Genomic DNA, 280926 nt, shown 5'->3' with positions numbered 1-280926 from the left:
GCTCACCTTCTGGAAGGTCTGATACACCACCACCAGGATCATGGACCGGGATAATGAATTACAGAGATTTCTCACATAGAGATGTGGGAGGGGAAACCGTAAGGCAGGTACAAGTAAATGGAAAGAGGTTCCATTTGAGCTAGAAAAAAGTTAGAGCAAAGGCTTTTCCTTGACCTAAAGCAATGCGCAGAGAGGCTGCTTTTATTCAGTTTTGGTAACTGGTCTGCTTTACTTTTACAGTGGTTGGTAAATACTCGGGGGTCACTTAAATATATTTGGTAAATCTTCCATTTCATGCACTAGTTTTAAAATGTAATATGCAAAAACCTCTCTTGGTGCAGAGGATCCACCTTACCACGTGGTTTCCTAACGTGTCATACGGTCAAATCAAGTGATTGCCACGTGCTGAACTCTTTCTACTGCATCTGTCTCCCTGATGATGAGAGGTGCCGGGATTTAAGTGAAGAGTGAGGCTGGTCCATAAGAACCTAAAGCAGCAATGTGTGGAGCACAGGTGGTCGTCCTTGGCTGTGACAAAAGGTGGAATTAAAATAGACCTTTTCTGGATCACCAAGGATTATGCTCATAGACAGCACTGATGGGCACTTAAAATGAGCCATTAATGCTCATGTCAGTTTACATCTTGCTTACTGCAGGGTTTATTTATTTTTTCATTAAGAAATGCAGCAAGGTGTGCTGTATACCGGCGCCATACAAAAGGCAGGAACACTAAGTTTGTGTGCACGACCATACTGTAAATTGGTATTACCCCCACGGGGATGGCAGGCTTTTGCTCTTCGTGCCCTGTTTGCATTTCCAGAGAACTCGCTCCTTATAAGTAGTTCTTGAAAACTGCAGTAGTCTGACTCCATGTAATTTTTTTCTGAATCTTGGTTAAGTACTTCAAGGGAATGTGTACTGCGTCACCCTCATAGAATTTGCATGTACAGCTGTTCATTTGCTACTCTATGCTGTATCTGCCATACAACTAATTTTAAAATAGCCCATGCTTCCCTCTTAACGGTATTTTCAGAGATTTTAGGTAATTCCTCTAAGTGTACTGCATAAGCAGCACATAAAACTGAAGTAGGGAAGCAAAAAGATCTAGAGAGCATAAACTTGACCTAACGCCAGCAGCAGAGCCTGTGTCTTAAAGGTTTCACCCATTGCTGAATCTCCTGGGGAACGCTGGCTCCCAGCCTGGAGAAGGCGAATGGAAGACTCTCCCTTCTTGTCTCCGTGTCTTCAACCCTCCTGTATAAATGCAAAGAATGGTGGTTTTGAGTGGTTTGGCTATGTTCAAATGTTCGTCGAAGAAAAACTGATGCTGATCCTATAAACAGAAGACAAGTTGGGCAGCATGTTGACAGGGAAGCCAGTGAATTTTACGGCGCAAAGGTGCGACTCTCTGCAGGATGAGCTAGCTATTTAAGGATGACATTCATCTCTTTCCATTTAAGCTATTTTAAAATAAGCTAAGATAGTTGTCTAGGCTCTATCTTCAGTAAATGGAAAAGATTATTATCTTGAGAGGGTGATCCACCCTCCCTGTTGTAGAGCGTGACAAATTGCCTGTTCGAACTGCCTGTTCCTTTCCATTGACTGTGGAGGTACCTTTGACCAACTGAACTTCAATATGATTTCTAATAACGAGACTTAGAAACTCGTTTCGTATTGACTGGCTCTGCTAAAAGTATCACCAAAGTAGTCTAATTTAGGGATGACATAACCATAGGTAAATGGGAAAATCCTCTCTTCTCCAAAAAAAAGGGTTTTTTCTCAGTTGTTTTCAGAGCATACCCAGAAATGAACTATAGATGGGGAAAAAAAGTCTGTTTGTTTGCAGACAGCATCATGCTCCTGACAGCCAGGGACTTTAGAGGGCAAAAGCTACAGGAAGAGAATCAGATGCTGCTGTCTCTGGAGTGGTGGTTTTGATTCACCGTTGGTGGCGTAGTTGTAGCGGTCAGGGCTGCGCTGATGCCATACGAAAAAGAAAACCCCAAAATACCACGTTTGCACCCGATGTGACCATAGCATCACATTCAAACAACAGATTTTACAATGCAATGGAGGCTGGGATCTTAATTTTCATCACCTGTGGACACCTTGCATCACTAAGATGGCCGATTTTCGTAACAGACTGAAAATACTAATCAGGAAAGTTTTCTGATGGAGCTTAGAACCTTCTTTCCCCACTCTCTAACCCTCCCTCCTTCCCTCGTCTAGGAAAAAGGTTAAAGACAACTAAAACCCCCATAACCTCTCCCTAACGATGGTATGATATAGCCAAAGATGCTATATTAGCTCCGTTGCAGCATTGTGATGCTTTTGCTCCCTGCGATTTTCATGGCTGCCATGAACTTGTCCAGGTAGCCGTTTAGGACCTCCTGGGTTTAGACCTGCTTCACGAATAGTGACGTTCCGACCCTTGTCGCTGTATGACTTTAGGCAAGGCGTTTCCCCTCCTCACTGTACCTCTCTTCCTCCCACACGCTGTCTGATGTCTTTTTAGAACATATGGGGGTTTTTGGAGCTGGAATCATTGCTGTTTATGTCTTTGTATGAGAAACAGTTGTAGTGCCAGAGAATACAAATAGTAGCAACACGCATTAAAATCAGCTCTGTGGAGGCCTATGAAGCAGGGAGTAAGACAGTAAGTCTCTGTATCAGCACTGAAGGAGTGAAAATGCTTTAGAACTTCCCTTGGCGTTCAGAAAAATGCAAGCTCCTTCTCCAGAGCTACTGGATGTTGTGTGGCAGGTTCAGGGTGGTCCTCCCGTCTCAAGCATCACTTAGATGTGTCCTTCTGGAGTGCTGCAGGTTGCCTTGATTTCTTAGAGGACCCGCTGGCCATGTTTGGGTCAGCGAGACTCTCTTGAAAGAAATGTCCCCAAAGAGTAAGGTTTGTCACTTGAGTTGCTTTTCTTGATTTTTTTTTTTCCCTCTTAATTTGCTGAATGTACTCAGGTGTGCCAGTATTGATTCAAGGAAAGCAAATGGGTCTATGAACACTGAGGCTTATGAAGCTTTCCTATCAATTTGTGGTCTTCTTGCTGAAGTCTGGTGGCTGGTCATCTGTGAGAGCCAACAGAAGCTTGTCCTGCAAATGACTGCCAGGAAAGGACAGGCAGTGAGCTCAAAGACAATTTATTTTTGTTATTATTTTTAGGGAATCTGCACAAGAGTGATACAACCTATATTGCATCATATCACGTTAAGAAAGTGAAAGTCTGAATTGAGACGGTTCTCGTACTTTAAGCTTTTCTCGTTTTTAAGTATTGAAAAGCTCAGGATTGATTAGGAACGGCGTTTTGATAAGGCTGACTGCTTAAAAAAGCAGCTTCTCGAACTTTTGCAAGTAGCTGATTTTTTTAACCTTTTAGAATAGAATCATGAAGGTTGGAAAAGACCTCTAAGATCATCGAGTCCAGCCGTCAACCCAACACACCATGCCCACTACACCATGTCCCTAAGCGCCTCATCTACACGTCTTTTAAATACCCCCAGGGATGGTGACTCCACCACTTCCCTGGGCAGCCTGTTCCAAGGCCTGACCACTCTTTCAGTACAGAAATTTCTCCTAATGTCCAATCTAAACCTCCCTTGGTGCAACTTGAGGCCATTTCCTCTCGTCCTATCGCTGGTTACTTGGGAGAAGAGACCAACACCCACCTCGCTACAACCTCCCTTCAGGTAGTTGTAGAGCGATGAGGTCTCCCCTCAGCCTCCTCTTCTCCAGACTGAACACCCCCAGTTCCCTCAGCCGCTCCCCATCAGACTTGTGCTCCAAAACCTAATGATCTGCTTCTGGGTTCCAGAGCAAAAATAATAGTACTTGAGGAGGTGCAGTGACAGTGCCACAGAAGGAACAGTTTCAAATACAGGGGAGCGTGAGTTAGTTTTGTGGTATTTATAAGCTAGGGGGACTGTCTTAAGGCGGGTGTTTTGATTTGTTGAGTGTTTTTCTTTAATCTGGTTTCAGGCTGCTCCTTCCATCTTCAGTCCTTCAGAATCGGGTTATTACCAGTCTTACAGAGTTTTGCTATCTATATTTATTCGTGCCCACGGCAAGCCAGGTGTCTCACAGAAGAGTCTCTGCTCTGAGGGGTGCACAGCCCCAGACATCGGCCCACGGGAGGCTTTCAGTGGTTGCAGACTTTGTGGAGCTCATTCCGTGATCAGCTGTCGGGCGGCTGTCCAGCCGAACCTGCCGGCTGCCGTCCTTCCACGGTAACACCACTGCTGGTTTCAAAGTCCGAGCGATCCACGTCTCTCTGAGGAGAAGACAGTGCTCTGCCAAATCAAGCGGTCATCGTTCTAGTACAATTTAATGGGAAACTTTCAACCTGAATTTTTGGCTGTTCTGCTTTTTGATCCAAATCCAATCTTGTCTCCTCTCCACAATTATCTAATTCTACTGTTGTTTTTTAAAAAAAGAAATTATTTCCCAGAGCTGCAGGTGTTACAGATTACAGTATGACAGCATGAGTTACCAGTATGCCTTATGATTGTCTTGTGATCCATGTGCTGAGGAGCAAAGAAGTAATATTTAAAAGTCATTAAGAGACACTAACTTGTGGGCAGATGCAATCCAAACAAAATAAATGGATGGAGGAAGCCAGGTTTATCCAACTGCTGTGCTAGGAAGTAAGGTAGGAAACCATCTCCTCCGGGAACAGGGAGAAGAAACCAGGCTTTAGTGGTGAGGCTCTCGGAGGAGGGACTCTACGCTCCAGGTAAGAGCGAGGAAGCCGAGGTCCTGCTTTTCTAGCATGAGAGACTGTTTCTGGCTGCAGGACTGGACAAGGTAGCAAGGACAAAGAGGTGGCCTGAGTGGGTGGTTTCTTCTGGTCACCTGGAGAAGTCAGAGAAGAAGGAGGAGAACATCTGAGAAGCCGTGAGTCAGTGCTGCAAAACCGCTGCAGAACGGCGGGTCCCCTGCCGTTGGCACGTAGCCCTCTGCATGTCCAGATGTGCCAACTGGCCTCGGAGTCTTTGGAGGACGAGAGCTGCTCAGCCTCCCCAGCCAGGGATGCTGGGGATGAGCATAAGCACAGAAAGATGGCCTGGACGATGGGACGAAGCTCCCCCAGCACCCTCCCAGCTCCCAGCGCGGAGGGGTCCCGGAGCCTGGGGCAGTGGCCTGAGAGCGCGCTGCTCGGCCCCACCGCACCAACGCCTCGGCGCGCTGCCCTCCCTCCTTTGAACGCGGTCTCCCATGACCTGTCAGTCCGTTTTCTAAACTGAAGACGTTTTTGCGTCCATAGTCACCTGTGGCTGGGAGTTCCAGAGTTCTGTTTAGTTTACGGTGAAGAAGTATCTGTTTGTTTTGAACCTGCTGGTTTCCTGTGATGCTTCCTATTCTTGGATTAGAAGAGACCGTGAACAGTTGTTGTCCCTCACCTTTTCCGTTACATGCTTAGATCTAAGACGTGCCTCTTTGACTAAACTGAGGCCTGACTAGACTTGGTTTGGTTTTTACCCTACCGACTTCTTTAGGAAGGTAGAACACTTGCTCAAAAGCCATTTTTTTTTCATAAGGAGGCATCTGCAATCTGCTTTTTTCCCAACTTCTCCACCTGGATTGCAAATACTGCTGGAAAAGAAAGGTCAGGGCACGATTCAGGTAACAGAGGTGTTAACACCGGGGTGGCCAACCTACAGCCCACACACCAGGTACATCTTCTGGCCCGCTCGCTCCTTCTCGGGGGCCTGTGGGTGCGGTGAGGTCTCGTCGCGTGGCACAGGGACGTGCTGCCTGCCGGCTCATCTGAGGAGGGGTTTTCTACGCAAGCGGATGGCACGATGGCACGCGTGTCTGTCCCTAGGCATGGATGGATGCACACATTCGCCTAACAAAAAGTAAATAACACGTGCCCTAGCTTCTCAGGTTACAGAAATAGGACACCTCTTTGCTGATCTTTTGACGATCGCGCATCTGGCCATACAAGCTCAGCGGGGGGACAACAAATGCTTTTTGGAAGACTTTGTACTGGATGGCATTGTCTGCTCTACCACACCAATGTCTTTGCATACCAGCATACGAATGCACGGGTGAACCGCTATGAGAAACAACCCTGTGGTTAATTGTGACCGTGGGGTATAAAACAAATCACCGATTCATTTGCTGAGCCGGTTCTATTAACTATTAGACTGCCATAACAAAAATTGAGACTAAAACCTCTGTAATCTGCGTTATCTGTTGATTTCGGTAGTGCCTTTTGGTCTTTTTCAGTGAACTGAGAGACTTGAATTGAATGATCTTCCAAACCCTAATTACTTCCTGACTGTCATCACAGGGCAATTTTAATTATTTGGAGCAGCTTGGTCAGCACATCAGGTGGCAAGAGCTCTGCAAGGGTTCTTATCCTCGTCACTGCAGGTTTACATGGGCCTTCCTTTAAATTTCTATAGCAACACCCCCCTTGCACCCGTCTACAACAGCCGTCCTTAGCAGGAGCATCACTAAAAGCTCTTAAACAGTCGGGTGGCTACAACCTGACTGAAGGCCTCTCCAGCTTCTCCAGCTGAGCAGGAAGGATAGCAAGTCCTCAGGAGCAGATCAGATCCGTGCAGCACTGATGCTGGTATCCTGACAAGGAGCCCGGCGTCCCCTTTCATAACCAGGGTATTTTGTACTTCTAGAAACCCAGAGTGTTTCTTATGAACCACTTTCCCCTAAAATCTTTCAGAGACATTTTGACCAGAGGAACAAACAACTGGGCGTATTTTAGTGTAGGCAAGGCTTTTTTTCTTCAACTGGAGGACCTGCAAGAGGAAAAAAAAAAGGGAAAAAAAAAATACTGGGTGGGAGTTTCCTTAGAAACTCTTCGGAAGAGAAACCAAGACAAACCCCTTCTGTGCTGACTGTCGTTTCAGCCTTCCTCAGTGCTAGACGGAGAGGTAGAGCCTGCCCATTAGCTACGTGAACCCAGGGACAGGGCTTTTATTTTCTTTCCATCTTTTTATTTATTGGCTTAGCCCTGGGTTTTATTTTTTGCCTTTATTTTCTTTTTGTTTTTGAGTGACTGAGTGGCAGTTGTAGTTCTGCCAGTCTGGATAGCACGTCCTAGCATACCAGGTTACTGTGATTTGTCTGTTCAACACACAACCCTTCAAGTTAGCGAAAAAGAATAACGAGACTTTCTAATATTGTCGGCGTGGCACTAGGAAGTTTGAGAGGGGAATGAGAAGTGTGGATGAATTCACGGTATCCGTTAAAAACTTGGTATTTAGTAGAACGAACAACAAGGGCACAGCGGGTAGGATGGAAATGAATTCATCTCTGTGACTCTCACTTCGAAGTGCCACCAGCAACCCTTGATTACCATCTCGTACCCTTGCTCCCACACTACTCCCGAGGTCTCTAGCAAAATGGATCCTGGCTGGCACGGCTTGGTTTGGGGGGACTACCAGTGAGTTTTACTCTTTTTTTTTTATTATTTTTTTAATCATCCTAGGATCCTTCCTTACTCGCAGCAAAGTGGCTTCTTCCTAGGGCTGTGGTGACAGGCTTTAGCTCCCCGGCACCCCCACTTCGTCCACGTCGCGCAGCTCGGCCACCTCTGCGAGCACTGCTGCCAGCTCTGAGCAAATGGAGGAGACAGTGAAGGTCGAAGGAAGATGAGGCTCTGGAAAGAAACCAGGCAGTGGCAGCTGTCAGCCTCCTAGTGCTTCCCCTCTTCCTTACCGTCTCCTCCAGCCTCTTAGAGCTGCTGTGTGGGAGGAAAGAGCAGCACCAGCAGCTGGAGGAAGGTGGGAGGAGTGGGAGGAAGAAGAGGGAAGAGCACCTGGGGGCTGAGAGCCAGCCTCGCTGTCTGCTCCCTCCCGCAGCCCCCTCCAGCCAGGCTCTTGTCACCCACCTAGGTGAACCCCCTCACCGCAGGGGCTGAGGAGCAGGCAGTGGTGTGAGCAGCGGCTGGTGGGGCAATGCCCCCCACCTCCCTCGCCCTTACTGTCTTTCTGCCTTCCTCCATGCCAGGGAAAGAGCCGTTACTGATCCTGAACCACTCCGGCACTGTCGTTGCCTTATTCCCTCTACCTCTAAGTTAACGCAGAAGCGCCCCAGGACAAAATTATTATTGCCTCTTCTCTGGACATATTTGGACTTGGATTGATGGTCCCTCCTACTAGGAGCAGGTAAGAATCGTCCCATCCCCGTACACCCATCCTATCCCACCGGCTGTCCCAGTATCTTCCCTGGGGAATGCGTGTGACGCGAGGGCCTCGCAGCTCTGTGCCGTCTGGGAGCACCAGGTTTCCCGAGCTGCCTTTCCAACCGGCAGCCTTGCCACCTCTCCCTCTCCTCCGCCACCACAGACTTGGTCTCCACCGACTTCTGTTTCCCAGCTCCCCGTTTTCGCACCGCCTGGCTTTGGCCCCGTGACCCCTGGTAGTGCAGCTCTGTGCCCCGCACCTGCAGCGCTGGAGCTCCCAGATACCCCCGCCACCCCCTCCCTGCCCAGCCCGGGGGTCCCCGGCTTGAGCCCCTCACTGCTGACTCATGGCAGCTGCCTGACTTTCCCCCGTCTTTCTTTCCTGGCTGGGCTTTGCCAGTTGGACGTTGGCCACTGGGCCAACTGGTGACGGTCACGATGACTCCCCAGTACCCCCAGTTTCGGGATAAACTGGCGCCCCGGGCAGGAGCCTTTCATGCTGGGGAGGGGTGCGGGGGGTGTCATGTCGCAGATGCCCGGGTCTGTGCCCCGTTCGGGGCGGGGGGGGAGTAACTGGCACCCCCCCCCCCGGCAGGCAAAACCTGCTCCTGCCGCAGCTCGGCGGCCCCGGCGGCGGGGGGAGCCCGGGGCAGGGACGGGGGCGGCGGGAAGGCGCCTTGCCCCCGCGCGGCCTGCAGGTGGCAGCCGGAGCCCAGCTTGGCGGCGGCGGCGGCGGGGAAGCCGGGCCGGGCGGGGCAGCGCCTCGCAGCCGGGCACGGCATGGCCCGGCCCGGCCCGGCATGGCCTGGCCCGGCCGCCCCGTCGCGCCCCCCCGCCCCGGTGCTAGGCCCGGCCGCGTCCTGCGCCCCCCGGACGGCGGGACCCCCGTCCCCGCGGGCTGCCCGGGAGGGGGTCCCCGCCTCCGCGCCGCCGCCGGCCCCCGGCCCCCGTCGGTTCGCCCCTCTGCCGTGCTCAGCCCCCCCCGCGATCTGCCTCGTGGGTCCGTACAGGGTCCGACATCTCAGCAGCCCCCGCGGCCGGGTCACCACAGCTGCCATCCGCGCCACGCGTGGGGCACGGAGGTACGGGCCCCGCCGTCCCCTCGCCCCACCGGCCCGGTGCTGCGGCCGGCCGGCTGCCCCCTCGGCCCGAAGTGGAGCCGAGCGAGGGCTGCCCTCGGGGAGCGGCAGGGCAGCCCTCCGTGGGCCGAGGTGCGGCCGCCCGTGGGGTGCCCACTTCGGCCCGGGTTGGCCCCCTTTGCATTTCGGGGTCGGGGGTCTGGTGCAACAGAAGACCCCGTGGCACCGGCTTTGCCCCGGTGTTTCTGAGACCCGCCCCGCGTGGGGCTGCAGGCCGCCTTCGCCTCGCCCCCCCAGCAGCCTTAGAGCCGGGGGTCCCCCGTGAGCCACTCGGGGTGCAACACCCGGGGTGCCGGCAGCGCAGCGGGGCCGCCGGGCGCTCCCCGCCGCCGGGACGGGGCGGACGAGGACCGCGGGGCGGGAGGGGCGGCAGCCAGGCTGGAAACCCCGGCCCCGGTGCCGGCTGCGGCTGCGGGGAAACCTCCTGCCTCGCCCCGGGGGGCTGAGGGGGGCCTCCCCCCCCCGCCCACACCGTCTGAAAACCGGGGCTTTTTAAGGCAGGGGATGCGGGGCCCGAGGTACCGGGGGTGCGGTGTTCCCGGCGATCCCCCCCCGGGCAGGTGGTGTCCGGGTGTATTTCTGCGGGGCTTACCCACCTCAGCTCTAGATTCCGCCAGGGCAAGGTCTGCCCATCAGGAGCCCGCCGAAATGCTCCTTCGTGCGGTCTCACGCCGACCCGCCCTTCGGGCTGCCTCGTGCAATTCCCTCGCCTTTCACCGTGGGTTGTTATTTTGGCCCAAACCTTAGTCACAGCTGGGCTAATCTCTATCTATTTCATGAATTTCACGATCTTTTCTTTCAAGTTGACCCTCCTCAGCTCCTTTACCATCAGTCCCTCACCTCTGCGTGCCCTCCAGCTCCTCACACCAGCCTCCCTCCCCAGCGCCCGGGGGACAGCCCATTGCAGGGAGTTCCCTGCTCACCCCCCCTGCCTCTGGAGGAGGCAGAGGCATTATCCAGCACTGCGTCTGTCCTAAAATGTCTGTAATTCAGACCAGAAGCCACCTCAGGCTCTGTCAGCTTCAAACCTTTCGGGCTGGATTCGTACTCAAAGAACAATGACACCGCTTTCTTCCAAACGGATTTAAATTCAGTCAAAAACCAAACAGAAGAGTCACACTCAGGGCTGGGCTCAGGACCTGGAAGTGAAGCATCGGGGCTTCTCATCTGTTGGTCACCAGTCCCACTGAGACAGGTAACAGCCGCCTGTTTGGAGACCTGGAGGGGCAGAGATGGAGAGGTGGTGCAAGCATCCCCACCTCAAGTCCCACCGCCATTTATTAGTCCCTGCTCAGCCCCCTGGGAGGTGATGGGAGATGAACTGGGATTTTGCCCCTGCAGGGTGTGGCACGGGCACTAAAAGCTGAAGTACACCAGCCATGGCCATGGTGGGGACTTGTCCTGCCCGTGTCTATGATGTTCTTTAATATCTTAGGATACGTAGGGGACTGCAGTCTACAGCGTTCTCAGTCTGCCCCCCATTTGCCAGCTTGAAATGCTTTTAAAATGTATTTTTAAAAAAATCCGAACACTATTAAATGCAAAGAAATTATGAAAAACAACAAGGAACAAAAGCTCTCAATCCTAGCTGAGCACTGCACAGACAGGAACCTGCTCTGACGTACATGAGCACCCCATAGGGATTAACTCTCTCCTGCCCAACAAAGCCAGCCTTCTAGTTTCTACTTTGCAGCACATTTTGTGTGCTATAAATGTTTTTAATCTAGCCAGATAGGGAGATTAAAAGGTACAGGCTTAGTATATATCTGCAGTTGCCTCCACCCAAAAAAAAACCCTACAACCCTGGTCCAGGATTTTTCTGCCTATATGACAGAGCCAAAGAAATTTCCCGTGTGAAGCAGACACAAGAAACAGGCAGCAGAAGTCTAAAGCAAAACGAAAAGGAGAAGCTCTTAGAGTCATTTTCCCCTTTGCTTTCCTCTAGTAAATATGCAGAAGGGAGGCTATTGCATGTCTACTACCAATCAGTTAATATTTTGCTACCCTCACACCTTAAGTGAGGTTCCTAAAGCCCTTTGCAGCCACTGCTCCACTCAGTCTCAGGTACCCCCATCTAGGAGAGAGCTGGTGTTATTAACCCCCCTCATACACAGAGGGGCAGTGAGCCACGGGGGGGACTTGTGTAAAGCCACCTTACAGGCAGTACCTGGAACAGAAATTAGGAGGTGGGATTCTCAGGTTTGCCTTAACCTTCAAGTCAGGTTTCCTCCTTTTCCCAAACCTGCAGTGCCAGACCACTGCAGTATCAAACGTGCAACGGCATCCTCCATCTTCTTGCCATCTTTGGTACCACGTCGGGCTGGAGGGACGTGTAGCCTGCAAGCCTCCAGACCCTCGCTTGCCTTTCTGGGAGACTGCCGTTTACAAAGCTGGACTAGGAGATTCACGCTTTTGGCTACCTGCATTATCCTTTGTTTCTGTAATGGAGCATCATCGCTGAGGAGGGAATTACACAGAAATTACTTGCTTCGGGTACTGTGTCACTGCATCTGTCCCGTGTTTAAGCACAGTGAGAAGGACTGATGTTTTTCCCGACGTACCACATACTCCTATTCCCCTTTTTTCCCCCTGCATCTGTGGGCAATTCAAAGTCTCACCACGGGACCACTTGCGCAGGGATACAGCCCATAGCAGGTCTCAACTGTGGCTGCAGCAAGAAAAATTGGGAACAGTGTAGAAGAATTTTTCCATTGCCGTGACAATTAAGGCATAGCATTGCCTAAATGAGCTTGTCCTTCTCACCATAATCAGCAAATTATGAGTTCTCTTTTTTTTGACTTTCAAGGTCTGACTGGACACGACTAGCATCTCGGGGTGCCTGACTGGTAGCTGCATGGGAGATGTGTAGACATGGCCTCCCTCGTTCCCTGATAACCAGTTACCGTGGTACAGCACAGGACCTGAGCGAGAGGCTCCATAGCATCTGAGATGGCAGTGAAACTCCCGTGACAGAGGGTAGATCCTTGGCGGCAGGTAGGTCCTAACAGGTATGACGTTTTCCTTGAGAAAGCCAACTGTAAAATATTTACTGGTTTTCACTCTACTGCACTTAAAGAACATTACAAAAAAGAAATTTAAACTTCTCCCTCAAAAGAAAGGGGGAAAATGGCTTCTTGGGGAGGAGGCATTTATGGTAGGGAATTCCTCATGCCTGCACATCTGTTCTAGAAACGAAGAATGTTCACGAGCTGTACCCAATCACTTAATTGAAATCCTTTCCCAAAACACTACCTCTACTTTTCTTAATTCTGGGATGGTACCATTCTGAATCCATACTTTGAGTTCATCCTAAAATAAGATAGGTTGAAGATGCCTACTTAGCATTGCAGGAATGTGGTATGAGACATCCAGGTGTTACATGGTACAAAAAGTATGGTGGACCGGTATTGAACTCAAAATCATGCCAGCAAGTTTCTGGCTGATCTTGCTAATCAGTTTGCCCTGTGTTTAATGCCTTTGTGCTCTCCATACATCAGTATAGCGTAGAAGTGTTGGGGGAAGAGCCAAAGGTGGCATCCTGCACTTTTCTGAGCCTCTTGTCTTCCTCTTGACTGTGCCTAAGGCCCTCGTCCTCCACGAGGGTCTGTCTAGGAGCAAGTGCAAAGTTTGAGAGAGAAGTCTCTGAGGGTACTGTGGCATGAGATGGGGGAGAAAAGAGGGAGAGAGCAGCAGCTGACAATCAGAATGTGAGAAAACCACTAATTTTAGGATTGCGTTGCTCAAAAGCCACTGTTCAGTGGCATTTGACCAGAAATGAGAACTGAGATCAGGCAGACATCATAGTGGTTCAATGTTTCTTGAACACTACAGAGGAAGGCTTAAAATCCCTTTAGTGCTCCTAATTGCTCAACATTTAGCTAGCTCTAGGAATTCCAACAAAGACTGGTTTTCATGTTGGTTTAAGTGACTCGAAACTTGTGCTTGAAGCCTAAAACCTTCCTCATCTATGGCCCTTCTGTTAGTGATGAGACCAGAGCATCACAGATCCTCTTAAGGATCTTAAGTTAAAAGCCCTTTCTTCCAGTGCTGCTCTTCTTGTTGTCTCCATTTGCTAATTGTGAACATGGAAACTCGATAGCCAGAGACCTCATGGTAGAGCCTTACAGATCTCCAGATTACACAGCCATAATTAAATTGAGGACAGCGGAGGGAAAGGAATTAATATTAAAAAAAATAAAAAAAAAAAAAAGAAAACAATGACAACCTAACCCCCAGAAATCAAATCCATGACAATGAGTTTAAATGTATGGTGTGTGGCCAGTGACATATGAGTCACTTGAGCCTATCTTTGTAAGAGTAGCAAAGTATGAATAAAACACCCAGCTGGCATGGTGCCACTGTCCCTGTAGATATATCAGAGCATAACAGCAGCCTGCGTTGTCAGCTAGAGGCTTATTGTCATCAAGGCCAACAGAAGTCTTAGTCCTGGTGCTCAAGTAGGAGTCATCCTGCACCCCAGCCTCCTATCGCAAGTCTTCCTCGGAGCCCTCTTCCATAGCTGTATTTCTCTTCATTGCCTTTACACCCCCATTTGATTTTCATGATCCAAAGAGAGTTTTCAAAAGAAGTCATAGTAGGTAACTGGGTCTCTTCCTCTCATAGTTATATTGGCCACAACTCTAACAGTTCTGCAGTGCGGCTCCAAACCTACACTTGCCACCGTGTTTCTGGGCTAGTGGGGAAGCTGGTTGCTGCCCACCAGGATTAACAATCCAATGCAAGTCCCTTTAACGTGGGATGACCACAGACCTTGGCCAGGCCCATGGTTCTCCATCTGGGGACATGAGTGTGGCCAGTGCTGAACCATTGCGCTTGCTCCTTGCAGTGCGGAGAGGTCCTCTGTGAAATGGAGATCGTGGCGTAACGGATATTGGTGAAGCCTTTAAAAAGGTTGGACTGACAGCTGTCAGGAAGGACGTTGGTTACGGTTGGCTCTGCTCCGGCTAGCGGGATGGATTAGCTAAGCAATACAGGTGCCCTCCAGCTCTGCTGCTCTGTGTCAACCCCCTTAGAGCTGTTTCCACCCCCATTAGCTTGATGAGCCATCACAACCAAAACGTAAAAGGAGGCAAGAGCCTTTTTCAGTTTGGGAAGAGAGCTCGCAGTAAATTAGCGTACTTCCAAACCTCTGATCAGGTAGATACAGATATATCACAAATGCAGAAGTTGGTACCCTGACATAATTGAGACCAGGGTCTGTCTCATCCCACCTTCTGTTGCCAAGGAGCAGGCTAGAGGGAGGTTGTGAGGGCAAGATTAGTTTTCCAGAAATAGCTGGCCTTCTCCGGTACGCCGTTCTTTACCAGCGCGCTGCCATCGCAGCCGCCTTGTGCTAGAAGGTCAAATCCATTCAGTTCCCGTGCTGTGGCTCCAGTCCCCGGGGGGCTTGCACAGCGCACGTCCTAGCTCACCCCCACCTCCAGCCCCAGGTGAAGCAGCCAGATCCCATGGGGAGGAAAGCCCGGAAGAGTTTGTGCGAGGTGCCGGATGGACGGTGGGAGCACAAGCCCATCGCTCGAGCCGCACTCCTCAGCCCCTAATCCCCCGAAGATGGGGGCTCTTCTTAGTGGCTCTAAATGGGAGTAACGCATGAATTCCCAAATGAGTGAGGGAATTATGCAACCGTGAGGCAACTGATCTCTTCGTAGCGCTGGGGAGGAGAGGAGCCCTCCCCCGCGTCTTACCCGAGCAGACAGTGAGTGGGGTTTCCTTAATGGGAATCCCTCCGCTGCTTCTCCCCCAAAATCCCTCGCTCGTGCGGGTGGGGTCTGCCGCCTGTGCATCAGACGGGCGGAATGAGGCTGTCGACTTATTTTTTGTTCAAAGGTTTAGCCGAAGATAGATTTGAACTCCACGCGTATATTTAAAGGGAAGTTTTTTCAGCAAGTGTAGCAGGCTTAGCCTGAAATGCCCAGCTCTATCCACCCCTCTCCCTCCGGGGAAAGGAGGCCGCTCGGTTCTGTTGTCTCTCACTGTATCTGTTTGTAAGAAAGTTGTGAGGGAAAAGCTTAAATATGTGGGCTGAGCCCTCCAAGATAAAAAAATAACAAAACCAAAAAACCGCCAAGATCCTCACAAGTGAACTGACTCGAGGTTCACCCCAGGGTTGGTGAAGGCCAGCTGAGGAAGAGGAAGGGCTTTGTCCTTTCCCGGCGTGGCGCGTGCGTGGTGCAGGGCAGGTTAAGAAAGCCTCTAGCTGGCAGCTCCCCCACGTTCCCAAACTCTTGAGTGCCCTCCACCACCTAACTTGCGTTTACCCAGAGTTCGGAAGCATTTACAAGACAATAGTTAATCTCATCGCATGGCTTCCCCAGCTACTCCTGCTCTATCCTGGGTAAGGTAGCACAACTCACCCCGCTCAGACGGTGGCAGAAGCAAGAGAAAAGCAAGAGAAGCAAGAGAAAGCCTGAGGAGCACCTGCTCCCAGCATTTTCCTACCTGTCAGGCCATGTCTGTTCTCTGTGCACGCAAGCGTGAGGAAAACTTGGTGCCCGAATGGGTTTTGCCGGGCGGTAGGGGTGTATTTGCATGTGGAGATCTGGTCGTTGAGCGACTGCCGTGGCTGGTGAAGGCTGGCTCCCTCCCGGGAGGCCACAGAGGAAGATGGCCATCCCCGCCTGGCGAGCGGGGCTGAGCCCTGGCCGGGAGGCGGGGACGGGGGACAGGTCACGGCCCCTCGCGAGCGGATCTTCCCAATGTCACCGGGACACTCCTCTGGGGGAAGAGCTAAAGCCCCCGCACCAGGTCTCTGAGCAGCGAGGCTGGACCCTCCTCTGCCTTCGCCTCCCCAGGGGCGAGAGGCCTTTGGGCTAGGGCAGCGCGGCAGGGGCCGGGAGGGGGGACACCCACCGGGCAGCCCCGCCAGCACCAGGACCCGGCGGCACCCACCTGACCGCAGGCATCTGCCGCCCTGAGCCTGGGAGCCACTGTAACCTGGAGGGGGCCCTGAAACCCGCTGGGGGTGCCCCCCCGCGCCGTGCTGGGCCTCGGCTGGGGAGGGCGGCTCCGACTGGTACGTGTCCCTCCACGAGAGAGTAATAGGAAAACTACTGGAATTTCTGCTTCTGGAAACCAGTCTGCCCGTGAAAGAGCTGAGCAGAAACATCTAGGAGAAAAAAAGTTGAAGTACCGTCTTGACCACGCGAAGGGTGTTGTGATAAGATGGAAAAGCTGGCTTTGCAATGCCCCCGGCTCCCTCTGTAGCCTTGGGTGAGTCGCCCAACTTTCATTTACCCAGCTATAAAGGAAGCGTAAAGGTTTGGGGTTTTTTTCTTTTGTCTTTATTCTTTTCTTGTTCTTCTCTTTCTCCTCTTTGCACATAATAAGCTTCTTGGGCAGTCTCTTAATACCAGGCATGTATAGCTACTAGCGCGTTATGGTGCTTATTTGGTTGTTTACCTCCTCCCATAATACAAATGAAAATTCACTATTAAAAATCCCTGTAGGAATACTGATATTGGGAGAGGTTATTTTGGGAAGGACAGGATGGAGGGGAAAAAAAAAAAAGGATTTTCTTAAAATGCAGACACTGCCCTTCCTAAGCCAGGCTGAGTTAGCATCCCAGAATTGGGTAATAAATGCTACTTTTCTGTGTGTCCATTCCTGCTTTCAGCCACTCTGAGCTGAACCTTTCTGCTGCAGAATATATTCTGTCCTCAATTAAAAAAAGGAAAAACACAAAATAAAATAAACCCCTGGTAATATAATTTTTCTCCCACCGCCTGAGTCTCTGCACCAGGGAACTGTGAATAATCTCCCAGTGCAAACAGCCCCCTGTGTAAAAATAGCAACACAACTGCAAACTTCAGGGTAATCACTGCTTGATTTCAAAATATTTGTTCTGCTCCTGCCCTGTCCTTTATCTCTCAGGCCTCTATATGTCACTAAAGCAACATTCGACAGCTCCTCGCCAGGTCTGCCTCCTCCAATGTGCTCCACCATTATTAATGGAAACAATCTCCATCTCGGAGTATTTAAAAATATACCCTTTTCTAAATATAGGCAATCTGCGTGAGCTTAACTACTACAGGGCAGAATGAGTGGGACCAAAATATTGACATGCACTGGGTGTGTATAATTTGTTTTGATTCCTGCTCTCTCTCTCCCCCCCCCCATGCCAATCTGTATATTACCCGCACACCTTGGTGGAAAATCTGTTATTATTTAGCATGAGGAATGTGGCTGCCGCTTGGAGCCCGGCTCCAGCGGAGTTTCCTTTGTTTATTTTTCCATCCTCTGTCCAAACGGTGTCAATGAGAGCGGAGCTTACGGAGCTATTTATAGCCTCTCGCCACACTAGGCTGCACCTTGCCAGCAGCAGCAGCGGCAGCGGCAGCAGCCCCCGGGGGGGACGGGACGGGGCAGGCCACGGGGCAGGGCGCAGGGCCCCCGGGGAAGGAAAGGAGGGCAAGGGGAAGTCTGGAAGGCAAGGAGGGGCAGGGAGCGGAGCAGAGGAAGCGGGGGGCATGGCGTGCGAGGCGGAGAGGAGCAGAGGGCAGGCGGAGAAGGGGAGCCGCCTCAGGCGCTTGGCAGGGGATGGAAGCTGGAAGCATCAAAAATTGGTTTGGGAGAGATTCGAGGAGGGAGACAGCTATTCCCAGGTTAGGAAGGGGGCTTTGGATGACAGTGTCTTGGGGCAACCCTTGCTGGGATCTGGGAGTGCTTGGGAGCTGGTCGGAGTGAGACCTGCCTCTTGGGAAGTGGATTTGGGGGATGCAGAAACATCCCAGCTCACCCAGCACAGAGGGAGAGTTTAAAAAAGAGCAGTACTGGAGTTTGTCCCATGGGGAGGGGGCGACTGGTCCAGTGAGAGTCATAACTGGGACTGGGGGACTCTGGGCTTGTGTGGCCAATTGTCACAGGGAACTGGGTGCAGGGTGTGCTCCCCATCCCTTCCCCAGCATCGTCCCTGTTTTGGGGTGCCAGGTTCTGACCTTGGCTGGGGAAACTGCACAGCGAGGGGCAGAGCCGCAGCGCGTGCGGTGAAACCACCCGAGAGGGTCTCGGCGCCTCCTCCCCAGCCCCCTCAGCTCTCGCTGAGCTCAGCCTTTGCTCCCCCCGCCGTGCCTGGCCCCTCTCCCCGGGGGTCCTGCCTGCTTCCTGCGCCCCACCGGGGACATTTCCCTTCCCTGCCCGTGGGTGGGTTTGATTCGTGCCTGCCTTTATGTGCGGACGTGGGCTAGTGGCAGTTCCCTAAGAGGGGGTGAGGGCGACCTGCCCGATAACAGAGGCAGGTTCTGGGGCTCGGCTGGCGGCTGAGTGCGTTGCTGTTAGCGTTAATAAGCTTGCCCTTGGTGCAGTCTGCAGGGCTCGAGGTGCTGACTAAGGAGCAAAATCCGGGTAAGGGGGGGAGCGGGAAAGAGAGCCCGCGTTTGGGAGTGCGTGTGCCTGCTCTCCCCTGAGTACGTGTCCGGAGTCTAGGGCCACCCTGTTTTCCTAACGGGGTGTAGGGAAAAAGCTGCAGTTTCTGCTTGAGGTATTGCTTAAGCTGGCAGGGAGAGCTGGGCTGGCCAGATGGAGGGATGAGAGGGAGGCAGGGAGAGAGAGGCAGGCAGGGAGGGGAGGGGGGAGAAGGGAGCTAGACACCTACGCAAACACAGAGTGAGAGGAGATCCTTGGATGCAAACACAGACACAGGCGTCCTCCTCCTCCTCACATGCCCCTGATTCATTTCCACATGCCATACACGTGACATGCTAATTCAGGGCTACTACAGAACTCCAGGGCGAGAGAGGAACAGGAGAGAGAAATAAAACCCAGTAAGGCACCAAACTGCAGATTTTTAAAGGGGATTCAGCACAGCTTAGCCATTCCCCCACTCCATGCTCCCTCCGGCTGGCCAGAGCCCGGGTGGCCGGGGGGAGGCCTCGCCGGCAGCCCCCCTGCCTCCTGACGCCCCCACACACCCCCACACCACCACCTCGCGGGGGCGATTCCACGTGACCCCCGCACACAAACCCAGCGCGGTGCCAGCACACATCCCACCCTTCCCCGGGACGCGGGGATGCCTCAGCGGCAGGGTCCCCTCCGCGCCCCTGCGGCACCACCCCAGCCTCTGCCCTCCGCCCTCGAACGGGGGACTTGGCGAGCTTGAGTCCGTGTTTAAGCACAGACACATCAGCCCTTCGTGCTGGGGGGCGAATAAGCTCCGAACAACCGCGTTCCAAACGCCAAGGTAAATGTTATCCGGCAGCAGGGTGGGAAATGCTCCCCGCCGCAGCCCCAGCTCGCTGCAGCCCACCTCCCCACCGCCGGCCCCGGCGCTTGGTGCCCCTGCCTCCATCCCCAAGCCACGCAGGCCGCCTGCCCTGCCTGACTCTGACAGTCACAGCCCCACCGTCACCAGGAGCTGAAAAGGAGGGGAGGAAAAATCCGAAATACGGCTGTCGGCGGGCGCCTAACTGCGGCAATATGACTGCTCTGACCCCAGGGGGTTTACACCAGGGTAACAGACAGCACAGTTTTATCCTCCGTACTTGTACCTTTGCCCAGTTTACGTGGCGCTTTCTTACCATCCACTCTTCTAACGCTGGGTCCAAAATGCATGAACCACCTGGATTCATCATTTCTATCAGGCAGAAGTAATGTCACTACAAAGAGCTCTGCAGCCCGTCGCCAGCCGGCTTCCTCCCACCCCCTCTTTAAGGCTGCATCGATGCAAAGACCTGGAGAGCGTCACCCCGTGGGTGCTACCAGGTGTGCCAGGGACACGGGGAGGGGAGAGCAAATTTCTTCTTGAAGAGCACCTTTGCCCCAGCATGGGCAGGCAAGGACCCTTCTCTCGGCCACCCCGATGAACGGCCCAAAGCGGGGACCAGGTCCTGCTGCTCGACGTCCCCACCAGAGCGGAGGTGGTCAGCAGGAGCGAGCGACCCTTCGAACTGCGCTTGGCAGTGGCGGTGGCCAGTGGCGGCAGGGCTAGAACCTCTCCCCAGCGAACAACCAGTGCTGAGAGGGGCTTCCAGCGCCCTTCGGGGTTAGCCTTGAGCCCCCCCAGCTCCCCTTGCAGCAGGTCAGTCTGATGGGGGCTCAGGCCGGGACAGGAGGAAATCCAGGTGAAAAATACTCTTTCCTTCAAAGGGGCAGGTTATTGCACTCCGGGCAACAGAGGGGAAAATCCCTCAACCTCTCTCCTACATCCCCACTTCTGTTGGAAAATGAGGCAGGGAGAGGTACCAGCAACATCAGGGAAGAATTGTGTCTCAGCAGAAGCATCGTTGTATTAATTTCCTCATTAATTTAGTGGGCATGTGACTTAACGGAGTTGATCTCTCTGTAGCGTGGAGCACGAAAGATACTTTGGGCTATACTGGATCCTTAGGAAGCTTTTGTTAACTGGAGTAACCCTCCAGATGTCCCTACGAGGAGCTCCAAATCAGCAGGGCAAAAGCATCTTTGTCTTCTCCTGGGTAGCATCTTGTGTGTTGTACCTTTGGAAAGCATCAAGGAGGAATTTGGGTTGCAGTCCTGGTAATCTTCTCCTGTGAACGGGTGGCGGTTACAATTTTTTCTCCAAGTGCTGACTCCCCTTCTCTTTTTGGGAGCCAGGGGAGCTGGCCCCGGTCCCAAGAAAGACATCTTAGCAAGCTGCTTTCTTCTGCATTCCCGAGGAGGAAGGAGAGATGATCTAGTTTACTGGCTGCTCTAGATCTCCCTGTGTGTGAAGGGGCTTTCTCTGCAAGACCAAATTTTTTGAACCAAGACCTGTGAAGGAGAATACACAGCAATCACAGGTTTAGCTGCCATCGTTTTTATTAGAGCCACCCTGCTCACTTAGGAGAAGAAACCTGTGCCGGTTCATGCAAAGTGCGAGAGGAGAAGGTGGAAAGCATTCAAGTTAAATATTCCGCCCAAGTATTTTAAACTGACAGCCACGTGAAGTAAAAAAATCCCACAAGCTATACAGGACTGTGTAAGGCTTACTGAAAAACAAGGCTTTCTCTCTAAGGCAGAAGAAACAAAGGTCACTCATAACAACCACTACCGTATGTATTTTTAAACTCTTATTATGTCCGTTCTCAGAGGCCCTAATCATGATCGAGGTCCTTCTGTGTACAGAGATAAAGGTAAGGTGCCCACCCCAAAACGCCTTTAATGACGCACACAGATAGTTATGCAGGAAGGGGTCGCGAATATACACATGCACAAGTGTGTGTGTGCGTGTGTATTTTACGTCTAGCATCCTATCTCTTCATAATATTGCCCGTGGGCCCCACAGTGCAAGACGCTTCCCCAAAAGGAACGAGGAAATCCCTGACCAAAAAACGTGCAACCGCAAGTAAAGACCAAACCGATCGGACCGTTCAGTCCAAGCCTAACAAGCTGCACGCGCACCGCGGCGTTGCAGCCCGGAGTCCTGCCTCTCCCTCCCTCCGGTAGCCAGGAGACTGCACTCCTTCCCGCATTTGCAGGAACAAAGATTTTATTTTTTGTAATTATATTAATACCTGTTCTTCCCTCATGCTAGCAATTTGGCTGATTTCTTGTTTATTGCTTTTCACCTTCTACCATCAATAATTCAGCCACATAGCCCCCAGGAGGTGGAGAACTAACTACTCATTTTACAGAGACTTGCCTAGGAAGGGAGCGATGTGATAGCTGGGATTGGAGCCCCGGCATTCCCGGGTCTTATCCCCAGCCACAATCCCGGAGACAGCAATCCCATAACCTCTGACGCCAGAGCTCTCACTGGCTTCGGGAGGTTTGTTCTGGCTTCAGTCTCCTTGGGTTTTGCCGTGAATAATGGCCACAGGATGTGACCCTAATTGTAAATGAGGTCCATGGGTGGGCTCTGCGGTGACGGCCTTGCCTCTTCTCCCCTGGAGGGTGGGCTTTGGTCTCGTGTTCCCCAAACCAAAGCATTGCACCCAGGTCCTCTCAGGGGTCCCTCTGTGCATTAGGTCATGGGGCTCATTTCGGTTCTCAGTAAAAACGGGTTCTCGTAATTAAACTGCTACTGTAGCCGACCCCAGAAAATCCCGTGTTAGGGACCGGAAGGGGTGAGGAGAGAAAAGGCTGTGAAGAATCAGCTCCACTTGTGCTCTCTAGCGAGTGTCTGAGCCATATAGGTCAGGCAGAAGCCATTTGCTGTGCTGTACCTGCTCCATGGCTGAACAGGGGACTGCGTTCTGCATACGTGTCAGCCGCCTTGCTGTTCGGTTCGACTCAATTAGCTACACCCCCCTTAAGACCCTGTGGAAATCTGCATCCCTTTACTCCTCAAGCAACTGCTTTTTTTTTTTTTTCTTGCATGCTGTCCTTTCAGCTTCATCATTCAAATACTCCGGGCATCTCTTCGGGTGCCGTGGGCTATTTTTAACCCATGGGCAGGTTTTGGGGAAGCATCTCCTTGCCGGGGTACCCCCGCCGGGGTGGGGAGGGGGCTGGCGGTGCGGAGCAGGGAGGGAAGGGAAGCCACAAGGGGGCATGTGCTCTTCTAATTCACAAAATGTGCCTTCATTGACAAAAAATGCTGAACAATTGGTGAATGGTGTGTGCATAAGTTAATGCTGCTGGAGAACACACGGGTAGTGACGGGGGAGCGCGGCCGTGGGGCTCGTCTATAGGGAAACGGAGAGCCGAGGAGGAGCGGTGGGGGCCTAAAATGCATTGCGGCCTCTCTGCGGCTCCCCCCTTGCTGAAACGGGGAGCTGTGGTGGGGGGAGAGTCAGAGAGCCTGATTCTGCTCCCTGACTCCGCCGAAAGTAATGACAGCAGTAACGCCAAAGCCGGGAGGATGTTAGTGATAGCCACAGGCTCCAGCCTCAGCTGGCTCTGGGGATGCTTTTTGGGGTTTTTTTTAAGGTTTTGTAGCAAATATGCTCAGCTGCCAAACGTTTTTAATTCCTCCGCCAGGCAAGACGGGAGAGGAGGCTAATGGCTAAGAAGAATACTGACACAGAGAATATTTATTTCTAAGGAACTCGACGTCCACCTCCATCTCCTAGCCTGGTGTGACTGAACCCATCCTCACCGCGGTAAGTTCCCCAGCTTCTGCAGCCTCCTCCTGCCCTACAGCGCTGGGTCGGGGTTTGGGGGGTTGCGCCAAAGGGCAACCAGAGTAGAGGGAAGAGGGGGGGCTGAGCACTGGACAGGGAGCCTGGACCCCTGGGGATGCTTTAGCCCAGCTCTGCTACGGTCTCATCATACGGGTGCCTGCGAGTGCTCTGATGAATTAAAGGACTAGGAACTGCTAATGACCACTGCAAAATCTTGCGTTCAAACAGATTTCCCAATGCAATGGATAAAAGAAAATACGAGATGAGCAGAAGCTTTTCTGGCTGGGCATCTCACAGTAAATAGTTGTTTTACTGGCTTTTGAGAGTCCTATCTTCTCGATCCAAAATGGAGCCAGATGTGCTGGGAGTCAGTTTATAACTTCACAGGATATGAGTCAAAATGTGCAGCTCACCGCCTGTAACCCCAGTGACCGCAGCGGAGTTCAACCAAGGATGGATTCGGCAAAGAGGAGGGGTCAGGATGGTCCTAAGCGCTATCAGGTCCAGGTAAGCCACCCTCGCTTCTGCCTGCCCTGCGAGCCCGTGCCCGTCTGCTGCAGCCCTTCCCCTCCAAGTGTCGGGGCAACGCCATAAGACCCTCACCCACCGCAGGCTGGGACCAGCCGGCGTACGCAGTCGAGGGCTTTTCCACCAGTCCTTACAGACCGGGCTGCAATAAGGGGCGAGTCTGACCCCGCTCTCTGAATTATTTCCTGCCTCCCTTTCCTCTCTTTGATGGGGAGGGGGGAGGGAAAAAAGCAGGCAGAAGGAAAAAGTACCAGTGCTGTCCCCACAGCGCACGGAGGGGAGATACCGAGTTGCTCCATAGTGACAAGCCGGAGCACCTCCTCCAGGAACCACGCAGGGGAGGACCAGGCCCACGGCCACCGTTATTCAGTTCAACGATTCAGCCTTCAAGCCCCTTCATCTCACTTATAAAAGGCAGAAAGCCCCTGCCACGCGGGTCAGAAGGTAGCCTTGCCCTCTGTCTCCGTCTCCCCCCCTGCACAGGTACGAGCAGGACGTAGGTGCTGCAAGGTTTTATACAAAAAGGAAGAGGGGAAGCAGGCTGGGTTTACCTGTGGTATGAAACAGATTTAGCTCTTGAATGAATTTGCCCAAAATGGCCTCTCTGAGGCTTCGAGCTACAATGCAGTGGAGGTAGAAATAAACCTGCAAAGGGTTTTCTACCCCAAACGATGCTCTGACGCAAGAGTGATGTGCGTGTATGACAAAATTGGGGAGATCAGGAGAAACAAAGCCAGCCTGAAGTATGCTAAAGCCTGGGAGATCATATCCTGCTGCATAGGAGTCTCCTGTCAGAAACTGCGTGACTATTTCATGATGCTGACAGCACCACCATGCCATTCAACATTTTATGTGTGGCATGGGCAAAGCTTCGGGGAGTCCCATTCACCCTTGGGGCATGTTTGGTTAGGTGGGATGCAGGACGGACACTTTTCACTGTGTTATCAGTTTGCCAGGACTTTGGTAGTGCCGTAGCTGATCATGATTTTGCTTTTGTTAAATTCTAGATAAATCCCCCATCCCTCAGACTCCTTGCACTCGGTGCAGACCAGAAATGTCCCTTTGGACTTCAAGTTGCGGGGGTAGCTCTCCCTCGCATGGGAAAAAAGGCATCTTCCTTTGACCTGGGGCTAGCCACAGCCGCTTGCTCGCCAGCTCTGACGCCTGTGTAGCCTGCGGCCTCTAACACCCCTTGCCCCATGTGCCACGCAGCCTACCCAGACTGGAAATCTCCTGGTTCTTCTTCCAGGACCGAACCTTCTGCAGTAGTTCCTAGTAGTCTTTAAACACAGGATGCCAATTTGATTAAAAAGCTGAAAATAGCAAGATGTGTCTGTCTCACCTACAGTTAAATTTGGTAACTTACCTTGTCCACCCTCCCTCCCCTTTTCTAATTGTTCTTCTTTGTATGGTTCCTCATTTAGACTGTAATCTCCTTCTGTACAGAATGCTCTCCTATACTTGACCGCAGAGCACTGTGTGCACTGAACTGCCTTCTTTCACCATTATTTAGTGCTCGGAACATTTGTTGCTGCACAGTTAGTGTGGTGTCTCCCTGCTCTTCTAGAAAACTCCGATATTCACAGGACTGCAATGTCTGAGAAGTCAGCAGGGAAACGCTAAAAGAAATATCCCTCCCCAACACAATCTTAACCGTGTTCTGCTGTCATTAGCTCCTGGGAATGGCAAGGCAAAAAGTGAGGAGCCTAATAAATAGACCTGAGACACTCTCTTTGGGTATGCTATTATCAGAATCACAGACAATTGGAAACCCAGCATTTACCTGCATCTATTCTGAGGGTATTAACTGTGTTGACTGTAGCTGTATTGATTATCCATTGGAGCAGCTTGGAAAAGCTGATATCATGATACAGGGCAAGGTCTATGTTGAGAGGTGGAGTGTAGGTCATTTGGTTTGCCGACGGAGGGTGGCCGACGTGCCCATCGTAACCTCTTGCTGCAGGAATCGTCCACAGCCTGGTGGTGTTCATCGGCGTGATCTCCCGGTTGTTGGGAGAGGCGAGCAGGGCCATCTCGCAGAAGGAATCTGTATAGAAAGGGAAAAGTCAGGATAACTTTTAGTGTGATGTGCGTGGGCTCAGCGCTTGAACGTAGGCCAAGCCTAGCTTGCGCCTGTCTGCTGTGCGTGACCTTCCTCTCCGTTTTGCCGCAGCAAGGGAGACGTTAGGCTTTGTCCAGGAGTCCTCCGTGCCCGTTTCCAGTGCGCCTGCAGTGGCGGGTGAGGGAGGGTGCTGGTGTGCGGGCGAGGGCCCTGCCGTGGCACAGCGCCCAGAGGGCAGGGTTGAAGCTGCATTGCAAACAGCGTGTGCAACACAATTCTGTATCTCCGGGGTTTCCATGCTTGCTTTCAGCCACCCTCTGCTTCTCTACTTCCTGAAAGGAAATTAAGGAAATTTAATTCCCTGTAAGCAAAGTTTGGAACATTCAATCTTCTTCAGTCGTCGTGTCCCCTCCCCCAAAAAAGCAACTTTTTCCATGTCCAGACCCCAGCTCCCCACACTGCATTTGGTTCACTGCGTTGCTTCCCTCTCCTTTATCCTCTTGTGTTCGCAGGTACCAGCCCCGGAGAGGAGCTGGGGAAGGGCTGGGGAGTAGCCTGGAGCCACTGAGCACGCTGCGAAAGATGGAGAGGACAAACCTGAAGGGAGCGTGTACGAGTAGGAGACCTGAAAGAAAGCACTCCAAAGCCCCGTGAGGTATGGATGTGAAGTTTGGGAAGCCCAGCTGCCCAGCTTCTCCCATTCCTCCTCACTGCTTACATCCACTGTATTCCTTCTGGCTCTTTTTACTCTCCTACGGTGCTCCAGCTCCTCTGAAATCCCCTCCATTACACCCATACTTTGTACCTCCGTACACCCTCCTCTTCCTCTCCATGTGTGCCCTGTTTGCCGCTCTCCTCCCTCTTTTCCTCCCACGTGTCCATCTCAGCTTTACCCTTCTCCTTCCCACCCCACGCTCGGAGGTAATTTGAGAGACCCGTGGGCGAAGCGGGAGCATGGCAGCGCTGCGAGGCGCGGGTGGGCCAGCTGCAGGGCGGCAGGACGGGGAACGAGAGCCAGGGTCCAGCCCCAGGCTGCTCCTGGTGCGTTGGGAAGGGCTTGACAGCCCTGGAAACTCAGAGGTTCGTTCTTGGTCGAACAAAAAATGCCGCATGAAGGAAAACACTGTCTGCACAGCTCCGAGTGGCGCCGGCCGGAGACGGGCTCGGTGCCCAGCAGAAGGGCAGCAAGATGGATGCAGATTCCCCCCCGACTAAGATATTCCGCTTACCCAGCGGGAAGGGAAAGAGTTTCTAACTCGCTCTTCGCTGCCTGCCTGGCCTTCATTCTCCACCACGCCTCTGGGCCAGGGCCCCTGGCTCTACTCCCTTGCTGTGTTTCTTGCCGCCTTTTAAACCCCCCCCCCCGCATCCCTTTCGCCTCTCTGGAGCTGTGGCCTCTCCTTCTCTTTGCATCCAACCACCCCACCCCGCCCCTGTTCAGGCAGCGCACGTGCCCCAAATCCTTCCCTCTGTTCACCACACTCCCCCAAAATGTAAAAAATTTAGCAACTCCGGAACAGTTTGTGCTAAAGGGATGTTGTATCAGTGACTTACCGGGGCAGATGACCAAGTTGCTTGTTTTTCTTTGACTGCGTTCACTTTCTGCGCTCCAGGTAACTTAATCCTGTTTTTTTAACTGTCGTCTATCTTCCCTCAGTTAGTCATTACTGATTTTTCCTGACTACTTATGTTTCTAAAACAACATTGGACTGTTTATTTTAGAGAACTCGCAAATGTTGTGTTTAAACCAGAGATAGCGGGGTTTGGACAAAAGGCACCCTTGTAAAATGCAAGAAGCGTGTACATCGCTCGGTTCCCGAAAGCTGTCAAGAGAAGTCACCTGCACAGCGCACGGGTGCAGCCCAGGTTCAGCCAACACCCGGTGTCACCTGGAATCACCCAGTTATTTTACCAGCGAGCTGCCTGGAAACCTTCCTGCCTCAGCACATGTCTTACTGCCCATGTGCGCTTCCCTTTCCTTGACTCGAGAGGTGGCCACAGGCTGATGCGGGGACTCGAGCTCAAAGGTCAGTCATTTTTGCGGCAGGGTGTCATCGCTGGGTGCTGAGCACCAGCAGGAACGGATACCAAAGAACGGACCAGTCTGAACAGGACCAAACCAGCTTTTGTAAAATAATAATAATATCGACAGTAATACAAAGATGAATGAATGCATGAATGAATGATTCATATAACGGCCTTGCTTTCACTCTTCCCCCTGATTTTCCCCTCAGAACTAAGGGTGGAGCCTCTGCGCACACCGAGGCTGAACTTGGAGTAATCAGTCTGCAGATACAGTTGCAGCCACAGTACGCGTGTGGCCGTTACATGAAAAAAAGCGGGACACGTGAGATGCCTATCCGAGGCAGGCTGCGCATCCAGAGCTTCTCGCCCAGATGACTCCAAATTCCCCCCAAGTGGTATTAGCCAGGGCCTCCGGGAGGCTCATCAGCATCGCAAAAATCAGATCGAGCATACGACTATCGAGGTGTGTTGCATACTTCCTCATTAAGCAGAATATGACGCTCATTCTTCTCTACAGCAGAGCAACGCACGCTCTCCGGGATGGATCTGAGCGTATAGCGTGCTGAAGTATTGTAGGTAATAAATGGTGCGCCCAATAGTGCCTAGCTGCAGTGGTGATTAATCATTTAGGCCCTGATCCTGCAAACATGCATGAGTTTAATGTTACTACTATGAGTAATCCCCTTGATTTCAAATTAGATTAGTCACAGTCTTAACACTTGGCACGTGAATAAATGTTTGCAGGGTGAGAGCCCTATTTATGGCCTGATCTTGCAAATTATTACTGTCTAGCACAGTGCCTCCGTTCTTGAATAGTTCCACCGATGCAAAAAAAAAAAAAAAAAGAAAAAGCCTCAAACACTCCCCTGAATTGTGAACGTTGCAGGATTAGATCTGCTGTTCGGTACGTACGCACGGCTCTGCATAGCGTAGGTCATGGATAGATACAGCTGTATCTTGCCATGGGTGTGTGCCTGCTTAAGGCTCTGATGCAAAGCACTCGGAAGCCGATCGCCGTCGATGTTTTTCACTGTCCTTTACCACTGGTTCTAAGATTTAGGTCTTCCATCTACAGTGTAAATGGAATTTTTCTCCTATTTCTTTCTAGAGAAAGAAAGAGAGATTAAATCAGTTTTGCTAAGTTAGGGTGAAGACAAGAAGGAACCCAATAAGCAGCTTGCAAATTTAAATCACCAGTCTAATCAAATTCCTCTGGGCTGCGGTGTCCTTTCTGTGAAATCAACCTGCATTAAAGGGACTGGGCTGCTGTTTGTGAATGTACCATCTCTGCAAATTACCGCTGCTCCGTTGCATTGTGTTTGTATGAATGGGGGTGACATGTGCTTGCCCACAGGTCCACGTGAGAGAGGTGGGGTGAGGAAGGAAGGATATTTTTAAAATGAATCTAGAGGGAGAAAGTGGAAGCTGCGGCTTCACAGAATGTGAATGGTATCCTAAAATAACCCCTGTCATCTGCCCACCCACCCTCTGCCAAAATCAAGGTGCAGCTCTTTCATTTAAAATTAATTCTTGGCCCCGGAGGGTATCGATAGATCAATATCTTGTGCTTCTGATCTCTTGCGGGCCACCCTTCAATGGCTCATGCAAAGGCTAAAAACAGAAAGATGCAACACAAAAGATACCGCAGTCAGCTCAAGCAGGGGGGATATTTTTAGATCAGAAAAGGGAAAGGAGGGGAGAGAGAGAGAGAGAGGGAAGAGAGGGAGAGAGGCTGGTCTAGGGTTTGCAATCTAATTTGGTCTCTCTCTTCCCCCCCCTTTCTTTCTTTCTCTCTTTTTTTTTTATTCCATCAGTGGTATTTTCCATACAGATTTCTGCCCGCTTGGCCGGGGGGGGCCGGGGGGGCCGGCACAGCAAAGCCGGGCTGAAGATTCTGGAGTTTTATGGCTCATTCCAGCTAGTGGCTTCTCTCTGCCAGTTGAATTAATTTGATACTATTTTTGAAAGTCAGTGTTTCTAAGGGAGACCTAATGACGCAATGACGTCAATGCAGGTCAATAGCACACACTGGAGGAACTGACTGTGCTACCGGGAGCCAAGGGCTGGGAGCCCGCTCCAACACCCCGGCTCCCGCACACGCACCCCCGCCGCACCCCCCCACCCCCGCCCCGCACCCCGTGGGCTGTTTGCAAGCACCCCCCCCCCAAAAAAAAAAAAAAAAAACTAAAAAAATATGTGATGAGACGCAGTGCAGTGGAGAAAAAAAAAACCACCACCCTCGCTACCTGTCAAAGGCAGCGTTATTGTGGCGGTGCACGCACACGGAGGCAGGCAGGGACACGCGTGTGCCCGCCCGGCCGGGAGCCGCTGGGCTATAAATAGCGGCGGGGGCGCGGGGCCGGCGCGGGGGCCGAGCGATGCCGCCCCGCGCAGTCACTCAGGAGGTGCCGGGCTCGGCGGTGCGGGGGTGGTGCGTGGGCGGCGGGGCGAGGGGGGGCGAGGGAGGGAGGGAGGGAGGGAGGGAGAGAGGGGGAGGGAGGGGGCTGCTTCTCCCTGTCTCCAAGTCAGGCTCTGAACACGAACTGGCTTTTTTTTTTTTTTTGCCTCTTTTTTTTTTTTTTTGCCTTTTTTTTTTGCCTCTTTTTTTTTTTTTTGCCTTTTTTTTTTTTTTTGCCTTTCTCCTGGAAGAGTGCAGGCACACATTACGCGAAACCCACAGCCTTTCGCGATACACAGCTCGAAACGCTCTAGTTTATTTATATAGCCCCTCCACCCTCGGCTCTTCCCACCCGTCCCCAAATTCCCTAGAAATCCAGCTAAGGCGTGGGGAAGAGGGGAAAGCGGTTTTGGAGGGGAGGGAATTATTTATTTTTGTTTTGTTTGGGGATTGTTTTGGTTTGGGGTTTTTTTTGTTGGGTTTTTTTTTTTCTTTGCATACAAAAATAAGTGAAGAAGATTTTGCAAGGTAGGTTTCTCTGTGTGTGCGTGCGTGCGTGCGTGTGTGTGTGTGCAGGTGTTTTGCTTTTGCTTTTTGCAAAGTTTTCTGATTTCAGTTGTTAGATGCTTTTACAAGTAGACTTTTCTGATTTGCTCTGCTGCCTGCCTTTGAAAAGACTGGACAACATTGCATTCCCCCTCCTTGCAAAGAGTTCTCTAGGCTGTCGTGTCGTGTGTCCTGTGTATTTGATGTTCCTGCAGGAAAGCATGCTAGTTTGCGAGCTCAAACTGCAGCCAGGGAGCTATGTATTTAAGACCCCCCCACACTTTTTGCAGAGGTTGCAACTTTCACTTTGTCACATTTTGGGGTGGGGGGAGTAGGAAGGCACCGACTCACTCCGGTAACGAGCTTGCAAATTCAATTTTAATTGCAAAAAGAGTCAAAGTCAGCAGCGTTAAAGCTTAAGGAGGATGGAAGGGAGTTGACATTTCTTGCATAGAGAATTTGCTACCACTGGGAATAGACTGAAAGCCCGTAGTGGCGGGGGGAATAGGCAAAATAATAAGAAAGTAAATGATGAGACAAAATACTAATTAAAGTGATGCAGGAAAGTGAGAAGCTGTTACAAGCTCTAACCACCTGTAGAGGGAAATCTTTATACATAGTAATTTCTGATAGCTGATCTATAGAGAAACTGAAGAGAATTACATGTTCCAAACTTTGCTGCTCTGCAATGTGCAAGCCGAGATGCCAAGCTGCTCGGTTAATTCTTGGGGCTTGCAAACTGCAGAGCCTGTTAGCTCGGGAGAATCTAGGGTTTAGCAGCTACTGAGTCTTAGTCTCCACCTCGGCTGCAGCCATCTGTGGTGCATGTCCTGGTTTTCTTTAATGCCGCTGCACTCGACGTGGTTATCAACAGATGTCTTGCCTGAGAAGAGTGGGTTTGATTTATTGCTAATTTCAAGCGGGTTTCTTAATCGGGAAAAGTTGGATGGTCTTCACTGTCTGAGGGGAAGGTTTCCAAGGTAGCTGTGAGGACCGACCGCTCTAACCATGGAAAGCCTTTTCCCCTCAGAGAACCCCGTTCAACTTCTGTGTAACCAAGAGAGTAATAACTAACACCGTGTGATAACGGACACAGGGCACGGTGTGAGTAATGTGCCACACCTCGTGCAGTGCCCTTTCTTCTGAGGAACCTCAGGGCACTCAGTGGAGCGATGAAGCAGCCTGACCTCAGAGGGGACCCGACGGGCAACTGCAGGGTGATGGCCAAATGCCTCAGAAGTGTGAGGTGGCACTGGAAGTCAAAGCCATGGCAGGTGGCAGGTGGTGCAGAAAGTCTAAAGTGAAGTGGTTTGGAGGCAGCATTTTCCCTTCTCGCTTGCTCAGGCACTATTTTCACCTATTGTCATGAAGTGCAGATCTGTAAGGAATGGGCCAGGGGTTACAGAGCCCTCATCTCTTGATTCTCCTGCCTGTTGCACCATCGGTCCACCTCCCCTGCAGAAATATGGAGATCTTAAGTTAGCTCGGCCCTGAATCACCTCTGCTGCCATCTGTTCACCCCTCATCTGTCATTTGCCTATCCAGCTGAGAAAAGGTGGAAATCCTGTGGTTTATTGCTGTGAATCTTGATGCGTACGTCATCGGGGTCATCTGATTACTGAGAACCGCAGGAGGTGAAACACCATGAGGCGGTGCCACTCTTCTTTCCTCTGCATAGCATTACAACAGCTGGAGTCCATCACCTCGGGGTGCTGGTTTAGGTCCAACCTGTGCCCTCATAATATGCATTAGTGCCGCTGATTTCTGGTTCAATGACCTGTATCATCTCCTGCCAAAAAAGCAAGTTGTTCCCAACCCTCATTTTCTGAGGTTTGGGCTTCATCTGTTTTCTTTTCCCTGCTCCTCGCCCCCACCCCAAAACCTTTGACTGATCGGGATATCTGCGTGTTTTGAAATGCCACCAGGTTTAAACAGCTTCAGGAGCTCCTCGCTTGCTGCTTCAAGGAAACAGCCTGTGACAGGATGACTCTTTGTGATGAGTTTTCATTAACTCCTTTCACTTCCCCTTCTGTGGGAACTTCTGAGGTCCTACACATGGTCTTCTCAGTACAAACTCCTTTTAACCCAGATATTCTCACATCCACTTCACCTATGAGTCACTGCACTTTCTAGCCTACAATTGCATTTGCATAGTTTGTGCAATAGAGGGAATTCTCCAGCTTGCACACAGCTCATCTACCTTCCCACAGCATTCCAGATGCTGTGTCTTTTCATGTCAGGTTTAGAAGGATCCTCTGTGTTGAAAGAGCTAACCACTACCTCTTTTTCTGCCCTGTCCTTTCTCTCTGTTTCCATCTCCTCCTAGTCCAACAATGAACAGGACTGCATCAGCTCAGGATCTTACCTGAAGGAGCTTACCTAGGTTTCGATGCTTGTGCTGCAGGATATTCCTTATCAAGGGTCCTCCTGCTTTGTATGTTCTTCTGCTACTCTTGATATTCTCATGTCAAACCACGTCCTGTGATGCCACTTATCCCAAGGAGGCTGCATAAGCTTATTCTAAAATGAAGTTTTTATTCAAGAAGGTGGTAGCATATGCCAATATATTAAGAGTGTCAGGTGGACAACCATGTAGATGAAAATCCTGCATTTCTTCTCACAGTACCACTCTGGATTGTCTTAACAATAATTGCATAGTATTACTAGAGATCTAGATACAATCTTCTTCGTAGTAAACGGGCAGCTAAACTAGCACTTTCTTACAGAAAAACCTTCAGAGAGGCAACCCCATGCTACCTTACATACTCTAGGAATAAGAAGCAAAACTCTCTCTTCTACTCAACTATGTATGTAGTAGAAGGACTGGACAAAAAGTCAGTGCTGGTGAGGTAGAACTATATTTTGTTCTTATATCAGACATCTAATGCTATTTTATGACCATTGATTAATCAGGCTTCAATTGTGCTAAATATGGTACTTCATGAGTGGATAAATGGAAGAACAAAACAGTTTATTGCTTGGACTCCCTTTAGTTTATGGAAAAATGAAGAAGAGGGCACAAGTCCACAAACTATCTGGCAGAAGTATTGCCCTCTCACAATTTCATTGCAGACCTCTCCGAAAGATACTCCAAACTTCATTGACACCCACGTGCAATCTCACTGCCAGGTTAGTTCTCCTCTGCTTTCTCATTTGAAAAACTAGTATCAAGCCAAGATGAGGGGCTCCACTCATCCACATACTCCATGGAGTATTTTTGATTCTCCATGACGTTTTTCCCCTTGAAACACCAGGATCGCAAATAAGATTGTAAGATTGTCGCACCCCTGATATTTGCCTTACTGCAATGCATTCTTGGAAATTCTTGGTGTATAGAAGCTTCAGTTTCTTCCACATTTCAAGTTTAGTCACCAGCTTCTTGTTGACTCCCACAGTGAGATCAACCGCGAGGCCGTGCGTCTTGCTCTTGCCACTTGTGACTTTCCACTCCTCTTCCTTCTACCCAAGATCTCCTTCTTATCAACTTGTGTCTGTCTTTTACTGTGATCTTACCAAAATGACCTGCACAGCTGGAATACCTTTCTGCAAATACCCCATTTAATTTATCCACATCTCTTCCGAAGTACAAAACCATGCCGGGACACAAAGTCATTTTCCTCTGCTCTCCATGGGACTCTGTCTTTGGATTGTAACCTCGTGGGGCAGGTACTGTGTCTTGTTCATTCTTTTGGACAGTACCCGCCACACCGTGAGTGGTTAGGTAACAATGACATCATCTGTCATTCTTTTTCTTTCCTTCCCACCTGAATAAGGATCCGCTTTATTTTAATGCCCCAACCTCTGTTTTCAGGTGTTGGCTCCCAGAATGTCCCACATGGTTACATTTTGATCTGTGTTTGCACAGCATCCAACAGAATGGGAGCTTAATCTGTGATTGCCAGTATATAGTAATAAGGCTCGTGTTTGAAAGTTTAACTTGCGACATGTGTTGCTAATGTAAGGAGCAATCAACTGATACAATATTAAAGTAAAAAAAAATTAACACGTTTCTAAATTTAGCCAAGTACTCATTGTCGTCTTGAACAACAACTCAGGATAGCTTTTATATGCAAACCTTGAACTACTCAGAAGATCATTACATGGAATGTAATGCAGACTTTGTATCTCTGTTCCTGTAGTCCTACAATAATTGCAATGACTGCAAAAGCAGCACCAAAATGATGATCTGTGAGGGATTTGCAGAAGTGTATGTGTTTCATCAGCTGGCTCTGCAGCAGGCATTTATAGCAATATGATAATAGCCTGCACTTCTCTGTTGCTCATCCATGGATCTCCAAATATTCTGCTAATACTCAGTAAGTTATGTATGATACTCACTTCCCCATCCAGTTCACATGATGAGCTGGGTAAGTATTAATACACATCTTCTGACGTTAAGAGAATGTAAATGTGGCCGCAGCAAGGAACAGAGAGAGACACAGCTGCTACCCATCCTTTGCTTCGGTGGGCCCACTGAGGAGGGGACAGAATGGAGAAAACCACTGTGGTTCCACTACGGGCATTTGGCCATCCGTTGGCTGATGGAGGTGGCCTGATCCGGTGTATGCCATGCAGTGGTGTTTCGGAAGACTCTCTTCAGACTCTCTTCCGAGTATTGAAGCGTGTCCTTCTTCCCGTTAATGGCACGGCACGTCCTGTCTTCTCAGGGATAGCTGTTAGTCCAGTAGCGGTCCCAGTTTTCCCTAGGGAAACCGAAGCATGTAACAGTAAAAACATGTCGATGTTTCCACTCCCATGCCGTCACATGAATTACCTCCTTCCGATTCATGATCAAATAACCCCGTGTGCCAATAACCATAGTCATTTCTTTGGCAAAGTAAAAGGACGTGAAGTATTGTGAGTTTCTAGAGAGAAGATTCAGCAGCTGGGAAAAGAAAAACCATTGCTGCTGGGCCAGCTGGTCCTCCTGGGACTTTCACAAGTTCTGTACTCGCTGAGGGTTTGCCAGTCACAGTCAGGGAACCAGTGGCTTAATTTGTAAACTGTGCATAGCGAAGACAGCTTGGATCCAAGCAGAAACAGCTTGGATCTTGGTGCCATTTATAGGGTTGAACTTGCTATTAGCACGCAGTGCATAAATGTGAACTGGTGATAAAAATAGATGTTCAGACAAAAAGTCATATGTGATCGAGATCTTGTGCTCCATTCATGTTTTAATTTTCCCTGATGTTATTGGAAACCGCTTTGCCAGATGTTTCTGCCCTACTGAATGTGGATTTCTGGAAGTTTGGGCTCTAGATAGATAGGAATGCCAGAGCCACTGAATGGTGTGAATTTGAGATTTTCTTAGCCCAAAAGGTAAGTAGAGAAGTGACTGGTAAAATTGCCATCCTGTCCTGGTTTGAATATCCATTGGATTTTCTGGCTGAGTAGCAATTTTGTGTTGTAATTTTTAATAGCTAGATTGAACTCCATCGTGGGGAAGAACAAATCAGAGGCAACAAACTAGGAAAGAACAGTGTTACAGGAGCATCGTAGGTCGGGATAAGAGCTCACAAGGCCGTGTCTTCATAACCCTAGGCATCTCACCTTGTCTTTCACCTCACCATCTATGAAATGCAGCTAAATGAATGTATTTTCTTTTTCCACCCCACTGTCTTCTTCCTTGAGAGAACTTGATTTTTTTTCTTTGATTGGATCCTTTGGCTTCATGTTCTGTTATCTCAGTAAATAAATTCTTCCTAAATTACTCTAATATCACCCCACTCCATATCCCATTCTCTCCCACGGGCTATGATACTGGCTAGCTTGAGGTAAAGACTGGCACAGATTTTTGGCATTTCTTCATCACTGCCCTCTCTTTTTGTCTACCAGTACAAGATCCTGTATAATGCACCTCAAAGTGTTGTCTTATCCTTTTGTTCTTGTTTATAACTCTTTCTTTAAGGTGGTTGCCAGATATGTGTGCACATTATGTTAAAGGTCATGGGTCTTATTCGTGAAAAGTTCCATTTTAAAGGCTAATGAAAATCAAATCTTAGTGTAAAGGCTCATCAGATTCGTAGCAGGATTCCTCAAAGGTTATGCTCCGTGTATCTGAAGTGTGATGCCTGTTCACTGTATTTCTTCCATAGGTTCAACTTTTATTAAAAAGTGGTATTATTTTCTTTTGATGTCATCCTCAATATTGAGACCTTAGCACTCTTTTCCACCAGCTTCATGATGCTAATGGTTTTCTTCTTTTCATCCCTGTTACACAGAAGTATGTCTCTAGGGTCTGATTTTGCAGCCAATGGAGGAAGATCCAGTTTCTATCCTTTTACATGTTATAGCCATGATATATCTCTATAATGTAAACAGAAAAGCTAAAGATAACAAAGCGACCCAGGTATACTGGCATTTCAACCCAAAATTGTTCAAAGTGTTAACGCAATCTGTGTGAGATGACATTAGCACGTGAGTTGTCTATTTTGTTGGTTTCCTGGTCTATGCATCCAGATTCTCCAAAAATTCCATAAATTGAAGTCTTAATAAGTCCTTGATCTTCTGACACAGGTGAGATTTTCTTTACTAACATACTGCACAGCCAAGATTCTGATGTTGGAGGAAAAGCACTCTTTTCCTCCTTGTGCTTCCTTGTATGCTCTGATTTCTCTGATTATTTATAATATTGCTGTCTTCTTACTGATGACTTTTATTGATTATCTCAATGCTATAGATATCTTCAAGAACATCCTGGTTAGGTAAGTAGGTATCATCTTATCTTCATTTCATGGGTGGATAAACCAAGCATAGAGCAATGGGTACTTCACCTGAAATTCGAGGAGAACCTCAAAAATATTCAAGAAAAAAGCCTTTCCATGAGAAATTTCAGAGCAACACTTGTGGCAGCAAATTTGTGATTAGAAGAGGAATATCTAGGTCCTAATCCCCTGCTTTAACTAGCAATTACTCTTCTTCAGGACGTTTCACTAGCTTATACTTTGCCACCTCTAATAGCCAGTAGATTGTTGAATAGATGTTGCTCTAATTTATTTCCATTTCAATGTGATTGCTCTTTCCTCTGGGTGCTATATTTTCCTGTTACAAGAGTTAACTAGCATAAGTTATTGATTGCCCTGATAGAAGGTGAATTATAGTCAAAAAGCTGAGGGGTTTTTTGTGAGCTCCTGGTATACCTTGGTGGCACTTCATTCTGTTTCTGGTCGTCTTCTGCTCTCCTTATGTTTGGAACAAACCACGTGTCATTCAGCTGCCCAGGTAAACTCGCCCAGGCCAAGAGCAGACTCTAACTGTTTGTGGGAGTAAGACTGGGTTAGGAGAGTATGTTATAGCCGTTACATTAATGAATCAATCCCTGGCTCACAGGTCAGGTTAGAACTCCAAGGCTCTGAGGAGGTAACTCTCGAACTACAGCAAAACATTGTTAGGCTGTTTTCCCCTCGTTTTGCGGTGCTCCCTCTGGCTGATCCTTGTCTTGAAGAGGGAAGGTGAAAACCATCTTCCAGGCCAAAAGGAGGAAGAGGCGGAGCCTTAAACTTGCTGGATCGAAAACCCAAACAAGTCATGAATACCACTAAAATAGCTTTTACTTGCAAACCACACTACCTCGTAAGTGGCAGATCATAGTTGTTTTGAGCAGCAATTTTGTGCAGGCTAATATTTTACTACTACTATTACTACTACTACTGGTATCCCGACGTGTGCCATTGTCCGTTAGGGCAGAGTTTGGAAGGGAAATTTCCAAGGATGAGGACAGTCCGATATGCAGATTGTATGTGTTGGAGACTGGGCTGCCCCTTTGGCATCTCCAGGACCTCCGAGGCAAAGGCTGCGTACCCGCAGCGGACGGGCACTCCGCTGCTTCGGCCAGTATCTGCGGTATTACTTTTCAGTGGAGGAAAAAAGACAGGAGCCATTGCTTTCATTAAGACTTCATTGGTAGGGAGGCATAATTGTTTGGAAACAAGGAGATTGCTGATAACTAAAATATCAAGATAGAAGATAAATCTTCCTTTTAGTGCTTCTAATGATCAGGAGAAGTGGGAACTGCTCTTTGGTACACGATCGCCTGCCAAACATTCTTTCCAGTTTGGATGGTTTCCATTTCTTTTTTTTTAAGGCAGAGATTCCCTGGGCACTGGACTTTGCTTCCACCAAGCCTTTAGCAGCAGACAGGCGAGACGGGAGATGGTTCTGCTGAGATGGAGATGACACATTTGGGTGGAGAAGCAGAGGAGAGCAAAGGAGGAGGCAGGCAGCTTTTGTGAAATTGAGGCTGAAAGATGGTACTACAGCTTCCAGAAGAACATGTCAAACCCTCCGGTAGAAAGATTTAGTTCTGTCACTAAGATTGGAGAGTTTAGAAAAAAAACCCATGCATGGGACTGCAAGGAGCAGCTCAGGACGGGAAGCAGGGAGGGAATTCCGGGTATCTGCCTGGCTAGGGAAGGCCTGAGGTCCAGGAGCCGCAGGGCTTGCCAGAGTGCCCGCTCCTGACCTGCCACCGAGAACATCCTTTGTACATGACCGTGTTGATACCTTGTCTTTGCAACAGAGAAAAGCTAAAGCTAAAGGGCTTTCCTCTGTTCACATGCACAGAGGTGAACACTGCAGAGAAATGCAAAGCGCTTAGGGTATGTGCGGGAGGGAAGAGAGAAGACCTTCCCCTCCCTCCGCAGCAGGCCGTGGGTTGTCTGAACACTCTTGGGTCTGAGTGGCAGAAGATAGTTTAGGTGTGCACATCCGCATCTTTAAACTCCTGTGTGGCCTAACGTTTTTGTTCGTCCAGGATGAGCTTCGCTGCAGCTCCTCGGAGAAGGTATGTTTCGTGGCTGGCTCTTTGGCTGGGGTCTTGAGGTGACAAGATCTGTCCTTGGTATCAGGTCTTTCCCTACTGTGGTATTTCTTCGTGTCCTTCTGGCTTCTGGGCTGCTACTGCTGTAACGGCTGTCTTTCCAGGTGTATATGGTGAAAACACGGTTTAAGCTGGGTTTTTCTTCCAGATCGGAAGCGCAACATCTCTCCCAGTCCTGGGAAGATGGGTTCGTGGCTGGCGTGTGCCGAGATGTGTGAATGACAATGCGTCTGCTCGCTTCTACCAGAGAGTGCCTGTAGTCATTTGAAATGCCTAATCTGTCTCCCCGAACCTGGCAGTGCCCACGGTGTGATCTCATATAGGTGTGCGATGCCCCTCTCCCCGGGCGCTGCTGTGTCGGTAGCAGTAGTTGGCAATGGGATTGTCTGGATAAGAGAGAGGGGGAGAAACAGCCTTACCTCATTGATTGCAGTTTATTGACATTAGGAAATTCATTGTCTGCGAAAGAAGTTGGTAATAATTAAGTGAGTTAATAAATAAGGAATGTGTGTGTACAGATGAGACAGTAAATAACTTACGGGCTTCTTGATTGCCCCGGCATTCTGCTTCTCTCTTCATACAAGGTGTGAAGTGGGCTGATGGTGGGTAGAGGGTAGCAGGGGACTCTCGATAGTCACCTGGGGAAGAGACGGTCCCCACGAACCTTGGCGTTCCCTCGGGGACTGGCGTGTGTGTCTGAGCCTGGCCCCGGGGGCGGGGAGGTTGTTTAATGCTTTTAGTGCCATTTTCCAACAAATGAGAGATGTGGTTAAAAATAGCAACAGCCCTTTGCGCGTGCCTTTTTTTTTTTAGGCATTTTAAGAAAGAGCTGCGTCCCTTTGTCTGGGAGATGGGGAAGACGACCTGCTCTTCAAGGTCCTCATTAGCTCCTCCGGGACCGTGGAAGGGCTCCTGGTGGCCCCCCTCCCCTCCCCGGCTGCATGTGTTAATTGTCCCCTCTTCACACACTTAGTGGCAAGCGAGGTCGTTTCAGAGATGTGTTTTGCTTAATGGGAGCTGGGAAAGGTGTGGTGCATAAAGGAAATAGCTCTCTTGGCCAGATAAACCCCGCATTTGTCAGCAAGACAATCCTCTTTTGTCTGGTTGCTATTGATGCCTGGGTTTGGGGCAGGGGGCTCGGGGGTGCGAGTGCGTGTCTGTGTGTGCCACTGGGCAAGCTCAGGTTTAGCCATTTGCGTACAGACTATAGCAGCATTCTAATTTTTAATTGCAATTTCATTTGTTATTCTCTCCCTTTCCCCCACCCCTCTCTCTGTATAATCTGGATCATTGCTCTCTGTAGCTGATTCCGTGGGAGACCAAGCAGAGTGCGTGGGTGCAGAATATAGAAAACCAGAGCCATAGAATCTGTTATTTGCGTCATTCTAGGAGACGGGGCTGTTTGCCTGACAAATATACAGAATTAATCCTGGTTTTATCAATATCTGTCTTTTGCTACAGTAGCCAAATACAAGTGTAAAGTGGTAGGGGGACTAGCTGCTGCTCTTGTTGGTCGGATGGGGGGGGGGGGCAGGGGGTGAGGGGGGAGAGAGAAAGGATGCTAAAATACATTCAGCTACCCCCATGCTGTTTGCCTTAAAAATATTAAAAAACCTGAGATTTTTATCCAAACTGCTTTTTGTTAAAATTGCTAACCACGAGAGGGGATGGGGGGGCAGGGGGGGGAGATGTTCTTGCAAGGTCTGGCTATGCAGATTGCTCTCCCTGCCTGTGCTTCTGCATGGGATATATGTGTGTTTTTTAAGAAATATCTCCCTATCCCCAGAGCATATTCTCCCCCCCCGCCCCTTACAAACACACATATGCACACCCCTCAGGATTTTTGTGCAACTGTACAGAGAGCTGCACAACACAAAATATGGGGCTTGCTAATTAACTCTTTTCCTCGAATTGAAGTGCCTTACTGCAAGCACAAAGCTCCAAGCACAGACATCTTTTATGATGAACTAGAGCCTCTGAAGAGGAGAATCTGAACGTGACGTCAATAGCTGATAACTGACGCAGCCTTGCAAAGGAGTCTCAGGCTGGCTCCTTGCAGCCTGCAAGCCCTAATGATTCTATTTTTTCCCCAGTCCCCCCTCGTAGTGAATTACTAGAACGCAAACACACACACACCCTTTTTTTTTTCATATATATATTTATAGATCCTTTATTCTCCAAACAAAGGATTTTTTTAAGGGGGGAAAGGCACTGGGCGGGGAGGAGAGAATTTTTTTTTTAAAAAAAAACAACTCTTCTTTGTGCTGGGTGCAATTCACTATATGAAACCATCTCTGTCTCTCGGCAAAGCAAGCATCCCTGCCTGAAATCCACATTTGTGCATGATGGCAAACTGGTGCATGGTGGTTGTTGTGTTTTTTCCAAAGCCCACTTTATAAAGACACTGCAAGAAGACAGATACAATAATGCTTGCGAGGCAACAGGCAGAGAGGCACAGACTCAATGTAACTGTGGATTAGGGGTTTGTGCAATAGGACAGCATGGAAGGCGATCAGTTTGGGTTGTTTGGTGTGCTTGTTTTTTTTTTTTTTTTTTTTTTTAATTCTCTGCAATGATGCACCTAAAGCAACTGTGGATGGTGGTGCAGAAAGAAGCTGGGGTAGGGGGGTGCGTGGTTGGGGGTGGTTGTGTTGTAGGGGGGCAGACTTAATGCACATTTAATGTTTTGGACGTAGCGTTCCAGCGAAATGCCTTTGTATGTGGATTTTTTTCCCCAGTACCTGCTAAAAATAGCATCAGGGTTTTGATCGCGTTCCAGAAATAGACAGAGGGTTGCACTTGTATAAAAAGCGAGCGCGGGTGGAAGAAAACCTGGACATCACCGCAGTATTTTTTTCCAACTCCTGTCTGGAAATTAATTGTTGGATTCCCCCCCCACCCCTCTTTCCTCGCCCCCCCTCCCCCCTCCCTCCCCTAGCCGAGGAGTTCCCGTTTGGGTAAGTAGTGATCTTTCCTGTGCATGGTGCAGAGGGTGGCTGTGAGTCTTGTCTTTATTTTATGCATGCCTGGATTAATTTTTTCCCCTTCCTTTCCACTTTTCCTCTAAAGCGAGAGGGGTATACTCGTCTGCATAATGCATTTGGTGCATGCACGGAGCCCGGAGAGAGGGAATTCTTGCAGGAAGGGGAATCACCCTGTCGGTAAATCTCTGAATCGATAGCGAGCTGCAACACTCTCTCCCTCTCTGTCGGCGCTATTGAGCCCCTCTCCCCCCCCTCTATTTTCGCCTGTGCCGGGGGGGCGAGGCAGGGCCGGCGGCGGCGGGGCGGCGGGGCGCGGGCCGGGCGCTCCCCGGGGCGGCCGCCGGGAGCTGTCCGCGCCCCGGTGCTGAACCCGCCGCCGCCGCGGGCGGGGGTCGGCCCCGGCCCCGCCGCCGGCCGGGAGCGCCTCTCCCGCGGAGGCTTCCCCGGCGCCCGCCCTTCCCGCCCGCGCGTTTGAAAGAGCCCGTACCTGATGATGGTGCTCCGCAAAATAGGAGGCTATAGGTTGCTTTATTTGGACTCACCCCTTCTCCTCCCACCTCATTTCCCCCCTCGAAGTGCTCACACCTTCCGCGGATCGCGTCTGGTTTTACTCTTGCCCGTCCTTCGCGTCCTGAGTCACATCTCGCCAGATGAGTTGGTGGAATGACTGAATTAGAGGCGAAGTAGCGGGGGATTGTTGTGGTGTGCAGGGAGGAGAGGCGGAGGGTCACCTCGGTGCTGCGAGCGCCCGTCACCCCCTCACCGCTTCGGGGAGCCGGGGAAGTTCTGGCTAGGCTACGAGCATGCAGGTTCCGAGGCATTCCGGCTAGCAAAGACATGTCATCAGATTGCATTAAGAGAGACGCGGAAGGACCGGCCGGCGCCCACACGCACCACCCCGTTATCCCGCACAATGGTATCCCTCCGGAGCTGCCGCGGAGGGGGGCTTAGCCGCAGACTCAGACCTGCAAGGGGTGGAAAATGCACAAGGCAGACAATAGGCAAGGGAGCAGCTTTCCCCCAAGCACGTTTAGCCACAGCCTCACGGTAAAAGCAAGCTTAGAAAATGGTGCACCTACCACACAAAGCCCAGCAACAATTGCGGATCCTGCAGACAATGGCATGATGCAGCCATGAACACCAGGATAGCACAGCACATTGGGGTGGGGGGTGAGAGCACCTCCTGGCCAAGACCGCATGCAATGGCTCTAATCTAGGCGTACAAAAGACATCATTTCTTGCAATTAATCAAACACCAGCGCTTGAATTCACAGCACGGCACTCCACCCACGGCTGCCCTTAATGTCTAAACCGTCCCTTCCCCGAGCTTGCGTGGTCGTATTTACAAGCGGACCCGGTATCTAGTTTGTTTGTTTGCTTTTTTTTTTTTCCAAGGAAAAAAAAAATCCCCTTACAACACGTGTAGCCAATCATTGCAACTCTTAATATATCTCTATAAAACAGTCATTAGAAACAAGAAATGCCCTCCTTCCTCGCCCCCTCCCTCGCCTTCCCAGCCCTCCCCTCCTAGATCGTTGCCTCTCTTGGCACAATGCATAAGATTACCCTTAACTGGATCCTATTAAATAATTCAATGGTGGCGGTGTAATTTTGGTTGGAAACTGCACGGATTTCCAAGTCGTGACTGTAAAAGTGAGTAATGTGCTCTGGCTGCGTCATGGCTCCAGTCACAGATGGTTCCAAACTGAGGAGAAATCGTGACTTCGACTTGAGACGTCCCCTCTCCATGAAAAGACCATCCAATCACAACGGCGTCGGGGGGCAGCCGGACTCCGCGGAGCTCGCGTTCTCCTTGCTCTCCCGTCCGTGTGTGTGTGTGTGCGCGCGTGTGCGTGTGCGCCCGTGTGTGTGTGTGTGTGTGTGTGCGCGCGTGTGCGTGTGCCTGCGCGCGTGTGTGTATAAAATCCTCAACAAGTTGCAGAAGGGGAAGGGAGAGGAGGGGTTAATCCTGGGGAATCTTCTGCACCTAGTGAGATCGTGACCCTCCCACACAGTACAGTAACTTATATACATACCTGGAGGAAGGGACGCTTTGCTTTTGGGCTTTCTTTAAAAAAAAAAAAAAAAAAAAAACCAAACCAAAAAGCCAAAACCAAAACCCAAACCAAAACACTGTTGGTGATGGTTGCACCCCGCGCGGGACTCCCCGGAGCGGCCAGGGACGCGCCCCGCCAGGTAAGTGCTGGGGGTTTTCAAACTTCTGCTGCCCGCGCTGCCCCGGCCGCCCTGCCCGCCCTGCCCGCGCCCCGCTCCGCTCCGCCGCGCCGCCGCCGCCGGGCTCGCCGGGGGCCGGGGAGGCGCGGGGCGTCGTGCCGCCCGGCGGGCAGGAGCGTCGGTGCGAGCGAGGGGAGGGAGCCGCGGCGGTGCGGGCTGGGACTGGCGCGGAGGCGTCTCGCGTGGGTTTTCCCCGCGCCGCTGGCGCGGGACCCTTTGCCGCCGCGGGGGCAGCGGGTGGACTTGCAAGTTCTGGAGTTTGGGCCGAGGTGCGAGTCCCCTCCGGTCCCCCGCGGGTCTCTACCCCAACTCGTGCGGGAGCCCGGCGGGCGGGCAGGACGCGGCGTGGACGTGGAGGTGTGTTTGCCTTGCTCCTGCTGCCGCCGGGCACTGGCGGGGCCGCTGGCTCCCCGCAGGCTTTCCGTGGAAGACCTCTGGAGTTCAGTGACATGTCCTGGAAACTTTTACTAAAGCGGGTGTCCCCGCCGCCGGCGGTGGCCGGGTGGCTCAGCGTCCGGGACGGTGTTACGGGGCTGAGGAGCGGAGGGGAGGGGGCGTCCCGTCGCCCCGGGAGGGTCCCGTCGCCCCTCGGGGCTGGCCGGTTCCCCGCGCTGCGGGGGCGGGGAAGGCAGCGGCGGGTCCCCCATGTCCCCGGCTGCCCGCCGGGAGGTGGCGGGCGGCGCGGGGCGCCCCCGCCAGGGGGGAGCAGCGGCTCCGCGCCCGGGGCCCCCCGACGGCGGGGCTGGTCCTTAGCTTAACGGTGCCCCTTTGGCAGCGGCTTCCCGGAGAGGGGCTTGGGGGGGGCGGCAGGGGCGAGGGGGAGTCTGGGCTGGTCCGGTCGCGCTCTCGGACGTGCTCTTGTCGCGGATTTGGTGACTAATTAGACAGGGAGAGGGCTTTTTTTTTTCTTTTTTTTTTTCTTTTTTTTTTTCTTTTTTTTCTTTTTTTTTTTTTCCTTCCCCCCTTCCTTCCTTCCTTCCCTCCCGCTTATCCTCTCCTCTCCTCTCCTCTGCTCTCCTCTCCGCTCCGCTCCTCTCCTCTCCGCTCCTCTCCGCTCCTCTCCCCCTTTCGGGAAAAAAAAAAAAAAAAAAAAAAGAAAAAAAAAACCCGAACTAGGCAATGTGAGGCGCCGCCTGATTGGTGGGTGACGATTTTAGCCCGCACCAATGAGCTGCCCGCCTGCTCTCTATTTATTTAGCGCTCAGGGGGGAGAGTTTTCTCTTTACGCAGCGCCCGTGCCCAGCGCCGGAGCCTCCGCGCGGAGCGGGGCCGCGGACACGCCGCGCTCCGCCACGCTCCCGCGGCCCCGCGCCGCCGGCCCCGGCCCCGCGGGGGGGGGGGGGGGGGGTGCGGGGGTGCGGCGGGGACCCCCCCCCCCTCCCCCGCCGCCGCCTCGCCCTGCCGGGGTCCCGGGTTTTTCGGAGCGGGACTTGGAGGGGATGGGGGGTGGGGACCCGGCGTGGCGGGGGATGGCGGAGCCGATCGCCCGTGGGTCCTGTGGATGTTGTGGTGGCAGCCGGATGGATGGATGTAGGAAGCCGCGGGAGACTTTGTCCTTCGCGAATCTTTTTGCGGTCTGGGCTTGCTGTACATAACTACCTACCCGGGAAGCCCTTACCCCAAAAAGCATTCGCGGAGGGCGCATTCGCCGAAGGAGCAGCAGCTGCGATCGCCGAGCCTTGGACTTATCTAGACTCTGTGGGCTTCTATTATTAATTCCTGGCACCTTTCCCTTTCCCCCGTCCAGCCCCCCCCCCCCCCCCCCCCCCCCCCCCCGCTGTGAGTGTATATATGTGTCTCTCTAGATATATATGTAGTGAGAGAAATAAACACCCTTTTCCCCCTTCCTACTCCGCTTGGTCCCCCAGACGTTCAAATATTCACCGTCGCCTACTAGCCTAACTTTTTAATCGACTTTTGCCTAACGGAGCAGATCACACGTTTATTCGGATAACTGTATGGTGGTTTTTATTTCATTAATGGAAAAATAAAAATAGAATAAAACTTCCTAAAAGTTCTCCGCCCCTCACCTTTCTCCCCCTCCCCTCCTTCCAGGGCATAGCTGTGTTCAAAAAAATATGGGTGTCCTAGTTGATCGAGATTAATTCATAAAAAAAAAAATCTTTGGAGCGATTCATTAAATGCTCTGTAACCGGGAGCCTCGGCTTATTTCGAGGTGGGGAGGGTGGGATTTACTGGGATCACCCCATAAATAATAGGGAGGGAGGAGGAGGGGGAGGCGCACGGATCCGCCGCGGTTTGGGGGAGACCCCAGTTAGCAGGAGATGCACCATGGAAGCGCTTGCCAAAGGCGCCTCCCTCCCCCCTGCCCACTTCCAACCTCATTTTAAGCAACTTGCAGTCCGGCGATCTCTCCGATCACTCTTTCCCCAAAAGCTAGTGCCCCCAAAAAGGGTAAAAAAGGCAGAATCCGGGGGAAAACCCAGCCGAGGCGATGCTTTTGGACGAGGTGATTGCAAGCGAGCAAAGCAGCATCAGCACCAGCTCTCTGGTTCTGAAACTGCCTTGTGCATGCACACAGCACTGAGAGCATCTCAGGCAGGAGTTGGGGAAGCTGCATTTTCCCTCTCTTTGCAGTAATTACCAGCCCGGATTCCGTGGGCAAGAAATAAATAGCAAAGAGAAATCCTCCCTGCTTGCCACCCCCCAAAAGAAGGAGCGATTAAGAGCAGATCTGTCCGTGCAGATCAGCCTCGTGAAAGAGACAAGATCTCAGCAGCAAGTTGGTAGCAGAGTGGCCGCTTGATGCAACACAGGGGCCTATGGTTCGCCCGGCTGTAAAATAAAAAGGAGGGGGGGGCGCGATCTAATGTCTCGACTGTTAGAAACTAGAAGGGTTCTCCCCTCTGCTCCCCCGACAGCGGCACGGAGGGAGATCCGGCTGAGAAAGGGCTGATCTTGCATTTCAGGGAAGCCTGCATTGGAGAGATCGGGCGAGGACCACAGTCGAGGCTAAGAGTTAATATTTCTCAAGAGATAAAAGAGATTTTGAAGACCTGCCTGCACTTTAGAAAAGAGTAAAAGGCCGGCTAAGGGATAAGCGAGAAAAGAAGGCGAAGGAAAAGCACCTCGTTGCTCCCCTCCCTCCTTTCCTTCTTGCTCAGGACACGTAGCTTGAGCACTAGCTGGCTTGATGAAAACAAAGGTGGAAGGGTCACAGTATCTTTCAAGTAGACTCGCATTTTCATAATTATTTATCCTCTCCTATTTAGAGAAAAAAAAGTGTTTGTCCTTTCCGGTCGCCAGCAAACCTCTTTACGGGGGTTTTATTCATGTGAGCATATTTTAAAGGGAGAGACAAGGTACTCGAGGGAACTTGGAAAAAAAGAAAAAGAGAAGTGATAAGAGGGATCAGCCAAGCTAAGGCTAAAAAAGCATCCTCTCTCTTCCCTGCCTACCGTCGTCCCTCAAGGGGATTGAAACCAGGAGTGATTTGGGGGGAGGGGGGGGGCAGCTCAGGCGCGAGTGGAAATCCGAGCCACGGTGGTGCAGCTCCACGTCTCTTTACCTTGCCAGCCAACTGTTGCTGCCATGCGAAGGGCTGCTGCTGCTGCTGCTGCGGGCGGGAGCGGGAACCGCTCCCCTCTGCCCGGGGGGGCACCCCCAGCCGGGCTCCGCAGCCGCTGCGGCCCCCCGGGGCACCCCCCGCCCTGCCCCACTCCGCCCTTCCCCTCTCCCTTCCCTCGCTCCTCGAAGGTTTCTATCCGCAGCGGGGAAGTTAGACACGTCGGGCCGCCCGGGCCGCTGCCGCGCCTGCCCCTGCCGACCGGGCACCCACCCCCCGGGGCAGGCCCCGGCCCCCTCCTCCTCCCGCCGGGTCCCCGCCCGGCCCTGCCGGGGCGCGCCCCGGGCTGGCCTCGCTCCCCCGAGGCGCTGGGCCGGGGCCGGGCCGCCCGTCCCTCTGCGGCGGGCCTGGGGGGTCCTCCATGCTGGGGCTGCGTGTGTGAGTCCCCACGGGTGAAAGGGACCCCCGGGTGGGGCCGTGGGCAGGTGTCCGCGCCCCTCTAGGCGTCAGGGCAAGGCGCGGCCAGGTGAGTCGGGGAGGAACGGAGGCCCCGGCCCGGTTAACCCTCCTCTCCCTCTGCCTTTCCCCTCAGGTGCGGCCGCGCCGTCGAGGCCGGAGGCGCCGCGGGAGGAGCGAGGGCCGCAGGCAGGTGAGAGCAGCGACGCCACCGGCTTCCCCCACACCCCCGGGGCTCCCTCGGGCTGAGGCGGGGGGCTCGGGGCCCTCACCGGGCCGGGGGCTGCGGCCCGGCCCCCCGGCTGCCGCCCTCCCCTTTGACCCCGGCGGTGGTTACAGCCAGGCCCGGCCTAACGCAGCGCTAGGCCGCGGCCGCCCCGGGGCCCCCAGCCCAGGCAGGGCCCAGGGCAGCAGCTGGTGGAGGCAGCCACCCCTCGTCCAGACAGCGGAAAGCCCGGGTTGTCAGAGGGGAGGTGAGGGGAGGCGGAAAAATCCACTTAAAGTTTATATAAATTTAGCTATAAAAAGGCTGTCGCATTGATTTCGAGTGAAACCTGTCGTCGTAAGAAGGTGGGGAAGGAAAAAAGTTAGTGGGCTTTGCCTAAAATCTCCTTCTTTACCTCGTCTTTCCTTCTTTATTCACCGGTTAACGCTCTCTTCCACTTCATAGTTAAATGCATTGTCCGACATTTGCAGTTCTCGTAGTTTTTGTCTCGTAGTTTTTTTTCTTTTTCTTTTTTTTTTTTTAATGCACGATTCTGGAGACAGACAGTACAATTTTCTGCCTACCACTGTAATCGTGAGGTAGAAAACTAGGAGGCAAATTAATTAATAGCACGTGTTTTAAAAGCAAAAGGACCCCCTCCCAGTAAAACAACAAAACATATCGTTGCTTTCAGTCGTGTTTAGTGATCGTCCCCTGCTCTGTTTCCAGACCTGGCAATTTTGGAGAAAGAGCAAATACATTCCAGTCACAAAATTAAAAGTTTATAGATGAGTAACTACAGCAAAGTCTCTTTACGTTTACTGTATTTTGAATTTTAAATTCAATTTATGAGTAAATAAAATGCATAGGAAGGCTTTTTGCAAGAAGTCCATTTTTGTCCTTTCATTTTGGCATCTAATTTCTCGACGGCCATTATCTGCTGACAAATTGCTGCGTACGATTTGCTGTAAACCAACAAAAATGTCTTCCTGCAGAAAGCTGCCATTATGGGCAGATGTCTTCAGAGGTTAGGGGCTCTGTTGCCACCTGACTTAGGTCAAACACTTCGTTAGGACCCATAAAGCTTAGCAGCGCTTTACTGGTATCAGCTAGTTTACCACCAAAATAGACAAACTCTGCTTATTTAAAGGTAGGAAAGAAAAGCAGCTCCTCATAGCCAAAGATGGAAAAGGCCTGTTAGAGCCTCAAGTACATACGCCTCCTAGACCAGCATTTAATCTCCCCCAAAAGAGGACGTATCAAATATTAAACTAGTACTACTCTTGAGGTTTTTTAAAAGGTCAAGGCATACATTGCTAGGAGCATGGGGTCAGTGCATGTTAATTTACGTGTGTTACTGCACTTAATACAATTATATAAAGGCTAAGGGCCTATGAATAGAATTGCTGCTTAAGGCCTCTGAGCCTCCTGTATTCCTGTCAGTTAAGGGCTGAGAAATACCTCCAACCATCTGTAAAAAATTGCTTTGTGAATACGGGCCTCATGAAATAATGATTAACACTCTTACCCTCCCTTCTACCCTCCCTCCCCCCAATTTTTATTAGTATTCGAATCTTTTACAGATCATCTGCACATCAGTCCTCATTCTTTCTCTTTTAAATCTGTTACCACAAATACATTTGCCTATAATATTTGCATTAGCTGTGATATGCTGCCATCTCATTTCTGGCTATAGAGATCACTCTAATAAAGGACACACGTAAATTAACTTTTATTTTTATTATTACATTTTCAGGCAAGTTTTGTGGTGGTGGTTGTTTGTGTAGCTTTCAATAAGTATCAACTCTTGCTGAAATGCTAGTAGTTTTTAAATATACTTTTGGAGAGGCTTTTTCTAGAAATTAAAATAAATACCTTTTGGCTTTTATACTACTAGGTACACCCCAGGTTCAGCAGGAGCAGGTTAATTTGGTTGGTGTCATGTCGCGCCTCCCCCCCCCCAAAAAAAAAAAAAGGACAAAAAGTTATTATTTCTCTTTCTTTCTCTGAAATATGTTATGGGGACTACTTAGGGAATGATAAGTAGGGTTTGTTGACTCACTGGCAGCGTCCACACAAGTCTGTTTTGCCAAACTATTCCCATTGTTATTGTCACCCGTTTAGCATGAGCACTGGAACTGCTCTGATAACCAGTAGTGCAGTTAGCAGCTCTTACAGCATGCTTAGCTGCCACTGCATTTATCTAATGTAGGGAAGGTAAGAGCGAAAACCCTGATGAAGCCTAATTAGCAGTAGAAGCGGTAGGAAAGGTTAGCAGATTTATGGTACTGCAGACGTGCTAAGCAGTCTGGGGGAAAATATAGGGTGTAAACTTACCAAACTTCAGAGAGGAGCAGTACAGCAGCCAGACTTAGTCTGAAATGAGACTATGCTGTTTCACTTTAATTTCTGTTTGTAAATATAATCCATTTCCATTTGTGAATATAACCAGGAAAGGGATGCATTTGGACCTGCAGCAGTGTCCATGGACGTGTCTGGAGCAGGGAGAAGTTGTTGCACCTTACTTAAACACAGGCAGTTTTCCGTATAAGTGACCCAGTATTGTTCAGAACAATACACAGAGGCACAGGGTTGGCTGCACACGTGCGTGCACACATGCACGCAAAATACATATGTATGTGAACATAAAATGGAATTTTTTTCTAGAATTTTGTTTTAATTGTGGATAGTCAAGCTTCCTAATTTGTAGAAGAGAGTTACAAAACTTGTCCCTGTGAAACTCAAAGTTTCCACTTAAAAATAAGAAGTGACACCTGTGTTCTGTAGCATATTTGATGCTGTTGTTCGGATGGGTTTGGAAGGACAATAGAAGATGCTTTATTAATTATTATATTTGCACATAGAGAAATGCCTCACGGTAGCAGCGTGATACGAGTCTCATTTCTACTACAGCTTTACTCTCTGTAGAACCTCCCCGGGGTTGGTACACACCGTCCGCTCTGCACGGCCTCAGTACGGCCTCCAGCACAGCTCAGTGCTTGCTGTGACGGGCGTTCCTGTCCCGGTGCAGGTAGGCACGGGCTGAGCTGTGAGCGTGGTGACGAGGGCATGCGTTCCCATACTGGTGGTACCCGTGCTGGTCACCAGGATGCAGCATTAACCTCCTCAGGAGAAAAGGGACGATTCCCTCGAGTCCAGCCAGAGGCGAGCGTGACACCTCTGTTTGTGTAATGTTGCTGAGTTGTGGCGTTGTTAGTCCTAACGTCTAGGCACCACGTTGTTCTCTCCCAAGCAGGCGTAGGTGGGAGGAAAAGGGAGTTGAATTTAGTTTTCCGTTTATTTTATTAGAGGATTCCCCCATCCCCAAAGCTCGTTCTCTGAATTTGGCAAATCCCTGTTTTCCTCCCGTTCTCCTTGCTCTCCCATTGCAGCAGCTCTGTCTCCCGGGGGGTGGCCAAGCTGTCTTCCGAAGCCAGCGGAGGTACTGAAAGGGTTATTGTCAACTTCTCCCCACAGCTGAAAGTGGCTGCTCCAGTTGGGCATGTTTTTTAAAAAGGGCTCGGAGTAACGTGAGTTTCTAGGCCGAGAATAATAGTAACAATTTACTAAGAATAAAGTCAGGGTGTGCCCAGGAAAATGTGTTCCATCATCCCTTATTTTCAGCGAGCTGTAAGTAAACAGTATGGGATAATGCCATGCTAAATAACGTAAGCTACCACGGGCTTCTGCCCGAGCGGACAAGGTTCAACTGCCTGGGAAACCTGAACATTTTCAGTTTGCGTGTAAACCTTTCTGAAAAAGGGAATTGCAAAAAAAATTTCTTCTGAGAATTTGATTGTTTTAAATGATGCATTTTCAAAACGAGTGCATGGTTGAAGGAAAAAAGTGGAAAGCAGCGGGAAACTGCCATGGAGAAATTGCGTCTAGTTTTTAAAGGACGTGATTCTTCCATTTTTCCTCCTTGAGTTATCGGCCCTCACGTGAACATTTCTACCAGATCAGTGTGGGAGGCAGAAAGCACTGCCGAATCAGGGCCCACCGCGCTCTTGAGCTTATAGCTTTACTGAAGCAAATAAGGTTATTTTCCAACAGAGGAATCGGGACAAGCACTGAAAAAACGCGTGCTGTTGTGCAGCTCGTCGCGTCACAGTCCCAGCTGTTCGGGTGTAAGTCAGTGCCCACGCTGGTGTCCAGCCTCCGTGCAAGCACAAGGAGGGAAAGGAGGAAGCGGCCTAGGAGAGAGCGCGTTTGATCTTGCGCTGAGTGAGTGGCACGTGGTGTCCACTCCGGGGAAAAATGTCAGCATTTCCCAGGAGCGGAGTAAAGACGAAAAAGGCCAGTTAATTAGGAGAAGGGTTGGGGAGAAGTGGCCAGCAGCCATGACACTACCAGTTATTTAACCTCAATATACAGCATATATAGTCAGCAGTATTAATTTAATATAAGTACCGTGAGCTGCGAGGATCCAAAGAAGGACACAAAAGCCAACACAGAAACGTCTCAATGCCCTTGCCTTTCTCTGTCTGGAAAGCCTGGCTGGGTGACTTGCTAAAATTCTGCATGTCTGGCGTAGCTGCCCGTGTCCTTAGTGGCAAGCCGATGCCAGGCCTCTATCACTTTCTGGTTTCCTTTCTAAATCTCTTTAATTATGTTGTTATATTTTAGTTAATTTTCAGCATGTGTTCCTATGCTCTGTTTTGTCACGTTAGAAGTGGCCGGTGATTTAAGTGAAGAGAAAACCAGTAGGGGTAGTGGGCGGGGGAGAGGGGAAATGTACATGAGCTACTTATTTGCTACGAGAATGTGAAAAATCGTGATGTACCTGTTAGAAGTTCCTGGCTGTGCCGATACATTTGCCAATTTTGGTGCCAACAGGTACCCATTGTTGATTTGCAGTTTGTTGGTACATCTCCAGTGCAGGGATGGTGCAGTGAGGGGTTCCCTGCCCCGGCACAGTTCTCAGCCCTTGCTGTAGATCTGCTCCTGTGGCCTCTTGCTCCTCAGAGGGGCTCCAGCCCATGCGTCCCATATGTAGAGCCAGGCAGAATTCCTGGTTGGAAGAGGAATTGAATTTCCTCTGAAGGAGGTAGGAAGAGAGGGACATCCTAAAGTACGGGCAGAGATGGCGTGACTTTGGAGAGTGTCGGGTTTTGGCAATATATTTGGTAACTTTCTTTTCCTTCCAAATCAGGACGTAAGAAGCCAAAAAAAGAAATGAATTAGCAGAGTGACACGTAGGCTTTTAAAAAAAATCTGTCCACTGTTGGTTCCCAGACTCACCCTCATCAAAGCAACGCTTTTCAGTCACCCTCCTTACCCTCACGGGAGCATCTGCTGGGGAAGTATGATACGGCACAGGTAGAGAAATGACTGAACGCAACTCACGACATGAACGTGGCAAGACAGTTCCTATTTCTCCTCTTTCAAGCCCCCCTCCTTTTTTTTTTTTTTTTTAAATTTCCTGTTTTCCCCTTTGTTCTGTTTCATTGTTCCTCCTTCTCCTTTGTCCCGACTCAGACACACGCGCACTGTCTCTCTGTTTTCCTTCCATTGTGTCTCCCAGATTTTCACCCACCTCTGTGGACACCCGTCTCTGGAAAGGGCCCTCAGCTGATTCCCCTGCTACGCTGCTCCTCCCGCCTTGTCTCCTACCACGCACAAGACGAGCATCTGCTCCTGGTGAACACAGGAGTAGAAAACTGGGCGGCAGGGCAGAAGGCGGAGGAGTGAGCCTGAGTCTGAGCAGCCAGTTCAGCAGACGTGATCACTAGTGGGTTGGCCACTGTCTTCTGGCACTTGGAGGATCACAAAGTTCATCACGGAGCAGAGGAAGCAGATGTCAGGGCCTGTCAATGTAAGTGAGAAATCTCCCCCTCGGCTGCTGAGTTTGGTGTTAAGGTTCCTTGCCTGAATTGCTTCCTAGGTCAATTAGAGCGGTGTGTGCTGCTGTGCCTGTTGCACAGGGCTGGCGTGGACTTTGCAGGCAGTGTGGCTAGACTGGAGATGGATTACCCGTCCGCAGTACGTTGCAGATGACGATGGAAATTGCAAGGCGTAGAGGGGAGCATGTGCTCCCTCTTTTACGATAAGTTGAGGCAAGCAAGGGTGGAAGGAGGAATCTACTACACAAAAGTAGGATTTGTTAACATGTATTCCACATTTTTATATACAGTTTTGTAAAGAATTGTGTGTATGTGTTTCTATCACGCAATTGTAGCAAAAGGCCAACCTAACTGAACCAATTTAAGAAAAACAGGAGCAAGAAAAAAATCTCAACTTTACCTTACTGATTTGTATGCTGAACTGTTCTAGTCCATATACTGGCAGGTCACCCACACCTTTGTCTCTAGGCTTTATTAAGAGGGTGAAGTACTTGGGTATAGTGTACTATACTATATTGGGTATAGTGACATAAAAGAACAGGGTGCCAAGTCACTAAGCTGAAACATTTGGGAGCTCTGCTCAGCAGGCTCGCAGTATAAGGGATGTTACATTGAAGTGTGACCCTAAAAGTCGTCTTGAAGGACCTATGGCAATGACTTCTTAAAGCCCCATGTTTTTCTTTAAAAAAAAAAAATTTTGAAAAAGTATGTTTGTGAGAAGGAACAGAAAAAACAATTATCTTTTGTTTTTAAATTAAATTAAAAGACTTCATTTTATATTTAATGTCAAAAAGCCAAATGCAACTGATTTCTGTTAGTACATGACAGCAAGGAGGTAAAATGGCTAGGACAGGAAGATAAACAATTGATTTTTTAGTATTTTTTTTTTACTGGCCAAACTGAATGAAATACAACAATAAAGAGCCTATAAAATGGGAAATCAGCATTGCCCCCTTTTTTTTTTTTTAGTTTCTCAAAGTGCTTTCTAGTTTTGCTCTTTAAAATAAAATTAGTATCAGAAAGCATGACATTTTTTACATAATAATTTTAAATTTACACAATAATTTTAACTTACTGTAACAATTATACAAGGTGCATTTTTTAGTTCTTCTTTAGTTTTTCTTACCCCGTATTTGTGAATATACAAGTCTTTGTATATGCGTGCAGACTATTTTATGGGTGCATGGACGGATGTGTATGTGCACATGTGAATATATCCACAAATACATGTGCATGCAAATCCAAGTAGAAATAATAAAGGCAAAATGTGATCCTTTTCTTGATATGTATAAGTTTTAAAAAAATTTAAAGATGGTTTACTGATTCACAGGTTTTACTCTACACTAAGAAAATTACGGTTCATTTGATAAATATTTACTAACTTTTAAAAGTCCTATTCAGTATTAATTATGCTGAAGTACAGGGCAAACTATTTTATTATATCACAGTTTATGCAGTCAAGGACATTTAAAAAAAAAAAGTTTATCGACCTGTGATTGCTTGCATTTCTGCAACTTCCATTCAGTTTTTTAACCCCTATTTTAACCATATAGTCAGGAAAATATTTTATGGCTGTCTGTCTTCACCAGCAGTCTGTTGTAATACAAAGCTTTGTACGTTATTTGCAAACCCAGCAGCTATTTCTTGAGTAAAGTACCTACATCCTGATCCAGCAAGGGCTTTCCTCTTCCAAGCAGTCTTCTACAGGGCTTTCCTCTTCCAAGCAGTCTTCTACAGGACTTAGCCTGACCACAATAGGGCTCCTCATAGCAGTGAGCGCTGCTCAGAGAAGCAGATGCTTGCAGGGAAAGGCCTTTTGTCTTGCACTACTGCATCTGAGATTTTTTTCCCTTCCTTTTCACAATGGGTAAAAATACCTTGATTGTGTTGAAAATCAAGCTCTTGCTGAATTTTGCTTTACTTTTAATTGGCCAGACGCAGAAGTGGGATAAAGACCTTACAGCCCTCCCTGAAGGATCCTGGTTTCTGTGAATTTCTACTTGTTGTTATTTTGAACAGTTTCCATAGGATGTAGTTCTGGCACTGTGTGACTGGTTCTCTGTTCACATGCTTTGTAAATCCATGAGCAATAGATACTCTGGCTTTATTAATTCACTGCCCCATGCTACATCTACTCCAGAGCAGATGGACTATTCAAAGCCTGAGAGGAATATTTGGTTTTCCAGGTCCTCTCTGCTCAGGTTGTCAAAAGATGAGAGTGAGGGTATTTTTTAATTTTTTTTTTATTTTTAAACACTAACACTTATTGCTTGGCAACTGAGCAGAGACCTTCCAAACTTATATCACACAAACCATTGGTACCTTGTTTATTAGCTTGCTTGCTTCTTTCCTTCTCTGTTTATTCATAGTAAAACTAGGCCTTTCTCAATGTAATGGGTTTTAAAAATATATATATAATGCAGCTGCCAAACTGAGAATGGAGATCCTGCAGTTTAGCACTCAGTAAACAAAATGTGACCAAGTACTGCCATGCCAGTAGGTTTAAGATTCCCAAATGAACATGAGTGCTGAAACCCTTGTAACCTGCTATACTATATCTTTTTGCATAAGACCTTCATTTACTCTTCTATATGATTCATGAGATTATGGAGTCAGTTCTGTTCCTACAGTGAGGCCATTAGCAGAACTCCTTTAGACTTGTATACAAAAAGTACTGGTTCAAGAGTGATAATTTTTTATTCTGAAGTTGTTATTTGACCTCTTCTTTTGAGGCATATTCATCCCTTTCATTTATTTTGTGCAGTTGATATATATTTATATACAGTAGAAACATCACGATTTAGCTATTTTATTTGCTGCCCAAATTTAAGCAGATATTGCATGCAAGAAAAGCAATCTTAGAAAAAAATCAGGAAAATCTGATGAGATTGAAATGGAAGAAAACATTGTTCTGCATAAAATAACATTTATTGCATTTCATCTTTATTTTTTCTTTTCACATTAATTTGGGTGTTCTGATCTACAAAAGACCACAGTCCGTCCGTGTGTCGTCCCCCCCCAATCATGTAACACCCATTAAACACTACTGAACTCACTGGTACCACATAAGCATGCCCCCCTCCTATTCCCCGCACTTCATACGTGAAATTTTAGCTAACACTGTCCCAATTAAATAATGGTCATTGCTTTTCACTCTTATTAAACTAAACCAGTCTCTTGATTCATTCCTGTTACAGGAATTTCTTGTATAAATTTAAACTAGTATAGTAGGGCTCTATATGTGGGGGAGTGGGTATATGTGCATATATGTAGGCATATGTGCATTAAAAACCAGGAAAAGTATAGTAACTGAAAATAGTAAATAGAATAAAATGAATGTTTTCTCAGTTCATTTGTTTATAAGGCATTTGGGTAGGTTAACAGAATTTTAAGTTGTTCATGAAACTGTGGTATAGTTCTACATAGTGAAACAGTTATGCTGGAGAGGGATTTCACAAATTTATTGCTGTTCCAATAGTTGCTTTGAAAATGTGTTTGAACATACATGTCTATAAGGTACACGCTGCTCACCTAGTTTAACCGAATCTGATCCAAACCCCACTGAAATTAAGGGCCATTTTTCCACTGAATAGGAATTGTATCAGTCCCTTCAGTAGCCTTCTTTATTTGAGGGAAATAGCTTGTCATGATTTCTCTGTGTGTGTATGTGTGCACGTGTAGTCGTGTATATTTTATCCATCTATCTGTCCATGTACAAAACCCGCATGTTTTGTGTAGTTCTTACTGTGGCTTTGTGCATGCAGTCGGTAGACACATGTGCATGAGGCTGTACATGAGAAGAATTGTGTAACAGTGGTCTCCTCTTTATGCACAAGTATGTCTTTTTTTTATAGCTAGGGGAATAGGCATCATCTAGGCTTCAGTGGGAAAACCAGCACATTAATTTTTGCTGCTTTTTTCAATTTGTCCTTGAAGGTCAAAATTATTTTGGTGATCGCTTCATGTCACGATTTTTATTTGGAAACAGACTGTAATGTCTCTGGCACAGGGACTGAGAAGTCATGAACACGTATCTGAAGTGTCTAACACACCAAAGGAGATTTTTTTTTTTTCTTCTTCCTCCACAGTGATAAAGCAGCTGTGGGCCAAATCCTGCTTACTTTATTATCCAAATTTTCTTAACAAAGTCCACTTACTTAATTACAGAGCTAAAAATACCAGTTGCTTTCATAGGTGGACTTTTGCATCTGTACGTATCATAGACATTACATCAAATAGTTTCTCCTTGTTTTAAAATGCTTTTATTTATTGGCTTGCCTTTCCTTACCGCCTAATTTAGGAACCTAAACTCAGACAAGCAAGTTTGAAATTTTAGGCTGTTGTTTTTTAACCTTATGGATAGTCCCCAAACTATACAGCACTTTTTTCTGCATCAGCTTTAAGAATAAATGTATATAGAATCTAACAATTATGAGATACTACTTTCTTTATCCAAAAGATATAACCATAGTTAGGTCTAATGGAGTTTTGGGAAAAAATGTCAAGAAGGAGACGGTCAACTTGCTCTCTGTCATTTCTAGCAGCCCTGAACAGTATGGAATTGGAATAACAGAATTTCAGCGGAGCGAATAGAAGATCTTGGATCTAAGGGAATTCCGAAAGGCGCAAATGGCGCTAAGAGAGCAGGATGAAACGTGCCCATTTGGCCATCTAGGCATCAGCCTCGGGTGGAAGCGATCCGTGCAGTCAGCCCCACACCTCTCGGGCCAGCAGAGGCGTAAGGCTGTGGCAGCGTGTCCGACCGGGTGGGTTGGCAGGAGAGGGGACCCGCGCCGTCACGCCGAGGCCACCTGCTCGGCGCTTGAGCCCTGCTGTGGCTGTGGCACCAGGTCACGCTCTGCTGGTCTACCCGCCGCCCTGCCGTAACGCTGGCTCAGCCTCTCGGAACATCTGGGTCAAAATATACGTGGAATATAATTGGTCCTGACCTTTAGTCCCAAATAGTTTTTAACTTCCGTGGGCTTTAGTCTTGTAACGTGTGCGAAGTCCCTTGGAGTTGCGGTGGCCGATACCAGTCAGCCGAGCCAGCAGCCTGCCTCAGTGCCTGCAGTGTCAAGGCTCCAGCTAATCTGTCTGTTGAGGAGGAGCAAAAATGAAGCAAACTGAATGCTAAAAATGTAAGAAGGAAACTTAAACATCAAAAAGATACCAAAAATACTTGGGGGCTCTTTTTGACATTAGACATTCTGGATGCATGGTGAATGCAGGCTTGGCTTCTTATTTGAAGGAATATTTGTAATAGCTTTGTTTTATTTATTCTAAAGTTAGGCAGCGTTGTAATGGAGACCTTGAGGATGTTTTGAAATAGTTGCTTAAGAAGCACATTTGCCTAGTAAAAGTAAGCCTTAATGAAAGTTTTAGTTTGTATATGTTTATTCAAGGGTCCGGTATGTGAGTAAGAGAATGTTGGGGGGGGGGGCAGGGGGGGAAGGTAAGTGTGTCTGTTAGGCATGATACAGATTCCAAGCCCGTGTGTGTAAAGGCCAAATGCAGCTCACTTTCCGTACATTTTTTACCATAGTCTTGTTTCCAGTAAATGAAAATATTTATCTGAGTGGCCAGAGCAGAAACTGGCATTAAAAATTAGCCATGAGTATTATTCCTTTGCATCCTTTGGAAAAAAAAAATGATCCAAATTTATAATGAAGCAGAGAACAAACCAAAAATTAAAACTTCACTCTGTCGTTCTTGCTATAGCTAGTCAGGGGGTTATTGATACAAAAGTGCATAATGACTGCTACAGCTAATAAAACAAAAACTAATTGCATGTTTAGATAACAGTCAAATCCATATTGCTCTGTCCCATGAATCTGGTCCTATTACACGTAAGCAGGATCTAGTCCATTGGCTTCATAAGGGCAATTCAGATGCATAAAGAAAGCATGTTTTGGCTCAGTCATATGCAAACAAAAGTCTCCTGCGCATTTACAACCAACAAAGCAGGTTTAGGATGAATTTTTTATATGAATGTAACCCAAAGTAGGAAGGAAAAATAATTCCATTGAGGTAGTAGTGGAAGCTAAATGTTAAACAAGCTTGGATCAGAAAAAAAAAATTGTCAGAGCAGCATACTGCCATTTTATCACTCTGTCATCTGTTAATATAAATGTTATTAAATAAGTATGAATATTAAAAATAAATGTTAATCCCCTTTTCATATTTACTCCATAGTAACAGTCATATTTTCCTTCCTTTTTTTAATTTTGACATTAAAAATACAAAGAAAATTTGCTGTTGAGAACAAAGGCTGGAGATTTTTTTTTCTCCATTTAAACTACTGATTAACAATTTATTTACTTGTCACTTATTGTTGACCATCCCAGTCATTGCTTTTTATTTGATATTTTACTTGATGTTTCTTTCTGGGCGGTATATGAAGCAGGTTTTAATTTCTGTATGATTCTAATCCTCTATTCTACGTATATTACTATTATTTTCCTTAGAAATAGCTTGTCTTTCAAATGAGAATTTCCCCTCTGTAATTTCACATTTATGTTTCAAAACACTAAATACTCTATACCGAAGTTTTCTTATTTTGAGCCATCACTGTTTGGGATAGTCTTCCTTGCAACTCGGGGATTCAGGTTTGAGGCTATAAACACTTCTGTACGTATGAGTAAGTCTAATTTTGTGAGTAGTCTAAGCCAGCAGGGCTCCTCAAACAAGTACGTGTTTGCAGGCTTGGGACCTGCAGATATTTGGATGGAGGAGAAGACAGGGAAGGGCTACAGGTACTAAGTTTTATTTTTAATTACATATGCCTGCCAGGATCATCAAGAAATATGACAGTATATTTCACGAAATTGGCTGGATTGTTTGGGACACGTAACACATAAATGAAACTGTTTGCTCAATTTGGTACCGTAAGATAAAGTTAACTCAAATACCTGATATCTTAGTCAAATCTAATCATTATGACTGTTGAAACCTTTGGTCCTGAATTAGTTAAATTTATAGGTAACATTCTAACATCTAGAAATCTTCCCATCCGATGATACCTGGTTGAAAAATTTGCAAAACCAGGAATCAGTCTCTAAGATTTGTGGGGGGTCAAGAGGCTTATTAAAGATGCTATCAGATTAACAGCTTTTTATTTTATATATATAAGTTGTTATAGTTGCTGTGTTTTTTCACTAAGAATTTTGTTTGTGTTAGGTAGGCTTTTTTTCCCCCTTCACCCCATCCCTTCCAAACTGCAGCCACAAATTTAAAACCAGCTAAGAAAAAGCTACATGCCTAGTTCTTGATACTGCTCCAACTGAATTTAATGGGATCAGTATCAGTTTTAGAGACGAGGGGTATGGTGTAAAAGCAGAAGGACAGAGGTGCATGAAAAGAGTATTTCACAACTCGGAGAATGTTTGTAACGTAGTCAGAAGCTTGTGCAATGAGATAAAAAGGATCTGAGGACATAGTCAATGGTAAATAAGGAGGCCAGAAAAATTTTTAGAAGCCATGTTTGCAAGTGTGACAAATATTATCTACCTGGGAAATGGCAATTAAGTTTTTAAACCATACGGTTTTTACAGTAGTGAAAATCAAGGAAAAGTAGGAGGGTCAAATTCTGCCCTTAGATATACTCGTATATTGCTTGTTGACATTGAGAGGGAAGATTTTAACATTTCACATCTGACTTGGAACCGAAACAAAAAGCCTATTTTCATATGACTCTGGAGTGACTTCCAGATCAGAGGATCCCAAATTGATCTGCCAATGTATAGAAATATGATTTCATCAGGCAGTGAGAGCAGTCTCTTTGGAGTCAAACGTGATAGCTATTTAACTGTACATAGCAATGACAAATGGCAATTTTGGCTTTTACAGGAAAGAGGGAATTTGCTCATACGTAGAACTTCACGCTACAGACGACTGTCTCTGCTAAAAGGAGTGACCGCAATACTGGCCGTCGTTCCCTCTTCAAACTATTCCGTAATGGCTTTGCTCCTCCGTCCTGTAAATATGACTAGCCCAAATGAATTGCTAGGTTCTGTGATTAAAATAGACCATTAATAAGCAGGACTTCCACGTCCTCCTCCAGACTCCACCAGCTTTTCAGTATAACCCCGGACAGGCATCCGTTTTTCAAATGGTATGTGATATTCACGTTTCAGCAAAAGGGAGGCTTCAACAAGCAGATGCAGTTTTGGGTGGATTGATCCTAGGCAGCTGGCTACTGAACTGCGGAGATGGGCGTACGCTCTACTTCTTCTACTTTGTTCACTTCTCTTGTGAGTGTAGCTTGGTGACCCCATCTGAATGGCCTGGTTGCTGATAGTTTTTGAAGGTTCTTGTCTGGAATAGTCATTTGCTCCCTCTCCGTTGTTAAAAATGACTCAGAAGAAGAAAGAAGGCAGCCTGCTGTGTCAGAAGGCTATGTACAAAGATAGGTTTTGGTGGGTCTTCCCAAACCACACCGACCAGAAATTAACTGTCCTTTTTATCTGGCAGACCTCATCAATGTCAATACTTAGCTTTTCTCAGCTGTCTGTAGAGGACCCAGCTAAGCTGCCTATGATGTTTCTTGGCCCTTTGTTGAAGAAGGCAGTCATCAAATCCTTAATTCTCATTTGTCTTGCAAAACATTTTATTTATGTGGCTATTAACATATACAACAGTCTTAAAAGAAATTCTGAATTAAAAGTCCTTGTCTCCTTGCTGTCAGTCAGGATCAGCTTCCTGAAGACGAGCAATGGGGATGTCCCTGTTAACTCTCACCAGGAAAAAGAGGGAAAAGGAATGTCGCCTGAATGTCTCACATACCGTAGCACCAGAACTGACAAAGCTGATTTCCTAGGGTTGTTTCATGCTTTGCTGCAAGTTCTGGTGGATGCTTCTCCTGCGGTTGGGACATTCGTGACTGCCCTCTCCCGTGGGGATTCTCCGGTGCCTAATGAGGCACACACTCACAGTGCAGCCTGTCCCCCCAGCCTCGCAAACTGACAGGTCTCTGTAGTCTTGGTGGCCAAGTGCTTCCACAAAACTTGTAGGAACTTAATTATCATTGAGACCCGTATCCGAGCGCCAGGTCTGACTACAAACTTGTAATTCAACATTCAACAGTTATTGAACACCCTGATGGTCACTTTCTGTCTTTTACACACACATGTACGCACACGTACACGTGCACACACAGAGCATGATCACAAGCCTTGTTGCCATAGGAAACCAAGCTAAAACAAGCAAGGTCAGAAGGCATGAGCTCATTGTTTTTCCTTTGCAGCTCCTTTTTAAAACTGCTAGCACAGGCTTTTTTTATTCATTAGATCAGATGTGGTTTTGGATGCTAGGTAATGGAAAGCGTACTTGCTGCGTGCTAAGCTCTGTTCTGCATGGCACTGTGGTGCCCACCGTGAGGTTGGTCTGGTTGCCATCTTTGTCAGGCCTTAGCTCATTCCCTAGTCATTCTCTACTTCATCCGGTAGTCGTACTTGGTGCTTTGGCTTGCAGGTTTCCTTCCCGGCCCCCTGTTTATTGTTGAGAATATCTCCCATAATCACTTTGATCTCACTGCAGAGTCTTGCCCACCTTGAAAAAAGAAGCAGCATCACTGGAACAAGGGATATGCTCAGCTGGATTTCAGTGGGCTGCACTGTTTGCATAAAAGCCCGAAGCGGGGTCATCAGTGGTTAAATATTAAGGAAATTTCTAGTCTGGTTAGGACTAACTCAACCGCTATCATCTTTGCTTTAGCATAAATATGTATAGTGCATTATGGCTAAATCTTTATAATAGAGAGGTGCTTACGCTGCCTAGCGTTTGTCGATGTGAGCCACATCCATCCTGTGACCAAGGTGATGGCCAGCCACCCCTCCAAACTGATGTGTTGGTGACAGATGGAGAAGCAGTCTCTGCCGTCGGTTTGAGCAGGTGCTGTAGGTGCCACCAGCTGGCAAACCCTCCCTTTCCTCACCGCAGACCACGTTCTCTACCCTTGAGGGTATTGTAGGCGGCAGAACTAACCCTGGGCAGGAGATCAGGTGGATACCAGAGGCCCCTTATCTGCAGACAGTGATTACCTTTCTGGTCTTTTATATACATGTGGGTACTTTTAACTTCTTGCAAGGGCGGGGTGACTGTGACCAGGGCAACGTGAGGTTAGTGAAAACAGAGGCACGGAGCTGCAAAATTTGAAGAATTTCTCTCCATCAGGGACATGAAAGCCACACTTTTGGTAACTTTTCATGTATAACCCTTCTTTCTTTGGCCCCCCTAGTACAGCAGCACAAATGTCTGCTCTTTTGACCAACATGGTTACTTGCGGAGACTTACTTGCCTTTTCAGCATGAATTGTTGCATTCTCTACCACCTTCTAGCAAATACAATTACAAAGTACAAACCATAAGGAGCAGGAATTCATCTGGGTATGAAAGTGTAAAACAGCTTAATTAGTGATAAAGCGTAGTACATACCCCTCTATCTATCTCACGTAAACATTAAATTAAGGTGCCTGCAAATGGGCACAGTTATTTGGACATATATTTATCATGTAAGAATAAATCCAACTTCTTGTTTTCCTTATAACTGTTTTAGAAATTCAGAAACTGTAGACCTACTTGGTTATGACTGCTTGTCCCCGTGACCAGGGTAGGCTTCTTCCTTGCTTGTGATTTTCCACACTTTCACCCCTACTTGCTCTTACAGAAGTTCTGTTCTTGAGTAAAACCAGAGAAATTTCAGCCTTGGAAAATATTTCCTCTTGTTTTGTCTGGATAGTCTTTCACTTTCGTGGATTGAAATTGTATCTTAACTGTACGTATTGTTTATAGTGATTCCTTTGGCTTCCAATTCCCTACTTGGACTGGCTGGCCTTTTGACCCGGTGATGATTAGTAAATCTCAGTGGCACTTGGTCACCCAGATCCTACCTGCATTTCTACACCTTCTGTCTCTGGGTTTGTCAGTGCTGCACAGACAGAGGAGGTGAAGTCACTCAGCAGCGGCTTCTAACCGCCTCAGTTTTGTTTGGCCTCCAGGGACGAAAGCTCTTCACAGCAGCAGGGGGTTATTGGGGAGTGGGAAGCCTGCTAGAGTAATGGTGGGGAACGGTAAACCTTGGAGAACTTCTGGCCACCAACAAGGGTATGAAAAACCTGTTTTCTGAAGCTCTCTTTCAACACCCTGTCCCCAACTTCCCTAGAACCGTATCCCTGTCTACTGGTCATGTGCGTGCAGTTTGGGCTGTTCCTGGTGCCGAGCCATGAAACGTTTGTGGTCTGGGAGCTGTGCTGATGTTCTGGTTGATGTTATCGTATCAGCAGAGAAAGGAACTACTAGAATGCAGTTATTTTCAAGAGCCATCTAGGAGATTAAAGTTGCCACAGAGTGTGCGCCTATCTCCCTGCACGTCTCTCAAATCCTGGGCACATAGCTTTAAAATCCTTAAAGAAAAGGGATCTGGCAGCTCACTGAGAGAGATATCAGAGCTGGCACCATGTATCTTGAAGGCTCACATCACTGGCTGTGTCCATGCTAGTAAATTAAACGCATCCTGGACCATTCTCTGGCATTGAGGTCAACTGGCACAAAATAGCCAGCGTCCATACTATTAAGCTGTCTTGAGCTCCAAGACAGGACAGCCATATGCAAAACGCCTATTGAGAACAGCCTCTGGCTCGGGGTAACTCCCAGCCCACACCAGGAGCCGCTCGGGAGAGCGCTGTTCGGCCCCGGCCTCGGCCATGCCAGGGATCTTCTAGAAACTGGAGAAGAGGTGCCAGCGGCAGTGTCCTGGCACCACTTGATCTTTCAGAGGAGAGGTAGCCAGCAGTCGTGCAGGTGACGGAGCCTTTGCCGCAGCAATAAGATGGAAGGGTTGACCCTTTTCACAAGGGCTGTGATTCCCTCTTTGTCAATCCCTTTGTCTTCTCTCTCAAACCTGAGATTTTATTCTGATTAATGCTGGAATGGCTTACTATTTTCAGCTGTTTAATAGTTTGCTGTTGTGATTGTATTTGATTGTGTTTGAATTTCTATCTCCCCAAGGATAGAAAAGGGATTCTGTAAATATTATTTGATTTAATTAATAAATGTCAGCTTCTTTTGTAACGTAGTAGGGGAGTGAGGATGTGCACTGGGAGAATGACCGGTAAGGCAGAAAGACATGTCTGGTTTTATTCCTGTGCCCCTTCACCATAGTCCCTCTGCCACTGTTGCCAGAAACTCCAATGCCACCGCAAAGGCATTATCTATTATGAAAACCTTGTTAATGTCCCAAGGTATCGAAGGTAGGTAATAAATCACTTAATACCTGCTCAGGTATTGTTTTGTAATTCATAGTTTGCTACCACGATCCATAGAAACCCCATAGTACAGATCCTGCTGAAAGGATGCACTTGGTCAACGTGTTTTTCTTAATTTGGGCATTCAGATTCTTTTGATCCCTTGTAGGCTCTTCAGCAGAAGATGATCACGATTATTTTGTGTCAGTGTAATCTTCCAAGGCACATCTTGTTTCCGAAATGTCCTCTGTAGCCTGATGTAAGCCCTGGTTGAATTTGGCCAGGCGTGTTGATAGGGCTTCTGCGCACTGAGTCAGACCGTTTGTCGGCAGTGGTCTAGGCGGCATCCTGTTAGCCGGGGAGAAGTGATTTCCTTTTGCTGATTCTTTGGTTAACTGAGAAGACTTTAAATTTCTTGTTAATAATACTTTACAAATCTACAGGTAAAAATATAAATGAAAAGAAAAAATGTTAATCAAATGCTGATATGTCTTGGGGCAAATTAGTGATGATGCAGTGCCATGTAGATTCATGGCAGTCTATTCAGGTTGTGCTTACATTCTCAAACTGGTGTATCTATTCCTAGAGCTATGTTGGATAAGTAAATAAAATGTCTTTGGTATTTTTTGCCGTTCTGGGGCATTCTGTTAGACTGGTAGTTGGGTGAAATATTCTGTGGGCCAAAAGCTGTTTGATTAACTCGTGGGAGCTAGTCTGCTTATTTCAAAGCAAAGAGTTAGCAAAGCAAACGGGCTTCTGTTGTTCAGAAACCATTCAGAAAGCTGCACTGTATTTTTACTGAGGCTCCTCCACTAATGTGGATGCCACTATATGCTTAAATCAATGGGAAACCTGTGGCAAAGTCAGAAGGTTTGCACTGAGTTTGCAATGTTTTAGGATTTACAAACAAATCCTTGGAGGGAAGGCGTGCACGGGGCGGATGGAACCAGTCTAATACGCTCCAAATGGCATTAAGTAGTATCCTTGGCTATTTCTTACACCGTGATGTATATATGGGGCTTCTGTGGATAGGAGGAGTCACGCATACACAGCGCTGGAATTACTATGTTCTAAACTAAGAATTTTAGAGTAGTTTTAACAAATGTTCTATTCATCTGTGAAATCTGGAAATGTATTCTGTCAATGGAGGTTAGTACATAAAGACTGATGACTGTTGAAAAAAAATTGTGAACTTTTGTTTGAATATAACTATTTGTTTTGATGGTAATTGAGGCAATTCCTTCACTTTCCACAAACATTCATTAGAGTGATATTCTGTAGAAAAACTGTCACATGCAATGATGCATTTCTGTATCCATATGAATGCCTGAACTGGAAGTCTGCGTGCAGCTCTTAGAGAAGCCTTTGATGGGTTGTAAATTTACCAACCAAGGGTAAAAAAATGATGTCAGGTGATTTGGGTGACCAACAACCCCTTATAAATACTAATCTATGAGTGGTGAATTCCTAAAATACACAAAGCAGTCATTTTAGTGAATAGCTTCTGAGCAATCTCATGGGCAGAAATATGTTGGCAATTACTCATTCAATAATTTGTGAAAAATATGTCTGCTCATTGACATTTTGGAAAAAAAAAAAGATAAATCTCATAAATGCATTGCGGGAAATATCTTGCCAGCTAACAACGCAAAACACATGACGCCACTTACAGATATTGAACCTTCTGAACTTCTGATGTTGCTTATCGGAAGAAGTCTGTCTAGATGTACAGACCCCACCAGTTCCCTGAACAGCAGAAATGTAACCCCAGAGTTGCGACACGATTTGAAAAAAAACCCAAACCTGTATGGGTGGCTTGGTCCCAATCTGAAATTTGCAGCTGGCTGGTTTTCTTAAACAAAATTTCAAATTCTTACACTTGGATATATTAAAAAAATGGATTGCGATTTGAGCTTTGAAACAAAAATCACTCCTAAAGGCTGTTATGCATGTGCATTAGGGATCCTCGTATGTATTTGAAAAAGCAGGTATTGGCAGGCATTAGTTCAAACACCTCTGCTGACCACATAAGGCATGGAGGTAGATTCAGAACAGGTGATAGCTCATGATCTGTGATCTGCTGCAGCTATAACATGCATGAAGGCCCATTCCTGCACCATTCCCTTCTCATGGGCCAGCAGGAATATCAGTTCTCCCACGCCGCTCCTCTGTGCCGTGCTTTAGAGGTTCAAAGGAGGTTGGTTTTCTGTGGCTCCTCCTTCCTTTTAGCTCTTTGCTGAAACGCCCAACAAGGAGGGTCATTATTACGGGTGTATTTTTGTGACGTGAACATGGGACGTGAATTGAGACTGACAGATGCATTTCTTGAAGGATACGTGAATAGTGCTAGCAGCTTGTGGTCCGTATGCGCCTGCACTGATTTCAGATTGGTAGCTTAGCTGGCATAGCTACTTCCAATTTATTTTTTTCAAGGTTATTTGTGCCATTTCAGCCTCAGCTCGGTAGTGACTAGACAACAGATCCCATCATGTATAGACATGGAGCCCTTCATATATTCCTTTTCTTTTTTTTTAAATATAATTTGCTGACACAGTTGTTTGTTTTTTACAATTTTCTAATTAAAATCCAGTTCCTGAAGCACTCATATTATTAAAATCATTTAATACTTTACTAAAATTTCTTCTGGTTTTCCAGTATGCAATGACTACCCTAGCATAGTCAAACCAATATCCTTCCGTTATAATTTGATGGTACATCAGCATTAAAATGACTTTGTGTTGTCTGCCCATCTATCAAAATATTCCAAAAGCAATTTATGATGTTAACAAATTTTGGTTTTATATTTTATACAGTTAAAAAGTGTGGAGAAATTTGAAACCCTTCACATTCAAGGCCAGTTGAATGAAAATACAGCAAAAAACACATTCTGCAATAGGTACCTCACAAATACTTTGTCTGTCTGTCAGTTGCATCTGTCTGGCCATGGAAATAATAGTTAAAAGGGGCAAATGAGTGAAGTTGTTTCCGGTTTTAAATTTTGTTTAGAAATAAAACAACTGAAGGTGGGTAGAGGTATTTCATTGAGCTTTTTCCTGAAATATACAATGCTTTTGTTTATTTTTTTAGATTTCACCTTTCTCTGAATGATTTGCTATCCAGAACCAAAACAGGGCTTTTCTAGTACACACTAATTAAAAAATAAAAACTCACAAGTACTAGAAAATGAATCTTGTTCGTGGTAGATTGGTGACCCGTACTGCAATGCAGAAAGCAGATGATGACCCAAAAGTCAGAGAGACTGAAAAGAGTGACAAAATGTATTGCAAAATGATTAGCGAAATTGCTAAGGAATCTGTGTTTTGAGGCAGCCATGTGCCTTTAAGCCTGTCACGATTCGATTCAACTTTTTTTTTTTTTTTTTTTTTAAGCGTTCAGTGATGAGACTGAATTAGGCATTCCCAGCAACTTTGGAAACGTTGATGTTGCTGGCCTGAAATGCCCAACCTTTCGTCGCAACCCTTCTCCCCGCACGGCATGCATTGGTACACCTAGCCCTGTTATCAAGTGTCCCTCTCGTCCTGGCCCCATTCTTCTTTCAGTCAAAGGGAATTACAGTATGGGGTTTTGTGAGAACAGGGGCTGGCCCTCTTTCTCAGGATTTCTTTCCTCAGCAGAACAATAACTTTGCACAATGCCTGATTGGTTTGGGGGGGTTGTTTATGGTAACTACTTGAGTTCAACGGTGTTTTTGTATTTTCTTTTATTGTTGCTAATTTGAATTTATTTTAAAAAGGGGAATTAAATTACCCAGACAGGAAGATGTTGATGCAAATTTCCTAACTGCTAAGATAATAAGATTGAAATTAGGAGCCTGTACATATCTTCAAGAAGCATCAAAAATACATAACTACAATTTAGGGACCTTAGAAAGATTTCGGTTTTAACAGAAATGTGATTCCTTGACTTGCTTAGTTCAAGTCTGTTTTTTAAATGCCGTGACCAAGACTGAAAAGCTCTTTGCTTCCTCAGTGATTCAGCAGGATTGTGTTGAACCCTTCCCAAGAACAACATCCTGCAACAGACTTCTCCCCATTTTCTCCAGATGATCTCAAAGACTCCCCACTGTGAGAATTACGCTTTACAGTCCATTCCACCGTATATCTTCTTTATAATTTTACCTGGAAATTTTGTGGGGGAGTTCAAACAGCAAAACTTATGCTATGGAAGAGTTGTAGCATGTACTACCACACAGGTACATGTGTGCAATTATTTTACGGCTCAAGAAGCCTAAAGTCCATCTTCGAGACTAGCACTTTTTAACTAATTGAATGCTACAAAAATACAGCACATCTATTATTTATTTCTCCTTTTGTGTACAGCTAACAGTGCATGTTCAACCCAAAGGATCTCGCAGTGCTTTACAAATGACATACGTACAGGAATTCCTTCCACACTGAAATGCCCAGGCTTAGAGGGTGGGCTGCAGCCAAGAAAATAATCAGCTTATAGCACACTGCATAATGTGTGTGAACTGCACAACGTGTGTAAGGATAATTCTGGCCAAGGGCATATCAGACAGTGCATCTCACCGGTGCATCCTACTGGAAAAGACTAATATTTAAAAGCTGCATTAAAAATAAAAAACCACCAACAACATTGTTCATTGACAGTCAATAGGATCCATTAAGTTTTTCATTTACATATGTATATGTATTTTTTATATACATACATACAATTAAAGTGTTGATTTATCATCGGCATCCCTAAAACTTCTCTGTTTTCACAACTAATTTCCTTTAAGCACCAGGTTTTAATAACTGATGATAAAGGGAACTAGAAGAAACTTGACTTACACATCTGAGAGGACAGTATACATCTATATTGACTAATGATACTGACTTACAGCTGAAAGTATCAGCCCATACACAGACTGTCTAGTATAAACTGTGAGCTAGAGAGTGAAATGTGTGTGTGCATTTATTTTTTAAATACTATAGCACCTACTGCCTGGTTCTTGTTATTTATATACTGCTGCCAGCTTGGAGATCCCCAAACATTTTACCAAGATTAATTAAGGAATAATCCTATTTAAATGAAAAAAAAAGAAGGAACAAAAACCTAAAGCTTTTTTCTCCACTTAACAAATGAGTAGCCATCAAACAGTTATGTGATACGGCTTTACCAATAATGCATGGTGAGCCATGAGTTAGTGCTGAGTGCCACAACTGAGTGCCACAGCTACACCTGCCAAGCTCTTTCTCTGGCCGGGCTTATTGTTCAGATTGCTTTTGGGGTAGAGGTAGCCAGTTGTTGTGGGACTGTACAACCCTGCCACAGTGGGACTAAATGTGGTTGTCCCATAGCACCCAGGGCAGTTTTAGCGTTGGCTCGTAATTGTAAGTAGGACAGCAACACTCATAACCACTCCAGTGGTACCAGAGTCTTCTATTACAGAAGTCTTTTCATAGGAGACCTTCAATAAATGCTCCCGTGTCTCGGGGAGAAAAATATGTTGACTACTACCTTGACCCTCCTACCAGCGTGAGGAGAAGGGGCATTGTTAACCTTCGTCTTCACTATAATTCTTGCTTTCTAGATAATTTAACTTAGCTTCTCTAAGGTGTTTCCCTTGCTATCTCTTCTCCTTTCATTCTCCCCATCTCCACACTGACTCCGAGGATGCCTCTATTCTCAAAATGATTACACCAGCTCTCAGTTAATTTTGCTATTCAGGTACTGTCTTTTTCTGCAGATTCCTCAGGACAGATTTCTTCTGCAAGTCCTTTCAGAGGAGATCTACCAGTCAAATGTCAATGATAACAGGTTGAAAAGGATGATAAAATAAAATTGCAAGGAATATGTGGAACCAAACAGCAACCACTGGCTGTCTTCTGCAGAAAAACCCTTGCACTGCCCCAGCATCCCCACTCTATTTCTCCCTTTTCCTCATGCCCCCTAAGGTATGTTTTGGATTAGTCTAATTTAGAACATCAGTTTCTCAGCAACAGATTTTTTTGTATTTTTGCCTCTACTGGGATACATGTATGTATGGCACTGCATCAGTAACAAGAGGAGAGGCATCAGCACAGTTAGTCTTTAGCTCAAATTTGTGTGTACTAACCAAGGGATTCATTATTTCTGCTCCTCCATGCTTTGATTTTCAAGTCAGATCATTCATGACAAGGCTGCAGGTGGAAAGCCATACTTTGGAACAAAACTTGAAGAAGTGGGGGAAGAAGATCTTTATAAATGTAGTCCAAGCAGTTATTATTTAATAGCTGATATTTTTGCTTCTCTCATCCCACTTACTGCTGAAGAATCATAAAGAGAAAGAGGCATACCTGATGGGGAAAAATAGCTGATTTTTTTTCTGAAAAATAGGGACTTCTCTCTAGAATGTATGTAAGTGGTGGTATGTACACATTAAAGTGTGCCTGCATTTATTGTAATTGGTGTCTTTGAAACATTATGTGTGCACAGTCTGCCTATGCAAGAAACAAAAAAAAAGGGAAAAAAAGATGGTTCAAGCTCAAATAAAATTCCAGACTGATTTGGGCAGCCAGTAATATGAGAATGGGAACACAGGATGCAAATGCCTACATAATGTGTATGCTGTCTGAGCGTAACCGTGCACGTGTTCTCTCCGTGCGTGACTGCGCGTGTGCGCTTAGCTTTTTTAATATTTGTATGTGCTTACGTCAAATAGTTGATTACATATTTTTGTACTTCTTCTTATGTGTGTCTGTCTGGACATACATACAATCCATTTTAAAGGTTCTTCCAAGTCGGTATAAGGCATAAGTATATCCATTTAGCTGTGTCTGTCACTGCCGTAATGAAAGGATGCACATACTTGAGTTCATACTACATATACTAGTCAGGACCTGTGCTGATCCATAATATATGTGCGCATCCACTCATGTAGATATGGTTAACCTGGTTTTGCCTGATCTGGAGAGCTAGTATATCCCTGTGCAGTAGTGTGTGTGCAAGGGAAGTGCGGTTGTGCTAGTTTGCAGACATTTAACATATTCTCAGTGTATAGAATGCTGAACCGTGAGTGCTTATGACAACATCGGGATCAGTAATAATTGCTAATTTAAAAGATATTTTAATTTATCAAGTCAATAATGTCCATATTCTTGCACAAAACTGACTCTACTTTCTTTCATCCACCAAAAAAAAATCAGAATTACAACACTGTTAGAGGTGACCTTTGTTTTTTAAGGGAACGCAGAATGTGGCCAAGGCTGGTTTTGATAGGTTTTTTGAATTTGTGCCTCATGCTTAGAAATACAAATCTTCACATTTCTGATCCCAGGTTTGGAAATTGCACCCCTAGTAAATGTTTTGCAGGCTCTTTGTAGCTGTCTGGTGAGCCAAAGCGAAGGACTGTATCCATCAGTTGTTCTGTCTAGTTAATTTGTTAAGTGAAGCAACCTTCCTGAAGATCTCCTTGGGACAGTTTCGTACAGTTTGCTAAAGAACCAGGAATTATTTTTTTACGGTAGCAGAAAAAAAGTACTTCAGTCTCCAGCACCTTGAATGAAAATAAGGACTTAATTTTTCACTACTTCATCTAATAATTCAGGCCCATGCAAAGTGAGTGCAAAACCTGTGTAGACGCTCTGTTTTGCACTTACTTTTCTTACCTGAGTCTTGAAACGTGATTCCCGAATATGACACAGAGTACCAGTGTGGCGAAACAGGTCCACTTTGCTTATGCAGAACTGAGTATACAAGGGGCAAGACAGCAGAAAATGAGGGCATAGGGGCCTATCCCAATTCCCCTGAAGCAAATGGGAGCTGGATTAAGCCTACATCTCTAATTACGTAGGGGTAATAGTCTATCAGAACTCCCACTGAAGCAAAAGGGAGTTGGATCAAGCCCAAGACTCTAATTGCATTTTTCCTTGCCATTTTTGTTCATATATTTTGTTTACTCTGGCTCATCATTACATTATTTTGTAATTATTATGATGGGATTAGTGGCCATTAAATATCTGATTTCTGAACGGTATGACTTGTTCTTAGTCACTGATGTCATTGATGTATGTCAGAAGGCTTTGTATATTCTAGTGGATATGGCAAGAGATAGATGAATTTATCTAACGATTGAAATGGATTGAGGCTTATACATTTCCTACCAGCACTTCAAAGAGCCGTACTACTTTTCCGGGTGCAGAAAACAATATAGAGCGAGGCCACACCAGGATTTTTTTTCTCCCCTTTTTTCATCCTGGTGTTCATACCAATACCTTTGAATTTCCACTGTGAGGACTGGATTTATCTAAGGAACTTGATAAGAACAGAGCATTACTGACCATCTGATAGCTAGCTATTATTTGGAGAAAGTTTCTATGATACCTGTCAGCTTGGAGCACCCCAGTTTGTTCAATACCAGATTTCTTCCTGCTCTTCTGAGAATAACTCTGCAACGGTATCAACACGTCATCTACATTATAGATGTTTGGGGGTTTTTTCCCGTCTTGAATCCCATTCCCAAACATCACATTCTAGAGTAAGAAGAGAGTTACGACACATACCAGGCAAGGAGGAGCGTACTCATCCTTCCAGCGGTATACTGCTCTACTGGCAGTATTAAAACTAAAGGACTGTATAGAGGCCCTGGTACACGATGGGAATTCTCACTGACGACAGTAGAAACTGCATGCGTCGATCTAGGCAGGACTCCAGGTAGATGACGTCAATGTGGCTTGGAAAACATCAAAGTAGGAAATATATGCTGGAGCAAGGGGCCTTTCTGCAGTCATTCTTCACGACACAATTCTACTTAGTTGCCCATTAATAATGTCCTGAGACAGATGGGCACTGCTTTATTTTGGAGATTTTATTGATTTGTCCTAATTTGTACTTCTAATTTGTGACCCTAAAATATAAGCTCAAAATTAGGGAAGGGCTTTACCCAACACCGGTGTAGAGTTCTGGAACAGCTTTCTTACAGAAGCAGTGGAAACAGGCAAGCAAATCAGCTATGGATTTTGATTAATTAATGAAAGGGATTATATAACAAGGTTGTCCGCAATAGGAGGGCTTTACTCATCAACATAGGAGATCCCATCCACTGTAAGTTCCACTGCATCTATCTGGGGAGCTGTGAAGGAGATAATTATCAATACACTGTGGTAGGACATGGTGAATCATTGACACATCTATTCGTTGCTTTCTGGGACAGAAGGACTTTGACCAGTTTAGAGGTGTTTTGTTCCCAATTAATATATTTTTGGCTACAGCAGAGGTACAAAAACTTTGAACCAAATAGTAGAAGACATGTCTGTCAATTAAACTATCCAGGAGATGTATTGGTAAGCGACCTTCAGTTACAGAGATATAAAGTCTAAGTAACCTCAGTCACTTCACTGGAGTCATTCAAGACTTAAACTGACAGAAAAGAGGAAGGAATGTCTTCCTCGTTGCATCCCTTTAATCCCACTTAGAATAACACAGCCTCAACTTTATCTCCTATCTGCAGTAGGAAATACGGTTTTCTTTCAAACTGAACAGTATTTGGTGTTGAGCTCACTTGACATAGTCTCTGTCAAAGAAGAAGATTTTTTCTTTTTGAACTTACAAGCCTGGTTTGCAGTGTTTCCAATATGCGTATTAAAATCCATAGGGCCACATCACATTGTAGTCCTAGCGTGCCGCTGTTAATATCGAGAGGGACATTTGCTTAAGAACAAACACGGTGAAATAGTTCATGATAAACAACAACAAAATGTTTAAAAATAGATCTGGCTATCTAGCTTAAAACTGATACTTGTTTCTTACATTCGTAATGAAGATTAGTTAGAAATGTTTACATGATTTTTAAAAAACAGTATCTCAAGGCCATTTTGGCCCCTCGGTCTTGCTGCCCTGGGCTGCGTACAGCCTGGGAAGTCGAGGAGGCGGAGGAGTAAGCTGGCCAGTCCAGCTGCAACGTCCAACGTGACCAAAGCGCGCTGACAAACAGATGCTACAAGCTGTGAAATGTAAGTGAACTTGTAAAAAGGGCTCTCTTTAGCAGTTCACTGTGCTATTGGTAACAAAGGTAAGGAAGCTATTTAAAACACATACCTTAACTAAAACATTTCCCTTAACGTTGCTTTTGAAAAAAGCAATATAAAAATACCTGTCAAATCCATTTTAAAAGATAGGTTTTGTTTTGCCATGGGAGAGGAAACCAGGTACTGGATGGGGAGACAGTTTCATCAGTGGGGACTGACATGAAGGTAAGCAGGTCTTCTTGTATAACTTCAGTGAGAAGGGCAATACACCTCCGACCAGTGAAGTTAGTGGAGTTTTGGGTGGGTTCAGAGGGGCTGGCTCTGGCTGAATTCTGCTAGAAAAGGGAAAAGCGCAGATTCTGTGACACAGCTTTTGCAAATAAATACCTAAATTATGTGTAATTCGGCAGCTAAGCATTTCCTTAAACACTAACATCAAGATACAGGCTAAACAGGAAACAATATGAAAAAATTGTGTTAGTAAAAAACTTCTCTTTCCTAATTAAAAAAAAATGGAGAAAATATATTGTAACACACATGCAAAATGTTTTTTGCTCTTTTGAAGGAAGGAGTGTGTATGAAGAAAGGTATTTGAGCTAAGTTTAAGAAAAAGATTACTGAATGTAGCGATGGTCAAAAAAATGACTGTACAAAATTTTGCTTACATCTCTAGTTCATTCTAAGCAGGGGAAAAACCGATTCTTCTGCAGGGTGCAGACAGACAGACGGCACTTCGCGGGTTTGGGCTGGGGCTCTGCGTAGGTGAGATGTTGGCCCTCAGCACAGAGAGTGATTTCACAGTTAGGTGGTAACTTTTTAAACAGGTTATTACCCACATTTCAGCCCCCAAGATCTGAAAATCCAGGTACATTTTACTGCCTTTCATAATGTTTATTGCAGATCTCTGTGCTCCAGTCGTAAGAGGTCATGATGCGGACTGAAGTCCTGCTCTCTGTATCTCTCTGTATCTCATACAGGCAGTTTGGCAGCGTTAGAGTAATAAAAGTACATGCAGAGGACCTGAATCCTTACTGGCGTACATGAGAGAAACCACTAAAATGACTGCAGCTGCAGATGTTCACATCAGTAACTTTGGCTTTAGTTTGTCAGTAAAATGTGGAGATCTTTGCTCTTAAAATCTCTGGAAGCTTTCCGCCACGGGTCAGTACCGAGTACCATGTAACTCTAGTTTAACAGATTGCGTTTATATGTAGGGAACTGAATGCATGGGCTAGGAATGGGTAGTTTGTTGCAGTCGCTTTTCTGGAAGACACGTGCCGTAAACCTGCAGCAAAGAGTTAAGAGTACTGGGGGCTAGTCGCAGAGCGGTTGCTGACCTCAGTGGATTGCAGCAGATCAGACCCCAAGAGGCTTTTGTGAGCAGACCCCAAGAGGACGGTGCAGCCGTCATGCATTGGGGTTTCAGTTGTGTTTTTTTAAAAACTAGTTGGCGGCTGTTGACTTCAGTAGAAAAAGTGTAATAAAAAGGATATTTGCCGCTTAATGCTGAATGTTTCAACTTTTCAGAAGGTAGTTTTTACTCCTCTCTTACCCATCTGGTCCTCTGGACTGGCCACTTGCGTGATAGGCTTTTTTGCAGCTGAGGACGCAAGAGCACAGCAAAGACGACGTACCTGAGACTGTGCGGTCAGGGGGAGAGCTACGCAGAGGAGCCCTGCCACTGGCAGCAGACCAAACGGTGACCGTTAGATTCCAGTTAAGTTATAGACCTTTTGAAAAATAAAATCTGGGATTGAGGTGTTTGGTTAACCCTTTGGAAGTGAGGACTTTTAAAAGGGAGGGTGTTTGTCTAGGGAAGCACTACTATATCGTGATCTACTGTGAAAGGGCTAATAAAGGGTAAAATCAGCAACTCCATGGGTCATAATACCTGTGGAGCAGGTACTCTTTTAAAGCAGACTGAGTCTTTTCATACTGTGGAATAGTTACCTTCCATGTGTAAAAGCACCTTTTCTAGTTTAAGTAATTGTCTTTATTAATGATTAATGGGCTCAGAACTTGAACTTGTTTTGTTTGCAATTACAGAAATATTCAAAATCACCTGAAGAGCACTAATTTCTTTATTAGTAATGCTTTTTTTTAATTTTTAGAAGTTAAAAATAGGACAACTTACTAATTACATTTTAAGTAAGTTTCACATCTCGTTTAAATAAAAGTTTGTTACACATCTAGACTGAAATTTTAGATGCCCTGTTTTAATTTAGTGAGACAGTTTTTGGCTCAAAGAAGGGTAATTCTGAACAAAAATGTTATCAAGGCTTTATTTTTAGCAGCAGCTTTACAAAACGACACAAGGTGTAGTTTCAAGCTCTTGCTCTGCTGAAAGTGCTCCCGATTTCCTTGGATCAGGCCCATAACTATCTTTGTCACCTCAAATGGAGCCATCAGTGTCTCTCCCTAACAAAAGCCTTGTTAACCCTTCCCTGCCCAGCACCTTCTCAGAGGCTTGCTTCGATTCCAGCAAGTGGAAGAACCAGCAGAGGAAAGCTTTGCAGCTTGGTTTGGTTAGTCTTTACTGGACCATCCTGGTTTAACTCCTTTTTTTGGAGAAAGTAAAGGAGTTTTCACTAATTCTACCTCTGCCCTCCCAGTTCAACGCTTCCTCTGTCTGCTGGGAAAATATCTTGCCAGTTGGATTCTTTTTTTGGGGGGAGAGGGGAAGCCTACGGCTTAACAGCGTATAGCCCAGAGTCATCGAGATCACAGGTAAAATAGATGGAACTACTAATTTTTCACAACGATATACTGGCAAGAGCGTGCACCACGAAGGCCTGATCCTGACTCACCTTCCGTGCCTTTCCGTTGCCCTCTCTATTTGACACCTGCAGGTTTGTGGATTGGAAGCCGACCTTCAGCCCTGCGGTGGCTAGTGCCCCGGGTCCTGAGCCCGCCGGGGGCTGGTGTGCGGGGGGCTCGGCGGCGTCCCGCTCTGTCTGCACCAGCCTCTCCTTCTTGGGCTCAGAGTCATTTTCACATGAGGCTAAACTGCACTGCTTACTGACGGAGTTTAGCAGTCCTGGGGGCTAAATCTAAAACGATGATTTCCAAAAGTGTTTTGTCCTGTTCAAATAGCTTCTGTAAACATCAGAACTAAAGATGCTTGCTGCTCTTTACTGAAAAAGTAAGGAATCTCTGCTGGCTATTTGGAGGCTAAATCCTGCAACCTCTAGTGAATATTCATGCACATTCATGAAAGTAACCTCAAGGAACTCGATAGGAACATTTCTGTGGATCAGGATTATTCCGAGGAGTGCGGGTTAGCATCATACGGCCCTGGTAGAACCTCCCGTTGATAATGCTGCAGTGCTTCCTCTCATAGTACCTGGCTTTTAGAGCTAAGTTTTGAAAGCAGTAAATCAAAACTAAAAGTTAAAACTCGTAACTGCGTGTTTCCAAATGCAGTATACATCAAACACCATTAAGTATTTGAAATGAATTAAAAACCAAGTAATCAAAAAAGGCCTTTAGCTGTAGTTTTGTTTGGGTTCCCTTTCTTGGACATTTGGGATGTGCTATAATCAGTTCTACAAAAATTAAAATCTCTAGGACAAGCAGCTTGAATCTTTAACTAAATAAACAAAATGTTGCAAACTACTAGAGTTTTTCAAAGAAAGAAGAAATTGGTGATTGGATTTGTAACACTAATTTGCAAATTTAACTTGGAAACCAGCTTTTTCTTCCGGATGAGGGAGAACCAGAAGTAGCCAGAACATTCAGAAAAGGTAACTATATAAGCTTTCAAAGCTGCCTTGATAACATACTGTCTACCACAAACATTATTTTCACATAATCATAAAAAACATATTTTCGATGTTAAGGGAAATTTCATGCAGGTCTTTTGACCTCCATAGTTAACTTAGGCAAAATACCCACTGCCTTTAAATGTACTGCCTGAAATTACTTTTGTCTGGCAAAAAAAAAAGGGGGGTTGAGCTTTATATAGCCTTTGTTTGTATATATTACCTATTGTGAAAGATTGACATACAGAGACAGGGTCTCTCAATTATCTAGAATTCAGACTTGAAGGAAATTAAAAATTAGAATAGATTAAAATTCAGGGAAAACACTATAGGACTATAGCCATCAGCCAGATAATTTCACTGGGCAGCTTTTTTTTTAAGTGAATATTTATACTAAATGGCATCCAGTTGAAAAATCATTTTCAGGGAAGATATTTTCTTATATTATATTCTGGGAAGTTAGACTCATAATAGCCAAAGTACTACGCAGTATGCAGCTAAATATAAAACAAAGTAAGCTCAGTTATCTAATATAGATATAAATACAAGTATTTGTGAAATCTATTTAGAGCAAGGGTGGGGTGTTTTGTACCTTAATATACAGAGAAAAAAGCTGAAGTGGGAATATTGTATACTTTATCCAAAATACCAGCTAAATATTTTTTCCTTTTGCTGGATTTATTTCCTAACAGTAATAAAAAAAGATTTAAATTATCAAATACATCCAAAGAGTAAGCATACCTAATTGTTATCAAATTCATATGGCAAAAGTTAGGAGACAATTGGATTTTAAATTCCTATGGACTGATCCTGCTCTCCTGAAATCAGTGGTAAAATTCCCTTTGGCTTCAAAGGGAGCTGAATTTCATGTCAGCTTTTTAAATATGATTTATTAACTCTTCAGTATTTTGCTGAAGAATAAAACTTCACTGTTTCTTTAAAATCAAACTAACAAAATTTTTAGATTAAAATCTAAGCAAACAGTAGCAAATACTGTAAAAAAAGCTTTTAGGTGGTTGCTATTACTAGCCTATCAGCTGATAATTTGATAAAAAGAATTCAGTTTTATTTATCTATTGTTTTTCAGTGGTTTGTAGGACTTAGATGTTTTACATTCTCCATTTAACATATATAGGATCCGAAACAAATAAAGCCCTGCCCTTGCAGAATAAAGGCAGAAATATGTTTTGGCAATTAGAACAATTAGATCTAGTTGCTGAATCTAAAACTTAGTTACTTAAGTATTGACATTTTAGTATTAGCAGTAGAAAATAAAGCAGAGAGATCTTTGCATCAAGAAAGAACTTCTTTTAATAAAATATAGAAATTTGGTCTTTCAGACATTAAAAAAAAATTTTATTTCTATTTGTGAGTTTAAATTTATAGTTTAGTAAATACATTGTTTAAATAGCAGGTAGAGACAACCTTCAAAGAGGGGTAATTGGTAGTATTAAAACTTACAATTTGTACCAAGAGAAAATACTTTGATAAGGGCAAACAATAAACAGAAGTCATTTTGGGGTTCATTACTATCCTATGGATTCCTGTAGTTCATACTAATTCATATGACTTAAAGACTAAAATATTAGAACCATTACGCATCCTTACTGAATATATTTCTATTTAAAAGTTATATTTTTTCCTCTTTTGCAAAAATTGCTATTGACTTTGCTACAGAAAAGCAAAAAAAAAAATCAGTAAATTCGATCATAATTCACAAATGCTCCTTCTCTTGAAGCAGATTTTTTTACTTTGAAATTACTAACAGGAAATTATTTGAACAGTTTTTTAAAGTTAATTTATGTAAGAAGCTTTTTGAAAGTTATAATATTATCTTACTTATAACTGACTGCAGCTGGAATACAGCCCTTTTTCAAATTGAATACTGTACATAATAATTAACAAAACATGTGGATGTAGATACAGTTACAATTATTAGGAACATTAATTTGCATTGTTGAATCTTAGTGGGGGGTTTGTTCTTTCTTAAGGCTTTTAAGCAGTTAGCAATGAAAAGAAATTGAGATTAAAAAAATCTGTTTCAAATCTTCCTTAAAAACTTTAAAAATGTTTCTAAACCTTTAAATGTGGTTTGATATATTTTTGCCTGTTATGTATAGGTTATTTATAAATCTTCTTACGATAAAAGATTTCTATTTATAGATAGTTCATATCTCATTAAACCGACTGAGCAGACAGGGTTACATCATACTTGTTTGTAAGTTTAACTGAGACTTATTTAATAGAACAATGAGCTATATAAATATTCTACATGAAGTTTTATCCAAATAAAAGCATTTGTAATAATTAATATATGTCAGGAGTCCCATATTGATCATCTGTCTGGAAACTGTCTTTTCAGTTTCTACTCAATATTCTTGGAGTTTTTTCCTTTTATGGCTTCCAGAATAATAAACACGATATGCCTGTTGTTTTTGAAATTTATAATAAAGAACAAATACTGATTTTGTTTTGACATCGAAAGAAATTACTGACAGAAGGAAATATACAGCAATTTTGCAGGAGTAACTTTATGCAATTGAAGTTTTAAAGTCCTTGAAGTAAGGGAAGGAGTTTAAAAGAATAAAAGCAAACAAAACCCCTCCCCATATTTGAATAAAAATGTTTTTAAATGTCTGCTGCAATTTTTTTAAGAGAGGAAAACAGCTTTCTCGGTTTGGTAATGTATTCAAATTCAAAGAATGCCATTAAAACTCATGATGAGAGTTCTACCACAGAACTTAGCTTTTCAAAAGACTGGTCAGCTCTTTAAACCTAATTGAAACTACATTAAAAAAATGATGTTTTCACATATTAAGTGAACCTAAATGTTTACCTTGGAAAAGAATAACTGCATAGATCTGATCAATGGAGACATGACCACCACAAAAGTAGTTTTTTCAAGGAAAAGAATTCTTTCCCTATAACTTTTAAATCAGGGGGCATCTGTTTATGGCCGTGTTAGTGCTATAACCAGTACAATAAACTAGACTTCGTGAACTATGTGGAAGGTAGGTGCAGTATGGTCTGAAGTGGGGGCGAGCTCAGGGTCAGCTCAGTGGAGTGGCAGCACATAAATATACATGTCAGGAACAAAGTCCAACTTCTTGGACTACCGTTTCCACTGAAATACTACCTTAAATTTGAGTTTGGTAATTTTATGTGCTTCAGTGAAATCATGTGCTTTTAAAAGATGTATTAATAAGCTTAAGTATGATTATGTTATTAAATATTTCATTAATTAGAAAGTGAGCTCTGTAAGCCATTAGCTTAAGCCCAATATGGAAAACAGAATTGATTTATTAGTAATATGTTTCATTCTTTATTTATTAATGAACAGTTTTAGAGGTGAATAGTAAATTCTCCAGAATAAATTCACAAATGCATACCTCTGTTACTTTTTTAAAAAATGTTTTGTTCTCCTGTCGCACAAATTAGGAATTCTTTTTGCTCTCTAGAAATAATGCCAAAGTTGCTGAAAGGGTCAAACATATTACCAGTTTGTTTAAAGTCCCCAAAAAAGTTTTTCAATATTTTTGTATTTCATATTAAAATAATGCAGATGTGGAAGGTGATTCAATGTAATCCATTAATTTAAAAATTCCCAATCATGAAGATTCAGCCATAAATTATTATTACAATAAAGCATTATTATGTGATTTGATATTAATTTCTTCTGTAGGACACCATAAATACAAGACAAAGTCCTGCAGTGAAAACCCCTACTGATGATAGTATGAGATTAGGCAAGGCAGGTACTGCAGGATTCGGAATGCAGTATCCTCATTAGTGGCTGTAATCTTATAATCAGAGGAATATCTATATTAGAGGTTCAAATGTTAATACTTTTTTCTACTACAGCTATCTCGATTTCTATTCTGTTTACTAATACTAGTACTTTTGTCAAGTAATGACATTGTTAATGGATTTCAAACAAGAAGACCCAATTGCTTGGTCTCTGGTCTCTAAAAATCCATCCTGTCAGGATGAGAATTAATTAATATAGCTTTAATTAATTTCAAGTTTTCCCTTTCCCTTTTTCTCCCTGGTTAATTCGGGATAGGGGAAAATAGGACTCAGATTAGTATAATTTCCCAACTCACATCAAATCCTGTGTTTCTATAAGACAAATTCATGGGGTAATAATGACATGCTGCTATTAGTATGCATTTTTTAACCTAAAAGATGCCATTATTTAAATTTATTTCACTGAAAAAAAAATCCATTTAATTGGCCTCAGTGTTTATCAGAGGTTGCAAATTGTGGTTTTAGTTATTAACTCTTAGTTTTAATGGTCATTGTACTTAAGGTATAGAATGCTATTTAAACAACCAGGCCTCATGCTTTTGAGATTTAAAGCAACCATTCAAATAATCTTCACCGCTGTTCTGTTAGAATAATGCAGCAAATCTGTATTTCATGACATAGGGACATAAGATGAGATGGCACTGTGTGCACAAGGGCATCTAACGGGAACCAAGAGGAAAGCAGTCAGAATACAAGGAGATCTGGATTTAGTGGGTTAACACCAAACTTTGTAAATTGCTGAACCGAAGACATAAAATTTCCGTTCATATAAAATCACAGGTATGAAGATGTGAAATGATATAGACTGTCTGATCTATATAAATCCAGGCAAAAGCTTGTGGGTGATCGCTGGGCTCGTGTGATGGCAGTGACTAGTTGTACTGCAGTCTGGCTCCGCGTTGAAGCGGAGCTCGGGGGAGAGACGTGGATGAGCTGGAGGTACGGGCTAAGCGTCGTAGCTGGGAGACGGGCTGCCCGCCTCTGGGAGGGGACCATTCCAAGTCTGTGGTACCCCAGTGCATCTGCTCAGTCCTCCAGAAATTTTGGGTCAGGCCTGCTTTTGTAAAAATTGTTTGGTTACATTCTAGGGCACGGGCCGGTTGGTTTTAATCAGGTTGTATTTATCAGAACATTTCCGTGTATGGTATTCTATATTTATGGGTTGGACTTTGTGATTATTCTATCTGCTTGTTTATATGGAACTGAAGCTTTAGGAATAGAGAGCTACTATTTTTTTTCCCGAAGAAAAAATATTGTTATGTAGAACAGACTCCATATAAAATAGATGATATGTCACCTAGCTGCTGGTGCCTTTATTCCTTACCCATATGAGATGGAAAGTATCATGAAGCTAGACGGTATGAATGGCTGTCTTAAACTAAAACTGGTAAGAAGCGAGTGGGTGCTGGTAGATTCACTTGCCATCCGTGGGGGCTCCACATGTGCCTCATTTTCCGAATTTAATTAAAATTAAGAATTTTTCTCATATATGAAGGTCATGCTCTGGAATTTCAGAGTTCATTAGTTGCACACAGATGTGCAACAGTAGTGTAGTATGGGTCATATTCTTCAACTGCATGGTATGTAAGTGATACATAAGCTCTGAAGGTTCAAAAGGGAAAAAAACCTCTTAGCTAGGTTGTGTCAATTAGGAGTGTTCTCCCCGTGTTTGGTTTATTCGAGAAGAGTAACAGCGAAGTTTGAATTAATCTGCTTGAACCTTCTCTTTTGTTTGACTTCACACTCTGGCAGCTGGCTGGGTGCCTTTACAAAGCACGGAAAGACCAGCTTCAGCACCATCCTGTGAGAGACACCCAACCTGGGCAGAAGCATCTTACCTTAACCTGTACGAAGTGCCACTTCGCACTGCTTTGGTCAGGAGCAGGTCCTTGGGCCCACAACCGCTGTTTGCAGAGAGGTCTGTAATTAATTGACGATGTGTGGATAAATACCAGGCCCGAATTTTCTTCTTCTGTGCCCTTGCCTGATTCCTGGTTATTTTAACTGTGTTTGGGCAGTTGGAGAAGACTAGGTTGCTATTAGCCGTGACTGAAAGTCCTACAGTATTTAGACAAATAATGTAAACCTTTCTATGAAATGTTCAACCATTAATATTGAGGGGCTGCAAAATCGTATGGGACAGTAAGAAATGTCCGTGGGAAAGACTGACAGGGCCTCACTTTTCATAAAAATCTGTAGGATCATTGGTGTAATTTTTATAAAGCACTTAATTTTTTTTTTTTTTTTTTGGTGGGAAAAGATCAAAGTCACACCCAGAATATTTCTGAAGCCAGAGCGCTGAATTTTCTTCTTACGGAAGTCTGTTGGATTTTGTTTCATTCCATTTAAATTGTTATGTCGCGCTCAGCACTGCACTACTGGAAAGCCCCTCGCTCGTCCAGTGCTCACAAATGTGCTTTCCTCTTTGGGAATGGGGAGGCTTGGTGTCCGGGAAAGGGATGGCTGTACCGTATGTCCCAGTTTAGTTGGACGCAGCTTGCTTTGCAACCCATGCATATGCATTCCTGAGGACTAGATATGGCATGGTTTTGGATGGTCCTCCTGAGGATAAAAATGGATGTTCTGGTCATCCTCTGTTAGTAGATGGTTTCTGACCTTCATTATGATACAAGCCAAAAATTTCTAGCCAACCTTTTTTGACCAGAGGGTGTTATTTATTATGCTAGCTTGTTAAGAGAGCAGGAGAAATAAGGGGTATTTTATCTTTTGCAAGCAGTTTAATTTAATATGGTGAGTTGAATGTATGCCATTTGCCTAGGTGCCCTGGAATGTCAAATAAAATGTAGAAATAAGTAAAATATATTATTGTCAGATTTGCTGTAGGAGAAATGGCGTACCATCTTTCCCAAGCCACAGTTGGGGAAGGACCAAAAGTACAAAACTGGTCTAAGCACAAGAAAATAGAAGGGCTGTTTGGCAATAAGTTGTTTTCATAGCTGAAGCCCTTCAAAAAGGCAGAGGGAAATAGAGGAAGCTCATCAGCTGTCTCCTTACAAGCCAAAATAAATGACAGGTACCAAGGTCATGATACGTTTTGAGACAATCGGAGTCCGCAGGATTTTTAGACATGCTGAGCACTTCTTCCAACTGAGACAAGTGGCGCGTAGTTCCTTCCCATTCTTCCACTAATAACTCATTCAGAAGGCACTAATGCTTTTGGACTATGAGGATCATGCCCTGCTTTTTAATTGTAGAAGGGTACTGAATATATGGCAGAAAGGTAGTCACGAAATGAAGCGCTGTTAATTGATCAAGTCTGATAAATCTTCTATCAGTCAGCCCATCACTAGGAAAAGTTTTGTGTTTCTTTTTTTCAGTCTCATAGGGAACGAGTGCTCAGTACCCGTGGTGCGGTTCCTTCTCCCATTAGCAGGCAGCGTATGTACTTCCTTTTTTGCGATCTACTGTATGCAATGTCGTTATGTCCATTAGTGCAGTATTTATCAAACTTTCTGAATCTGTGACCTCCTGTTGATTCACCTCCCTCCCTGCTATTGTCTTGGATTCTTCCCTTTTTCGACGATAGAGACTAAGGCTGTAATAGCTGCCTGAAAACTCACCTTTCCCGGGGGGCTGGACTTGCTGCCAGCAAGCCAAGGTAGTTAGCAGCCCAGTGGCTGCCCCGGGTACTTGCAGGAACTTCTCAGTCCTCTGCTGTCAAAAACTGAGCTACTGCTGACAAACTTTGTTTTTTCTAACACTGTGAATATCGTTATGTCCTTTTGCAACCCATAGTTTGAGAAACGCTTCTTTAGCAGAGGTGAAGTTCCCGTCTAGAGATGAATTCCCGAGCAGCACAGTTTTAGAAAGCGACAGAAGCCAAGTTTGTTGAACCTGGGTGCAGCGAAGGTCTGTTGATAGTGGCAGAGGACCTACATAATTCCGTGTCGGTGCAGAGTCCATGTGCTCATCGGAGTTACATCTTTCTCTCATGTTCCTCTTCGAACAAAATTGTCCTTGGTAAGGGATATGGGCTATAGAAAGAGGTTTTGATGTTGGTATATTTGCTTTAAATTTAAGGAAAAAATGGAAGTATTTTTCCCTATGTTGTGTGTATATTTTTTTAGGTCTCTTGATCAGCTGGTCTTTGGTTAGGAGTTGGAAAAGATTGTACTGGAAATCTATGGGATTGCGCGACATTGGTTGTTTAAAGTAGGGCCAGATGACATTTATAATACCTGTGTTGTAGCACTCACTGTATCTCTGTCACCCCCCTGGTGCAAACAGTAAGATGCTGTTGGCTCGCAGGCACAAGTCGGGGTCCTCAATGCGATCGGGATGCGCTCCACGGATCCCCTCCCCAGCAGCTAGCCTGGCTATTGCCGTGCTCCTGCGTGAACGCCCCATCGAGCTGGGATCAGGGCACTGCTTAAGAGCTCAGGAAAATGTAAAGACGGGCTAAAGTCCGGTGTGTTTGAGACTGAACTAGAGTGAGAAAGAGGTGAAGAGTCAGCGATCCTAGGCTGCCCTCCCTACACCTGCCACAGACGCTGTTTGACCCGTTCACGTCTCTCTGTCTCAGTTTAACCGACCTGTCATGACAGTTACTCTCCGCTACAATTATTATTAATAATGTGACGATTACATAGCACCAGGGGTTATGGCTGATGCCTTCCAAAACAAATACATTAATGAGTATTTGTTAATAATTGCTCCGCTCCTTGTTTCCAGATGGGAAAAGGAGAGGGGAGCCGGCCGCCCCTGATAACCGCCTGCGCTGCAGCAGGACCTGCGGGAGAGGGCTGCAGACCATCGGGAACCCCAAGGAGAGGCTGCAGAGCCCTTCAAGACTGCTGGCGTGGCTAGGCAAGGCACCTCGTGGGCAGTTCCCGTCCTTGCACTGCAGCAGTTAGTACAACATTAAGTAAGAACACCAACCCTCTTTCCATCGTCTTTCCCCTGTAAGTGTCTTCTGCCCCCCTGCCACACTCATATTGTTTTGAAGGGTTCGTTGATAATACTTGCTGTGAGCCCTTAATATCCTTAATATCAGAGGATAAAAGATAAATAGCGATCGCACAGCTAAAATTACCTGGTTAGTTTAAGTAACACAAAAAGGTATAGTAAATATTTATATAAAAGCCAGGTAAAATACAGGGCAGGATGCTCCATAAGGAAATAATTTCTACGAGTGCACCAAGAGCAGCATTTAAGAGCAAGGCTAAGTTATGAAACACGTCCTTTAAAGGAACCATTGTGAAATAGGCCCTTGTATTTCCCTGTAATTATTTCTCTCATTGGTAATGACCTATCAATATTAATTGATGGATATTTACTGATTTCACGAGTGTCCGCTCAAGTTAAGCTTCATCGTATCTTAAAGAAATGGATACGATTCAGGGTCTTTGCCCTAAAAGCTAGCGGCAGCAAAGCCTTTCTCCCGGGACACTTTGTCACGGGGGAGATGCAGCCCTGGGTGAAGGCTGGTGCAAAATCTGTGTGATAGCTGACCCCCACCAAAACCCTGCATCGACAGCGCCGCTGCAAGTTGGGACGTTGGGGACAAACAAGTCTTGGACATTGCAGTTAGGGAAGAGTGAATTTCGGCACTTATGAGGAACGCGGCTGTGCTGGGACGTGGAGGTGGCGTGTTGCGAGTCTGTGAAAGTCACTGTTGTGATCCTGCTTTCCGGTAAACGGAGTTTTCTGTGACCCGGGTGATTATAGTGGTCGGCCTGTGTATGGCACCGAAGCACTTCGAGGTGCGGTTGACCTGGGGGGGTGAATAACCCCACTGAACGCAGGGGTCTGTCCGTGTGCTCGAAATGAGGTGTGCGTGTAAGTCTCGTGTGGAATTGGCCTTGGAAACACAAAAGATGTCTTCTGGGGAAAGGAGAGGAGAGGTGGAGGTAGGGAAGGAGGGCAGAGAGAAATTCTTTGAGAGCGCGGTTACTCCTCTTCTGTGTCGTGGCATCCAGAAAAAGAGAAAATGGGAACATGTGCTACATGATGCTGTGGAAGCTGCTCGTCTCCAGATGCGTGACGTGATAATATAAGTCAAATACGTAGTACCACAGTCTACTGGGATAGAAAAGTGTGCGTCCCTGAAGCAGAGGGGTAAATGATCGCAATGCAATTCTCCATTTTTATTCGTTTCATACGGTGAAATAAAACAGTAGGGTAAATAAAACTGAGATACAAGTATTCTCACAGGAGTTGCATACGTAAGCTTTTAAGATTTAACTTTTGGCATGTAAACAGGACAATAATTTCTGTAAGCAGCTAGTGACAGTTTCTGTGTGTGCTTGTGGGACACAGAATTTCTAGGAAAGAAGTTGAAAAAGTGAATGTTGCGGGGCTCCTGTAAACCCTTAAGTCTTTCCATTAAGTCTCAATGTCTCAGAAGCCCTTACGTCTATGAAGACAGAAACTGCAGTGCTTTGGTAGCTAGAGGAAGATTTCGTTGTATGTATATGTGCCTGCCTATGCGTACATGTGAGTGCACAGCTGCGTCTTGGGGTCTGCGCCATAGGGAGGGGAAGGTAATACAGAAGGGAAGATACAGGTTTTGGAAATATAAATGGAAGCCATTTTTTTTTCTGCTGTGGATAGTTCTGGTTTCTGAAAGCATTGTGGCTTATCCTGAAAAAAATGAGGGTTACAGAAGCATGTGCTTGGGGGACTTTGATTAACCAAGGTGCCGGTGCCAGACCGTAAGGGCTCTGTGTGGGCTGGGGTGTTCCGTGTAGCTTGCGCTCGGCGCAAGGAGGAGAAATCGTTATTGGCAGTTGGTAGCAGGGAGGTACAGTGGTTCCCTCCCCATGCAAACCAGAGTGGATAGATGCCCTCTGATTTCCTAGGCCGACGTCAGGAAGGGTATTTATCGCTGATTTACAAGCATACAGGAAGGTAAATGCAGGGGCTGGTTTTTTCCCTTGAGTTTGCATAGGAAAATAATGGAAGGCAAACATTGTCTGTTATAAGGAATATATTGGTCTGCATATGGCATTCTTTTGTGGCAGATTACAGACCCAGAGGCCTGATCCTGCTGTCAGTGAAGTTAATGGCACATTTCCTATTGATTTCAGGGAAAGAAGGAGCAGATCACAACCTAACATGAGACAGGTGAAAGCTGCTCCTTTAGAAGGATGCTGCCCATTACATTTAGGCCCCCAAATTATTTTTTCTTAGTGTCCTGGGAAAGAGATGGACATGAATTGTTCGTATTATCAGTGTAATGAGGATTGCTTAAAAATGTAAATGTCTTCTTTAACACTGCTGAACCGAAAATAGAAAAGATTCTGCCAGTGCATGAAAGTGAAACTGGCTGAGAACAAAAGTGAAACCAACAGGTGACTTTCACTCCCCAGGCTGAGGGAAATGCAGAAAAGTAAATCCTAAACAGGTGATGCTGAACAGTAAATTTGAATTTTAAAATTTTCGTTACTTTTATTAGTGTAGAAAAGTGTTGCTAGTGATCTAGATAAAGATTTCCCCCAAGAAAGGTGTTTTCTCTTGATGGTATCTCTTTAAAAAGTCAGAATCAGTTAAAAATGTCTATTTTTTTCTTTACGATGTTAAGGGGCATCTCTGCATGTTACCCCCTTTTCCTCTTTCATGCTTTGCATCACAGGCTTGCGAGTCATTCACACTTAGTATGCCGACAGGAGCAGGTACTAGAGCAGGACAGGGCTCACCTTGCTTTGCAAAAGTATGGGTGACTGTAATCAGCAAGTTCCTAGAGAAGGGAAAAAAAAACCCATCTTGAAAAATATATGAAAATGACGGTAGAATGTGTTTAATCTGTTAAACACTAAAAAATGAGAGACGGCGTAGCAAATGGGAGAGAGAGACGTTCAGTTCTTCCTGCCCGGTCTAATAGGATCAGCAGGAGACAAATGTACAGAAAAGTGGGCAAAGACCAAACAAAGCAATAGCAGAGGGTAAAAAAAAGCATAGGGTGCCATGGAGAAAAAGAGGGACTGGAGGAAAGAAATGGTTTAGATAAGTTAACATTGTGCAAAATGCTTCCTTGGTTCACATTTGTCAATGTCTAGGAAATTGGGTGGAAAAATACATGTGCGGCAACAGTCCGCTAGGATCTAAGCAGTATGAGGAGGGTAAAATATGTGGAAGGAGAAGGGTAAAAGATGGAAGAAAAGATTTCAACACAGGCATATCTTTTTTTTTTTCTTAAAAAAAAAAAAAAAGCAGTTTAGTCATAAATACTACACCCTACAGTGCTGAGGCTTTCTGACCATGACTTACATTGATAATGCTTATTAAATGACAAACTGAAACAAGGTTTTTTTTGGAAATGTAGTACGCCGTGAATTTGTACTCATTATCTTAACTTTGTTTCCCTCTCACGTTTGTTTGAAAAAGTTTAGAGGGAAAAAGGGCATAAAAATGGTGTATAGACAGTGATTTTAGCTGGTATCTTCCTCGCAGGTGAAGGGAGGAGATGGAAGTCTCAAAACTACAGGCCTGTGTAAATTCTGCAGCATCACAAATACGTACACAATAACAGAAATCACAGAAAAACGGGTAAAGCAAACACCATATTTATCTGAGAAGTTATTCAGCTTTTAAAACAGGGGAGGGAAAAGTTGCCATGGGAAGGAACAACTCAGGACTCTGTCCCTCATATAAATGGCTTTAAAAAAAAAATTAGAGTTCGATATATGTAAAATAAATTCTTTTTTTCTTTTTTAATATAAGGTCATGTCATTTGCAGATTAAATGTTGCTAATGAGATGGAGCATGCAGCAGTATACAGGCCTCTGAGAACTGAAAACCAGGTCTGGGGAATCTGGTGCTTCGACTGGCCACGTATGGAGCTGATTTTTGACACGTGTACCTGACTTATCAAAAACAATTTTGAGGGCTTTAATTAGAATGTAGTAGGAGTTTTTAAAATGCTTTTCGGACCAGGAGATACAAAGCCTTGGGAGGGCCAGCTAATTTGAATGTGCAGAAATGGGTCTAAGCATATAATAATTTAAATCTCTTTTTTCTTAGGTTATAGGGAGCGCGGCCCAGCCCCTGCTCTGGACAGAAGGACGGCCGTCCCGGGGAAGCGAGCATCACTTCCCAGGTAACGTGCTGTTACTGACGGCTTTCGACCGCGAGAGCAAATGACTTTTCTGTTCGGATTAAATAATACCTGACCTTTTGGCCTTTTCGGTTTTGGAGTTTATTGACATTTCAGACAAACCCAAATATTTTTGTTTTCTTTTGAGAGAGGTGAGGAGGCAAAGTGTTGTGAGGGAGGGAAGTTAATGCCAAGTCCCTCTCAAGTCCGGTCGGTTGCAGGAGAACAGCAGTGCTGACGGTGTTGTACTGGATTTTCCTATTAAAAGATGCAAATGATAGGATGTTTTAGAAGGAGAGATGTATTTGTGAGCTGTGGTGTGTGTTGCAGTTCCCCTCATATTAGAATAGCAAATAAATTGGAAGTGGATGCTGTAATTTATGGTTGGTCAAAGACAGGGCTAAAAAAATTAGTTCTTTCTGATTGTACGTGGCTTTATTGTATTGACAAATATATTTGATGTGGTAGCAATTAAAAAGAGTCTGTTTTGATTAAGTTGAAGGAACGATACTTGTCTTTAAAGCATGCTGGTTAATTAAGCAAGAGTCAGTGAATGGCATAAAGCTATAGGTAGGATGCTTTTTGAGAAACTGCAATTCCTTCAGGTCAAATTAGTCAATAAGTAAAATTTTCTGATCAGGAAAGAGGCTGTATTTCTGAGATGTTGTATGCTTTGTGTAAGCTTATTATACACCAATAGAGAGAGGAGCTGTGTTAGAGTGTTGGACTTGCTGTTGTATTACGGTACATCACTTGTTCTTTCTGTTTTGAATTGTTGATTCAACTCTGATAATTTAGACAAGAGAGAAATGTAAATCCCATTTACCAAATGGGGTGTTTGTAGCATTTAAAAAAGAGAGAGATTAAAAATGGTTAGAAGTCTCTAAAATCTATAATGTTGTTCTTTAGCCTTTTAAAAGGCAAAAATACAAATACTAATATTTCCACTGGCAAAATAATATACAATATCTAAAAAACGTATAAACTGCTGTTAGAAGAGCTTTGAAATAAAAAATACGTGAAGATAGGGAGCTAGGATTTTGCAGTATTTTCCTTCCCCTAGTCTCCCTCCTTTTTTTGGCAAGGAAAATGGAAAGATTTCTTTTAAATATAAAAGGAATAAACAAATAAAATTGGAATGAAACATTATGCTTGATATTTGGTGAAATTTGTTTTCTTAGAAGCATTTTGGTTTTTAAATGTAAGTGCTGTGAAATAGTTCAGATCTCAAAGTTTGTGGGGAGAAAATGTTTCAGCATCTTTGTTCATACCTGAGGAATCCATTTTAAAAGTCCATTTTCCCTGTTTGCAAAATACATTTTTATTAGATCTATGTATTTGGGTTAAGACTTACTTAAAATTACTTAATTAGGTTATACTGAAATTCTAAGTGATTTAAAAAGGAGGATTATGGTAATATGACAAAACATAACACTATTTTCATTGAAATCCTTAAATAAAGCCCTTTTAACATGCCAATTTTAAAAATCTATAAATTTGGGGTGTTAAAATAGTACAAGATACAAAAAGGCCGAACTCATTACGGAATGTATAATCCTGTACCAGTGAGCAGGGATTTTGTAGGTACGTCTGGCACATGGGAGGTGGTCATTTACACCTTCAGTTTGGTTTTGAGCATTTCTCTTGTGGTATTGTCCTTTTTAAGACTTTATTATATATATGTAAAATACTTCTAAAATGTTTGTGGTTGATTTGTAAAGACAAAATGTAGAGAAAGAGGTAACAGCGTAGGTGCGCTAAGCTAGATGGCAGTTGATTGTGTTTTACCAGGAAATTTTGAAAAATATACCAAAGTAAAAATTGCCACAGTAAGGAATAAATTCTAAATAATTGTATTTGTGCTGTTTGGAATAGCATGGCTGTGAATTGTCTTTAAAAACCTCCTGTAAGTGTCTGAAAAACAGTCCAACATAAAAAGGCTTTCCAATTGTGTTTTCTCGAGATAAAACTATTGGCTTGTACGCTGATTTAAGGGACAAGGTATTAAAAAATAAACTTAAAAAAAAGAGCTGTATATGTGCTTTTCTTATCGATGTTTTTTTTTTTAAAAAGGACCACGTATATGTGTTTCTTTCCTCTGTGTTGTTTATGGTATGAAATAAATAATAGATTTGTAGTGATTTATTTTTTAAAAAGAAGTATTTGCATGAAAAATCTGGCAGTAGGTTTGTTTTACTTAGTATTTTAATTTTGGAGAAATGGCAGAATGTTTCTGGATATTTGCATTTGTCTCAGAGGTTGGAGCACAAGCCAGATTTCTGTGTAGTCTGTCAGGCAGTTACACGTCTGAGCATGTTACAGTTTGTAGCACTACAAATTAGAGCCATTTGACTTGTATTTGCTGCACGAGGCTTTCGTAAAAAAATATGGCAAATAAAATAGATGTATAGGGGATGAGCTCTGCCTGCGCGCGGGGCGCGTCGTGGATGCCGAGCTGCGGAGGGGGGTCGGGGGAGACCCAGTGGGTTTGACTGAGGTGCTGCTTCTGCATGAACTTGTGCTATCTGCCCCCGTCCCTCTCTGACTTTAAAAATGGATTCTGACTCTCTGGGCTATTTTTTAGTTCGCAGTGGGTTAGTGGTACGCACATCATTTGCTACGTATTTTAAGAGAGGCGCTGAAAAAGTGCTGTTTGTGTTAGTCATACGTATACCGAGCACCTATATGAAGAGCATATGGGAAGGAGGACAGAACATGATAGCGTGACCGAGTTTCCACATTACTTTCACTGCAGGATAACCCAGCATTTCCTGGTAACTTCGTCCCAAAGTTTTCTGGGGGTTGTAAGGCTATTTTTGAGTTAATTTACTTTCTACAATTTGTCTTTTGAAACAAAAATTTAAAAACCCCAAACAGTTGGACGAAGATATTTCACCTGCTTTTTATCCACTGGCAGGGAGCGGGCAGTTAGTAGCACCGCCAGTAAGAACCAGCACTAGTTGGGACCAGAAACCAGACTGCAGGAGTACAGAGACCTGCCACAGCATCAGCGGGCCGGGGCTGGGCCGGGCCGCTCGGAGCAGGCACCGCCGCCGGGCCGGGCCGGGCCGGGCCGGGCCGGCTCTCCCTCCCCGGGCCGCGGAGGAGCCGGGCCGGGGCCCCGGGCGGCCTGGCGGCGGAGGGCCCGCCGCGCGGAAGCGGCGGGGGGGGCCGGGCGGGCGGCGAGGGGCCGCGGCTGCGGAGGCGCCTCGGCGCCGCAGAGGGTTAACGGCGGCGGGGCCGGGCAGGCTGGGACTTGTAGGCGCCGCGGCATGCCGGGAGCTGTCGTAAACGCCGCCGCGACGCCCGCCCGCCATGGCGGGCCGCCTCTGTCCCGCCAAGCGGGAGCGCGGGCGGGCCGGGCGCCCCGGGCCTGCCTGCCCTCAGCCGCCGCGCTGGGGCGGCCCGGGCCCGGCCGGCGCCGCTCAAGGAGCGCTGGCTTTATCCCCCGCTCCGTGAGGGCCGGCGCGGCCCGGCCGGGGGCCCGCCTCAGGCGCCGGCAGGTCAGTGGCGGGTTTGGCCCGTTCCCCCGGAGCCGGCCGGGCCGGCTGGTGCCCTGGGGCCGGCGGAGGCGCTGGCCCGCCGTGCCCGCCGGGGAGCGGGGCGGCCGCGGCCTGCCTCCGTCCCTTTCTGCCCGCGGCTGAGCTCCCGCGGCGGTGCCGGCCGTGCGCTGCGGAGCGCCCCGGGGCGCAGGCACCGGCCGGGCGGGGGCCGTCGGGTCAGGCCGGAAGCCGCCGCGGGGCCCTGGGCCTGGCCCGGCCTGGCGGGCAGCCGCGCTCCGGCGGGGCAGCGGCGCGGCCCGGCCCGCCTGCGGGCTCGCCCAGAGCCCCTGCCCCCCGGGCGGGAGCCGCTGTTTTTAAAGACGACGTGCGGCTCGCCTGCGCGGCTCCCGCTCGGGGCTCGGCGTCCCCTCTGCTCCGGTGGCTGCGCGGGGCCGAGGCGCTGCCTCACGGGCTGACGGCGTGTGCCGAGTTCTGCTTCCACTTTCTGGCCAGCTCTGCACACATGGAAGAGCCATGCCCGCCTGCGGCCTCCGCTTGCTCGGATACCAACGCTTGCACGTGGCAGGAGGGGGTCTCAGTTTTTATCTACAAGCTTGTTTGTTTGGGCTTTGCTTTTGTTTTTTTTTTTTTTTTAATATGAAAGGGAAGAATTAAGCTGCGTGAAGGTGCTGAAGTGTGTTGAAGTTGTGGAGGGACAGACCCGTGAAGCAAACAGGACTTGGTAGTCTACCTGGTAGCAAGGGATTTTCTCCGCGGACAAAGCGGGGAGGGAAGAAAAAGGAGAAAAAAATATTACATGCGAATTTAACTTATGCTAATAGTGGGCCCAAAGTGCAAAATCAGCTTCGTGTTAAACATTCTGATGTTTCAAAGGAATTTGTTCATTAGCTGGAGGTACCTCATTTTATGTATGAAATGAACGACAAATAATAGTACGTGAAATAAATCAGTCTGAAGTGAATTTGGTAAATTTTGTTTGGGTTTTTTTTCCCTCCTTACTTTTTGAAGGCAAATCTTGAAAGATGGTGGTGCCGTGCATCAGCAGTTAGCTGAACCGGGGGCTGAGCGCGCTTAAACTTCTCATGGGAATGGAACGGGAGAGATTCTTGTTAGGTAGTTTCTTTTTCTTGGTAATAGTCATCCTCTTGAAATGCAGAAGAAAACAATTTATTTGTTAACTAATAAATGAAGGTGTGCAAAGAAAATAACACTGCTGACGTCAAACAAAAACGGGAAAGACGCTGTAATCGGTTTGTTTTCTATTGCACATGTTACAGTTCAGTTCTGAGGAGGTATGTGCGGAGCGCTACAAACCTGTTTGTATTTGTGTCCGAAAGCACATCAGATTTTGCCAGTGATCATCAGCTGAAATACAGTCCTTAAAGTACACCAGATGCGTGTAATTCTCGGAAGAAAGATAGCAAAGAAATGATTTTTTGGGGGGGGAGGTATTGTTCTGGTGGAGGAAAAATGTTGTTTTGCTTATAAAAGAAATTGTTGGGTAGACACAAAAAAGGGGTAAGTGTCTGAGTGCGTGTTTTGTAACCCCTGGTGGTTTGGGCTTGCAGAGTTAAGCTGTTGAAGGTGACTTGAGATACAAAATCAGCAAGTCCAGAACAAAATAAAAGTTCAAGACAAGGAAAATGTGAATAATGTATTGTAAGGTGTTTTAAACTTCCTAGCATGTGGCCCACTATTCCCATCTGAAAAGAACCATTGCTTTTCCAGTTCTTCAATAGGAAATTAATTTTACTGGATTCTGTTTTCTTATTTCAGTGGCAATGGAAGTGCATTAGCACAATAAATACAATATACCCCCTTTCCAAAAATGTACAATCTAACTTTAAATACTATCTAAGCAGTGGAAGCTACATGTAAAGGGGGGCAAGTAGTTGAGGGTACCCAATGGAAAGACAAGATGTGTAATACAGATGATCTGATCTGGTAGCCATAGCACACTCAGCTGTAGAACAGTTTTTGAAGGGCAAAATAAGAGACACGGAGAAAAATCAAAGGTGGGATGAAATGCAACATAGCTTTAGCAACGAGAGACTGTGCCAGACTAACTTGTCACCTTATGCTAGGATTTTCTAGAGAGAGGAAATACGCCAGATTGAATATGTTTCATTGTCAGGAGAGTGTTTGATATTGTACCATGTGAGGAAGTTACGTAAAGTGGAGAAAATTTGGATTAATTACATTGTAAGGTGACTTGGGAATGCACTGACAGATAATAGGTGGAAGGGGAATGTACTGATGGAAAGGAGGCTGTGAACTGGATTTTTTAAAGACTGTATTGGAAATTATTTAAGTTTTTCCTTAGTGACACTAGTGAGAAAGTAGAACTGCAGTGATAAAATCTTACGACACAAAACCGGTGGACTGTATCGATAGAGAGAAGGATTGGAATATCCATGTATCAACAAGATGAATCAAAACTGAGATTAATAGAATTAGATGAGATTTAGTGGTGCAAATAGAAGCTAATCACAACTTATTCCTAGAAGAGCTCATCACTTCAGTGGAGAATTGGTAGTCGGCGTAGCAGTCAGCAGCGGAATGACAGCGTGCTGCTACGTGGTGTGGCTGAGAAAATAAAAAAAGAGATGGTGTCCTAGAAAGTATTGGGGGAGGGTTTTCCTGTACATGTAGAAAATGTTAATGTCAAAGTGTATGGCATTAGTGAGACCTTATCTGGAGCCCAGCGATCGCCCACATTCAGATAAATGCTTTCCGGCAGATGGACGGAACAGATGCAGAAAAGGACCACGTGGATGTTAAGAGGAATGGAGAGGCTGTTAACGGAAAGACACGAAAGTGACAATTACACAGTTTTTATACAGGGGAGGAAAATAATTATGTGAGCTCAAGATTAGAGTAAAGAAGCAAAACAAATGCGTATAACGGGGATAATGAGCACAGTTTGCTGGAAATTACAGGAAGAGTTCTAACTATCAGACCACCGATACCCTGGAGCGGTTTCAAATGAGAAGTTTAAATTTCTTTTAAAATGAAGTTTGATAAATCCAGAAATGAACATCAATGTTTGGTTCTGTGTCGTAGTGGGGAATTTGACTCGGGAGTCCTGGGTATCCTCTCCCTTAATTCTGCATTCTTCCGTATCAGTAAAATGGATTCGGAGATGACTGTGTACATCTACAGTGGGCCCATTTTGAAAGTGCCGCTGGTTTTTGTCATCTTAATTTCCGTTTCCATTAATCAAGTTCTTTTCTTCGGTCCCCTTACTAGAAGCAGAGTAGTTTGGTTATATTTGCTATCAGCTGCTTATCACCTGCACACTCTGAGTGGTGCTGGCAGGAGAGAAGCGATGTTCTTTACCTCGCTGACTTTAAACGTCGGGAGTAGACAAACTGTACGGTTGGGACACCACGGTTGAAGGTGCACTCACACGGTGCTGCCTGGCTTCTTGTCCCTGCTATTTGTAGAAGTCTTCGTGGAACAATTTTTAGGAAAGTATTTAAATGAAAAACTTAAAGTCATCTAGGGCAAGACAATACTGCATTCTGCAATGTATGTATAATCAGCTCCCTTGGGATGTTAACTGAGACCTTGTATCTTCTTTTCTGCCTTTCAGACTGTATAGTTTTTACATACACTTAGTGCAGCACTGAAGAATTAACAGAAGAACCTTAAAATTAAAGAACATTGCTTTTCAGCAAGGCTGCTATACTCTAGGCAGACATTTTAGGTTTTTACTTGACATTTTTGCTATTTGGGAATCTCCACAAAGCAGGGAGTTAAGCAATTATTGCTCAGCCATCCATTTTAATTTTATTTTTCAGTCCACAACTGTCGCAGGTTATTCAAAGAGAAAGCATTTGTTTTAAGGAGGTAACTTCCCATTCAGCGGTCAATAGAAAATGAAGTGATGGAATCAGTCTCATCACCAATGTATGCATTAAATGCTGCCAGTGGCACTTTCCCTAGTTGCGGAAGCAGAGGAGTGAATGGATTATAAGGATTAAACTTCCTTCATCCCCTTAGAGGTGAACAAGTCATGTGAAAATGGAAGGCACATTTGGTAGGAGACAGTATGAAAGACCTGGAAGACAAAAAAAGAAATATATATTATCTCTAAATGGTTTCTAGCACATTTTTTCTATAATAGGTGGCAGGATGTGAGCTACAGACAGAAACTCGAAGCTTACAGGGCAGAAATGTGACCGTGAAGTGATTCTATGAGTATGGAATGAAACGCTTGGTTGTTATTTAACCTGGATTCGTGAAAAATAACTTTTCTTTCCCATCATGAGTCTGATTTTTTTAAAGAAAATTATTCCTATTCATAGCGGATGCTTTCCTCTGTTCTTTCCTTGACCTTTTTGAACTGGAAGGAAGTCATGGGCTTTCCCCTGAAATGGTGGGAACGCAGTGTTAGGACTACAGCAAAGGAAAATTTTGGGACCTGATTTGCCCGTGTCATCCTGCCAGGCTTTTTGCCGCAAGAAGAGGCACTTCCTCTGGTGTCCCCAGTTTTTCGTCCTCTTGTGCGGTATGACACCTCTTGAAATACTGCTGATGGGAGGAGCAAAATTATGGAAGTGAGAAGCATTCATGTGATAATTACATTCACGTGATTCAATAACAAAAGCAAAACAGCTAATATTTTAATATTAAACAAAAATAAGGTGTTAGTGCTGTTACTAGGGAGTAGGACAAATCCGTTCTTTTGCTGGTTTTATATGAACAAGTCTGGGAGGAATGCGTACACGTATATACTCACACACACACGTATGTGTACGTACACATACACCTGCTTTGCTGCACGTGCTGGCTGATGAGTGAAAACAGCAGAGGATCAATCTATAAAATTACTGGGAACCTACACACGGAACAAAATCTACGTATGCCAGAGCTTGGTTTGGTAGCAGCAGACTGGGAAAGGGATGGTTCACTGTAGCCTGCAGCAGCATTTTGGGGTTGGTTTTTTTAATTGTTGTTGTTGTTCATTTGTTTTTAATGATTATTTGTAGGAATGCTTTACGTTGCTGTAAATCTTCACATTTTCATTGACGTCTCCAGAGGAAGTGATTTACACTCGCTGAATAGACGGCCTTCGGGGGGGGGCATTATTATCATGTCTTTAGTCTTACATCATTTGCTTCCTCTTACTCCCAGAAATTAAAAATAGTCAAAGGAGAGGTAACAATAAGCTCCTCCCATAGGGAAACAAAAAGCTCTGTACCTCTGAAATGGTTGTACGGTTGGTACAAAAGCTGTTGGATGTTGTTATAGCAGCATCTATAGGAGTAGAAATAGCAAGAGGAGAAATAGGAATTTTGGCATTCCCCTGGTCTCTCTCCAACTTGTGAAAATTCTGGAAGGAAATGCCGTCTTTTGGAGCTACTTATTTTGTTTTCTGCAGTGCCTTCATGTACAGAAACTTCTCTCAAAATCTAATCAAGGCAGAATAGCCAATACGTAAGTAGGATAAAACTATTGTTTGTGCTTGTTTCGGAGCGGCGGTGGTCACTTCTGTCTCAAGTGTTTCTGTGGAAAGAGAGTCCAAATGATTGCTACTATTTTTATTGCGGTATTCGGGTAGATGACAGCTTGGTTTAAATTACTAAGGCGAAAGGAGTTTTGCTCTCCCACCGTCAAGCAGAAAGAAGCGTCGAGTTAGAGAAGCCAGACCTCACCTGTCTGAGCGAGGCAATGTTCTACTACCATAAATTCCCCAACATAATATCGACCTTTAACCCTTCTTTTCCTGCTACCATCCAGAACGTCCGGTTGCCCTCTCGGCATCTAAAGAGAAAGCTTAGCCCCCCACATCGCCTGCCGAGGTGCCATCGAGCTGCGAGAGGACCTCGGCCCCTGCCCCTGCATGGCTCTGCCTGCCGAGGTCCCGGTGGCCGTGGCGCTGGCGAGCGGCGCGTTCGCGCTGGGCTGTACCGGCACGGCGCTCCCCCACCGGTGTTAGTGGGGTCCTGCCGGGTCTCCCAAAGCAGGTGGGCTGCGGCGGGGCCTCGCGAGGTGGGACGCGCCCCGCGTCGGCTGTCTGCCGGTTCGGGGGTGCGAGACGCGGGAAGCTGAAGCTCAAATCCCACGCGCGCCTCGGCAGAGGCGTCTCCTGCGAGCTCGTGCTTCGTTCCCCCCGGGACCTGCGAGGTGTTTGGGGAAGACGGGTGTGGGGGGAGTGTGCGTGGCGGAAGAACTGCTGCTGCTTGGGCAGGAGAGAGCGCTGAAGCCGATGGTTAGGGCAGCCATCGGCAACGATGGGTACTTGGGGTCCAGATCCTTCTGGCGGGGAGCAATGAACAGTCCTGGGGATGACTGAATCTCTCGGGGTGTTTTTAAAATGCCAGCTTTAATGGTTAAATCTTTAATGGTAGAACTCTTTAGGAAGTCTGGAAGCTCGACATTTTAAAGAATTACGGAGAATTTGAGGAAGAAAATACAGAAGCACAACTGGGTGTTAAAGATAGGAAACTGAGATTTTTTTGCTCTCAGCTTCTGTCCCTGGTGAGGTCCTCGCTGAACTCTCTGCCCTCGCATTTCCTCACGCGCAAACTCGGCTTGATACACCGCACTTAACGGGCGTTCTTCAAAGCGTAATTCATGTTCGTGAAATACTGGGAGCGGCCAGGACCAAGTCTTCTAGAAGTACCAGGCTGTCTGGCAAGTGGATCTTTAAGGAGACACTCGAGGAGGGGGGATTTTTTTAAAAGGATATGATGGCAAAGCTAGTCCACTGGGATACGGAAGAGGTGAAGTAGTGATGTGGAAGAGAGGAAATGTCGCATGATTCCTGTCCCATGGATATGAACCAGCTCGTGCTAGGCAGAATCTCGGGGGGACAATAGCTGCATTGGAGGCGGGTGAGGGAGGGCTTATAGACACAGTCTTGCATTCAATATACTCCACAAAAGGACGCCGTGAAGGAGGGGTGAGTGTATATAACACAGTGCCGAGGAGGGACAATAGGTTATAGATGAGGAGACAAAGGTTTGCTATCATAGTCCATCATCTGGGTCTGAAAGTGAATGCAGGGTGACACCGGGTGTCGGCAGCGGCCTGAGGGACACGTATCCTGAACTTTGTTCATTTTATGTGGACAAGTATCTGTATCGCTTATCTACAGTTACGAAACTAGGTAGCGGTGACATCGAGGATTAAACAACGAGAACACAGTATTTCGTTTCTACAGATGATATTTTCGGCTCAAAATCAATACATTTCAGTGGGCTGTAGGATTGGAGACGGTAAATCTTCTGTTGCCTCGGCCCGTATTATGTCTCTCCACTAAACACATGCTGCACTTGGATTTGCAGCATGCGCAACTATTAGAATTTTTTTGGAAAAGTACTTGATTTCCAGTGTAGCTGGTAATTAAAAAAACCCCAAACTTTATATGCACGTCCTACTCGAGCCTTTCCTTGGTTTGCATGATGAGATGATCTGGATCTCCTCATTGTCATCGCTTCTGAGAACTCTAAACGGGGAATGGTAGCAAAAAGAGGAATTTTGAGATTTTACAAGAGACTCACCTGTTAATCCATAGTAGGTAAAAGTGCAAAATCTCTGTATGAAGTCCTAGAGGTTTGTAGTGCCATTTGCATTGTTTCCTGTTCTTCGTAAGGGGAACTGAACGGACCTTCTCATAAAGAGCAGTGTGCGTCTGCGTGGCATGTTAAATTTACAGTCTGTAGACTCAACTCGTTAATATGCCAACTGCTGTCTTGCTTTAGGTTCTATTTAGCTTCTATTGCTACGTTTGCCTGGAGCGATTTGTTGTTGAGAAATTTGGGACTTTAATCCTCGGAGCAGAAGGACAGGTTGCTGAGGCCCAAGGTTTGTTTCAGAAACCAGGAGTGTGTAGCTGCACACAGTGTGCTAACCTGGAATGCCTGGATGACTCCGTTTCAAAGCTAAGACTTGTGTTCCGGAGCTGCCTTGCCTTTGCAGGTTCCTGCCCTTCTCACAGGAACCATAGTCAGAAGTGTGCAATTGCAGGGTGAGACGTGCGCAAATCAAGATTTGTGCTTGCTCGCTTATTTATTCCGGCACTTGGTGGGACCAGTTCCATCCCTTTCTCAACCTGCTGCTGGCTGGCTCGCTTGCACCTGCGAGCTCTGCAGAGCGGGGACGATGGGCTCCTCGGTGGCGACCAGTGCCGGGGTGAGTCGGGCGCCCCTTCTTCAGGAGCGCTGAGGCGCCCGGTGTTCGGGGGTGCTGGAGGGGCTGCGGGCGAGGGCCAGCGGGCTGCTGCTGTCCAGGCCCGAGCCCCTGCTTCCTGGGGAGCGCGCCAGGAGTGAGGAGGGTGACACAGATACCTGCTTCCAGAGTTGCCCAAATACACTGCTTCCACACGTGCTTAAGACCCAGGGACGGCACGGGGCTGAGAATGTCTGCCCCAGCCCCCCCAGTCCCGCCGCCTTTCCCCCCCGTCACTGCGGCCGGTGGAGAGCCGCTTATTCTGTGTGATAAAACCAGTTTCGCTGTGTAGTGGCTTCCGCCGCGAGCACCTCGCCCAGCCCGCGCCTCTGCCGGGCTGAGAAGACGCTGGTGCAAGCCCTTTCAGGCCGGGGGGGAGAACTTGGGTTCCTGGGCGAGTGCTAAACAGCGCGTGGGCTCGGGGGGGTACCGTGGCCCCTGCGAGGGGAGGGAGTAGGTGCCTGAGAAAAGGCTCGGGACTGGGAATTCCGCACAAGGTGTCTTGCCTCACCCCAGCGGTAGGGTCCGCTGCTGGTCGAGGTGTCTTGAGAGACTGACGGGCATGCCCGACGGGTTCCTGCAGAGTTCGTAGCAGTGTAGATCCCATTCTTAGCTATTCTGCTTCTCGCCTTGGGGGTGGACCGAGGCAGGGTGTCTTAATTTGGGGCTGTGGGTCTAGGCAAAGACGCACTGCAGTGCTCAGCACCGCAGCAGCCGGGCCCTTCGTTGCATCTGGCCTCACCGCGATAAGTGTGAGTAACGGTAAGAGAGGCACGAGAGCAGAATGACTGTACGGGAGGGGGAGCTGCACTTGACTTGCTAGGATGAAAAACACATTTGTAAAGGGATAAAATTAGCGCTGGGTACAAGAATGCCATTTAGTGAAACGAATGACTACACCTCTTCTCAGTGGCAGGAAAAAAGTGACACATCACAGACAAGCAGCCGTCCCCCGTCCTACTCGCGGGGTTGCTGCAGCGGGGACGGCACCGCCGGCTGGGCTGGCCGGGCTGGGCTGGGGCGCGGATCCCAGCGCTGAGGCCCCCGAGCGCTGGGACCCCCCGGCCTCGCGGCACGTGCAGGGGTGACTGGCTTTGGTTCTCACCTGCGGGCTTGTGGCAAGAGGGGTCTTCCTCAGGTACTGGGAGAGCCGGGCAGGAGGGAGGATGTAGGTGTGAGACACGGGAACGTGGTCTCGCGGAGAGGTGTGATCGCTCCTGAGGTACTTGTGGCAGCGAAGTCACAGAAAAACTTAATAATAAAAATGGAATGTCTCTTCTTACTGGATGCTCTTTTATCCCCTATTCCTTGTATTTTATTTCTCCTCTCTGCTATATTTTTGCTTTCTTTACGTCTCCTTTTGATGCCTTCCTGTCTGTAATTCTGCATCCTTATTTTTTCATTTTTATTTACTGTTGCTTTTTTATTCATGCATGTCTCTACTCCTTTAGCTTTCCTAAATACTTTCTCTTTTGTCTCTCTTGTGATCTGCCGTACAGTTTGGCCACCTTGCATGCGGTGGAGCTGAGTTGTGGGTTGACTTAGGCTTGCATCACCACCCCGAACCGGATTGCATCTGCAGGCACCTGGAGCTGACGACATGCCTGAACTGATAAAAGCTGCTGTGGAAACGTGGATCTCTGGGGCCTTGGCAAGGTATCCCCGTATACGCGTGTCTGCACGTTGGTGTGTGAGTACCTGTCTGTTCCCCCAGCTCAGCTGACTTTGGGCTTTGCAACAGCTTATGGGAAATGGGAACAGGCCTGCAAAGCTCGTGGGAAGACCGGGATCAGCCCTGAGAAGCAGGATACGCCTGTTGCCCAGGAATGCGTGATGAGCGTCAGCAAGAGATCCAAAACCCCTCACGTGACCTTTGCATAATTCTTTCCCTTCCAGTGAGTCCCTTTCCCTGCCTGTGGCTCATCTTCTCCTAAAAGGAGACTGCAGGCCTCTCGGAGGACTGCCTTTCTCTCCGAACAGAGTAGCATAAAAAATAGCAACGCTGTTGAATAACCAGTATTATTTTTTAACACAAAAAACGTGAGGACTGCCTTGCTGTATCTGTGCTTCTCTGTCAGCGGAGCAGGTTCTGTCCTGACCCACCACAAGAAGGTTGTGCAGGCACGAGGTCTCAGGAGCAGCACAACTGCCGTGCGGTGGGCAGGAGACGTTATAATAAAAGCCAGGTGGGGTCTGACAAAGGCCAGCGGACCTCCCATAGCACCCACGTACGTCCTTCCCTCTTTCTGACCCGTTCGTAGTTGGCACCATCCCCTGGTACTGCAGCCTGGCTTTCAGGGACGCGCAGTGGCAAGCTGCCTGCTCCCTTCAGCAGGCTGCCCAAGGTTGTCTCCTTTCCTCCAGCCGCTGTTCTCGACGCTTGGTGACCCTGGTGATGGTACTGTTACCCCTCACTTAGCTCTCGTTTTGTCTTTGACTTGTAGCAGATCTCTTACTAGAGCCAAACCGGTTGCTTTTCTCTTTTCAGATGCTTTTGCCGAATCCTGTCGCTTTATTGCCTGGTCCTCTGGAAGACAAAAGAGTGAGAATCAGCGGTGTGTCGTTATCCTGCAAACAGTTTGAGAACTGCTTTGGCAGCCAATGGAAGAAAATAGCGTGATGTGGCCACAGCAAGCGCGTGCTCTTTCTAACAATTTACCGTTGCTCCATGACCCCAACGAGGAGCGACGTCCGAACCTCCCGCTGATTACCTGTGTTCTTTTCTCTTACGGCAATAACGCTGTTTCTTTCCAACACACAAGTGTGCATGCAAAAATGCCAAGATTCTCCATGCAGATTAAAGTAGGTTTACAAATTAAGGGAAGACTGGCATGGAACAATAGGAAAATTAAATTATCCCAGCAATTTTGCACTTCCTTGTGATCAAAGTCCCGTCTTTGGCGGGTGTTACGCAGGATACAGGCTCGTGAGGCCTATGAGAATTTTCCTTGTGTAAAGACTGCAGGAGTTAGCAAATCAGACTATTCTGAAAATGGTGACCAGTAAGCGATAGGTGGGCTCTCCTGGGGAAAAAACAGGGAGAAAACTCGGTGAGAGCTTGATCCTCTGCGGTGTCACCTTCCGCAATCGAGTGACTGACAAACCAAAGGAGAAAAAGGTGAGCTAAATCACTGTGAGGAGGGATGCCTCCTGTTGTGGAAGAGAACGAAATCCAGTGACGTGCTCCTTCCCATTAGGTCTGATACAGCTGCTGTATGGTAAAGTTTAATTTCTAAAAATCAACCGTAAACCTATAGGTCAGCCAATAAGACAGTGACTTGACAAATTTTTCATTGCAAGTGTATGGTAGTTTCATGCCTTTGACCTGCATCCCTGCAGACTGTATTGTTGAATCCAATGAAGTTTGAATCCCACTATGAATTTAATTGGTTTCCACAAGTAGTGTATGAACAGAAACCTTTAATTTCTATTAATTATGTATCTTTGAGTGAAAAGCTATTGCGTGTGTATATATTTAATAACAGGAAATGTAACAAACATTTATTTTTATTAAACTAATAAACCAGATAAACCTATCAAAGCACGTTTTCATTTAATTTCTTTGGTCTCGTTTCCCTTAGTACAAATGCAAGGTCATTAAGTGCGATCTCATGTATCTCAGGACACGCAGTTCATTGCATCAGGTAGATGATGTCATACCAAAGTGTCTTGTTTCTACCTAAGAGCTTTGAGGTTGCAGTAGTTTTTGTAACTGCATCCGCATGGCACCACGGATCTGATCGGGACCTCGCGGTGCAACGCTCGGGGTACTACTCACCTGTTGCATTTAGGGTAGCACCTAACAGAAGATCTTTCCAACCTCTGAAAAACGTAATCCCTGCACCGAGGAGCTCATGCCCTGTGAACAAGAAGCAGGCAAAGGTTGGGGAACATGGAATGGGACAAGGAGAGAGAAATTGTAGGTAGCTGGTAAATCCATTCGGTTTACAGTTAGCAGTCCGCGGGAGTGGGGTCTGTAAAAGGAAGCTGGATCCGAAGGGTGCCAGGCTTGGCAGGTGACCTCCCGGGGGCTGCGTCCCGCGTCAGCGTGGCACGTGGAAAGTAACGCAGCGGAGTGGGTGAGGGGAGCTGGCGAACGGCCGCAGCCTGGCAGCAGCGCTTCAGCAGAGGCAAGGGGAGCGCGGAAAGCCGGAGGTTCCTGCAAACCGGCTGGTGGCAAAGCTGCCTGTAGAGACCCGCGGACGTGGGTGCCGCCAGGCTGAGCGGCTGTGGGAGCAGCTGGGGAGCCAGCGAGCGCGCGAGGGAGAGAGCGACGTAACAGAATGGGTGACGGGGAGGATCGACTCCGGGACTGTTTTGGGTTCAGCTGGGATGGTTGGTGGGTGTCTGGGAAGGCCGACGCAGGCTCTCCCAGGTATCGGAGCAGCACGGGAAGAGGATGAAGTCTGAAGCAGGGTGGTGCTTTAGTAGAGCTTGGAGATCTTAGCAGTAGCGGCTGGATTTGGGTACGACCTGTTTTCCAAGGCAGGGGAGAAAGGAAAGGCAACATATAAAACTACCCGCTATGCTACCTGTCGTTAACAACTCATGTGGATGTGGATCTCCGAAAAACCTCATCTGGAGAAGGTTTCTTACTGCTTGTAATGAGGTCATTGTCAAATAAATCGTATAAAAGGCTTGCTTTCTAGAAAAAGATTTTGACACCAAGAGTTGCAAAAGTCCACCTTGAAAAACAGCAGTCCCCCCCACCTCCACTGCTGCTGGACTCTTTGGGCGTTTTGGTCGACCCACACATTGCACCAAGTTGCCCTTGATTTTCTGTCTCCCCCAGCCACTCCCGTCCGTTCAGCCCGTTCAGGCAGGACACCTCAACCGTGAGCTCTTTCAGGGCTTCAGCCTCCCGCAGCCCCCCGTGTCCCAGGCCGGTGTCCGGGGGAAGGAAGGAGAACCCCCAGGCCTGGGGTACAGGTGGCACGGCCCTAGCAGAGGTGGGGCAGAAGGCGCCCATTAAGGTTGGAAAAGACCTCTAAGATCATCGAGTCCAACCGTCAACCCAACACCACCATGCCCACTACACCATGTCCCTAAGGGCCTCATCTACACGTCTTTTAAATACTTCCAGGGATGGGGACTCCACCACTTCCCTGGGCAGCCTGTTCCAAGGCCTGACCACTCTTTCAGTACAGAAATTTCTCCTCATGTCCAATCTAAACCTCCCCTGGCGCAACCTGAGGCCATTTCCTCTCGTCCTATTGCTGTTACTTGGGAGAAGAGACCAACCCCCACCTCGCTACAACCTCCCTTCACGTAGTTGTAGAGCGCGATGAGGTCTCCCCTCAGCCTCCTCTTCTCCAGACTGAACACCCCCAGGTCCCTCAGCCGCTCCCCATCAGACTTGTGCTCCAGGCCCTTCACCAGCTTCGTTGCCCTCCTCTGGACACGCTCCAGCACCTCCATGTCCTTCTTGTCGTGAGGGGCCCAGAACTGAACACAGGATTCGAGGTGCGGCCTCACCAGTGCCGAGTACAGGGGCACGATCACCTCCCTGCTCCTGCTGGCCACACCAGTTCTGATACAGGCCAGGATGCCGTTGGCCTTCTGGGCCACCTGGGCACACTGCCGGCTCACGCCAGCTTTGTGCTCTTCTCTGCCACCGTGGGAAGAGGCACCGAGGGGGTGATTCCGGGGGTGTCTCCTACACGTCCCGCGAGTCCCGGGGTTCGCCCGTGGGGCTGTGGGAGCGGGTGGTGTCCAACGGGCCGGGGAAGGGAGAGCCAGCCCGGGCCTTGCCGGGGGAGGCAGAGCAGGGCCGGTGGGACAGGAAGGCGCTGCCAGCCGGCCAGCCCCGCTTCCCCGGGGTGGGCTCTCCCCGGTGCCGGGCTCCCTGCGCTGGGGGCACACGCCTCTGCCCGCGGGGCCGCTGCTCCTGCGGCCCCCCCGCCCCGGCCCCGGCGATCGCAGCGCGGGGGCGCCCCGTGGGGGAGCGCGGGGATGGGGGCGGGGGGGGGGGGCAGAGCCGAGGGACGTATTCGGGTGCGAGGCGGAGCCTGAGCATTTTATGAATGGGCTCATATGACGTCAGTGGGGGCGGGAAGAGAGGACCCGTCTTCCACCAATCCTGCGAGGCTCCTGGGCGGCAGGGCCAATCGGAGCGCGGCCGCCGGTTGACGGCCATCTTCGCTGGCCAATTGCGCTGAGAGAGCGGTGCCGACCACGTGGGCCGCAGGCCGCAAGTAGTACGGGGGCGTGCGGCCGCTCGCTCCCTCCCCCCTCCTTCCCGGCGCGGCAGGAGCGTGGCGGGGCCGCGCGGCCCGAGGGCGGGCGGGGCCGGCCGCGTTGCCGGGTTACCCGGTGGCTGAGCGGCCCCTCAGCCAATCGCGGCCGAGCGGGGGCGGGCGCCGTGACGGCTGCGGGTCGGCGGTGGCCGGGAGGGCTCAGTCCGGCCGCGGCCGCCTCCGCAGCATGGTGGCTCCCGCCGCGCTGCCGGCCGCCGGCCTCCTCTACTGGGTGGGCGCGCTGGGCGCCCTCTACGCGGCGGCGCTGGCCTCCTACCGCCTGCTGGCCGGCCTCCGCCTCTGGGTGCTGGGCAGCGGCGCCGCCGCCGTGGGGCCGGCGCTGGGCGCCTGGGCAGGTGAGTGCGCGTCCCGGCCGGCCGCGGCGGCTCTTCCCGCCCGGGGCGGGGGCCGGGCCCCGCGGGGGAGCGCGGCGGCGGCCGGGGCCCGGCGGGGAGGGGGGCGCGGTGCGCCCCTCGTGGGGGGAGCGGGCGGCGGGCGGGCCCTCGGGGGCACTCGGCTGGCGGCAGGCAGGTCCCCGGGCGGGCCGGGCTGGGGCGGCGGCTGAGGGGCCGGCAGGTGCTGCCGCTCCCCGCGGAAGTTGCGAGGCCGGAGGGCGCCGGGGGGGGGGGGGGGGGGGAAGCGCTGTTCGTCGGGGCCCGGGCGCGGCTCGCTCGAACTTCGGCGGGGGCCGCCCGGGCCCGGCCCGGGGCCCGCGCTGCGCGGCGCGGAGCCCGCCCGCGGGGAGCCGTGCCGGTGCCGGCAGGGCGGGTCGGTCCGCGCCCGCCCCCTCCGGGCTCGGCGCTGGCGGCTGGCTCCGCGCGCGCCGGCCTCGCACCTCATCGCTGACGTCACGCCAGCCCCGTCCCCGCCGCCCCCGGAGGAGCGGGCCGGGCCGGGCCGGGGGGAGGAGCGGCGCTGTCCTGGCGCCCCCAGCGCCGGTGCGCGGCCGACGGGCGCCCGCTGCCAGCCGCTGCGGAGCGCCGGGGCCGGAGGGCGCGGGGACGGAGGCGCCGGGAGCGGCTGGCGGACCGGCAGAGCGGCTGCGTGGAAGTTGCGCCAGGCCGGCCTTTCTCCTGCGGGCCGTCCCCTCTGCGGTCCCGGGACGGGGTCGCCGCAGCTCGGGGCCCTTCAGAAAAGGGCGAGTGGCCGTCCCCGGTGAAAGGGGTGGCAGCAGCCGTGTCCGGGAGGGAGCGGCTGCAGCATTTCACTGGCGTCCCAGGAAGAGCGGAGCACTGTGGAGGTGTAGCAGAGGACATTGCCGGGGGGCTGTCGGTGCTACGTTGTGCTGACTGTTCTCGGTTGTCCCATTCCTAGTCACAGGAACCCTGCCGGGGAAAGAGCATTTCTTCCTCTTAGTCTGACAGTGCTACAGCGGCCCTCAAGTAACGATGAGGAATTAAAAGGGCTTCTCTGCCAGTATAACAGCTCAGGCCAAGAGAATTTTCAAATCCATTCCCGCCAAAGGCGGTGGGAAGGGAAAGTCCTGTGCCTGGCTGGGAATTGATAAGGTGGGCCGTAAAAATAATTGCAAACTGTAAGAGCTGTGAGTTTGAGATGAGATGATGCTTTAAAAGGCTGCAAAAGGTACTTCCTTCCCTGAAGGGGAGTAGAAGGGCATCGGGTGCTTAGACTCTGCAGCTGCTTCCAGATGGCAGACCTGTAGGTACAGCAGCCCCACAGCAAGCTGGTGGGTTGCAGGGCTAATGAATGTGGTTCCCCATAACCTCTGCACGAGCCAGCACAGAACTCATGTGAAGACATGGTCGGGTAATTGAACGTCTGCTTGTGTGAGGCACCAGTAAACCAGCAGTGCTACTGGCAGCACACATAATCCCAGAGTGTGTCACGGGTCCTGCATGCACAGGCTTGAAATACAGCAGCAGTGCTTTGGGCAAGTTATAGCATTACGTACAAACGATTAAGGCCCATGTCGTCCTTCCAGCTAGAGAAATTGTATGCCTGTTAAGGAGACGGTTGGCACGGGAGACCCAAAGCCTCTTTGACTTTCGAAGGTTGGTTTTGAATATATTACTACATTATCAGTTGCCTGCTGACCTGTGGTGCATCACAGAAGTCTTGGTGGTTACTCTAGCTTGTTCTGCCTTGTTTCAAACATGGAAGTTTGCAGTGCTTGAGCCAAACGCCAGCTTATCAGCTGGAACCACAAACTGTAGACAACAGATCTTTCCTCAGTCACATCTTCGAGCATCCCGTGAACAGAGAACTGCGATGCGAATGTCCTCTGTCACTGTTCCGTACAAGTGCAGGCAGCAGCAGGCCATTGTATGTGGCGAACGGCTGCTCGCAAAAATTATTCTTTCTCTGTGCCGTGATCATGATCTTCAAGGCACGGAGGAAGAGGAGCAGTACTGTCAGCACAGTCCCTGTGTTTTACTCCTGCTCTGAAGTGGGAGCACCACTACAATGTCAAGGAGGATGGAGAAATAGGATGATGGTGCCTGCTAACTTGGACGTGAGCTGTTCCTATAGAAAGACACGTGGCCATCATCAGCTAGAGGTTGTACGTCCTCTGCATGCTGCTGATGGCGGCGAGATGCTGCTGTACCGGGGCAGCTGCTGTAGTCCCCAGCTGAAATGCAGAGAGGTTTTCTCAGACTGAATAAGCACTGGGGTGGTTTGCCCTGAAGTGCATCGTGGCACCAGCAGTAGGCTGGGGAGGCTCTCTGTTTTCTCTCCTCCTGGAAAGGAGGATGAAGGCACAGCTGCAGATATATTGGGTCACCTTGAGAATTAGCAAATTACTAAGTCATACTGTGGGAAGAAGTGCATTTCCTCCTCTCCTGGTCTTTTAAAAAACAATGGGTTTGATGCTAATTAGCTGCTGTGATTACTGTGACAATGCATTCTTTCTACTGCACAACTAGAAAGCAACTTTACAAAAATTAGAAAGCCCTTGCAAGCCCTTTTGTAAGGGCTCCTTACTGCCCTTTAACTCTTCTGCACGTCTGACATTGAGTTGCAGATTCTTTCCTTGTTTTCTTAGTGGGTTTTTGGTTGCATGTATGCAATTGCTTCTGTCTATGCTCTGTCTAATTTGCTGGTATTTAGAAGGAGCGGATGTGAGGAGGAGGAACTACGTGAACCGGTAATGTACTCTGAGACAATTAGGTTTGTACTACTTTAAATAGCAGCTGTTTTGACAAAAAGTTCATTTTTCTACAGTCACGCTTATGTGTGAAGGTCTGTGTGCAGCTTTTCTGGTTTCCTCTCCCCATAACTCCCATCTGGCTTGGTTTTGGCTACTGTGCAGTGATGGAGGTTGGGTGGATATTGTCTCGATGTGGGATCTCGATGTGGGTGCATCTTGAGAGAGAATACGGTGAAAATTCCTGGGTCAGCTGGTCTGTACCTTTAGTGTGCCTCATAAATTGGTAACAGAAGATAAAAGTAACAGCTCCCTTGCTTGGAAAATAGTTTAGCTAAATAAACCACAGACTCGACAGGAGCAGAGTGCCAAGGAGTCATTCCAAAATCACCAAGAATACAGCAAAGATGTGGCTATTTCCCTGCCTTCCTCGAGACAGGCAGATCTGTTGGCAGGACAGGTGGTTGTGATCCATAATGGTATTTCCTTAGGTTGGATGAGAGTGTCCTTGTGGTGGTGGTGGCAGGCAGCCACCTCGCTTCTCTGCCATTGACAGTTGGGTGTATTCTGGAGTGCAGAGTGTCTGGAGCAGGGAACCGCCTGCTGCTGTCATAGCTCCTGCTTGGATTGTTGCCGTATCTCCTATTTTAGGAAGCCGCCTCTTTTTCTGGAAAAGATGAAATCGTTTTTATGCCCCTTCCCTTCAGTAACTTGGTGAAATGAAGTCAAAATCGAGACTGGGAGGGACCTCAGGAGAACTCTAGTCCAACCTCCTGCTCAGAGCAGGGTCAGCTGTGCGATCAGACCGGTTCGGTATATAGATTCATAGAATAGCATCATAGAATCGTTTAGGTTGGAAAAGACCTTTAAGATCATTGAATCCAACTATTAACCTAATACTGCCAAGTCCACTGCTATTCCATGTCCCCAAGCGCCTCATCTACACGTCTTTTAAATACCTCCAGGGATGGGGACTCCACCACTTCCCTGGGCAGCCTGTTCCAAGGCCTGACCACTCTTTCAGTAAAGAAATTTCTCCTAATGTCCAATCTAAACCTCCCCTGGCGCAACTTGAGGCCATTTCCTCTCGTCCTATCGCTTGTTACTTGGGAGAAGAGACCAACCCCCACCTCACTACAACCTCCTTCCAGGTAGGTGTAGAGCGTGATGAGGTCTCCCCTCAGCCTTCTCTTCTCCAGACTAAAGAGTCCCAGTTCCCTCAGCCGCTCCCCATCAGACTTGTGCTCCAGGCCCTTCACCAGCTTCGTTGCTAATCAACTTTGCATATTCAGGATACGCTGGCACTACAAATTGGAGTGATCTGATGCTTTAAAACTTCTAACATCTTGGTCATGTTGGATAGTTAAACTTTTCTTTCTTTTTTCCTGGCTCAAAATTGCAAATATTTTAATGAGAAAAAGTTTTTTTCCAGTTTGCTGTAATTAAAGTGATGTGTTAACAGGAAACAAAGTTTATTTTGACTGTGTAATTGGCCATATGACACTCAAAGAAAAGTCCTGTTTTCTTTCAGCCCTCACAGTGGCTTAGAAAAGGGTCCACTTCTTCCCCCAGTGCCTTTGATACAAGCATGGTTGAATAATTGCACATTTAGTGATTACAAAATGTCTGATAGTGATGATGCTTTCTCATGTGGTGAATACAGCTGTACAGTTGTATTGGGGCCAACAAATGTTTGTGAAGATGAGCTTGCCTTAATTAAGCTTCTTGGAGTTTATTCACTAACATGCAAAAATAACTAAATGTGGGCAATTTGCTCTAGATTTCTTAAAAAAGAATCTGTAAGAGGTCATTAATCAGGATGGTGCTCTCAGCTGCCTCTAACTTTCTGTAATTGGTTTTAGACAACCCCCCCTTATTCAGTCTTAAACTGTTCTTTTCCTGTGTAAACGTCTAACAGTAAGTTCTTTCAGCAGCAGCAAAGCTGGGTGAAGCTCTCTGCCTGTTCATGTTGACTTCTTTTACTTAACATGAGCTACATTTGACTATGCGTAGTCCAGCATCTAAAAATAGCGATTTGTATACCAGGGCCACTAAGGGAGGCATGAAAAATATATGTAACTGGGTACGCGAGCAGTGGAGTAGATATTTATTTGTGTCTTTACAGTCAGGTCTTTTAAAAACTAGGAGTGTGCGGAGTGATTCCCAAACTCTTACTGACTAGGAAGTTGGGGTAATAATAAGCTCTAAATCAGACCTTAGCAATAATCTTATTAGATTAATAAGGTGTGATGCTTATACAAAGACAAAGAAGTGACAAGCTGGATTTTATGCTTGTAAATGGTTTGAGCTAGAGTCCACCTGTAAGATTATGCTTCCTGTTTAATGACAATTTAAGAATTCCATACAAAGGACATTCGCTTTAGTGCTGACCAGGTGGTAACTTGTTGATAACTTTGAGCAGCTTTCACAAGGAACCTCATTTTTCAAGCTCCTTAGCATCAAGTGAAATGGTTGTTACCTGAAGGCTGTTTTGTTTTCTGCAAATAAGTTTCAATCCCTGTTGCACTAATGAGTGCAATCTTGCTTTGCAGGTGTTTGGCAATGTGCAATGGTAGTTGACAGACCACGTCACAAATCACTGTTGCAGATTAAAACAGCCAACCTAGTGCAATGCGTGGTGAGGGTATAGTTAGTGGGGAAACGAAGAGAGTTTCAACCTCTTAGCACTGCTGTCTCTGCAGGATGTGAGAGGAGAGGCTCTGTGCAACTCCCTGTTTTCCCTGCACCTGAGTGCTTGGCTGGTGTGTGCGGAGCTTTGGGGAGGGCTTTTGGTTATCTTTCATTCTTCAGCAGAATCGCTTATTCAGGGATTTATCTTCAGCACTTCGGATCCGTGGCGAGGGTTTTCTGGTCTTGGTCTCAATGCTGGGCGCTACACACTCTTCTACCCTTGCATGAAGTAAAGCATGGCACTCGTCAACCCAAAAAGTGATGTTAAGAACATGTGAAAATATGCCAGCTTGCTTATAACTCTTGATCATGACAGCTCAAGTCAAACTTGCAGCCTGAACTTGGAGCATGTATCATTTTCTTGTATATGGCTATTTGCAAAGTGCTTCTGAAGGGTTACTGCACTGAAATGTGGCTCTGGGAACGATCGGGTCCTAATCCTGTCTGAACTTCCCAGAAATGCCGTACTCCAGTGTGTATGGCTCTTTCTTTTCCCTTTCTTTACCATGTAACATTTCCCAGTACCCATCCTAAATTTTCTCTGGTAAAAAAAAAAAAAATTAGCTGTCTTCCTTTAGTCATCAATCCTACTCATAGCTTTAGAGCTATGTAATGTAGAGCTCATAGTAATTTAGAAGACTTCTGTCAGCATCTCCCTCCAGCCTGCTCTTTGCTAGACTAAGCAAGCGCTGCTCTTCCAGAGCAACCCAGGAGAGGTGGGATCTCTGGCCCTGTTGCTCTAGGCTCAGCAGCTCACACTGCGTGGTACTTCAGTGGGCTGCAACTCCTTTTGAGACCTTGCAGCTCTTAGTGAGTTAGGGAGGTTCTCTGGTATTTTTTACGGAGGCTACTAATATATCCTAAAATCAGTTTTGCTTCCTGGACAATATAAAAGAATGAACCATACTCTACTGTTTTCTACACTTTTGCTGTCTTCTTCTTGATTGCTTCTTTTAGGTGTTTTCCTTTGCACATGATGTTACCAACGGTTTAAAATGTCTGCTTAGTAGGATTGCTCAACACTTGTTGCATTAAGTGCTCCTTCTTGCACTCTGTGGTCAGAAGAGGAGGGGGAGAGCAAATGCTTAGAGCCCAGAAGTCCAGAGTCCCATCTCTGGTTCTGCTGCGTCCCTGCTGATGGGCTTCAGCACTTCACTTCTGGCTTGTATCAGCACCTGTTGAGGCTAGATGTGTATGTGAGGCACCACCAACCTCAGCATCCACCAGGCTCTTAATCTCCAGCTCTAGAGTTTGATTCGGTGTGAACGCTTCCATTCTCCTATTTTTTTGAGAGATGCTTTTCATTTTTCAAGTGAAATTCTGGATGGAAGTGTCAGTAACGCAGAGCAAATGTCACTGGGGAACTCGAATCAGAATACGAACAGGCTTTGCTGTGTTTAACTGCAGGAACAGAGATGCATGCGAAGAAGAGTTAAATGCTGTAGTATGGTATCTCCACCTCCAAAAAAAAAAGCTAATGGTGAGTGGAGGACAGATGCTGTTTGCATTAAGGTGAAAAGAATACCCATCTCTGATAAACAGCCTGAGAGGGAAATGCTTGAAAACTTATTAGCCTGGAGGATGAATAGCTGTGTTATTTTAAGCTAGCTCGTTCTCTCAACCACCTGTGTATTTTAAAGTAGGAATACTTGTAATGGAAACCGGTTACTTAAAACTAGGGAATTTATGCAAGGATGTAATCTAGAGTAGTGTCTTGTTCCAGTTTCTTTATATTGCTTTTTTGGCCAGTGTACATCCCTCCCCTTTGGGAAGGTTACCTGTGAAGCGCCCCGGTGAAAGCAAGGAAAGGCCATGTGTAGGAGTGAGGAGCACAGAAGTGTCTCCAGCAAAGAAGTCCAAGTTGTTAGAGCCAGTTGGGTAAATGCACTCCTGTGTAAGGAACAAGTGAGGTCCTGAGGGTGTGAGGGCAGAGCTGGGAGTGGGGTTTGGGGAAAACTGCAGTAGTTTACCACCTGGGAATTGTTTTTTGGTAAGTGGGTGAAACACGTTGTTGTTCTTGGTCTTATGAATATTTTCATTCCTAATCTGTAGGGTTGGGATGACCATCTCTGCTGCAGAAGGGATGATAGTAAGGAAATATCTTTCCTAATTATTCTGGCAGAAGTGCCAACTGTGATTCTTTAGGCTTGTGTATCAACACAAATGTGGGATAAACAGCGTAGCTAGTGAGTAAAGCATCTCGTGTTGGGCTTGCATGGTTTAGTCACTTGCCTAATAATTAGATTTAGGGTTGCTGCTTGTAACTTCAGATGACTTCTGTTGCTCACTTATTGATAGGCTATAGGAAACCTAGGTTCCTAGATTAAAGCAAAACACTTTTCAGATTGAGTACATTAATACCTGAAAATGCTAGAATTAGGGCTATTTGACTTCTTTCCCCTGTAGTACATTTAATTGCACAAAAGGATTCTACCTTAAATCTGCAGTTTTTTGACTCCTGATTATTTAACTTCAATGTAGTATTTTTTTTTCCAAATCTGTGCAACTTCCCAGATTCCTGGAGTTGAAGTCTAAAGCAGTACACCATCACCCACTGGGTGAGTCATTAGCAGGGCTGAAATCCTGATCCACAATATAAGCTCCTCCAGCTAACGCTGGAAAAGAGCTATATGCAAAATTTCCTACTGAGCTTTTAATTTACCTCCCTGCCCTCAGCAACAGATGGTGACACCTAAAATCCTGGGGTTTGGTTGTAGGTTTTGAAAGAAACCTCTTGTGTAGCAGTTCTTAAAACTGGAGATGAGATGTCCAGAAGCAGAGCCTCAGGGAAAATGGTGCCTGTCCCTTTGTTTCTTGTACTTCTTTTTCCATTTTTAAGTCACCCTCCTGCTTCTTTCACTCCTGAGGGTTCTCTTGTGTTTGTCTCATGACTCAGTTGCTTGTCCCAAAAAGTGTGGGAGACAGCTGTGTGGCTTAGGTTGAGGCATGGTCTGTGTATGCGCCGTATTTACTGTCTAGTTGACTGTACAGGATTTGGTTTTGGTTGCTTGGGGTTTTTTTCTTCTGTGGTTTTTTTTTCTACCTCCTTCCTATTTTCTCTAAAGTAATCCTGAGCCACGGTGTCCTAGGAGGGTATATTCCATCCGTCATGCCAGTACCCGCAGGACAGCTGCACTTCCACTTCTTGAGGAGCTCTATACTTACTGGTCAAGGAAGAGCAGGGGTGAGAGCTCAACTCTAGGGATGTTAATCACAAAGATTTTCCAGAGGATTTTCATGTATGTTAGAAGACTACCATTGAAGCAGAAAGGGAGAAAAGCTGTAATGAGAGAAGGAGAATGGGAGGTGTGGGATAAGCTCAATGGGGCAAAGGTGGTTGTTGAGGGGAAGAAACTGTTGTGCAGAGACTAAAGAGTCTGGTCGTCTTACCAAAGTCTCTAGTCCCTACTTTTAGATGCAGAGGTTTGTGCAGGTGTGCAAGGGTGTGCGTAGGTGTGGAAAGCAGAAGGCAGAGAACTATCTGCAGTGTGACTGCTGCTACCCAACCAACACTTGCTTATTCTTGCATGTTGCTCTTCCCCATATTCTATTTCACCACTGGATCCTTGTTCCAGCAAGTCCCAGTTTCATGTTCCTTGTCTTTGTCCAGCCAATCTGTTCCTCCAAAACTCTTCCCTTGTATCTCTCCTGAAGCCTCTGGCTGACCTGTTTCCCATGGGCTTCGGTCCCTCTGCTTCCTTCCCCAGGATTTTTATCCTGCCAGCAAAGGCATTTGATCTATAAACTTGTTATTCACTGTAGTTTTCACAAATATTTTTTTCTTGAAGAAGTGTATATGCCCGGTATTCTTGGTGTCTGAGTCCCATCTGCCGCAGGAGCTTTCCATCTCCAGAGTGTGACTGGGTAAAGGTGATTCAGCACAGCTCACGAGTCAGATCTCTTAACAGGAGGGAGAAGAAGCAACGAACCAGGAGAAGGATAGGGCAGTAAAGGATCACTGCACTGCTGGAAGAAGCTGCTACCCTGTCAGTAGTTGAACAAGGGATTAGAGCTAAGGTTTCTTGGTGTTTGTTCCTGCCCTCAGATGTCCTGCATGTCCAACCCAGTGTTTGTTTGGCATGGCAGAAAGGGCTGTGTGTCTGATCAACTTACAGTTGTGCTTAGAGGCAAGTTACCTGTCCTAACACAAACCCTTTACCTCAGCCTCCTTGTCCCGGTAGTCCCAATTCTGTCTTCAGATCTGTGTCAAAACTTTCGGTGCTCTGCATCTTTGAGTTGGTTCCTAGATTCTGATCTGAGATTCTCCATTTGCTGGACTGGTTCTTCACCTTTGCTATTTTTTGCCAATTCTAGTCGTGGTCTGGGTGTTCACTCCAACCTCCAGGGCCTCGTTCATGTTCCTTCGCACTGGAATCAGTTTACTGCCTCTCTCAAGTGATGTCAGTTTATAAATGAGATATCGTCAGTCACAAGAAGACCGAGTGCGTGGTTTTTTATGAATGAGATATCGTCAGTCACAAGAAGACCGAGTGCGTGGTTTTGCATCATGGCTTTCTGATCTAATTGTTTGGTGTGGGGAGAGAAGAAGGTAGATGGAGAGCTCTTCTGCTTTTCTCCTCCTTGTGCTGGCACTGGTGTTCTGCGGTGATCTGGTTAAGGAGTCTGGCCTGCAGAAGATTAATCACTTTTGGCTATTTATGCTCCTTAGACTGCTTTGCTGTGGGTCAGATGAGTTCCAGTGCCAGTGCAACAGAAGGGAAGCTCGGCAGTATCATGAAACTGTATGTTGAGGGTACAGTTAAGCCCAGTGGTAAGCTTGAGTTGCTCCAAGACCAGACTGCTGCCAAAAGAATTGCTTCTGCTCTAGTCGCTGGCTGTGAGCTCTCACCGCTTCCCTTATGTTGCCTCTAGTCGATGCGTGGTGGTGGTGTGAGTGAGGTCTGCTCGCTAGCATGGCTGACAACTAACTCTGCAAGAAAGACCAGCTGCGGGGTTAGCTGGATCAGCTTGCTGGTTTGCCTGAAAAGCAATTGGTGAACAGATGCTGGGGAAGCAGGTGAGAGGGTGGGTGACATCCTGCAGCCATGCTGGCTTAAACTGAGCCTAAAACTGCAGGAGGAGCCTGTTGTCACTTCTGTTGCTTGACCCCATCTTGACAGGCTATTCCAGCGTCTTGTTTTGCTCGGTTCCGTGTGGGTCAAGGTGGGTGGCATGTACGCAGTCCTCTTGTGGGTATGTTGAGAGGCTTGTTTGTGAGTTGCAGAGTACCGTTTTGGAGAGCCTTGCTAATAAGTTCTAACAAGCTCCTTTCCTTTTCACAGACTAGGATAACAGTCTTGTATTGATTTGCTAGTTACGGAATTAATTTTAAGAAAACTAAGCCACTCCTTACACAGTAGTTTTAGTACTCTGTTCTTTCTGTGGGGACTTATCCTTAGGGACAGACCAGTTGTATTTGGCTATGTTTGAAACTCTAATTCTGGGAACTGAGATTTTTTTTTTACAGTGTTTTTTTTACAGTGTTTGAAAATGTGAGGGGGGTGGGAAGTCTGTTCATCCGGAAGTCATTTTGACTAAACTTTCTTGGCTTACAAAGAAAGAGGTGGATTTTCAAGCTGCCAGCTATGCAGAATTGTGGTAGGATCTCATCCCAGCTGGATTCCTCACTTCTACACTGTCGCTGGTTGTGGTTAAAATCAAAGTGTAAAAGTTCTGATATGAAACATTGCCTTGCCAACATATGAAAATAATGCATTTGTTGAGAGAAATGTTAGTGTGATGTACCAGTATAGACTAGCTTGTTTCAGTCACTGTTAGTAAGCTTTGGATTGAAACCATGTCTCTTATAAAGTAACCTATAATTTGTCTCCTTGCAGCCTTGATTTTTTTTTTGCCTCTCAAACTTACTTTCAGCACAAATTCTGTACAAATAGAGGAAGTAGATCTGAGTAAGCATATATCTTATAAGTGCATATTGTTTTAAAACAGTCTTTTCTGTAGAAGTTGATTTATAGTTTCATTTTTAAAGGCTTAATTTTGGGGGAATTAGTAGTATGGCATGCGTGTAAGCGAGTGATGCTGAGCATAACTTTTAATGCTCAGTCCTGTCCTGCATATAGTCTTACTAGCGGTGGATTTTCTGCAGTCTCAAGTTTTGCCTTTATTCCGAAATTTTGGAGCAGTAATGTGGGTGGGTTTTGGTTTAGGTTTTTTGGTATTTTTTTTTTTCCTTAAGATGTCTTGGTAACTTTGATGCAAGCTACTTCCACAATGGCCATTTTTAGTTTGATGATGTTCCTAAATTCAACACTGCATTAGTTTGCAGGTGGGTGGGCTGCTCTGCCTCTAACAGTGATCTGACCAGGCTGTGCTGTGCCCCAGTTGGCCCGTATTCAGAGTGCTGATGTCCATATCCACGTCCTGTTGCTTTTGGGACAGCAGTATTTTGGTGAGGTGGCACTGGCTGTCTGACCATGCTGTAGGAAAGGTTTGTGGGTCCTGAAGGAGAGCAGCAGGAAGCAGAATTGCTGGAACAGTTCCCGCTGGCAGTGGGGGAGCTCTGTGCTGTTTTGAGAGTGTCTCTTGAGAAAGAGGCTAGCAGGGCCTGGGGATAATAAAGCTGTTTTGGCAGGCTGGTCTGGCCAGTGGACTAAAGGTACCGAGACCAGTCTATGCTGAGGTGGTAAGGGCGACCTCCTTTGCTCTTCCTAGTGTCTGAGTTCTAAAGGAGGGTTTTCTCTTGGACCAGCAAGAGAAGTCCAATAGCAGGCCCCCAGTCCCACTTGGAGAGGAGTTCGGGGAGCACTACTGGAAACCTTTTCTGTTGTTTGTTCCTCAAATGGAAGCTGTAAACCTTTCTAAATCAAAAAGTCCTTGAGAAGTTGGAACAGGAGAGCTGGAAGGATGGACTGTCAAAAAGGAAGGAAAGCGGCAAATAGAAAAAGAGGGATGGGGCAGGAGGTTTATAAAGTCAAACAGGCAGCCAGAGAAGTGCAACCTATTGTGGGTGCTGCTTTCCAGAGCATCCAGGCAATTGGTGGATGCTGTTCTCCCTTTATGGCATTACATCTCTGGACAAGGGTGTTGCTGGAAATTCCTCTGAGCTTCCTTTTTTCTGAGCCATGGCTGGCCGACTTGCTTGGGATGAGCGGAAGAGTCCTGTCACCACTTACTTGAGTGGAGGACTCTCTAAATGAAAAGGGCATTGGGGAGAGTGCAATGAAGACCTTGGAAGGAGGTTGTGGTGGAGCTTGATGCGGCAGGTGCTGCATTCTTGGTGTAAGTATCCACAGAAGTCTCCACCTTGCCAGGAACAGGGTACATCTTGAGGACATGGTGAACAGTGCTGTGTCTGTGCCTGTGCTCCCTGACAGAGCCAGGGCTCAGCCGGACTGAAATTCATGTGGAGTGAGGGTTGGCCTGGGGGTCCTCGCCTCTGCCGGGGCTGTGCGCCCTGCTGCCTTGTGTACGGGGCGGGGAGCACGGAGGGCATCGAGTCCAGGGTGAACGCTCGGCTGGATACTCTGTGAAAGCCAACTGGGGAGACTCGTGGGGCAGGGCGGCGAGGTGCAGGAAACGCTCTCAGTTGTGTCGCTTTTTCTGTCCGCTCCTGCAGCGGGGCATGGTGCGGGCTGGGCCGTGAGGGACGTGCTGGTAGCCCCGAGCTGGGCCTGCTGGAAGCCAGGCTCTCTGGAAGTGCCAGCTGCTGGCCTGGAGTGGGGCTCCAGCGCCTCGATAATGCGCATTTTTAGTGTCAGAGCAACGATCGCACTGTGTGCCGTGACATGGACATAGGGGGATGAACGCGTAAGGATAAAGGGTGCCCCTCGCACCTGTGGGACCCCGGGCCTCATGCGAGGCTTCCGTGCTGCACTGCTGCTTCCCTGTGGCCGCCTCTGCCCTCTTCCTCGCGGAGCCGCACCGCCGGGCACGCCTGCTTCCCAGCTGCCGCCGCCGTGGGACAGCGCAGTGCCCCACGGGCTGGGGCAGAGGCATCCCGCGTGGGCGCGGGGAAATGGCCGCACAGCGCCGGCCGCGAACCGCCGGCGGCCGCGGGCTGCGCCCCTGTCCCCTTCCCGCCCTTTCCGCCGCGGCGCCGCAGCGCCCCCTGCCGGCCCCTCCCGGGGCCGCGGCGGGCAGGGGAGGGTGGGGGTGCTGGGCCGCCGTCCGTCGGAGCCGGGGCCGCCGCCTCGCCTCGGGAGCCGGCCTGGCTCCCCGCCGGCTCCGGTGGGCGGCGGGGGAAGCCCGCCCCGCTCCCGGGGGATCCGCTCCCCGCGGGTGAAGGCCGCGAAGGGTTAACGCCGCCTCACCTCATCCGCCCCGGGAGGGGGGGGAGGAGGAGTGCCGTCACTGCGGCGGCTCCCGCGCCCGTTACCTAACCGGTGACATAACGCGCTCCCTGCGCGCCGCTTACGAAACGCCCGGGGCCAGCGCTGGGGCGGGCTCGCAGACCCTGCAGGGAGGCGGCGGGGCCCCTCTGAGCCCGGCCGGGGCGCGACCGGCTTCTCCTCCCGGGCTGCCGTTATTCCCGGGGTGCGGGACGCCCCCGCTCGCGGCCCGGCCGCCCCGCGGGCAAGCCGGGCGGCGGGGCCGTTCTCCTCCCCGAGTTTCATCAGCAGTTGTTATGAGCGGGAAGGGGCGGCATGGGTCCCTGCAGGCTGGGGCTCCTCAGCCCCAGCCGGGACGTGACTGAGCCGGGGGGGGTCCACAGCCCTGTCGTGCGACGGGGACACTGGCTGGCCCACGGGGGCCACCCAGCGCAGCCTGCGCCGGCCCATGCGGTGCCCGCAGGCGCTTCCTCCCCGCTCTGCCGGGGAGAAGAAAGTGCATCGAATCAATGGCAGCTGGATTTAAGGAGGCTTGATGGAAGTCTCGTTTCCATAGGAAAATCTGGGGAGTTTTCCACCGGGGAAAATACTGCAAGTTTTCAAGGGCTCGGAGTGAAATATAGAAGGCATCAGCGGCTGTTTCTTTATTTAGAAATGGGAAGAGAAAGGCAGTGTTGCCTGAGCTTTTTCTTCAATCTTTAACGCAAACACCTATTGCAAAACAGTGCCGATACAAATAAAACGGTCAAAGATTTCTAAATCACTTTAACATAAGAGTCTCCCTAGCGCTTGATGGTAATTTATCCAGGGCATTTCTCATGAGACAACTGTAACCTTCCAAATTGATTAACTTGGGCGTGTTAACATCATTCATCATCATCCCCCCCCCCCCCGATGGATAGAAATACTCAATTAAAGCAAATGTAATTAAGAGCGTGGGATGGAAGGGACCTCTGTGGAACAATAATTACTGAATATTCTCATTTTAGCTAAAACAATATATATATATTTTAGGGCCAAAAAACACAGAATAGTCTTCAGATCAGTTTCTAGCACTGCATCGTTGTCTTTCAGCTCTGTGACCCCCTTTTTATGAATGGTAGGTTTTGCTCAATTGAAGAGACTAGTCTGTTCTCTGTTCCTTCTTAAAGTCAGTGGGCTAGAGGGTGCTGCTGAGCACTTGAGTAATCTTCCTGACGATGCGGAGAAGAAAGACTTTTTCGAAAGGTGTGGTTTGAGCTTGTTTAAGCTTCTGTTCGGGAGCTGCAGTGCACAAAAGCAAGATAATCGGATGACTTCCAATTTAAACAAAATTGCGCTTGTGCCTCGGTTTCTAGTGCATAGGCTGGAATGTAAAATGCGGACTTTAAACAAAATATTGCAGAGTACCCCACACTTGTTGTAGGCAGGGTATCTTTTGAAGATAAGTTTAATGGCTTTTCAGCAACTTTAGACTTTGTCTTTTTTGTATGAACCATCTATTTGAATAGATTGCTCCTCATCATAATTAGGTAACTTCCAAGGACTCTAGAAATTTAAATTCTTCTTCTGCTGCTTCTCTCCGTTTTAAAGAGTTGCCTTTATAACATCTCCGCAGCTGAATAAAGACTTGCCAGCTACATCAGCTTTTATCTGTGCTTGTCTTTGCATCTTTTTAACAGCACATTATCTACTAAATATACTCCTAAAGCCATCTTTGTCTCTGACAACGCACAAGAAGCTATTTCCAGTACGACTGAGAGGGCTCCGCTTTTAACAGAAATAACGGTCTTATTTAGAGTGAGAGGTTATAAAAGGTTTAGAGCCATTCCTAGCATAGCATAAACATGCTCACCAGCTTCTCGTGGATCTCGGAGTGCACGCAGTCGTGCTTGAATCTGCAAGAGGGGACACCCTGAGGGGTGTTTTCTTCTCTCCCCAGAAGTGCTACTTTAGCAGTTGGTTCGAGCAAGGTTGCACAGATACTTCATTTCAAACTAGCGAGGGGGAAGGGCGGAAGAGTCATATTTGATGTTGTTTTGTGTCTTGGGTAGTAACAGGCGGCTTAAACGGTCTAGTCCACCTTTTTTTGTACTTGGGAACTGTCAGGTTCGGTTTCGGCTGGGATAGAGTTAATTTTCTTCCTAGTAGCTGCTATAGTGCTGTGTTTTGGATTTACTATGAGAACGTTGATAACACACTGATGTTTTAGTTGTTGCTAAGTAGTGCTTATACTGGTCAAGGACTTTCCAGCTTCCCATGCTCTGCCAGGTGCACAAGAAGCTGGGAGGGGGCACAGCCAGGACAGCTGACCCAAACTGGCCAAAGGGACATTCCATACCATATGACGTCATGCTCGGTACATAAGCTGAGGGGAGTTGGCTGGGGGGCAGCGATCGCTGCTTGGGGACTGGCTGGGCATCAGTCAGTGGGTGGTGAGCAATTGCATCGTGCATCGCTTGCTTTGCATATTCTATTATTATTATTGCTACTATTTTACTTTCTTTTATTTCAATTATTAAACTGTCTTTATCTCAACCCACGAGTTTTCTCAGTTTTACTCTCCTGATTCTCTCCCCCATCCCAGCAGAGCGGAGGGAGTGAGCGAGTGGCTGTGTGTTGTTTAGTGGCTGGCTGGGACTGGATTTGGGAACTGAAGATTTGGGTGACCTGAAATGTTGGATCTTTCCGTTCGATGGGAATAGAAGCATAACGCTTTACTAGAAGATACAATAATATCTCTAAACAAGAAGGTATCGCTTCTCACTTAATGTATACTACTTCAGGAAGCCATCTAGGCTAATTAGTAGTCTAAACCTTTCAATTTTATTACCAAATTTAAGTGCTGGAGACTTTCACTGGTAGCGGTCGCATTAGTTTCAGTCCACATTTATCCCAGACAAGCTGCACACAGATGTAATGAGATTGACCCGCTCACCTAAAGTTGTGAACGTCCTGCAGTCCCGTAGTTCTGCAGCCTCACGTGAGGAGCGGTGGGCTGGGTGAATGCGAGCAGGTCTTTCAGGCTCTCGTGACACCGGTGGATGTTTCTCACCTCTGTCTAGCACGACACATCTTAACGTTGCTGCTGTGCTCTTCCTTCATCTCAGTAAAACCACCAGGAACTGGCAATGGGAACTGGCCGGGTCTCCTGGCTTGTCATCGCTCCTGTGGCACAGGAGTGAAGCAGACTTGTGCTTGTACTCTTGCTTCCTCCTGTATATACGTTAAAGGGCCCGAGCTTGCTTTCCGCAGTTGTCATCCTCCTGCCGCCTTCACAAGGCCCTGTAAAATTCCCCGAGTGACGCTCCCCATACTGCTGTTCTGGGGCTTCAGGTAGGGAAGTGTCTGTGCTTCAACTTCCCGACTCTTGAGCAGGTTACACAGTTTGGGCGTGAGTCTTGTTGCCACTTCAGCTGTTCTGCGGAATCCTTATTTTTATACCTCCGTGTCCCTAGAGCAAGTGCTAACTTCTCAGTGTACAGCTTGTTTTAATGTTGCTTCTAGCCAAAATGAATAAAATATCACTGGGTGTCTTCCTGCCTCAATTTCTATTCTACTTCTGAGCAGTCAGGATGTCTAAGAGAGTTTAATTCTCTGTTCTGTATATAGCTGCTGAGTGAAACCTCTCCAAGTCTCACTGCTTTGCAGTCGGATTCCTTTTTCCCCAGATAGCCTGCGGATGTTACAAATTCTGCCTACATCAGCTTCCCTGTGCTTGTGTTGGAGGGGGGGGGGAAGTAAATACATTGTGTGGGTGGTGGGGAGGCAGAACTCCACTGCTCCAAACAAGTAGTAAAGAGTTGTCAAGCTTTTCTACTTCTGTTTTCCTTGCATGGTACGTGAGATGATGAGAACTCATCAAGAGGGGAAGATCTTGGAAATACCCTAAAACAAAGCAAATGCTTTTGCTGTGCTCAGATCCCCCTTCACACCTGCTCTCTCCTGATCTGTTACTCACCCTAGGAGCCGAGGTGTAAAACTTGAAACAAATGTTAATGCTACTGATGCTAACTGCAGGCTGGGCAAACTGGCCTGTGAGGTAAGGTGCAAATTGACTCGTGCTCAAGTTGGTTTTTTGTTTTATGGCTGCTTAAAAAAAAAAAAATCTAAGCCTGGGACATAATCAGGATGTTAATGTAGAGTTTAAATAGATGATGAGAACAAAGGTTTGGAAATACAAACCCAACAAAACCCAAGCCAAATGTGAGTTGTTATACATACATGATACACGCAGGGGAATTCCTCCTGGGCCCTAAATGCTGGCTGTGACTGATAAATGCATGGTCTGAAATAGTAGGTAAGAGCTGCTATATATACCCTGCATGTGTTAAGCAAAGGAATCGAGCTCTGCACGGCAGCAGATTGGGCTCATGGATTTATTAATAAATTGTGTCCATGACCACATATTCAAAACGTAAGTGTATTTTTCTTTATGGCCCTTGCACATCTTCCTCCCCCATAGGCTTCCGGAGATCAGAAGTCAAACAAAAGTAGTTTCTTGGGTAGTTCTGACTTCAGGAATACCTCTGTTATTTTTGGGGAGGGGGTAGGTGGAATTTGAATTTATAAGGGGTCAGTGGAAAACTTAACAGTAAGCTTTAATCTGTTACATGGAGGCATGGCTATTGTAAAACCTAAAGTGTCCACAGGTCCAAAGGGCTGAAAAATCCCTATTCTATTTTAAAAATAATTGAGAAAAGCCCTAGCATCTCTGGAACTCTTCTCGTTTTTGGAATTTTTAGCTGTTGAAACAATCACATAGCAGAAATGTGTCTTACCAGTTGTCAGTTATACACCAGAACTTTTTAAAAGATCTCCGAGAATGGAAATGGCTTTGGGAGGGATTAGGTGTTGTATTAGCTTTGTGGGCTTTTCAAAGCCTTCACAGAAATTCAGCAAGGAAACCAAGCTGCTTCATATTCCAATAGAAAATCAAGAGGTCAGAAAATCCCTATACAGTGTTGTGTAACTTTCTTGTCATATACAGTGCAGGGCAGGTGTCTTTGCTGATGGATGTCTTGTGTAAAATCTGACTCTTTCTTGGAAGATACAGCTTTAAAAAGAGTGACTTCTGTGGGTGATGTGCTGGTGCAGAGAATGGGAAGGTGACAGTGCAGGGTTGTTGGGTATCTTACAGCACGTTTTAATATGGCTTGGGCTCTTAAATGAAAGGTTCTGGGAGAGCCCTTGCAGCTATTGCATCACTTGCCAAAAATAGCATCTTTACTGCATAAGGCAGCCTGTCTGCAGTGTGGATAGGCTTGAGAAATTAGTGCTTCTTGTGAATGATGTTCAGTCATTTTTGCTTCGCAGTTGGGCAGGTTTTCAGCCTAAATTTTGAGGCAGAATGAAGTAAAAGATTTTATTTTCTGTCTCTGGGGGTGGGGTGAGTTTAAAAATAGCAGTGTCCACAGTTCTGTCTGCAGTATGATTCTAAAAATAGATTTTTAAGCTTACTGAAATTACAGTTTGAAGACACTGATAAATATGTTCTTATATTGTAATTGCCTTGGGAAGGGAAGAAAAAATTTGGCTTTGTGCAGCATAAGGTAGTCTGCTATTCTCATCAATTACTTAAAATTTAGGATTGGTTTTTTTTTAAATTGCAATTATACAATGCAAGCAAAGTATAATGCTAATCTAAATTCATATTGAAAAAACCCACAAAACCCAAATCCTTTCCCTTGAAAATAGAAGATATGTTCTACAGTGTTTTTTTTTTCCCCTTCTCTTATTCTGAAATCTTAGTCAAGATGTACCAGCAAGGGAGTGTGTTTGTATTCCAGTGGTGTTGCTGAACCAGACAGGTCTGCAGCACAGCATTTTATTTTTAGACTCTAGGTTGCCATTTTTATCCCGTAAAAAATATTCATCAGTGTCTGGGTGACAGGCCATCAGTTTTTATAAATGTGTCAGACCACGTTTTTTCCACCTCTCTCTCTCTCCTTCTCCTTTTATGTCCTGCTCTATACATTTCTTTTTGGGGGGAAAGGGAGAGGGGGAACAAGGATGCGGATTTTAATTCGTGCATTAGATTTTTTTTCAGTTCACAGATCTTTAGCGTCACACGGTTCATTCATCTTCTGTACTCGGCTGCTTACGCAGCTTTGCTTATTGTCTGCAACGGGTGAACTGATCTGGTGCATAGAGCTGAAGGCACGGGAAGGGGCCAAACGGGTTTGCTGCTGGGCTGATTGCCTCAGCTGCCCTCTGCTCGCCCCCAGAATACCCTGATTCGGCAGGGCTCTTGAGAAACAGTTTCATGTGAGGTTTCGGGGTACTTGTCAGGTATAAAATTACTTCCTGGAGAAGTTATTGAAGGTCTCTCTGCCATAAACAGATATAGGTCTGCTGACTTCTGAAAACAGAAGTGGGGAGATCTCTTCTGGTCTGGGATATTGAGGAGTGGCTGGTGCGTGGCAGCAGGGGCTCCGAGCAGAGCGGTTTTAGGACGGCGAGGCAGAAACGCTCACCAAGCGTGAGTCTATAGCACAAACTTCTCCTCGTGGTGGGAGTGCCACGTCTTACGGTCGCTTTCTAGGGTGACGGACTTCTGAACCTCCGTGGTGCAGCTGCCCTGTATATGCGTGGAAAGCCTGAGGCTTTCATAAAGAGCTGCTCCTTGAGTCCTTGAAGAGCCGCCTAGGTTGGCAGGGAACTCGTTCTGTCCGCGCTAATTGGTACTGCTCTGGCCCCTTCCTTGTTCCCCTGAACCCAAACACGGGGATCTGGCTGTGGCGGTGATAGGAGCTTGCTTTTGAGTGACTCTTCGCTGCTTTTGCTGGCGTTGGGGAAGAGCTGTTGCTTGTGAGAGGTGCAACCAGGAGCAGCTTGCTGCTGGAGCTGAGTTACCTCGCGGCCCGAGGGGGACCTGCCTGGGGCGGTGGGTCTGGCTGCGTACTTGGGTTTGACCCGAATGATGGGAGATGTAACATCTCAAATGCTAAAAGAGGACGGAGAGGAACAAGTGAAAATGGTGCAAATACTCTTGAGTAGTTGAAGTCTGAGTCAACTCTGTCCTGATTAGTTTTGATTTATTTATAATTTTAGAAACTTTTACGTCTTAGGAGCGCTAGTGCCCAAGATGGCTCGTTGGGGCAGGACCAAACTTAAGTGTTATGATAAGTAACGATAGGTATTCACAAATGTAAGAGCAATAAAATGATTAAGGATGGTTGGTTACTGATACTTTTTGGATTAGAAGTGAAGATTCGGTATGCTTAGACTGTATATACATGTGTTAAGCCTTTTTTAAGGGGGAAAAATGGATTGGGTTTTGATGTTACTTGGAGAGGCACTGTAGATTGAGACCTTCCTGAGGAGGATTCTCGGGTACAATCGTGCACCTTTTGTGTGTGGGAATATAATATACTGAGTCCGTGGTGTGACTTAACTAGTAACCTCCCTAAGCGTGTATAATTAAAAAGTAGCTTGTCAAGGATACGCTTTATCAGTCGTATTTCTGCTGCACCAGATAATGTAAAACTGTGCCTTTCTCTGGGTTAAAACTTGTTTTTCCTTCTACACAGGTAGGTAGCTGTCCTGATTTATAAGATTCCTTCCTAAAAATGGAACTTTTTCATTTTTGCCTATTTGGGTTTTTAAACCCTAGGAAAGTGGAAAAAACTACAGCGGTAGGTGGTATTCCAGAAAAAATTAAGTAACCCATGTATTTCTTTTTTTTGATCTGTCTTGTCTGCGATGGGTTTGAAACCATGTTGTAAATAAGAGGTTAAGGATTGGAGGCTGGACCTAGAATGGTTTACTGTCCTGAAGGGTAATGATACCTAGGGTGGGTAAATGTTACAGGAGAAAGCAGGTAAGGCAGAAACCTGCTAGTGGCCGCATGAAGTGAGCACAGGCCTGGCGTGGGGGGCTGCGCCTGGCGTGGGGGGCTGCGCCTGGCGTGGACCTTCAGCAGGAAGGTGCAACAGTGGCCAAGCTCATCCGTGCAGACCTAGGTCAGCTAGTAAGCCCTGTTCTGTCCAAAAAAAAATGCCGAGGAGCGCCGGTACGTGGTTCCAACACAGCCAGCCTGCGCCTCGCTGGGGCGTTGGCACCAATTTGGCAGCAGGTGGGGTGAACCCAGCCGGCTCCCAGCTGGGACTGTGCTGGCTCTCCGCGTTCCTTCCAGGGGCTGTGCTGCGAGGAGGTTTGTGCTCGGGTGCAGTGCTGGGTGAATGCGTGAGTCCGAGGCGTTCCTCGGCTCTCCGGGAGGCTGAACGGCACCCGGTGATTCTGTGGCAGATGACTTGGGTCTGGATGGGCTCGTGAGCCGAAAGCTGGCAGGCTGCCTTATGTGAGAATGTACCCGTGGGAGTATCTGTAGGCCTCTGTCTTCTCAGAGACCATCTTACCTGTCTTTCCCAGGGAGTGTTTTACCTTGGGCACAGTGATCCTTGTTGCAGACTTAGATGCTGCAGGTGTTTACTATCTGTGGCGCAAGGCAGGCTGCTGCTGAGGGTGGTGATGAAATGTCCGAGCGGTTCTGCGGCTTGGGGTTCTTTGGGAGCTGGAAGTTAAGAAGAAAAATCAGTTTCTAAGTGTCAGTTTTCTTAGTCTTTCTGTGCTTCCCAGTTTCCCTATTTTTGGTGTACTGTTGATGCACTGAAATGCTACTCTGTAACTTGCATTCAGAGTGAAGGTTTTAATTCTGGAGATAGGGAAGGAGCATGGTTTTTCTAATAGATGGAATATCCTTAGATCATTTTGGTATTTTAAATGTGCTCAATTTTTTAATTCATTTGCTATCTGCAAACCTGTAGTCGAAAGAGATTCTGATAGAAGGGTTGCCTGAATGTCTAATCTTATAAATTTTGTTATATTTGTTAGATTTACCTGTTTAATAAACATATAAAATAACTTGAAAAGCCACAACTTCAATTTAAAGGACAGAGAGAAAGTTAAGCAAAGTGATCGGTGTCGTTGCTTACCATGATCAGGAGATGTGGAGAAAGCACCAAACCCCAAACTAGATCAGTTTCTAAAAGAACAGGAGGAGATGATGCTGTCCCACGCAGGGTGTAGTTCAGCTGTGTAGCTTCCTGTTACAGTCTGTGTTAGATGCTAAAGGTTTACAGGGATTAAAAAAAATTACTGTAAAAGATCTTGACAGCTTTTTCTCCTGTGAATTTGTCCAACATCACCAGCTGTAGTCCACCAAATGGTGGAGCTGCAAGCTGGAGACAGGAAGAGATGCTGGAGAGGTGTCACGATGTACCTGGCTGCGTCTTAAATTCTCCCCTCAGTACTGACCACTGCCAGAGGCGAAGTTTTGGGTTAGCTGGATCTCTGTTCTGAGCCGGAAGGTCTATTCTGGTGATGAAACTGTTACACTATGTTTTTTCCCTCACTTCCGATATAGATAGTTGGATATGTGCAAATGGAGGGAACAGGTGAATGATGACAGGATGTTTTTATTGAGTTACATGGGTCTTTTTTCTAATGACCTGATGCGCCGCGATGTGCTATGCCCATTCTGAATGAAGCATTATGCTTGAAATGTACCCAAACCTTCATGTAAAGGTTTCTTCAAGGCTTTGTTTTGTGTAATTCTAAATAGTTCAGGTCCTAGTCGTGAAGCTGTGAAAGGTCAACCAATGTTTCAAAGGTGTAGAGAAAAGGTGGTATTTAGCACGGCATTCCGGGGTCTCTTGACACGTACAGCAAAAATTTACACAATTTCATGCCCACAGTCTGATCTTAAAAAGTTGTTACAAGGTACTGTTGCATCTTTTCATGCCCCAAATGTTTTTGGAGGCTGGTGTCCTCACTTTGAATATGGAGGTGCTTGAGTAAGATTATTTGAGTTCTTGCCAGCACAATAGGGGGTTCCAGAAGGAACCCCTTCCCGGTTCAGATCCTCTTCATGAAACCAGAGTCTCTCTTCTCTTAGGATCACTGTGCATTTGTGTCTCGTATCATTTGTCTCTCGTATCTCTAGCTGCAACGAGCCTCTCCTTCATGAAGTGATGAGCAGAAACACTCTGGCAGTCAAACTGTGTGTTGAGACGGGGAGGGGGAAAAAGGAGAATTTCTCTGATGCCCTCTGACAACCCGAGGAAGCCTAGAAGCATGCGATTAATAGAATGTATGAAAAACAATCAACAAATTAGTCAGGCTTATTTTGTTTCTCATTTTTCTTCTGATCCATTAAATGGATAGTAATGAACAGATTCTTGTTGCAAGTTTGTAGTTCTGTTTCCAGAGTTATGTCTGTCTTGTCCTGCACTTCTGTCTTGCATCTCAGAGCTCCTCCAGCAGGTCAGGTTCCTTACCCTTACCACGCTCTTCAGAGTCAGAAACAAGGTTGGTTTTTTTTTTCCTCCCTTGATATATCCTAATTTCCAGTCTTAATTGTGACCAGCTTATATTTTCTTCCCAATGCTAACCTGAGCTTTTCCTTTTCTGGTGGTTACGCTACATGAGCTTATGAAGAGCAAACAAAACCCTTTTAAACTCATCTCCCCAAACAGGTAACTCTTAATCATCTTAGCAGCCCCTTTTTTTTTGCAGGTGTTCCCATTTAAATGACTTAATGTATTATTGCTTTCTTTTACTGTGGGAAGCACCTCAGTACCTGCAATCAGGTTATATAAGTTGTCTTTATAGCTACATCAAAATGGCGGTTTATAATCCATTTTATATTCAGCCACTGCACCCCAGGTACCTTTCTTCCATTGCTTACAATGGTCACCTCAACTCTAAGCAAAGTTAGTCTCAAGTGCACGTCTTGACATCTGGTACTGCCGTGTCACCACGTAATATCTGGCAATATTAAGTTTTTATTACTCTGGTCTATAAAACCGTCTAATTCTTTGCGGTGTGACGCTGTGACCATTTTCAGTAGCTAGGTTGTCTGTGAAGTTCATAAAGCATTCCCTTCTTTGTGCGGTGGTCAGGATGAACGGGATGCTGAACAGGATTTGTGTTGAGATCAGTCCCTGAGGAGCATAACTAGTAATTTGTTTTTATCCTGATAAAGCTCCTTTTTTTTTTGGTCTGAACCGTTGTAGACGCCTCCCCAGGTAGCTCCTGATGATATTCTAAGATTCTTATGTTCAGTCCCAGTCACCTTCACAGTCATAGTTTCTTATGGTCATCATATAAAATGATTTTGTTTTGCCTTGTAGGTCGGGAGCATTATTCTTGTCTAAACTGATCATACTTTTTAGAAGTTTGGCACAGTTTGTCTTTTTTGATTAAAAATGGATCTAGCGCTGCTTTTTATCCCAGTCTCCACTTTTTTTCCTATGCTTGTGATTATTCTGACACCTTGCATAGCTTTGGCTTCAAATGAATATGCCCATAGCTTGCCAAGATCACTTGTTATCTTCTTCTATTCGCAGGTGTTGGTTTTTTGTTGCCATGTCACTGACTTGAATTTATTTTTCTGGCTGTTACAAATATATAGTGAAAGAGAAAAAACTCAAATTTCTTCTAGTGACTTCTCATGTAGAGCCTTCTTTCAGCTTTGCAGGCTCCAAACACAGAGGCTTTTCTGCTGGCTGCTTCGTTCCTTCTCAGAAAAGCAACTTATCTGTGCATGTTCCTGGTGGCAAACACACTAAAAGCCTTCAGACGCTGGCAGTCCCGAGCTATCTGATCTTCAGAGTTTTCCTGGTGCACCCAGCCTCTCCTGGAGGCAGGAGGAACCAGAAACGGTGATTTGAACGACCTCCGTGCACGTGCTTTCTTGGCCTGGCCGTGCTTGCGGTGACAGTCAGCATCTGTCACGTCTTTCACAATGACGAACGAACGAGAGCTTGTTTTTGCCGAGCATTAATACCGTGCAGGGACTCTTATGGCAGTGTCTTAAGAGCACGAGGCAGCGATAGCTTGTGCGTACGCTTAAGTCAAACAGACCTGAGCAGATGATCTGAACAACCTCTCACTATCGCAGAAGTGAAATGCAGGGCACTCTTGGCTTCGTGTGACGTTTTCTGGATCAAAAGCCTTGAGAGCAGCAAAGTTCTTAAATTTGTAAAGGATGGGGTGGGGGCTTCTGAACGACCAAGTTCCCCCTCTCCTCCCGGACTCCGTAACACAGCAGCCCCTAACGAACAGGAGAAAAAGACCTCATGGCAAAGGTTTGAGCGTGAGCGGGTAAGAGAAGGCCACCCTGGAACTGGGAGAGCTCACATAGAAGCAGTTGGAACTGATGTTGCATAAGCGTTGCCCGTGACTTTCGTGAACTCCTCCATATGGTTTTCTTGTTGGGATTTCTAGATTGCTTCCAGCTCTCGAGTCTAAAGAAATCTTGAGAGTGCACTGCCCAAAACCCTTTCTTGCTGTAGTTCTGGATGGAATGGGAACTTGTCAGTGCAGCGATATTTATAGAATATTTTTCTACCCACAATCCTAGCTCCTAGACACAAGCTGTTACCAAGTAAGTGTTTGGTTCTGGGAATTGAACCTTTTTCTGTAGCCTGTCTTTTCAAAGCCTGACCATTAGGTGTTAGCTTCTTTGTGCAGAAAAAACCCTTTGTATGGAAAAAAAAAAAAAACCACCCAGAATTTCTAGGATTTCAGCTCGGGTACAGATGATCTTTCTGATGAGGCTTCCTATTTCAGCAAGTTAAATTGAGAATAGAAGTGAAGTTTGTCTTATTTTTGCACTGAGTTTTCTGTTTTTATTTAATAAAAATGCAGGGAGTTACTGCTGTCTTATTAACTTGCAGCCGGCATGCTTATCTTCTTTGTTCTTTGTTAAATATGAGCTGGCATGTGTTAGACTGCGTTAGCGTTCACTCTTTGGGACTTCAGTGGTTTCTAAATTTGGCATTGCTAAGCTGGTGCCCTGTTTGCTTGAATCAATTGGGGCTGCTATTTTTAGCAACAAAAGGGAATTGAAATAGCAATTTTCTTTCCATGTAATAGATCCCCAAGAGGAATACTGATGCAAGCTCTCTGTCATCCCATATTCTCCCCCTCCCCAAAAGCACTCAGACGAAAGGCAGCTGTCACGGTTTGCGGCTGTATTAATCTTTAATCAATCGAGTGTTTTCTGCATTCAGGTGTTCAGGGAAAAAAAAGGGTCACGACGAGGATCTGCCTAGAATAACTAAGCACTCGTGCATGGTCTGTGCAGTCAGAATTTGTGGGTAACGGCAGGGATAGACAGAGCAGCTAAAAATAGTATTTGCTTCCAGTGTTTCTCCAGTCTATTTTTGATGCTCGATTTTGATAAGGTTGATTGGGCTCTTACTAAAAATAGCCGTTCCTAGCAAGCTGAGGACAAAAAGTAGAATATTTTTAACTAGCACAGACTGAAGTACTTTTGTTGGCTGGAGATAATCTAGAAGCTTGGTATTGGTCAAATGCCAGTGATTTATATAAATCTGTAATAAATGAAGCACTGCTTGATGCCAAGCAGGGATAGTCTTTTCTCCCCTTGCCAGCTTTTGTTTTCCCCAGGAGCTGTCATATTCTTAATATAGCCTCCGTGTTTCGTAGCAGAAGAATCTCGAGTCTTCAGTTATTTATGTGTTGTACTTTAAACCTATGCTAAGGTTAGCTGTGCTGTGAAGTTTCTCTCAACTGTATTGCTTTAACGAGACACGCTGGGTTCCTAGTTTGTTCTGTCTGTTGATGTCTGCTGCAGCTGAGCGCCGTGTCGTGACAGACCCTCACTCGGTTCAGTCTTGCAGGACAGGGGTGGCTCTTCTGTGTGAACGGAGGATTTGGCTGAGAGACTAGCTCTGCAGTGGCCATTTTGACAACAAATTTGAATACCTCTCAGGGGATCAGAAATGTAGCTGCCCTCCCTGAGATCTGTTTGTTAGCTTAATTTTTTGGCAGGAAGAGTATACGTATTCCCAAATTGCCGGACCCACGTCTTTCTAGGGGGAATAACAGTGTTAGTGGCTTGAGTTCTCCTTCCTAGGTAATGTCATGCATGAGTGCACCTGCAGTACTTTGAAAGATTGCCTAAAAACTCACGCTTTTCTTAATGGAAACAGGAAAATGGCTGAACTGAAATGAATTTGTAGTTTGAAGAGGCTAGTGGAGAACATGCATAATAGTTGTTAGCTTCATTGTGCAGGTAGTCAAAGCAGTGCAAGGAGTATGCCTGGTGCTGTTCGCTAGCAGCAACATGGATAAAAGTATGCCATGCTTTATCTCCATTAGGCATCTCAAAAGCTTATTTTGCTGTGAAAAACGTGTGTTTATATCTGAAGGCAGGCTTGATCTCTTTAAGCTTTGTCTTCACTGTAGTCTAACCTTGAATTGGGGAGTCACGAATCTATAATCTTGTTTCAGCGTGATCGCTCTGCAGAACTGCCGTAGAATTTTCTATGCTTGCTGTCGCTCCCTCTCCCTGTGTCAACGCTGGTTCTTGCTCCCGCCGTGAGACGAGATGATTTCTACATGCATGCCTCATGCTTTACTGCACCATTCTTTGCTTTGGTTTTAAGATATCCTGACTGCATAAAAAGCAGATAAAAATGTTCTTTCTGGGCCTTGAATATTCACTTCATTCACAAAACAGACTGCCTTGGTCTGCTGGGTGCTGCTTTTGCCTGGCTGCAGAATGGTAGTCCCCTTTTTAACAGCAGGTAATGTTTACCCACTATACCTCTTAGGATGTGGTGGATGTTTTCTAGGTGACCTCTTATTTGGGAAGGCAGTGGCTGTTACTTATAAGCAAAAGAAGACGTGAGCTCCCTGCGCCGTTGGTGGTACCTTATCCCGTGCGTGTTTAGCCATGGACTGTGGGATTTCTGAAGGGTGCGGGTGCTATTGGAAGCATTTGTGTACTCACCCCTCTGTAAGCCTTCTGGAGAAGAGTCTACATTTTTAGCCCCTCAAGTCATGTACCATATTAATCTTCTAGACTAAAGTCACTGGCTGGTTACACAACGTGTTTCATAGGCTTGGCCTATGGCTTTTTTAATAACAGGAAAGCTGTTCGCTTTTAGTGCAAGCCCACGCATTTCCCTGACTGCTGAGTTCATTTAACTTTGCCCTGTGTTTGTCAAGGGTTGCCTTGAGTTTGGTACTGGACAGGAGATGATGCCAATGCTTATGAACTGCCTCATATCTGTTGTATATGTGACAAAAGCTGTGAAACACACCGTGTGAACCATTAGGAGGTGAAGTGGCCAGGTGGTATTAAGGTTTAGAGAATTAGTGAGTTGCACCTATTGGTAACTAGTCCAGTAGTAGAGGCTATGGTGGGTTCCTGCGTGCCTCCTGTGGTGGATTCCTATGTAGCTGTATCTTAAATTGAAGAGATCATCGTAAGAGGTCAAAGATGTGTAAGTAAACTCAAAGCAGGAGTTGAAAAGGGTTTTTTTTCTTTCTTTTTTTTTTTTCTTCTCTCCCCCCACCATGTAGGAAGGAAAATTCTGGCACAGTCTTTAGGGCAAAGACGCTATACTGTCCTAAGCTGGAGATTTTGGTGATTTATGGAAATGATTGCATGATGTGTTAAGGATAATACTGTAATTAAAAAATTAACTGCTGATCCGAGTTCTTGTGCAGATGACTTGTATATATGCAATGGCAGTTGAAAGATCTGCAGCTTACGTATGGCATAACCTCCTCCAGTGGTGTGAGCAGATGATGCCCCATACTGCTTTCTTTGTTCAGAGACCTTGATACTACATTGGAAGTTTCTCTTTGCACACTTACGCTTTAGTAAGGCTGTATCCAAAGCATTGGGTGGGTGGGTGCAAAGTCACTTATACTTACGTAGTGTACACTAGTGGCTAGCATGAATGCTGATTTTAAGTGTTTTTCCAGCTTTCCCACTCCTTGTCTACCATTTTGAACAGTATAGGGTCAGCAGGAATATAAGACTATTCATACACAGCTGAAATGAAAGCTGGGACTAGAGGATAAAACCCATGCATACATCTGTAACCCGTTATAACGATGATTATGCCAGTCTTACCCAGTCAAGAAAGTGTCATTACGTAGAAGAGCAAGAGATGTTCCTTTCGGTGTGCTGGTCTCGCTAGGGCCAGGCTGTGTGGAGGCTGTGACTTGGAACTGGAGTCTTTGGGCAGGTTTTTCAGAACTGAGAAAAGACGTTGTAGTCTTGTACATGTCAGCTCTGTACTTATCGTAGGCTAGTTTCAAAAAAGCTTGTCTTGAGATGAGAATCTGTTCTGGATGCAGTCTAATCATTTTGTGAAATACCTTGTGCCCAGAGCTGCTGAACTCTGGCCAGTGGTAACTTTCTGGGGTAGAACATCTCCAGCCCAATGCGCGTGCGTATATTGACTTTATTAAGAGTGAGCTGTTTTCAGAGTATGTCATGTTACTGGATACCTTTCCTTATTTTTCTTCCCCTTTTCCTCTACAGCCCCAAAAGTCAGGGGAAGGTGGATGTTGACTTTTTTACCTAAAATCAGCTAGTGCTTCAATACCAGCTTCCATTCAGGCAAACTTTTATTCGGTGGGCTCACACGCGAGCTGCCTGGGCACTCTTCTCGCTTCTCTTCTGGAGACGGCAGATGGCTGAAGTGGGAAGCTACTACAGTTAGTCTGACTACTGGGTAAATGTGTATCATCACACTTAGGAGCTGGTGCAGCTTTCTTGTACAGACAATAACTTATTCCTACCCTACTTGCTTTGCCTTCTTTAAGCTCTGCCAACTGCAGTCAGTTTGTAACTTCAGTTGCAAGGCAGTCTGTGGAAGAAAAAACGAATTTAAAAGCTTAATCCACACTTGGAGTTAAACTAGCTTTGGCACATCAAGGTGATAGTAAAAATTTAGATAAACTGGCACAGCTTTGGAGTGGTTAAAACTGCAACTCTTGGCTCCGGAGTGGAAACTAGAGCTAAACGTGATCAATATGAAAACCATAAGTGCCTTGCTAATGCACAAGTCTTACTAACGCCTCTTTTTTATCGCTCTCCCCTTCCCCATAGCATATACACTTTAGGTAATCCAAAATCCAATCCTGAATCTTGACTTCTGTGACGTTGGTCCAATCAATTGCCTCTACCCCACCTCTTTTCCTTGCTTTTCCAGCGTAGGGTCTAAGTATTGCTCTCTGTTCTGCAGGTATCTGTCTGGGCAGCCTTTCTAACCCACCAAACTGCTCACTAGGATCCCATAAATGGGCAGTACCCGCAGCTCCCTGGCTGAACTGGGGGCTACTGGTCAGCAGCAGGGCAGGTCTGCATTAGAGCATGTTTCCCATCGCAGTCTTCCAGTGCCAACCTCGACGGCCACTGCACCAGTGCAGCCGTTGATGGGAAATCCATTTGCTTAGGATGGGTGCGAGCTGAGCCAGGCGGCTTCCCTTGAAGGGCCTTAGGAAGAGAAGTGCGGCCTGAAAAAAGGTGGTTTTTAGGTTATACATTGGAAAACAGTCCTTGTACCATGTTTGTTCTTCAAGATGGTGTGGGAGCAGGGAGCAGGAGACAAAGTTATGCTTCTCAAAGTGGAGCCACTAATAAAATGATTAGTGCCTTCTTGTGAGAAGAGGATTTCCCTTACTGCTAAGAAAAACTACCTGCGTACTTTATTCTGATGCTTATGCCTTTACCTGCAGCAGAAGCAAAACAATAATGTGTATCAGCTAGGTGCCTGTTTATGTAGGTGATGGCTCAAGCACTTTTTTTTCCCTGGTGGGATTTTGTAATGTTTTTCATCAGTTATATCAGATTTGTTTAAATTTCCCAAGTTCTGTTCTGGAGGGTACTTCAACCTCTGGACTACAGGTTATTTTAATTTGAAGTAGGGCCTAAAAAGGGAGGAACTATTCTGTTACTTGTACTTCTGTTAGAAATCCCTGATCTTCAGCTTCTCAAGTCTCATGCTCCAGCCAATTCTATTACAATTTACCTAAGCAATGGATTCAATAAATGAGGTAAATATCCTTGACTGAAATTGTACTTGCACTTTCCTAAGCCTTTAAAGTGCTACAGATGCTTTTTGGAGTCCCTGCCTTACAGAGCATGCACTCTCAGCTGTAGTTGCTAGAAGCTGAACAACTTGCAGTGTCAGAAAACAGTATTTTAAAATGCTCAGCTTGTTGTCTGGGAGTAAAACCATTAAGTCCATGAATTTTGAGCTGGAAGGAGGAGAAACTGTCTATAGGCGTTACAGGGAATGGCTGTTCTTTAGGTACCTCACTAACTATAATGAAGGAAACGACTCCTTCCACCGAGTCACTGGAGTTGAATGTTTTCCAGATTGGGTCATACAGCAGCAGTTGGACATGGTCTAAGCCTAACGAGGAGTGGTACTGCTACAGGTTTTCACGGTGCTCTTACTTGTTTCATTGTTTTGCTGAAGCAATAATGAGTTGTGTGATAATGCATAATGAGAAACCCAAGATCAACAAGGCTGAAACTGGAGCTTGTTAGTCCTTGAACTAAAGGGATGGTGCCATCCCGCAGGACTGTAATGCTGTCTGGCCAAATGGGTAACAATACTGGGACAAGTTTGATTGCAGGCAAGTGGACTCCTGGGAATGTATTCTTGATTTCTTCCTCAGGGTCTGCTTTTTTTGTCGTTTGGACCCTCGCTCGACCTTTCTATATGTGGATTTATTTCTGTAACAAAACTGTTACTCACATTTCGTGGCTGGATAGGAAGTGGCAAAACGGTGTGACACAGACACTTGGCTTTCTCAGTAAAATTCGCTGGGGCTAACAGTGCAGGAGCCAGAACTCCATTTACTAGCCGGAGCATGCAGTGTGTGCAGTATGTGTTAGTATGCTAAGGGCACGGTCCTGCATAGCCTTACCACACTGGAGCTATGGCATCTTGCAAATAAACCTTGAAACCAGGGAAGGCGTAAATGTGTGTGTACGTACCTTCATCTGTGGTCATCTGTAAATCGAGCTCGAGCCAGGGGCATGACTGGAGCTTTCATTCTTAGCCTCTTATTGCACTGTTGGCTGGCCATTTAAGCTCAGATAGGACCTTTGCTGGCGGCTTCATCACTTGTTATTGCGTCCACTTATTTATAGCTAGCAGGCACAGAAACGGTTACAGCATTTCTAGCTGTTATTACCCAAACAGAAATATTCTGGCTGCTGTTTGCATGCCAACTGTTATGGGTGATCTGCAAGCAGTGACTAATCAAATCGTAGAATCATAGAATGGTTTGGGTTGGAAGGGACCTTAAAGATCATCTCGTTCCAACCCCCCTGCCATGGGCAGGGACACCTTCCACTAGAGCAGGTTGCTCAAAGCCTCATCCAACCTGGCCTTGAACACTTCCAGGGATGGGGCATCCACAGCTTCTCTGGGCAACCTGTTTCAGTGCCTCACCACCCTCATAGTGAAGAATTTCTTCCTTATATCTAATATAAATCTACCCTCTTTCAGTTTAAAGCCATTATTCCTTGTCCTATCGCAACAGGCCCTTGTAAAAAGTCCCTCTCCAGCTTTCTTGTAGGCCCCCTTCAGGTACTGGAAGGCTGCTATAAGGTCTCCCCGAACCCTTCTCTTCTCCAGGCTGAACAACCTCAACTCTCTCAGCCTTTCCTCATAAGAGAGGTGCTCCAGCCCTCTGATCGTCTTTGTGGCCCTCTTCTGGACCCTCTCCAACAGGTCCATGTCCTTCTTATGTTGGGGGCCCCAGAGCTGAATGCAGGTGGGGTTCACAAGAGTGGAGTAGAGGGGGAGAATCACCTTCCTTGACCTGCTGGTCACGCTTCTTTTGATGCAGCCCGGGGTATGGTTGGCTTTCTAGGCTGCAAGCGCACATTGCCGGGTCATGTTGAGCTTCTCATCAACCAACACCCCCAAATCCTTCTCCTCAGGCCTGCTCTCAATCCGTTCTCAGCCCAGCCTGTATTTGTGCTTGGGATTGCCCCAACCCATGTGCAGGACCTTGCACTTGGCCTTGTTGAACTTCATGAGGTTCGCATGGACCCGCCTGTCAAGGTCCCACTGGATGGCATCCCTTCCCTCCAGCGTGTCGACTGCACCACACAGCTTGGTGTCATTGGCAAACTTGCTGAGGGTGCACTCGATCCCGCTGTCCATGTCGCCGACAAAGATGTTCAATGGCGCTGGTCCCAGTACCGACTCCTGAGGAATGCCACTCGTCACTGGTCTCCACTTGGACATAGAGCTGTTGACTGCAACTCTTTGAGTGCGACCATCCAGCCAGTTCCTTATCCACCGAGTGGTCCATCTGTCAAATCCATGTCTCTCCAATTTAGAGACTCACAAACACGTCTCCTTCTGGTGCCCTGAAGGGAAGTTATTGCTGAATCCCAGTGCCGGACAACACCTGCCTGCTGCGGTTTTCACTCAGGTAGAGGTTGGTCTGAGAGTTGAACCAACTCTCAGCTCAGTTTTCTGAAACGTTAAACAAGCCCAATTATTTGGGCATGCCTACCTTCAGGGATAAGCAGTGGAAGCACAAACCAAGCTGTTCTGATCTGAGATGAGGACAAACAGAAAAATCCGGCATACTCTGTAGCCACTTGGAGGGTGAGAGCAGGGACAGGTGAATGAGTGGAGAGCTAAATGGGTGAGGATGTTGAGGTGTAGTCGTTGGGTTTGATGAGAAGGAAGAGCCGAGAGAAAAAGGAGGTGGTGCTGAATGTGCTTGCTTAAAAAGTAGTTGGAGAAGCAGATTCTGGATGGAGGCATTGCTATTGAGCGAGCAGACTGAGATGATCAGCTACTGGTGTGGTGAGAGCCCTGGAGTAATCTGTCAAACTTAATGGCATGTTGAGTCACTCGGAGCTTCTCAGCATGTGGAAAAGAATCCTAGAAAGACTTGAGGCTTGACACAGATCCCAGTCACCCACGGGTGAAAAAGTTTAAGCTCTAGAAGCCCAGCTTGCAACTGATGCTGCATCAGTCACTCATACTTGCTGCTGGCAAGCACAATGGTCACAGGGATCTGGAATCTACTGGATAGTCTCGAACAGAGACTGTTGCCTGTGTCCCAAAATGTTTGTTTTATTGGATGCTTGCAGGCTTTAAGATACTTTTTATTTTACAATGTACTTAAAACTAAGTTGAGAGCTGGTTTAATAGTCATAACTGAGCTTTTTTTAGTTAAATGACTTGGAAACCTCTCTTAGCCTGCAAAGCTTCTGAAGAAGCGTGGTGGGCCAGAGGACTGGCGTGAGGAGGGGTGCTGAACGTGATTCTTAAAATAACTGCTAGGCTCATAACTCCTTCTCTTCCTCTCCTTTTTTATATATGGAAAGATTTTAGTGCGAGTTCCCTAAGAGATGTAATAAGTTGTACACTTATTCCGGAAACTTTGATGTGTCTCTTGGCTGGAATGAGTTCTTCAATGGCCTGCTACTGAACACCCATTGCCGTTATTTCTGTGAAGCAGCTAATGTATATCTGTCTGTCTTTTTCAGTGGTCACAGGAGCTACTGATGGGATTGGAAAAGCCTATGCAGAAGAGGTAAGAATTCTTATCACTTGGAAGTGTATCTCGATCCTTGGCAAGATGTCATGCTCTCTCAACTCTGTCCAGCAGCAGATCATATCTCCTCACCTTATCTTAACATAGATACCTGTGGAGAAAGAGGTCTCTTGCCTTGCTTCCCTCAGGTGACCAGCCAAAAGTTGTATCCCTTTTTGTTAGTTTCCTTTATTTGTGAATTCTATTTTCAGCCCATACTTTGTCCTCCAGTTTTTATTTTTAACTTTTTTTAGTTGTTACAATTATTTTAACTTTGTCAGCCCTTGGTATTTCCTTTTGGTATTTCCAGGCACTGACTAAATGGCATTTCTAGCTGCCTGCAGTATGTTCCAATTATTCTGTATAGTTCGTGAAGTCTCTGAAGCTGGGTTTTACCTCTCTCTCTTTTACTGTGCTTTTGCTCTTGATGGATATGTGGGCTCCAGATATGGTACTGGAATATATTGCTTAAGACAGAAAGTGCCTGTTAATATGGGGCAATTTAGCCTATAAGCCCAGAGAACATCATGACAAATAGTGCTGACTACAACAATTTATAGCAAAAATAACTTTCAGCTCCAGCAACAGTACCAAAGTGAACCTGTCTGTACTCATTTTTGTGTTCTCTGAAACACCAGCATGACTTTGTGTGAGGAGACCAGCAGCTGGGTTTTTCTGGAATTTTTTGTTCTGCAGAGCCCACGGGGAAAGTAGTGTTCGTCTTTACGGGTAGTCCTCGCCCTTCAGATTTCCCTTCCACCTGCTGTGTGCCCTGCCACCCGCACCCCTAGCCCCCAAATTCCTTTCTGCTTTGCAGAAAGTAGCACCTCGTCCTACTGGGTCAAGATAGAGGGAGCTGGCTGCAAAGGGAATTAAGCCTGATGCCAGCAGCGCCTGATTCTGGCGTAGAGCTGACAGCTTATACATGCCAAATAGCCCAGTCGTGGCACTTAAGCAAATGATGCAACACTTAAATTTAAAAATGTAACTGCCTAGAGCAGGTGGAAGGAGGTCATTGTGCCCAGGGCATAGCACTATCAGGAGGAGGTCCTCTGGTGCGGGAGACACCCTCTGAATATCACGGGAGATTAGTTTCAGGATCTATATGTTAGGTTATCGGGTGAGTGAAACTACAGCTTGCTTTATGTTCTGCTGGTGTCTTGAGAACCAGGCTGCCTTCAGACACAAATGTGTGCTGCTGGCAGACCCCTGTAGACGACCCCCTGTTAGGAAAGCTGATCACAAGTTGAGATCCTGCTGGGAAACACTTGACTCTTTCAGCTTCTCTGCTGCAGTTGCTATAGGCATAGAGCACCCCAAAAGCACCTCAAAGGGTACAAATATTCATTCTTGGGCTATAGAATAAAACAGGTTTCTATTTTTTTAAAATGTATTATTGTTATTTATTTATTTAGGATAAAACACATATCGACCCTTTGACAGCTTACGAGGATGAAGAATACTTGATGAAGTCAAGTGTGAATGCAGGGTGAAATGTGGAATCCCTGAAAAGACTTCTCAGTCTTTCAATTAACGCTAGAGATTGCCAGCGAAGGCTTGACTTTCTACTAGAAATTCTCATCAGGTTACTGTGTTCCCGTCAGGCTACTATAAATGCCACTGGCACACTGGTGCCTGTGGTTATGATCATGCAGATTACTTCCTTCTCCTTGGAGGAGTTTGTGAGAAATGTAACCGTGTGTTGAGAATCGCCTCTTCGAAAGTCTGACTTGGTCACCAGTAAGTGATGGAAGAATGTTACAAGTTTGTGGATTCTCTGGTTATACGCTGCTCTGTTGGTTATTTTCCTTCTTTTCCAGGCAAAGAGCCGTTTTTACACTTTTTACTCTCGCAGTATTAAGGTCTTTATTCCTCGCTCAGCACTGATATCCTTTTCATCACTAGACCACCCCTTCACGAAAGGTAGCGCCATAGTAAATGCAAGTTTTCTTCTTTGTTTCGGTAATGCTTGCCCAGTCTTTGACTCCAAAGCAGCACACTTTTTTCTTTTTCCTTTTTTTTTTTTTAAAGGATATGGTCAGGAGTCGCTATTTGTTGCCCCTCTCTTGCTGTCTGCTGTTCGCTTTTGCAAATCATGAGTTAAATTTAATCTCAGATGTATTTGCATGCTAGTGATAAACTAGAGGTTGTGATCCCGTTGCATACTCTGCAGTATTCGCAGTACTCTACGCACATCTGCTTAGTATTGCTTTTTGTAGATCCTCCTGCTATACCTACTCTAACAAGAGTTTTAACTCTGCTTTGGTGGGCTGTCAATGACATTCCTTTCCAGCTTGGAGGGAAAGGGCTTTAACAGCAGCTTTTGCTACAAAAGTGGACAATGTGGTAGTACTAACATGGGATGTAAGGAAATCAGATGCCTACATCCACCAACTCCATTAGAATGGCAACTGTTGCTTGCATCAATCCTTAGGCTACAAGAGCATCTTCCCAATGTTTGCTACTCTGGGTGAGTTTTTGTGATTAGTTTTAAGGTCTTCTCATTCAGCCTTTTCGTGACCCTGGGGACACTGTCCAAAGACCAAGTATAATGGCAGGTTATCCTCAAAGCAACTGGGTTTTTCTTGTTCCTTATATAAAAATGTAATTAGTTACTGGGGTCTCAGAGGATCATTATTGCTCTTGAACTATTGTAGTTCTTTTCAACTCACTAGGCCTCTACCAGTGAATTCGGAGTGCTCAGCAGAAACTAATCGGGTTTCATCAGACTCAAACTGAACTTGCCGTTGAGCACTGTATCTTTTCCGAGTTTGATTACTTCTTTTAAGTGGTATTCATTCCTACCTACAGGCTCTTTTCTTGGCCATTTTATGTGCTCTGTCCTCAAAGAATTTCTCTTGCAAATGGGTTTCCGTTTCCAGATTTCAGATGCGCTTCTCAGAGTGCGTCCCTTTGGTATCAACATGGCAGTAGTTTCTCTCAAGCTCGCTCTTGTGGTGGAAGTTCTCTAAACGTGCTGAGGTTCCACTAACTGGGTGTGTTGGCATGGCTTTGCTTCCTCGGCTTTTGAGACAAGTGCTGGATACTTTTCTGTAAAGCTCAGGCACCCACTTAAGCAATCTGGAAGCCCAGAGGTTATGACTGCTGGAAGAAACCAAACTGCGTGTCAGTGGTCTGGAGCTTGCACCCCTGAGGAACATCTCTGGGGCTTTTTTGCCCCATGGGACCACAGCTATTTCAGACTCTAAGTAGATTACTTTCAGTTGTCCTCGGTGTCACAGGCTGAGATACTTTTAGGTCAAGTGTTTACCTCACTCTAAGCTCCTGAGATATCTAGTGTGAGATTTCTTCTGCTTAGAGATTCACACATCTCTAAGTGAAGTATGGAGTTCGCTGACGAACTTCGTCATTCTTCTCTCCGAAAGAAGCTTTCTTGGTTTGCCTACTTCTGCTAGAAAGGTTAAGATTAAGTCACTTTAGATTGTTGCTATACTATGCTGTGGTTTTGGGGGGTTTTTTTAGATTTCCTTTAAGACCCATTCTCATCTGCTTCCTAAGGCAGTGAAGGAGTTTTACTGGAGCAATGAGAACTTACCTGTTTTTTATATGTTGGTGTTAAGTGTCTGAAGGGCAGTGTCACTATGAACTGTGGATGTATTGTTTTTACTTTTCACTGGAACAGGGACTTTTAGTAGTCACAAACATTGTTTTCATTGCAGAGTAATTCAGATATGCAGCTGTCTTTCTGCAGACAGCTTTAAATTGAGTTCACATTACAAACCTGCAGCGGTAGGGCTGATTTGATGACCAGGATATGCTCTGGCCACAGCTTAAGTTACACAGCTTCCCTAGAAGAACTGCACGAGTAAATTAACCTTTATACCTATGATTAGTACAAAGTAAAAGTGGAGCCTGGCTGAAGGAAGCAAGTATTGAGTGCTGGGGTAATTTTGCAGCATGGTTGTTCAAGTGGCCATGGATATCTTAACTTGGCATGTTAAACTTAATTGTGGGTAATAACCTCTTTGCTCTGACTTGCAGAGGTGGTGTAAAAGTTCTGTAAAACATCTGCTGCTGGTTTTCTGTTTTATAAATGTGCCTATACACCTGTTTTGGATGACTGAGAAGATAATAAATTTGTTGTGAAAGGAATCAAGTAAGAAGTAGCATGGAAGTATTTGTCCTGGTTTACCCTTCATGTCTCTATTTAAAATTGTAATTTTTTCAAACTTGCTGGTCATATATTGTTGTGATGTTTGACAAATTATGCAATTCCTTTAATTAGGATACTAACGTGAAAGTGATTTATGATTGTTCTTGTGTCTCCTGTTTTGTTTTGTTGCAGTTAGCAAGACGTGGAATGAAGGTGGCTTTAATCAGTAGGTCAAAAGAAAAACTGGACCAGGTTGCTAGTGAAATAAGTGAGTTGAAAACTTCTTCCCTAAACTTCACAGGCATGCTTCTAAATAAATGCAATTGCACATGAATTTCATACATGCTATACACAGCTTTAATTTTTAAAAAGGTTTTCTCTTGTGCGCAGTGCAAATTTTACAGATATAAGTGGTAAAGGCCTTGCAGATTAATTTTACAGGTTTATATTTAACTTCTGAGAACAATAGAGCTTAATTCTGGAATAAGTACTTCAAAAACTGTTAGTCTTCCATAAGAACAGCTTACCAGGTCAGACCAAAATACCACCTATCCCCATAGTAGCTGTCTAAAATCATAGTAAGGAGAAAAACATGTAACCATTACTTTATCTGAATATTCCCTCAGCTTGAAGCAAGTTTGATTTCATGGGCTTCAGCCATAAGGGTGGTTTCTTTGTAACTCAAAGTTGTTGAAAACATGTTCTTTATGTTACTTGTTGTATTACCAAGTATACAAATTTATTGTGGGTAGCTTCCCCCTCTTCCCCCTTGTTTTTTTTTGTTTGGATAAACTACTCAAAGATCAGATTAGAGAGCTGGAAGCTGCTTTGGGGTGACGAGTGTGCGTAGTCATAGGAATATAGGCAATGAGTTAATGTGTTTAAGAACCTGTATGAGGGACTCTTTCTTCAGTAAGTGTGTGGTAAATGGCTGCAATGCAAAAATAAGAGAGTAACTCAAGTATTCCGATCACAAATGTAAAATGGATATTTGTGCGGGGTCAGTTAGGAGAAAGCTTCCTCAAGTCTCATGCTGACAAATGATTTTCCAATCAGAGCAAAGTATGACCGTAACACACAAGAATTCCTCTTGTAATCTATATCTCTCTTATTTCATGCAAGGTTATTACTTTTATGCAGAGTATGTCAAGATAAAGTGAGAAATGTAGCCTTGTGTGTAGAGGTTTTCGATAAGCAGGGGTGGGAGTTGTGTATTATAAAGCAGGTTTCTCACCATAATGATGTTGGGTAAAGAAACCTTTAAGATTATGCTTCTGTTTTACCCTCCCTTGTCCTGCTTAGACTTTCCTAAAATGATTTGTGTACATAATGCAGATAATTGTAAGAACTGCTCTCTTTCAGAGGTCATAAATGTATTATTTTGGCTTGAGTCTGTTACAACTTTTAATAAATTTGTTAGTGGCACCGCTTTACTGTAAAGCATAACCTGTAAGTCAAGCCTCAACAAACTGTCTTATACTAAGTTGTAAGGGGCTGCTTAGTGAATGTAAGGATGACTAAAAGACTCAACTTGCTTGATGGTAACTGTTTTACTAGTTTACTGAAGACAGAGGGCATCAACAGTTCTGTTGATGTAAATGCCGCTGTCTCTGATTTTTAGTGTCCAGTGAAAGATGGCATATGAAACTGTTTTCTAGACAGAAAAGTCTTCCTTTCTATGTCTATGTTTAGGTGGCAGAGAGATTCCTTCTTAGAGCAAAGATGGCATCAAGTCCTATCTTTTGCTCGTTTGGAAGTAATTGGCATTGTTCATTAGTATCCTTTGTGTAAGGATGTTGCTGCAGTGTCTGGACATACCTGTGACACTCTAGTCAATACAGTCACACTGTAAATTAAACAGTATAGGTGTCACTGCTCAGGTAACTGCGTGAGAAGTGACGCTTACTGCAAAGACATACAGAGTTTGCAACAGGGTGGTCTTTTTGGTGGTTCACTGCAGTAGCTGGATGGTAGTTTGCTGCATGTGTGGGTGTATGCAGTCACGTTTCTTACCGTGCTGTATAAAGTCATTTTGCTAAGTAAAATGTAACTGGTAGAAGTATCTACAGATATCTCGTTCTGGAATCAAACACTTAAGCATGAAGCGACAAGTTCCCTGAAAGTGGTCATAGCCCTTTCTGTAGAATCTGGAGATCTGGAGATCTCCAATCTGGAGATCTCTTCCTTCTTGGGGGTTAAGCACGATGCGGACAAGGCAGATAAATGGACTGCTTTGAGCTTGCAGCACTTCCATGGTAGCTGCTGGGGGAGGTTTTTCAGATTAAAAAAATAGGTACGTGTACCTGTGTAGAGCAGCCTGTAACACATAATCACTGTTAGGCATCACCCAAACATTCTTCTGCTTTCTTTCCTAAACCATTCTGAAATGAGATGACTCACGTTGGGTTTTCAGAACATCTCTTTTGACAATACTGAGCTACTGAAATGTATACCTTGTTCACGGTGGCATATGCTGAAGGATTAGGATAATCTGCATAATCAAGCAAGCCTGCGTCGCACTTTCAGATCCTGCTAGGTTTTAGCTGGACAGAGTTTTCTTGTATTCAGGCTCATGTGGTCTCTGCAGTCTGTTCAGATGTTGTCATGTGTAAGGTGGGTGACTTTTTTTAGAGCTAAGGCTGTAACTACATGGGTGTTTCCCTTGCAGGCTCCCAAGGTAGTTTTAAACTTCTTTATGGTGGTGCTGCAATTGTTCTTCAAATTGGCGTGAGCTTGCTCCTCTTGAGTAATGACCCTTAATCACTTTAAGGAAGAATGGCTGTTTAACTAATTCCAGTTCTTGGAGTTGTGTGAGCTGTGCACGTTTTCTGTTCCTTCCTCGTTGTCACTGATCAGAGTCCTGCTCATCCTAGTGAATGGATAATGCCCTCTGCCACAAATAACGAGAGGGCTTTTGAGGATCAGCTATGTTCATTCTATTTCAGAAGAATATTTTCTTGTGCTCTTAGGATATACTTACATTAGGAGTGGTATCTATGTACAAAGTGCAAGTTGCGTAACCACCACCATAAGGAAGTACTGGTATGTCTTTCTGAACGATGAGTGCCAGCTGACCTGGATCTGGTACTTCTGCGTGTGCGCGTTCAGCCGGCTCTACCGCTGTTACAGGAAGGGCAGATGTTCTGAACCTGCGGCTCAGTTTGAGCAACGAAAATTAGTGGATTAATTACGAGTAGTTAAAGACTTTAGATGACTTTCCAATGTGTCTTCAAGCATGTTGTAAAGCTGAATCTTTTTGCAAAATACAGGTGTTGTAGGATTTGCCACGAAAGGGAAATTCTGCTTTGTGTTCCCTAAGAAATAGAGCACAGGCCACAGACTGAAGAAGGAAATAATTTTGAATTTCCTCTTCAGTGGTCAGGGACCACCTTTGCGTGGAATTACATAAGTTTTATGGAAACATATTTGATCTCTTAATCAAGTTTTCACACACAAACACTGACTACTAGCGTCACTATACAAAATCCTTGGTCTAGTTTAGTTCATGCCACATCGCTGTTCCAGCCCCTTTTTGAAGTGTCTATTGTATTACATTGTTAAACACTTTCAAAGGTTGAGGGAGGATCAGACGGAAAACTTCTCTGTGAATGGAAACAATTACTTGAACGCCAGGTAACGAGGCTGTTGCCTGATTTGCTGTATTTAATAACGCGTATGGCCCAAGACATCTCGGGTGCTCTGTGCCAGCAGTTGGTTCAAGAGCCATGGATTTGCAAGCAGAAAAGCTTCAGTTACTGCGCTGCTGCCGATAGGTACGTTCTGAGCAGACTTGAGAAGAACTTTGCTGTAGAAACTCATTCGCTGGGGGCTGCAATGTGAAGAATGTAGTCAAAACCAGTCAAGCAGGGAAAACACTTTAAAGAGAGCTTGCCTATAGGGAGATGGTCAAAAGAAGAATTTGGTGTTGGTGTCCGTTATCAGCTGGTGCCTTCGCAGGACTGGTGGTGGAGTTGTGCATGAGCGGTGGGAGGCAAGAAAAACAGTTGTAGCTGAGTAGCGTTCCTACTTGCAAGTGTAAGTACCTACTTACGTGTAGGTAAGTGTGTGTAAATGCAACACGGGAGATTTTGAGTTACTATATAATTCAAAATTATCAGTTAATCAGTTGCTATATAATTCAGAACTTTTTTAAAGTAAATTCCCATTTGCTGCTTTAAAGTTGGTGGTTGTTACTATTACATGCACCCAGGTGATAATTATTAGCTCCTAAGAAATTGTTTGGACTGAAAAACCCAATTTTTTTCCAATGTATTCTCACAAATGATCGTTTAACTGGAATATATTGTCTTTTAAGCCTTTAATACTGTTTCAGAACTAATGTGCAGAACTTTAATTTGATTCTGCTACGTGTCTTTCTTTAAGAAAATACAGGTTTTTGCAACTAAAATCTGTGTAACTGACTACTTACTTCCAATAAGTTTCCTGAGCTCAGCGTGTAGTGTTCCTGAAGTTGTGTGGTTGTGGTAGTTTCATCTTGAGCTACTCTCTAACCCTAAGATTTCAGGTACATCGTAAACTGATAGCTGTCATGTTTAGACTTGAGATCTATCGTCTTCTCACTACACTGGCATGATTTGTGAGTACAAGAAAGGACTAGGATGTGCTGCCAAAACCAGAAATGTTCCTTCTCCATTTCCCAGGCAGGTGGGTTTTACAGCTTTCTTCTGCTTTCTTGGTAAGAAGATAGCGGGGAGCATTCTGAAGCAGACCTGACGCTGCCCGCCGAGCTCGTGCCTCAGCTGTTACCGTGACCTACTGCTACAAATGGCCAATGTCCCCCACGGCAAATCTGTCCCCTGCAGACGTTCAGCCGCACCGACCTTAATGTCTGCCCTGTCACTTGCATTTCCTCCCCCCCTACGCCCCGGTAAATCCTCCTCGCATCTTGGAGTTGGCAGGTAGGAATATTTGCATTTAATAGAGGAGGTTGAAATGCAGACAAACTCGGTGAGGAAGGGGACATCATCTTCTTAATTTTTCTTGCACAGAAATGACAAGGTTCACTTTCCTGAGCTTAACTCTAAACTTACTGAATCCGGCAGTTATTTTGACCTTTTGTGGTCTATTTTAAGGTAAATTAATGTGTTTGCAGCCTTCCATCATCTGAGCCAGGTTCAGCTTGACATACGTTAAATCCCCCTATATTTCTTGGGCTTGACAAAACGGCTTCAAATATTTTGGACTTGTTTTGATGCGCTGAAGTCACCTTTCACATAAAGTTGTAGCATAAGGATCTTGGATTCAAAATGAGCTCTCGGTTTTCATCTCTGAAGAAAGTTTCCCTTGGATGAAGTGAAGAAAGTTCCCATGGTTCTGCCTTGCATGGTGTCAGCCACTTACTAAAGGAGCAGTTGTCAGACACTGTGGAGAGCTGACGGAGGATTCAAGCTGAAGGAATTTTTATTAATTTGTCAATAAATGAAATGGATGAACCCCGAATACAATCAACAGAACATGTAAAAGACATAGAGCAATTTGGAAGGGAGCTTATTTTAAATTTTTTTTTCCGTTAAGAAGCATTCTGCTTCTGTGGTTTGGAGGGTTTTTTTGCCCTTGGTCCCTCTTTTTTTCTCATCTTCTCTTGCATTTTCTCAGTGAAATTTTGCCTGGATTAATTTGAAGAAACTGAACAGAATGCTTAGAGAGAAATACTTGACAGATGTCCTGCAAGCCACAGGACGCAGTCCTAGGACTACTTCACCCTTCAGGAGAATTTTGAGGCAAGCAAGGTAGGACGAGCCACGAGTAAAACGTTCTGCAGGTGACCAGTGACAGCCTTGCAAAAGGACTTTGCATATCAGCTGTCAGCATACGGAGAAACAGACCGTGTTGTCATAGTTGCTTTTAAGGATGAAAACCAGTTTAGGAAAGTTCAGCAGTGGGTGCCATGGGTTACACATAGCAGTAAGTGATCTGGCAAGTTCTAGCAGACGGTGCTTTTTCACACCCGGCAAGACCGAGTTAGCCTCTTCCAGAAAGAAGGATTGGAAGCGTGCTTGCTGTGCGCCTCGCTGCCAGAGTGCTGCTGTGCCGTATTCGTTGTGTGGGTAGTTTGTAAACCCATGAAGTCCAGGAGAAAAAATGTGTAGAGGTTATTTAAAGGTGAATTAGGTGCTTTGGGTTTCCTTTTCTGAGTATAAACTACAGCAGAAGTAGCCTCTTCCACACCTCAGATGCTCTGTATATTGTGTCTATAGGTTCAGGACTAACTCTGGGACCTAATTGGTGTCTTGAGTCTTAATGTTTTACACGCTAGGTAATTGGATCAACGGGGCGGATGACTTACTCGGTACTTTTGAAACTGGGACTGAAGAACCAGGGATTGGTCACCCCTGCAAACATCCAGGGTCACTGCTGCCTCCGCCTGGCAGTAGCTGGGCGGGGGAATAGCTTGCATTGTCTTTAATACACAGAAACTTAATGCCTGTCTCTGCTAATAACCTATTTGTAACGTAAGCTTTTGTGGGGGCCAAAACCAAGAGTGTCTGGGCCATTAAACACCTTCTGCTAACACAAAAGCTGCAATATATTGCTTATCACTTCCAGTGTAAAATAAACTGAATATTACATGAAAAATGGGTAGTGGCTTGTTTTCACTGAGGGAAAGTCTGCTTTGCAAATCAGGTTGAAGGCAACTGGTGGAAGCTCTATTTCTGAGACTTAAAATCAGGCCTTTTAAGGGGCTCTACAGGGAACGGTCTCTCTGGCACAAGGAGAGGACTGGATGATGCCAACAGTGCCATCCTCCTTCTACAACTCCGTTCTGTGAATGTGTATTTTAGTCTCTTGTCACTTTTTTAGCAGGTTGAGTTGCATTACACCAAGCCCTTTTTATCTGTCAAAGCTGTAAAAATCCCCGATAGACTTCTCTGTTGAGGAGATGGTGATAATCGCTTTGTGGTTTTTTTGGGAACATATTGTGGTGAGGAAACTAATTAATGCTAGTTAGTGGCTCTTCATGGAGAAAGGAAACTCAGTTGATCTGTTTTTCACAACCAATTGTTTAGAAAAATCCATGAATATAAAAATAAACAATTTTAAAAAAGGACTAACTAATGGGTACAAGTATGCTTGCTGTGCACTCCTTAAGCCTGTGCAACACTTCCAGTGCTGAACTGGGTTCTGTACTACTTTGTGCGTTAGGTCTGGTCTGATTAACAGCGTATTTTCCCCTACAAGTAAACTTTGGAGAACCCTGAAAACCGTGTCTGTCTTTTGACTACAGTAAACGTTTTTCTGTGGATGCTGAATGCAGATGAAACTATCAGGGACATAAAAAATAATGCTGAATTAACCTAGAAGCTCGTTTCACTTTTGTAATTTGTTTTGATTCACGAAGAGTGACTGACTTAAACGTCTTGAAGTTGACTTGAGAGTAAGGGCACAATTTTTTTGTTAATCCATACTATGATAGCTTTCAGTCTCTGTAAGTGACTCTTAAATTCTTCTTACTAAATAATTCTCCTGGTCATTCTTTTGAAATTAAATCTGAAAAAAAAAAGTGTTTTTTTAAAATCATTACTGTTCTAATAATTATAGGACTGGAGAATTTAGACTTTTATTTTCAAAAAGTGATGAAACATCTGTGTTTACATGCATATATTTATCCTGTGTACACATTGTCACAGTCAGGCTGTAATAATGACATTAAGGAAAATTAAATGTTACAGGAAGTATTGGAAGTGATCCACATACCCTTCCTAAAATGAGTTAGTAAACAAAAAATAGCTTTCTTCATGCTATGTAAAAACCAGTACTACCGATGAATATCAAAAAAAGCCTTGGGGGGGAGTTGAAAACAGCGTCAGGGAAAGAGGAGAGAAGGAAGGGGAGTTTGAGATGCCGCCCGTCCCACGCCTCACCTTGCGCTTACCTCTGGAACGGCTTGGGATTGCCTCCTAAACTCTGTGCAGCTTCAGCCACAGGGGGATCTTCTGGGCTAGCGATGAGGAGCACCACACCAGGGCGAAAGGATGCTGTTCTCGGGGGGCAGGACTCCCGACCCGCACGAGGACGGTGGCCCGTGCCGTGTCTGGGTGTCTCGCGTGCCCCGTCCCGCGGCGGCGGCATGCTGGAGCGAGGGGGTGTGCGTGGTGGGCACCGCAGCTGGGCTCGCCTGGAAAGAACGTCGATGTTTGGAAACATTGCAGCCCCCCGGCTGTCAGCCTCTCCAGCTGTTTTTCCAGGCTGCTTGATTTCGTGTTTTTAGTTAGCTTTGTAATTAGGACAAGCTTGATTTAGGAAAGCTTACGATGTTGAGCACAATATTTGGGTGAATGGGCTTATTGATCGATCCCGTGTGTTGCTAAGAATGTTTTTCTGACTTGGTGAGTGTATCTTAGAAGCTGTAATATATTTTGATGTAATGGGAGGCAGAGAGGAGCAAATAGAGGCAAGTGTTAATAAAGTGTGTTTTCTTCCTATGTGTTGTAGAAACAATACTGCTTATACACATTAAAAACTTCAATCTCCCCGGTGGCTCAAGGGTTTGTGGACTTTGGCTTAGGGATCCATCTTCTGCTGTGTTGTCTTTAAAAGCTGAGAAGTGAGGAATTGACTTGTGTATCTGTGTGTATATTGAAACTTAAAGTTGTTTAACAGAATGGTAACGCTTTAAACAAGGTCTGGCATTTTTTACCCATTCTATACTGCTATATGATTAGAATTTTTAAAATATTCACTATTTCTAAGGACGCTGTATCTTTGAAATTGCATGTGCAGCTAGTGCAGTATGTAAGGAATTTGCTGGCAATGTTGCATGTGTACTTGAATGAAGGGATTCCGAACCTATTCGTTAGTGCTTGACCAAATGTGCATACACACGTGCTTTTAAAAATGTGTTGAAACATAGCAAGTTCTGTTAAATTGTAGGTAGGCATGTCATTATGCTATGCAGAACCTGATACAGTATAGCATTCCTACCTGGAGACTTCTTTTGCAAACCAAGTGTGAACAGAGCTTGCTTTTGGCTACAACTTACTTCAGCTTTTGTTATTCCTTAGGTTGCCAGTACTCTGCTTCAGAGTTTTATAGAAATGTCTATAACGTAGGTATGGTAGTAAAAATCCTTCTGCATCTGTGGCTGTATATCTGCTCCCCTTCGGAACGCTCGTGTTCCCTTGCATGGAGTCTCTGCTCTGCAGCATCCCTCTGGATGAGCGATCAGCACTGACCATCCCTATCTTCTGTGCTGCTCTCCAGGCCCTGGTCTCTCTTGTTTCCTCTTTGACGGAAAGGAGAAGTGTGGTCTGTCATTCAGGACAAGGACTGATACAAATGGGAACTCTCATCCCCTCGGAAAGGCTGGCCTTTTAAGTATTAAGTTTGTCTATGGACTTGGTAATCAAAACAGAAGTAAAATGCATGTGGCAAAAGAGTCCAGAGGTTTTGCTCTGGATCGCCTTTTCTCCTTCTGTTACCTGTGCTCCTGGGATCTGATTCCTGAAGAATACTGCAGGTTCTCCAGGGTTTCTGCTCTTTTTCCTAATAAGTATCCATATGTTCCTCTGGTAATTCTGTATTTCACTGTGCCTGATTTGGGGAGGAGGTTTGTATCCCATTTTACATGTCTTTCTCAATGTCTTGGACTTTATTGAGTAACTTAGAACTGTAATTAACAGGTGGTCTCTATTCTGCTGAAAGGCAAAGCTTGTTGCTTGCATTCTTAAGTCCCTACAAAATGATCAGAAAAAGCTAGCTCTTGTTATACCCAGCTGACTTTAACATGCTTCTATATGGTGAATATTATCAGTGCGTAACAACAGCCTGCTATCACCAGTCTGAAAGTATTTGGTCCTTCTGGAAAACAGATTCCAGTGACACTCAGTGTGCAACTTCTGTGAACTCTTAAAGTCCCAAACTGGATGCATTCCCAAAATGGATGACTCTCCCTTAAAAAAACCCCCAAAGACTTTGTAGAGCTGTCTGCAGCCACACTATAGTCTTAAATTCTTCTTCATCTCTGCCCTGTGTAGATACAGTACTAAAAAGCAGGAGGTTTTGATGTTTTGCTTTCATCTCTCAGCTTCTTAACCTTTATTGAAAGGTTACAAACTCTCTTTCTGGAGACTGGGTACTGGATTAGGGTGAGTTTTGCCACTGCAGCGATACTGGAAAGATGACATCTTTATTTGTGGATGTAGTTGAATCTCCTTACTTAAACAAATTTTTCCCCTCCTATACGATGAAGAATGGAGAGCTGTTTTTCTACTGCTTGGCTTGCATCTCTGGCCATCTTGAAGCTAAAGACCAAGTGAGACTTCTTTTATGTTTTTGCAAGCAGTTGCTTGATACCATACCACTGTGATGGCCATATTTGTATGAGGCTTTGATTGTAAAGTGATGAGATGCTTCAGTTCTAGCAAGAGATTTTTCAATGTACTTTTCCCTGAGCTTGAAATAGCTGTTCCCAGTACCTGCGTACAAGTGGGCCTCGGGTCCTGAACCTCTCCCTTGCAAAGTTGGCTGGATTCGTTTCAACATACTCGGTGCAGATTCAAGCTGCTGTAGCCAACTGCTTTGAAACAGGTGGTGCAAGTACTAATGTTGTTTTATTAGGGATGGTGATCTTCTAGGTTTCCTGTTTCCCAGCAGGACTTTGTACCCCAGACCCCTTCAACACTGGCACTGCTTCTGTCAGGTAAACCGAGCTGCTCCTGAGCACCAGGCTAGTGTCTGTTCGCTTTCGCATCCCAGTACGCGAGGTTACTCCTCTGGGGGAACCTTCTTTCAAGCCCAGTTTATCTGTGTCTGAAAACTTCTCTTCCTTAGCATTTCCTTAGCATGTCAACCAAGATTTCAGTTCGGGGGGCTGCTGCTTTGAATTATTTGCAAGCTTCCAAAAAAAAAAATTTGAAGATGCTTATCTTCTAGCCACTTTACAGTTCTTTATTAGTCTTTATTTAGGATGTCGCTCACTGTAGCTTCTAACTTTCTACTTTTTTTTTTTAAATTCCAGTGTGATCCTTTTTTCTGGTGTTCTAGGTAGTGCGGTGCTATTTTGCACTTGAATCTTTTTAGTAGCAAAGGTGTTTGCCTGGTAGTTTAGATCAGTGTTTTCCTTGCGTAGCAAGACACTGGGTACGTTTCCTGTTAAGCCAGACATCTCTCTGGCCTTTGGAGTTAATTAAGCGTTTGCCTCACCTAGTGAGGTTGCAACTAACCATCTTATAGATGAGAAATCAGGTAAGTGTTGTGTCTTTTCGGCTGCTGCTTGGGATGGTGCTGGTGTGCTTTCTGGCACCCTACCTTTCTGTCTTTAGGTCTCTGCTGCCTCAGGTGTGCCTGCTCCATGGCTGCCTGCTTGCTGAGGTGCACGGTTTCCAGCTCCACCAGTCTGTCTTCCTTGAGGAGTATTCCCCATATCCCGCCCCCCCCGCCCAGTGCTGCAGCATCTTTCACTTACGATCTTGCTGGCCACGAACTAACTTGATTTGGCATCTGGAGGTAATGTTTCCATGGTAAGGTAGAACTGGGGGTCTCCTCTGGGCCTCTTAGGCTTAATCTGCTCTTCTGCAGCCTTCGTTCTTGCATTTGTAAGTAAACACTAATGTCACATCTGTGTAAGGGTAGATATTCTTTTCCTGTGGACTATTGATGACTCAAATCATGTATGAATACATGAGTATCCTTTTAATAAACATCCTGAGCTTGACAATTTAGTTTCTGATTTTAAAATGTCAAACTGAGTCTCTAATAAAGTTTGTTTGCAAGAACTTCCATGAACATTAGACAATGTCTGTATGAAAATTAAAAACCAGAGTTTAGGGAGACTATTGAGATCTGGACATATAATATGACGCATCATTTCTTTTCAAAGCGTGAGCGTATTTCAAAGTTTATCATAGTGGAGACGTCTTAAAAGGAAGGTGTAGGATAGATGTGGCTTTTGTTTTTGCTGTCTCCATTCCACCTTCCTTGTGCTTGTGAAATTCAGTAAGGTAAGATTTGTGAAAGCTGAAAGGGGCAGGTTCAAATTCTGAAAAATCTAGAAGATGCATAGGAGAAGTCTGACATGCATAGGAAACTGAAAAGACGGACATGAAAAGAAGTAAATGTTAACATCTTAATGTCCTCTGGCTCAAAATTGAAAAGTAATGGAAGTAAGTTACCTCTTCAATGTTAGCAACCAAATGTCAGTGCAGTATCAACCCATGCATAGTGACAGGAATGGGGAAAAAAAAAAATTGTTGTGAGGTATGACTGAGGAAGAGGAGATGGCAGTTCAAAAACCTAATATCAGATGGAGGAATCAGAATGGACCCAGGCAGACCAATTTGAAACTTGGCCAGTTCTGCTCTTGGCAGGTTCAAAAGCGAAAAAACGTGTCAGCGGTGAGGTGGTGTGGGTGCTGAAAACGTGTGAGGATTTGTAGTGATTGGGCAAACAGCTGTAGGAAGGATTGGCTGAAGGCCATTGGGGTAGACCTATCCAGCTTGGGAAGTTTCTGAGCAACAAACTGTTGGAGCTTGGGATAATAAATGGAGGAGACATTACTGTGTACTTTCCTCATCCTTTATACCATTTTCCTTTTTATCTGCTACAGAATACCAAGTACTTGCATAGATGGACCTCTGGACAGACCTGGGATGACTGCTTAAATGTCTTTATACTTATTTTGAGTAGTGACACCTTAACCAAGTTTGAGACACTATTTGGAGTCCTCTTCTGAGGATACCAAAGGTAGTGTTTTCTTGAAGGAATTATCCTTAAAAGTGTCTGTATTTCTGATGGTGTGTGTGTGAAGAACATGGTTAAATAGCCTATTTGTTTCCAGACCATCTCATCCTGTATTGTGCAGGAATGCGTAGAATGGGAACATGCCTCAGGAGATCAGTTCTTCTTTACCACCTGTACAAAAAGTGGCACTTTATGGTTATGGTATGTTTCCCTTCTAATGTATTTTTTTATGTGTTTGCGTGTGTCGTGGTTTAACCCCAGCCGGCAACTGAGCCCCACCCAGCCGCTCGCTCACTTACCTGCGGAGGGATGGGGGAGAGAATCAGAAGGGTAAAAGTGAGAAAACTCGTGGGTTGGGATAAAGACAGTTTAATAGGGAAAGCAAAAGCTGCGCACCCAAGCAAAGCCAAACAAGGAATTCATTCACCGCTTCCCACCGCAGGCAGGTGTTCAGCCATCCCCAGGACAGCAGGGCTCCATCACGCGTAATGGTGACTTGGGAAGACAAACGCCATCACTCCAAACGTCCCCCCTTCCTCCTTCTTCCCCCAGCTCTATATGCTGTGCATGACGTCATATGATATGGAATATCCCTTGGGTCAGTTGGGGTCAGCTGTCCCAGCTGTGTCCCCTCCCAACTCCTTGTGCCCCCCCAGCCTGCTCGCTGGTGGGGTGGGGTGAGGAGCAGAAAAAGCCTTGACTGTGTGTAAGCCCTGCTCAGCAGGAACGAAACATCCCTGGGTTATCAACGCTGTTTCCAGCACAAATCCAAACCATAGCCCTGTACGAGCTACTGTGAAGAAAATGAACTCTATCCCAGACAAAACCAGCACAGCATGACAACTGTTTTTCTATAGGTACTGGTCTGGGACATGCCTATGCCTCTGCAGTCTGTGTTCTTGGCTTGCTATCTGGATCTCCGAAAGAATCCACCCCACTATCTTCTACAAAAGTTCACTTTGCCTTTTTGTCTTGTACCATCCTGCTCTAGCACCATTATGACTATTGGTTTGTTCAGCCTTCCCACAGCTGAGAAGATGTTTTGTCGAGGCTTTGTTTGTGGTCAACAATTTGTTTTTCAAATGATGGTGTGGTTGCAGAAGATCATGTCTGCTTTAATTAGATTACCAGGATACGGAATAGTTGGTCTCTTGCTAAATTACCAGAAGTCTTGGCTAAGGTCATACAGGCCCTGTAAATTAACTGGACATGTGCAAGTTTAGGTTAAAACTTATTTGTAGGGTCAATACTGATCTCACCTGAGATTTTTAGTAAATGAGATGATTAAAACACCGGTGTGTCAGAGTTGAGAAGTGTGAAGGAGGTCTGTGAACTTCCTTTCCCATCCTTGAGACCTTATGGGTAGGTGGTGACTGCTGCACAGCTATTGAGAACGTGATGGTGTCATATTCAGTCCCCACACCTATTGATAACGTGGTGGTGTCATATTCAGTCCCCGCACCTATTGATAACGTGGTGGTGTCATATTCAGTCCCCCGCTCAGAAGCATTTGAAGTACCAGTTCCAAAGGCAGAACATCAGATTCACTTTTCAATATATTGAAATGCTGGACACGCCGGCAGATAGTACCAGCTTTTTCAGGTCCTCTAGCTGCTGGCGGCAAAAACTGGCTGATACCCGTCTTTCGCTCCCTGTGGCCCCCGAGTACCTCACGGTCTTCAAGCTGAAAGCTCCATTAAGGAGTTTCAGGTTTTCTCTTCCTGGGCAGCGAGAGCCCAGTCACTGCTGGGTATCCTGGGTTAGGAGGTAGCCTGCTTGCTTCTTTCTCTGTTACACTGCATCTCAGAGTCTTTTTGGCAGATGGAACGAGGATGTCTGCTACGCTGTCTTCTGGCCCGTCTGTTTGAGAACGTCTTAATCCTTCATAAGATCAAGGAAATTCCCTTTTCCGTTGTTCCTACAGAGCAGAGCACACCTATTCTCCTCTGCACCTCGTGCTCTGACTGCTAGGACGAGCTTACGCAGAAGTGACTTAATGCTGTTTGCAGCGTCGTTTGACGTGCGACCATTTTATCAGGCGTATGTACTATTCTTTTCTCTGGCGTAGTGGCTCATCCCACCTATCGCTGGGGCAGAGGTTGCAGGGTACCTGAACGCTGGCATGAAATGGGGAGGGAGGGTCGGGTCAGCGGGCGGCATCTGCCGGGGCAGGACAGCCTCGCGTCTTTGCGGTGAGCAACCGCGCAAAGACCGTGTCCTCTGGCCGTGCCGGCGGGCAGTCTTCTCCTTTTCACCTTTTTATAAACTGTACTACCCACCCTTTATCCACAAAGGGGGCTGCGTCTTTTTATAGGTGTGTTGCTAAACGTGACGGCTCTTTGCTAATTTTCTAAAGGCTCGAAGAAGGGTCTTTTATGAACAGTGGTGTGAGGACTTTTTTTTTCTATTTATAGTATTAGGTCTTCAGATTTTTTTTTCTTACCTCGTCCTCTCAGTATCCCTGTAGTGATTTCAAAAGGCTTCGAAGATAGATCGGTAACAATGCTAATGAAGAGTGTTTAGTATAAAAGGGCCAGTTCCAATTGAGCGAATTTGTGAGGATGGGGTTTGGGTCCTTTAAACAACTCGCGTGTCACGAGGCATCCGGGTGGCAGCAAAGGCAGCTGCAGATCCCGCAAAACGGTTAAAAATGGCATGGGTGTAGAAGTGTGCGACTTGGGCTTTGCGCGCCCAGTCCCCTTGCACATAAGAGATGTGCCTCTAATGCTGCCTTTCGTTCGGTGTCCTGTAAGAACTCGAATGTGTATGCTAAATATTAGAACAGCGGTGTTCAAAAATAGACTGTTCCCCCCCCCCCCATGTTGAACTTGATTTTCTTCTGACGCGATCACAAGGCTGCTGCTGCATAGGGGCTTAACGCTGTTTACGTCGCCGTTCGACATAGCAACATCTCCTGGGGGATTTTTAAACAATGCAGCTGTTCAGGAGAGATGAAGAGGTTGGGAGGGGGGAGAGGGAAAAGGAGGAGAAATAATTTCATCTGCTGTGAGGGCTGTCGCGGGGGGGAGGGGAGGCAGCCAGCAAACCGGCGAGTTCAGTAGATTCATGATTCTGCATGAATGGACGGCAGGATCCTGGGAGTCGCGGCTTTCCCTTGAATGGGAAGGAGCATCATGGGAATCTGGCTGCTTCTAATCTTTTTGTGAATGATTCGTTTCCTTTAACATGGCACTGCTTTTATGAATGGCTCGGGGGGCAAAGGGCTGCAAAATCCTTCTCCAGCTGTGTACGGGTTCCTTAAGGAACGCTAGGGCGGGAGCCAGGGGCAGCAAATCGGCGATGCTGCGATGTTAGGCTACTGTTCCGCTCTTTGGAAGTCTGAGAGGGCACTGTCCTGATTTTAAGTCAATATAATCAATTTAGCTTGATGGACACAGAATTGCTTTTTATATGAAGTATTTTTAATACTTGCTTTCTTTTTCTATTTCAAAATGTAGCTGGCTACATATTTTTCCTGTTCTGTTAAGGATGGAGATGACAGCATATCAGAACGGTTTTGGAATGATTAAACTTGCAGTTCTGCTCTTCTTGCTCACCCACATGTTCCCATTTTGATTTATGTTCAAAATACTAAACATTCAAAAAGTTTTATGGTACCAGAAGTGAGAATGAGAGGGCAATAAAGAATTGTTTTGCTTGGTCAGAAGCAACTCACTTACCATTGGGCTTAAGTTGGAAAAAAGCGTTCTGCTCAAGTTATCCTTGAACACTGTTGTGTATGTGCATTTTCCTATTTCTGCATTTTTTTTTTACCCTGTGCAAACCTGTATAATTTGGTTTTTTGCCATCTTTGTTGTCCCTTACAAACAAAATGCTGAATCATTTGAGAATTCATCAGAAATAGCTTAATGTCGCAAACTTCTTGTGCAGGTTATGTTGAAGTTCAAGGATTCCTATTGTAGAGGTGAAAATGTTAATGTGTAACATTAGCTACTTAACATAACGTTTTGTAAAACCATAATAACTGATATATTCTTAATACCTGAATGGCAATTCAACTATTTCAAACTTAAACTTTTAAAAACTTTTTTTTTTCTAGAGGAGAAGTACAAAGTGGAAACAAAAGTCATTGTGGCAGACTTTGGAGAGAGAGAAGATATTTATAGTAGAATCGAAGCGGGATTGGAAGGCCTGGAGATTGGTGTTTTAGGTTCGTATCTGATCTTTCTAAATCTTTCATGGTGGTGTTTTGTTTTGACATGCCTACTACCTTTACCCATACTGAGGTTTATTGAAACCAATTCACAAAAGCTAACGCTTGGCTGACTAAAACTGTGTTGCTGCATGCTCGATAGGTTTTTTAGCTTCCTGTTGGTACCCGACATGAGATGGTGCTTGTATGTGTGCTTATGTTCCAGGAATTGTGATGCTTATTGAATGTTTTCGATGTGTTATTCTGTGATTGCTAAAGGCTCTTTAGCTTATGACTGCACGCACAGTGACTTGACCTAATGCTGTCTTAGAGCCTAAGCAAGCTCCAGATACTTAGATTCAGCTCAGTGGTAGAGCCCTCTGGGAGAACAGTTAACTTTTAATTATAGAGCTGTTGAAATTTAATCATTACAATATAGCATCAAGTAACTGGCTCCTGCTTCAAAAGTTTGAAGCGGGCTCTGGTCACGTTGGTAAGCTGCAGTTCTTTTGCCAGTAGCAACACAATATGCCCGAGTATGGTTGGTGATATTGCAGGAGTGTAGGTGGTGTGGTAGTCCTTGAGAAAACAAGGTGACCCATCTGGTTACTTTGTCAAATGTAGAACTGCGGTGGTTTCAAGAAGGTGTTTGTCACAAGTTAAGAAGGGTTTAAATTTAACAGCAGTTTACCTGAATCTTTTCTGAACAGTGGTGTAAAGGCAGTTTCGTATCGTTTCCTGGCCTTCCCTTAGAAGCACACATACCTGTGCATATCCTGTATTTCTACAGTTACTCAATCTGGGGGTGAGAACCTGTGATGGTTAAACATAAGGCATGAAATTTTATAAAGTCGCATGGCTCGGTCATCTACTGGTATATGTCATCTGATAAAGTACTTCTCACTACAAAATTCATTTCACTAACCTAGAGTGCAGTAATTGGAGCTAGAACTGGTTTTTTTAAAAAGCAAATTTCAAAATAAACGTTACACACGTGATATATACTATATGAGCTTTGTTGCTGATAGATGAATCTTGTACGAAATTTGCAAATAATGCCCAAGAAAATAGTGTATATAAAAACCTCAATTAAAAAATAACATTAAAGGATGAAGCCCAGAATGTTCCCTAATACTTCGGACAGATTTGAGTACATGCAACTCATGACATCCAGTATTTAATTGCTATAAAAATTCAAATCCATTGGAGTAACTGCAACTGCCAGCGACGTGTTTTGTGTAAAGAGTAGTTGTGACAAAGCTGTGGGTGCCTTGTTTCTTTTTTCTGAAGGAAGTAAGTTCTCAAGAAACTTTGAAGATTAAAATTAACGTCTGTTCTAATCTGTCCTGTCAAAATCAATTCAGGGAACGTGAGGCTTGCAAGCTGCCTGTCACGCAGCAATTGCTGCAGAATAATGTATCACTTAAATGTCTCAAAACACCAGCAAACCTTTTACTGTCTGAGGCACATGTCCACACTGGAAAGGCTTTTACTATTTCTTAGGCTGTGATAAGGTTATGGTGATGCACAAAACAATGAAAATCTGACTCTGTATAGTCTTGTTCGAAGTGGGCACTAAAGCAGTGAATGTGTCTCTGATTTTGTGTAAGCTTATTACAGGAAAAGCAGCACGTTCCTCAAACAGACTGGTTCTTTTATTTGTGTGAGCACCTTGACTAAAAACATGGTAAAAATAGCAACTAAATGCTCTAGAGTTGTGTATTCTCTAGCTGAGTTCCTCCGCTTTTTTTTTCTGGCAGCCATTGCCAGTGCAGGTTTACAGAAATCTCTCTTCTAACTAATCACTAGCAGTTTTAGTCGATCTCATGCTTGGGCTCATCAGACCAGACGATACATAGGTTTTTCCTTTCCCCCAGATACAGCTGTATTAATAGAAACCACTTGCCAGTGTGATTTTTTCAACACAGATGATGGCTACTCCAGAAAGACCGTGTCTTAATTTTTTTTGTGGCAATTAATTTTATGCTGTAGTGCCTTATATTTTAAATTCTGTAGCGTTTGTTGCGATCTGGAATATAGCTTTTGCTGATCTGTGTTTTTCATGTTTGTGTGAGGGAAAACATGGGTTTAAATGAGAACAGCCATGAGGGATGAATCCTCAGGTTCCAGTATATTTTCTTCTTTCAGGTCTCATCTGGAACGGTAGGTATGAGAAGCGTGGGTAGCACAGCATAGTTGCCAGTGATCGATGCTGATTATTTTTTCGCCTTATACTTGGAGACACCGGAGTCTCCACGTATACTGCTCCAGATCAAGCTTCTTGATTATGTAGTTGCACAGAGCCTCACTAAAGTACTTACAGATTGAAATCCTTGTAAACTTCTTATTTGGAAGCTGCTTCTCACCCACGTACGAAGGCTAAAAGAGTTTGCATAATGTTTTGCTGTGTGTTCAAAACAGCGTCTGTCAGTGACTTCGAACATGTGCTAGCTACAGCAATATGTTAAACAAGCAGAGGTGGGAAATCTTTCTTTTGCTGTTCTTAAATCGCTGCGATTCTCGAAAGGAGTTTGAGCTGGACAGTATCTTACCTTGTTGTTATCCAGACTCCTCTAGGTAAAATATACCTGTGCAAACTGAAAACTAATTTTTTTTGATGTTCTGTTCCAAACTGCAGCAAAATATGATCTGGTAGAAAATGATTGCTGAAAGTGGAAGGGTAATATCTGGGACCCAGCCTGCAGTAAGGGATGTGAATTCTGTGCGACTGTCTCTGTAGCATGAATCATATAAATATTCTAAATTTGGAGAGAATAACCAAGGTCAGTCCCAAAACCCTGCCACAATTCATAGCCAAAATCCTTTCCAGAGAGATGGACTAAAAAATAGTTTATTTTAGGATGAAAAGAAGGAAAAAAATCTGTTTCACTCTTGCAATAGCAAGATTGGACCTTCTTCCTTTTTAAAACTTTTCTGTCTTTCTAAATATAGGAAATGTCTGCTGGGAATTTGCCAACTCCCTGTTCTCCTCAATTCCTGTATTTTTAAAGGTTATCCAAAAGTTAAAAATTTACGACGTGACTAATGAACTAAGGGATTCCATAAACACACAAAGATCTGGACTACAAGAGCTGTCATTTGAGGGAATCTCTGAATGACGTTTGTGCACTTTGCCAGAATCTCTCCTGCGTGTTTCCTGCGTGTCCTGCATCCCTATCGATCCTTAAATATCTTTCAGGTTGGATGTTCAAATGATAGCTTTTGGCACAGGTGTAGGGGCTATTTTTTTTAATTTTTCTTTTTTTTAAAAAGGCAACCAGTACGTTTTGGCAGTGTTTCTTACCCCCGTGTGGACTCCTGCCCTGGAGGTGCACAGTGCCCTTGAGCATACATAGCACTTTGGGATTCTCTGGGGTGTAAGACACTATATAAATGTAAAATGTTGCCACAGCAACCACATGTCACACGATTCACTTGCGTAAGATGAACAACAGATACTTAGGAAACGGAGATCCCATTTGCTTGCTTTTTTTTGTCTCCGTATCAATATGCTTTATTAAGTTTGAGGCAACCGAGGCTGCAGAGCAGCATTGTTTTCTAACGGTATTAGAAGTTTTCCCCTACTTGTGTTGGGATTCTGGGATGGATATCGGTTTCATGTCTGAGAATAAAACCTTGCCAGTCTGAAGTGTTGAAAAAAATTAGGTTTAAGTAATTAATACATTCTCTCGGTTAATTTTAAATGCTACCAACGGGGACAGATTTTTGCAGATGTGGGGGTGACGGGGAGAACAGTTTGCTGCGACGAACTCCCTGTGACGAGTCCCTGACTGCGCAGCGAAAGCAAACCAGAAACCCTTTCCGCAGGCAGATAATCTCCGTCGAAAACACAGGCGGCTGGGTGCGGGGAGCTCGCCCCGACAGCGATGCCCCCCGCCGCTCGGGCTCCCCCGGAGCGGCAACCGGCGTGCCTGGCACCTTCCTCCACGGGAACGCTGGTGCGTGTCCCGAAGCAATCGCCCACCCGCAGCCCTCAGGACGCCCGGGGAAGGGAGCCGCTGGCCGCAGGACTTACCAGGAGACTTTTTTGTATCTTATTTCACTTGATAGTTAGTTATTTATCACAAAAAGATGTTAAACAGTTTCACGTCATGTCCTGCCAGGCACCGAGAGCTGTTATTTTGGCTGGAAACTCCATTTCTGCAACTGCATCTCCGTGTTGCAGCGATGTCGCTCGTACACTTGCACGGTGTGCCCTGACATTTCTAAAAGAGAAAATGTTCGTCCCTTGCGCTGTGAAAAGTGGTGGAAGATGGGTCCGATGTGCTAAATATGCCAGCTTTTAAACAATTGGAGAATTAACATTTACACATCTGAAGTGGCTTGTGTATTCACTCTCACATTCCACTTGTGTGTGTACAAGTATATTTACAGTTAAGGAAACTTGGCTAAAGGGGTTAGAATGTTTTAAATGCAACATTTTAAGAGTATTGCTTGAAAATCGTCATTAATCAGAGCATGAGAAATCAGATGGCATCCAAGCAATCTAATTTAAACTTTATGCTTTCATTTCAGTCAACAATGTGGGAACTGCATATGTTTATCCTGAATATTTTCTTGATATTCCAGACCTGGATAAAGTAAGTGCTTTTGTGGTACCTTCTAGTGTTCTCATTTTTAGCGCTAAATGCTTAATGGATATGGCAAAAGTATTTAGGTTTGGTTAAGGTACTCACATAACAAGGTTTTCTCATTAGAATTAAGGGTTCAAAAAGCTGAGAGATTTACATAAGCAACACAAAAAATTGAGGCTGCCATCCTCTGAATTGTGTCATATTTGTTTTTACTTACACTCTTCCCTGCTTCTTCATTTTATATTTCTGTTTCAGGCAGATGCTCTGGGGTCAGTATCTGAATTCCACTCCTGCTGTGGTCTCATCTGGCGGCTGTTCCTGAGCTGCTTTAGCTTACGGGGAGGTTCTTAAGCGACTGAAGGGAAGGGAAGCAAGCAGCTTCATGAATGGAAGCTGCATATTCTATAACACTAATGCGAAACTTAAATATGACAGTTTTAGGCATTTCGTAATGTAGGGACAATCTTAGGTGCATTGAGTACTTTGAAAATTCTGACTGTGAACACTTTCACTGGTGCATGATGTTGTTTCCAAAACCCCTGGAGCTAACTGTGTTCACTGTGGGTTTGTGCTTTCCGCTTAAGTATTGATAAATGTATCTGTTTTTTGGTTCACCTTCAATTAAGCTTCATAATATTTAGCAAAAAAAAAACCCCTTTTTTTTACCTGATGAATAATCTTTAAGTCACTAAAACACTGTTATGAAATGGTTAAGAGCAAAGTACAGACATGAATTTATGAACATGTCTAAAATATCAGAATTTATTAAAGTTTATAAATATTGCAAATAGTGTTAGGAAATACAGTGTCAATGTGATACATTTCTGGTGTTCTTTATTGGTATGAATCCCTAATCAGAGCTAAAACTTGACCAAGAGCAATTCAGACTTTGCTTTGAAAGTCTGTCGCTGCTCCTGATACTTAAGCAGGAAGGCAAGGAGTAAAGGTGGATGTATAAGTGTAAGGTTTAATTTGTCCTGGCACTTATAACCCAGAGGGTGTGTAAATATTGATCAAATAACTTGAAACAACAAAACCCAAAACTTTGTCTTCTTGCAGACAATCGACAAAATGATCAACATTAACATCATGGCTGTTTCTAAGGTAAGTGCCCTGTTACCAACACTTGTTCTTGATGTCTTAATTCAAAACCAGTAAACAACTAAAATTCAGTTGTCTGAAGCAATTATTTTCACCTGTTGGACCACAGGTTCATTTTTCATCTTGGAGTAACCCAGAGGTTATGATTGTTTTATCAGACTGTTCAGATTGTTGTGTGAAATATAATTCGTTGCAAAGATACCTATTGGCTCTTTAAAAGAGCAAGGTATGCACACAAAACAACACTTAATGCTTCTTCACGCTTGTCATTCGAGTCCTTCTTGTAAATTGTTCATTCTTCTCCCCCTGTATCTGTGTTTCTTGGGGTACGCAACCTCTATCTTTGCATACCTAAGGTTTTTTGTACACTGTCGTGAGAAGGCACTTAAATATTTTCTGCGAAATATATGTGCATTAACTTTTGAAGTAAAGTTACCTTCCCTTTCTGATAGTTAAACTGAAGTTTTTATTGGGAAGAAATCAACCTGACTTCAGGCGAAAACACATGGCTGTTCCCTTGTTTATTAACATGAGGCCCATTCAAAAATCAGATTTTCATCCTAGTATTTCAAAGCTTAAAAAAGGGGCAGAGGGAATAGCAGCTGCTTACATGAGACAGGAGGTCAATTAGTGTATTACAAGCGGGTGCTGAAGAAACTCTTTGTGATTATTCACTGCTAAACCTTAACTTTCTCTTCTTATGTATAATAAAACTTGCATCTCCATTAGCTGAGGGTTAACCTGTTGCTGCAAAGCCAAAATATTAGGTGTTTCAAAGCTGGCTTGAAAGATTTTACTTTCTGGCAGCTGTTCTGATTAGGTTAAGTACTAAATTAGTCTAGTACGGTGCTCTCGGGGAGTCTAAACTGTAGGTGTTTTGTTTCCACGTGAGGAGGCACAGGGAGTCTTAAAACAATGCTTCTGTAAGATTTTCACACCTTATTGAAACATAGGCAAGCAGTGAAAATGCAACCCTTGCGTGGCTGAACGGGATTGTTAATGTCAGCTGACTGCTGCTAACTCTCGCTTTTGTGTGTGTTTTATTTGACATCTTAGAACTACTTGTTGCAAAGTTAGAAATGTTAAAACACTGAGTCTTCAGAAACTTTTCACCTTGAAAATGACTGCTAACCTGCCGAGCACTGATTTTAGTCGACCGAGGATAGTGGCCTTGCAAGTGTCTTGTTGCACTCCTGCAAGATTCTCATCCGAGAAGTCAGTTATTAACGGGCACCTTTGAAAGTTTCTCTTTCGGAAGTCATTTAGCAGACTCTAATGTTAGCACAGCTACAGCAGGTGTAAACGTAAAGTGTTGTAATGCACAGACCTCCTAGCTAGAGATTAGTGTCATCAGAAGAATGCCGCTGCTCAGGTGTGACATCTGTGCTGTGCCAGCAGAGGGAGTGCACTATTCAGTGATCAGAGAATTTGGGGTGTCAGTCGTCCTGGAAGCACGTTGTTAGAATAGAAAAGTTACAGACGAACTCCTTTAATACCTATTTCTGAAAATGGTAGGCTAGAATAATAGTGAGGTCTACTTTAACTCAGTATACACCTAAAATTCCAGAGGTGCAGCCAGATTATATTGGTTTCCAGAATAAACTAGCACTGTTTTGTGGCTTGAGTCTTCGTGTTTATAATCAGCGGTGATTAACAATTTAACAAAATTGTCATACAGTTTCTTGTAAAATTGCATTGCGTCAGCCTCTTCACATTATAACGTGGTTGACTTCACATGTATAAAAACTTACTGAATATCTCCTTGCTGTGTGTTAATAGCATTTCTCCTTCTGTTTGAAAACTTTTTTCTTGCCCGTGAACAGCTCCTGCTACTGGGTATAATCAGAGTTTGAGCATAAGCTTCCAGGCTTGAAAATGTTTCCTCCTGCATGAGCCTGTTGTGTAATTAAACAGTAGGCATGCCAGATGCTTACTGTTTTGGGAAGAGGAGCACATTAGACATATGTACCATCTGTAAGTCATTTTTTCAGGAGAAGCCATGGAACTAGAGAATCACGATAGGAAAAAATAATTTTAGGAAAAGTCTGTATGTCCTTTCACTTAGATTTTTGGGATGGAATCCTGTGAATATTTAGTTCAGTGTTTTAGGTTGATACCACCTCTCATCCAGGGGAATAAGTGTGCTTTTAAAACAAAAAAAAATTCTCCCTTCTTGCCTGATTAAAAACATGACGTTTGGGATGGAAGAGAGCACCGAGTTCTTAAGCAAGGAGATGAAGGTCTGCTGAAAAGGTGGAGGTACAGGAGAGACAAAGCAGGTTTTGCTGGTACCCATTCAGGCTCTACTCACAGTATCTCCAGATTCTTGTCAGAGGTGTCTCATTACCTGTCTACTGTTATGTTCTGGAGCATTGCCACTTCCCTGCCTCAGTGCTTAAAAGGTAATGATCGCTCCTGTCTTCTCGGTAATCTGCACCACGTGCCATCAGCAACACCTCTGTTAGACACCATAACTCTTCTGGCACGCACGTCAAATAACTCCGCTTCTGGCTGAAACGCTGCTTACGCCTGAAGTGGGAAAGTCAAGGTACTCAGCCCAGTCTGATTCTGCAGAAACGTTAAGGTCGGTCTGGTTGCCACAAGTGTAGGCATTTTTGAAGGGTAATGCTCGTCCCTTACCTTTTGACCCATCTTTTTCTTTGTTGGGCAGCTCATTGGATTTCCTAGGGATATGCAGCACGTAGGAAGGGGTACGTGAGAGATAAGACCCCGTCTTCACCTCACAGGATAAATTACCAGCCTAGTTGGTCCTGCTGTTTAATACTTTTCCCAATTCTGAAGGATCTAATACTATGAAATTTTTCCTGATGTTTGAGAACTCGTTTCCCATCAGAGCTTTTAAACATGTTTCTTTCCCAAATCCTATTCCATGCTGTCTGCCCCCATCACGTCCTTAGAGCAGTGTTGGGTTAGGTCACCCATGAACCCCACAGTGGTGCAATTTTGGGGCTCAATCAGTCTGGCATGAAATATTGAGATTACTGTGATCTGTCTTCAAAGCACCCTGTGCGCCCCTGAAGACAAGCTACGTAAAACGATGTAAATCATGTTGGAAATCTCACATCTTGTAAAATACTGGTTAAAAGACCCAACCAAACACCACCCTGCCCTCCCAACTGCAGTAGGTTCTTTTTAAGCTCGCCAGAAAACGTCACATTTTTATGGTGATGTGCAGTGCAGGAGTTACTCTGTTCTTCATATAATATGCAAAACAAGAAGTGCCTTGGGTCTTGATGGTGCCATAAATAGAATTAAGAATTTTTGTTTATGGTATTTTCTCAGGAAAGCTTGCGACTTAATGCAGCCTCATACAGATACGTGAGGAAGAAGCGGGGTAGTGTGCGAAGTTTCATGGTTCCTGTCATAATCGCATCTCAAGCTTCTGGGGGGATTTAAAAAGCAGAGCTTTTCTTTAATGATTGTTGGTGGCAGTTCAGGTAACATGGGTTTGTATTATAATTTTTTGATGTCTCATCGCATTTTGAGACACAAACTAAACATATTTCTGACACTGAATAAAATATCAGGTCAAAAGTCCCGGGGTTTTTCACTAACCAGCAAGTATTGAAGAGCCAAAATTATAGTTGCTCTGTATAGTTTTCATTTGTATCAACTGCATCTTCTTGTGTCAATTCACCTCTGTATGCTACAGCCTTTGATTTCGCCTGGAAAAACAATTAAACTTGTTTTGGCTGTTGGATTAATGTATGGGAAGCCAAGGATGCCAGACTTGCTGTCCAGTGGAAACAGTGGGTAGGTAATGAGCAGGAGAATAGTTTCCCATACTTCAGGGAACCCGTCTTTCTCCTTTGGAAGCTGCAAGAGATACTTAGTATGTGAGGAAAAGCGAGTATGTTATTTCTGTTTGCAGCATCGCAATATGCTAATTGCATTGGGAGTGAGGCATAAACTTGTGTTCTCTTGAAAAATGAGTAGGACTAAATAGTTGAGGGAGTGCTGGCGTAGCGGTTGATTAAGCAAGGAGCTGAATTGGTTTGCAAGCTATTATGTTGTGGGGGAATGTAAATTTTTAGGCTTGCAGGCTAGGCTTTGCTTGGAAATTGGCATTAACAGAGGAAGGGGGAGAGTAAATTACATATATGTACATGCCTTGGCGTCTGTGCTAATCTTCGCCTTGATCACCTTACTTATGTTTTATACTGAGTGTCAAATACAAAGGGATAATAGGCCTACAAGATCAAGGATTTTTATCATCACCATGTTTGAGAAGCTTGTGATTTGCTTAAAACTTCAAAATACATGAATACTCTGCGTTGAACTGAGAGATCTAGCGTCAGCTGCCCTCTTGGTGGAAGAGGAGGGAGAGGTGTATTATACCAGGCTGTGAATCCCAGGCAGGACAAGGGAACAACTCCACCTACAACGTCTGAAATTGTGAGTTTAGGAAACAAAGCCCCCAACCGATATGAAGTTGAAAGGGGGAGAAGCAGCTAGTATATTTGAGAAAGAGGGGAAATAGTCTGTTGCAGACCTGTGCGTGGAAAGAAGAAAAGCCTGGGAGCAATAATCCTGAAAGAGAGGAGGAGATGCCCTCTCTCCCTCCCACGAGTGTTCGGGCAGGGTAGTGCAGCCCAATCCCGCCGCTGTAGAGGCGCCTTGCCAGGAATCAGATGGTAGGTGCTTGTGCCCTGCTAGAACCCTCTCTGAGTTTTTGTATTTGCTGTGTATCGGAGAGGATCACAGTAAGTGGAACGTAATTCTGAGGGAAGTGGCAGCACTGACTTGGGAAAAGAGATCACACTGTGTGTATTCCAGCCTAGTCGAGAGGTTTTTTTACATTTATACTCAAAGTCGTAATCAAAGGGGGGATGACGATTTAGCCAAGTACATGATACAAGTTTATAACAGAGAGGGACAGTCACCAGTTGCTTGGAAGAGGAGCAAGTGTTCTGTGAAGGTGGTCATGAATATCATTCAGATGGTCCAGAGGGAGAAATCGGATGCGCGGTTTCCCACCTTGCTGACTTTGAACCCGAGAGCGTGACACCCAGGAGGCTGGAACAAGGGAGACCTGGCTGTGGTAAATACTTCTCAGCCACAGCCAGGGAGGCACTTGGGATTTTTCTTCAAAGTACAAGTAACTTGGGGAAGTTTAGGAAATCCTGGAGTTCTGTGGCTTTTTGTAGATTTGGGGCTGAGGCAAATACATATTCCACATCTTGAAAAGAGAAAGTTCAGCCTTATTATTTGAGTACTCTTTTTGCTATGTAAAGCGGAGGGGCAGGGGGAAGATGCTTATTTTGAAAGCTTTCCCTTGTGAACTGGACTCTGAGAGTTTGTGGCTCTAAATAGGGAAAACTTTCTCTCCTAAAAATGCTGCTCAAAGGAAAGTCACTGACAATGAACAAGGCTTGCAGCATGTTAAGTTCGTAGTTCCCTTTGTACGTCCCGTGCCCCTTTCTGGTTGCTGACCTTGCCACATGGGTTAGTGCATGATTTTCTGTTGAACTGGCATCAGGTTTACTTGCCGGTTTTTGCAAATATAAATCATTCTTGTTCAGCTTGGGGTATGAGCTGCATTAAGAAGTTATTGTTTCAAGAGAGATACATTATAAAAACTTAATAGTAGATGCTGAGAATAGGTTTCACGATCCATTTGGCTACCAGTGGCTGAGTACAGTTCCTTAGTTCTTTCAGTGCAAGGTCTGCAGATGAGAGTTGCGTAGGCACGGTGTCGGTTAACTATTTGTTAAACAGCTGGCGCAGTTGTGAGCTCGTGTGAATGCTCTGCCCAGGCACTACGCGTTATCTCATGGTGGCAATGATGGTTTTTGCGTGTGTGGGTGCACCACAGGGAATTGCCGATCTTTAAAGAGTTATGTTGCTTTGAGTTGTTATAATTTCACCACAGATTCGTGAATGAGATTTGAAGGAAGCTTCTTAGCTGCATAACAAAGTAGAAATGTCCAAGTTTTCTAGCTTGATCCTTTGTTGTACTTGCATAGGCTTAATTATAGATCATTATACCTTTTAGAAGTGGGAAGAGTGACTTGCAGTCGTAACATCTTACCATAGAATGATTTCTCTCTGAATATACAACTGTGATATTAGGTTTCTGGATTTGGACGACAGTTATGTGGCCCATAATTTGTGAAGGATGACTTTGAATATTTACCTCAGCTTTTTCTACTGTATTTTAGCAGTCTGAGTGAATATCGCTTGAAAGGTATTCAAAACTTTACAAATTATTATTCTTTCCCTACGCTCTACTCCTGAGCTATTGCTTGGATAGGAGTGAGAAAAGACTACAACTCGGTAATCACTAAGAATGGAAGATCTTTTCTCTGAAGAAAACACACTGGAAATACATGGTTATAACTTCTAACTATTTGTTAGTCCTCTAATAGGAGCTTTTAAGTGTAGCACCTGGTTTAGAACATAAATCTAGCCATATGGCTGTGCATTTTTGTATCTACAAGTAGGAATCTCTGCTTCTTTAGACTAAAAGTGGTGTTCAATTTTCCAAAATTAGAAGGTAAAGACAGGTCTGGTGAGGAAGAGTGGACAATACAACCAGTGCTTGCCAGGCATATAATAAATGCGGTTGCAGATAAATGGACTTCAAGAAATGATAGCTGCCTGTAAACAATTAATGAAATGGTCTGTAATGAATCTCTACCTTAAGTTAGCTGTTTGCTGTGAGCATCCTGGAACTTAGGAGCTGGAGGCTTAGGTGTGAAAGAAGTTGACTTAAAAATAATGCAGCCCTCCAAACCAAAGGAACTATACCTCAAACTCGATCGTAGCATTATATGTGTATGTGAAATCATTGAAAAACAAACAAGCAAAAAAACTGCAACAGGTACTGCTTCATGGTTGTGTGCCAAACATAACTTTTTACCAGACTATATAAAATATAAAAGCTTAGCAACTTCTTATGCCGAGGCGACTGTCCTGAGCAAATTTCTCAGACGCACACACATGCACGCACGTTCTCACTCTGCTCTAATGCAAACTTTTAGAAAGAAAAAACAGTTTTCTTTGGATGAGCTGGCAATTTTCACATAGCCTAGTGTCTGGCTACTCTATCTGAAATTACCTGAGCCTTCAGAGTCTTGGGAACTTTCACGTTTTCAACTGCTGCACTGGCATTTCTGTGGAAAGCAGTATTTGTTCGGAAAAACGGGTATGTGAAGGAAGCCCAAGTGAGTTCAGTAACCACTAACCGAAGGCACTCCTCGTGGGGTAGTTCCCAGCCTTTAGGTTGCCGGCCACTTTCTTCTTCCTTCGTTGGATTGCCTTCAGAGAAAGAAACACTGTCGTAGAGTCCTCCGCATCCTACGTGCTAATTCCTACAGGCTCAGACCTGCAATGCTTTGGCATTTATGAAATACACCCCATTACACAACTGGCTATCTCTAAGTAAGACCTAGCTCAAATTTGGATTCTTTATCTGGGAAGCGTTTATTCAATTCTACATGTTTGTTGTTGTGCTGCCTGTTTCATAATGGCGTGTCTGAGATGACAGCTATTGAAGGCAAGAGTGGTAACCAGGCTGGCTATTTTGGATAAAGATCATGCAAGCACATATGGACACTGTTATTAGTGGCAAAACTACATTTCTGCTATAGATTGTTTCATTTGAATTAATGCTGGGAATATTTTACGTGTGTGTACAATGTATAAATTTGCCAGACCTGAATACAGCTGCCGAACGCCCTGCCAGCATTTTTCCAATAGTGCTCTTGCACTGCTGGAACAGCGCGAGTGTGGACTTGGCTGGGTCGGGTGAGAGTGACTCAGAGAGCTGCCTTCTGTTATTGTATTGTTTTTTTAAAAAAAAAGTATTTTTTCTGTACATAAAGATACTGAATATACATATATCTCTTCTCACACATCACAAGATGTAAGAAGACAAATAGGAAAAACAGTTTTGCCCTGTTTCACAGATTTTTAAAATTCCCTCAAAATACTAATTTTAATGGAAACAAATGGAAGTGATATTGAGTATGAAATCCAGTTTTGCTATCTGTGTTTTTCCGTGGGGGGGGGAATTGATTGCCTGTCCAGCTGAACTTTAGAAGCAGACTATTTAACACAGCTGGTGGTGAGAGACTTCTTGATTTCTACCTGAATTGTGTACCTATTGTTATAGCTCAGCTTCAACGGCTTCGTAATTTTTTTTAATTTATATAAGTCAAACAACAGTTAGTGTAGCGTGCTTTCCTGTGCTTTCGTTTGGATATCGATAGTAACCCGCAGTGATACACTAAGTTAGAGCTGCTGGGTGGGTTGCAGTTTTGATTCAGACCATGAATGCATTTTTGTGGATTTATGACAAAGTTTCAAACATGGGGTCCCCTCTGCACTGCAATGGGAGGTCCTGTCCTGGTTTTTCAGACCAGTTATGGGGTGCCTAAGGGAAGGCAATTGCAGTCCACGTCCATGTGTCAACCTATGGAGATGATATGCAGCATAACACTGCGCTTAGAGGCAAGAAGCAGTATCCTGCTTTTTGCCAAGGGCTCTGTGGGAGAGATCATGAAGCTTGAACCAGATTAAAGATCTGCCAGTCTTGAACTAGTTTTAAAGAATGATTTGGGCTGATTTTATCTTTAACATTAAAAGAAATGGTTGTTTCCACATCTCTTTTGAAGCATTAGTGTATGAAAAGGCTCATGTATACTTAGACTTACTGTTAGAGGTTTTTTTGAAGTGGCATCAGATCTGTTCAGCTTGGTGATGTTTACCAGCTCTGAATACTTAGTTTGACTTCTGGGGCAATACGCAGAGCGAAACGTGTCAACAGCCAGCTTCATGAAAGAAGGTCTGTGCAACTCCTGCCGGCACAGTCCCTGATCGAAGCGTCGCGCAGCACGGCTGGTGGCAGAATCTAGTCTAAGTGAGAAGTGCCAATAAAATACAAAACACAGCCCTTCTCTACCATTTTCTTTGTGTGTCAACTGCAATCAACTGGAGTTTTCTCTTGTGATGTTTCTCCTTTATTCCTGAAAGGGTATGTTTTATAATTTAAAAATAAAAACAAACAAAAAACCCCAAGCCCTGATTCAGTCATATGTAAGGGCTAATGCAGTGGTGATAGTAATATCAATAGCTTGCTACAATAAGATTTGTTTCTTTGTAATAAAAGTGTTTACAGGTGTTTTGTGCTCCTGTATACGCTGATTCTGGGGTTTTGTGTGTGTTTTTCCTCCCACACTACTCAAATGTTTCATGTTTTGAGCTATCGAGGTAATTTGGTATCAGTGGGAGTACCATTACATTTTGGTGCCATTAGTATTTTATTAGCCCCTCCTCGCTGCGTTCTCAAGAACTTTGTGGGAACACCTTTTAAAGGTGTGAAAAGTGGTAACAACTTATATGTCTTGTCTGATCTGTCTTTGGTGTCAGTGACGTGACATTTATTAACAGGGTTGGTTGGGAACAGGGTAGTGTTTGGCACAAGCTGAACTTTGACGACATTATTTCTTAAATGCAGAAATTTTGGATTTAAATCATATTTGAGCATGGTAGTAATTAGTAGTAGGAAAATTAACTATTTCACACTAATTAAAAATTCATCGACGTTTGGATCAATGCTTTATTTGTCTCCCTTGTCAGAGCTGCTCTGTCTGCAACTGGGAAGCTTGTTTTAGGATTAGTGCTCTGGAGAATCCTTCAACCAGGTTGTAAATAGATTGCTCGGAGTCATAACGAAGGCAGGAGCAGTGGGGAGGTTTGCCAGGCTACTTTCTGTGTGGGGGTGTAGGTTCTTCAGTGTGAAAACATCTGTGTAATCAGCAAAAAATGTTTTGGGGTCTTAAATGTTTTCTGTAGGTAACAAAATGTAGGAAACTTATCTTCACTAGTTCTGTCCAGTGCTCTTGCTGCTCCGCAATTTATTTTTGACTTAAAATCAGCAGCTCAGTAAGCCTAGCTAAAATGCATTGGGTATTGTCTTGGGTCTTGGCATAGGTGGTAAATTTAGTCAGTCTTGAGGAAGACAGACGCTTTTTGTGGGGAGAGAAAGATCATACATCTACCGTGGTACTCTGGTGTTTTAATGTTCTTTAGAGGCCATGGATGCTGCAGAGTGGTGAAGACACTTTTTAAATTTACTCTTGTTGTACTTATGCTACTAGCTGGATGGGTTCACCAGATTCAGTGCACACACTACTTGACAGAGCCAAGTTATCCAGGTAGAATAAAAATAAACTGCCTACGCAAAGTATGGTCCCTGCTTCCCCGAGCCTTGTTTGGGGTGGAGGGGGTGGCACCTGCTTCTGGGAGGAAGGGAGGCTTCCCTCGGTCTCTGGCTGTCTGGTGTCTGCATTCTCAGCCATCACGAATGTTTTCTTTTTGCAGATGACACGATTGGTGCTGCCCGGCATGCTGGAAAGGTGAGTCACACTAACACTATCCAGACAAAGTCATCATTATTTATAGGGGAGAATCCTTTCTTGAAAAATTCATTACTGTGACTAATCAGCCTAGTCTCCATGTTTTAATGGCAGAGTAATGCTGGGTGAGTCACGCTGATGGTGCATGAATCATCAGACGGTGGAAGCCTTTTCCACTCGATTCCCTTTTTATTTTTCCTCTCCCTTCTCCACTGTTGTGGTGATTCCTTTTAGAACAGAATTAAAAAGCCCGTCTGACTCATCAGCACTAACTCAACAACCTGCTATTCTGAGGGGGTGGTTACAGTTCCTGGGAATAACCTTCTTAAGGCTATTTCTCTAAGTCATTGTAAGTAAAATGGATGCAAAGAATATGTTCTCATTATACAGTAGGAGGTATATTGAGGAAAGTCTGTGATCATTTGGAAAAGTAGAACTGGAGACCAGCTCTTTAAAATAGGAGTTAATGCACACCACTGTCGCCGCGGAAGACGTGTGCCGACTTCCTCGCTAGCTCCCAGGTGAACCTAAAAGGTGCACAGTTCCCGTGTAGTCCCTCAGGCTCTTTTCTAGCTGAGGTTGACTCTCCCAGGCTGTTTGCCGTCTCTGTTGCGCTAACCCCGGCTTGCTGGGGGTTGCCCTAGGTCAGGTCTGAGCTACGCTCGAAATACTGAGGAAAGCTGTGTAGAACCATGCGCGACGGTCACCATGGCATCGCCTCCAAACGAATACTGTAGGAGGAGCATAGGTATGGGGCAAACCTCCAAATCCAGCAAAGATTAAGAAAAAAATTGGTATTTCTTGTATGATCCCACTATCTGGGAGTCTTCACTGCAGATCAGGAGTCAATTATTCAAGTGTTGCATGGATGCAGAGCAAATGTTTCACATCTAAAACCAAGTTTCTTCGTGGGTACGAACTGTCAGAGCTGGTGGCTGGTATGGGAGTCAGTGTCTAGCACATCAGGCTGATGGCGAGCTTAGATTTTTAGTTAAACAATCAGGAGATAAGGAGGAGTTTATTTCATATGAAGAAACTTGAATTAGAAAAGATGACCCGAGACAGCTCTGGGGCGGGGTGTAATATTTCCCAATAGAGCTGGAGTAGAGGATGAGGATTATAGTACAGTGGTGGTAGCTACTCAGGGTTTGTAAGTCAAAAGTTACTCCTTGCCCGTGTACGATTATTGATAGATAAAGGCCTTTTGTGAAGCCACCGCCCTCTGAAGGTGCCGACATGACCGAAGCCATTCTGCTTTCTAAGGATTTAATGTTGTTTTGTTATTAATCTTCGGAACTTTGAAGCTGTAACAATTTCTTGCCTCGGTTTCTTCTTTGTCTAAAGAAATGTCATCGTTATCCATTTGGCAGAGTTGCTCTCTTCAGCTTCTTAGGACGGATTGATGTCCACTCTACTTATAGAATATCCTGTGTATGTCTTTCTGTTACGTATTAGCCTGGGTAAGATGATTTGAATGAAAGGCAGCAAACCAGGATCCTGCTGACTGGTTCTGACTACCCTTGAGCACACCGTGTCATGTTTCTTCTCACTTTTCCTAACTACATGATTACCTTGGGAGTCTCACGGATAGATGTTCAAGAAGAAGCTTGGAAAGAAAAAGTTAATAGTAGTTTAAAAAAAAAAAGGATACATCTTGAACTTTTCCCTGTGTGTGAGCAGCCACTTTGAATGACTGCACCATTTGAATGAAGGCCTTGGTTCCTGTCCCAGAGAAAAATATTTGAAAAAGCTTCCATTTTCTGTTTGGTTTTTGAAGTCGGTTGGGCTTGCAGTGCACAGAAGGAATGTCAGCAGCTGCCAACTCCTGCACGGTCATAGCTCACAGGCCATTAACGCCGCTAAGAGTCTGTAACCACAGGACATGGCTGTCCAGCAAATCCAAGAGCATGAACGAATGGTAGCTGTACTTGGCTGCTCTTTGGGCCAACCATAAATTTTTCACATGGGACCGCGGGTTGGGAGAAAGGGCTCCGGGCTCTAAGAATAAAACTAGACTAGGAATCCTGTCGTTATTCCTCACTCATTCAAGGAGGATAGCGTGTTGGGTAGATAGATGTTTCGTAGTACGCTATAGCATCTTGCAGCTAGAGGTGCGTACTTTTACGTACTTGAGTGTTGGTTTTATGGCAGTATATTACAAGACAAATAGAGCAGACTTCACATGCTTTGCATCCAGGTCTGTAAGGGGAAAACACAACCGCATCTTGGTGTGTCTGTTACTTTTTATTTATAATAAACGTAGCAGTGTTAGATGAATGCCACTTCTGGTAATGGTATTTAGATTCTCTGCTGTGGCTCCTCTCCCGTGCTCTGAACACTTGAAGTGACAATTTATAATCTGCGGCTTCCTATTACACTTAAATGAGCAGTTCCTCTGTAAATTTTCAGGCTACTGTCTAAGGTGGGAGACTCGTAGAACTGAAAATTGAGGCGTGATGTCTTTGGGAACAAAAAAAACCCACCACCACCAAAAATCAGTTGACTGTTTCTAGACAAATATCAAACTATGGTACTTATTGCCAGGGAAGTAGCAAGTGCATAATTACATTACAGAGGAAGCTTGCTCTTTCCACTTGGCGTGCAGCTGGAGCAGGCGCTGGTTGCCACAGCAACAGGGAGATGGCTAAATATAGCCTCCCCGGTGCTGGACCGCTTAAGGTAGAATGATGGGGAGGTGTGAGGGTGCGGGCCTGGCTCTCTTCATCTTGACCAACTTTTTTTTTTTAAGTGCACAGTGGAGTTGGATGGAGCCAAAATTTTTTTGCTGCACTGATGCTCGCGTAGTTCTTCAGATCCCTCCCTAAAAACATTTCTTCTGCAATTCCTCTAAGAAGCAAAACTGTAATTGGAGTAATTGGAAGTGTTCCCCCCACACGCATGCTTCTCAGTTTCCTTGTATCTGGAGGTTTTAAGTTATGAGCTTTTAAGGCTAGGACTGTTTTCTTTATAAAGAAAAAATGCAAATGACAAAACCCACAGTGGCATTGACTGCTTCAAAGAGACCAATGCATGGAGCTTCTGCAAGGGGCTGCTGTTAATTTGTTGTGTTTCCAAGAGGGTTTTCTTCACTGGGTCAGACCATTAATTCACTGCACCTAGACGATGGTCACTACTGCTGGAAAGTTGCAGTCTAGCCAGATGCTGCGAGACCTGTGCTTTACAGCCTGAATGCCAGCCTCTCTTCTAAAGCTTCGGTTTGTTTCATAAGCATGAGGCTCATGTTTATCCATATAAATGCTTACCCCTTTTTGGAATCCTGTTAAGCTTTTGTCCTCAACTAAGTTTTGTGGCAAGTACTCCCATAGTCTGAATATGGGAAGAGCACTTCCTTTTATCGGATCTAAATTTCAGTCTTTCATTTAAATAAATGTCATCTTTCTTTTGTATTCTGAGAGGATAAATCAAGATCTTGATCTTTGTCATTCATTCAATCTGTATAGTCTTATGACTGCTCTTAGTAGTCTCTTAAATAGCTAAATTGAACTAATCTTTTCACCTCATCGATGTATTGGGGTTTTTTTCCTCCTTTTCCCTTTCTTAAATCATTAGATTCTTAATATTTCTGTCTTATATTTGGAGGGATAAAAGTGTTCCATAGACTGTAATACAAGATTTCAGTGGTGGTGATCTGTCCCTGCCATTGCCACCATCCTCCTCTTTGGCTGGTTTTGGTGACTGCTGCACAAAAGAGAACCCCTTGTGGACTTTGTTCAGGTTTTGCAGGGAGCAGATAGTTGATTTAGAGTCCTGCAAGGTTTGTGATTAATTCATGTTATTTTCTTTAGTATGCGTTGTTGGTTTCGTTAATATTGATTTTTTTCGTCTGCTATTCTGTAGTCTGTTCACGTAGCAGTCTGAGCTCTTTAAAAAGTTCCTTGTAGTATTCTCCAATCTGGTAATCTCTTAAAAACTGCATGAATACTCGTTTCACTGCTAATCCCCATTTGAGCTCATGAATAAATATTACAAGCACCACCTGTCTTGATATGAAAAACTTCTGGCATCCACTGTTAACCTTTTGCTGTCGTGAAAATTCATGATTATTTTCTGGTCTTATTTTCTCCATACTACATATTTTGATCCACGTTACTACTATATTTCACAAACCAAGCCTTGCAGATAACTCCTGAAAAATACAACCAACTTTGGCAAAGGCGTTTGAAATCCTGAATGACTGAAATGATTCTTTTCTGTCACGTTAGCCACCTCGTTTCCAGAGGTGAATCGATCAATCACAGATTTAATTCACGCTTGTATCATGGCAGAAGCCGTGCTGGTTTGAATCTATTGTCACGATTTTTGAAGAGTTGTATCACTTTAATTTTTAAGGGTCACTTAAGCTGAACTGTTTGGTTTCAAGATGGCCACTTAAATCTTTGTGGCAGCAGCGGCATAGGGTATATGTGGATGAACAAATACGATGAGAAGCTCGTATGTGAATCTGCAGGAGTTGAGCTGCGTGATGCCTACCTGCGTGAATGTTCTCACCTGCACGAAACCCAGCACGCTTAGGGGTACGTTCAAGTACACTGGCTTGAACTTACTACAGGGTAAGAAGCAGCAGAGATACCTCTTCCACTGTGTTGGACTGCCTGGTAGCAGCGTACTTGCCCTAATTTGCCTGAAGCTTTTAAAACTAATTCTTCTTTCTACCTAGCACTAAATAATATATCTGGGTTTGTAGGTAAAACTAGTCATAGAAATAGAGATGCTCAAAATCAGTCAGTGGTTGGGAAATCCAGGAGTAAAGTAACTTTCTGCCCTACCTGCACATGCTTTAGAAGTGCTTGGCAGAGCAGGTGGTAGCTAATTTCAGACTGGTACCCTTACCTAAATATTACTGTGGAATACTTTCAGTGTTCTGTAAAACAACTCCTCTTTTCTGTAGTCGTCCACTGAATGTCTTCCATACCATATTAAAACATTTCTGTATTTCAGCAGTAGATTCAGATACTTCCTATCTTGAAGATCCATCATGAAGTAACATTTAGAAGATGAAAGGGATTCTCCAAGTGTAAACTATACAACAAACTTGTGTTGCCGGTTCTGCCACCTTAGCCCGAGATTTAGAAGTTGCATTTTGGAGTTGTGCTGGCTTTGCTCAATGGGTTTGGCATAGTTTAGCCCAGTGTGTGTATGTCTGTATGTGTATGGACCTTGATTCTCTTGCTGTATTGACCTTGGAGTTGTTCCTGATTTATACCAGCTGCTTGAATACTTATATTGTGCTTAGAGTCTTATTAGTAAATTGCAGTTTAGGATTTGGTTGGGGTTTTTAAACAGATATTAATCTCAATTGCATCCTAAAGGTTTTCTTCAGGCTTGCAGTAATTTTGTGAAACATGGAAAGATGTTTCCTTTATTTCATTATAATATATCTTCACTGCCTTTCAGATCAAAAGGGGTAATCCTGAATATCTCCTCAGCTGCTGGGATGTTTCCAACTCCACTGCTGACTCTTTACTCTGCGACCAAGGTAAGTGTTCTTTTCCACACTGAAATCAAGTGTCAGACATAAGCCAACACTACAGGAATAAATGTTTTGGTGTCCATCTAGTGGTGCTTTCATGAACTAAAAGTACTGGGTTTCTAACTTAAATTTTTCCAATAGTGGAAGCTGGAAGGTCGAGAGAAAAATGAGCGTAAGGGTTTACAGGCATGGAAACGACTATTTTATATATTTCATCATGCGTTCTACTTTTACATGGAAAAAGATGTTAGTGTACCAAGCAAGCTTAGTGTGAGGTTGGGAAGGGACGTTGACTGAGTTTAACACACTTTCTTATTTTGACTTTGAAACTTTTTTCCCTAATCTTACTGAAGGTGTGTATCTTCTACATATATGTATATATATTTATTTAAGTAGGACTCTTCTGGTGCTTGCTGAAAGAAAATATTTGTCCTCCTTTTTTATTAGTTGCCTTAAGTTTAGCATTTCAGGTAAGAAAAGGATAGAGCTCTAGGGCCTCGCCATTACCAGTCAATTCCCTTGATCTGCTGACCATACAACCTGCTAATGTAGCCCAGTATGTCGTTTGATGTCCTTGCAGTGAGTGGATTATTGGCTTATCTTCTCCCTGGCAGCCACCATAAATTCCAGGCTCTTTGCAGCAGGGCTGCTACTCAACCAAAATTAAGGCATGACGTTATCCCACTCTGTATCCAGAACTTTGCACTTCAGTCTGCGCCAGTCAAGAAATCTCATGATGTTTAACAATCAAGTTTATCAGGGTCTCTCTAGACTGAAGCTCTGTGGTGTCAGCCGCCCCATCGAATGTTGTCATCTGCAAATTTGCTGAGGGTGTGCTCTGTGTCATCATCTAGGTCGCTGATCGGAGATACTGAAGAACATGGGCCTCTGTATTGATCTGTAGGGTTCTCTGCTTGCTATCAGCCAGATGTCAAGCTATCGATCGTGGCCCTTTGAGCCTGGTGGTCCAGCCAATTTTCAGTCTGGCCAGCAGTTTGTCCTTTCAGCACATATCTGCTCAACTTCCAAATGAGAATGCTGCAGAAGATGGTGTCAAAAGCTTTACTGAAGTGAAAATATTTCTATATATACACACTCACACCACTTATGTGTGTTGGAAATCTGTTTCCCTTGTCTACAAAGCTAGTCCACTCCATTGTAGAAAGCAATTTAGTTGGTCAAATGTGATTTGCTGTTGGTAACTCTGTGTTGACTGTGTCTGATGTATCTGTTTGTCCTTTATGTGCTTGGAAATGAATTCCTAGGGGAGGGCTCCATGATCTTTCCACAAACTGAATTAAAGCTGACGGGATCATTCTTGCCTTTTCAAGGAGAGGGATATGTTAGCCCTCTTCAGTTGTCAAAGACCTCCCCCAGTTTCCATAGTTTTTCAGATACCGTGGGCAGCAGACTTGTGTTCATATGGATTAGTTCTTTCAGCTCTCTTGAGTGAATCCATGGTGGCTCCATGGATTCGAATACATCGAGTTTCTCTGAGTAGTCCCTAAGTTGTTGCTGCCTCTGCCTCTCTCTTTTGTTAAACAAAGCTGGTGCATGCAGAGGCATGTGAGCAGGCTTTGGCTGTGCAGAGGCAAGAGAAGTGGTGAATACCTTAACCTTTTTCTATCCTTTATCTCTAGGTTGTCTTCCTCATCCAGCAACAGACCCCATTTCTCTGAAATCCCTCTTGAAACTAGTGTACCTGTAGGATCCTTTACTGCTACCCTTAACGTCCTTTGCTAGTCTTTTCCTAGCTTGGATTTTATTCCCGAGTACCCAATAATGGTTTATGGGTTTTTTTTGTAACTTCTCCTTATTTCTGTCTCTCATATGCTCATTTTTAGTTTGTCAAGAAGCTCTCCGCTTAGCCAAACACTCCTTTAACTGAAACTTCCTGTCAGCTTCCACAATACGTTTATTTTACCAGTTCATAAGTTACTACTCTAGATCTACATTTCATGTTAAATTTATCTGCTCTGGTTTCTCCTTGTGTCACTGGGACAGTTTTGTCTTTCTGCAGCTGCTTTTATTTTTTTTCTGAAGATACTTATAGGGGCTTCTAAAATCTTCACCTACAAGGTCTCCAGTTAACACCGTGAAGACAGAATATGGGTACACAGTATGGAACTGAAGTACACGTGATAAAACTAATGCAAGAGACATTTACACTGGTATTAAAGCAGTATGGCACCACAGATTTTTCAGGTGCACCTGGTAATTCTTTCAGAGTCTTAAGCAGAACCTTGACAGGAAAAATCGCATTTCACTTCTTATTAGTATTAATGCAGGTAGATAGGTAAGCCTGTCAAAATAGGACTACGATTCCTTTAGAAGTGTCTTGTTTCATTGTAAAATAGGGAATTCTTCACAGGAAGGTTAAAGAGTTGGACTGCATCTGTTCCTGATAATTAGCCAAAGCCATTGACTTAGACCTGAAGGATACTATGCTTTAAACCCCCTGTATATAGATAAGGGAAAAACCCCTAGAAATTGCAGGTCCGGTCTTTCTATAGCTACATTAGGGGAGTCACTTTCATGCTTGCTAATCTCGCTGTGGTAGGAGATGAGCAGTGCTGAGAAAAGGCAGATTACTTAAGCTGTAATTGAGTTTCTTAGGGGGAGGGGAGGAAATATTTGAGATTCTCATTGAAAGTTAGGACTTCTGTTAATCCAGCGGTGACAAGGTCAGCAAAGGAAGACTGTAAAGCAGGTGCAATACTAGAGCTTTGCTGTTTGTTTTGAAACTGGTGTGAAGCAACTGCTTCTTAAATACTTGAATTAATTTATTTAGTATTTATTTTAGCTTCAAGCATGGGTAAGATAGTTTAGTTCCTTCAGTTGAAGGTACCCCATTTATCCTGCTTGGCTGTATTGTTTCACTAAAACAAGAAACCATAGCAGAACCTGGTATTTTGTCTCGCTGTACTGCAGGAAGGAAAAGCGGAAAGGTGGTTTAGAAGAACTCGGGGAGAGGGAATCTGTGCTGGTTTGAACCGCTGAGTAGCCTTGGGTTATTAGGACAGTACTTTCTCGTGGTTGTGCAGGCGGCTGTATCAGATGTGAGGTCATCTTTAAGGCAGGTACTAGCATCCACCTTTTAAGCCCTTTCCCTTCTTTCTTGCAACTTAGTCTTGTAATTTCTAAAACTTCCAGAAGTTTGGGAGAGGATCTGTTGTAGTGGACTTCAGGACTAGGAAGAAATATCGCCGTAGGGTGCCATTTCTTAAAAAATGTAAAGGCAGAAGACAAAGTATTTAAGCACTATGTTTTAAAAACCATGCACAAGAGAAACCTACTTAAGTCACTCTTTAAAAAAAAAAAAGTCTAAGGAGATAACATAACTAGGGGACAATGTGAACATGCAAAGTCTTATTTTCCTTTTTTAACTAGGCTTTATGTAACTAATCTAGTTCCTTTTCCTTCTAAATTAAAAAGGGGTTTATTTGTTTAGATTGAGCCTCACTTCTGAAAAAATGCTTTGTAAGCATAGGGTTTCTATTCAGATGGCATTGCTCTAGTATGCAAAGTTTCTTTGAAAACCTAAGGTTTTTCACTTTGAAAACAGGAACTCTAAGTAGTAATTCAAATAAGCTTACAAAAACCTGCAAACTACAGTTTCCACTTTAATGCATAGCATGCTGCATATTTCCCTTCTTTTCTCTCTAGGCTTTTGTGGATTACTTCTCCCGAGGCCTCCATGCAGAATACAAGAGCAAGGGCATCATTGTGCAGGTGAGTAGTTTCATGTAAGTGTGGTTACCACAGCAACATTGGTGTCTTGGTAACAAAAGGGAATCAGCATATTCTCTTATTCCTGAATATGTGACACAGATTAAGGGTGAGGATTTCCTTTGATCCCATTAGCAGTTTTTCTTAAGTTACTCTGAAACAATGCATCTTGAAGCAACAAAAAACATGGTTTGGTTTTTTCTTTTTTTGTAGCCGATGGTGGTAATTGAACCTTTAAGTATAAAGTACTCTATAAAACTCTGTGCAACTCTGTAGAATACATCATTTACTACTGGAATGCACTTTTGGAGCGCATTTGTACAGAGATTCAACGGGCAGCTTCTCAAAAGACTAGAATTGTAGCAGTCCATTCCCTGCAGCGTCAGTGAATCAGCTGCTAGTGTAAGCATAGTAGCAAGAACAAACAAAAAACCTCAAAGGCCCTTTGTATGTAGCGGACTGATTTAATTTTCTTTAGTACTGGGTTTCCATGTTATTAATGAATCTTGCTTTTTTCCCCCCCATTTGTCTACCTTCCATGGTTTTAATTATTTTTGAAGGGGCATAAAAGCAAATCAAGCCAGTCTCTCACAGCTTTATGGGATTTTGCTCTAATATCACTTCTCACATATTCTTAGTGTTTGCTTCCAAAACGCAGCTGGAATTTCCAGCTTTGGTCGCAAACACTGAGTCCTTCATTACTTATTACACCTGTTGCTCTCCACAGCAATACTCAGTTTGATAAAGGTGGTGTAAGATCTCACCTGTACTGTGAAGACAGTGGTGTATCTTTTTTTAAATTCAGTTAGGAATCTTCTTGCAAACAGGGTTAGCCTATGTCCATGCCTGTCATTCCCCTGTTCTCTACGGTGGTTCTCAAAACCTCTGAACTCCAAAGGCCCTGTGAGGAGTAAGGCACAAAGCTGCCTACCTCATTTGTGTAATTATTAAGTGTGAGAGCACAGCTTTTGCTACTGGCTAAAACCACGGAGAAGTTGTTACCAGCTTAAGGCTATGTTACCTTTTTGACGTGCTAGGGTTTTCTTTTCCCTTTAAGCATACTTAGCAAAACTTATCACCAGGAAGTGTGCTGGAGTTTAGTATCCAGATGTTTATCCCAGACGTTTAATGTTCTGTCCCAGTTCCTGAGAGAGGTTTGTGTTTAAAAAAAAAAAAGACAATTGCTGGGTGAGCTATTCCCATGCAGTCACTGACCTTTTAATGGGAACCTCCTTTAAACCTAGATTTAAACCTTATACCAAACATCTTAAAGGATGCTGTTTATTTTGGGGATTGTTGGCAGTGGAGAGGAAGGTAGCAAAGGTGGTCCCTGAAAGCATTCTAACTACTGTCATTATGGACCGTCTTGAGGACAGACTAGATGACATTAGTTTTACGCTGGTAACAGATTATAACTTGCTGTAGCGCTCCCAAAGCGTAACTTCTCCCAGAGTGCTTGATGCTGTGCCCCAGCACCCTGGGATGCACCTTCAGCTAAACCAATGTGCAGCGATGAAGGATGCATAAAAAGGTAGGGCTCAGAACAGGTACACGTTCAGGGTGGTTTGTGTGTGCTTGCAGTTCTTGAAGTGGATTAAGCTGGAGCACCTTTTAGTGTTTTGTGTCTCCTTCTTACTTTCTCTTCTCCCAGGGCTTTCCAAGCCTTTACCTGGCTTCAGCCCCAAACTGTCCAGCAATGGGTCAATTTTTACCATACTGCAAGTTTCTTACAGCTTTCTTTTCACTTTTACCCTTCTATATTATTTCTATCTCCCCAGTGTGGTTCAAGTTGTATTACTTGCAGATTTAGCTTCATTATCAGACAGCTGTTCTTCCTATCCGTTTCATCTACATACAGTGTGGCCCTCTTTTAATCTGTGGTCACAGTCTCCAAATGAGACTGAAGGAACTGGTAGAGTATCTCTCTCTTCTACATCAATAATATGAAGTCTTCTGCTAGGCTTTCTTTCCTGCTCAAGCCTACCTACAAACTGTGAGGCACAGGCTTCTTCAACACGCAGCTTCACTGGCAATAGAGCGGGGGGGTGGTGGGGTTTTTTTTTTGGGGGGGGGGGGGGGGTGTTGCGGTACGATGTCTGAGCTCTTTCTCTGTTTTCTGGTGTTTTCTCAGGTAAAGCTGCTGAGAGTTACCTCAGTGTGAGAGTATTTAGAGACAGATGCTTGCAGAAGGAAGTGTTACATCTTTGAGATGTGTTGGTCCTATGTGCGTTTGCAACCAGGCAGTCTCCTCCTCCCCAAATTTTGCTTAAATAGCATTCTGTCAGTGTGAGAGGAGAACGAAGGAGGAGCAGGTCCTGCTCACTTAGGACTATCGAGTTCCTACTGAAACTGAAAAAGTAAATAATCCAGTAACTCATGCTTGGCTAAAGGCATTAAACACAGGATGTATGTAGATAGCATGGGAAAGATTTTTCTAGCTTTTGGATATGGAAAAGCTAGAAAAAAAGTTTTCAGTGTCTTACATTTTTAACATTATAAACAAACGAAGAATTAAAACTGGCTTTCTGTATCAACAATCGTGTTTTCCTGTACAAAACTTCACAGGTTGTGGTAAGCTGTCTTTTTGTAACTCCCATGTTGGCTAAGGGTGCTGAACTCCTGACAGCACTGCTTTTTTGCCCCTAAATGTAGACAGCGAATTGCCATTCTGAGCTATGTGGGCCTGGTGACCAAAAGCTGTCACAGCTTCAATTTGTTATGCTAATTTTATTGCAGTCCATGTCCTTGTCATCTTGTTCCAGCCTAAGTCACTATAAACCACTAATGAATATTACAAGTACCTTCCTTTGAAGACTAGCTGACGTATCTCCTTCAAGCCCTTAGGAAGACTGCATCCCTTTTAGATTCTTTGAAGTTCATCTCTCTGACCTTCAGAAATGTAGCGCTTTTAATTCCAGACTTGCACTTCCAGTTGACGTCACCATTTAAAACAATTAACTTCTACCATGCCAATAGCTGCAGAGGGCCACTGTGTGAAAAGCAGAAACAAAGTGCAGGTGGGATTTTACCAATTTCTGAAGTTCAACCTAAAGTATATCAGTTTTGCTCAAGTGGATTGCCTTCTCTGTGGAAGCTTGGTTTTGATAGTATATAGTGCTTTTATTGCAATGTCGACGTCTTTAGGTTAAAAATATACTCTTTCTGGCTGACAGGCCTACTTAATTTCACAGAAGCAGCATAGTAATAGCATAGGTTAAAATTCTGTGTGTGTTTACATGGAGAGAAAGAGATAGGCAAAAAGAAAAGGAATGAGGAGGAAGATAACAAGGACTTCTCAAGATTTTTTTGGAAAAATCTCTCCCTGAAAGGTTTCCGCAGACTCTTCTGAAACTTTTGCTCTCTGAATAGGTCTAAAAACATTGCTTGGTTCTTTACCCCTTTCTTTTACTTCCTTTTTTTAACTTCAGTTAGTATTGGCATTTTCCCTCTATACTTCATTAGTATCCATAATAAAAGTGGAACAGTGAAAACTCCCACTACCTGTTTTCTTCTACCATATCCGCTATATAAAACATCAGATCACAGACTCATGGAAGTGTTTGTTTGAAGGGATCTCTAGGACGTTTTCTAGTCTAACCTCCTGCTCTCCTAGTGTTAGCAGTGGGATTGCTGCTCACACCAGGTCGTGGGCTAGTCCTGGCTTTATCCAGCCAAATCTTGAAAACCTTCAAGGGTGGGGATGCCGTGACCTCTCTGCACAACCTGTTAGTGTCTTGCACTGCTCTTCTAGCAAACGGCTTTTTCCGTAGTGTCCAGTCTGAAAGTTCACAGCCAAAACTGACAGTTTTGCCTCCTGTTATTTTATCTGGCACTACCAAGAAGAGTTTGCCTCTCATCTTAAGTGCCTTTGAAATAACTATAGCGGGTATTGGGTCACCCCCAGCCTCCTTTTCACCGCACTGAACAAGCCCAGCTCTCTCCCCAGGTGTTCACAAAAGTGTGCTGTCACCAGACGAGCGGCATTGCCTTCCTCCAAAGCTTTTTAGCTTTGCTCTTTAGCTTTCTATACAGGTCAGCTTTGGTTTCTGCAGTTCTTCCATTTCCCCTTTATGTCCCCCGTTCTCCTTTTCCCCACAGAGAAATGGAAAGAGACTTCTTTGGAAACACTCAAGAGTTCAGGTCTTTTTTAAAAGTAAGGTAAAATGGGTGATAAAATTGTGTAAACAAGCTATTCTGACTTTTAGGGGCTTATTTTCATGTGAATGTAGCATAATTAGTAGAGGCTTCTGTTCAGAACTTGAGATCAGTTCCTGCATCCATACAACATTCAAGACCCCAATTCTGAGTACCGGCCAATTTTAATAAGCATCAGAGCTGTAAGAACTAACAAATGTTTTAAGAAAGCAAGAAACATTGTATTGACATAACTACTTCTAAGGCATGTTTTGAAACTGGAGAGCAGGCTAGGCTTTCTCTGGATAAAGACAAGGAATTTTCTATACCGTTCCTAGCTCAGGCAGTGTGGGTTTATATCTGCCTGAATACAAAATGCTAAAAAGCTTTAAGCAGTGAAAGGTTTTTTTTTTTTTCAGTTTGTCATGCCAGTTTTGGCTATGGTTCATGAATGTCTGAGATCCTTGTGGGGAGGAAGAAGGTGGGAAAACAAACTTCATGGATTCAACGGATCTCTTCATAGCTGTTAAAATATGGCACAGTTAATGGGAAGATGGTAAATCTTATGTTTCTGAAATTAAATACCTGTCTCTGTTTTCTAGAGAGCATTTGGGAGGAAAAAAAAAAGTTGGAGTGTAATCCTATGCTTCTGTGCTTCTTGAAGTCTGTGGATCAATAGCTAACCAGTAGTGCTACTGTACGCTTGCTTTTTCAAGTATCCTCATGCACAATTGTTTGCCTCTTCATGCTATCCAGTGGCTTAACTGGGTAGTGCAGTTCACCTGCGAAGTCTGTTGTGAGCAGAGGAACACAGAAAATAAATCTTAACTATAACCATCATGCCGCTCTGTGTGGGGATGTTGCAGATATAATTTGGTGGTGAATAAGAAGCTTAGAATTGTTTTCTTTTTTTAAAACACTGAACTAGAGATTCAGTTTAGAAATATAATCTGAAAAACGGAGGAGGTTCACATTCTGGAGCTGAAACTAGGTACCTATGCTGTTATGGAACAGAATGAGTAGTTTTCTTATCCAAGCATTTGTAGCTTTTGACGACTTTCAAGGCGATGGTAACTGCTTACACTTCTGAAATTCAGGTCTCCATATTTCGCTCTCCATTTGAAAGTGAACTTGTTCAGTATATTATTGAAAGTCCTATTTATAGAGAGAAATGCATAGTTTTGAAGTTCTAAGGTGAAGGAATGAGGGGACATAGCAATGTTTCCTGTTTGTGGTGGTCGAATTCCTGTTGAAATGTGCACAGCCATGGCATGGATAAATAGTCAATGAGGGTTCAAGTGGTCCTGTCGTGTGTGTCCCGTCCCTCCCTCACCCCGCTGTGCTTCTGAGAGCGCAATAGTAAAGCTAATGTTTCTGAGGTCAAGCACGTGTGATCATTGTTTGTGAAGAGACTAACGTGGGGAAGCAGGTTTCCAAACTAATTCGCCCAAATACACTGAGTTTTGAGATGGTATTCTCATTTTGAGATCCATTAGTGTAGCAGAAATGGATGCACGTTTTTCAGATATCTCCTGTAAAGACACATAGAATCATAGAATTGTTTAGGTTGGAAAAGACCTTTAAGATCATCGAGTCCAACCATAAACCTAGCGCTGCCAAGTCCACCACTAAACCATGTCCCTAAGCGCCACATCTACAGGTCTTGTAAATGCCTCCAGGGATGGTGACTCAACCACTGCCCTGGGCAGCCTGTTCCAAGGCTTGACAACCCTTTCGGTAAAGAAGTTTTTCCTAATGTCCAATCTGAACCTCCCCTGGCGCAACTTGAGGCCATTTCCTCTCGTCCTATCGCTGTTACTTGGGAGAAGAGACCAACACCCACCTCGCTACAACCTCCTTTCAGGGAGTTGTAGAGTGCGATGAGGTCTGCCCTCAGCCTCCTCTTCTCCAGACTAAACCACCCCAGTTCCCTCAGCCGCTCCTCATCAGACTTGTGCTCCAGGCCCTTCACCAGCTTCGTTGCTAATCAACTTTGCATATTCAGAATACACTGGCACTACAAATTGGAGTGATCTGATGCTCTAGAACTTCTAATGAGGGGCCGAAAACTGAACACAGGATTCAAGGTGCGGCCTCACCAGTGCTGAGTACAGGGGCACGATCACCTCCCTGCTCCTGCTGGCCACACCAGTTCTGATACAGGCCAGGATGCCGTTGGCCTTCTTGGCCACCTGGGCACACTGCCGGCTCATGTTCAGCCACTGTCAACCAGCACCCCAGGTCCTTTTCCTCCGGGCACTTTCCAGCCACTCTTCCCCAAGCCTGCAGCGTTGCCTGGGGTTGTTGTGGCCCAAGTGCAGGACCCGGCACTTGGCCTTGTTGAACCTCATACATTGGCCTCGGCCCATCAATCCAGCCTGTCCAGGTCCCTCTGCAGAGCCTTCCTACCCTCCAGCAGATCAACACTCCCGCCCAACTTGGTGTCGTCTGCAAACTGACTGAGGGAGCACTCGATCCCCTCGTCCAGATCGTTGATAAAGATATTGAACAGGACCGGCCCCAGTACTGAGCCCTGGGGAACACCGCTCGTGACCGGCCGCCAACTGGGTTTAACTCCGTTCACCACAACTCTCTGGGCTTGGCCGTCCAGCCAGATTTTTACCCAGCAAAGAGTGGACCTGTCCAGGCCATGAGCAGCCAGTTTCTGCAGGAGAATGCTATGGGAAATGGTGTCAAAGGCTTTACTAAAGTCTAGGCAGACCACATCCACAGCTTTCCCTCATCCACTAGTGGGTCACCTGGTCACAGAAGGAGATCAGGTTGGTCAAGCAGGACCTGCCTTTCATAAATCCTTACTGACTGGGCCTGATCCCCTGGTTATCCTGTACGTGCTGCGTGATGGCACTCAGGATGATCTACTCCATAACCCTCCCTGGCACCGAGGTCAGACTGACAGGCCTGTAGTTCCCCGGATCCTCCGTCCGGCCCTTCTTGTAGATGGGCATCACATTTGCTAACCTCCAGTCAACTGGGACCTCCCCAGTTAGCCAGGACTGCTGATAAATGATTGGAAGTGGCTGGGTGAGCACTTCTGCCAGCTCCCTCAGTGCCCTTGGGTAGATCCCATCTGGCCCCATAGACATGAATCATGCGTGTTTCACTACTGTGATGGACAGCAGTGACTGTATGTATTGAAACACTAGTATAGCCATAGATGAACCATCAGTGTCTTAGGAGGTCCTTGTCAAAATGTTGGTAAGGTTCTCAACCTTTCAAAGCTTGTGAGATCTGGTATGTTAATATCTGATTGAGTGGCTATAGACCAAGGCTTTTTGATTACTGTTCTTAGAGGCCTAGGTTGAAGACAAGTTGAAAGCAATGCCAAAACCATGACTGTGAGGGAAGAGGGTTGCTTCCTAGTGTGCAAGTGTACATGTATTTCCCTCTCCTTCTCCAGTAGCATGAGCTGGGGATAGGTGGAATGTGGTTTTGGATCCTCCAGGTCTATCTTGCCCCACCACTGACGTGCCTTTGTGGTATTAGTGTCACTCTGTTAACAACATACCGTGCTGCTTTTTCTTGCTTTTCCATTATGCCAGGGCCAGGTAGTTCTGAGACCCACCACCACTTTTTCTGTTTCTTCCAAGCATTGCTATAAAAGCCCGTTAACTGTGCTCTGTTTCTTGATCCTTCCTTGTGTCCTTGAGGTCTTCCACTCTGGTACAGATATCTCCTCCTTCCTCTGAGCCCTCCTTTGGAGTTACAAGCTGAGTGTTCCAAGTCTCCTGGTGTTCCCTTTCCTCCTTCTCCCTCCCCCTTCTTGTTTCTCTCTGTACAGGTGCCAAACAGAGGAACTGTTACTCAAGTATAAAATCACAGAATCATAGAACAGTTTGGGCTGGAAGGGACCTTTAAAGGCCATCCAGTCCAACCCCCTGCCGTGGGCAGGGACATCTTCAACTCGATCAGGTTGCTCAGAGCCCCGTCCAACCTGACCTTGAATGTTTCCAGGGATGGGGCATCTACCACCTCTCTGGGCAACCTGTGCCAGGGTTTCACCACCCTCATTGTAAAAAATTTCTTCCTTCTATCTAGTCTGAATCTCCCCTCTTTTAATTAAAACCATTCCCCCTTGTCCTGTCGCAACAGGCCCTGCTAAAAAGTTTGTCCCCATCTTTCTTACAAGCCCCCTTTAAGTACCGAAAGGCTGCAATAAGGTCTCCCCGGAGCCTTCTCTTCTCCAGGCTGAACAACCCCAACTCTCTCAGCCTTTCCTCACAGCAGAGTTGTTCCATCCCCTGATCATTTTTGTGGCCTCCTCTGGACCCGCTCCAACAGGTCCATGTCTGTCCTGTGCTGAGGGCTCCAGAGCTGGACGCAGCACTGCAGAGGGGGTCTCATGAGGTTCTGTGCCTCCTTCCCAAGCAAACATTGGGGGTTTAGTACAGAGAAGCAACACTACAGCATTTTCTGTTAAACAACTGGAATGAAGTTTTGCACTTACAAGGCAAATTGTAAGAACGGCTTTTCAACCATGCACTTGCAAGAGTAATTTTTCTAGGGTCCCAACTGGAGGTGCTGTCAACAGACCACTGGACTATCCTCACGTTCCAAATATGGCCCACAAGATATCTGATTAAAAATGTTTTTGGTATTGTACATTTTGATTTTAGAATTGCAAAGAAGGTTAGCTTAAGCTAGAATTCAGTATACAAGTTATCTAATTTCCAATGAGTTTAGTTCCTTGATGGATCTGTAAGTTAATCTGAAAGCATTCTCTGCTTAACATGATCTTTCCTATGTGCAGAGTGTTCTACCGTATTATGTAGCAACAAAAATGTCTAAAATCCGCAAGCCGACCTTCGATAAGCCCAGTCCTGAAACGTATGTCAGAGCTGCCTTAGGCACGGTAGGCCTGCAGTCCCAGACCAACGGGTGCCTGCCCCACGCACTCATGGTAAGTCACCTTGGAAAACCTAAGGATCTGGTATGTTCTATATGTGTGTTTATTACGGAAGAAGGGTAAAGAAAACTTTTGATTATTAAATATTTTTATTCTTTAATTTCTAATCATACATTTTTAATGTTTGTGAGTGCTGGTAACTTTGATTTCGCTTAGTACAGGCTATTAAAAGCTGAGACTATTTTCCCCTTGATTTTTTTTTTTTTTTTTTTAGGGCTGGGTCTTCTCTCTTCTACCTACACCTGCTGTCATTAATTTACTCATGAAAACAAACAAACAAGTACGGGCTCGTTATTTGAAAAAAATGAAGGAGAAGTAAGTTGGAGGCAACTTGATCTCGGAAGCCTGGGACTCCTGCAGGTTCCATACCCATGCTGCAGCACCAAGTAGACCTAATGTGTTAAACATCTTCCGTTGCAGGTGTACTTTCTAACAAGCAAAACAGTCTTTTTTGAGGATACAGATGAAATGACTGTTGACTTCTAATATTGATTTTAAAATAGGCTTTATTTGTTTATAGATATTACGAGGGGGGGAACGCTTCGGACTAAAATGGCACTGTGCTTTAAGAAATACTTACATGGACGTGATCAGACATTGTGCTGTCGAGGAACAGCTTGGTTATATAGTGTTCATCACATCTATGTATTGTGTGCGTGGGTGAAGGGCAGAAAAACAGTAGTTCTGACATATTCCTGGAAAGGTGGGGAGGAGTGGGAAGGGAGCGTGTTTATTTAAAAGGGTAACCTAGCACTATTCACGGAGTATAACTTTTTACCAGCTCGGGTTTAGGGTACTTGCAAGGAATCTGCATTGTCAGCCAGCTCATGAGCGCTCCACTGCTTACATGGTCCAGTGTGATTTTTTGGTTATGAACTTGAGGGAAATGGGCCAAAAACCAAAATGAGTGTAACTGCTCATCTATAAATATATACATAAAATAACATTGCAAAAAGTATTTAAATTCTTGGTTCTTGAATATGGATTCTAACTCTTCAGTAATATGTAATCTTTACAATTTGTAATGACGTTTTTAAAAGTTCAGTGCCTGCTCTTTGTAATAGGTGGTGATAACACAGTGTAGATAAATGTCACAAGTTGTGTGTTACGTGCTGGTTGCTATGTAAAAGATTATGGGCACTTCAAATGCAGAGCTTGAAATGCGTTACTCTCCTTGTTAGCCACGATGGTTAAATTCTTTCTGAAGTATGTATCAGTCTGTCTTTTTGGTGAGGCCCTTTGAAATGTGAATCGTGAATATTTGAGACAGCTTTAAAAATGAGAACCAGTAAACTTCTTTAAATGTAAAACACTTTTAATTTAGTTGTGTTTAAATTAACTGATTTGTTTCACGCTTCTATTCCAAAACGGAGTGCTCCAGTGGGGCTGAAGTTACCCAACTCCAGGAGACAGGGATCAAAGCATATGAGAAGTCTGCACTGCTGATGTCTGTATTTACCTACTCTTTAAATAAAGATTTTGGTCTCTAACATTCCTTTTTATAAACATAGAATGTACGGACACTTACAAGGCAAATCAAATTGCCAGCAGCTACCAACGTCTGTGGTGACTTCTTATGGTTGAAGAGTGGAGGTTGTTTTCTGTCCTTAAAAGAATTAATTTCAAGCTCTGATTTTGAAGTAAAATATGTTGTACCGGGACATGATTTGGGGCTAACATTTCTGTACATTGAAAAAACCTGAATACCGATGCAATGGTGCTGATCAAATCTGAGACGCAGATCCTATCCCATAGTTTTCTTAATTTTTTGGAACAGGGATGGTGAAGTCAGTGGTATTAGTTCTGTAAGAGCACATGACTTGGTTTGCTCTGGATCTGATGTGGAAGCATTGGACTAAACAATCTCTATGTTTTTGACTTTGTAAAACAAATAAAATGGAATTTACTCTGAACGTTTAATGTGTTGGTTTTTTCCTTAAGATGTTTGCTGGTACGCTCAAATGCCTGATTGTCCTTTATCATATATAATAATGCAGTGAAAATTACTGTACTTCTTTGTGCCCAAGCCAAAGCTTTTATTCATCTCTTTTCCTGGCTGTTATCTGTTTTATAGTGCTGATATTTTAAAATCACTGGAACAGAAAATAAACTGTTAATTAGAACTATTAATTAAGCTATTAATAAGAAATAGCTATTTCCAAATAACAGTTTTCTAGGTATCGAAGGTGTTTGGAAGGATACGTCTGAGGGGAACAGCATGCATACCCAGCTGGCCCTGAAGCAGTGGCAGTATCTGGCAGCGGTCGTTTTGCCCCGCGGCCCCGTGTGTGGTGCTAGCAGGCTACGGTTTGGGTTCCCGCCCTCGTGCTTCCTCGGAGGTCGTCTTTTTTATTTTCCAAGCTGCAGCAAGGAATCCCTTTTTAACCTAAATTGGCTTGACTTTGCTTTTGAATGTCTGCTCACCTCAGCGATTGAGATGATGCGTGTATTCGATAGGTTCTGACGTACTTTGAAATATCCCGGGCGCGTGATGGAAAACAGGGTGGGTTTCCTCGTGTGGTGTATTGCTGTCTCGTTGCAGCTCTGCTCCGAAGGGCCTGTTTGTCACTGATGCGATGCAAGAGCTGGAGTGAGTCTTCCCTCCCTTGTCCGAATGGGAAAAGCAGGGTAGGAGGTGAGTAACGTGTCTGCCCCTCTCTTCCCAGGCCGCCGTCCCTGCCGCCCCGCACCCCGGCGGCACGGCCCGTTCCCGAAAGCAGGCCTGCTCCCGGTGAAGGTGCCCCCCGGGCCGCAGCCGGGAGTGGGTGGCCAGGCCTGGGCCAGCCGCCCCTCCAGCCGCCCGGGGACGGCAGGGGACTGGAGGGAGGAGAAGCAGGTAAGGTCCGGCGTGAGCCGCTACCGGCGCGGGCCGCCGCCGTGGGGGGGACGGGGCGGCACTTCCACAGCGTCGTCTGGTTTCCCTCATCAGCTCTAGCTTTACAAGTCTGTACTGCTGCCTTCTGAGCACCGGGAGGTGGCCTCAAGTTGCGCCAGGGGAGGTTTAGACTGGACATTAGGAGAAATTTCTTTACTGAAGAGTGGTCAGGCCTTGGAACAGGCTGCCCAGGGAGGTGGTGGAGTCCCCATCCCTGGAGGTATTTAAAAGACGTGTGGATGAGGCGCTTGGGGACATGGTGTAGTGGGCATGGGGGGGTTGGGCTGACGGTTGGACCCGATGATCTTAGAGGTCGTTTCCAACCTCCGTGGTTCTGTGAAACCTGTATGTAACTTACGCAGCTGGTTAAAAACGGCCCTTTAATTTCAGCCGTTCGCCGAAACCTGCGTGCGGGCCGGCAGTGCCTCTGCCCCGAACGCCGGGCGGGCAGCCGACGCCCGGGGAAGAGAGGCAGGCTCCGCCCGGGCAGTTGCCGTCTCGTCTCGGGGGGACCTGAGCGAGGGAGCGGAACCCCCGGCGCGGGCTGCGGCGCCGGTCGGGGCGGGCGGAGCGGCGGCCCGGGCCGGGCCCTGCCGGCGCTGAGGCGGCGGCATGGCGGAGAGGCGGCAGCGAGCCCGCGTGCAGGGCGGCTGGGCCGGCGGCCCGGCGGGACGGCTGGCAGGCAAGGCCCGGCCGGCAGGTAAGGAGCGGGGGCGCAGGTGCCCGCCCCGCCCCGCGGCCGGGGACTCGCAGGGCCACGGGCGGGCGGGTGTCTGGGGCTCGTCAGGGCCCCTCTGCCCGGGCCCGCGGCCTTGCGGAGAGGCCGGTGCTGGCGAGCCCCATCCCCGCTGCGCCCGCAGTAACGGCGGGGAAGCCCCGGCCTTACCGGTGGTGCGGAGAAAACGGCTGCCTTCGGCTGAGGCGGCAGGTAACGGGCAAAGCTCTGAGGGGCTCCAGAGGCACGGTGGAAGTTTGCGCCGCTTTCTTGGCTGGGCGGAGCAGCGTGCGTTCGGGTCTGCGCACAGGCCGGCGGTGAACGTGGAACGATGGGCACCTGCCCGCGGCCTTCCCTGCCCTGCCCTCCTCGGAGCGGGAGGCCGAGCGGTGCTCCGGTTCTTCTGGGTAACGAGAGCCCGGGCGTCGAACCCGGTTCTTAAGTAAAACCTAGGTATGTCACAGATACGTTGTAGCGATTTTGGGCACAAAACACAGGGTCGGCTGCACGAGATGTGTTTTGATGCACACGCTTCAGTAAGCGTTCTGCTCATCTTCGGGCAAGAATGGGGCGAATAGAATTTGGTGGAGCTAACTTTTGTAATAACAATTAGTCACTTCTTATTTATAAGACTTACTATGTGTTTTCCTTTATCTTTCCACAGAGTGCTAGGTAAAAGGGCTGGAGTTGATGTCACTGTTTTGTATCAAACTTTTAAGCCAAAGAGAGCAGAGGCAGGAGAGCGCTGTGTGGGTTTCCAGTCTTGCAAGGAGGACTGGTTTGTTTTGTGAATGTGGTCAAAGCAACACGTTCCACTTGCCTGATTACAATACCCCGTAAAGCTCCCGTTTCTCTGTAGACTGAGCGTCCTAGGCAACTGACTTTTTTTTTTTTTAATCCTGAAAAAAATTAGCCAACTATTTTGACTTGTGCGTGTAGCCTCTAAGTTTTCTGTCACAGGTGTGTTTCATTCCACCTATTCCTAAGGGGATTTTTTAAAAATTATTTTTCCCATCTTTTGAATTATGCAGAGCGAAGACGTACTTTGTCTCTGTTTCAGGCCCATTTTTAAGCCTTTTTGCATGTGTAAATAAAACACATGAAGTGGTATGCCTGAGCTGCTCTTCCATACTTTCTTTCTAATTTCAAAATCTTGTTTTAATACTAGTATTTTTCTCAGAGAAATGTCTTTTCGTTTTCTAAAAAGAATTGCAGAGGGAAGCAGTTTAGCTGCTTGGGAAGATTTCTGCCGGCATGTGATAGATGTTTGTGGTAGAATTGAAAGGTTCTAGGTATTATCCTTTCTGATAAACGGAAGTTTTCATTTTTCTTTGTCTATGAATAACAAATATATATAAAAAAATACCAGTTTCTGTGCAATTTTAACTCTTATGTAATGTAGGTTGGGCTGTTCCTTGGAGTCTCTGCCAAGTAGAGGAGAATACTTCAAAGAATGATTCCATAAGTTCTTCCAAACTGTTTTTTTTACATGGTGAAGTTCTGTTTCATGTGATCCTTCTTTTTTTCCTCTCTGCTTTAGCACCTACGGCACCTGTGGCCAGCAGCCTTGCCCCTGCAGGCGCCAGACCAGCATGGGTGAGGAAAGATCAGCCTCACACTGAAAAGCAATTTGTCTTTGAAAAGCCATCAGAGGTAAAAATTACACGGTAACGGGCAGAATCTAATCTTTTATTAAACTTCAAATTATAAAAATTATCAGACTTAAAGATTATAGTCTCATTTTTAAAAACAAATTAAAAACTCAGCTGAGCTGAACTTTGGGCTTTTACCAAAGAGAGTTTGCAACTGTCTTGCATATATGGCAAACAGAAAGTTACGGTCCCTCTGTTTAGCCTCAGACTTTGATTACGTACCTGTTCATAACTACTTTTTTCCAAAGAGCCAAAAGAATGTGTTCTCCTATTCTCCATTCAGAATGATGCAATGTCATGATTTGAGCTCTGCTTTTCCCTCAGCTTGGATATCTGTCATATTTGTTACAGGGGAAGAACATGGGATTTGTTTTATAGACTTTCCTTTATGTCCTGTCAGCAGATGAAGGATATTGTGCTCTGTGCGTGGGAGGGCAGTTCCTTGCTTGGGAAAAAAAAATCTTGGACACTTCTTTCTAAGACAGAAGTGTTTGAAAGGCTGTCGCCTTGGCTTGGAAAGGTTGGAGATGGTCTGGGAAGATTCTCTTTTCTCTGTGGCAGAGCCCTGGTATCTCTATAGTACTATATTTTGACCCTCTTGCTTGTTCAACTTCCTACCTCCTTGCATCTCAGCACTCCACTGAGCTCAGAGAAGAGAAGCATAAATCCCGGAGACAACCAGAATGAGAATCCAGGCTGGACCGGGCTGGATTAAACTGCTGTGTTTGTTTTTTGTTTTAACAAAAAACAGCTATCTCAAGCTGTGCAGACAATTTTAAAGTGTCAGCTCCTGCTATGTCTGGTCTGTCTTGTGTTTTGCTCATTGTCTGGGGCCTGGGATTTGTTCATCCCTCCTATAGTTGCTCTAGATTTCTACTTCCAAATGTAAGGTTAAGAATGTTTTTTGTTGCGGTTGATAAATAGCAAGTATTGTAATAATGCAAATAATTTAGAGATTAATGTCCTTTAGGGGGCAGTTGATTGTTAAAAAACCGCCTGCAGTGGTAGCTGCATTTGAGAGTTTCTGGCGCATGGAGAGAGTGGGTGGGTTGTTAGTGCTTACTAATTGTCCAGAGGTATGTTTTTCTCACTGACATATCAGTATGCAGCTGTATAGAGGTGGCAATTACTTCTGTTTGACTAGAGCATGCCAGCTACTTAAATGTTTAATATTCACCATGTATTGTCTTGTTACCTTTCAGGTGGAGCGCAAAGTTCCTGAGGCAGGTGTGATAGAGTGAGTATGCTGCTGACTTAACTGTCCTTTGTGCAGTTTTTCTGTCTTGTTGGCCAGTGGGAATCTGCTGAAAAAGAGTTCCTTCTCCACTTACAACTGCCATGCGTTTGGAAGAAATTTCAGTACCTGAACAGTTCAGTATCCTGAACTGAATTTATAATCAGGAGAGTCCAAGTCTGTGTTAACTAGTTTTTATAGCTTTGGTGTAGCTGTATAAGCCAGGAAGAACAAAAAACTGGACATTTGGGATCAACAGAACTGCAAATATGTCTCCTGTGGTTAGCAATGTACACTTTCCTAGAGCAGTTTCTGTGTAAACTATGCTGGAGATTACTTACCTTTATCCAGGAATACAGCTGGTATGGCAGCTCAAGCAGCGCTTCCTTTGAAGGTTCGGAAGAGTAGCTGCTAGTAAGTGTCATAGTGAAGCTAGATATTCGTACGCTGCAGGTCACTTACCCTTTGTGTTGAAATGGGGATCTTTTCAGAGTAACCTTGGCATGGAATGTGACGGGGTGTGGTGGCGTATGGGGAAGTTATGTATTTTGAAAATTAAATTTGCTTCAGTTTGGTCATCTTGGTAGAATTTTCTTACTAAGTGGTTCCTAAGAGGCAAGTTACGGATTCAGCTTTTGACTTGCTGTAGTTTTTACTTTGAGGGATTTGGGGTTAGTTTTTTGTAGCAACTTCAGATTTGATGCTAGGTGGGTATTTGTGCAGAGCAGGCCTAATTCAGAGGAGGTGTTCAGCTGCCCTCCCACTGCTGGGGTGGTAGTGAACAGTAGTAGAAAGTAGAAATACTTAGTGAGAGGTGTTTCTGTCAAGAGTCATGAAAAATATTGCTGGAAATAGTTACAGAATTTCCCAGAAGCGCTTACAGATTGTAACAGATTTGCTTGTTTTAACTTTCCGTTTCATTATGCATGATACAGCCATATGTTCTTTGCATATTGTTTATGATTAGTAGTAATAACATAGTATCTAGGTATTAAGTAAATTCAGTGTGTTAAAAGTGTTCTAAAGTTTCACTGACCTTTCATTTGTTACACTTATTTGCAAACCAACTAAAAACATATAAAGGAAACAAAACTGAGATACTATTCTTATCACAACAGTGTGCTCTAGTGCTCTAGTACGGTTTATGCTCTGCATGTGCAATATGGAAGAGATCAGAAGTTTCTGTTTATTTAACTTTCTTAAATACAGCAGAGCGCAAAACACAGTGTGTGATCATCTCGTGAGTTGGTGAGCTGTTTTGAGGGAGAAGCAATGCTGGAGAGCAATTAACTCCTGGGATGTCCTAGGCAGAAAGAGCAGTTTAAAGTTTGGAGCTAGCTTAGGAGAAAATGAGGTAGTAGGTGAAGCAAGCAGTTCGTACACAGGTAAATAATACTTTATGACAATGCAACTCGTAACAAGGAAGAACTGTTTATCCTCTGTACCAACTACAATAGTTAAAATACTGCTCACGTACCTGTAACTCGGTCTCCCTGTGTCACACAGGTTGATGAACACTTTGCTGTTAGCAGAATGGTGGTATCGGTCATTTGACTGAAAACTGGATTTTGCATCTTCAGTTACACTTGTGTTCTTCATATACCTATAAATGCAAACATAACGGTCAGGGTGCAGTCTTGTACGGTTGAATCCTTTAGCTTCCCCATGACATCCCTCGTTTACTTATCTCTAGAGCCTTAAAACTGTGTGTTGAGCCTTTGGTGAAATGAGGGTGAGAGGCAGGAACTCTCACACAAACTCATTTGCTTCTGCAACACCCCTCGCTGCCTTACTCCGACCTCTGCCTGTCTCCAGAACATTATTGCTTCCCTTTGTAGTGCAAAGCATTTTTTCTTTCCCTTTTTAAAGAATGCTCTCCCTAGTCCAGGTTTACAGCAATTCTAGTCCATGCTGCTCAGTGTAAGATAATTTCTTGTTGTTTGTCCAGCTGATGGCTCTTTCCTTTCTTACATCCTCAGCAAGCCTGGCGCGTATGAGCTCAGCAAAGTACCAACTGGCATTTCGAGGTAAGCGAATTGCACGGGTTTTGAAACTTGTAATTTGCTGTGGCAGAACAATGCAGTGATACTCAGCTTCTGAAGTCTAGTCTCCGCAGAGTTTTGACTCTAGCAGGTGCGCGTTGCCCTTCCTGTGTGTCCTCTGTTTAGAGTACTGCTGGAAATACTTGGCGTATCAGGTAGCAGAGACTTAGACAGTTCTGAGCAGCACTGAAGAGAAGAAAAATGAACCTCTTAACATCTAGTGCTTACTGCATCTAGTGGTCTTGTCTGGAATAAGGAGAAGGGGCTATGTCCATTTGTTTCACGATCCAGAGTAAGTTGCTGCGTGGAATTTGGATCGGTATTCCTGTGTTAGCAAGCGCGTGATGTCTGTGTTGCATAGTTAAGAGCTACCAAAAACTTTTAGCTGCAAATTGAGCTTGTTTTAAATTAATCTAATAAAAGCATTTAACTTTAGGCAGATTTGGTAACTTGAGGGTTGTCCCTTTTGCTTACATGCTGTGCTTTAATTATTTCAGCTTCAGGACACTTTGAAACAAAACCAACTTCTTCAGTGATTCCTGCTAACTAAAATGCATTTTAGTTTACCTTACTGACCTAGCTGCAATATCAGTGTTAATCCTTTTCTTCTGAATTTGATAGATTTTATTAATAGTGGAAAAAATGCCAAGGACATAATAACATTTTGTGCATTTATTTCAAAGCTTTCATCTTGGTTTCTTCTAAAACTGCAAATAAAGTTTTAAACCAATTTGAAAAGTAAAAGCTTTGACCAGCTGGAAAGAGAAAAGATACACAGCCAGCTGGGTTATTCTGTCATTTTCTGGAGTTTGTTTTCATAATACGTTGCTGGAATATACACATTTCTGGAAAGTCAATAATCAGATTTTGCATCCCTTTTAGTACCTTTACTATATATATATTCTTATTGTGATGTCTTTGGAGAGTTAAATACTTGCGAGAGTAACCTCTTGTGAACAGCATTCCTACTCTGCAGCTCACCACAGTGCCTGCGATTTTTGAATGGTGCTGTTAGTACAGTCAAAATATAAAATGTACATACGAAAATGCAAAAATAGGAGAGGTTAAATACTCTAGGGTTCTTGTGTTTGGAGAAGAGAGGATAGGATGGCAGTAGTGATAAAGGGCTATCAAATTCTGAGTGGCATGGAGATGGTGAATAAAGGGCAATTATTTACTTATGTTGATTGTAGTACCATAGTCAGGGCTATCTAATTTATCAAATGGGAAGTTAATAACAAGCAGAAGGATGCTATTTTTCACACAATATATGGCTGATTGTAGGACTCATAGAATATTGTTGGTGTCATATGTTTTTACACGTTTTTAAAAAGCAATTAGATGTGTTTGGTGAGGGGAAGACTCATCAGGAGCTCCTGCTGCCTCCTGTTCTTTACTTCACACCTGCTTTTAGTTATGGTCAGAAATACTGGGCTTTGACTTTTGGTCTGACGCATGACAGCCATTCTTATCTCCTTTGGGAATCCTGGAAATGAGAATATTTTACTAAAGCATATATAGAAGTGTATATTCCTTACGTTTTTTCTTTATCTTTTTCTTCCTTAGGATTCATTTGATTCCTGGCTTTATTGACTCAGAACAAGCAGACTGGATGTTTGAACAACTCCTCCAAGACATACCCTGGGGTCAGAGAACTCACATCAGACAGGGTAAGGGGTGCGTAGACCAACTTTTCAGGTCATTCCCAGGTCATTTCCATACCAAAATCCATGCATTGTTTATAATTGTTTTTAATTTTACTTACTAACACTCCTTCACATATTTCCTTCCAGGTTTTCCATGCATATCTGAAGAGTACTGCTGCTTATTTTTCAATCTCTTATCACCATGTTCCTATTGCCAATTAAATGAGATTTTTCCAAATTAAAATTCCCTGTCTTAAAAATCAGTGAATTTTACTGCCTCCTCTGTCATCTCCAGTTCTTTTTCCCACTCTTTTTTTAGATTAAGTCTGTGCTCCATCCCTTCATCCTGTCTCCCAGTGATGCTGCAAAAACGGTGTTCTTTGACGTTTCTGTCACCAGGAGTATTTTTTGCTTCTCTCACTTAAAATCCCAGCAGAGCACGTTTCTTTTCCCTTATCTTTGCTTATTAGTTCCGTTATGCAATAAGTGAGGAGACTGCTATTCTGGATTTGTTCACTAAGGGGCACCTATTCTAGCTAAATTTCTCTTCAGTCAGGAGCGGATATAAGATAATATATCGGAGTAATTACTGGACAGGGCTGGAAGATGTCTTCAACATCTGTGTTTACTGGCTTGCAGTAAAGGTACAGTATAATGGAGAATGTTACCTGTCAAGCATGAGAAATAGCTACCAAGATAGTCTTTTCAGAAGTTGAAAGTACTTTTAACTTGATGTTTGTTGTTTAACTTGCACCACAGAGCACACAGATATTTTACAAAATATTATTTGTCCAGCCTTGCTACATTCTGCTTCTGTAATGTCCCACTGATGCTGCAGTCCTTTCCACTTTGTCCTTTTTCCCGTGGATACATCTTGCAACGTATGCCACTGTATTGGGCACTGGAACCAGGAGAATATAAACCAAGCCAGAATTGTAAATAAAATTTCAGTTTCCTTTTGCTACCTTTAACTTGTCCAGTCCCTGCCCTGTCTGGCATAGGGATGAGAAAATTGATGTGGTTCCAAGATTTTGGCAAGGTAATTCCTCTTGCAGAGACAGGCCTGCTTTCAAATAATCTCATTCCTTCACCTGAGTTCATTATGTAAGGCTGAGGATTTTAAGGGGCTGCTTTTTAACTTTAGGTGAGTGGACAGTCCCTTTTTGATCAAGTTTCTTGGCAGAATTTCATCTTCTTTCCATTTTCAAGCCCTTTGATAAGGCAACTGAGAAAGTCTTCCTGGTTTTCTTTTTTTAGAAGCATCTTTTGAGGAACCAAGGCTTACCTCCTGGTATGGGGAACTTCCTTACACATACTCCAGGATAACAATGCAGCCAAACCCAAATGTATGTATGTGTTTACAGTTTTCTTTTACTATTGTCTACAAAGAAATCTTTTGCAGAGATTGAGACACAAAAATTCCCTCTATCCTCTGTTTTTATCTACAGTATCTATCAGCATTTCATTTGTGATCAGCAACAGATTCTAGTGGAATGTGGACAACTTCATAAAAGAAGCATTATGAGTGGGTTGACTGAGAGGCGCATGATTTAGTTGCTAAATGTTGGAAAAAGGAAACTCCAGAGTTTAACGTTTTGCTTTTGGGTCACTGTAGCTTTGGACAAAACTCTAATTTGTTCTGTGTGACTTACTCTGTGCATCTTTATATTGGAGATTGTAGTGTACACAGTCATACTGAGTTTTTCGTTGTAAAGATATAGTAATACCAATTTCTGAAATAGTTACTTTCAGAAACACTTAGATTCAATACTGCTTCAATGAGAATTTAGGCATATTGTTGATTCCTGTGTGAGTGCTATGAAGTTCACACACACAACCTGCCTGCTCAGCAACTCCAGATTGTATCATCTAATTTCCCACGCTATTTTGGAAGGGTTAAAAACCTTCTGAGTGACTTGTTGATGTTTTGTTCATGTTCTGTCTCTCTCTCTCTGGCTTCCAGCTGCTTGTCCCATCGGGCTGTCTCTTGGTATTGCTTTGTTTGACATTTCCATGGCAGTAGGGTGCAATGTTCTGAACCATAAATTAAGTGTGACTGTTGAAGGCTGGATAGCATGAGAGAGAAGTGTCCCAAGTCCCAGAACTGCTGCCAAAGGGGGGCAACTCCCAGCAAAGCTCAGTTTGGGAAAAGTGGAAAGGCGTTATTTAACAAGATGAGTTGTGAGGATTTTGTAGTCTCAAAAATACCATAGTTCAAAAATTCCATAACCTATGAAATTTGTGGTGGAAAAATAGGCTTTTTTTTTTTTTTACCCATTTGTGGAATATCTATTTAATTGGACTTTTCTAGAAGCTGAATGGTTCTAGGGATTGGAAGTGCCCCTCTGAAATCATTCTGCTGTACACTAATGATTTAAATCCAGTTCAGAATTGCCTGTTGTGGAAGCCGTTGCTGCTCAGAGGTTGGATAGAGCCCATATACCCTGAATTGACCGTTTCAGTTCAGTTTGCATAAAGTCCAGCGTTAGCACTCACTGGGCCACTGGTTTGTTTTTCTCATCCAAGAGGTACAAGGCCTAAATCAGTCACACGTGCTGATCCAGTCTTTCATCCCTGAATAATTCTCCTTTTCACTGAGAGAAAGAAACTCCAGCAGAAAGTGAGATGCACTGGCAGACTTGCATTGCTGGGAGCCAGCCCTGCCGCTGGCTGGAAACGGCCCGTGGGCAGATGTATGGGCAGACTGCATACAGACATTCTGACATTTCACTCGGCTTCATAGCTGGGAGTTCCTGCAGCCTAGAAGAAGCAGTGGAAGGTGTAAAGTGCACGGTCCTTACCTGTAGAATAGGGTTTATATCACAAAAATATCTCAAGTAAAATGTAATTTAGTGCACAGCTTGGCCCAAACCAATTACCTGCCTTGAATGCTTGATCTGTAGGAGTAATTAGCTTTGTGCCCCTCCTTTTTTGTTTGGTAAGACTGGGTGTGATTGCAGCACTGCTAAGTATAATCCAGTGCTTGTACCTAGATGAATTTTGGTGTTAGAAAAATATTTCTTTGTAAGCAGTGATGTACTGAAACACAGTAATGTTTTAACAAAATTACTTCCACTGCTGCAGGCTTGTAGTGGGGTTTCCACTGAATTGTAAAATTCACCATATGGTAACATTTTTAGTAATAAATACTTTTGTAATAGGAATTGAAGGAATCCAGTCCTAGCTGGTCACTGAAAAGCGCTTTCAGTAATTCTTGTTGGACTCTTCTGTCATTGCATTGTATGTCCTGCACATACTGCACATTCCGGCAGCCCAGTTACAAGCTATAGCTTTTTTGGGTGGTGTTGCTGATTTCCCTACATGTCCCATAGCTGCAAGCTATGTTTATGTATAATTAATTATTCACGTGATGCTTAGTCATTGAAGGTGACTTAGCTAGAAATACCTCTAATAGAGAAAGATGGTATGTTGAGGCTCCTGCAGTGTAGCCAATAGGTTAAAAACACCTTAAAGGTGGGTAAGCATGAAAAGGAGGTGGTGCAGACTTGATTATTAGAGGTGGGTATTAGAAACTAATTCCTGCTGTCTGTTCTCCTTCTGCCAGTGACGCACTGGAAGGTTTGGAATCGGCCCTTTATCCTCTCTTGATCTGTGTTTCTGCTTATATAATGGGCAAAAATTCTGGCCTACATTGCTTTGGCTTTTTTTTTTTTTTAAACTTAAAAGCACTCTGACAGATGAAAGTCATGATGTAAGTTTATAACATTAAATAATGATTCACTGGACTGAGTTGTAATGGAACGTGCACAGCTGCCGTGGGCTATGGGCTCAGCAAGACGTGAGCAAAGGGAAGATGAAATTCAGGGCCTGTGACACTGTCTTTGTGAACAACTGAAAAGTTACGATGTCGAAGTCAAAACCCCAAGAGGTGATGAGTTGGGCTCAACAAGCTCTGCTCGCAGAGCGGGGACAGTGTTAGGCCAACCGTTGTCTCGTGTTCTGTGTCAACAGCTGCAGGCCATTGAGAGCGTGTCGTTTAGTCACTGACTGCAGCTTTCCGGCTGTGCTGTGCCCGCCAGCAGCGGCCAAGTAACTCGGGTGTTGTCAGAGCCCTGTGTTAAACTCCTCTAGCTTGGCCAGGAGGTTAAAAAAACAGGTCTGCGTGGGAGAAGTTGCACGTTTTTTGTCTTAGTTAAGAACTCCCCATGTTTATCCATGGTCGGTTCAAGCCGATTTTACTCTACTTTCTCACCTTTCAGTTAATTGGGGTGGCTGGCTACATTAGTATGAAAGACAGACTGGCTTCCTAGTTTTAAGAGATGATTCAGTACTGAGCGATAGGTAACATGCATATTTTGCAGAAAACCCATTCCTCAGCTTTACTAAAAAATATAATCAGAATTGTTCAGAGATATTTGTTTGATTTCAAGTTTATTGTGATTAAAGTGCAGTACATTTTGTTTCTTAGTTTTCCCCTTGTGTCTTGATGTTACCTGCTGCCGGCCTGCTTTCATTGTATTTACCCTACTCCTGCCGTGCTGATTACAGTGGCATCCTCTGCTGACCCTGCTAAAGGAGCGCATTGAAGAGTTCACTGGCCATACCTTCAACTCTCTTCTCTGCAACCTCTACCGAAACGAGAAGGATAGCGTAGACTGGCACAGTGACGATGAACCATCACTGGGAAAAAATCCCGTCATTGCCTCGCTCAGCTTTGGTGCTACCCGGACCTTTGAGATGAGGAAGAAACCCTCCCCTGTGAGTGTTCATTGAGAGTCCTATAGTTACTAATATGTTTAGTATTTTCCCTCTGTTTAGAGAACTTAAATTACTGAAAGTGTTTAATAGTAGTTAATGAAAGCACAACTTGTAAAGTTCTGTGGAATAAGCATAGGGATCAAGAAATCTGTTGCATGGAACATGGCATCTTGAGGATGGGAATGGGAGCACTCTAAGAATGTGCAGCAGCATAGCGGTACAGTGAAATTGCAACATGGGCAATTACTTGTAAGTAAAAATTGTCTTAATAATGTTTGCATTTTGACTTGTGCGTGGTCAGATTGAGGGGCAGTGAACAGAGGGAAGGAGCTCATTTCTTTTCCATAAAATACCAAACTGTTGCATCATACTTCACAGACTAAACAGAGATCTTTACTTTGGTAAGGAGGCATGCATGGAACATCCTTTCAGGAATTAGTTGGTGATTTAGTAGCGAATACTCTTTCTAGATAAAATGCTGTGCTTGGGGATGCTGTGTTTACAAGACAACTTAAAATGTGAATTTCGCAATTCGTATTTATCCAAGTAAAGGAATCACACATTCCTGTGTTGAGAATACAGGCCTCATTTTAGGGTATCCTGCTTCAGATGTCTTTTCTGCATGTGTAGTCTTTGAGAACTTTGGGAAGAAGTTTGCTGTCTGCTTATGTTGCTACTTATTCTGAATAAGTAATGCAGAAAGCAAAGGTGATGACTATCAGCCTATTAGAAAACTGCATGCTGACGTACTGAAGTCACCTTGGGTCACCTAGTTGTGAATGGCAAAGGTCAGCATTTGAACCAGAAAACAAATAAATAATTTGTATTTTTCAGCAGTTCTTTAATTTGTAAATTCGTTGTCTGAAGTTAATTTAATCCTGGTCCCTGAGCATGAGACCACATAACCAGTGCATTATATCAGTGGGCATAGCGTGAGTAAGTATCTCTGATGCTGTGATGATAACAAAATGTTAGCTGGAAAGGTCATTCCTCTGGGAAACTGTAAATGGTGCTTGGATTAATTTCTAGAAGTGCGTGTGTTCCCCTTCGATGGATCAGAATCAAAGCCACTTAGATTTCAGTATAAATTTTGCAGTTTCCTTCTTAAAAATCGAACCCAGTTCTTGAGCAAGGTGTCGTCTTGTTCTGTTTTCTATTTTGTGAAAAGACACCCACTATGAGCAAAGGGGGAAATTCAGTCTGTGCCATTCATAATTGGCTGCTTTCTTTGATCTGTACTGCACAATTTCTTCTCTTTTCTTCCTGAGATGGATGATTTTCTATAGATGTATCCCTCAAGCTCTCCTCATCTTTTTCTTCAGTGCCTCTGACCTGATATTTCTGACTAGCTGAGTCTTGTTACCTATGAAGTGTATTCCTTTTGCAAGTGTGCCGTACCTGTTTCTAAGGTATGATCCCCATGTGCACAGTGATCTTTGACTAAGTTGCTATTAACTGCATCCTGTGCCTAAGGGAACTCGTACTTAATAATTATATGGCACGCATTACGTATTCTTTGCACATTCCCAAAGCCTGCAATTTTCTGAGAGCATCCTATGACACTAGATGCTTTGCCAAGTGGGAGTTACAAGAGGCTCTGATGGAAATTACCACCTTTCAGGCTGCACACCAAAGAAGTAATTTTCATACTCTATTGTAATGTAGCATTCTCTCTTTCATTACGAGAAAGTTAAAGTTGATTGTAGATATTTGAAGTTTGATCATTACTTTGTTCACAAGCAAGTTACAGGAAGAGGAATGTAGTCTAGGGAAAAGGGATTCAGACTAACAGTCATCACAGGCATTCAAGCTCTTCCTGGTTTGTAATCTGCCGGTATCGGTACATCGGGTTTTCCAGAGTTAGTCTTCATTTAGGAGGGAAAGAGAAAGTAAATCCTTTTCCTCCCGAACTTAAACCTCTTTGAGGACCAACATTCTAGTTTGCAGATTCTAGAGTTTCAAAGGCCTTCATTTCCCTCTGTTCTTGTAAGTGCTTTTAAGTATTTTGAGATGAAAGATGTAATGAAAATACAAGATGAGAAATATTATGGTAGAAGCTCACTGTGGGTAAATGGTAATGGAAAAAAAACCTGAAAGCGGTTGCCTATGTGTGATCATGCACTGGGTACAAAACAATGTACCACAAGTCACATAACATCTTGTAGTGCTGTTGAAGAATACTAGATCAGAGCCTTCAGAGACTTCAGTTTATGTTAGAATCTGTACAAATATTTTCCATTTTATGTCTTGAAGTGTGGATGAACTTATTATAGAATAAAATTCTATTTCTCTAACTGCAAAGACGACCAGTAATGTTGGTGACTTGGGGTTTTTTGTGCATGTTTGTGTGAATTTTGACATTTGTCTGGTAGGAATTTGATGGCATTTATGTAAGCCATTCTGAAACTGTCAGAAAAGGAAATCTTTTTATCCTTTCTCTGCATTTTTCCTTGGCAAAAAAAAAAAAAAGTTATTTAGGTGCAAGTGGTATTTTTTTCCTGAAAATTGTTCTAGGGTGAGGGAAGGGAAAGGTTCAGTCCTCCGTTCTTCTTTTTGGTGAGTACTGTACTGGATGAGTAAGTGTTCATCATATAATAGGTGGTAAAGGAGTGTAGAGACATGCATAGTCAGAATTGCATCAACAAGCATCCCTTGTGGATAAGTAGAAATAATTCCTACTCAGATTTCAGCCCAGTGCATGTAAAACAGTTACAAATACATTTCAGGAGCAAATTCCCACTGGAATTAAGGAGACTTTTCATGGAAATTAACATGACACTATGTTAAGCTGTTTTACTTTGCCAGCTGGAGTTTTTCTTTTTCAGCATTCTTTCTTCTAAATACTGCCTTTTCTGTTTATTTGGACCAGTTATGTGGTTGTAGCCAATATTTTGCCTTTGCTTTAAATGGTTTCTAGGGTTTTTTGGATGTCTACTTGGTAGTTCAAAGTCTACAGTGAAGTGATCTGATTTCTTTTATTTTCTGCTTCTAGTTCCAGTAAATTACTTAAACTTTTTCTTGCCTCCTTGTGCCCCCCGCCATCGTTGTGGCTCCTGCTTACGCCAAAACCAAGAGGCGAATGCTTTGTTTTAGAGCTGTGATTCGTACACAATTCACGCACAATCTATTGGTTAGCCAACAAGTCCTCTCCTACTTGCCCACACCATACCTGTCGTCTCTGCACCGCCGTGACCTCCTGTTCTCCACACAGCCTCAAGGCCCCTGTCCAACTCATACCTGACTTAATCGTCCTGCTCTAGAGGACTTGATTTCGCTGTGTTAGATGGGTCTTTCTGATACAGTCTCACTACCATTTTTACTATTGCTTGTCACTGCTCAACTCAGTGAGACAATGCCAGGTTGTCTGATCAGGTCTTTTTGGAAGCTGTGTGAGATGTTAGGTCAAGGGTGAAGGGTGATATTTAATGTCCCACTAAGCTCCTACGTCCCACTGGGCTGCTCTGTAGCAGACGTCTGGGTGCCATAAGGACCAGTTGGGTGCAGGTGTCCAACGAACTGCCGTGAGAACTGTGGAAGGAGTTAGAAAGCCAGCTGTCGTGTTGCTCTTCTTCCATCTATGACCAAGGAAACTGATGGGTGCTGGGGAAGGAAGGGAGCTTCACGCATGTGTTAGATAATACCAGGATGTTCGTGGTGTTCTCAGAATGAGCCTTCAGATGGGTCTCTCCTTCAAATGAAACACTTAAGCACCGTCCTTTTCTTCTGTCCTTGAGTAGCTGTTCTAGCAGAAATTAAAGGTCTCCTAGTACTTTTGAAAGCAGCAGAAAAATAACCCTTCATGTCCTAACAGGCCTAATTGAAGATGAACATGGGAAAATATGGAGCACAATGGAAACTGAGGCTTGGATCAGGATCAGGAGGATTGAACTTTTATAGTGGCATGAAGGAGACTTGCAGACAGCAGTGGCTGCAGAGGAGGAGGTATTGGCAGGACTTGAACAGCTGTGGACAAGCAGAGAGGAAGATGCGAGTGCTTTAGAGCTACCTCGCTTGCAGTCTGTTGGGTCAGCTGCAGAAAGACTGAGGGAATTTCAAGATAATGGTGTGTAGGCGGGCGAGCGGATTACGTCAGGAAAGGGCAATATGACTGATACTCATTCTTACTGAATCCATAAAGAAAAGAGCTGCAGTGAGGATTTTGTCAGAGATAGTGAGAATAAACAGGTAAAAATGCAGAAGTATTGATAGATGAGACCACTTTGTTGTTGGAGGAGGGTGTTTCCACAGCCGGTGGTAGAGGAGTAAACTGGAAAAGAGGGATACAAGCAAGATGGAGGTCTGAAAAATATGAGATGAGAAGTTTTGTAAGGATAATCTTCTTGGAAATAGGTAAAGCAGAAGACTAGAAGCCAGCACTCTCTGTGAGGGCTGCTGACTGTAGCCTTTGAAAATAATTTTGCATCATTTGTATGTATAACTGCATTATTAGTTATACATTCTTCTACAGGATGTTTCCATTTACTTTTCCTTACAATAGAAGATGCTTCCATACTATCCAGAACCCATTTCCTCCTACTATCTCAATAAACTTGCCTGAGACTTAAGAAACAAACTTAGGTCATTTATATAGATTTATACTAGATCTTTTCTTTTTCTTACCTTTTTGATTTTGGTACCATTTTAAGAAAAAAACCTTGATGGAGTCCTGGAATACATACAGATTTTATATTCACAGCTTCCCATCAACTCATGCTGAGCTTTTCTCACTTATTAACTGTAGTTACTTGAATTAAGAATAAAAAAAAAGTTTCAGCCAGTGTACTTGGACAGTGTAAAGCTTGGATTGTATTAAATGTGCAACTGAAGATTATGAAAATTCTAATATACTAAGATGCAGAACAGTTGCTTTACTAGACCTGTTCTTGGAAGCAGCTGGTTTTGCAATACGTATATAGGGTTACGAAGTGACCATATAAAAGTTACCTGATGCGTTTCTTTCCATGTTTTTTATCAGTATTTTTAAAAAGTCTTTTCCTCCTTAGATGTCAAGAATAAATTTCCTTCATAAACTCCTTGACCTGTGAAACTCAACTGAGTTTTCTTTATATCTAACATCAGCTCTAGAGATAAAAGTTCTGAAATGAGATTTGGTGGACAGTGTTAGTAACGACATGTAAGACAGTAAAAACTTTTTGTCTAACTTCACCAGCTCTGCAAAACCAATTGACATAAAAATCTCTTTTTCTAAGTGAAACTAAGCTCAGAGATGTCCCATTTAAAACAGAAAGTAACTGCTGCTTTTACATACTGACTTTTCTAAGCCAAAAGGATGTTTTCTCCCAAATCATTTATCTTAGAAGAATACCTTTTTAATCAAGATTGTCGTGGTTTAACCCTAGCCAGCAACTAAGCACTACACAGCCATTTGCTCACTCCCCCCACGTGGGATGGAGGAGAGAATCGGAAAAAAGGTAAAACTCGTGGGTTGAGATAAAGGCAACTTAATAGGACAAAAAAGGAAGACAATAATAATAAGTGATAAAAGAATATCCAAAACAAGTGACGCACAATGCAATTGCTCACCACCCACTGACCGATGCCCAGGCAGTTCCCAAGCAGCGGCCACGCCCCCCTGGCCAGCTCCCCCCAGTTTTTTTTCTTCAGCATGACGTCATATGGTGTGGAATATCCCTTTGGCCAGTTGGGTCAGCTGTCCTGGCTGTGTCTCCTTCCCCTTCTTGTGCAGCCCCAGCCTCCTCGCTGGCGCGGCACTATGAGAAGGGGAAAAGTCCTTGACTTCGTGTACGCACTGCTCAGCAACAACTAAAACATCAGTGTGTTATCAACATTATCCTCATCCTAAATGCAAAACACAGCGCTATACCGGCTACTAGGAAGAAAATTAACTCTATCGCAGCCGAAACCAGGACAAAGATGAGCAAGAGATAAAAATAAGTCCACTGTTGTCCATCCACAAAGTGAAATGATGTAATCCTGTGAAATAGAAAACAGCCATGCAATGGTATTTCTCTGCTTTTCATCAGCAGTCATGTTTATAATACCTATTTTTGAAATGTTTTCCTTGTTTCCTCTGAAGTGTAAGAAAACGTTTTTGGTATTACACCTTACTTTTAATAGAGCAAGATAAATGCCTAATAATTCTAGAAGCTTAAAAATATGTTTTGCATTTTCCTTACAAAGTATACATATTACAGGTGATTGTGAGTACCTTCAGCACTCGCTGATTCCAGAGGTTTAGTGAGCTTAATTAATCACTGGCACAGCCTCAGGCCCTTAGGTATCCCCAAGAAATGCACAAATCCAGAATTGCCAGCCAGTGCTGCCGGTATTAAATAGCCTTGTTCTCTCACACTGCGACTTCCAGTCCCAGACATGAACAGAAAGTGGCAAAGGTGTGAATATATAGTCCATTATATCAAGTGATGTTTTTTATTATTGGGAATTGATTTGATCCCAACCAAGCTCTTCTGCATTTTAGAGGATTTGCAGTCTTCTTTCTATCTGCATCTTTTTTTATACTGCCCCCTCCCCCAGTTGTTCTTTCAAAAATCGGATTGTGTTTTAAGTCCAAGACATCGTTTTCCTAGTAGTTGAGACATTACCTCATTATTTCGAGCTTTCCAGCAAGCCATGAACTTTAAAAAGACAAACATGCATCAAGTTGGGCCACGGCAGAATTAAGCTTCAAGGAAGTTAGTTAAGATTTTTGAAAATGTGAATTTTTGTAAAAGCAGTAAAATGTGTTGGATGAGAGCTGTTGGATCTTTTTAATGGATCTCAAAAGACTATGTCTGCCTTTTTATGACCCGTTAATGTTTTCTTCTAACTGTCGGGTCTGTACAGAGCCCTGTTAGTTTTCCTGAATAACGCAGTGTACAGCTGAAGCCTGGAGGTCTTGGAACGTTTGTTTCTGTTTCAGAAGCGGGGGACTTCTGTCAGTGTGAGGTAACTCTACCTGCGCCTCAAGCTGGGTTAAATCTTACTGTGATAATTCCATTTTCCAAGTCTTAGTTGTCCTGTACTGTTTCCAGCTTCTTTGTGATCTTCTTCCGTTACAAGTGACATAAGTTGTGACCTCTCATATCTCTTCCTCCTCTCCCCGCCCCCCCCAAAAAAAGTACAGTTTCGTTTTACATGACAAATGTGACAAATGCCACTCTGGTAGTAACAGGTTTTGTTGAGTCCATAGGAATTGCTGCCTTCAGCTGGGTCTGAAATAATTGAGCATTGCCTCCTCCTAAACACTCAGCAAGTGTGATTTTAGGAGTCCACCAACCATTATAAGAAACTGGAAGAGAAGATAGTGCCTAACTAATTAAAAAAATAAAAAATCTGAAGCATTTGTTCAGCAACTGTCTGAGATGTATGGACCCTTACCGTCCCTTACCGTCATCCTTCAGAAGCTCAGACCTGGCCTTTGTAGTAATTGTGTATTTCTGGCTTTTCTTTCAAGAACAAATAACTGATTTGGTGATCTCTTTGGAAAAAAGCCAGTATCTCTGCTTCTAATACAAATACGCATTCAGGCTATCTGTTTGCTGTATGCAGTATACTCAGAACAAGGTTAACCCTGTACTGGTACAACGTACAATGGCTGAGAACCTGTCATACTCTTTTTTCAGTGGAGGATATTTATTATCCACTTTACACTTTCAAGCTATCTATGGCTTTCTGGAACTTAAAAATAAAAGACCTCTTGAGTCCTCTCCCTTTCAACACGAATTAAAATATTTCTCTAACTCCCCCTCTCTCTGAAATAACCCCTGTATTTTGCAGGTGATTTCTTCTCTGAAACTTCCCTGAATTTCTCATTTCAGAGAGTTGCTTTCCACTCTTCCTAGACATCTTGCAAAGTTGGCAATAGAGATCTATAAAAGGCAAAATATATGCTGCCATTCTGTATTTGGGGGAAATCCTGGTTTTCCTATTCACATTTCAGTATTAATGAAATAATCAAAGTGCCAGCACTAAGTAGGTAAGATGTTAAATGGAAGTTGTTCAAGTTTTGCAGCAATTATTTCTGCAGCTGCTGAAGGCTAAAATCAGAAGATATTAAAGGAGTACATAGAGTGTTACAGTACCTGCCCGTGTGGCATTCTGGAAGATAGATCATGTCAGGCATAGTATGATTTCATGAGGAGGTTACTGTCGTGATTGACAGAGAGAACTGTGTTGGCATAATAGACTTCCCTGAGCAATTTGACTTAGCAGTGTATTCGTCTGATTTAAAATTGGAAGGGATAGTGCAAAGCAATGGAGTTGCTATTCCCACCGATGTGGCATGTGTGAGACTAATACTGCGGTGTTACTACGTCCGGTTGTTGTATTTGTGCTTTAAAAAAGTTAACAGAAGTTTGCAAACTGTTTGTCTTCTAGTGTAGCACTCTGTTTTGCCTAATGATGATAAAGTTTAAGACAACTTGTTTTACAAGGTACTATAGGAAAATGAGATTTTTTTGTGTAGGAGAAGTTCTTCGTCTAGCAGATAATACTATATCAACTTGTAATGTCCAAAACAAGACAAATTCAGAATAGAAGGAAGATGTGTATTTTTGATGAAGTAGTCAAGCTTTGGAATCAGGGTGGCTGTTGCAGAATGTCTCCACGCAGAACTGTTTATTTCAAGAGCGGATGTTTCCAAAAGGTTCGCAGTCTCACTCCAGAATTTTGCACTAGGTGTAGGAACTGATTATTGAACTTTACCTGTGTTGTACAGGCAGCGAGATGCAAGGGCTTCTTTCATCCTTAAAATGCTCGGCTCCTGAACTGTTTATGAAATGTGGTAACAGAGGGGTTTAGTTAGACTTCTTGATCTTGTAAGAGCTTCCTTTCCTCCTCTCCTCTCCCAGCTTTTTAAGCTCTGCTGTAGAGGACTGGTTTTCTACCAAATGCACGTTCCCGCTTCTTCAGTGTCTAATGTTTCTTTTTAGGAAGAGAATGGAGACTATACTTACGTAGAAAGACTAAGAATTCCACTTGACCACGGGACTCTGCTGATGATGGAAGGAGCTACCCAGGAGGATTGGCAGGTGAGAACTCCTTGACACCGTTTGTGTGCTTTACTTGCAATGCAGTTTTCTAAAAACGCACGAGGCACTTCCATAAGGGTATGGGACGTTCTGCTTCCAATGACACGATTGTTTCCCAGCGCACTAATACTGCTTTCTGCCTCAGAATTTCAAAGCACCCGCAGAAACAATGGGTTTTCTTTCAACTGCGAAGTGATGTAATAGGAATCAGCTCAGATGTTCCAGCATTAAAGTTCGGCAGTGAAGGTTGCAGCCTGCTGCTGAAAGAGCAAAATCAATTTAGGAACTTGGAATATAAAAAAGTTGCAACTTAATTTAACAAGTCTAGAGTAATCTACAAAGACCTTTTGTTTTCAGTGGCCCTGAGCAGTCAGAACATGAGTTCTAAATGTTTAATAAATGTTAATAAAAAGCCATCACAGGAAATGAAGGTTTTTCTACATTTTTTGATTACCTGTATTTTAAATACACAAGCTCATGCTTTTTTTTTTCCCTCCCTCCTTCCCCCCCCCCCCCCCCCCCCCAAATGCCACTTACAGCATCGAGTGCCTAAGGAATATCATTCTAGAGATGCACGGATAAACCTGACCTTTAGGATCATTTATCCAGAACCTGATGGAGTTTGGAAGTGAAGAGGCACTTTGGGCATTGTTGGATATAAACCCACAGCAGATCCAGAGCCTCAGATTGCTACAGATTTAAAGGAAGCCTTACAGGAACAGAGTTCTGTGAAATATCTGATGGGGAAAAGAATCGATGTTACAAAGATCTTTGACAATCAGAAGCTGCCTGTGTTGTGTGTACAGTGCTGTTTTGTTTTCAGAAATGATATGCTATTAGATGATACTAAATCACAGGCTTTAAGTTTGTGAAAAAACAATGATCGTTCCTAAAAGAACACAAAGCACATGAAAGAACTGAGAGGTACCGACTGGAGCAGAAAGATGCAGTGAGCAATTATTTTTGCACCTTCTTTTGCCTGCCCTTTCCCCCCAAGTAGTGATCTGTGTTCTAAGTAACGACAAGACAGGATTCTTCTATGTGAAGCCAGCTGCATGCGTGCTGTGTGTACGGAAATGAGAAGGCTGCACTTCATGATGATCTCTTGAGTATTGCTCACTTCACCAAGGGCTAGTGCATTTATTTGTAGGTTGCAAAGTCTTTTCCAATGAAGCAATCAGTTTCATTATTCATATAACTGCTTGAATTATACTAGTGTCTAGTAGAACAGAGGGTCAAGGCTCCCTTCTCCTATGCACCCTGTGGTCAGACTTTATCCTAACTGTTTATCCATGTAGTCAAGACAAAGGCAAGCAACAGAGACGCCTTAGCCACGAGCCTTATCAGCCAGGTCGAAGCTGCCCATTGCGCAAGTATTAACAGTCCTCCATCCTTGCTGGCTTAAAACGGTTACCTCTGTGTCATAGGCAGGAAAATAGGTACAAAGAGATGAAAAACATTACTTTCAGAATTTGCTAATTCTTAGTTTCTTTTTTGTGTTTCTTTTTAGCACAACTAAGTTGTGGCTTCCAGTGATTTCAGGTGGGATGGGAACTGTGAGCATCTCTAAAAATCAGGCTAGTGCTGCCAAATTTGATACCCAGAAGAACTGGCCCAAAGATTTGGACCCAGATTATTACAATCACAATGTAAGTCAGTTGCAAAGCTACACTAAGTAGAGTGTAGTAGCACCAGGTGCAGCACTCCTCTGGTGCTGCTGCTCCTAGGTCAATGCGTATCGCATTAAAGAATATTACCTGGAGGGTTATCTCTTGAACCTCTGCTGTTACAGAGAAGCAGTCGGCAGCTCAGACCTGATTCCAGGTTGACTTGCTGGAATTCTTCCAGTTTGCCTGCCCTAGGTACGTCTCAGTGTTGGTAGGAACCAGCGAGCTGATGACTGCTGTCTGGATGTTAAGTCAGGTATGCTGCCTACGTGGTTAAGTTCTCACTGCAGCTAAAAGGCATCCGTTGTACTGGATCAAAACATAGGTTTGGAATGTTTTCACTTTCTGCCTGAAGTAGGATCTGAGCGTGGGTAAATACTCTATGCCTTGTAACACATTAACGTTGTTAAGCAAGCTAGCGTCCCTTTTCAGTGTGAGAATAAGTTGGTGTTCAGAAAACATCTTTTCTTAGCCAGCATTTGCTGTAGTTTAAAATTCTTATTTGATGAGAGCAGTCAAGTTATTAATACTCAATTATGCCTATGTTTTAATGTTATTGGTGACCTAAAGGACAGACTGCTGAGCCATTTCGGTCCCCGTGCTCTGAAATTGGGCAGAATCATTTTCTTTGTATATCAGACAACTCTAGAAGCAGCTTCTCTATGTAAAGCACCATACTGCTTCTGAAACAGCTTATTCTTCTAAAATGAATGAATGGTATTAGAAAACTTACTTTGTTATCTAATAATGTCTTCACTTTCATCCCAGTTTGTACAGAAATAACGTTTTTGGAGCGTATTTAATGTGAATTCCTTGCATTTGAATCTAAGATCTGGGCTCTCTGATGCATCTCCTGAGAATTGGTGTTGACGGAGGCAGACGCTTACTTCCACGTTTACTTTCTGTGGGTAGCTGGAGGTTTGTGCACATCCCCGTCTGTGTGCCCAGGTTTGGCAGTCCCGACAGAGAGTGGTTTTCCTTAACCAAGGGGCAGTGCTAACTTCTCCAGGCAACACTTCAGCCTTTATCAGTTCATAGAAGCTACATTTATTTACACTGTGTTAAGAGCAGTCATGCTGCAAGAGAGAGTAGGAGATGGGGACTAGAGGGAAACATTTAAACCCCTAAACCTCAGCCTATGGAAATTGCAACTCATTTGAATTCAGTGAAGCTAGGACACATAACTGATGTGGGGCCCTGGAGACTGATACTGTGTGGAAGAACAGTTTTTCACTTACTTTCTCGGCTTCAATTTATAATGTTAGCAAATTGTGGTTTAGTTTCTTTACTTCCTTTGATCTGGGAGAAGAACAAGGTTTCCTCCGCAGCAATAAAATGATTTATAAGAGAAATGCTGCATCCCACAGAGCTTTCTTGGGGCGATACCCTTTTGTTGCAGGTGTCTGCTATGTTCTGCTCTCTCTCATGCGTCGACTGTGCTGCTGCTTATATCCAAATCCGGTGGAGAGTGGAGAGAAGGCACATGGCATCGTTCCTCCCCCTGTCCTGAGCGCCCTGGCTGCAAGGGGAACAGTTGGCATAGAGGTCAAGTTTCTTTGTCAGCTGGGAACTTGTGGGTCCTTCCTTCCTCCCCCCACCTCCTCCCAAAAAAGTCACCTAGCCAGGTGGCAGCAGATTGCAGCCGGGACAGCAGGAAATGGCTGAGAGCAGAGGAGATTCCAGCCCACATCTCCTCAGGAGAGCTTTCTGCAGGGACATTTTTCCTGTAGGTAGAAATTTGTTCCTGAATGCTGCAAACACTTTTATAGTTCTCAAAACGTACCTGTGCAAAAGCGAGATTTAAAAAGCCTTGAGCCTGGTGGTGTTCTCATGGCACCTAAAGATTTTTCACTAGAGACCAGGGCAACCTGAACATTTTTTAGTGCTAGTATTCAGCTGTTTCTGCTGTTGGAGTCAAGTGCAGAGGGTAATGTATTTAGAATGATAAATATATAGTTAGGTTCCATTCTTTGACTTAGAGATAGCTGGAGGAACCTTTCCCCTAGTTATATGGATTTGAAAACAATATTTCTAAAAATGCTACCCGAAAGATTTATTTTCCAGTTATAAGGCTTTCTTCCTTCCCAGGACTGTTTTGACAGTGCAATATTCCCAGCCAACAGCTTTTTGAAAAAAGGTTTAAACTCGGAATTAATGACATTAATTTAAAATAAAATATATTGTTTATCTGAAAACAAAGGTTTATATGGACACAAAGAATTCGGGGACGGGTGGGTGCCTGGGGGTTTTGGTTTTGCTGTTATCACCAGACTCACCAATCTAAGCATGGAATAGTCCATCCATACGAGGTAGTGGAGCAGATGCTAAGAGGTGCTTTGCCTACAGAGCACTTCAGAATTTTGTTTTCCATATTCCCTGTATTCTTCCTGTGTATCTCAAACTGCCTCTTGTAGCCTTTTCCTTTCCCCCCTCTCACTCCCATTGTCATTTGTTCATATTTATCTCTGGTTACCTCTCATATGCTCCCTGCTGCAGGTGTGATGATTTTTTTTTTTTTTGTAGAAGATATAAACTGTGGGTTTACCTTTTTCCTGTTTCTTCATTCTGAAATGTTATTTTTCAGCAAAGTATGTGTGTCTCTTCCAAGAAAAGCTGAAAAACTGCATTCCTCAAAACTGTTCATTGTCTGTGGCTTTCAAACAGATTGAGTCTACTAGTTACCCCAGTTAAGATTCCCTTTTCCAAAATAGCTGTCACCTTTTCCAAAATATAATGGCCCTCAGGCTTGATGATAAGGAGCAAATGAATGGAAGCTGTCTTTGGTACGGATGGATGGTGGCCTGCCACCCCGAGGGAACGTGCAGGACGGAGCTGTTCTGAAAAAAGGGCGTCTGGTTCCGTCAACAGTATGTAACCATTCATTTATTTAACACCTATAAACAATAACATTATTAATTAACCATACTGGTGTCAAGAATTGCTCTGTCTCCATGCTACTTGCAATAATCATTTAATCACAGAATACTTGAATATTCAAGCACAAACTCTTGATGAGGTTAGAGTATATCTGATTGAGTGCTACGCGGTTGGGCCGCACCAGGTTGATCTGAGCTCATGCCATTTAAAATCAGTAGCAAAGTTCTGTCATTTCTCTGCTGTATTTCTTTTTGGGTTTTTTTTTAGGAAAAAAAACCCTTTTTAGGATTTTCAGTTTTGATTAGCTTTAAAGCCATAGATAATTTTATTCTCCGTGTCAGATTAAGTCTAGCTATATATTTTCCACTGATGGGCTTAGTATAGCTACATATAGTAATTTATAGCTACAATAGTAATGTAGAAGGAGACGGGGTGCCAGGAGGGGGTTAAGAAACCAGAATTTTCATATCATAGTGCTGGCAAAGTACAGAAGACTGTTCTTCTGGGGCTTGGGATAGAAGAGGTATGATGGGTGCTGCGAATCCATAATGCCTCCTTCTCAAGTGCTGCTACTATTGACTTAGCTAAAAAGCATTTAACACCCACTTGGCCTTTTCTGGTCATAAACCTTTTCAGAGTGGATGTGAAATCTGCCTCACTATGTTTGGTTTCCAGAGTGCTTCTTTTTCCATCCTCGAGGTTTCCATAGCAACCTGGGCCATTTGTTTAAATTGGAGCTCACCGGCCTGTCCTCCCTGCACCTAACTTCTGCTGAGATCTTGCAGGTACCACCTCCTCTTCTTGGCATGCCTGAGGGTGACTTGTAAGGGTTATAAGGGGCTCCGCGGCGGCTGGCTATAAGGGTGCTGGCCCTTCCCAGAGGGCCATTCACTCAGCAAGGTGACAGATGTGTGCTTTCTCCCCTGTTGTCCTATCTGAGTTACCTCGTTCTTCTTCTGTGTAATGTTCAGTACGGCTTTGTGGAGTTACTCAAGCTCCCTTGAAGAACAGGTTAGCTGGCAGGTCTTTGGCAGCTCACGCTGGGAAGGCATGTCTCAGGAGAGCTAGGAGGCCTTGTTTTAAGTCAAGAAAGTGGGGACGATACTGAAGAATTTTAACCAGAATAAGGAGCGAGGAGGTCTATCGCATGGCCTCCGACGTTTGGTTTAGGTTCCCCAATGTTCTGATCTTTCAGGAGGTTTTGCTGGCTGAGCAAGACTTAGAGCAGAGTCTTCACATCACAGGGCATCGTCCAGGCAGACGGTGCTCGCTGGATCCAGAGTGATGCTCAGCCGAAAGTTGTTTCTGCCGACAGCTGCGTGTGCAGCATTTGCCGTTCACGTGAGGGTGTTGGTGACGCTGTCTCCAGTCCCGTGATGGAGACACCACACAGACCCACGCTGAAGCGTGGGTGATGTTGCAGCTGATCTCCGAGTTACCTCTGCCCCGAGCACGTGTTTCCAGCGATGCCCTTGCAGCAGGGCAGGCTGCCATGCAACCCTGCCGTGGCTGGCCCTGGGAGGTAGGCTGGCCGAGCACCATCCCTTAAAGCGGAAAAGAGAAAAAACAGGCCACCTGGCAGAAGCCACAGGCTAGAAAGAGCCGCAGCGTTGCATGGCACAGGGGAGTCATGCTGTGACTCGTTGCTGGCCATCGGGTCCTCGTCATCGTTAGGGAGGGCTGCGGGAGGAATTCTTGCCCTGAAGAGCTTATGATTCAGAGAGCAAAAGATGAAGCAGGCGTGAACAGAGACATGACTTGCCAGAGGGCTTACTGGCCTAGACATACAACCTGCAATCCCAGTTTGGTGCCCAGTTTGTTAGGCTGCAGAGCTTACATGGTTCCCAGTATCCCCCCTCCCCACGTCCTGCTTTCTGGAGGCAGATCTGTGCCAGATTTCTGCACTGTAAATTAAAATAGGAAATTAAATAGGAGCAAAGGCGGGCTGGACCTTCCTTCTAATTCATACCAGAGTAGAAGCTCCCATCTTAACCACTAAAAAAATCCAAGCTGAGGAAATAACAGCTGGAGCCCAACACACTCTCACACTCATATGTTCTCCTGTCCTACCCTCCCCCCCCTCAATATTTACAGGCTAACAAGCTGTTTGACGAATGTTTCTGAGGAGGAAACAGCCTGCCCGGCACGGTATGCCTTCATCGAAATAGCTGGGGGGGCTTGGAAAGGAGGGGGGCCACAAGGCGGACGCTTCTTGATTATTTGAGAGAAGCAAGTGGGAGTGATGGAAGAGGGATTTGAAATTGCCCGGTGGTGGTGTTTTCTGTCAGGAAGCGTTGGGTGGCTGCAGGCTCCCTGGGTTACAGGGCTGGGGTGCAGCACCGGTACCCGCTCGCCGCCTCCGGCGGGCACATCAGTAGGAAAGTTTCTGACAAACTGCGCGTAGGGCAAAATTTGCCCTTACCTGCGCTTCCCCAGCAGCGACGAAGCCTTCCCAGCTTGCGCCAGAGAAGAGGTTGCTTCCCTGAGACAGGCTGACGAGCCAGCACGGAGAAATCCCCGCAGGCCTCAGGGCAAGGAGAGCGACGGAGCGAGGCACTGCCGGGCGCAGGGCACGGCATCTTGGTGCTGCAGCAGCCACAGGTAGAATAAAATGGCCTGAGCGTTGGCTGCTTCTCTGTGACAGCTCTGTGTTTTGCACTTCTCTTTGGTCGCCCCATCAGTTAACTCCCGGCTTCGCTTCCCTTGCAGAGACCAAAGTGGCTCTGTTTTATCTTAGAAAAGCTTCTTCCCGGTGTCACAAAGATCATTCCTCAGCTTTGGGTGCTATGGGCTTTCATCTGACAGGGATGGGGTCACGCTTTTTTCCTTTCTGCTCGTCAGCATTAGTGCCACACTGGATCCCCTCCTCGAGGCAGGGCTTCGGTTGCTGGAAGCAGTGTCACTCGCCTATTTACTGATGTGGTTGTAGTAATTTTTGTCTAAAGTCCCCGAAAAGGTTTAGAGACTGAGTAAAAAACAGTCAGCAGGATTTGGTTACTTGAAGTCTGATAGTTCATTGTCAAGAAACTTCTGTTTTAATCTCTAGACTACAGTTGATTTCTTTCTTGATTACTTACAAATAGGCTTAAAAAGAGAGGAAAAAAGGAAATTTATTCTGCTAAAATACTTGGGTGCTCTGCAGTGTTTTTAGCTGCAGAAGAAAGTGGAAGATAAAATCCTTCAGAAGTGCCAAGATCCTATTTGTGGCACCGACTTAAGATTTTTAATCTCGACTCACATCAGGAAGGTTTCCCTTTTGCCTGACCCCCAAAGCAGCCAGAGCCTTTGTGGCCCTGCTGTGGCCAGCCCTCCCTCGCTAGTTTTGTGGTTCGTGGTCAGTTTTGTCCAAGAGAGGATAGGAAAAGTCTCAGAAAAAATTCAATTTCTTCAGCTCTTGCAAAAATCGGCAGTTGGGTACAGAAGAGAAACCAAGACGAGCGTCCCAGGCTCAGACAGCTGTGTGTTACGCTGGGCCCCCGACGAGGAGCGGGCGAATCCTCCTCTCCTCGCTGCCTTTCCAATGGCATTTCTGCTCCCGCAGCTGGCACGAGGCTGCGAGGCCGCACAGCCCGCGTGAGCCCAGCACCGTCCCGGCCACCAGCTCGGCACGGACCATGCGGAGGGACAGAAACTGCTGGCATTCATCAGCAAAGTCCTCCCCTGCAAACGCAAAGGTATTTTTTTCCCAAAACTTTTTATTTATTTTGTGGGGGAAAAACATTTTTTCAAGCTTTTCAGCCCGAGAAAGGATGTATTTTATTAATTACAAAAGGTATTATTGAAATAGAAATCCTAATTTCTGCACTGCTTAATTGATAGGATCACAGTAACGACTCAACATAGTAGTACCTCGACAGTTAAAGCTGTGGAAGCTTAGAGGTTAATTTTGCTCCAAGGGGCACCAACTTGTACCAGCAGGAATATACAAAGCAATCAGTCTCTTAATTTGTTAAAAGTACAGTTTCATTCTTCAAGCAGCTGAGGTTTCTGCAATCACTGCTCTCCAGTTGTCTAAACCGCACTCTTATCTTGTATCCTCGTAGCACCATGTCCTGATACGTCAGTAACAGCGCTGGGAAAAGCTGCCATCCCTTCTGACGCCCGTCAGGCCAAACAAGGGAAATTTAACGTCGCCGTTTCCATCAGGGAACATTTTGCAGCTCTCTTCGAAAACAAACAGTTTTATTACTACATTTATTATTGCTGGTGTGATGACAGCCAAATGCTGTTATCCTGTGACATGCTACTGAAACACTGACTTCTCACTTCAGCTATCGCTTTACAATTAAAACAATTCAATACAGAGAATAATATATTTCTGTGAGGAGCATTAATACATTCAAACATTTTAGTCAGCGTGTTGTCCTAGTGGCAGTGGGCAGAAGCTTTATGGGATTTATTGCAGCTATAAAAAGTCAGGCAAGACTGAAAGTAAGGTATTTGAGGGCATAAGAGCTTTGAATTAACCATGCTGTGTCAGGAGCTCCTCGCCTATCACCGAGTGTTTGTCACGACGTACGGTCACGCTGTGGGTGCACCCTCGCCTTGCAGCTCTCTTGAAGGAAGAGGACGCGCTCCCAGACCTCCTGACAGGCTGGCAGGAGAAACGAGGTTTGAAGAGGGCTGAATGCCGCGTACCCTGCAGGCAGCGTGCCGTACGGCCCCCTGCCAGGTTCTCCATCCTGGTCGTCAACCCCAGACTCTGTCCCTCGCTCTTGTGACTCCAGCCGTGGTTCTGCCCTTGCCCGGCCCGCTGTGCCTCCTGCTCCCTCCTGTCTCGACCTTCGCTGCACTCCTGCCTTCGGCTGGCTCCCCTGCTTCTGGGGGTTCCTCATCTCATCTCATCCTTCCTACCAAACCTGACTTCGAGCGTTATCGTCTTCATTTTAAAGCGGCCTGACTGCCCTTGGCCAAGTCACAGCAGCGCTCTTCTCACGCGCCTCGCGGGGAAGCTGAAGCGTGGGTTTCGGTGACTTACGTCATTTATATTTTATAAAGATATGTATAGATTATATAGCTATACTTCATGGAAGTAGCGATGCTCAGAGGTCCTGTGGCTAACACTGCCGATGGAATACCTTCTCCTCCGGGCCGGCTCCCAGCCGTGAGAGGCGCCGGCGGGGCCGGTGAACACCTCCCCGTCCCGCTGCTGGTGAGCAGGGCTGGGCCGGTGGGCGCGGGCGCGCGCGGGTGTTGCTGAACTAGTGGCTGTGGCTGAGGGGGAGAGAGCGGGAGACGCGGCTGAGGACAGGGAAGAGGAGGAGCCGGGTTTCGGGGACGGGCTGGGGACGGGAGGACCGTGCTGTGAAGCGCTCTGTAAAAGAAAAAGTTGGAATCGCCAACTTAGCTGAATTTAATTTTTAAACAGACTACTTTAGGTTGACTTAGAGGGAAATGTTTCAGCTAAAGTGGCCAAGTCTCTATAAAAAGGAGACAAACTTTTCTCTTAAAAAGTTATTTTGTCTAGAGAAGTATCTTAAAACCTCCATGTGTGGCAAGGTGGCACCGTTTCTGTGGCAGATTGCCTGGGGAGATGTAAAAATCCTTCCACGCACCTGTAACTCATGAATCGAGCACATCCATTTCGAAGCACCCCTCAGAGAACTTGCCCATCCTAGCAGCTCCCTGGTCGGGAGCTCCACGTCGGCAAGAGCTTCCTCGTGGAAAGAGCCTGTAGAAATAATTTTTCAGAAGCTGCCTGCCAACATCCCAGCAGGGACCTGAGCCTCCCAGTGCCGCTCACTGGTGCCTTGCTGGACGTACCTGCTCTCCGAGATACGGTGAGCGCCGTAGGGGAGTCTCCTCACGCCTTATTGCCTAAGGCTTCTGCCTCGCCTCACGCTGCAGGGGACAAAATCGGGGTGTGAGGGAGAGCCCTGGCCCGCGGGAGGCCGGGGTCGGGGTGTGCTGCAGAACAAGCCCCATCTTCCCTTTGCCTACAGAGATTTCCAATCCTGCAGCTAAATCCCTGCGGAGACCTGCCCGCTGCAGCGGGGAGAAGTGCTGATCCCTCACCTGCGCTGCCGGCTGCCGGGCTCCCCTCGGCTGCCACCGAGTGCTGCCAGGTAGGATGTCCCTCGGCATGGCCCGGGGAACGCCAGGCTGCTGTCTTCAGGAAAATGTTCCAAGGGACACGTCAAGCATTTAAAACGCTGGCTGCGTGTTGCTCTGTCGGCTGCCCGACTGTGAGCGTGCGGGGGTGTGATCCTTACTCTAGGACTACCCTCGGGCAGGCAGCTGCTGGGGCCGCCTTTGCTTTTATTTTTTTTTTTTTTAAAGGAAAAAAAAAATGTTAAAAGGCTGCTGAAGTCCCGGCTAGAAACACTGGAAAGGAAGATAAAGAATATCCAACTAAATACGTAAGGAAAGGGATAGGGCAACCTTGAGTGTATAGCCCTTGCAAGTAATTAGTCAAACAATTCCCTGGGGTAAATGCATTCGCGTGTGCTTGAGAGCGGCTTGGCTGCTGCGTTCAGCTGCGCTTGGTGGTGCTGCTATTTTCTTAGGATCGTTAGAAAGTACCAACTGTTTGCTTTTTTCCAGGCGGCAGACTCAGAGTGGGTTTCAACTGGGCCTTGCTGAGTAACGTAGGTTCCGCCGTCAGAAAGGTACAATTTCAAGTTCAAATCAAATGTGTGTGTGCACACAGGAAAAGATGCGAAGAGTTATCTTCTGCTTTCAGAAGCAGCTTGTATCGATTGCCTCTTTATTTTGTCCTTTCCTATTTGTAAGCCAGTATCTGTTAGGTGGCAGTCAGCTGAATGCTTTTATTATTATTTTTAAAAACGGTTGTTTCAGGATGTGAACTACGCTGGAGAAGGAACTGCAACTCCCTCCCACTTCCTCATGGAAATGAATTCACGGAGCGGAACGCTGAGGGATGATGTGCACGAGGCGCTGTGTTGCGGCTGGCAGAGCACGGGGCGTGACTGGAAACGCTGCCGGGCAGGACGGCGAGAGGCAGGTTTTACTCTCGCGCGTGTTTTGGGAGGAGATTGGAAAACCGGCTGCTGGGGGTGGGCTGCAGGCATCCCGCTCACCCCGCCGACGCGCGAGGGAGCCCTGACAACTCCAGCGTCGGGGTTACGGCACCGCTCCATTTCGGTGTTCAGGGGTTTCACTGGGATTGCCTAGCCAGAGGTGGTTCCTCTGGAAGCCGTGGCCTTTGGAAAGTTTCTTTTTCTACGGAAAGAGGTGGATTTCTCTCTCCTTCTCTCTCTCCTCTTCTCACTCTTTCCTTCCCCTTCGGTGGCATTCAGTCGGATAGCCAGCAAGAGGAATACTAACGGATAGGCTATGTGTGTATTTCCTACAATCGCATTGTTAAATGAGTGACCTGATGACACAAACCGATTTCCATGGTGCTGTTTCAGCAGCGTTAGCTGTTCCTCCTCCTATGAAACTGGCATTTTAACTTCCCAAGGCCCCACAGCTGTCGAGTGGGTATTTTATGTAAAACGTGCAGCATTTGAAACATTCCCAGCCCCGGGTAAAGGTCCCCTGCAGCCCCTGCGCAGTGCCCTGGCGTACGACGTGACTTCAGCCCTGTACTATGCAGGAAAGAAATCCGCTCAGATGATCCACGCGGCAGAGACTTTCTGTAATCTATACCATGAGGTCACATTTCAATACCGGGAGCAATCGAGATTAAAGTCATGATTTAAACCACTAGAGTAAATATAGTTTTTACATTAGCACATTGCAGACCTAACTTGGGAGATTATGTCACAGGATATTTTTTCTGAATTGTCTCAAATAAAATCTTAAGGCCTCCCCGTTATTACCATGGTGATGGTTGCTCCAACTCAGCATTGAAATTTCCCAGAGCATTTTATAATCAGAACTGTGAGGGAATTAAATGGTCACTCTACCTGAAGCAAAACCAGTTTGCCCTCATACTGAACTTTCTGTATGAAACCAGACGGGCAGTTTGGACTGGGGATGCCTGTGTGGAATTTCAGATACCAAGTCAACCGGCCTTTTTTTCTGCAGAGCCTTGGATCCTCTTATGTTAAGGCTGTCGCTAGAGCAGATTAAATTTACCTTGCTTCATATGAATGTGAGATGCTTTTCTCCACTGCCAGAACAAGGCTGCCAGAACCCACAGCTTGCTTCTGCAGGATAGACAAGCTCAGCCCCAGGAGCCCAAACTCTTCTGCAGACTCATCCTCTCGGAGGGCTGCGCTGAGGAAACAGTTCGGCCCTCGCCGCGCTGCAGGACCAAGTTGTCAGGAATAAAAACTGTTGTAAATGGGGCGCTGGGAGAGGGAGTCGTCGTCCTGCAGCAAGGGCCTTATGGGCTAAATTTAGCCATTAAAATCAACAGTAAAAAACACAGCCTTCTCCAAGCTGGAATGATTCAATTTGACCAAACAGAAAATTGTTCCCTTATTAAGCGAATTGTATCTCCCAACACAAAGGCTTCAAACTGAACCTGGCCCTAAAGCTGCCCTGGGGAGCCAAGGAGCCGAGAGATTGCAGCCAGGTGCTTCAGAAAGCCGAGGCTCTTAATGTCTCTTTTACCCTGGCACGAGGCAAAGCAGCCAGCCTTCTGGAAAGACGCTAGCAAGTGCCTCCGGTCCCCTCTCTCCCAAAGCTGTATCCTTGTGTTGGTTTATCCCGTTGGAGACAGGGCTGTAATTACAATGGTTTGTTTCCAGTGCAGGTCCTGAAACATCGCCAGTGCTAAGGCAGTCCGAAACAAGGGGGGACCAGTCCCGAGCCTTACTGAAAGACGAAGTTGAGACTTTCTGACGGTGAACTCCCAAAAGCAAGTCCTTTTCTGTGTGCCGGACTGTGGCACAGGACGCGTGTGCTGTATGTAAGCTTCTGTTTTTTCTCAGGGCACTTGCCTACCTCTGCCCAAAGAACATGTTTTACGGCGAAATGCAATAAACTCAAGCTAGCTGCAGATGTGCTAGCTTGGGCACAGGACCCAGGGCTGCTGGGGTAAGCGCAGATCTCTCTGTGGCTGGTGCTGGAGGGGCCCCGGGTAGCTCTACACTGCGCTGCTGTGCCGCGTGCGCAGGCCGAGCACGGGGGTACTGACTGCTCGGCAAGCCGCGGGGGCCCTGAGTGCACTCTCCCTGTCCCCTCGCCAGCACAGAGCAGGATTCCCGATGCCGTTGCTAAGCCTCTGCTTCCTTCCCGCTTCCTAACCAAGCTTCAAAAATATCCTCGAGTGGGTGAAGCTATACTGGAGAATGTCTTTATGGGAATAGTCTAACATTAGCCCTGAAGAGGGGACAGACTAACCATTTCAGGCTCTTCCTCCCTCCCTCGTGCTTTTATACTCCGCTTCCTTCTACCTCCTTTCCTATTCCTATCGTATGTTTTTCTTATGCTGTTGGGTTTTTCCATTCGCTGAGACTCCTTGGCACGCACAGCTTTAAAGCGTGGTCCCAGCCGTCACTAATTTGCAAGCTTTTGTTTCAGCTCAGTAATACTTGTACGTATGGCGGGTTTTGTCTGAGGATCCGATTCTGCATCATACCAAAGCAGTATTACAGAGCCCTCAGGGGAATGGAAAATTTTAGGATCCCTTTTAAAAGGAAAAAACTGGAGTCACACTGAAGCAGATGTTTAAACTACGTTAGAGGTGGCAGAATTGGGAATGAGATCCCAGTGTCTTGAGTCCTGCTTAACCCTCTGTTGCTGATGGTTTCTTGCCTGGGACCGTCCCCTGTGATCCCTGTAGTTTACAATCTGGGTCACTGTAGCATTACAGGATTCGGATTTGGGCTGGCCTCGGGGTTTCCTTGGACCATGTGTATGTTACTCTGACGGTAGTGATCCCTGCTGAAACCCCCTTAGTATTCTTTTACAGCCATAGAAATCGTGGTATTGATTTAAAAAGCTGCCAGGCGAGATGTAGAAAACTGAACTAAGGGCTGTGGCTCTCCGGGATGCAGCGAGGCCTCAGTAACCCGCCCCGCGGGGCAGGGGGGGGTGCCCTGGGGAGAGAGGGCCGGGGGAGGGCAGCCTCGGGGCCGCCGGTCGGGCGGGGAGAGGGGCCGGGAAGGGGCGACGGGACCGAGCGCGAAGCCTCGGCAGGCACAGCGGCGAGGCTCCCCCGTCCTGGGCCCTGCACCCCCCCGCACCGAGGGGCCGCGGCGGGCGGGGAGAGCGGGGGCGGTGACAGCGGTGGCGGGGAGACGTCAGGCGGAGGGGAAGCGCCCGGCAGGCTGCAAGTGGGCTCCGCTGCCGTCTGAGCATGCTCCCGCGGGGGCAGCGCCGGCATATATAACGGCGCGGCGCCGGCAGCAGCGGCAGCGGCTCCGCTGAGGCGGTGGGACGCACTGCACCGCGCTCCGCACCGCTCTCTACGGCAAGGTACCGCACTGCTCCGGGCAGCACCGCTCCGTACTGCCCGGTACCGCACCTCTCCGGACACCAGCGCTGCGTACTGCCCGGTACCGCACCGCTTCGGGCAGCACCGCTCCGTTCTGCCTGGTACCGCACCGCTTCGGGCAGCACCGCTCCGGGCAGCGCCGCTCCGTTCTGCCCGGTACCGCACCGCTCCGGACAGCAGCGCTCCGCCCCGCCCCGCACTGCCCGGTACCGCACCGCTCCGGACCGCCCCGTACTGCCCGGTACCGCACCGCTCCGGGCAGCAGCGCTCCGCAGCGTCCCGCACTTCTCCGCGGCGTCCGCCCCCGCCCGGCCGCGGCTACCCGCCGGAGCCCCGGCGCCCGGCACGGCCGAAGCAGCGCGCCCCGCTCCGCCGGCCCCGGCCCCCGCGGCGGGCGCTCCCGCGGGCGGCAGGATGGCCGCGAAGCCGGCCGAGCTGATGGGCGTTTGCTCCAGCTACCAGGCGGTGATGCCCCACTTCGTCTGCGTGGCCGAGGAGTTCCCCCCGCCCGCCCGCCCCGCCAAGGCCCCCAAGGGCAAGCTGCGGCGGCCGCGGCAGTCGCGCTTCAAGACGCAGCCGGTGACTTTCGACGAGATCCAGGAGGTGGAGGAGGAGGGGGTGTCCCCCATGGAGGAGGAGAAGGCCAAGAAGTCCTTCCTGCAGTCGCTGGAGTGCCTGCGGCGGAGCACCCAGAACCTCAGCCTCCAGCGGGACCGCCTCGGCAGCTGCCGCCTCCGCAACAGCCTCGACTCCAGCGACTCGGACTCGGCCCTCTGAGGGCGGCGGGACCCGGTGGGAGCCGGCCCGGCCCGGCGGGAGCGTCCCCGGCGGCGGCGGGGACTGGGCTGCAGCGAGCCGCCGGCCGAGGAGCGCCCGCGGCGGGCAGCCGGGTCGGGATGTTTTCTAAGAAAGCGCTTGTACCTTCGTTTCTATTTGATTGTATGAAACTCTCCGATTGAAAGACAAAAAAAAAAAAAAAAAAAATCTTTTCTATTCGTTAGAAGAAATGAGCTGTTTTAGATGCATTGAGCTGCTGGACTTTATATTTATTTTTGCATTTAAACTGTTGACTGCATTAATTTAATATGTTTCTACCTGAATGTCTGTTATTATTTCCATAAAAGAGTAATAAAATCTGATATATTTGCACAGTACATATCGGACTGTCCTTATTTCAGGGGTCTAACTGTCCTCTTTCGGCTTCCTTGACCCCTTTGAAGGCTAAAGCGATTTAAAGGCAGTCGACAGCTAATGCAGAAGCAGTAGTGCTTTCCTCAGGGATGCTGCTCGGAGAGATTTTGCAATCCGTACTGCCAGGTACACACTAATGGAACAACGGCCAAGTTAGACTGATTGTAGGCAACTTTATTTGCTTGTTTGAGGTCTTTGTGTTAACCTGAATTGATGTTTAAGGAGTGTTTATAACTGGTTGTGTCTGAGAACCTTAATGCAAGTGGGCAAGCCTAGTGCGTTCACAGAAGTGCATATGTACTTTCTGTTCTCATCCAAGTTGTTTTTGCCTCTTCTCCCCTTCCCTTTCCGACCCATAAACTGTGTAGTGCTGCAGAGATGTTTGGTAGTTGGATAGAATGCTGTTTAATTTACTAGAGCAAGCGGTACTATGTGGACGTTTCCTGGAATTGAAAAGCAAGGGTATTTTGGTGTGGTATAGGAGTGAAGTTACGTGGGGCTTCTCTGTGTGCCTGTGCGGGCATGTGTAAGGTTTTGTAAGATTTTTCTCTGTCCATGTATGTGCCAAGGAGCATCTGAAGCTCCCTGCGGAAGGAAGAGCAAAGTCCTGGACTGGGAATCTTTTCCTTGTATTTTCTCCATTCTCTTGAAACATTCCTATGCTAATGGTGCAATCCCATGGGAGCATCTTCCTTTAAGGCAAGCCTCAGGCAGCTGAATCTTCCCAGTTATTAGGTATTATTAGGATAATGAGCTGTAGCCTCTAACTAACATTTCTGTTGTAAGATTTTCTGGGGAGTTACAGCTTTTCTTACGTCCTGGCTTAAAGTGCGATCATACTGATAAATAGGGATAAAGAGCACGCTGTGAGCTTATTGGGAGAGGGAAGGGCTGGGCCAGAGGAAAAAGACGAACGTGATGCAGATGGAGAACAGGGTGCCTAGTTAGAGCTGGCAACCACGGACGTGCACCCGCTGGGCACTGAAGTACAGCAGATGACCTGCGCGAGTGGCCCGGTGGCTCCGGGCACAACCAAAGCCTGTCTCTCTCTCTAGCTTAAAGCTGAGGAAAATCAGGAGCGGGGGGCTTGGTTTTGGACAGGTCCTTCTCCAACTTCCATAAGTACAGGAGGAGTTTTAAAAAATGCCTTGCAGTAGGAGAGCCAGCTGACCTCCAGCACCAGGGGAGGGTCGTGCACACAATTCAGCAGGTAAGGAAACAGGTCTGGGCTCTGACCCGACCTCCTTGTAAAAAAGCATTTAAACCACCCCGCCTGGCCCCCTCCACACAGTCTCTGAAACAGCTTGTCTCCCTTTGCCGTTAGACCCCGATGGCTGCTTTCTGTGTAGGCGCAGTATATACACAACACCTACGTACAAGGCAAAGAAACTTGACCTCCAGAACAGCTTTCGGCCAGGCAAACTGGACTCGGTAAGAAATAATCAGTTACTAACAGCTGGGCTAATTTTCCTCAACAAATTCCTAATGCTGTTACAAATCTGGGAGTTTTGAGTTGGTGGAAGGGTTTGAAACGTCTATGGGAACTCTACAGCCGTGTGCCTAAATCTTGGATAATGTTCACAGAGGGCTAATGAGCTCCGTAAGGTTTTACGGCATCCAGAGGTTGTACAGCATCCTCCCCACACTGCAGGTTTCAGACTACTTTTCAGTCTTGCTTTGCTTTCAGCTCTGCTACAAATCCCCGTGATACACAAAGCGTGTGGTAGCTTCGAGGGGCTGTGAGCGCACAATCCTCTTCCCTGCTCACCACTTCTGTTTAGCAGCTGGGATTAATAGCAGGCCATTTACCATCGCCCTTCCCATCCCTGCTTTAGCAGCGTGCAGCTGTGCTGCCATCATGCAGGAGGCACAGGAGGCTGCGCTGCGCCAGCCAGCAGCAGAGCATCGGGTACCCGCTTCCCGTAAGGGGGAAAATAGCCGTAGTCCCGTTTCTGTTTCAAGAGACAAATGTGGATGTCAACACAGAGGGTTTGAGGATCTGTTGTAGCATGATGTTTGAGAAAAAGCCATATTCCAGTGGTTAGGCCGAATAAGTAATTGTCTTTTCAACTGTTCTTTGTTAACATTTTTGTGCTCCATCTCAAAGGGAATAACATGGGAGATGCCAGTGCTAAAGATAGGCTAGCGTTTATCTTCCAAACAGTTACAATCGAGGCACAAGAGTGAAAAGCCAGGGTGGTTTAGCTCTGTCCTGGAGAGGCCCTCCTGAAGGCAGCTGGAAAAATAAACCTCCCTCCCAGTCTTCCTGTGCTGCTAATTTTGAAGGTTTCTCTTGCAATGGTTTTTAGCATCACGGATATCTCTACTTTAAGGATGGTAGGAAGACCTATTAAATTCACTTTACTGAGGGTAATGACTACATCAAAGGGTTTTGAGTCTGTCACCCACTACCCAGGCTTGAGGTGTGGGCTGTACGTTTCCCTTCAGCAATTCACAACGTAAAGGCATCCAGCAGATGCCACTTACGGTGATGCTCAGGATGGCAGCGAGTAGGCACGAGCATCCCACGTCTGCGCAGGAAGGAGCTGGGAGCCAAACGCTCCCGGCAGGATGGGTCTCAGGGCGGCGGGGAGACTGAGCACCCTGGCGTGCCTTCAGCCCTATTTCTCCAAATCACAGGAAATTGCACAGCAGAATCGGTCTTTAATAGGATCTGTGTTTTATTCTCGTATAGCTTCGTGTGTAAATCATCCTGTCCTCTGCGGCGAGAGGAGTGCCCGGTGGGGTGAGTAAAAGCTTGAACTTGAAAGCAATTCTTCTATTCTCTTCCTGTTTTGTGTCCAGTCCCCTTCAAGCTCGTCAGCATTTTTCCCCTGTGCTCGTGTTGCAATGCTGCGTTAGTGTAAAGCTCCTCGTGCTGGTGTGGTGGATCTGTACCTCCGCGCCTTACGTTGGCCTGACAGCCTAGAGGGGGTCCGAATGGTGCAGTATCGTTGCTCTCCCGGCATCAGGAAAAAAAAAATCCTCTCTGTGCATCTTATGGACAAGCTTTTTCTGCTTCTTTTCCCAAACATCTTAGTTAAATTTGACTCAGTAATTCACGGAGGATTTCTGGTTGCAGTTTAGTGCTCACCTCAAGGGGCTGAGGACAGTCTCCTCTCCTAACTGTGTGTGCACCATTTCTGCTGCGGGATGACTTCTCTCATCTCTGGGTTTCCAGTGACTCACTGGGGACACTTCAGAGTGGAGCTGCTATCAGGAACGAATATGAGAAGGCGCTTGTTATTCCTGCAGGTTTCTGTGCCGGGATCCCAAGAATGCGCTTGCTTTAGGAGCTGGTTGATGATGAGACGACTCCTGACCCTCACCGGTGCTGTGGCTCTGATCCTGCAGGAGCGCGGCGGACGGGCTGCGGGGCACTGCCCCGGGTAAGAACCACCACGTGGCTGTTGCTGTCTAACATCCAAAGTCACAGCGGAGCCGTGGGACAAAGCACAAACCGAGGCATCTATTTAATTGTCAGGCTGACAGCGAACAAATTGCCATGTGAGGGGGGCCGACGGAGGAGCTCTAGCAAATCTGGTTGCTGTGCTTTTTCAAATGTTAGCAGTGCCGGCGGTTTGCTGGCTGCCCTCTGAGGGGTCGTAGCTCCCCGGCAGCGTTAGCAGAGCACAGTGCGTGCGTGGCCCTCAGCCCCCGCGGCCCTCGGTCTTGGGTGTGGGCTGTTGGAGCCAGCAGCGGAGAGGAGATCGGCACGGTTCTCCAGGCTGCACCTAGCCTTCTTTGAACCTCAGCTCCCGTGGCAGGGCTCAGCCCCAGCTGTCTTGTGTACATGTGCAAGATGCGCATGGGGCTTGCATTTCGGGGGGGGGGGAAAACACCTCGGGGAGGTGCAGAGAGCCTGAACTCCCGGAGCAGAGCTCAGGCTGCCTGTGCAGTGAGGCATTGGTGCCCTGGGTTTGCGGTTTAGCTCCTCACAGCCATCTTAAACAGAGTGTGCAAGCTGTGCGCAGTGCTTCAGCAAGCCTGGCTCCAAACTTCAGGGGTATTTTTTAAGCTGTAAAGATGCAAGATTACATCCTGAGCAGAAAATCGTCAGGTGTTCAGTAATAACACATGCAAGGGGAGCTCACCTTCTCCTGAAGTAGGAGGCCGTTGCACAGCATGGGGAGGTTGCCCGCTCAACCCTGCAGGCTTCATCAAGAAGTAGTACGTGGTCTTTCACTTCCAATTGAGCAGCCACCTGAACGCAGGGGGAATTAATTAATTGTGGGAATGAATTAATTCCCGAACGGCACCTCATCACACATACACACGTGTTTGTCCCTGTGCCTGGTCTGTCTAGGCTAGAGTGAGCACTGCTAACTAACAGCAGCCCGGCTCTTGACTGTAGAGCAAAGCACCTCCAGATATTTAATTGTCAGTGCAATTAGTTTAACTGGTATCAGGGGAGAAGGAAATACTTCCTGCATAACCAGTAACTGCGGTGTCAGAGTCGTGGAACTGTTCCTTGTGCCAGAGCATCAGCTTTAAGGCTATTAAATGTGTGAACTTGGTAATTATGCACTTATGAGTACTGTGTTAGCAGATGTCATGGTATGTTATAAATAGTATAGGGTCAGATCCTGATTTTGGCTGCACGGGTGTCAGGCTGGCTTTGGTCCAGCTGTACTCTAGAGTTGCTCTAGATTTGCCCCTTGCGAATTCATGCTATTCGCTGATGTTCCTGAGCATGTTTCTGGACTGGCTTGAAATGTCCAAGCCATTGCTCCCCTGCTCCGTCACGCCCAGGGTGCTCTGAGGCTTCACACGACCTTACAGGAACGTCACCATCGTCGTGCTTTGGGAGCAGTGTGGATGATGTGCCCGCGCCTGGCTGGGACATCTGTTCCCAGCTCCCAGACGGAGCGGGAGCCGGCGGCAGCGATGGGGAGAGGCTGGAGGAGCTGGGGCAAGAGGGGAGGGGGCTTTCCTTCGGGTCCTCCGGGCGTCCATACTGATATGAAACTGCGGAAGACTTTCTTTGAAACCAAACTGAGGTTTGCCTGGGTCCGATTTCAAACAAAACAAGATCTACCATGATAATTTATGACTCTGTCTTCAACAGAGATTCTTTGTTTGGAAATATTTGCATTGAAGAGGTTGAAGTTATTTATTAGGAACTGGTGAAAGGGAAGTTTTCTTTCTTGGCTTGATTTAAGACCCTGTTGTTGTGGAAGATTTTTTTTTCCCCCTGTGAAGAAAATGACCTTTCTTGGGCAGGAGGGACTGGCGAGAAGGGAGAGAGGGAGGGAGAGAACACAGCTCGCTTGTGAAACGGCTCTTGGCTAATACAAAACCATGTGAAGGATGTTTATGTGCTTGTTACTTTTAATCTTGGGTTCTGGCAAGTCAGTGTTTTCCCTTTGAGAAGTATTTGGAGGTCCTGACCGTGATCGTTAAAGATCCATTTTGGTCTCTTTTCACAACAACCTCTAATGTCTGAGGGAGCCTGCACTCTGCTGACTTGAACCTTTCCGGGGAAATTCAACGAGGTAACATGTTTTTTTCCACTGTTCCTTAGGTAAAAGCAAACAGAAGTAAAGCAGCATCGGAAACATAGGTTATCACTCATGCTTACTGTTCCACATTTGCTGTTAAGCTGAGTTGGATGCATTTCAACTGTACGGCAGCAGTGCGTATGTGGCTGGCATTTATCGGCCGGGAATGCGTGCGGGGGGGTTTCACGGGGGCGCGGATGTGGTAGCGTGGTGAGCTGCACAGCTCCAAGGTACTCGGCGCTTTGGAGGCAGGTTGGATGGTCGGGTTTTGAAGGGGCGGAAAGAGGCAGAAGTGCTGAAACCTGGAAGGACACAGCTCTGTCACTTCGCGGAGAGGCAGCTAAACGGAGTTGTCTGGGAATGGAGCTGCTGGAGCAGAACCAAATGGTGCGGGGAGAGGGGAGAGGCAGGAAGGAAAGAAAGAAAGAAGACAAAAATACCCAACCTCAGAGCGAAATTGGATGTGGCTCGCTTGCCTGAGGCGGCAAACAAGAGAGCCTGTTTTTAATCAACTTCCATTAGTAGCACCCCTGAGTTTACGCACCCTTGGGATCCAACGAAATGAAATGAAGTTTTGCCTGCTTTTGCTAGTTCTGAAGCATATCGACATTTTTATTTGACATTTTTGTTTGTTTCCCAAAATAAATGTGAGAGTTATCAGCCAACTCCTCCTTTTCCCAGAAAATCTACCCAAAATAACCAATCCACTAGCTTTAGGAGCTCAGTTATTAATTTTGTGACTGTGTCTGTGTGTGTGTTTACTCCGGGAGAAAGTGTCCCTATGTGTTTTTACCATACAGATGAAGCAAGCAAGCGGGCAGAGCAATCACTGAAATTTCTGCTCAGCTTTAGGCGCGAAGGCGCTCCAGGGCTCAGAGCAGGGGTGCTGGCGGTTGGGGCTCCCGGGATTTACTGCTTGTTCGGGGACAGTTCGGGTCTCGTGATCGCAGGGAGAGATGGAGAGTTAGGGGAGAGAGTGCTGTTGCCGACCCTCCTGTTGGGCACTGCGTGGCCCTGGGCACGCTGCTGCTCTCTGGAGCTCAGTTTCCCTCTAGGAGACTGGGAATTGATGAGGCTCGATTCCTTAATCCCCGCAGATGGAGGTCTGTTGCTTTGCAGCCACGGGAGAGGCGTTTGGTGGGTGAATAGAGAGGACTTGCGTTTATTCAGAGGACAAATGCCCAGCAATGTGATGTCATGGTTTATAAAACTCACAGCTGCGTGGTGAGATCACCTGTGCCGAAGAAGGAGGCTTTGCTTTGCCGGAGAGCCCCGCGCAGAGCCCGAGCCCCTCCGGTCCAGGCTCCCCGTGCCACCCGTCGGAGGTGCCCCTGGCCGACCAGAGGCACCTGCCCTGTGGGGACACACACACCATTTCTGCTGCTCAGCAGATACTTTCGGGAACTGGGGAGAAAAAAGCGTCCTGCCACTTGCTGGGGAACTGTGTTAGGATTTCAGGCTGAGAAAGCTGATGAATGGTATTTACCAGGTTCGCATGTGGCCTTCTCAGGTGTCCCATCCCCTTGCCTGGGGACCTGAGCCTGGTGGCTCTGCTCCTTCTGCTATGCAGGGATCCCATGGTGTTTCTACATTAGGAAACTTATTTTGTCAGCATGAACGTGAATCTGGATCAGGGAGGAAGGAGGGCTTCACGTGAGCGTCTGAGAGAAGAGGGTGGCATCGTGTCTGAGCCGAAATGTGGTCGCTTCAGAGGTTTAGTGGAAAGGAGCTGACCAGAAGGACATACAAGGAACGTGATGGCTGAGTAGGTCAACCAGGAGAGGAGTAATGCTTTATGTGAAAGAAAACCCGAGCTAAACAACATAGCTAAGTAAACGGTGCCAGCAAGTACCATAGAGTCCTCGCAGATGGAGATGTCGTGCCTCCATAGGATCAGTATATGACTAGGGTGGCGATTCGGAGCACCCAGAGGGGATGCTGCAACGGAGGAGCTAGTCTGTGTACAAAGGTAACCAATAAGGCAATAACGAGAAATTCCACCTAACCTCATAGAGACCGGGTAAATATTACCAAAGGGCATGATGGTGATGCTACGTTTTGGTACTGTAAGTAGTGCTCCCTAGAGCAACAAGCACCTACAAGCCTTGAGGAGCTCTTGATTTAGCTCAAGGAGTATACAGATGCAACGAGGAGGCACTTTGCAATAGAGATAATCAAGAATTCAAATTTCACGGCTCTGTAGGGTGAAACTTCCTCCCTCCCATCCTCTACAGTAAAGCCTTAGCTTCAAGGATGAAAATTAAAAGAAGTCAAAAGAGTAATAAAGGCTTGCAGATATCTAGGCTCTGGATATTAGGAGTCCATGATAAATTTAACTACCAGAAAGACTTTTCAAAAAGAATAAAAATAGCTAGCATAGTTAAATAGTAGATTAAAGAATATTATTAGAAGTAAAAAGATATCCTGCAAAAAGCATAAGTCATGTCCAAAGGGGGAAAACAGAAAGGATCATAAATGCTGGGATGTTAAATGTGAAATCATAATAAGACATGCTTAAAAAAAGATTTTGAAGAATGGCTTGTAAAAGGCTAGAAGCTTCTGCTATAAACTTTTGCAAACACATTGAAAGAAGGAAGCTGGCTAGAAAGTCTTTGGCCCTCTGGCTGAACGGAGACTAAAGTCAACACTCAAGGAGGAGAAGGCAGTATCTGAAAACCTAAGTCTATTCCCTGCAACACTGTAAACTACGAATACTGGACTATATATTCGATACGAAGCACACTAAAGCAGCAATTATTGATGGTGAAAGAGATGGTGGAGTCATTGGGGATAGCCTTAAGTCAACTTGCTACTCAGTAATGATTAAGTGATAAGAATGTTGACAATTACTAGGAAAGAAATCAAGAGCAAAACAAAAATCCTAATCTGGCAACTGTCTAAAACGACAGTGCTCTGGTATCTTGAATATTTTGTTCAAGTCTAGTTATTTAAAAAAAAAAAAAATCAAAAAAGGTATCTATATTTCCTGCTCTTGAACGGAAATTTGATAGAGTAGGACCTTTTGGGTTGGAAAAAAAAAGAAAAAAGGAAGATAGGAGGGTGGTGCAGGAATTCATTAATAGTTTGCAAAGATCAATGACGACCTTCTTAATTATTTCTGACAATAAAAGAGCTGGAGCAGCATGTAATTTATTGGGCAGCAGGTTTAGGACAAACGAAAGGAAATACTTTTTTTGCACAACGAATAACAGAATCACACAACTCACTGTCAAAGGATGTTGTGGATGCCGAAAGGACTAGCCCGCTCAAAAAGCAGTTAGGCAAATTCCTTGGGGAAAGGTTTACGCAGGGCTAGTAACGATCACATGGGGACGGGGACTTCCCAAACCGCCGGTGGCCAGAAGCTGGGCGGACGCTCCCGGGCGATGTACCGGAGCTTCCCTGCAGCCTGTGGCCGCGGTTGCAGCCGGGACGAGGGACTTTCATCCGACCGGCCGCAGCCTCTGGGGCTGCTGTGCTGGCTGCCTGCGCTGCTCCGGGGCAAAGTCCAGCCCGGGTGCGAGCCCGCAGCTGCCCGTCCGGGCAGAGCAAGGGCAGGCAGGGGTGCCGATCCCCAGGCAGCGGGCAGCTCTTGGCCGGGGGCAGTCCTCATGGCCGTGGTGGAGCAACAGCCCCTTCCCCACGCTCGGGACGCCGGCGGTCCCTCCCAGAACGTTATTGATACCTGCCTTGGAGGGAGGTGTTCAAGGCTGTGGTGGTTGCTGCACAAATGTTGTGTTAAGCCCAAGATTGGAGGAAATTTTTGGGGGGGATACCCTGAGGCTGGTTGAACTGAGCCACCCAGCTGGCCGGGCGCTGCAGGCGGGTGGGCTGAGGCGAGAGTGTCCCCACGCAGCCCCTCTCTGCCCCGCGGCGATGCCATGCCCCGTGCTGCGGCGCGTGCGGCTGCGTGTGCTTTTGGTTTGGTTGCTTTCAAGCAATTGGAAATTCAGCTTCATAAGCAGAAAGCAAAGGTTTCTGTGTTTGTCCTGCCGTGTCCGTGTCCCTATGGATGTGTGCTTTATCTCCTACCCTGTGCTTAATTCCTGTGTAGGCACTTGGAGACTGAGCATCAGCACCACCTCCAGAACATATCCAAATAAAGCAGAAGTCGAGTGCCAGCATATGGTTCCTTTCCAAATGCCATGTTGGTCCTGCTAGAGAAAATGGTTATTTTTATAGGCTGTAGGGTTAACGTTTCAGGGAGCATGGTTAGAAAAATAAAATAAATGTCCAAATAAAAAGAATTGGGCCATATTTTGCAATGACTAAGTAACTCCACTCAATAAATGGAATTATACCATGAGGAATAAATCATCCCAGAATTTGGCTCAGGGTTCGTTGCTGGAGCCCAGACAATAATAACAGGTAGACTGGGATTGTATGTGAAAAGCTGGGATTGTGCTTTTCCCTGCTGTTACCAAATGTGCAGTGCCTATTTTTATCGACTATGTTCCTAGCTCACGTACAAGGGGCTGAAAGCTCTTGTCGCCGTGCGATGCCCCCGCTTCCTACACAAACACCCTCATAGGCGGGTGCAAGGTCTTGGCTGACCCTCGCAGCTTGGCTCGAGTGTTTCCTGCTGCTTATCTGCTGGGCTGGGACGAGGCCAGTGAAGCTCTGGAGAGGGTCCCGGTGCTGCTGAGCGTATTGGACCCTCCTCTCAGGGCTTTCCAAGTCCCCTCCTTGCTCGGCTCCCCCAGCAGACCTGTGGTTTCCTTGTGCTTTAGCGGAGACCCTCAGAGGAGCGGGACGGGTGGTCGCCCTCCCTGGGCGAGCTGGACCGTCTGGGCGGGAGGCAGGCTGAAGAGGAAGGCTGCCGCCGTCGCAGGGGTCCCTGGTGCACTGCGGGCAGGGGCAGGGGCAGGATTCCCTACGGAAACCACAGGGGCCGGGGGGTCTTGCTGGCTTTCAGCCTGCAGCCGTTCCTGCAAGATCTGTTTGCGCTCCTCTGACAGGGCCTTCAGGCTTTTTTTTTTTTTTAAAAATACTGTTCAGATTTAAAAAAAAAAAATGCTGTTTAAGCAAGGAAGTGTCAGGACTCTCGTGTCCATCCACTGGCTCTTGGGAGCCCTCTGGATCCTGCCCATCCTTAAGGCTTCTGGGGCCTGAAGCCTGCAACCTGCTGCCATGTCCTCTGTGAACACGTTCAGACCATGCCGGACCTGAGGGGCGTAAGGAAGACCCGCCAGGTCGGGCTGCAGCGAGCTGGCTCCTCTGGGCTTCGCTGGGCTCGCCGCAGACCCGGAGCTACGTGCCAAGCTCCTCCCGGGCTGCTCCGGTTCATTCCCTGCACGTCGGTGGGGCTGTGTGGAAAAGAGCAGGACTCAGGACCTTTGGGGACTATTTTCTTGCACCTCCTGTGGTCGCGTCCCTGCGAAACACCGGGTTTGTGTCATTAAAGGAATATATGCTGCCTGGCCCACAGAAAGCTGCCTTTCGGCCGTGTTCCTCGAAATATAAATAGGGTTGACATAACGTTTAGCTCAGCTTTCCCCGAGTACATTTTGTCTCGTGAAGCTCTGGTTTGTTAGTGTTCCCAGCCGAATAAAACCTGCCCCGAGGAAGCAGTGCTGAGCCCGCAGAGCAGAGCACCTCTCCCCACCGCCGCACGCCCCATCCATCACACAACGTTCCGCTCTTTCTTGCCGTTATCCCGAAACGAACAAACTTCACGGAAAGCCGTAACTCCACTTAATGTTTGCGCTGCCTGCCTGCCGCTCCCCGGCCTTCCCCGCGCTCGCAACTCTGATTTACAGCCCAGCGACTGCGTGTCTCCGTGACCCCAGCAGATTCACATTTTCCATTTTGCTATCTCTCTCTCGCCCTGATGCGTCCGCAAGTGGGACAGCACGTCAGCCTCGGCCTCCTTAGCAGCTTGTAAAGAACACGACGGTTCTCAAAGCAAGCGTTATTTTTACCCTCTCCCTCTGCTTCTTGGTGGCACTGATCTGAAAGCAGCTCTCACAGCTCCGTCCCGGCCACCACACGCTTCGGCCAACAGCTTCCATCGCACCGAACGAGGTGGGAGCATCACGTAGGCTGCCTGGCTGAGGGACGCCTGCGTCCCGGAGCACCTCTCTCCCCATCCCCAGCCTCCTTTCGTGGTTCCCCGGACACAGCCCCAGCCAGAATCAGGCCTTCCACGCGCTTCGCTTTGTGCGTGCCTGCGAAAAACTCCGCGTCGTGCCGGATTCATTATGGAGAACTCTCCTCCTGTCTCCGAGTGACACAGCACATAGAAGAAATAATTAAAGATACTAACAAGTAAATATTTCCTGTCAAAATGTTATGGGTTTTTTTTTTCCACCAGGAAATTGCTAGTTTATTTTTTCTGCTGCATTGATTTTTCTTTGCCCAGCTTAAATACTTGCTTTTGATTAAAACTGGAAAAATCTAATTTTGCCTTTCCTGCAGCGATGCCTCGTGGGAGGCGCAGCTCCGCGGCCTGACGCTGCCCCTCCCTCGGCTGGGGGGGTGAGGGCATCTCCCTCCCTGGCTGGGGGGGGTGAGGGCATCTCCCTCCCCGGCTGGGGGAGGTGAGGGCATCTCCCTCCCCGGCTGGGGGGGGTGAGGGCATCTCCCTCCCCGGCTGGGGGGGGTGAGGGCATCTCCCTCCTCGGCTGGGGGGGGTGAGGGCATCTCCCTCCCTGGCTGGGGGGGGTGAGGGCATCTCCCTCCTCGGCTGGGGAGGGTGAGGGCATCTCCCTCCTCGCCCGGGGGCTGCGCAGCCCCGTGAGGCAGCGCTGCCGGGAAGGGGGCTGGCGAGGTGGGGAGGGCGGCCGGCCATTTTGGGGACTCAGGGGGAAGGGCAGCGGGATATGCCCCAGTGACAGCTCAAGTCAAATTTTCAAAATGCTCCGCTTTTGTTTCTTTCACCAGAGAGCGAGCCATTTTCGGGAGGGGATGGCTCTTGCCTCTTTTTCTGTCTAAGTCTAGGAGCTGCCATTGATTTCAGGCGCAGCGAACGGAGCCGGCGCGAAGGCAGAGGGCTGGAAGCAGACGCGTGCTGCCGCACATCAGCAGCGGCGGCGGACTGAGGTAACCTCTCCAATTGCTCCGGTAAAAACTGTTCCAGCGCCTCTGTCAGAGTCTTCAGACTTTAAAAAACGTTGTTAAGACTTTTTGTTTAATGATGCTATAGTAGGAAAGCGCTAGGGCTCCCTTGCTGTTGGCGAAAGGCAGGAGGGCCTGACTCCCTGAGGGAGGCTGCGTGCGAGCACGGGAGCAGCCCGCGGCGCAGGCGCAGGCACTCGCCTGTCCTGAGGGTGCACGATGCTCGCTCCCGAGCTGCGGGCCACGGCGCTGGCCAAACTCTTCCAGTGCAGACATCTAAGCCCTGCCTGCTTTTGGGGATGCTTAAACCTGATTAAAACTCAGGAAGGGCTCTGACCTTTTTGGTGGACAAAAAGCTGGTCATGAGCCGGCAATGTGCGCTCACAGCCCAGAAAGCCAACCGTATCCCGGGCTGCATCGCCAGCAGCGTGGCCAGCAGGGCAAGGGAGGGGATTCTGCCCCTCTGCTCTGCTCCGCTGAGACCCCCCCTGCAGTGCTGTGTCCAGCTCTGGAGCCCTCAGCACAGGACAGACATGGACCTGCTGGAGCGGGTCCAGAGGAGGCCACAAAAATGATCAGGGGATGGAACGCCTCTGCTGTGAGGAAAGGCTGAGAGAGTTGGGGTTGTTCAGCCTGGAGAAGAGAAGGCTTTGGGGAGACCTTATCGCAGCCTTTCAGTACTTAAAGGGGGCTTATAAGAAAGATGGGGACAGACTTTTTAGCAGGGCCTGTTGCGACAGGACAAGGGGGAATGGTTTTAAACTAAAGAGGGGAGATTTAGACTAGATATAAGGAAGAAATTTTTTACGCTGAGGGTGGTGAAACCCTGGCACAGGTTGCCCAGAGAGGTGGTGGATGCCCCATCCCTGGGAACATTCAAGGTCAGGTTGGACGGGGCTCTGAGCAACCTGGTCAAGTTGAAGATGTCCCTGCCCACGGCAGGGGGGTTGGACTGGATGGCCTTTAGAGGTCCCTTCCAACCCAAACTGTTCTATGATTCTATGATTTTGCGTTGCTCATCTAGCGTGGTTAATACAGTCCCAGCCCCAGCTGCTCTCACGCTGTTACAGCTCCTTGGAGATCCTCCAGCGACCTGCAAACACGCCCCAACACCCACACAAACACACAACTTGTAAAACACGGGATACAACCTACCCATGGTTACACAAAGCGCCCTCGTTTTATCCACGATTTACAGATGCGTGCGCTAAACACAAACCCAGCACATCACGCGCACCTCCCGCCCGAGTGCGCCGAACACAAACCCACAGCTTTGTTTACCCTGGCTCTGCGTTTGTATACCGAACGCAAAATGTGTCCTCATGGCATAGGGTTTGTCTTTCAAAGAATACGTCTTATGTGTGCAGGAAAAGAGAAGCTGGAGAAGTAGCTCCGTGAGGGAAGTTGCAGAGGCCGAGAGCTGCCTCCAGCCCAGCTTTGCTGCTGGGTGGCTCTGCTGCTGGAGCGGATTCAGCTGGCCCCCGCCACAGCGAGAGCCGCCAGCTGAACACAAAGACTCCTTGTAGTCTGGGGCTGCTGTGGCCAGACCCAACTGCGGGGAAAACGGTTGCATCAATATTTACCCGAACCACACGCACAGCTCCGCATGCCGTCCAGAAACGCGTGCGCTTAGCGTATGCCCTGCAGGCAGATTTCCATGCGTTTCTGTACGTAAATCCGTAAGAGCACGCGCGCCCTACGCAGCACCCATAAAGCCATGTGCAACTCCGACACCTGTGTGCCCGCACTACACATGGCATGGAAAACCTCTCTGTGCGGAGGAAACCGCGGTCCCTGGCACTGCCTGAACCGCAGGAGCGGGCAAGGCTCTTGGGGACGGCCAGCGTATAGAAGGCAGACCTCAGACTGAAATGCCACCAGGATTTGAGAGGTGGGACTTTATGAGACTTTGGTGGCTAACAAGTGTGTGGAAAACAGCCTTTGGTTTCTCGGTAGCTGACTACATGCATCCACTAGTAAGTGACAATTAGCCTAGGATATTAGCTAGCCAGAGGGAAAAGGTGGTTGCCATTAATGGCAGTGGCACCGAGAGGCACTTCGGACAAGGCAAAACCAGCCCTTGGCTTGCTGAGAAGGGGCCTATGAATAACACACAAAGCAAGCGCTTGTTGTCCTTAAAACTGAAAGCCGTAAAAAGAGCACAAATAGCCCTCAAATTATGACTGTTTGTTCTTGGATCGCACTCACTGTGTTTCAGCTGCAGTCTCGCAAGGACTTAACCTCAGGCTTTGGTTTAATATCCCTCCAGGCTGGGGGAGAAGGGAGTTTCTGGGGTCTCCTCTTGCCGCAGGAGTTTGCAGTGACCGTGTAATAAACTGAGGGATTCGAGTGGCTTTTGCTGAGGCGCAGCGTCCCGAGCGAGCTGGGCTCCTGCTGGCTCAGCTGCCCTCATGGTGATGCCCCACGAGGCTGAGGCAGGAGGCTGGGGCTCCTCTTGGCTCCCAGCGCCACTGGCACAGCACGCCGGTGAGCCAAGGCTTCACCCCAGGCTTCTCACGTATGTGCTGGAACAGGGGAACGCCAAGCAAGCCCAGGACAAGGCTGAGTGTGCAGGGTTACAATCCTTGGAGGAAAATTGGAGGTGTGAGTAAATGCATTTAAGACTCTTGAGCTGGAAGATAAAGAACAGGAACCTCAAATGTGGTGTTCTTAGCATAATCACCTGGGTACTGCTCTGCTCCTCTCCCGCAAAACAAAATCAGAGCAGCATTACCTTATGGTATTTCAGGGTACTGGCTGTTGGTGCTCAAATATTTAAGGTTGGAAGGACCAGATGAGGTAAGTGCTATTTGTTCCCAAAAGACTTGAGCATTTTGAGAAGGATTCTTGCTGGAGGCAACATGAAGGTATCAGAGCTGTCTTTTCCTTTCTGTCTCCTATCAGGAAGGCTGAGGCAGAAAAAATTGTGTGAGATTAGAGGAAAACAGGGGTGAATGTTACAAAGATTTGGCCACTGTGGGCATCTTTGTTGACACTTGATAGCCAGCAATGCTGAGCTTGTGACAAGCTGTGGAAGCTGGTACCGCTCTGGATCTTAGGGAAGCCACAGGTGACACTGTGAAAAAAGATGATGCCTGATAGCATCAGGCCGTGGAAGAAGTAGGAAGGACAGGTTGGGCCCTGGGAGTCTTGCTGTGCAGATGAAAAACTGTCCTCTGTTCTCTGTTTCACCCTCGGTCGTGGCACTGAGCCTGCTTCAAGCCCCTTTTTGTGCTCCCCACGCTTTCTGCGGGGCCGTATCTGAGCTGAGGTCAGGCTTCCTTTGCAGTGAGCTGTCCTGGGACAAGGAGACGGCAAATAAAATCCAAAAGATAAATGGTGCCTGTTGATCCTTTCTGTGTGTCCCAGAGACCTGGCTTTGTTGTTTAACGGCCGGCAGCTCTCCCTCTGTGCAATGTTCCCTGGAGACCAAATGCATAAACCCTCAGCTCCTCACATATCAGGTTCCAGCAGATGGGGATCCAAAAAGGCTTTTAGAAGAGGGATTTCTGCTCGCTCGCTGATTATCGATCGGTGCAAAGAACAAAATGCAGTGGGAACCCACATATCTTTGTATCTTTAGCAATAAAACCAAATACTGGCTTCTGAAGTGCAAGGTCCAGCCAGGGCACTGCATGGCAGACCTAGGGCTGCTGCTTCTCGGTGGGGCCTTGCTTCTGACTTCTGCTCCTAACAAGGAGGTCAGCAGAGAGGATTCTGTGATGAGATGAGGGATGTAGTTCATGGTTTTTTCTTGATTCTGCCAGAGTCTCTGCGTGAGTGGGAAGCACAGCTCCCGCTCCGTGCCTGCACGTCTTCCTTTTCCAAGAGCCTCGTGCCTGACCGTAGCAACGTGCACCCTTGATGCACCTCGGTGTCCTGTCTGCGGGGCATGAACCTGGGGGAGCAGGCTGGGGCTGGATGTGATTCTTCTTCCACGAGTCTGATCCAGGGCTTTTCTCCTGGGTAGGAAGGCAGTCGTGGGAAACAGCTCCCAGGAGGTGCTGATACTTAGCAAGGAGGCGATGCGGTTTGAAGCACGTCGCACTCTCCATGGGGGACCGGCTCGCAGCAGAAGAGCTTTGCTCTGGACTGGTGTGACAAGGGGTCCAAGCCCAGGCAGGATGGATCTATCCACGGACCAGTACAACCTTCAGGTAAGAAAGTCATCTGTCCGGACCTTGCCTGTATAACCAGCAAATGGGAACTGTACTGCGCATTAGGGACGTATTCTGTATTATCCTGGCAAGCTCCCCTACGCATGAACATGTGGTACATGAGGGTGCAGCCGTTGTGTGCGCAGCTGGGCAGAGCAGCAGAAGCTTTCAACATGGCCCTGGGGCCTCCACAGACCTCTTGGGGCTACTGTGGTCAAAGAAGAGTGGCTCTTGCTTCCCCCGGACCGACTGGCAGGGCTGTGCCGGAGCCACACTGCAGGCACGGGACGCTCCAGCTTGCTTAGCTCTGGACAGGCTTATTATTTAGGGCATAGCCCCAGAATCCCAGAACCAGCTGGGTCCAGGAGCTGTTATTTAGTAATTTAATTAATTATTTATTATAGACCTATATTAATTCTGTTTATGTATTTCTTTTTTAATACATTTTCCTTTTTATTTTATTTCTGCATTTTACGTTCAGATACCTGCTTATGCAGGCAGTGGAGTTAGTCATGTCAATACCAGACACTGAATCTGTTGTACTGCCAGAGCTCAGAGGGCAAAGCTAAGGCTGAACATCCACCCCAAAGTCAGCACTGCCTAGTCCTGAAGGCCTAAATCCAAATCAGGACCCATCATGTCTTTAGGAACCTGTACCTAACATTTAAGTGTCGCAGTCACTCCAGCTTAAACCTATAGATGCTCAGCTATTCATGGCAATCAAGTTTCTGGTTGTCTGCCCAACGGCAGTGGCTGAGGTCTCAGAGAGGACTGGCCTGAACCCATATCTGTCCTCAGACCAGTTCTCCTAGAATAGACCTCAGATAAATGTCAACAAACAATGGCATTTGTGTGTTATTTTATCCGCCAGCCCAGCGGATGGAGCGTTAACCTTTGGAGGGACAGAAACGAAGACTCCGCCTGGTTTGGCTCTGGGAATAAACCCGATTCCCCCACGTCCTGGAGGGCAGTGTAGCCAGAGGCGACTGCGAACCCCCCGGCTGCAGCTCTGTGGCCGGTTGTGTCACCCTAGGCAGGGTCTCAAGCCTCATGGTCCTGAGGAGAGAGACTTGCTGCTCTTAGCCGGCAGGCTGTCACCTAAGCCCTTCTCCTTGGCCGCTCCTGACTTCCAGCTGGCTCTGCTGCTACCTTAACAACCTAACAACCTTCCCATCTTGTAAAGTAAGCCCTGGGACCCTAATTCTAGGCTATGCCTGTCCGTGGGTGAGAAGACACCCAGGAGCTCGGCATTGCCATGCAACGGGGCTACTTGTGAGCGTAGCTCTGCTTGCTGCTAACTGCAGCCACGTCTTAGCGCAGCAGCAGCACGTGGGGAGCTGGTGGTGAGGCAGCACAGTACGCAACTGTTTAAGCCTTTCACGGCTGCTCAAAGCATCCCAGAGGAAGGAGACGATTTTAAAAACAGCTCCAGACCCTGGAGCTCACAAGCATCTCAGGAGGTGCTTATGAGACCAGGTTTGGTCTCAGCCAGCGGCGGTCTATGGTACACACCTTATGGGCAATGTGGTATCGAGGAAGGGTACAGGGCTTTGAATAGCTCTTTGAGATATGTCATCCTGTCGGTTTTTAAAAGTAATTCTTCTAGTGCGTTTAATACCGTGGGCACACGGCGGGCTCAAGAGGCCTAAGGCAAGAGGGAGGATTGCTCTTCGTATGCGGGCTCAGCAGAGCGGTATCCTGATGTAACAGGATCAGACACCTGGTTCACTTCTGCGTAGAGGACTTGGAGGCAATCCGCCCCACTCACCCCTGCCTGCTCAGCCATGGCTCCAGGCTGTGAAAAACATGAATTATGTGCAGGAAAAGTTTTGAGACTAAACAAAGAATGCATTTTGGTTCCTTTTCCTTGTTTCCAGAAACAGCTTGTATCCTGATGGGTACAACTAGATCAATAGTCTCAAGCACTTTTCTGTACATGGGAGGACTAGAAACGTGTTTTCTTTCCTGAACAGAAACTGAGAGTCTTGTGCAAAGCCAAAGGCTGGGATTTAAAGATAGCGATAAATGTGTCTTGAGCGATCGTGATAAAATCCCAAGCACAGGGGGTTGGATGAAGTGCCTGCCTGGAGGGTGAGTGTTTGGGGGCAGTGGGGTGAAAGGAAAGAGTTTGCTCTTGTGCAGCCCAGCTGTTAGCCACGAGCCAGAAGTCTTGCGCTTGGAGTTTGCACCCCTGTTGCAAGGCCTATAGCTTCCACATTTTTGCTGCACAGCACCGTGCCTTCTTTCCCACTCTGCAACTGCTCCCAAGGGACCCCCGAGGATACCCCAAATCCCGGCAGTCCTTGCCCTCCAGCTGCAGCCCTGAGCTGGTGTCGCTTCCCCACATTGTGGATTTGTCCCCTGTCGTGCGCCTTAACACGGCCCCATCTGATGTCCTGGAGAAGAAGGTACCCGCAGGAGCCATGTGTGCCGTGGCTTTGTGCTCTGTGCCGGGGCTGCTGCCTCTGCCCGTGGGGCGGCCGCTGCCCCTCTGCCCTTGGGAGCCGCTGTTTCAGGGCCGCCTGGCAGCTGCACCCACCAATTTTTGCTCTTTCAGCTTTCCCCTCTCTGCGCGCGTCACAGGGACGTCTTTGCCCCTACGCTGAGTTACTGCCAGCAAGCGCATGTATAGACCGCTATATATATAAACGAGCAGGGTCAGAGCTCTATTTTTAGCCTCTCTCAAAATATTTCCCTTGCTGTGCATTTCTTGCCACCAATTTCTAGTCCTGTCTCCTTGCTGCAAAAAGCCCCGTGAGGTGAGTGAGGTCTGTCAGCCCCGGGGTCAGACTGGGGGGAGCAGGGAGAAAACCGCTGTGGGACACCCCCAGCACCGGGCCCTGCCACGACCGCAAGCTGAGGTGGGCACTTCTGCTAAAACAGCCCTTTGGCATTTCAGGAGAGGAAGTCTCCAGGACAATTTTTTGTATTTAGAATCAACCGCCCTGTAAAATGAAAGCCCAGCAGCTCACTTGTACTGGAGCCAGCTGGGCGCAGGCAGGGAGTGTTGGGATGAGTTGGGCACCGTGGGACACTTGTCCCACCGCTGTAAGCCTCTCCTGCGGCACTGGGTAGATGTAGTTTTGTCCTCTCTAGGGCTGAGCTTTGCTTTCTCTTATAGCCGGTAGGGTTGGGGAGTACTGGGGAAGAGCCATTTACCTTGTGCCAGTACGTGATGTGTTTGGTGCTGAGCAATGGTGCTCCTCCTCCTCCTCATGCCTCAAACATTTTCTGAGAGCCAGTAACAAATGAAGTGCTGCTTCTGGGCTGCGGACCAGGGGGACTTCGGGGAATTTGCTTTCTGCATTGGCTTTCCATCTTCCCGAAGCCAGGCTGCCTTCGGAGGCGTTCGCAGCACAGCCGGTGTGTCACCGCTGCTGTTTGAGCTGGCTGCGTGGGGACAGGAGGTGGCTGACCTAAAGTTGGAGGGGAATATTTTCATATTCATAGGGAAACAGAGAAGCATGAAAGGGAGGGCTGGGTTGCGGGTGGCACGGGAAGGGGACGGAGGGGACAGGTGAGAGGGCAGAGGGAGCGAACCCTGGGGGCTGTGACGACTCCTCTTGCAGCGACAGCTCTTTCCCTGGCTGCACGCTCTGCCTGCTGCCACGGCCCCTTCCCCCTGGCCGAGGGGTGCACGCCCAGCCTGCTCTGGGGAGGCACAGCGGTGCCACGCCGTCGTCTCTCCTGCTTCTGTCGCTTGCTCTGGCCCCCGGTGACAAAGACGTCCCTAAGGGACGGTTTGCTTTGAAGGGCTCCAGGTTGCGAAGGGCTCCCATCGCTTTGCCGTGCCATTGCAAGCTACAGTGAAGCTGCTGAGCTGTACAGCTGTCCGCATGTACGTGCTGCAGCCCAGGATGGGCTGATCATCTTACCCTCTTTCATCGTGGGCTGACCTTAATTCCATTGGCCTTGCAATAGTCCTGGCTCGTCCTGTGCACGTGGCCAGTTACTCATGGTAACTCATGTCACCGTAACTCGGCTCTGAATTCCAGCTCTTGCAATTTGACTGTAAATCTTCTGCTATTTGAGAATTTTTTGCTTATTATCTTGGCTCCTGGAAGCCTCTGGTCTGGCAAAAATCACTGCTTTTGCTTTTATAACACTTTACACACTTCCTGTCTATGGAAAGAAAAAGCTTGAAAATGGGATTCCAGTATTCTCGGTAAGCTGGGAAAAGAGAGGGGAAATGCATCAACTACTAAAAAATAATCATGACTTTCTAGCAGCTTCATATCAGAAGGAGTCGATTTGGAAACACAGAGGCCTCACTGAAAGAGAAACACAATAGCTTTTTTCTCACGGTGGTGGCTGACGGTCTGCAGGCTGGAGGGGTAACTAATCTGTGTCAGCTGAAGCTTGGGAGAGTTATTTGTTGTAGGGGTTTTTTTTAATGCATGATAATTTTATCCTTGAGAAGCGTTTCCTAGAAACTCCATCATAAAATCAGGTGCCACAACATAATTTTAGTTTGTCTGCCTATTACTACTGTTCTTATTTACATGACTGCAGCTATTTTTAGGGCCAGTTGCGACACAAAGTTTATTATTGGTGATGTGAAACCTCAGTGTCACTTTTTTTTCAGCTAAACAGTAAGGAGAAGCAGCAGCAAGCGTTCTCCTCCAGGAGCAGAAAATGCACGTGGAAATCACATGGCCTCAGGAGATCCGGCAGCCATGGCAGCATCCCTTAAGAAAGTAAGTTGTGGACTGCTCTGAGAGCTGCCCAGGTCCACAGTCATACACCAACCTTAGGAGTCAACAAAAATGTCTATGAGGACGATGTACCACAGAGCAAATGTTAAAAATGCTGCAGCTTGTTCACAACCAGAAAAATTGTGGATGTTAGTGTGATACAAGGGCATTACAGCAATAACAGTGCCAAGGGAGAAACCTCTAGCAGGCTCCAGGGGTTTGAAACACCTGAGGCAGGAAATACCTTCTGTCAGATGAAAAACTTTTGATTACGGCCCCTTTGGAAGACACGTTGCAGCCTATCATCAATATTTATGACAATGGGCATCAAGCAGGTTTTGAAACAACCCTTAATATTTACCCATTCTATGAACCATGCCTCTTCCTAAGTTTATTCCAGTTAAGTGAAAGGCAATGGAAAACTCATAGCATTTCGTATTTCTTATTCTTCATGCAGGGGTTTACGTGGATTTCTAAGCAGGGAAACTGGATGTTACATCTGCTTTTCATCTGGGCCATGATCCCCTGGACTTGGAGTACATGCATGTCAATATATCATTTAACTGTTCACCTGCCTGTGAGGGAAAAAAAAAAGAAAGGAGACTTCAATTCAGAAAGCCTGTTTGGAAGGTTCCTAGTAGATCGGTCAATGGAGCAGAGGAGCGCGAACTCCGGTGCAGAGATCCACAAGCTGCAAATCTGTATCAAAAAGAGGACTGTGCACAGGATCATTTCAGCAAATATCTGGAGGAGGAAGGTAAGGATTGTGATGATGTGCAAAATGAACATTAATGTATTACAAGTTCCTTACAGTAACCCATGATGCTTTCAAGGGAAAATATTGTACATTCATTTATGATTCGTTACATACACAGGTATAATTTGTTAATTCCTTATTTGTGATATGAATCTCTTTTTAACCAATGAATGTGTAAAGCAGAAGTCTTACAATGCAAAAATATATTTACACGGAGGCAGGAGGCTGTTGCTGTTAAGCAGTAGTAAGCTTGCCACCTTAGGTGCAGTATTAGTACCAGCAATGACTGAAATTTTTGTTCATGTCTTGCTGATTATCAGAATATCACCTAGGAGAAGAAAAGGCTGGTCATGTAGGCTTGTTACGGTCCCGTACAGCCTAGAAAGAGCCTGGAGACTGTAGACAACTGGGAAAGACAGCAAAGCTCTTGAGTCATGGTGCACCTTAAAGAAGGCTTGCTGTTGAGTCAGGGTACTCTAACGTCTGGAAGGGCACGTGAGAATTTCTCACCTGCGTCCTGCATCCTTCCCACCACGGATCACAGAGCACCTTCTGCCCATGGTGCTTTTATTACCAAAAGCCAGAACAACTTTGAGGTGCCGCAGGAACAGGACGTGAGAGATTAAGAGCACCCCTGGTGTCCTAGGTCCCTGCTGCAGCGGGGAATTTCTTAGCACAAAACTCCGAGATGATTCTAAGAAACAGGTTATAACCCACCCCACCTCGCTGTGAAGCCCTGTGCAACGATGCTGCGACCCCTGACAAGGTACACCAACCTAACCCCCAGGAGGTCGGGAAGAGTTAACGAGGAGTTTGTTGAGATTGTAACGAGCGCCTGGTCTATGGGCTGGGGAGACTCATGGTGGTGACAAGGTGGGGGTACAGACCAACCATCTCAGCAGATGAAGGCAGGATCCCCATCTTCCTCCTGTTACGCCTATCTGGGGTCTGGTGGGGTTGTCCCAGCTGGGAAGCATTAATTCGGAGAGCTGAGCTGTGACAGCTAACCCTGGCGACAGCAAAAGCTCCTGCACTTGGGGTGGACGTTGGGCCCAGGCACTCGCTCTGCTCCCGGTGCGATGCGTGGCAGAACTCCCCCCGCTGTTATCGGCTGCTCTTACGGCCGCGGGATGAGCTTTTGGAAATCCTGCCCTACCGCTGCCACCCAGCTTGTCTTCTAAGACCACAGCCTCCACTTTTTCTTCACTCTGCACCCGGGTCCTAGCAGCCTCAGCTCACCTCTCCCTCCCGGTTCAACCATTTAATTGCATATGGATATTTAGTGATTAAAAATGGTAGCGGGAAATTGGCACTTTCCCTCTGTTAACCCTTAAAACTCTGGCATCTCCCTCACTTCCACTAGCTGTGAAGGTAAGATTTGGGTTTCCAAAAGACCGAGAGCAGGGCAAAAAAGACGGCCAGCGCCTAGCTCCTACTGTATCGCCTGTTTGTGGTCAGCGGAGAATCCACGCTCCCTGATGGACACGGTGGCCAAAGCCCAGATTCTCTGGGTGCGTATCATGGGGAGGGGAAAGGATGAAGAACCAGAGGAACCTTGGGTTTGAATTTTGGCCAGGGCCTGTTTGCTGCTCCCATCGACAGTGCCCCAAGTGCTAATTATAATCTCTTTATTCTGCGTTGGTCAGGGCAAATGACAAAGTGGGGTGAAACCCAAAAATAAGCAGCCCTCAGAATAGCCCTCTCCACATCTTCCTGCTAATGGCATCTCTGAACAAGACTGCTTGTTCCCCTTCAGACAAGCTTTCAGAGGCTATTTTAATCCATTTTTAGTTGCAAATAGCATTTATCAGAATAAGAGTGGGCTGGTCGCCAGCTCCTTCAGATCTTTGACAGCCCAGAGGGGAAAGTCTCTGAAAAATAACGGAGTGTGCTTCTACTGCATGTTCCCCTGCCCAGGGGATTTTGGGGACATAAGAAGGTAACATTCATCTGATGGAGCAGAGCCCAGGAACCAGTGCTTTGCTAAAACCAGCGATTCCCCTGTCATCAACACTTGTTCCCAGGAATCAGAGCTCTTGTTCCTGTCATCAGCGTGGATGTTTTCAGATTCAATTTAGCAATCATTAGGAGGCAAGAAGCACGGTTGGCAAAAAGGTTAGAGAGCCACTCAATTCTGAGTCACCGCTTAGAACGTGACCCCGGCTAATTGTGACCAGAAAGTCACCTCATGGCCGCTCGGTGGTCTCCGGTGAGTTCACGACCTTCGCCGAGTTCATAAACTGTTCAAAGTTATATTTCGGAAAATGCCACATTGAACACTAATTGGCGGTCCCAGGGAAGCAAACACGGAGCAGGCCATGAAGATTAAATTCCCCCTTTCCCTGAAGGCATTTTGATAACGGGCAGCATCTGGGCAGCTTGCCCTACTGCTCTATCTCAGTGATCTGTCTCGGCTCTGGGGCTGTCATCTTTCACCAGTTCTAAATAAATTTAAAAATATCTTAGGAATAATATGTGTGGTGGCCTGCTGCCTGATTTCCCCGGGCGAGGGGTGACAGGCAAGGGAGAGAGAGCCAACAGAAGGATGGAGGGTAGCACGAGAGATCTGGGGGCCTGGTAGAGGTTGACATAGGAGAAATTTGGGACAATATTGCTCCATTCGTGATGTCTTGCTGTCCGCCAGCATTTGTCAGGGCGACTTTGAAGACCGCTTGATCCGGACTCGATCTATTGCTATCTCTTGCATTCAAAACCAGGCATCTGAAACGCAGATCGGAAGGGGGTTCACGAGCAAGTCCTGTGCAGGAGGCCTGCCGAGCGTGTGATACCTGAGGCAGCTTTGGATCCATGATCCTGGCCAAACAGCAGCATAATAATGATAAATTCTTTGCTACGCTGAGGGAAGTTGTTGCACTTCACCAAGAATACAATGGTACCCGTTCATTTTTCTCTCTCTTCTGCCACCTGAGACCCAATTATATATTTTCCGATGTGCAAAATTCATGTGTTTTGCCAGTCACAATAAACATTTCAGGGTGATATGGGAAATGACATAATGCTGCTAAGTTCTGGTTTCTTTATTATTTAAAAGGGTAAAGCCTGGTAGTAACAGAACAGATTGGCTATGTTAAGGTGCAGATGGAAACGAGCCTTTCGGGAATATTAGCCAATCTTATGCTCCCTATTTAATCTCACTGGCTGTGCGAGAGGAAAGGAGACTCGGCTGGAGGCAAGCAGGTCGTTGCTAATTATTACAAGTTTGAAGGCTGACTAGACCATCCTCGTGGCTTTTGTTGACCTCCATCAGTGCACTCTCAGGGTCTTGTGACCTGTGAATTTGTCGCCTGAAAAACACCAATAAATGTGACTTACCAGTTGTGTGACATCCTCTCCACACCAGTAGGGCAGTTACACTTCCCCAGTGAAATACAGCTCCTCTGACTTGTTTGCGTAAGGGTCCCAGCAAAAACCAAACGGCAGCCCTTACCTACCAGCTCCCGTCAGTTCTGTTTCACTCTGTTTCCACTGACGTGTTTGCCTGTCGAGTGGGGAAGTCTTTAAATGTTGCTGTGGGAAGAGTATAGGATGACTCACTCTGCCGCAGGGAGCTGGGATGCTTCTGCTCACTGCCTCCAGACTAATTCATTTACCATAAGGTGGAAGAGTTTTGGTCCGGTGAATGCCACCATGCTTGTTTTCCCTGCCTGGGCTTCCCCCATGGAAAAATCCCATCTGCCTCCTATAAATGCAGCCGGCTCTGCGACGCTGCTGCAGTCCCGGGTGGGAAACCCCAGCAGCACCTTCCCTCGCGCACCTCCCGGCACCGCACCGTGGCAGCATGCCCGGGGCACGGCAGGGCCCCGGCTGCCGAGGGCAAGCGGGGTAGCGGGGCCGGTACCTGCAGTCCCACGGAGGGGGCAGCCGCGCCTGGCTCACTGCCCCGCTCTCCTGGCTGCCTCCCGCCCCGGTGCCCTGCCTCTTGTGCCAGCTGGAGCCTTGGGGAAGCTGCTGCCGATTTGCTAGTTCAATAAATATCCCTGGTGCGAATGGAGATGAAAGCCTCTCCGTCTCAGGTAGGGCTGGTGCCAAGAGTGCCGGAGAGCCATCCAAATGGTTGCAGGGAAGGCTGGAAGGGCCATTTAATGGTCCTAGCAACAGGTTTGGGTCAAGAGATGCCCTTCCACCCATGCACTCCTGCATTCACAGCCTGAAGTGCCAGCTGCCTTGTCACAGCCATTCCGCCTCACTACAGAGGTGGATTTACTCCGACGCAGGTTTGCCATGGAGGTCAGTTTTGGTGTGTTATGCAGTAAAGCTGGGGCAGCCTCATGACTACTAAAAGTGCCGCAGTGCTTTCGACTGGAGAAGAAACCCATCTTCTTCATCTTGGCTCAGCCGTATTCTCTCACCTATAGTTTCAGGGATAGGCGCTGCTCCTCACCTGGTGATGTGGGCATTTAAGATGTTGAATTTACGTAGTGTATTTAACATTTGGAGTTAAAGGAGGTTTGCATCTCTGCACATCTAAAAGTGGTAGTTGATGAATTAAAACCGAGTACTTGTGGGGAAACTCTTTATAGGCCAAAGGAGAAGGGGATGAGCTTTGCCAGAGTTCACCCTTGACTACATCACCTTCTGCAGAAGGTCACTGCCTCTGTTGTTGCGTCGAGGAAACGCTGAGAGCAGACCATGAGAGGGAAGGAGGAAGCAAGCAGGGCCTAAGGACTAAAGGCAGAGAAAACCAGAAATGAGGCTTGAAGACAGGAGACTGTCGGAGAATGTCAACTCCGTACTTACACCCACAGGGCTGCAGAAACAAAGGGGAGGTGCTACCTGAGCAACCAGAGGAGTGATGTATCAGGGGGTTGTATTTGGTTTGTTTTGGGTTTTTTTTTGCAAATGCACTTAAGGTTTGGTTTTGTCTTTGGACACTTGCATAAAACCAGAAGCAGAACTTCTCTTAAAAGGCTTGCATTGCAGTCTGGCAAGCAAAGATTCCTCACCATCATTTCCTGCAATTCCCTCGGTAGAAGTCCATTCCAAGGCAGAGGCAGTACGCGGTGTGCGCATGCACTGGGGGTGGCAGCACAGAAATGAGTAAGCAGGGGACTGCCTCTTGCCCTGGGCCCGCAGCGCTCGAACGTGCTGTGCCGGCGGTAGGCACAGCTCAGGGCAAACTTTGCTCTTTCCCCACCAGGCCAAAGCTGCCTTTAGCATCTGCTTTCCCACCCTCTCCTCCTCTGCACTGGGACAGAACGCTGTTCTGGATGGGCTTCAAGAGGCCTTTTAAGGCTGTGGGGTTTTTCCTTTATAGCTGCAATTTCCTGCAAAACTTGTCTGAATTATGCAGGCTTTTTACAGTGAAACAGGTTCAAGAACCTCTATTTTTAATCCAGCTCTCAACAAGTGCAAGAATTACTGCTTGCTCCTCCCGCGTTCCCCCGTGGCCCTCTCCCTCACCGGGGTTGTCAGCTTTCTGTGCCAGGTAGCTGTTCGGTGGCAGGAACAGTCAGAGAAATGGGACTATTTAGTCTCAAAGAAACCATAACCTGCTTTTCCAGAATAATAAAACGCTAATCAATCCTCTTGATTTGTCACAAGCAGCTGATGTGCCATTAACTAGCAAGTCCAGGCTGCTCTTGGAGCAGGATGGCTGAAAGGTGTGCAGGCTTGTAGAAGATTGTTGACCAGGAGAGAGCACGAGGTAAACGTAACCACGTAATACAGGAGTATCGAGGGGGGTGCGTGTGTGTGTATTGTTTACATAGTGATGTATTTGTGCACGATACGTTACAGATATTTAAAATGCACATTCCTTGATGTGAAGAACTGTACTTGAGAAATCATTTGCAATCATAACAAGGACTCTACTTGACCTGTGGATATGTTAACAGTGGTAGAGTTCCTTACTCCGATAGGTGTTTATATAAAGCATGTATGTGCTCTCCCTCTGTTTTATATACAAATTCACGTGGCGTCCACCCTAGGAAGCTTACGATCTAAGCTTAGCACTACAGGATGCTGACTGTGGCTGGAAAGCGCCCAGGAGCCCGCCCTCACGCGAGACAGTGATTGCCATGAAGCCGCTGTGCTAATCCCTACCTGCATTGCTCTCTCGTTGGATCCCAGCTCCAGCAGGTATCAAACAACCCCGCAGCACCCCCAGAGCTGGCTGCCCCAGGAAGCGTCCCGAGAAGCAGGAATGGCGAGCTAGACTTCAGAAAGGACGAGGTTACCTCCGAAGCGTGCACACATGTGCCCCATCCCAACCTCAACCCACCTGTTGCCTCCTCCCCAAGGGCTGAAGGAAACGAAGGCCCTGCTGCAACTAATTGGTGCAGCTTCCTTATACACACCCCTTCGGAGAGAGGATTTTGCAGGCTCTGCAAAAGCCGTGAAAGCAGCTCCAGGCTCCCTTCTCGGCACAGGGTTGCTCCTTGGACATGCAGGAAATGGGCAGCTGTCTTGCAAAGCCAAGTCACTACTTGCATGAAGTTGGCTTCATGGCTGAACCTGCTCCGGCGGCTGCTGCTCTGCCGGGCAGACGCCCGTGGCCACGGATGAAGGCTTGAGAGGTGGTAAGTCCTGGGCAGGGGTGCCTGGCTTTGGCTGGCTGGACTGTGTCCGGGGCTCCTGCGTGCCATTGTTGTTTGATGTAACTCGAACCCTTGTGGTCCAACAAGTTTTGAAGCCCAAGCGGAGAGGCTGTGCAGAGCTGGTCTCAGGGGGCCCTCCCTCCCTTGCGGAGATAGGGAGGTTTTAGCACATGGAGGGAGATGCACGTGGAGGTTGGTTGCACATGAAGGAAGGTGACACGCTTCCTGAGAGCCTACAGCCCTCAGCCATTTTCCCTTACGTGTAAGTTGTGAAAAACTACGTGGAGTTTAGGTAAAATCTGTAACCGGCAGACCGTTGCTTTCTGTCCCCAAAAGACCGCTGAGAGCCCAGCACAGGCCCTGTCCTCCCTTCTGCAGGGGACCTGCGAAAGGCTTGCCTCCTTTGGCCGTCCCAAGCCAGCTCTCTTCTTAGGCCTCCCTCTGCCCTTGCCGGGCTCGCGAGCAGCTCCGAGGGTGTGAAAGGAAGGGACAGCCTTTTCTTTCAGCTCCCGCAGCCCAACTGTGTCCTGCGCCTCCCCAGAGGGATGCACCCAGGGGCTGGGAAAGAAGCAGCAACGGGCATCGGCAGGGTGCAGCTCCCCTGCCCCAGGCCAGCTTGACACGGTGCAACCTCCTGGGTCGCAAGTCCCAGGGGTGAGTCCGGTGCGGACGGCTGCCCCTCTGCTTCCCGCAGAGCAGCATTGAGGCATCTGTTGCTGCTTTTCTGCTCGAAATCTGTTCATCTGCAGGCTGAAATGAGAACCAGCTGGTGGCTGTTTGGGATTTGTTTTAGAAAAAAACATCTTCTGTAAAGCATTATTCTGTTTTGAGTCCCTGCTTCCTTTCCCATCTGTCCGCGGAGCTGGGTTTGTAAATCTCCCACTGTCCACGTGTCCTCACTCACGGCATGGCTCTGCAGCTCTGGGTCCCAATGCGGCTCCAGCGGGCAGGCGCGAGGGTACGTTTGTCCCTGGACGGTGCACAGCGCGGCTTGTGCAAACTCTTTGTTTGTTAGTTGGGTGTGTTTTCATCTGCTTACGGTTTCCCTCCTCCTGAGTTTCCTAGATTTGCGCGAACCCAGAAATCTCAAAGCAAAATACCACTGAAACACCATCTGGTTTCACATCAAAACAGCACGCTTCCCAGCCATTTCTCTGCCAGCCCACTTGACTCTCCCTTGCAGCCCGCAACTGTGAGTTATCCCTGGCACCAGCACAAAGTGGCTGGTTTGGTGGTATTCTGCACCCACAAAGCCTCTGCAAAGATGCAAAAACACGAGGCACAAGGCCAGCTCTCAAAAACTGGGCAGAGCATACCCAAAGACATTTAGCAACCTCTAGATTGTCATTTTTACACCTTTCTTTGTTTTCTGTGTTTGATTTTATGAGAGTACAAAACTCTACCTTATTTGTTTAAAAGGAGAGGACAGACGCTGCTGCCAGTTGCACCAAAATTAATCTGGATTTACTTCATTTTGGATTTACGCTCAAGTTGTGCAGAAAAGGAATACTGCTCTGTGTCCTCTTTTTTGTTTTCTACAAATGTCCTCTCCCTTTCCTTCAGTTGTTGGCAGCTACATGAAGGATTTTCTCACATCTTTATTACAGAAATTGTGGCTTTTAAAAATAAGATTTCACTTTCTTTTGTAACTTCTAACAGTAATTAAAATCTCTTCCGTAACACAGCAGTTTGCTCTGATGTCTTTCAGTGCTTTCAGAGGTCTTCACTATTCTTCCTGGGCACTTTTCATATTTTTTAAGACCAGGGGGAGCTTTATGATTATCTGTTCTGACAATGAGTCTCACCCAATAATTTCTGCTTCAACATTTCTTGAGGTACAATGTATCTTTGAAAAAAGGCTGTTTATTCTTCAGTTCAAGACCTCAAATTGTGGAAGCTCTACCCCATCCCTACGTAAATTGTTCTAATGGTTAATGGCTTTTGTTAAACAATGCTTCCTATAGTTCAGCTGAATTTGCTTGACTTCTGTTTCCAACCACCGCATCAAATTATATTCCAGGTTTTTTTCTCTCTGCCTGATTAAAGAGCCCTAATATTAATCATTTCTTCTTGTGCTGGTAATTATAGACAGTGCTCAAGTCATCTTTTGACCTTCTGTTGGATAAACTTGGATTGACCTCCTTAAGTTTCTTGCTAGAAGTATGTTTTCCAGATGCTGAATCTTTCTTGAAGCTCTTTCCTGAACTCTTGACAATTTCCGTGTTGTTTTTAAGCTGTGAACACTGACATACAACCACATATTTCTCTTTCGATGGAGTGTGGTAGTTTCTGCTGCTGTTTCAACAGCACTGTATGCTGAGATAATGGCACCTCTCTGCTATTATGTGATACTCTCCTGCTTGTTTGACCAAGAATCACATTTGTCCTAGCAACACTATTGTGTTAAGGGACCGTGTTTAACTGACTAGGGACCATGACCCTTGGGTAGAGTCAGATTTGTAATCATCCTTTACGGAGATGCTGCTTTGCAAGAGCCTGTCTTCCACTGCACACACGTAACCATCACCATCCTTTGCTGCCGTATGAATGATCTCAGTTTGGGTGTATTAACCACCACATTGCACAAACGAATTTGTCATGCTGGACAGTCTTCAGCTAAGCATGCTCCTTGGCTTTCCAAGCCCACCATTTTGGCATCATTCTTAAGGCTACCTGCTGCCTGTGAGCAATGCTGATTTTGCAGATTGCTGGTTTTATATGAGAATGGCAAGTGAGGCTGTAAAATGCCTCCTGATGTAAACGTGCCGATACAGTCATCTACATTAAATAAACTGGTGATCTTGGTACCAAATGTGGGACCAAGTATGTTTTAATAAGGCCTGTTCCCATAAAAAGATATGCACGTTTCCCAGAGACAAAGGGGAATCTCCGTCTCTGGAGATACTAAAAACTGAACTGGACAAGTCCCTGAGCAACCTGACCACCTAATCACACCCAGTTTGGGCAGGAGCTTGGATGAGATGACTTCCAGAGGTCCCTTCCAACTCCAATATTTCTGTAATTATATAATTATGTGACTAATTAGGTTACTATTTTTAATAATTGTCACTGTTATCTACAGTCACCTTTCTGCATTTCACCCTGCTCCAATGACAGGTTAACTGGAATAGGCCCCGCAGATTTAAATATCTTTTATACCAACATCTGCTTAAAGAACTCCATGTTTATGGATGAAATAGAGAGCACTTCATTGTCAGGTAATCCTGCTCATGCCAAATAATACAAAACAGGCGTGCTTTGCAAAAGACGTCTTTCTCCTCAGGCTCTGGCCAAACGGAGGCAACCGGATCCTGTGGCTGGGCTCCTGCCGTCCCTGGAGCAGGACTACTGGGCTGGCAGTCTCCAGGAGAGGTCACTCCTGTCTGCCAGAACCTGCCCCGGCACCGGACAGGGAGCTGCCTCCTCCCAGAGCGGGTCCTTACCCCTCTGTGACGTGCGGCAGGTCGGTGGGAAGGAAAGTGGAAGGAAAATCTCTTGAAGGTGGAGGAAGGTGCTGCTCCGTTTCTCCCCAGTCTGCCTTTCCCATCCTGGATGCATCCAGCAATACCAGGAATGTCAGGCATGCGACTGGCTGCGATTTCAATAAAACCTATTTGATCACGTTTATTTTGATAACGGAATATTTCCAAATCTTCCTGCTTTTGATTTCTTCACCCTGATCACAGCTCCCTTCCTAAATACTGTAAAGAGCCATTCTCAAGCTCCTGTTTTATTCCAATGCTTAATGGTATTTTGTGATCAAACACCATTGTAGAATCTAATTTAGGTTGGAAGAGATCTCTGAAGATCACCTGGTCCTTCCATCCACTCAAAGCAGGACCAACTTCAAAGCCACATTGGGTTGCTGGGGGCCATATCTGGTTTATTACTGAATATCTCCATGAATGGCGATTTCACAGCCTCTCCAGGTGCCTGTTGACCACCCTCATCAGGATTTGTTTTTTGGCTTAATACCTAAGGCAAATTCCCTTGCCGTATCCTGTGTTGATTGCATGTAATCCTGTCGTTGTACCCTTTATTGAGATCTTCTACCCTATTGCCATCCAAGCTTTCCTCTCCATTTCCCAGATCGGTCTTGCTGCCCTTCCTGAAGTGCCTAAATTAACAGGGGCCAAGCGCGTACTCGCTGGACTCGAGGGAGTCTGGGGGCACGGCAGCTCTGCGAGCGTGCTTCATGTTGAGAAATACTGGTGCTAGGGAAGAGAAGCACGGTGGAGGCAGGAGGCAGCTGGGACCCCCGGCATCTCCCGGAGGGGCCCCTGGGCTGGCGCAGGGGACTGCACGCTCGGGGCTGTGTTTGTGCAGCCCTTCGCCCACCTCCGTGACACAGCCGCCGCTTCGCCGCTGCCGCCTGAGCCAGGCGTCGTGCTCCGGCTGCCTTCCCTGTTTGTTTTCCTCCTGTTGGGTTCAGTTGTTTTGCATCTGCAGGGTTGAGTGGGTGGCTTGCAGTTTCTGTACGCTCTGTTCTTTCGGTGGGTTTAGTTTAGTCTGTGTGTTTAAATGCAGGTTGTGCTTTGCAAAAGGGACATTCCTGTCATTGAACGGCATCATCCATCTAAATACCTGGTTTGGCTTTTACACCAGAAAATCTGATGAGATACAAGCTGACATCTTCTTTTCTTCATCTGGTTAGAGGAAGTCACGATGTTTTTTCATCGAAATCTTTATTCGAAGATCTGAAAATATATAAACAAGGAGATACTTCCTCTGCTTTCCTTTGTCAGACTGTCAAAATTTTCCCAGGCCACCCCGGTTTGCGGTTTTTACTTGTTATTCCTTCTTTCGGATGACGAGAGAAATGAGTTGACAGGCACTGGTGTCCGAGGCAGGGACTTTCTTTAGAGAAAACTTTGCTGTGGTTTTGGCAAGGCTGGGTCAGTGACCCTGCCGCAGAGCGATGGTGACTTTCGTCCAAGGGTATTTCATCTTGCTAAAAGATACAAAATGCCTGAAAGAGCTGCCCTCTGGGACTGCCCTTTCTGGCTGGGAAGGTGTACGTGGGTTTTATCCAAGGGATATAGGCTACGCTCAAACCCGTAAACATGAGCACATGCTGACTTATTTATAAAGTACAAATAGCATATAGCCAACAGTACAAATAGCATATAGCTTTCCAGACCCCTAAGTGTAGGTTCGTACCTTTATTCTGCTCTCATTTACACTTCTATTTCAGGGCTGTAAAGTGTCGCATCAGTAAAAGGGCAGGCTCAAGCCCAAGGTTGCTCATCAGTTTGTTTCATTCGGACCCAGTCAGCAGTTTGTAGGCTGGGTGCAGGGGGAGGACCAGGAGAGCTGAGGTTCTGTCAGGTTTTTGACTTTCAGGGCTTAGCAAATCACAGTAGCTAAGGAGAGGGGAGCGGGAGCATACGCCTCAGACTTGCATGGTTATATTGCATTAGCTTGAGCTTAAAACAGCACAGGGTGAGGAGCAGTGGCTGGTGGTGGTTGTACTGGTGTGTAATGTGTCCGTGTAGGCTGGAGACAGCAGTCAGCGGGGAAAGGGGCTTTGCTGCGTTCACGAGAGAGGAGCAAGGAGAACCTTAGCCATGAGATGGAGAGTGCTTGGCTGAGGTGTAACTGGTCCCTATGTTTCAAAACTCCATGTGGTGAGTTGGAATAGATACAGGTTGTGAAAAGGGGGGAGGTCGGTGGGGAGCAGCAGAACATGAGGGCAGTGAAAATGGGGTGGGAAAGTAGGAAGGGAAAAGCTGGAGCGGTTCAGACCCCTGCAAAGGGAGAGGTCAGGTCGGTGAAAGATTCCCCATGTCTCCTGTTGAAACTTGTGACGACATGCAAGTTCTTCTAAATATTAGTTGTGCATTCAGACACAAGGGGACATGCGAGGAAGCTCAGGTGTGAGTCTTTCCTTGTCCACTTTCCTTTTCTCTTGTACTCATCCTTCCTTCGTCTGCCAGCCTCTGCCAGCTGAACAAAGCTGGAGGAACTCGGTGACTAGAAAGGGTGGGAGAGTTGTGGGGACTGGTATCAGGAGTGAGGGGAGGGAGGGGTGCACGGAGTGGTTCTTGGTGGCTTGAGATAGCCATGGAAGCGCTCAGCAAGGTGCTACCTGCACTGCCTTGCCGACACCAGATGCCAGTGTTGCCTGGGGATCGTAGGCATGGCCATTCCTCTGTCGACCTTTGGCATCCCTTATGGCACTATGTATGGGAGGGAATAAAAGCCGAAGGTATATGTGGTCTCCTGCAGTGGATGTGAAGCTGTGGATAAATGTTCTGTTGCCTCACACGAAGGTTACCTGGCAGCTGTCTGACAGCATTTTGTCCCTGTAGAGGCAGGTGTTGGGCTGAAGCTCCAGAGGCAGAGTAATGCTCTGTTAAGCACCTCCCCATGGAGCTGCCTTGCCTGTCCTGAAGGTCCTGGGTACGCCACGCTCTGCTGAGCCCAGGCATGGGGACTCCGGTGTGTCATGCCTAATGTCCCTTCGAGTCTGTACAGAGAGCCCAGTCTTGTGGCAGCTTCTAGTAGGGGGTCCTTTAAAGGGTCACCCCTGCTCCCTTGGGCCCACCATCACGCCCAAGTGAATCTCTCACGGGCTTTATCCTTTCTGCGCGTGAGGAGCCACCTTCCTGGTGCAGACGCACAGCCGGCTGCAGTTCGCGGCAGGCATCAGCCTGTTATTGTTGTGACACTGCTCATGTATTTCCTCCTCTCACCCACCGCCTTTCCAAGGGGAAGCTGTGATAATGACAGGGCTTCTCATTCTTTGTCACAGAAATTGGGTATAATTGCTCCATTTCAGCGGCTTTAAGAAGCGCAGCAAGGGAACAGGCTGGATTCTTTCTTAAGACATCAGTCATCTGAAGCATTTGGTAGATGGCACATCAGGGCTGGGAAATGACTCAACCGTCTTTGTTAAAAGCAATCTTTGGGCTCTGGGAATAAAATTAGCGGGAGAGCGCTGAGGGGGGTGTGGGAGAGGAAAGGAGACTTGAGCAGCAAACAGAGACGCTGTGTTCTGTGCCGCTGTTGTAGCATGAGAGTCTCCCCTGGCCAGAGCTGTGTCTGAATCACCCCTTCAGTCAAGAAGCTGTTCATCAGCCAGCCGCCCCGCAGCGGAAAAGCCAAGGTGTCCCAGAGGGGAGAGGGGGCTGGTGGGTGCAGCTGGTGCCGCTGCCGGCGCAAGGCTGCCAGGCTGCAGCTTCTCCACGCGTGGCTGCAAATAGTGGCGTTCCTGCGGGGGTGCCGGGGAGAGCGCAGCCCTGTCCTAGACCTCTGGGATCCCTTAGAGCGGTGTGGGGAGGGGGGTGCTCTGACGTCTGCCTAGGTCCCATCTACCTCTTGCTTTCAGCTTCGTGTTGAGGTCTCAGCAGAAGATCCCAAGCTTCCCACCACCGCCTGAGCCCAAGCTGGGCTGTTATTAGAGGAAAGCCTCTTTGAGGGGAGTGGGGATTGCCATGAACTTGCATGGTCTTATTAAACTAGCTCCCTGTCCTCAGCTGGCACGGTGCACAGGAGCCAGGGTGGCCTTCAGGTGAGCCTTCTGCCCAGGGCCAGGAACACCTCCCCGCTGGCGTCCTGCTGAGCCGCCTGGACCGGCTGCAGCCTTGCCCTCCCGTCACGTCACTGGGAACATCCAGCTTGAGGTAATCCTGGCCAGGAGCCGTTTCTCCTCCTGGCTGGGCTCACAGAAACCTTGTTGAGTTGGTCCTGCCTGCGAGCCTTTGCAGGTCTTGTGTGACAAACTGCTGATGGCAAAACAAGCTGCTTCTCAGTGGGCGTAGCAGGGACCGGCTTTGTTTGTTTTTCCTGCTGCCAAGGCCCTGCTTATCTAACCTCCATTTCAGTCCTGTTCTGCGTGGAAATATTCTTATTTATGCAGCTGGGGCAGAGGCCCTTTTTGTTTTAACTCTTCTGAGTTTGAACTTCTGGAAGAGAAAATCTCTCATGGTGGCTGTCTTCCTTCTGCTGCATGAAATGCGGTGCCTGATACAGGGATTGTACCGACAAGCGCAGGGAAAGCCGGCTGTTCCTTCTTCAGTAACGAGCCATGGTCATGTCTTCATTTACACATCTACCCCAATGCATCTAGTACAGCTAACCCAGGCCCTCCTGCTCCGAGGATCACCCCCAGGACAGCAACACGCAGAGGCTCCAAGCCCGATACAAGCCAATAGCAAGAAACAATCCCTGCTCCAAAGAGCACTCCGAGGTGTAAGTGCCGCTGCATCCGAGGACTCTTTCAAGAGCACCCCTGTGTGATCTCAGAGGGGGTCTGGAGGCCATCTCCTGGGATGTCACGTGCTTGGGCACTCTTTGTAGGCTACTCGGCAGTCAGGCTGGGGGCTGTCCATGGAGCAGGCTGTGCTCGTGGCTGCTCTCTTACCGTATGTGAAGATGTGGCCATGTGTCTAGGAGGCCCTATCACTTTGTCCGGCTGTTTCTGCCTTTACTCTGGGTACCAGCACCCCTGACTGCCAGCAATGACTTGGCAATGACTATTGTGACAGTGGGGACCTGACGGTCTTCATGCGCTGATGTGACCTCTTTGATTGTGGGAACCAAGGTGACTAATTTGTTCTAAGTTAATCGAGAATTCAGTCATTTGCAGAGCACCTTATGCCTCTCAGGATGTCTGCTCCAGTGTGAGAGCTCAACGGTCCCCATACTGTGGCTGTACCAAGTGCTGTGCATTCCTAGATGGTACTGTAAAAGGATGCAGAAATGAGATTTCTTATATATTGCTTCCTTTTATAGTCTCTCAATTCACTGCTTCATGTTTTTGTTTAAATACTCCAGGCTCTAGTTTTGCTTTGTTCAGCACAGTCTGTCCGACACAAAAGAAAGTCAGTCATTAGTGGTTAATTGGAACGTGTTTTTCTTTCTTGGCTGTCCTGTGCTTTTACGGATTGCCCAGGTGCCTGTTTCCAAAACGAAGTTGATCTCTGTGGCTCCCCTCTGAAAAGCATCTATCTATGCTAGGTTATGACTCTGCAGTAATTAATGAAGAGTTGCAGCGCTGGCCAATGCTGTCTATTTAGCGTTTCTAAGTACCACGACAAATTGGTTAAGGGAGCACGTGTGCAAGGTTTGCTACAGCTGATGCTACCGGTGACGGAATTAGACCGTCCGTCTGCATGCTCAAAGGACCTGCATTGATAAGGTCCTAATGACAGCTCTCATGTGGCCTGTATGAGGAGAAATTGTAATGCTGGGAGCAAGCAGAACTGAATAGAGCTTGTTAGGAATGTTTCCACAAAGATGATGTGGTTAGAAAATGTGTACGTGCTGAAGCAGAAATGTTTCATGGAAACATATGTGGCTTGACAGTCTTAATTGTCAGTCTTCTGTTGGATAATTTGCCTGTTGTATCATATGTTCGACCTCAGCGCTGCACAGAAACACAGCTTCCAAGGTTTGCCCCTGAATTACTGCCCGGTAGTCACAGTCCTGGCACCCTCTGGCTGGCCAAGATGGGACTTCTCTTGCCCTGTAGAACCTGGAAACTTGGCTCTTGAGTGAAGTTGATGTGACTCCTCAGTTTCGGTGTTGCTTACTTGCAAATAAATTTGCTGTCCCTAATCAGTGTTGCGCAGCAGTGATATTGGGGAAAAAAACAAACTATAGTGATTTTATTCAACAGCTACTGAAGTCCTGGGCTACATCTAATATTTTGGAAACACCATGTATCAGTGTTTCTGAAATTAAATTTTACAGAATTTCTGTTTCATAGGGAACTTGCAAACCTTTTTTATGCCTATTTGAAATTACATTTCAAGCTACTGAAAATTGCTACACAAGGGGAATCCTA

The 280926-nt window shown here is 46.1% G+C and overlaps 3 protein-coding genes and 1 long non-coding RNA gene across 16 annotated transcripts; all 4 read left to right on the top strand.

Annotated features, from left to right (window-relative positions):
* The first annotated feature begins 41714 nt into the window (after positions 1-41714).
* Positions 41715-108990, top strand: LOC142083145 (uncharacterized). Of its 2 annotated transcripts, XR_012673991.1 has the most exons (5): positions 41715-42650; positions 49031-49087; positions 93702-93777; positions 106955-107111; positions 107944-108990. It is a non-coding gene; the product is annotated as an uncharacterized LOC142083145 (long non-coding RNA). The 2 variants fall into 2 exon arrangements; XR_012673990.1 differs by lacking the exons at positions 41715-42650; positions 49031-49087; positions 93702-93777 and adding an exon at positions 97076-97277.
* A 2824-nt stretch (positions 108991-111814) lies between these two features.
* On the top strand, positions 111815-204347 carry HSD17B12 (hydroxysteroid 17-beta dehydrogenase 12). The gene is made up of 11 exons (XM_075152358.1): positions 111815-112047; positions 147066-147112; positions 151419-151494; positions 167986-168096; positions 172615-172679; positions 173733-173777; positions 184122-184156; positions 189572-189653; positions 193314-193379; positions 202279-202428; positions 202649-204347. The coding sequence occupies exons 1-11, from the start codon at positions 111879-111881 to the stop codon at positions 202751-202753; spliced, it is 951 nt and encodes a 316-aa protein (XP_075008459.1). The 5' UTR covers positions 111815-111878; the 3' UTR covers positions 202754-204347.
* A 1549-nt stretch (positions 204348-205896) lies between these two features.
* Positions 205897-236831, top strand: ALKBH3 (alkB homolog 3, alpha-ketoglutarate dependent dioxygenase). 12 transcript variants are annotated; one of them, XR_012673983.1, is made up of 13 exons: positions 205897-206009; positions 207565-207677; positions 208879-208913; positions 210890-210937; positions 212519-212622; positions 213856-213944; positions 217108-217317; positions 226230-226328; positions 226868-230862; positions 231548-231657; positions 232967-233020; positions 233309-236024; positions 236372-236831. XR_012673983.1 is itself a non-coding variant. In XM_075152357.1 (9 exons), the coding sequence occupies exons 1-9, from the start codon at positions 205922-205924 to the stop codon at positions 226958-226960; spliced, it is 879 nt and encodes a 292-aa protein (XP_075008458.1). In that variant the 5' UTR covers positions 205897-205921; the 3' UTR covers positions 226961-230916. The 12 variants fall into 12 exon arrangements, 1 of the variants encoding a protein (XP_075008458.1); XR_012673986.1 differs by having other exon boundaries at positions 226868-227277; positions 227839-230862; positions 231548-236024; XR_012673984.1 differs by having other exon boundaries at positions 226868-227977; positions 228121-230862; positions 231548-236024.
* A 4173-nt stretch (positions 236832-241004) lies between these two features.
* C5H11orf96 (chromosome 5 C11orf96 homolog) lies at positions 241005-242377 on the top strand. Its single transcript, XM_075152534.1, has one exon. It carries the CDS (start codon positions 241638-241640, stop codon positions 241998-242000), a length of 363 nt encoding a protein of 120 aa, XP_075008635.1. The 5' UTR covers positions 241005-241637; the 3' UTR covers positions 242001-242377.
* Positions 242378-280926: the final 38549 nt, after the last annotated feature.

Source organism: Calonectris borealis, chromosome 5, assembly GCF_964195595.1.
Source record: "Calonectris borealis chromosome 5, bCalBor7.hap1.2, whole genome shotgun sequence".
Classification (NCBI taxonomy): Eukaryota; Metazoa; Chordata; class Aves; order Procellariiformes; family Procellariidae; genus Calonectris; species Calonectris borealis.
The sequence above is the reverse complement of the archived record's forward strand: the minus strand, read 5'-3'. Positions and strand labels throughout refer to the sequence as shown.

Bases quoted from the DNA above. Each gene is read 5' to 3' on its own strand.
- ALKBH3 (XM_075152357.1), top strand. From the start codon at position 205,922: ATGGCGGAGAGGCGGCAGCGAGCCCGCGTGCAGGGCGGCTGGGCCGGC. The intron at 207,678-208,878 runs GTAAAAATTACA...GTTACCTTTCAG, and splicing joins TCTTTGAAAAGCCATCAGAG to GTGGAGCGCAAAGTTCCTGA. The intron at 208,914-210,889 runs GTGAGTATGCTG...TTACATCCTCAG, and splicing joins CCTGAGGCAGGTGTGATAGA to CAAGCCTGGCGCGTATGAGC.
- HSD17B12 (XM_075152358.1), top strand. From the start codon at position 111,879: ATGGTGGCTCCCGCCGCGCTGCCGGCCGCCGGCCTCCTCTACTGGGTG. The intron at 173,778-184,121 runs GTAAGTGCCCTG...TTCTTTTTGCAG, and splicing joins ACATCATGGCTGTTTCTAAG to ATGACACGATTGGTGCTGCC. The intron at 184,157-189,571 runs GTGAGTCACACT...ACTGCCTTTCAG, and splicing joins CTGCCCGGCATGCTGGAAAG to ATCAAAAGGGGTAATCCTGA.
- C5H11orf96 (XM_075152534.1), top strand. From the start codon at position 241,638: ATGGCCGCGAAGCCGGCCGAGCTGATGGGCGTTTGCTCCAGCTACCAG.